Source organism: Dasypus novemcinctus, chromosome 10, assembly GCF_030445035.2.
Source record: "Dasypus novemcinctus isolate mDasNov1 chromosome 10, mDasNov1.1.hap2, whole genome shotgun sequence".
NCBI lineage: Eukaryota > Metazoa > Chordata > Mammalia > Cingulata > Dasypodidae > Dasypus > Dasypus novemcinctus.
Genome location: NC_080682.1, coordinates 74,740,420 through 74,993,772, shown reverse-complemented (window position 1 = coordinate 74,993,772; position 253,353 = coordinate 74,740,420). Strand labels below are relative to the sequence as shown.

Below are 253,353 nucleotides of genomic sequence, written 5' to 3'. Positions count from 1 at the left end.
GGATAACATGTACAGAGGAGGCCAGAGTGGCAGGAATTTGTAAGACAGAGGACTGAGAAGAGGGAAGTCCACAGAGAAGGAACTTTGGAGAGCTCCATGGGGGCTCGCATGATTCTTTGGCTGACTACTATCTATACATATATGGGACGAAACTTTGTGAATCCTGGAAAAGAACCACCCAAAAGCAGTAGGCTGAACAATTTTTAGAGCTCACAAGGGGCCAGGGAATTATGGAAAATTCTGCAGGTTAGAAAGATCAAATACAATAGGCATCAGAGAGAGTATTCAGAAGGATTACGGCTCAGTAGTAAGGATAAATTAAACGTAGAGTAAAGACTGCTCTTGTCCCACAAGAACAAAGCTTTAGACCAGTTAGTGGACTAGTGGTTATAGTCTGATCATGTTCTTTCATAATCTATAATAAATGTTCCACAATAATGTGAAGTGTTGGGGGAGGAATGATGTATGGGAATTATTCATATTATGCATGATTGTTTTGTAAGCTCACAATTTCTCCAATTAAAAAAAAAAAAAGGAAAAAAAAAGAACGAAGCTTTAGAAAGCCTCAGAAGAACCAAACCTCAAGAAACTTAACTGCATCTCCAAACAAAAATCCAACTCTTGAGAGGAATACAACAAAATTCAGCACTCAGCACTGTAGAATTCACCATGTCCAGCATCCAGTCCAAAGGTACTAGGCATTCAGAGAAGTAGGAAAATATGACCCACAGAAAAGAGAAAAATCATCTATAGAAACAGACCCAGAAATGACAGACTTTGGCTTTGCAGACAGGGTTCTTAAAGCATTTATTATAAATCATATAAATACACTCAAAAGTGTAAAGGAAGATATGAACATGATGAGAAAAATCAAATCTATAAAAAGACACAAATCAAATTTCTAGAAATGAAAAATACAATATCAAATGAAAAATACAATGGATGGGATTAATAGAAGATCTGACACTATAGGATAAAAAGATAAGTGACCTCAAAGACATACCAAAATTGGAGACAGTCTAAATATCCTTTGACAGGTAAATTGATAAACTGGTACGTCTGTACAATGGATTGGACTTCATTCTGTTTTGAACAGTATTTCATTTTGGAACAGAGCACCAGTGAGCTGTGACATATTATCAGCTGGTCTAGCATACATGTAATAAAGATCACAGAAGGGAGGGATACAGAAAAAATATTTGAAAAATGGCCATATGTTTTTTCCAATCTGATGAAAAACATAAACCCAAAGAACCAAGAAACTCATAAAACCTCAAGTAGAAGAAACATGCAGAAAATTACCAAAAGTCATGTCAATATCAAATTGCTGAAAACTAGTAATAAAGGGAATTCTTTTAAAACATGTACTTACCACATGCCCCAGGATTCCTCCTGGGTATTTGCCCTGAGAAATTAAAACCTATGTTCATACAAAACAGAAAACAAAAACAAAAAAAAATAAACAAAAAAACCAACTGTACACAAATATTTATAGCAGTTCTATTCATAATAACCAAAAACTGGAGATAACCTAAATATTAATTAACAGGTATATTGATAAAAGTAGTACAGCTGTACAATGGAATACTCCTCAAAACAGAATGATCTACTGTGCGACAACATGGTTAAAGCTAACAACATTATGCTACATAATAGAAGCTAGTTGAAGAAGCTTATGATGCCATTCATATGAAGTTCTAGAAAATGCAAAATTGTATTGCCAGAAAGCAGATCAGTGGTTTCCAGGGCCCAGGGGGTTAGATGAGGGGATCAACTGCAAAGGGGCACAAGGGAGCTTTTTAAGGTGATTAAATTTTATCTATCGTAATCATGGTCATAGTTACAAAGCTTGTATGTATTTTTCAAACTCATTTAACTATACACTAAAAATGAGCAAATTTGTTGTATATAAATTATATCTCAATAAAAGTTATTAAAAATAATGTATTAGAGAAGCAGATGTGACTCAAGTTGTATTATTGAGGGTTCTCTAGGGAAACAGAATCAACAAGAGATAACTGTCACTAGTTAGAGATTTATCAGAGTCTCATGTGACCATGGGGATGCAGAAGTCCAGGTTCCGCAGTCAGGCTACAACAAGGGGCTCCAGTGAAAGTCCAGTGAAGGTTCTTGATGAGTTCTGGGAGACGCTGGCTGTCCAAAGAGGAGCTGGGAAATTCTCACTCAATGCTGGAATCACTTTCCCTTTTAAGGCATTCAACTGATTGGATAAAGTGTCACTCATTGCTGATGACAATCTCCCTGATTGATGTAATTGTAATCAGCTATCTATGATTTACCACTGCAGTAAAGTCAATGGTGACTAAAGTCCATAAATACCCTTATATTACATTTAGCCCAGTGCTTGCTTGACCAAACAGCCGGGCACAATTACCTGGCCTAGTTGACACAATAGCCTAACCATCACACAAGAGATTGGGCTTCCGCCTACCAAATGGGAGGACCTCCTGGTAAAAAAAAGCATGCCCACGTGGTGAGCCAGTGCCTGCACGGTGAGCCAAGTGCCTGCATGGTGAGCCAGTGTCTGCACAAGTGAGTCATGCAGCAAGATGATGATGCAACAAAAAAAGAGAAAGACAAAGAGGAGAGTCAAGGTGAGGCACAACAGAAACCAGGAACTGAGGTGGCACAAGTGACAGGGAGCCTCTCTCCACATCAGAGGTCCCCAGGATTGAATCCCAGTGAATCCTAGAGGAGAAAAACGAGAAGAGAAGACAGAAAGAGAGAGAAATAGATATAGAAGATCATACAGTGAATGGACACAGACAGCAAAACAAAAAACAAAAAAACCAGCATGAGGGAGGAAGGGGGAGGGGGAGGGAAAAAAAAAATAATGTATTAGATTTTTTTTATCAGTTGACCCTGAAAGATGTTCATGATGAATTTTATGAGAGAAAAACAAGTCACATAGTAGCATGTGTAGTATGATTATATTAAATAAAGCAACACTGACAAAAACTTCTCTCTGCCCCTTTATGTGCATATTGATTTTGCACGTTCATGGAAAAGTCTTTGATGAAAAGATACACATAAGACTAGTAACAGGTACATCATGGAGATGGGAATTGAAGGGCAGGTATTAAGTTTTTCTTTATACATCTTTGAGTGGTTTCAAATGTTATAGTGAATACCTATTTTTGTAATTTACATTAATAAAAATAAAGGGGATATAAAAATAATAGGGAGGTGTATTTATATGTAGGAAGAACCCTGGTAAAGGGAGGCATCTACTGTGTCATTATCAGGAGTTCAACGGGAATGAGATAAGATATTAGACTCCCCAAAAAGATTTCTGGTGACTTCTGAGAGTGTATCTAGGAGTAGTAAGAGGGTGGGGACAGAAGTCAGAATGTGAGGCATGGAAGAAAGTTGTAGACTGAAAAGAAAGGCTTTGAGTGTGCACCACTTATTTGGGAAGTTTGGTTATGAGAGGAAGATAAATGGGGCAGTAGGGGAGGAAGCCACAGCATTAGCTAAAGGTTTTTGTGAAGAGAGAGATACCTTTGGAAGAAAAGAGAACCTAGTGGAGAAGAACTGACCAAAGGCGTTGAAAAAAATGCAGGTTTAACATGGTGGCAAGACAGCCCTCTATTGATAGGAGAGGAAGGGTGGCAGGGACTGAAATCGTCATTTTATTTCTCTAGAATTCAGTTTTTCTTTCACAGCTGTCATAGATCTAAGAAAACACCTTTCCAGATCCTTGTCTCTTTAAAGAGCCCAACATCCTAACAGACACCTGGGTCCTGGACCTTGATCTGGAGCATCAACTGTGTGACCAAGTATAGGGCACTTAGGCTCTCTAAACCTCAGTTTTCTCATTAGTAAAATGGGGTTAATAATAGTACCTACCTCATAGTGTTGCTGCGAGACAATGCAAAGAGCTTAGTTTGGCTCAGCTACTGGGTCTGGGAGGAATATCTCTGTTGTGAAACTGAGCCATGTCGTCAATGATGTCACAATGCCCTACTAGACTCCACCTTCTCCACTAGTGAGTTTCAGATCCTTTGGAGCTAAAGATTGGAACTGACATGCGCGGCCTCTATCAACTAAGGGTTTCATGAACACGCTCCTTTGCCAAGATCTTGGTGAATAGTCTCTCACTGTGCAGTTGTGTTTTATAAAAATTCTTTTATTTTTGGTCATGATCGTGCTTGGCTGGATGCTTTTTGTTGGACTTGCATGTTACATGGGCACATTTCCTGAGTTCATGGTAAGTAACAACCCTGCATGTAAGTCCCTGATAGTCCTGGCTCTGGCTCATTCTCCCAACTTGGGTTTCTGACCAAATGGGAAAGATAGTTGAGATTTCATTAGAAGTCAGGATGTGGCAGGAAAAAAGTTTCCCAGGCTAATTCCCATCCCATTGATGCCTCCTTTTAAGCCTATTTTCCCATGAATATATAACTTCGATTGTTTCAAGCAAGGCATTATGGAATTTATAAGGGTCTGCTAGACATAGTGCTTGACTTATGTTTTCTGTCCCACCCAAGTGGAAGAATTTCAGGCCAGGTAAAATAGTGGTTGCTGGTAAGAAAGGGGACTGTGGGGATTCATGGGACCTTTCAGCAGCCCTTCTACTCATCATACAGAAGCAGCTACCTACTGAGCCAATAAGTAGAGCCACCTCTGCCTTTAAGTTTCTTTCTGACTTAGCCTCCAACACTGAAGTGGAAAGAGAGGTGGCCTGTTAAGGAGAGCAAGGCACGACTCAGGAGCCAGGTGGACCGGGCTTTGGATGAAGATCTACAGCTGTGAGTGGGTGGTCAGCTCTGTCAAGCTGGATTCCTCCATTTCTAGAGAATTTGATAGCACTCTGAAATCTCTGAAGAATTCATATTCCTCTGGAAAATACAATAAATTGTGGAAGGGGAAAGGATTTGAGGTATCTGGTGGGAAGGAGGATTTGGAGAGCAGTTCTGATCATGGCAGGACAAGACTCCAAGATGCATGGATAACCACACATTATATGTATTCTCATTTTCAAAGACTGTTCCCATGCCATTTGCTCCCCACAAACTCTATAATAAATTAGACCAGCATTTTTAACACCCATTTTGACATATGTTAAAACTGGAGTTAAAATTAACTTGAGTTCAGGTCCTAACTTTGCAACTTCCTAGCTTTATGGTGTTGAGCAAGTTTAATCACTTTGAACCTCAGTTTATTTATAAAATGGAAAATATCCCAGTACCTTACTATTTTTGTGAGGCTTACATTTGGGAATTCATGGAAAACATTTAATGCAAAGCTTAACAATAAGCATGTAGAAAATGCTAATTTAACAACTAAACAAAATAATGAACTACTTGACATAGATTAACTGGTGACAGTGACCTCAACTATTTACCCAAGGTCACACAAACCAGCCCATTGGTTAAACTGTGATACAAGCACAGATCTCTGGATTTAATAGCATTTCACACTCATTCCATTTAACCAAGCTGCCTATAGGAACCATTAGTGTCATTGTCCCTTTTAACAAACCATCTCCTGGATGTCTTGCATCCCACCCCACTTCATTCAGACCTGTTTTTTCAGAACTGGTGTCAGAGAAACTTAACTCTGAGAGTCTTGATTATATACCAATTACAGGAGCAGAAAGTTTTCTGGGAAGTTACTCCAGAAGGTTGGGGTGTCAATCCCCAGCTCCGGGTATATGCAGAGCAAGGCATAATGTTTGGTCTTTTTTCTCCATCAGCTCCAAAATTTTCTTGAGGAGATTGGCCCAAAGCAGTCAGACCTTTGTGAAGATGGGGCTGTGAGTGGAGCCACTGCCACACTATATGATACTGACCAAACCACTTAACTATTCTGTGCTTTAGTTTCTCCAGCTGGGAGATGAGCATAACAAACAGCTGATCTTCCTTCTGTGCCCTTCTGAGGGAAATTGCAAGGAGGATTGAATGATGATGCAAAATTTTCTCTATTTGAACAGCCTACCAATCACAAATTAAGATTTGGTCATAATAAACATTTTGGCAGGTGATGAGTGAATAAAAGTGTGATGTAAGTTAGGTCCTACCCACATAGAATCACCAGAAAACAGAGCCATTCTGATATGGGTTCTTTCAACCTATCCTACCTGGTATCCTGGCCACCATCCCATAGCTACTCACTCTGACTGGGTCCCAAGGTCACAGGGTTTGATGTCACAATTGATGTCCAAGCTCAGCCCCCCAAAATGGGCTTGAGGAGCCATTTTAGTTCAGACGAGACCACAAAGCTGCTCAGCCAGGAGCTGTCATGCTGACCATCCTGTCTCTAATGAAAACAGCCCTGTTCCCAGGACTCAGGGAATAGAACACCACACCTTCCAGAACCACCCACTTGCCCCTGCATATACCACCAGCTGAGCAAGAAGCCCCACAATGATTGTTGTCTTATGGATGGTTCTCATTGCAGGAACGATGTGGAAGGGATATAAGTATCCCCCAGGAGGGGTAAGTGTACCTACAACTTTGTTCTCTATTCCGACTTTGAAATATATTCCCCAGATAAACAGATGAACTAAGCATGAGAATCCAGCTCCACTAACTTTGGAAACAAATACTCTTCTTCATTTAAAAAAAGAAAAGAAAAAAGTTGTAGCTTATCTGCTTCATTATTCACAATCTACTTAGAGTTGGAAAGAGTTCATTATTTCTTTCATGTGGTCTTTTACACACATTTTCCTACAAGTATTTATTCTTAAGTTCTTGTTGCTTTTGAATAAACTGGAGGTCAAGGAAAGGTATCTTAGGCCCAGAGTCAAAGTCATTTGGCACCAGTGAGGTAGTCCTTGTCATGCTTATGGGACAACTTGTTTGCTCAGCCTTAAGTACCACTTCCTAAATCAGTCCACACAGGCAATCCAATTTAACTTTCCCTTATCAAGTAAACCCTGGTTTCTAAAAGTTTTCTGCTGGCAGATGATTCTTTTCTTCTGTTAGACCTCTTATTAGCTCCCACACTGCTAAGCCCTTCTGGCAGCTAGGATCACAGGCATTAGGTAAGATAGAATTAAACATAGCTACAACTACCTACCCTTGGCAAGGAGGGCAATTGCCTCAGCCTCATATCCTACCAACCACTAGGCAAGATCCATCTGACTTTTTTTTTTCCCTCCAGACCCCAGTGGAAATAAGTAAAGATGATCCTGGTGAAGTAATGCAGCTCTGAAGCTAACCTGACCAACTGTACAGTTCCTGTTGTTGGTTTCGCATAAAGCAATTGCACATTATTTTGTCATATTTTATGTAAAGTTACTGCACCTTTTAAGATGAATGAAGACTCAGTATTCTGTTAGCTTATAACAGAGAAATGGAGGGTAAGGAGGTAGGGTGGATGGAAGGTGATTGGGTCCTCTTTGTTTCATAGCCTCTAAGACTGGCATTAAGACTAAGATACCTAGTTCAAAGTGGTCCATTCTGTCCTTAAAGATAGAAATTTCTCGAACACTTTAGATCTGTTTTCCAAATAATGCCTTTTTCCTGGGTTCAGGGTCCAGAGGTAAAAAAAAACATTACAAAAAATCTAGAGATTGCATCACCTTTAACCCTATTCTTAGGAGATATTCTCTGTGGTCTCTTCACAACTATTACTAAGAATCCCGAGTGTACACCATGTGGGGAAAGGACCTCATTTTAATATTGGATGCCAAATACTAATGTACACACCATTTTAATCCTTAAAATAATCTCCTGAGCTAGGTGTTAGCTTCATTTTACAAATGGTAGAAATGGTGTTGAGAAGCTTGGTAAGTATTTTGCCAACCCATTCAGTTTGGACTGCCGAGTTAAGATTAAAATCCAAGTCTTCTCCTGTGCATGCTTTTAGGTGCCAAGGAAAAGAGCCAAACAAGAGACTGTAGGATCTCTTAAGATCTTGTTGCTTTGTGGCTCAAACATCTCCTTCACCTGAATAGCAAAATTGCCTGATGAATTTTTTTTAGCAGTGACTGCTGCCAATGCAGGTGATATAGGGAGAAATAAAAGCTAGCTGCTCAGCCCTCAGTATGAATTTGGAGTTTTTAAGATGTAGAGTGAGAATCTAAGTATATGACTGACCCACTCAGTAACCCTAGGCTCTTTCTAATAAGCAGAGGTTGCACTCCAAAGATGGTTTGGAGCTTTCAGACCTGAAGGAAGAAGGAAAAAAAAAGAAAAGAAAACCTAACAGGAATGCTTTTAATAGATTATATTTAACTGTTCTCAGTCTGTACTGCTTGGGGATGATGATAGTTCTATTAAGTTCACTTTACCAGCAAAGCAGATGTTTTGATTACACAAGAAACATTTTGTTTATGGCTATTAAAATACATATTTGCTGAACTATTTGTAAGGGGCTCTTTACACCAATGGGGTTATCCTTTTTATTTAAGGCAAGTGAATTCAAAACCCACAAGAGAAACTGTTAAATGTCTGAATCTAGAATACTAGCATCTCAAGATACTTATGTGACTTAGACTCAACACATTCAGTTGTATCATTTGGCTGTATGCCCACCTGCCTCATCTATACCCCTAAGGACTCATCTCAGTCATAAGTCTCTATCAGAGGAACTATATACCCAGCTCTGCTTCCTCCCTTCAGTTCTGAGTATAATTCCAAGTTGAGACACAAAGCTTGATTGTGACTCTAACAACCTAAAAGTTCTCTGACTTGGATGTCTGATGGTCCTTGAAGGGGGAGGAGTGGTATCATGGTAGGGGCTGAGCAGATGAGAATGTGTACATAACAAGTGTAGGAGACAAACCCCATCTTTGAAGTCTGATGAGTCCACTGGGGTTTCTAGCTTGAAAAAAGTTTCATGGTGATAACAAGGAATATCTCAAGTGTAAATAAATGGCAAACCAGTGAAAATAACAATAAAATATTTTTAATGCCTACAATTTCTTGTATACATAAATTGCAAAACTTTCACCTATATATGCAAAAGGAGATTCTCTTGCAGGTCAACAGCACCAGAAAACAAGCTAAACTATGTAAAAGGTTTTTTTTTTTTTTTTGTAAAAATTTGATTTGTCCATTATGTAAAAGACATGATGGATTTAATATCTCCATCAAAATATATATCCCACTTTAATCATACACTAAACACCTGAATATTTTATCACATCCACTCACAAAATAAATAGTAGTCTAATACATTCAGCACATTGAAAATAAAACCACCAGTCTCTCTTCATATATTTATTCTCTTTCCAAACATGTTTTGGTCTCCTGCTATATCTCAGAAATGTACTAATAGCTGCTTTTAAGTTACAAAATGCAAAACAATAATTTATTTCTTGGAGAAAATCTTGGGGGTTACATTAAAAAATGAATTCCAAGTTCCCACAGACTTTCTTTTTTGTTGTTAATAGTCTTCGAACCTTCTCAAAGCACACATGTAAGGCTGCCTGTGACATGTGGTACCCTGGCCTCCAAATGGACATAACTGCATTTATAGTTAGAGAAAATACAAAGACAAGTTCTGAAAGTAGCCTTAAAAGAAAGGGTCCTTGCTTTGACATAGCAACATCAAAAGCAAGTAGGACTGTGCAATCAGAGCTATATAAGTTTTATGAAAACTACTTTCCTTTCACATCATTTGTGTTAGAGAATGCCGCACCCATGATCATGTAACATTATTACAATCATGACATAACATTACTACATTCGTGAATTAACATTACCCAATAAAAGGCACATCTTTAAGTATTGAATTAAGAAAATTGGAAAATCAAAACGTTAGATACATTAAAAATCAAGCACTTAATTTGTAAACCTTGATAAAATATCAGCTATTCCAGTTTCTTCAAAGGCTTGTGAACTTTTTGTAAGGGTGGTCAGGAAGTGCAGAAGAATAAAATGGAAGACAGGATTTGGAAACAAGGCCAAGATTAATATAAAAGGTTTGCTCAGAATTTTTTTTTTAAAATGAGCTACAGAAGTGCCCCTTTTATATTGATGCTAGGAAATATCAAGATCAACATCTTATGTTTTTTTAAAAAATGCATTAGAAATGATGGACACAGGACACAACCTGACTTCCTACCAAGTTCTGGAACTTTCATCTAGCACCATGATGCCTTTCTGTACAAATCAGCTACACAATATCATTGAGTAAAGTGCTAGTAAACTTTTAAGCCACCACAGATCTTTTCAGCTATGATAAGCACTTGATTGTAATTATAGATTTCATATTTTTAAAAAAACATGAAATAATTTTGTAAGGGAATAAAGCACATAAGTGATGGCAAAGGAAATAATGTTTCAAACCTCTTGTTTTATTATATGGAACGTCACACTACCTTTATGTCAATTTCATTTAAGGTACTTGACATGGGTGGCAAGCAGTCAACAGGATTCTATGCCACCAATGTAACAATTCTATGTGGAGAGTTAGGGTGTTATTTTCAGTGATGAAGACACCTTTCATGAGATTATTTAAAAATTAAATCTTTCACTTTCAAAAGTTCTAAACTCAGTTCAAAATGAGGTTCTTAGAAGATGGTTCCATGATCCCATCAAGAGAGGCTAAAGGTGGTAATCTAGATAACCCAACCTTAAAGATGGAAGAAAGGTATGGATAAAAAGGGATACACAAAAACAAGTTTGGGACTTTTTGAAGAGTAAGGATTCTTTGAAGGATAACTCCTCCTACCTCCTAATCCCCATGCTCCAATGGAATAGAATAGCCACAACGTTTATTAATAAGTGTTCTATAAACTTATGTTCCACTGCCTCCAATCTCCACATTAAGTCAAGGACAAATGTTTTCTAGCATATCTCATTTTCTGTTACTGACTTTCCTTGAGACTTGGTTTCCCTCCAGCTGGACCTAGGTCAGCCTGTTTGGAATTGCTTGGGACTTCAGGCTCAAGATATCAAATTTATGGATATTAAAGAAGGGTGAGAATGAAGAAAATTCCATAGCCCAATAAAACACCAGTAACAGGGAACATTCTTTAAAAGCCTTTTCTACCTGGGAAAAATCTCACAGTGCATAGTTTGAAATAAAAGTGCAAAACAGGCAAAAAAGAAGGTGGTGGTCTTAAACACACATGAATTTAGTTTTTGGTTTTGTCATTAATATTTACTAAGGAATTTAAAATGCAAAGTCACTAATAGGTACAGGGGCACCTTGAGATTCCAGAATATTTATGGTGGGGAAGGGGGAGGAGGCAAGCCTCACATGTAGCTTCTTTATATTTTTAAACTATTACTCTTCCAAATCTAATGTTTGAATAAAATATTTCAATACAAAAATGGACTTTCAAAAGATAAAAAAATCAATCAGCACAGTCGCTGTCTATTTTACACTAACGCTAACAAAATAAATCAAAGAAAATGTGGAACACAATATTCTCAGACTAAATGGCATAACTTGCATTTTCACCTTGGAAAAATTTTAATTGCTTAATCACCTATGTTAGTGATTGAGTGCTCAGCATCCAATCCACAAATAATGCAGAATACAATATAATTTTACTTTATACTGCAAAGTCATAAGGATGACATCCATACGATAATTAGAAAGCCTAATCTACATTTTCAAGTTCTCAATCCAAATAGATTAGGACAGGTCACTTTATTGCTGGCAACATTCATAGAAAGGCCAGGTTCCTCATGTTTGATTAGGAGCTGGACAATGCCCTGCTCACATATTAGCTGAATTATGGAAGTTAAGAGGCAATCTTTTTTTTTTCCTTTAAAGTAGCAAAGGAACAATAGAAGATTGGCTGACTAGTGAGTGGCCCCACATTAGAGTGCATAGTTCATCAGAATCAAGGCTGGAATCTGTGAACAGTTAACTTCATAAGAGCATTCAGTGGGCATATTAGATCATCTGCATTACACATTTCACCCTAGGAAGTATTTTAAAATATTTAATGCTCAAATGACAGCCTGCAAATGACAGTATGCATTCCTTCTCCTGGAGTACCCAAATATAAATCTAAAATGATAAAGGGGGGTTTCTTCAGTCTGAAGGCAGGGATTCCTTGCAGCGGGGTGTCTCCAGAATTTCACAAAAATAGATAAAAGCAGCAGCTAACGCCTCTTCAGCTTCTTGGCCTTTCGACGCTTCAATTCTTCTTCTTCACGTCTCATTTCCTCTAAGTCCTCTTGCATACCTAATCTTAAGCTGTCAAAAAGATATTTTTCAAAAGTATTTGTTAAAATACATGAGATAACCTCATTCTTTAAAAAGTAAAAATGAAATTTCAACCAGGAGCTCATACTAAATGTGCCTCAAGGCTTTACCACTGAAAACTAGACTAACAGGTATTTTTTACCAGGGGTCACTGACCCAAACTAAAGTGGGAAAAAAGAACTCACACTGAACAAAAGCAACTTAAAATTTCCATTAAAGTAATAAAGTATAAATGGTTTATCTTAAAAGATTTTAAAAATAAAGAACAGGGAAGCAGAACAGGTAGGAGCATCCGCCTACCATATGGGAGATCCAGAGTTCAAACCCAGGGCCTCCTGACCCATGTGCTGAGCTGGCCCACATGCAGTGCTGATGCATGCAAGGAATGCCATGCCACACAGGGGTATCCCCTGTGTAGGGAAGCCCCACATGCAAGGAGTGCACCCTGAGGGGAGCTGCCCCACGAGAAAAAAGCACAGCCTGCCCAGGAGTGACGTGACACACATGAGAGCTGACGCAGCAAGATGAAGAAACAAAAAGAAACAGATTCCTAGTGCTGCTGACAAGAATGCAAGCAGACACAGAAGAACACACAGCTGATGGACACAGCAAACAACGTGGGAGGGGTGCCAGAGGGGGAAAGAGAGAGAAATAAATTAAAAAATAAAGAACAAAAAACAATTCAATAAAATACCATTCTATTCTTGCCTCTTCTCAACACTTCAGATTGATATTTTATCTAGTTAACAGGAAGGAGGTTAGGAGGGAGAAGCAGTTTTAGCATTCTGAACTGAGATTGAGGTGAATTATTTCACCAAGTAGACACTATAAAGAAAATAATCATGCTCCTCAGGAAATCATTAGTTTACTATCAGGTGGCTAAAAAGGGATCAGACAAAGGGATTTCAATATACCCCCATCAGGTCCTTAAGGCCAGCAGAGTTAGAGGTTAAGAGGTTAGAGTTAGCAAGACTGAGATTTGTTGGATGTGGGAAAGGAACTAAGGAGGGGGAAAGAAAAGCAGAATATGCTAAAACCAGAGGGGAGGCCCTAGCATTTGTGTGTCTACGTGTATGAGGCACTGTACTAGGCAACTGGTACACACTGTCTTCATCTGTGCAATACCTCAACGAGTACAAGCAGTACATTCTCATTTCATGAATGAGAAAACAGGTTTAGACAGGCTATGGAATTTGTCTAAGATCCCTGCAGCAAGTAAGCAGGACTGGACTCCAGATCTGTGTGACCAAAGGCCCTGCTTCCAACAAGCAGAAAAGAATCTTTAGGGTATTTTCTGCACAAATATTTTAGGTTTTGTGCTTACCTCTTTGCTTCTTCCTTTTGCTGCTCTTTCCAACTACTCTCCATGTAACGTAAGGCATAATCACTTTCATCTTTGTATCTAAACAGAGAAAATCAAACTTGTAAACAACTCAATTTCTTAAAGGGACTACAACCTCCCATTTTAAAAATCAACATCTCCTTTACAACTAAATCCAACACACATTTAGGATTTCTCCTTGCTTGGCAGGGGAGTGGCACTAGGATAGGTCTTTTTTTGTTTTACTTATATTCCACTTCATTCAATCCTTCTAAAATCTTATTTTAAAAATAATTTACTCAAGTTAACCCAGCTAGTAAGGGGTAGAACTTTGATTTAAACCCTGATCTTTCCACTATACCAGTGCTTCTTAAATTTTAATGTGCATATAAAGATTCTGATTCCATCAGTCTGGGGAGGGCCTGAGAGCCTGCACTTCTAATAAGCTTCCAGGTGATACCAAAGCTGCTGGTCCCATACTGCTGTCCAGGGACCAGTCTTTTGAGTAGCAAAACTTTTTACACAAAAGAGAAGCAGATGTCAAATCAGACGAGCTTTCAACATAGTTCTGTGGATCATTTTCTGACTCCAAATCCAATCTATTTCTACTACACTAAGCTGCTTTACTTCCATTAAATATACATCTTATCTAAGAACAGCCATTGAAAGGGGATATTTTTGTTTAATGCAAATAACAATTCCCAACTCATAAGTGCAAAAAAGTAAATCTACTTAGAGTAAAATCACCCAAGGGTCCCTAATTAAAAATTTTATTCAATGCCTAAATCATTAATGTTTATTTCTCCCCCATAATACGAATTATTCAAAATAAAAAGATTTTATCACATTTGCCCAAATTTTCTTAGCCATACTTTTTTCTATCATAGCCAAAGATTTCTCGAATGTGCTTGGATATTTCTTCCTGAGGTTCTCCTTCATCATCAATAAAATCTTCCATCTCAGAGTCATATTCATCATCTTCTTCCTCTTCATAGTCTCGCTGCCTTTTGTAGCCAGAAGGGAAAGGGAACCTTTGAGGACCTGCCAACAGAAAAGCCATTACTGTTAAGAACATCTTCTTCAGTTTACTGTAAAATATTAAAACATTTTTTAATAGGTGTCCAACTAAAATGTCCCAACAGAGTTCTATGTAAAATGAGATCTTTTGTTTTGTTTTTTGAGGTACTGGGGCCAGGGATTGAACCCGGGATGCAGGAAGCCAGTGCTCAACCACTGAGCCTCATTGGCTCCCCTGTAAAATGAGATTTTTAAGAATTCAGTACAATATCCTTAAAAACCAGAGTCAGTAATCTGGCCCTCGTATGGACTTATTACTACTTCATCCCTGCTGCTTTTGGTATCCATGAAAGAATAGAATTCCTATTTATCCCAGGAGTTACTCCAAATGTCTATTACATTTTCTAGCTTAGTAGGTCCTATACTTCTGGATTTAAAAGACCAGTAAAATTTCTTAAACACACACACACACACTACATCATAGTGATCCTACGATCACTGACTTTTCATTTTGCCAAGCAGATAGGAACTGCCATCTACCATAATCACTAAACATTTATAAGTCAAAAGGAGCATGAAAGATTCTCAGAATATGGATAACTGTTCAAACTAAGTTTAACTTCAGGGAAAACTCACTAAGTTATCCTTATTTCTGTCATTTTGCAAAAAAAAAAAAAAACTGGTAAAAACTCAGCTAAAGTCAGGCATTGATCAATGGACTGCATTTGAGAACATTTTCTAGTCCTTGATTACAGATACTCCTTTTGTTCCTCTTACATAGTTGTTTCTAATACGCATGGCTTGTCTCCCTAGCTCAGGGTTGTCAACCTTGGTTCTAGTGACATTTTACACAGGATAATTCTTTGTTGTGGGGACTGTTCTGTGTATTGTAGAATGTTTAGCAGCATCCCTGGTGTCAACCCACTAGATGACAGAGACATCCCCTGCCCCCAGTTGTGACAATCAAATATGTCTCCAGACATTGCCAAATATTCCCTGGATGGGGCAAAATCCCCTCTAGTTGAACCATTAGTCTAGCTGAATTAGGAAGTTTAAAGCAAGGAATCTCATCTTTAATTTCTGTTTAGATTCTCCATAGTGCCTAACAAGAGCTTTAAACAAATGCCTATTAGCATGAAGCAGCCATGAACTAGCAACTAGCAACTACCAATAACCCTGTATCTATGGATAATGTGGATTCCTAAAGTACCAGTAGGTAGGACCTTGATGTTGCCCATTGCAAGATTCAAAAAATACAAGGACAATCTAAAACAGTTCCTGGCACATGGTGGTTAACAAATATTTGATGAATAAATAATATACCAACATGTTTCAAGCATTCACAATTACACTCTGATGCTTGAAGAAAAGTTTCACTAGGCCTCACAAAAAGGTAAAGATTAATCCATCCATTGAACTACATAATGAATGTGCACTTACCCTGTCCCACAAATCACACAGCAAAGTTTATTGTACACAGGGACATTGCAGGAGTAACACAGAGGGCCCTAGATAAGTCTATTTGTAAAGACTTTTCCAAGCCATGATCACTGAAGAAACCCTCAGGTACAGGGTAGATAAAACATAGGATTCTATCAGCATTGGAGTACATTAAAAGGCACATGGAAGGGTTCTCTCAGGATCTCTGGAAAGTATACTCTCCAACCTCCTAGTGACAAATATATATACTCTTAGGGTGAGGGGCAATCTTACCTTGGGCAGATCTGTAGCCAGATAGGGAAGGCTTCATTCCATTTATTTGTCCATTGCAGGACCGGCTAATGATATTTTTAGAAGAAATTGTTTCTGCCACAACAGTGCACTTGGGCTTTACGGGGGGACCTGAACTATTAACTGTTCGCTCAGATCCCGAGCCACTCACTGGTCTTCCAGGGCCTGAACAACTAACAGTCCGTCCAGATGGAACTGAGCTACCAACTGATCGCCCAGGGCCACTGGCTGATCGCCCAGAGGGGCCTGAACCACCGACTGATCGTTGAAGGTTATGTGGACTGCTCACAGGTCGCCCAGGGCCACCACAGCTGCCTACAGGTCTCCCAGAACCACCCAAGCCACTGATGAGTCGCCCATGACCACTTGGTCCACTGACTGTTCGCCCAGAGGAATTTGAGTCACTGGCTGGCCTCTTGGTACCCCTGAGTGATTGCTCAGGTCCTGAGCTGCAGCTGCCATTCTGGCGCCTGGGCACAGGGCCAGAGCTAACTGTGGGCCGAGCAGTCCCTGTGCTAGGCCGCCCAGGGGCTGAGCTGGAGCTGCCATCTGGCTGCCTGATACCTGGACTCTTAGCTTTATTGTGCGGGTTGACCAAGGGGCCAGACCTGGAATGGACAGGATGAGAAAGAGGGGATTTTTTGGCTTTGTGCTCAGCAGATTTCTGAGTCCCACCGGCAGAAGTCTTTGGGACACTTGGTGAATAGGTGCTGGAGTGGGGCTTCCCTGCCCCATTGAAAACAGGTCTGTCGTGGCCTTCACGAAGTGAAGGTTGGGAACAATTGCCAGATCCTGCCTTGGTCCTCTCTCCTGGCATGGATTTGGATGATGACAAACCTAAGTGTTTCTCACTGGCTGTGCTGAGTCTGGATTTCTTCCCAGCATGAGGAAGGGGAGTTCCCTTGGAAGAAGGATGCTTGTCCCCAGAACCTTTGCTAAGTTTTGTGCCCACACTTTCTTTTTGAGAGGGTGCCTTTTTGGGCACCGTTGGAGGTAGTCTTACATCTGTCTCAGGTTTCTTTTTCCTATGCTTTCGTTCGAGAAACTCTCGCTCCCTCAGTTCTTCGGCAGTCATAGGCCGCTCTTCTGTTTTCTTCACTACCTTGATCTCCACTGGCTCATGCTGCTTTTTCTCAGCCAACCTGAGGAGATCAGTGAAGTTCATGGGTGGTGGGGCACTTTTAAGGGGGACCTTTGGCTTGCTTTCAACTTTGGGAGGTTCCTGCTCTTCCTCATATTCCTGCTCCAATTCCTCTTGATTGTATTCTAAGAATTCATCCTCTTCTTCCATATCGTATTCTTGGACTGCTCCATGGTGGGTGTGGCTTTCCAATGCCTGCCTCTTCTTTGATTTTTCCTCAACAGGAATCCCATTGTAACCATGGAAATTATCTTTTGTCCTCTTAGCCATAGCTCTTGCTTTCTTGTCATGTTTTAGCTCGATTCGCTTTTTCACTAGGTCTTCTTTTCTCCTTTTCTCCTCTAAAGCTAAAAGAGGCAAAACAATAACATTTTATTATATCAAGGTCTCAACATAGCAGTATGCTCATCTGAAATCAGTTGGTGACCAAAAACACAAGATAAATGCTCAAATTATAGTTTGAAGACATCGAGGAATCAAAATAAGGAAGTCATTCAAATAAGTATCAATTGAGTCATCTTTACATAATGAGTGGGTCACATATGGGTTTTTCTATATGACTAAGCAAGTGAAAGACTTGGTTTTCAGCTTTAAATATAGGAAACAGTTCATACCAAATAAATATACCAAGTTAAGGGGATATTACTATTCACTTAGCAGTAATTACTACTTAATCAATGAATATGAAAATTGATTGAATCAATTTCCTTGTTATTTACATGAAGTAAAATTACTTCTTAAGCTTAATGGTTTTCAAAAAGTGTCCCTATTTTAACCTATTAGATAGTACTCAATAGTAAGAAAATTAAAATACAAAATAGAAAAGAGGCATCCCAGAACCAAGATCAAAGAATGGTGTTCTTACTGGAGATGCAATTAGAAGGCAGTCTCACTGTCCCCAAGATGCTTTTAATTTAATAGGCAATAAAAGATAACTTCCATGCAAATCATCAACATAAGAACATATATAAAACCATAAATACAGTTAGCCCAGACATCCACTGCAATTCCATTAGCCAACTACGTTTTCACAAATATCCACTAGTTAAGTACAAGTTAGCTATGAAAGTAGAAAACTTTGAAACTGAGAATAAGAATATTGATATATACCTTTCCGTCTGAGCTCCTCCTCTTTCCTTCTGAGAAAAGCTTGTACTGCAGCTGATTGGACACCCTTAACTTTTGGGTCTTTTTTGGGAGGTCCCACTGCCAAACTGTACCTTTTCTAAAAATAAAAATAGTAGATGTTATAAGCAATTCAACTTTACAAGTACATTGTCCATTAGGTTTTGGCATTGTGCCAAGCACTGAGAGGTTTAAATGTTGACTAAAAACCTATTCTGAACAATGAAGAGATCATATAATCTGTATTAAAACTTAGCTATAACTAAGGAAACGAGAGAGCCCACAACTGCAAGTAAGAGAGTCCCATCTATCAGCCTTGTGGAACTAAAGCCCCCTCTCAATTACAAATGGAGTGGGCATCACCATCCCAGAATCCTCAGGATTTAGGAATGAATGATGGAATAGAGTTGACTTACAGGTATTCTAATATAGACTTATTGTGATTCTAGCAATGGAAGAACTTATATCATTGATGTGGAGGCAGGGCCATTGGAGATTCTGAGGTCAGGGGAGGGAAAACAGGTGCAATATGGGGGCATTTTTGGGACTTGGGAATTGTCCTGAATGACACTGCAATGAAAGACACAGTTCATTATATATCCTGCCATAACCTACAGAACTGTGTAAGACAGAGTGTAGTTTCTCTCTACAATGTAAACTATAATCCATGCTTAGTGGCAATGCTTCAAAATGTGTTCATCAACTGCAATGAACGTACCACACTAATGAAGGATGATGTTAATGGGGGTAAATATGGGTGGTGCAGGGAGCAGGGCATATGGGAACCCCCTATATTTTTTATGTAACATTTATGTAATCTAAATATCTTTAAAAAAAATTTTTTTTAACTTAGCTAAAAAACTTCAGGCTAAATATGACCATGTGTGGCTATTTTTAAGTATAATTTCTTTGTAACATCCCAAATAATGCATAAAAGAACACTTTAAAGAGACATTGTCTTCAGCTATTTTCCATAAAAGTATTTGAACTGAGTGACTTAAAGATCACCACTAAAAACTAAAAGAGAAAGGATTATTTGAATACTGTATGCTTTAAAATTCTGATTTAAAAAATTATATTTTTCTCAGATTCCATAGAACTAAGCATTTCAAAATCTCTTTTCAAACTAACAGAATAAACTACTTCTCATAATTGTTTTCTCTCCTGATTACTCCACTCCAGGTGATTTTTTAAAATAGGGACTCACAGTTACATACATTGTTTTGTTTAGAATGTGGAGGCATCAAGATTTAACTCCAACCATCCCCAAAGGTTAGGGGCAAACCTTAGCTAAAAAGCATTTTAAAGAAACTATTATTGTCTATGCAGCAAGAAGAGTACAATTCTCTTTAACCTTTAACTGTAACTCTTATGTAGATTAAATATCAATTTTCCACACAAACTCTCTTTTAGACAGATTTCCATAACACCCAAAAGAGTGCCAACATTATCCTGGCATAGATGGTACTTCTCTGGGCTTCACTTTTTATGTAATAGCATTGGGAAATGACTAAAGCCAGAATAATGTTAATTTGAACTATGAAATGCAAAATATTTCCATTTTATAAGTACCTATCATTAGAGAAGTACGATAAACACAGACCAGTGATGATTCACCTCTAGGACCATTCCACATTAAATTTACTGGTCAGGAAATAAGATTTTTTAAATGTCCTCCCCCTCTTTCATCTTGTTAGGCAGATGTCATTCCTAACCATTGAGCCTACTGCTATGCTAGAAACACTAACCTCTGAGAACAAATTGGGCTACTAAGGAACCAAAAAAGTAATTTCCAAAATGTGTTTGAAATTCATGGAAGAAAGCCAAAGGACCCACACTTACTATAAGGCTGCAAAATACAAAATATCTTGAAAAAGGCTGGAAGTTCCAAATAAGTTAGTCTACTAATGAAGCAGTTTGCTAAGGAAGCAGGCTATGACCCAACTTGAAAATCCTACATGATAGCTATGCTGAGATCTGACACATCCCTGACTGAGAGAAATCCCAAAAGAGATCATCCAGATTCTTCTCCTAGGTCACAGTGAGGTGCTTTAATTAGTCCATGTCTTTGTAAATTTAATTGTAGACTTTTTCCATAGTGGATAAGGGTCCAATATTTAAAAAAGAGAAAAGAAGATAAAGGAGACTGAGAAGAAAGAAATGCAATATTACCTAACTAGATGCATAAAACTGCCTTGTTTTACAATAAAAGAACCTCAAATACAAGTTTTAGCCACAAGAAGCTCACATTTTCATTGTGGAAGGCCACCAAGAAGAAGATTCAAGCTGCCTAAGACATATGCAGACTCATAAGCAGAGGCAGATACTCACTCCACACCATCCCATCAGGTAGATTTGGAGAAAGGGTAGATTTTCATCACCAAGACTTAAGTTTTCCTGTCCCTGCCAATACTTACAAAGGGTTTCCCCCCAGAGTGCCAATATACATGTTAGTGCTGCTTAATTATTTAAAACAGCACTGGCTTCTTGTCTAGATATTACAGGACTGATCACTACCCTAATCTGATTTCAGGACAGACATCTTTCATCCTATCATGGAACTCCAAGAGATAGATAATGGGATATAACTAGCAGAAAAGCTATTCTTGATTGAATGCAGGTACCTAAAAGGGAAAACAACAATATCAGTGGTATATAGTTTAATGTCATGTTTACCAAATTCAATCATTCACATATCACCTTTATGATTTTTATCTTTTTAACAATATCCATGAAATCAATGGCTTGAAAGGCTAGTATATTTTTCCAATTCATATTAAAATATATAACTATTAAGGAAGGAGGGAGGGAGGGAAGAAAGAAGGCTAGCTTTGTATATTACCTAAAATCACAGTACAGCCAGGGCTATAGGTACTATACTTTAGGAAGTATTCTTGTTCTCATGCTATATATATATATATATATATATATATATATATATATATACACACACACATTATTGATTTTTAGCTCATTTAATTAATCTTTGTTCTGCATTTCCCCCAATTATTATAAGTTCTCATATTTCTTCCTTTCATAGAATGCTTTGGTATATAAGATTAATATAAGTGTTTCCATGGTTTAAAATGTTAAAAAAAAAAAAAAAAGGAAAAACACAGATTCACAGGCCTCAGAAACAGGAAAGTCAGAAAAACATGGAAGGAGGGTGGAGTGTTCAGAAACTCATTCAGAAAAGAATTCCAAAAACCACTTTTAGTTTTTTTCAAAGTGTAAACTTTTTCCTTCAATCATAATGCCACATTATTTTAGCTTTTTTCCTTTAACACCTCTAATCTTTAAGGATACTTAAGCTGGCCTCATGTTTAACCCAACAACTTCGTAGTAGTATCCTATCCCTTTGATGCAGAAGGAATTCAATAAGTCTATAAATTGTCTATTTCATGTGTATGCAAGGAAACAATTTAAAAAAAAAATTTTTTTACCCCCCCCCCTTGCAGCTTGCTTGCTGTCTGCTCTGTGTCCATTTGCTGTGTGTTCTGTGTCTGCTTGTCTCTCTTTGTTGCGTCATCTTGCTGTACCAGCTCTCCGCTGGCGGAGGTCGTCAGTTCTCTGCAGACCGTCAGCTTTCCACGGGCACAGGCCATTAGTTCTCCATGGGCACCGGCCAGCTTGCCTTCACAAGGAGGCCCTGGGATGTGAACCCGGGGCTTCCCATATAGTAGACAGGAGCCCAATCATTGAGCCACAGCTACTTCCCAGGAAACAATTTAAAAAACAAGCAAGAAGGCAAGGACAGCACTGCTCTGATGAGGCTTAATCTTATTAATTGACATATGTATTGAGTCATAATTAATAGTCTCTTACATCCTTTGATTTTTAAGAGAAACCAAAGAAGATCTAAATAAACAGAAGGACATTCCATGCTCATGGACTGGAAGACTAAATATTGTCAAGATGTCAATCCTAACCCAAAATGATTTACGGCGCAAAATATGTGAATAGCCATTTCTCCAAAGAGGATATAAAAATGGATAAAAAGCACACAAAGGATGTTCAACATCACTAGCTATTAGGGAAATGCAAATCTAAACACAATGAGGGAAAGCGGACGTGGCTTTCTGATAGAGCATCCGCCAACCATACGGAGGGTCCAGGGTTCAATACCCAGGGCCTCCTGACCCTTGTGGTGAGCTGGCCCATGAGCAGGGCTGCCACACACAAGGAATTCCATGCCACACAGGGGTGTCCCCTCCTTAGAGGAGCCCCACGCACAAGGAGTGTGTGCCCCACAAGGAGAACCGCCCCACATGAATAAAGCACAGCCTACCCAGGAGTGGGGCCACACACATGGAGAGCTGACGCAGCAAGATGACACAAAAAAGTGATGCACTTTCCTGGTGCCACATGACAAGAATGCCAGAAGACACAGAAGAACACACAGCGAATGGACACAGAGAACAGAGACCGGGACTGAAGGGGAGAGAAATAAAGAAATCTTAAACACAAGGTGATACCATTTCACTCCCACTAGATCAGCTGATCAGCTAATCAGCTAATACTAAAAAAAAAAACCAGACAGCTACAAGTGTTGTTTCTTACTATACGTGAAAGGATGTGGAGAAATAAAAACACTCGTTCATTGCTGGGGGGGGGTGTTGTAAAATGGTATAGCCACTATGGAAGACAGTTTGGCAGTTCCCCAGGAAGCTAAGTATAGAATTACCACATGACCTGGCAATCCCACTACTAGGTATATATCCAGTAGCAGGGTCTCAGACAATTGCACATTGATGTTCACAGCAGCATTATTCGCTATTGCCAAAAGATGGAAGCAACCCAAGTGTCCACCAACCAATGAATGTATAAACAATATTTAGTATACACACACAATGGAATATTGTTCAGCTGTATAAAGGAATGAAGTTCTGATGCGTGGATGAACCTTGAAGACATCATGGCGAGTAAAATAAGCCAGACACAAAAGGACAAGTATTGTATGATCTCACTGATATGAAGTAATTAGAATAAGCAAATTCATAGAGTCAGAATCTAGAATATAGGTTACCAAGGGCTGGATTGGGGGCAGGGAATGGGGATTTAATACTTAAAGTGTACAGAATTTCTATTGAGGTTGACTTTGGTAATGTATGATGGTGATAGTTACACAACATTGTGCATGTGGTTAAAAGGGGAAATTTTAGGTCATACATATTTTACTAGAATAAAATTTAAAAAACAAACAAACATAGGACTGTACAACACAACGAACACTATTGTAAAAGGTGGACTTTGATTAATAGTGCAATTATAAAAATGTTCTTTCATAAATTTTAACAAATATACCTCACTATTGCAAAGTGTTAATAATAGGGTAGTACATGGGAACTCTGTATTTTATGTATTTTATGCATGATATTTTCTATAAACCTACAACTCCTGTAACAGGAAAAAAAAAATGTAATTAAAAAAAAAAAGATTTGTTGTAATAAAATATTTCATAAAACAAGGCCCCAAACCTTGCAGGGGTAGCCCAATAGAAAGCCATGTTAAAAACAAAACAAAACATAAAACTTCAGGCTGCGATCGTATGGTATCGTATCATATAAGGCAGAAGAACTATTTGGCACTTTCCCCTACCTCAAATGGTCACAGCTAGCTAGCAGTAGCACACTGATTCAAGGCACCAGGCTGCTTCATTGTTTGACAATCACAAAAAACAGCTGGACAAGAGTTTCTTTTATTCTTAGCATATCCATTTTACTAAACTGCAAGCCAATTCAGTTATTTTGTTGGACTCCAGTGAATGATCCACAAAGTGAAGCCTTATGCTATTTAAATATGGTTTCAGAGATTTAGCTAAGATTTATAATGCTAAGGCTAAAAAGACCTAGAAAATATTAAACCACTTTAAAATATAGTTGATCCTTTTATTGAAGCTACACTGTCAAGGTCAGTTAAGAAAATAAGGAACTTACAGCCTGGAATATGTGTTCACCAAATACGTCAGTCCTGGAAAGCTGTTTTTCACTCAAGAGGTAACATACTGTTTAATTGTGGAAAATACAAAAATTTCCTGATGGTTTAAAACAAGTTATAAATGTACTACTGGTTAGAATTATAAGTTAGGAATATTCAGTACATCCTTAGCTTTAATAATCACAGCACCATTTAAAAAATCATCTTAAAGCATCACAGTTAGGGAATGAACACAGGCCGGAACACCAGTGGTTTGCATTATGCTTGTTTAGCTGTATAGTTAAGAGGGTTAAACATTAATAAAACACCCAAAGGGCATGGCTATGCAGAATTGCTATGGGGTTAAATGTAAAATTTGCTGTTACTGTGTTTATGAAAATATATCTGGAAAGCAGATGTAGCCCCATGGTTGAGTGCCTGCTTCCTATGTATGAGGTCCTGGGGTCAATCACTGGTACCTCCTTCAAAAAAATAAAAAAATAAAGTATACATATATAATAGAATGCAATAATATCAAAGAGTGGTACCTCCGAGAGTCTCTAGTCCAACCTCTGGTTTAGAAATGGTCCTAAAAGGAAACTTTTAACTGGCAGTCATTCACACAGTTTGTAGCATAGTCAGCATTAGAATCCGGGTCTCCTGACTCAGGTCCAAAAGTGTTCTTACATCATGCCTCATTTAAATTAACTCCAACACTTTCATCTCCAATTCTAACCTCACTCTTAAGCACCATTCCCTAATTTTCACCTGCCTCTTAGATAATGCCATCACCTCAAATAGGCCTACAACTGAACTTTTCTATCTTATTCTCCCTCATCCTCAGACTCTCTTTCTGTTAAGTCATGCAGGCATTCTCCCAATGAAAATATCTCTCTATCCATCAGTTTCCAAATCCTGTTGGTTTGCCTTTAAATCTCTCCCTTCATACTTGACTATACTCGGAGACGCCTCAACAACAAACCAACAGGGTTACTGCCTAAGGCTATGTTAGGCTGAAGGAGTTGGAGGAGGGAGCTAGCTATAGATGACAACCTTCCTCAGCACCCTATACCCAGAACACTCCCTCATTCAGCACTGGGTTGTGATTAAGGGCAAGGACTCTGGTGCCAGATTGCTCAGATTAGATTCTCTGCTCTTCCATTTACTAGCCTTGTTACTTATTAGCTGTGTGGCCTTGGACAAGTTTCTTTACCTCTCTGGGCCTCAGTTTCCTCATCTGCAAAACAATCTCCTTTATATGGTTGTTATGGGGATTTAATTAATTACTATACCTAAAGTGCTTAAAATAATGCCTGGAACAGAGGAAGCACTCTAAATGTTATTATTTTCATTATTATTGAGAAACAGATTCTCTTGGTAGTTATGGGGGAGAGAAAGAACAGATTCTCTGTAGAGGTAAGGAGGGCAGTAGTTTCTAAAAGACCCCCTCCTAAAGCTCTTTTGAAAAGTACTGCTCTAGGCTAGAAATTCAAAGTTGCCCCTTGCAAGGCAAGGCAAATTTAGATCCAGAGTGGACCTATTGTAGAATTTGAGAGAGGTTCAATTATTTGCGTATAGAGAGGCCAGGACTCAGGAATGATTTTGAGAAGGAAAAATGGTTTATTGACGGCCAGCCAGACTCGGGAGCTTTCTGTTTGAATCCCTTGAATCCCGAGCCCCGAACAAGATTTTTGAATCCCTTTTATACAGAGAGGAAAGGCCAAATGGTCCCTTTGTTTCAGTTCTCAATAGGCTTCAATTAGCATATATATCTTCCACATCTTAGGTAAGCTTTTAGCATGGACTGTTCAGACTTTCTAGGCAAGCTTTTAGCATATTTAGTTTGCATTTCCCCTAAATACTTAAAGCTTATAGACCTTGCATTGTTATACTGTTTCCTGGGACTGGAGTCCTTGCCATTGTTACCAAGGGCAGGACTGCAGCCTCTTACCATCACACCCACAAGTCAGAGAGCTTAGGTTATCTCTGAAGAGACAAAGAGCCTCCCACCCATAGCCCACATCACTATAACCTATAACACTATTAAAGATCAAACTGACAACCCGCAAAAGCTTGTTTTGTTGGCCCAAACAGTTCTTTAAAAAAACAGTTTTATAAAACTGTTTTTATAAAAAAAACTATAAAAATGGTAGGCTTATTTTTAGTGCACGGAACTTGGCATCTATCATTTTACAACCAGACTACTTCCAGAATTTACTTTATCTACCTGGCCCCTGACAGCATCTGAACTTGCCATCCCAGTTGAAGTCCCTGGACTCCATCTTCAATACCTTGTTCTTATCCTCAAGGGGTGAAAGCCACACACAAAAAAACTCCTATATATCTAATACCATATATTAAGGCTTTCCTCTTCCTCTTGGTTTTTGGTCACATCAGAGCTACAGTATCTTCTCTGGGATGATGTTCACAATCTGATCCTAAGACAGAACATGTAACTTGTCTCACACACTACAACCCATCAAGTAAAGCTATGTGAAAACTACAAGAAACCATGCTCTAGGCTTTACTTTTGTAGCAAAAAAAACAAGACAATCACTTTGTTTTTGCTGGAGGAAATCAGGGAGAAGTACAAGGTTACCAAAAATATCTTTTCTCCTTTAAATATAAACAGATTAATAACAATGACTGATTACATCACCTTGACCAGCTGTTATTTTGTATTCAGTTCTCCACTGGGAAATGATAGTGTGCCTAATATTTTTGGGCATGATGCAATCCTACCTTAGTTTTAACTATTAATACAACATGGTAAAGATAACTATTTCTCAGAAAAAAATGAAAAGATTTGTTGCTTCTCGAGCCAGATACAATTAAAAATCAAGCCCTGTAAAAGAGTCCAAAATGGCTGTACAGGTGTTTTAGACATTTGCCTCCCTTTCTTGACAATACTAGGACTGAAACCCGAGAGTCAGTTCTGACAGGATCCAAATGGAAGATGAGGGAAAAATGTGGCTAAAAGGGGGAAATGCACCATAGCACTAGAGAAGGATGGAGCTCTGCAAAGCCTGTTTCTCAGACCATCATCAATCAATACAGGTCATGTCAGGCAGGGTATATGTGGGTGTGTGTACTGACATGAGTATGGGGGTGGGGGTGGGGATGGCTCATAATATTTCTTGACCTGGATGATGATTGGAATATTTGCTTTGTAATAATCTGTTACACTGTATGTCTTGTTATATTTCACAGTTTAAAAAGGGGGGAAAAAGAAAGGAAATAGAGGGTTGGGAGAATCTTTATATCAATAGGCTTTATTTCTTTTTAAAAAATATATGAAATAAATATGATGAAATGTTTTTATATGTTAAATATGACTTGTGGGTACATGGGGATGTGTTAACAGTCTGTATGTTTGCAGGTTTCCAAATTTTAAAAAATAAAATGTATTTTTCATAACAATGTATCTCTCCAACTATATGATTATACCAAATACCACTGATTGTACACTTTGGATGAACTGCTTTATTAATACGTATCAATAAAACGCATTCGTTTAAAAAACAATACAAGACCATACAACAGAGTGAACCCCACTGTAAGTGCTGGGCTATAGTTAATAGTACAATTATTAAAATGTTCTTTCATGAATTATACCAAACGTACCACACTAATGCAAGGTGTTAAAAATAGGGTGGTTTATGGGGGAAAAAAACACCCTAATGTAAACTATGGACTACAGTTAATAGAACAATCATAATATTCTTTCATCAAATAACTAAAAAATGTTTTAAAAATAAATAATTTTTTTTTAAAAAAGGCACCACATTAATGCAAAATTTTAATATTGGGGGGTATATGGGAGCACCGTATTTTCTACATGATTTTTCCATAAACCTATAACTTCTTTAATTAAATTAAAAAAAAAAAAAACCTTAAAAAAAGAATGTGTCTCTCTTTCCCCAGACCTGACCTGACTAAAAAGGAAAAATACTGAAGAAAGAAGGCAGTTTGGCTAAGCCTTATACACACAGTCTGCATGGATGGTGTGTTCTTGCTAGCTTTTGGAGGATAGGGCAGGGAAAACCATGATTTCATAACATTCATGCCTATTATTTATCTATTAATACCTCACCAATTTACCTTTTTCCTTTTCACTTCCTGTTATTCCAATGATAGATATATAGATACCCAATGTATATACTCAGAAATTTTCTACTGTAGGAATATGTCTGCTTTTCTCCCAGCAGCTATTAGTTTTTAGAATAAGAAATGACTAACTTGTTACTGATTCTTCCACAGAACATTCCTGGGCATCAAACCCAGTATTATCTATCTTTGACCTCCAATGAAATTCAGGAAGATCTAAAATGAAATATACATCTTATATTTCAAAGACTGTTACCAGACCCAATATTGCCTTGTCTAGGAAATCTTCAAATGCAGAAAGCAATTCTGTTGTTCAAGGTTTCTAAGATTTGAGTCCATAGCTCTAACCTGCAAAGCTTATGACTCATGGCTTAGAGTAATGAGCCATGGGATAGAGAAAGACTGTATATAAAATTAACTGGTATAGGCTATTTTTTAGTAGTTAATTTACTATCTTCAGCTCAATATTTTCAAAAAGGTAAATATGGGCCAGTTTCAGAAAACAGGAAAAACCAAGTGGGGGGGAGAGAGGGGGAGGACACACTTAACACATCTAGAAAATGCTGATCATAGTGACAGCTCAATAAATTCCAGTTGAATTGACTTTACCAGAGAGCTGTTTGAGTTTCTACACCTCACTGCTCAAACCGCAGGTATCACAATGCAATTCATCGGTTTACAGCTGTGCTGTGGGCACCATACTAGATCCAGTTATGATTAGTTTATGCAAAAAAGCTACACCCCCGCAAGCCAAGCTCTCTCCACCACACCAACATTTAGGTGTTTTTAATAACTTTATTTCAAATTAAAAAAAATAAAACATAAAAGGGCAGATCAACAAGTTATGGAAATCTGAAATCTGGAAGGCCACAAGGAAACAGAAATGGAAGCTAGCTAACCCTTTTTGTTAGCCAAGGATTTCGTGAATTCGCTCAACTTTTCTGCCCTTACAAAAAGTAATAATCTCCCTCTTGGGAGGTGATAATTTAATCACAACACATTGGCTGAGGGTGGGGCCAGAAAACCCAAGAAATCACTAAACTTGACCTCATGATCGGCGGGAAAACGCCCAAAAGGCCAAAACCCTAAAATCCCTGAACTCCCCTAGCTTTGGATTGAAGTTTATGCCAAAGCCAGAAACTACTATACACTGCTTTACGTGCCAGGTACGGTTCCAACTCACCATCTCTCAGACAACTCTAACTAAAACACCCAAACCGCCAAGCCTGTTTCAGGGGTAACTAAGGAAGGCTCCAACTAAACATCTCAAGCCCCTCTTCACCCCATTCTCCCAGCAGTGAATAACCAAGTAAAGAGATAAGGCGTACAGGACTCTCCTCTTCCTTAGTTGATAAGTGGATGCAAGTAAGTTCCACACGGGGCCACACATTCCGAACTTGAACACTGGTGTTTCCTACACTCGCGCCTCCACGGTAGGGAGACCGAGGTACCTACCAGCCCTGGCTCGACGCTGCTACTTACCGGTACATTGCTGACACCTTGTCCTTTGGAAGCTATGAGGAGAATTTCCCGGAAATCCATGTTGGCCGAGGCGGAGAGGCTGGACCTGGCTCTCCGGCAGGACTGAAGGTGCGCCTTACCGAGGCGCCCAACTATAGTCAAACGAACTCCTCGCCAGCTCTCTCCCACCCCTACTTAGCCCCACCACTTCCGGCGCCTTACACCGCCGTCTGCCCCCCACGGTCCCTCGAACAACTTAAATCCTCTTGGGTCCGCAACTACGATCGCGAGACCTAACGTAACTTCCGCTTTCGGGCCCGAGACACGTAGAAACGTGATACGTGGCTGCAGGCGTCGGCTCGAAGGGGCGGGACTAAACCCTTTTCCAACCAAGGAGATGTGGCCTAGTAAACTGCGGGGTGGGGCCAAGGGAGAGCGCGGCTCCCTTCGGGCTGTTGTCCCGGCCTGATCAGTGTTATTACTCTTAATGAACTCTGGGTAAGAAAAGCAGGGGGTTACATGCCAGGCCTGAATTCACTGGGTGTCACGGGTGGACGCTCAGGTCCAAAACGGCGGCGTCTTAACAGTAGAACCGACAGGACTCGAGTCAAGAATTGCAGTTACTGGTTTCTAGGCGCTCGCGGAAGTGCGCAGGCGCACCGGGACTGTCCTGTTCTGCCTTGGGTACGCTACTTACCACGTCTGGCAACATCAGGGTGCTCGCCCCCTACACAGATGCACACATGCCGTATAGAGGCACACTCGTATTGCTTTTTTTCCACTTAAATTACAGGCCCCACGTAGGGTGACGAATCTGTGTTTTTGTTCATGGGTAAAGGGAGAATTCGTAATCTGCACATCCTCACATACGGACCCGCTGACATACTTAGTTCTCCATATTCATTGGGAGTCTGATCCTGGCTTCCTTTGAAGTGTTACCTTGGGTCTATGAGATCATTTCGGCTCAGTAAAATACACCTAAAATTTTAGGCAAATCTGGGGTGGAGAATGGGATCGGGCGGGGATTGACAGCAAATGGACAACAGGGATCTTTTGGTGTGATGGAAACCCAAACTGGATTATGGTGATGTTAACGCAACTGTAAATTTACTAAAAATCATTGTACATTTTGAAAGGGTGGATTTTAAGATAAGTAAAATATCTCAATAAAGCTGTTAGAAAAATTAGGTAAAACTGTTAAGTCTTACTCTTTCAGCTGAAGTTTTAGTGCTAGAATGTGGCTCTAATCATATTTCTTTCCTTCAGGCTGCCCAAGCAATCAACCGAGATTAAGATTTTGTCCTATGGCAGAATTTAAATTAAAACTTTCCTATTCATCTGTGGAACCCAGGCTGGCACACAAATCATCTACATCATACGTAGCTTTCAAATACATATCCATCTGTTTTAAGTAGTTCACACTTGGAGAAGGCCAACTCTACAAATATTTTACTCTCAAGATTTATGAGTTACATGGTGCTATCTTGAAGTTGTGAAAAGAAAACAAAATGGAATAACTTTGGCTAAAAGACTCAAAAATGGAGTCAGAGAATTATACATACAGGGAGACCCTTAAGCCACCCCAGAAAGCACCTTTTGTAAGCAAAACCTAAAAACTTACAAACACCCCCATTTTTAGGAAAACAAAACATTTTTAAAGACCCCCACACTAACTCCTCCTTTGTCTTCCTCATTTTCCCTTTAAGTACCCATCCCAACTCGGGACACAATTTAGGTTGCTACCTGAATCTGTATTCCCCGAATTGCAATTCTAAGACCCCAAATAAATGCCATTTGTTGCACTGCCCTCAGTTTGTTATTTCTTGACGAACAGAGGTTTAGCCAGGGTGTGATATATTGAAAAAAGCAACAGGTGTCGAGTTCCTCTTCTGTAAAAAAAAGTAAAACAGAAGTAAGAGATCTCTAAATTTCCTTCAGGTGGTTCTCTACTCAGCAGGTGGAGTGAGCCTTCATGTTTTCTTATTGTTTTTAGCTTAAAATGGAAGTCAGGAGGTCATCCTGGAAATTACTCTTAGGCAAATATCAGCCACCTATCACAAATTGCCAAAGTATGCAAAGCCTCAACAATGTTCCTCAAAATCTCAAGGACATCCAGATGCAATAAAACAAACCACAAGATAAAGAACTCGATTAACTATATAACCTGAAGGACAATTAGAGTACCCCAAGTATCCTCCAACCACAAACAACTGGTCTAATCTTTCTCTTTAAAAACCCTTGCCTGGAAATGCCAATATAGGACACTGTTTGGGTTGCTACCTGAATTTGTGCTTCTCCGAATTGCAAGACCTCAAATAAATGCCTTTGTTGCCTGGCAGCTTAATTGGTTATTTCTTGGTTGACAACACCAAAATCCTTATAGAGGACTGCCATGATTTGCCCTGGCCCACTTCTCCAACATTATCAGCTCAATTCATTTCCTTAAATGTGTCAAGCTGTCTTCTGCTCCAGAGCCTTTCCATATACTACTTTCTTCCTGGTATGCTATCTCTAATCCATTTACCAGGCTACTTCCAATTCATCCTTCAGCACTCCATAAGCCATTGGTGGGTGCTTATCTGGGTTCAAGCCCTGGCTCTATTTATTCCTAAGTATTATATATCCTTAAGCAAGAACTTAATTTCTCTGTACCTCAGTTTTATCATCTATAAAATTAAAATAGCAACGGTATAGTTGCTGTAAGGAATGTAGATTAGTACCTGTCATATGATTAAATGCTCAATAAATGTCAGGTAATATTTCTTCCTCAACTAGCACAGGATGCCTTTTATAAATTCTTATAGCCCCCAGTATTTCTTTCATAGAACCTTTTGAAGTTTTCAATGTTGTATTTTTGTGTGTTTTTTGTTCCAAATTTGTGGCTATCTCTCATGCTAGACTCTAAAGATTCATGAAAACAGGGACCCAGCCAGTTTTTCCCATCACTTTTCTTAGCACCAGCACAGTTCTCTCCTAATGCCCATAAAACTGCAATAAACATTTTTGACCAAATAAAGGAAAACCTCCAATATTCAATATCATAATAAGTAACATATAGTAAGCCCTTACTATATGCTAAGCACCTGACATGGATCATTAATTTAATGATAAGTACCTATAAGGTGGAGCTAGTCTTGTTACAATTTTGAAGTTGAAAAATTTGAGGCTTGAAGAATTGAAATAATTGGACTAATAATGAGCAATTAGTCAATATGGGAGCCAAGAGAGCCTATGGGAGATTAGCCACCATGTTAGGTCTCCTCTTTATATTTCAGTGAGCCCATTTGGATTTGTATAAATATATACACATGGAGTTACAGATTATTTAAAAGGGTTTATATCAGGTAACTAATATTTAGTTATTCAAAATTACCAAGAACAACTTCTGTGGGTGAGAGTGAGGTAAGGAATGAGGGAAAAGGAGAAATTTTCCTGCTCCTATCAAAGAAAATTTACATCATTGAATTCAGCAAATATTTCCTGAGCAATCACTGTGTGCTCAGCCCTATAGTCAATACAAAGAAATGAAATTCCCAGCCCCTGACTGGCGCTTTCATTCCTGCATGAACACAAGTAACAATGATGTAAGCAAAAAGTGACAACTGCATTAGGGGTATAAAGTACTTGGAGTAGGTTGCCAGATTTAGCAAATAAAAATACAAGATGCCTGGCTAACTGTGAATTTCAGATAAACAATGGATTGCTTTTAGTGTGTTTCCCAAATATTGCATGGGTATACTTAACACTAAAAACTCTTTGTCATTTATCTGAAATTCAAATTCAACGGGGGTCTCCCGTATTTTATCTGGCAGCCCTAAAAGAAATGGAATTCCAGTCAAAACATAAGGATAAACAGAGATGCAGGGAAGCATACAAAAAGTTTCAAAGAACAATAAGTAGTGGGTCTATTTAGGAGATTGGTAGGAAATAAGGCCAAAAAAGTAAGTGAAACTATGTTGTGAAGGTCTTGAGAGCCAGGACAGAATGGAAGCAAGAAGGAGCTGATGAAGAGGGGGGAGAGAAAGAAGAAGAGAACTTAAGAAAGCAATAGAGAAGTCCTTGTGGAAGAGAAGGGGACAGCCTTTTAGGCACCTAATGACAAATGCTGCAAGGAGGTTTGGTAGGAACAGAACTGAGAGGAAGTCACTGAATTTTGCAGTTGAGTTTATTATATGAAAATTAAAATCACTGTAAGATCATCTTTTCATACATCAGATAGTAAAGTTTAAAAATTGGGAAATAATGTTAGTGAGGGACGAAGAAATAAGACACTATCAGTGGGAATATAAATTATTTTAGCCTCTTTGAAGGCAGTTTGGCAAAAATAATAAATATAATGGGATATCATAAAGGCTAGTGCTAAGTGTTTTTTGTGTTCCAAGCATTCTTGTAAGCAATTTAGATTGATTGACTTATTGAATTTTCACAGCAATCCTATGAGGGAGGCACTATCAGAGATGGGGAAACCATGGCATAGAGCTGTTAACCTGTCCAAGTACACACAATTAAAAAGTGGCCTTGTCAGCTCTTGGCTCCAGCAGTGTTCTACTACAACATACTGTCATTATCAGCCAAAAGTCTAAAATGCAGCTACTCTCTCCCAGAAATTCCCTTTTCAGGAATATGTTCTACCAAAATAGTCACACTTGTATGCAAAGACAAACAAAGTTATTCAGTGCAGCATGATTTGAAAACGCTAAAGACTACAAACAACCTGAATGCCCATTCGTAGGAGAGTGATTAAATACATTTTGGTATAGCCGCAGAGTGAAACACTCTGCAGTCCTTATAAAGAATGAGGCAAATCTATATGTAGGATATGGAATGATCTCTGAGATATATTGTTTAGTGAAAAAAGCAAGATGTAGAACAAAGTATACTACTATTGGGATAAAAATAATAATAGATGTATGTACACCTATATATGCTTGTACACATAAAGATGTCTCTAAAAGGGTAGGTGCCAAGAAGATTATATAGAGAATGGTTGTTCTGTGGAAGAGAGAACTTGGGGATAAGATGGAAAGGAGGCTTACTTTTCACTGCATACTCTTTGGTACTGCTTGAATGTTTTTCCTTGTGGCATGTACTGCCATTTCAAAAACAACTGAGCAATATTTTTAGATTTAGAAAGAGATTAAGACAGCAAACAGTTTTGTGCTCTATACTGTGTTCTCATATGCATTAATTCCTATGATCTTCAAACAATCTTCTAGGAAAGCCATATTTGCTCCTTTCTGGAAAGTCATTTTGCTGACATGAAATACCCTATTGAAGATCTTCATTTGGAATGGACTCTCTGGAATGTCAGATCTGCTGCACCAGTGCTTTTATTATCCTTAGTGAGAAGCACTTGCCTGGGCAGGGCAACTGGCTCAGGACTCCGGTTTTTTTCCAGTGGTTAAGTAACTGTCGACCTGATTGCAGGATTTTTATAAGCAGTTTCACAGCAATATGGTATGGGGAGAACAGAGAACGGTGACATGGTTAATGGTATGTGAGGCCACAAAGATGACTGACTGTGCTATTTCAAGGTATTTGTTGATGAAGAAAAGGTGAGAAATGTGCAGTAATGGGGGCTTGGGGTGGGAGATGTTGGGGGAAAGGCAGACTCAGAGAGGTCGGGTGAATAGGGAATAATAGAATGAGATAGGTCTTTGCCAGCCACAGGTCTGGGTTTCAATCGTTGTTCTGCCATGAAAGAGCCTTGGGAGACCTTAAGCAAGGTACTTTTTGGTAATTGTTCATGTATGTATTGCATGTTATTTGAATATAATGCGTGATGTAAAAAAATTCAAATAATATAAATAACATAAAAGTCCTCCATAAGGCCAACTCAATCACACTGTCCTCACCAGAGGAAACTACCAGGTCAGGTTGCTGTGGGTTACTCTGAAACATTTTTTATATGCACTATTATACCTAAATTGTACAACATATATTTGCATAGAATATATATAATATTTGCATTCCAATACAAATCTAGAATATGTGGGAAGCGGACTTGGCCCAGTGGTTAGGGCCTCCTTCTACCACATGGGAGGTCCGAGGTCCTTGCTGATGTGCACAAGGAGTGCCGTGCCACGGAGGGGTGCCCCCGCATAGGGGAGCCCCACGCGCAAGGAGTGCGCCCCATAAGGAGAGCCGCCCAGCGCAAAAGAAAGTGCAGCCTGCCCAGGAATGGTGCTGCACACATGGAGAGCTGACACAACAAGATGACGCAACAAAAAGAAATACAGATTCCCATGCCGCTGACAACAACAGAAGTGGACAAAGAACACGCAGCAAATAGACACAGAGAACAGACAACTGGGGCAGGGGGCAGGGAAGGGGAGAGAAATAAATAAATAAATAAATCTTTAAAAAAAACCAAGACCAAATCTAGAATATGTGTATTTGGAAACATGTAATTCAGTTTTGTGTCATTGGTTTATAGAAATGGGATCATTCTATGCATTCTATATATATTTTACAACTTTTTTTTTACTTTAAAATATGACATCTACTTTATTTTTTTATAGCTGCTGCATCATATTCCCCACTATGTATTTAGAGTAATTTACTTAACCTCACCACTGCTAATGAATTTTAAGACTTTTTGCAAATTTTACTATCATGAACAACGCTGCAATGAATATCCGTGTAAATGCTTTTATGTGCAATGTGCTCATGTTTCCCTACGTTAGATATTTAGATACTTCAAGATGGATTGCTGGGATGAAGGAAGGTATGCACATGTTAAATTTCAACAGCTACTGCCAACTTGCCCTCCATAAAGGGCATACCAATTTAGATGCCCAGCAATGATATAGAGGAACACTCTTTTCTTTATTCTTCATCAGCTCTGGATATTATCAAACTTAAGTTTTTGCCAATTTGCTGGGTGAAAAATATCTCATTGTTGTTTAATTTTGCATATGCTCAATTACTAGCAGTATCTTTTCATATGCTAATTGATAATTTGTTGATCATTTTCTTCTTCTGTAAATTGTTCACATCTGCAGTGGATATTTCAATTATTTCCCTGGCATCCATCCCACTCCTCCTTTCATTGTATTGCAAAAATCCTATCTGTAGGGAACGGGCACCACTCTCAGCTTGAGAGTGGGCCCTGATTGCCGTAATCTAGTTAGCATAATTTCCTCCTTATTTTCTGAGTGATGAAATCAACCAATCATTCAATACAGGCAAAATCAGTCAGGCATAGTTTGACAGTGCCTAGGGCCCACAGACTTTTTTTTTTTAATCCCCTCCCCCTTACGGCTTTTTGCGTGCAGTCTGTTCTCTGTGTCCATTCGCTGTGCATTCTTCTGTGTCTGTAGTTATTATTTTTATTTAATCCCCACCCCCGTGCGGCTTCCTGTCTGTGTCCATTTGCTGCGCACTCCTCTGAGTTTTTGCTTGTCTCCCTTTTTGTTGCGTCTCCTTAGTGAGTCAGCTCTCTGCGGTGCTTGCTGGCCCGGCAGTACTCCGTGGCACCTGCTGGCCAGCGGCTCTCTGCAGCGTGCGGGCGAGCCTGCCTTCACAGGGAGGCTCTGGGACGCAAACCCAGGGCCTCTCATATGGTTGACGGGAGCCCAACTGATTGAGCCACAGCCGCTTCCCCCCACAGTCCTTTTAAGGGTCCATGAAAATGTCTTCATTTCTTTTAAAATCAGAGGGAAATAATTGAACTTTTAGTTCAAGATCTAAAAATATATATAAGAATTAATATATTCATCTTTGTCACCAACACAATCATAAAACATAATGAAGGCCAAACTGTCTAGGGCCCATGAAAGTTAAAATGTAGCCCTGCAACCAGGCATTCTCCAGATCCAGGACTTTACATTAGGTATGCAGTACAAGGCCTGGAATAGCTGCAGCTACTTGCTGTCACAAGGTAAATTGACACATTGAAGAGAATAGAATAAAGAGAATCAGAGAGAAATGGAATCAGAACTCTGAAGTCTCATGCATCTGGGCTTAAAACAATTAAAAAAATTTTTCTTAACCATGTAATGCATATAAATACATGCATGTATGTGTTTAAAAAGGTAAACATATTCCCTAAGTTGCCATCCCAATGGCAATCACCCTCAACTCTTCTGGATGCATCCCCTGGTATTTAACTTTTATATATCTAAGTAATATCTTTATGATTGCTATGTCTTGGTGAGATACATGTGACAATCTCACTGTGCTAGATGAGGACTAAACTCTAACATATCAGCAGTGTCCTTTCCTCTAGTCCCTCAATATAGATAATACCAATATATTTTTTAAAAAAGCAATAGGCCATATTTGCATGTTGTTGTAATATACTTATTGTTCACTCTTAAGGCACCTAGCACAGTACAAAACCTGTGTTCTTTCATATCTAATTCATTTTGTTGGATTGACAATTTCTGTGTTTATTCATTTGTCTGTTTTTTAATTCGTCTATTGCTAATTTTCTCCAAATGTTAAACATTTGTGTGGCATGCCTATCATAATATTTTCCTCATGCTCAATCACACCATTTCCATTGTGTTTGCCTTGTCTCCCTCCCACAACTCTCTATCCTTCTACTTTAATAGGCATTGATTAGTATAAATCTTGCTGCATTGGTGTTATCCTATAATCTCTCTTTGTTCTTCACCTGACTTGGAGCCATTGCTTCCCTTCTCACATTAATTCTATAATTTTGCTGGAATATAAATTGTAATAACTTCTTAAGAATGGGTGCAAGAGGATGTCATCATGGCAATGAAAGACATCCCCTGAAAAAACCTCTACAAACATCCAGTGACTAAAAGGACAAATCCCATTTGCTCAGACTGGACAAGAACTCCAACACTGCTGAACTGAAGAAGAGGAAATTTTCGGGTAGGCTACTCCTGCCCACACCCTGCCAGTCTTCTTCCCTCTCTCTCACTCAGTGCCTCACAGCTTGGGAGTTGCTTGGGGGTAGTGGTCCAAATCCCTCCCAACTACCACCGGGAATGCCACTGTAAAGCTACTCACAGTAGTGAGTTAGAACCCCATGCATATCCGAGCACGAGGACCCAAGTCCACAGAGACTCAGGGCTGAACACAAGCCACTGAGGAGTGCGACATACAAAAGGGGCCCCGGGGATGGGGGGAAAAGAGAGAGACCTCCTGGCAGTTGCCAAGTGATGCACTCACTCAATCCAAATACTGTCAGCTGGACCAATTTAATGCAAAAACGGACTTTTCTGGAGTCACCCACCTTTCTGGATTGACCCGTTTGGTCCCCAGGGCAGGATACCCTAACAGGGAAGAAACTGGAGGCAGAAAATCATCACAGAGAAAGAAAAGGGGGTAGGTGTTGGTGGTAAACTGAACTGCTGTAAGACAGGAGGGTCCCAGAACTGAAGTGTGAGGAAAACAGGGCACTGATTGAGGGAGAGAATTTAAAGAAATCACAGGAGCTGGGGAGAAAATGCTGCACAAAAACAAACAGAACAGACCAAGATCGGTTCCCAGAGAAGGAAGAGAGGAAAGAATGCTTTCTCCTGGAGTTGAAACAATTACCCAAAAAATGCAAAATTTAAAAATTTGTACCACATATCCAGGGCAAGAATCAGATGAAAGAGTTGAGAAAATCTGATCAGTTAAACTTAGGCTGTATTGAAGGTCCAGAATAAGTTGGACCAAGAATCAAAGAAGAGCTTTAACACAAAGCCAATCAACAATAGAACCCTAGACAAGAGGGAGAAACAGACATTCAAAATTATCTCACCAAGATAACCAGATACTTAGACATCAGCAAAAATTTACAAGCCATGCTAAGAAACAGAAAGATACGGCTCGGTCAAAGGAACAAATTAAAGCTTCAGAGGAGACTTAGAATTTAGAGCAGCTAACCAAAGAAATTCAAATAAATGAAGGAAAATATGCATAAAGAGATAAAGGATATTAAGGACAATGTGTGAATATAAAGAATTTGAAAGTACAAAAAGGGGAAGTGGATGTGGCTCCATCTACCATATGGGAGGTCCAGGGTTTGATTCCCGAGGACTCCCGGTGAAGGCAAGCTGGCCCGTGCAGAGAGCTGGGCCATGTGGAGTGCTGACCCAAGCAGAGTGCTGGCCCATGCAAGAGTGCTGGCCCACAAGGCAAGTTGGCCCAAGCGGAGAGCTGGCACAGCAAGATGACTTAACACAAAGAAACAGAGGAGAGACAGTAAGAGCTGCAGCAGACCAGGGAGTTCAGGTGGTGCAAGAGATTGAGCACCTCTCTCCCACTCCGGCAGTTCCCAGGATTGGTTCCCAGGATTGGACCCAGAAGAATGCACAGCAAGTGGACACAGAGTAGACAATGGGGGGTATATATGTGTGAAGAAATAAAATAAATAAATATTTTAAAATAAATAACTAAATAAATCTTTTAAAAAAGAAATATAATCAAAATTATGGGAATGAAAGGCACAGTAGTAGAGATTAAAAATACACTAGAGGCATATAACAGCAGATTTGAACAGTCAGAAGAAAGAATCAGCAAACTAGAAGGCAGAATAATTGAAAGCACACAGTCAGAAGAACCAGTGTCTCAGGGATTTGAGTGGCAGCACAAAGTGCACAAACATACATGTTATGGATGTACCAGAAAAAAGAAGAGAAGGGAAAAGAGGCAGAAAGAACATTAGAACATTTGAGGAAATAATGGCAAAAACTTCTCAACTGTTATGAAAGACATAAACATACATGTCCAAGAGGTGCTATGTACTCCAAACAGAATAAATCCTAATAGACCTTCATCAAGACCCATACTAACCAGAATGTCAGTGGCCAAAGAGAAAGAGAAAATTCTGAAAGCAGCAAGAGAAAATCAATTCATCACATAAGGGATCCTCAAAAAAAATAAATGCCAATTTCTCATCAGAATCCATGGAGGTGAGAAGGCAGTGGTATGATATATTTAAGGTACTGAAAGAGAAAAACTGCCAGTCAAAAATTCTTTATCCAGCAGCATTGTCTTTCAAAAGTGAGGGAGAGTTTAAAATTTTCACAGATAAACAGAAACAGAGTTTGTCAACAAAAGAACTGTCCTACAAGAATTCCTTTAGGAAGTTCTTCAGGTTGAAAGGAAAAGACAAGAGAGAGTGACTTGGAGTAGTGTGAAGAAATGAAGATTATCAATAAGAATAACTAAAAGGGTAAATGTAAAGTCCAATAGTACTGTATCCTCAATATATAACTGTACTCTTTAATTCCCATAAGATTAAGAATACAATTGAACAAGAAAAAGGTGTATTTCCTGATAATGAACATGTAAAATTAAAGTGGTAAAACACATCAAGAACAACATAAAGAGGGAAGCAGACTTGGCCCAGTGGTTAGGGCATCCGTCTACCACATGGGAGGTCCGCGGTTCAAACCCCGGGCCTCCTTGACCCGTGTGGAGCTGGTCCATGCGCAGTGCTGATGCTTGCAAGGAGTGCCGTGCCACGCAGGGGTGTCCCCTGCGTAGGGGAGCCCCACATGCAAGGAGTGTGCCCTGTAAGGAGAGCCGCCCAACGTGAAAGAAAGTGCAGCCTGCCTAAGAATGGCACCACACACACGGAGAGCTGACGCAACAAAAAGAAACACAGATTCCTGTGCCGCTGACAACAGAGCGGACAAAGAACACGCAGCAAATGGACACAGAGAACAGACAACTGGGGTGGGGGGGGGAGAAAGGGAGAGGAATAAATAAATATTTAAAAAGAAAAAAGACCATAAAGAGGGGAAACAAAGGATACAGAAACAGATAACGTGTATACTATTGAAGTAAAGTTGGTATCTTTTTAAATTAGTAGGTAATAGATATAGGTTGTATAATACAAACCTCATGGTAACAAATGAAACTATTTAGGACAACCAGCAAGATGGCAGCAGAGTAAGGGGCTCCATAGTCAGCCTGTGCTACAGTAATCACCCAGAGCTGTCTAAAGTACCTGTTTGGGGGCTCCAGGAGACCAGAAGTGCAGCCTGCAACATCCTTCAAAGAACAGAAGGTAGAGACTGCCTATCTGCAGAGAAGATTCGTGAGTAGAGCACTCCATGCCACAGAGGCCAGTACCATACTCCACTGGCAGCACAAGCCACATCAGGAGCTATTTCTTGGCTGAAGTTGGAAGTACCATTTCCCAAAACGGGGGAGGAAGAGATGGTTGGGCACCAATTTAAGCTACTGATTAGTAAATTTGGCCGGCTAAAGTATTATCCTAAGAACAGCTAAAGTTTGAAGTCAGAAAGACTTCAAGTCAGAAAGAGGCCAGTAGCCACAATTTTAAATCCACCCCTGGCATGAGGGGAAGCGGGGCTGACTGAAAATCACAGTAATGGTAGGAACTGGCTCCTTTCCATACACATTGGATTGCAGCTCTAGCCTAAGCCCCAGCCCCACCTCCCACAGGGAGGAAGCTAGGGGGAACCTTCACTAGCCTCTCTGGGAAACTATAGGCCACTCCACAGAGGCTGGTGATCATCCTCTTCTGGTGACCGAAGCTGCCTCAGGAGCCATTCTGTGGCTGGAATTGCAAGTTCCATTTCCCAAACATGGGAGGAAGAGACAGTTGGCCACTGATTTTAGCTAATGATTAGTAACTTCAGCTGGCCAAAGTATAACTCTAAGAAATGCTAAAGTTTGAACCTGTCCAAGTAGGAAAGAGACCAGTAGCCGCCATTTTAACTCTGCCCATGGCATGAGGGGAAGCCAGACTGACTTAAAATCACAGTGATGGTGGGGACCAGCTTAGTTCCACCTAGATCAGACTGCAGCCCTAGCCTAGGCTTCAGCCCTATCTCTGGCAGGGAGGAGGCTGGGGGGACTTACACCAGCCTGTCCTGGTAACTGCAGGTACATTCAGCCAGCACAGGCTGAATAGTCAGAAGTCTGTCTGGGCAACTGTGATCATTAAACCATAGATTGCTTCCCATACCTGCAGTTTTATCCCTGTCCCAGGCAGGAGAGGAAGAGGTATGAAGCTTCATCAGTCTCTCTGGGCAACTACAGACAGATTTGGCCTGCACGACTTGGATTATTAGACATGCTATGGCTCTGTCCCTACCCCTGGCAAAGGAAAAAGGTAGGAGAAGCTTCATTGGCCCCTGGGGCAATGCAGGCTGCTTGGACCTCCACAGCTTACAGCACCAACTACATCCTCAGCTCCTACTACACAACCAGCAAGGAAGAAAGGGTAAGACCTAAACTGAAGATAGAAACTGCCACCAGAATAAATACATCTAGTAAATCAGATGCCAAGACAACAACAAAAATTACAATCCATATGCAGAAGCAGGAAGATATGACCCAGTTAAAGGGACAAAATAAGCCTCCAGATGACATAAAGGAGTTGAGACAAATAATCATAGATGTTCAAACAAATCTCCGTAATAAACTCAATGAGTTGGCTAAAGAGATTAAGGATATTAAGAAGACATTGGATGAGCACAAAGAAGAATTTGAAAACATACATAGAAAAATAGCATATCTAATGGGAATGAAAGGTGCAATAAATGAAATTAAAGATACACTTGAGTCATATAACTGCAGATTTGAGGAGGTTGAAGAAAGGTTGGTGAACTTGAAGACTTGGCCTCCAAAAGCAAACGTATGAAAGAACAGATGAAGAAGAGAAAGGAAAAAATTGAACAAGTTCTTAGAGAACTAAACAACTACAAGAGACATGAAAACATATGTGTCATGGGTGTCCCAGAAGAATAACAGAAGGGAAAAATGGCAGAAGGAATATCTGAAGAAATAATAGTAGAAGTTTCCCAGCCCTATTGAAGGACATACATATCTGTGTCCAAGAAGGACAACATACTCCCATCTGAATAAATCCAAATAGACCAACTCCAAGACACACACTAATCAGAATGCCAAATGCCAAAGACAAAGAAAGAATTCTGAGAACAGCAAGAAAAAAGCAATGCATAACATAAAAGGGATACCCAATAAGAAACCATGCCTCCATCAGAACCATGGAGGCAAGAAGCCAGTGGTATGATATATCAATATTTAATATTTAAGACTGCAAGAGAATAAACTTCCAGCCAAGAATCTTATATCTAGCAAGAGTGCCTTTCAAAAATGAGGGTGAATTTAGACTATTCACAGATAAACAGAAACTGAGAGAGTTTATAACAAAGAGACTGGCTTTGCAGGAAATACTAATTGGTGTGCTACTGTCTGAAAAGAAAAGATAGGACAGAGAGGCTTGGCTTGGAAGAGAGTCTAGAAATGAAGATTTTATCATAAAAATAACTAAAAGTCTCACAGGAGTGGTGAAAATAAAATATGATAGATAAAACCCAAAGTTCAAAATGGGTGAAATAAGAACTGTCTTTACAGTAATAACATTGAATGGTAATGGATTAAACCCCTCAATCAAAACACACAGACTGGAGGAATGGATAAGAAAATATCAGCCATTTATATGCTGTCTAAAAGAGACTCAACTTAGGCCCACGGATTCCAATAGATTGAAAGTGAAAGGCTGGAAAAAGATATTCCACACATGCAGTAATACCCCCACACACACACCCAAAAAAAAGAGCTGGAGTAGTTATACTTATATCAGATGAAAAAGACTTTAAAAGACAATATTTAGCAATAAATGTAACCAAGCATGTAAAACACTTGTATTTAGAAAACTACAATGCATTGTTAAAAGAAATTTTAAAAGACCTAAATAATTTGAAGAACATTCCATGTTCATGAATTGGAAGACTAAATATCAGTAAGATATCAATACTACCCAAATTGATAAACACATTCAATGCAATTCTGATAAAAATTCCACCAGCATTTTTTAAACAAATGGAAAACACAATTATCAAATTTATTTGGAAGGGTAAGAGATCCCAAATAGCCAGAGACATCTTAAAAAGGAAAAGCAAATTTGGAGGGCTCTCACTTCTGGATTTTAAATCTTATTACCTAGCTACAGTGGTAAAAACAGCATTGTACTGGCAAAAAGATAGATAGATAAACAAATGGAACTGAATTGATGGTTCAGAAACAGATCCTCACAAGTATGGTCAAGTGATTTTTGACAAACTTGTTAAACCCGCTCAGCTGGGGCAGAGCAGTCCATTCAACAAATGGTGCTGGGAGAACAGGATATCCATAGCCAAAAAAAAGGGGATGCCTATCTCACACCTTATGCAAAAATTAACTCAAAATGGATCAAAGACCTAAATATAAAAGTAAGAACCATAATACTTCTAGAAGAAAATGTAGGAAAACATCTTCAAGACATCTGGTGGTAGGTGGCAAATACTTAAAGGAGATAAGAGGAGGACTGAGAAGGACTACTGATGCTTAATGTATATAGACATTTTAATTAACTTTACTGTAAAAGTGTGGAAATGTATAGAGTTGATGGTAACACATTATAGTGAGTAACAGCTGGTTTTAAATGGTAATGTGGCTGGAAAGGATAGTCTTGGGATATAAATTTCAATTGAAAGAAAGCTAGAGAATAATCTAGGGACTGAATACACAGTAAACCCAGAAGTGGATGAGAATTGTGGTTGATGGTACAGATGCAAGAGTGTACTTCTATGAGCTAGAGCAAATATATGTCACTATTGAAGGGTGATAGGAATACGGAGAAGCATGAGAAAACTACAACCAGAGTGACCTATGGACTGTGGTTAACAGCCATACTGTAATGCTCATGCAACTATGCCAAAGATGTCCTGTGTTGATAATGGGGGAGTATCACAAAAGTGTGCCAAATGTACACTATGGACCATGGTTGGTGATAATAGTCTGATGCTGTTATCTCATAATCTGTAATACATATTCCACCATGGTGTGGTGTGTTGATGAAGGGATGTTATATGGGAATTTTACACATGTGCATAATTATTTTGTAAGTTCACAAATTCTTTAATAAAAATATTTTTAAAAAATCAATAGGTTGGGTTGGGGGGAAAATACACCAAATGTTAGATACAGACTATAGTAAGTAGTAAAATTTTTTTAAAAAGATTTCTTTATTTTTACTTCATTAATGTATTTCCCTCCCAACACATGCACTTGCTGTCTATTGTTAGCTCTCTGTGCCAACAGGGGCCAGCTTGCCTTTGCCAGGAAACACCAGGAATTGAACCCAGGGCCTCCTGCATGGTAAACAGGTGCCCAATCACCTGAGCCACATCTGCCTCCAGTAGTAAGATTTGATGATATTCTTTCATAATTTTTAACAAATGTCTCACAACAATGCAAGGTGTTAGTGTGGGTTGATGTACAGGACCCCTGTATGATGTTGTGCATGTTTGTTTTGTAAGTTCACAACTTTTACTATATACTTACTGTTTATGGATGTTCATGTATGAATGATATAAAAAAAATAATACAGGAAGTGAACTTGGCTCAATGGATAGAGCATCTGCCTACCATATGGGAGGTCTGCAGTTCAAACTCAGGACCTCCTTGACCCATGTGGAGCTGGCCCACGCGCAGTGCTAATGCGCGCAAGGAGTGCTGTGCCCCTCAGGGCTGTCCCCTGCATAGGGGAGTCCCATGTGCAAGGAGTGTGCCCGGTAAGGAGAGCTGCCCTGCATGAAAGAAAGTTCAGCCTGCCCAGGAATGGTGCTGCACACATGGGGAGCTGACACAACAAGATGATGCAACAAAAAGAGACACAGATTCCCAGGCCCCTGACAAGAATAGAAGTGGACACAGAAGAACACACAGTGAATGGACACAGAGAGCAGACAACGGGGGGGGGGGGGGGGAGAAATAAAATAATAACAAATAATAATAATAATAATAATAATACAGTGGGTTGTGGGGAAAAATATACCAAAAGTAAGATACTTTGGTTAGTAGTAATATTTTGAGGATGTTCTTTCATCATTTGTTAAAGATGTTTCACAACAATACAAGGTATTGGCGGTAGGGTAAGGTATGATAGCCCTGTATGATATTATGCGTATTTGTTTTGTAAGTTTACAACTTTTACTATACACTTATTGTTTATGTATATTTGTATATGAGTGATATACTTCAATAAATTTTTAAATGAAACCAAACAAAAAATAATGTATTTAAAATATACAGAAACAGAAATGAGAAAGAGATCAGACAGACACATTACAAAAGATAAACTATACAGAAAAAGAGGTTGCAATAAAGGAAAAGAGAGAGCAAAAAAGATATGACATATAAGAATGAAAGGACAAAATGGCTGATGTAAATACACTGAATACCCAGGAGGCCCTGGGTTCGGGTCCCAGGGCCCCCTTGTGAAGGCAGGCTTGCCCGCCTACTGCGGAGAGCCATCAGGCCTGCAAGCGCCCCAGAGTGCCGACTCAGCAAGGTGATGCAACAAAAAAGGAAACAAGCAAGAACACAGAAGAATGTGCAGCGAATGGACACAGAGAGTAGACAGCAAGCAAGCCACGGGGGAAGGTGGGAGGGGAATAAATAAAAATAAATACAGATACAGAAGAACGCACAACGAATGGACACAGAGAACAGGCAGCATGCAAAAAGCTGTGGGCAGTGGTAATAATAAAAAAGAACTTATGGTATGCAGCAAAGGCAGTGCTGAGATGAAAATTTATAGCACTGAACGTTTACATTAAAAAAGAAGAAAAAGCTATACTCAAAGACCTAACTACACACTTGGAAAACTAGAATAAGAACAGCAAACTGATCCGAAAGCTAGCAGTAGAAAAGAAATAACAATGATTAGCACAGAAATAAATGAAATTAAGAATTAAAAAGAACAACAAAGAAAATTAACAAAACCAAAAGTTAGTTCTTTGACAGGATCGGTTAAATTGACAAATCTTTAGATAGTCTGACAAAGGAAAAAAGAGAATATGCAAATAAAATCAGAAATGAGAGGGGAGACACTTATTTTATTTCCCACAGAAATAAAAGGATATTTAGAGGATACTATCAACAACTGTATGCCAACAAATTAGACAACCTATATCAAAAGGACAAATTCTCAGAAACACTTGAACAACATACACTGACTCTAGAAGTAAAAGGCCTCAATAGACCAATGACAAGTAAAGATATTCCATCAGTCATCAAAAAACCTCCCCAAAGCAGATAAAGATATAGCAAGAAAGGAAAATTACAGGCCAATTTCTCTTATGAATACAGATGCAAAATTCCTCAACCAAACACTTGCAAATGGAATCCAAGAGCACATTACACATTAAAAGAATTATACACCATAATCATGTGGGTTTTATCCCAAGTATGTAAGGGCATTTCAAAGAAAACCAATTAATGTAAAATACCACATTAAATAAATGAAGAGATAAAACAACATGATCATCACAATTGATGCAGAAAAAGGCATTTGACAAATCCCAGCATCCTTTCTTGATAAAAAACACTTAGTAAAATAGGAATAGAAGGAAAAGTCCTCAACATGATCAGGTCATATATGAAACACCCACAGCTAACTTCATACTCAATGGTGAAAGACTGAAAGCCTTCCCTCTAAAATCGGAAGCAAGACAAGGGTGAACACTGTCACCACTGTTAATTCAACAACGTACTGGAAGTTCCAGCCAGAGCAGTTAGGCAAGAAAAAGAAATAAAAGGCATCCACATTGGAAAGGAAGAAGCAAAACTTTCACTGTTTGCAGATGCCACACAATCCTATATATAGAAAGTCTTGGAAAATCTACAACAAAGCTACAAAGGGCTAAGAAACAAATCAGCAAAGTGGGGAAGTAGATGTGGCTCAAGTGATAGAGCTTCAGCCTACCATCTGGGAGACCTGAATCCAATCCCTGGGACCTCCTGGTGAAAAAGAAGAAGGGAAAGTGTGACCGTGTGGCAAGTCAGTGCCCGCATGAGTGCCTGTGTGGTGAGTGAGTGCCTGCATGAGTGCCCATGTGGTGAGCAAGTGCCTGCACGAGTGCCCGTGTGGTGAGCGAGTGCCCCGCGCAAGTGAGTCACGCAGCAAGATGATGATGCAGCAAAAGAAAGACAAGGGGAGAGTTAAGGTGAAGGGCAGCAGAAACTAGGAACTGAGGTGGTGCAATTGACAGGGAACTTCTTTCCCCATCAGAGGTCCAGGATTGAATCCTAGAGGAGAGAAAATGAGAAGAGAACACAGACAGCAAAAGCAGCAGGGTGGAAGGAGGGGAGGGAGGAAAAATAAATAAATCTTATTTTAAAGAAACTCTAAAAAAATCAGCAAAGTGGCAAAGTACAAGTTCACCATGCAGAAATCAGTAATGTTTCTATACATTAGTAAAAGCAATCTAAGGAGGAAATCAAGAAATAATTCCACTTACAAAAGCAACTAAAAGAATCCAATATCTAGGAATATATTTAACCAAGCATGTAAAAGTCTTGTACACAGAAAACTACAAAACATTGCTTGTGGGTAGAGCTGCTGAAACCTTCAGTCTCGTTGTGCTGCACACCGCCAGATGAGCAAACACGCTTTAGGGCACACCCTAAAGATGGCGCACCGGCAGAGAGCGGAAGCGATCAAGCGCCACCCTTCTGCCTCCGTCTGTTGGCATACAGTCCAATTAAAAAATTACAAATAGGAGTGCCATAGGCCTTAAAAACAAACAACAAGCCCTGTTATACCTCCCAATCCTTCCAATCCTTCTGTTCTAAATAGCAAATCAAACACTGTACAGGTATCCCATACAACCCACAAAATCAAATAATCGTCAAACGCTTCCATGCCACCCTGAAACAACAAATATTAAAAGAAAAGAGAAAGAACCCTAAAGATATACCCAAAAAACATCATAACAAAAGCCCTGATTACACTAAATTAATTTTCTTTCAATTCCGAAAGTCTCTCTCCCGCCAACAAGTACTGGGGAGGCCGCTCTATACCCACACTGGTACACTGGAAGTGCACTGGAAGGACCCCCTAACACAACAATGGAATGGGCCCCATCCCCTACTAATGCAGGGGCGAGGGTTTGCTTATGTCTTTCCAGAAAACGCAGACCAGCCCATCTGGGTCCCCAGCAAATTGATACAGCCTGCTGTGCCCACCAAAAAACGACATGGCCAATCCTCCGCAGCCGAAGATGACACCCCAAACAATCACTCAACTTGCAGGAGACTTAAATAACCTGTCCCTGGAAGAAAGGCATGAGAGAAGCAGCCCTGTGAAACAATGCCATCAATGCCGTACTTCTGCCTATCCCCCACATTGCATCACATGGGAGACATCAAATCATTATGCACAGAAGCCCAACGTATGGCACCTGCCCCTGCAACACCAGAAACCCTCTTCCTCCTCATCTGCTAGATCCTCGCAGCGAACTCTGCTCACGAACAGCACCTTTGGGCTGCAGTACAACACCCGCCCCTTCTTATGTCTGTGCACACGAACACTCCACAGTTCCCGGCCGCATTTGCCGCTGACCGTACCCTTGGCTTGCCATATCTCAATGAACCTATGATCACTGAACAGCTCTTTAAAACATGTAAAAAACATATATGCTTTAGCAACTTACTCATACCCATTTTAACAAGTGGTTCCCATCCATATGCATTACCCTAATTCCTGTTATTAATGTTTTGCTTGCTTGGCAGCAACTCAAAACACATCTACTTGGCCCCTGGAACCAACAATTCCTCAACCTCACCCAAATATTAACATCTCAAATCTTATCTAGTAACAACACCCGAGCCTCTGGTATAGACACATCTTTACTAGCTGCAATGCTAGAACGCCTTCGGTCCCTCCTATCACTTCCCAACCTTCTGATATGGCTTATAATAGGAATCTTTATAGTCATTATATGTATTATCTATCAATGTATCAACAAAAAACTTCATGCTTTATCCCAAAGAACAAAAGAACTAAAACTAGTACAATTGGCTCTAATAAATAATAGAGGGGAAAATGTGGGTAGAGCTGCTGGAACCTTCAGTCTCGCTGTGCTGTGCACTGCCAGATGAGCAAACTCTCAGGCATACACGCTTTAGGGCACACCCTAAAGATGGCGCACTGGCAGAGAGCGGAAGCGATCAAGCGCCACCCTCCTGCCTCCGTCTGTTGGCATACAGTCCAATAAAAAAATTACACATATAGCAACACTGTGCTAGCGTCAATAGCTAACTAACACCCTGCCATTTATTCTATATAAGCCGCTGATGCTGCGCAATAAAGTAGATTCGTGTCTTGAACCCGTCTCCGAAGTGCGTTTATCTCCACCGTCCTCACCCCAGCGGGTAACAGAGTTCAACAATTGCTAAAAGAAATAAATGGAAGGATCTTTTGTGTTCATGTATTGGAAGACTAAATATCATTAAGATGTCAATTCTACCCAAAATGTTTTATAGATTCAACACAATCCCAATCAATACTCCAACAGCCTACTTTGCAGAAATGGAAAAGCCAATTATCAAATTTATTTGGAAGGTTAAAGGGCCATAAAGAGCCAAAAACATCTTGAAAAAGAAGAATGAATTTGGAGGACTCACACTTCCTGACTTTAAAGCATGTTCCAAAGCTACAGTGGTCAAACAGCATGATATTAGCACAAGGATGGATATATAGGCCAATGAAATCTAATTGAGAGTTCAGAAATACATCTTCATACCCATGGCCAATTAATTTTTTACAAGGTTACCAAGTCCATTTAATTGTGAAAAAATAGTCTCTTCAACAAATGATGTTGGGAGAACTAGATATCTATATGAAATAGAAAGAAGGAGGACTCTATCATATACCATATTCAAAAATGAATTCAAAATGGATCAAAGATCTAGGTATAAGAACTAGGAATATAATACTCTTAGAAGAAAATACAGGGTGGCATCTTCAGGATCTTGTGTGAGGCAAATGACTGCTTAGACTTTACACCTAAAGCACAAGCAACAAAGAAGAATTAGATAAATAAGACCTCCATAGGATGATGATTGTGGTTAATAGTACAAGTACAAGAATATTCTTCTATGAACTAGAACAAATGTACATCATTATTATAAGGCGGTAAGAATATGGAGATGCAAGGGAAAAATACAAGTAATGTAATTTATGAACTATAGTTAACAGCAATATTGTAATATTCTTGCATCAATGTCAAAGAAGGTACTGTATTAATAATAGGGGGGGTATGGAAAAAATACACCAAATATGTGCTATAGACCATAGTTAGTAGTGATAGTCTGATGGTGTTCTCTCATCATATGTCAAAAATGTTCCACAACAATGTAAGATGTTGGTGGAGGGGTGTTATATGGGAATTCTACACGTTATGCATGATTGTTTTGTAAGTTCACAACTTCTCTAATAAAAAATATATATTTTTTGAAATGAAACCACTTCAAAATTAAAATCCTTTGTGCATCAAAAGACTGTCATGAAAGTGAAAAGACAACTATTCAATGGAAGAAAATATTTGGGAACCACATATCTGATAAGCATTTACTATCCAGAATATATTTAAAAAACCCTTTTATCAATGATGAAAAGACAAACAACCCAATAAAAAATGGGCAAAAAATTTGAACAGCCATTCCTCCAAAAAAGAATATACATATGGCTAAAAAGCACATGAAAAGATGTCAACGTCATTATTAGAGGAATGCAAATCAAAACATTGAAGTATCACTCCCCATCCCTCTAGAATGGCTACTATTAAAAATACACAGAAAACTACAAGTGTTGGAGAGGATGTGGAGAAATAGGAACACTCATTCACTGCTGGTGGGAATGTAACATGGTGTAGCCACTGTGGAAGACAGTTTGTCAGTTTCTCAGGAAGATAAGTATAGAAGTACCATATGATCCTGCAATCCCTCTACTAGGTATTTGCCCAGAAGAATTGAAAGGTAGGACTTAAACAAGTATTTGCACACTGATGTTCATAGCAGCTTTATTCACAATTGCCAAAAGATGAAAGACCCAAGTGCCCATCAACTGATGAAAGGACAAACAAAATATGGTATAGACATGCAATGGAATATTATTCAGCTACATAAAGGAATGAAATCCTGATGCATGCAACAACATGGATGACCCTTGAGGACATTATGCTGAGTGAAATAAGCCAGACACAAAAGGACAATCATTTTATGTTCTCACTGAATGAAATAAATAAAATAAACAAACTCATAAAAAGAAAAACCACAAACTCATAGAGTTAGAATCTAGAATACAGATTACCAGAGAATAGATTGGGGTTAGAAAGTGGGAAGAGGATGCTTAATTTTTACAGAATTTCTATTCAGGTTGATTATAAAAAGTTTGGAAATGGATGGTGGAAATGGTAGCATATTATTGTGAGTGAATTAGAGCATTCTGTTCTTGTTTCACTGATGAAATACATCCTTATCTGTAGAATAGTAATTATTGACTTTAAATTATGTTTTCAGTTGTTTAGTTTTCTTTGCTTCCTCCATTGTTTCTATTTCCCTGAGTTCTTTTGTCTTTCTACCTCATTATATTTAAGCATAAGGCACTAAAAAGCTTGGTAGCTCTGTGTGATTGAGCAGGGTTTGTTGACCCATATATCTCATTTCAAATGTGAGTTTTGTGTGTGTGTGTGTTACCATTGAGGGGATGCTAAAAAATAAGTTTCTGGAGATTTTTTCCTCTGGTTATTTTCTCTAGAGAAGAATTCTCTAATCTCCAGTCTAAAGGGAGTACACCTGGCGGCCAGTTTACTAGAATTAGAGAAAGGAGTAAGTGGTCCCACAATTCTTTTTTTAACCCAATCCTCCTGATTTCCATCCACTGTCTTACTATCCTTTTCTACTGTGACTGGTATCCTAAGTCCAGAGCTCTTTTACGTCAGTTTTTTTCAGAAAATAATGTAACTTCTTTATTTCTTAGGTTTCTCCATCTATAAGACAGGGAAAATGATATACCTATCTCATGGAGTTGTTATGATATTAAAGATGTAACATATGTGAGAAGCTTTGAACAGTACTTGGGACTTAGTAAGCATCTAATAAATGCTTGCAATTATTATTGTTTTATTATTATTTTAGTAAGGCTTCAAGAAGGAGAAGAAATCAACACATATGACCATTTTCCAAACTTAACCAAAACTTCTCCCTCTATGCTTTTTTCAGTATGTGAACCAGTTCATACCTTTTATAATTAAATAACAATAATAACTATAATTTACTGCTCACCTACCTTGTACTATGGAATTGGTGTATATTATCATGCCATTTTTGTTCTAAAATATTTCAGAGGTGCAAAAAGGTATAAAGAATAATGTAATGACTCTGTATAATCTCTACCTGGCTTATGAACTAGAACATTATAAACATGGTTCTTACCCCTGGGTACCCATTCAAAGTCACAGCCCCCTCACTCCCTGAATAAGTAACAAGTGTCGTGTTGAGCATCCGCATGCATGCCTTTATACTTCTACGACATAGTATTCTTTATGGTTAAGCTATTGTCTAGACCTAGAAACCACTTGGGTATTCTCAATAGGACAATGATTGAATAAAACCATTGTACATCCATCCTATGGAATTGTACGGTAGCTATTTTAAAAATTTATTAGATCTATATTCATTGCTCTAAAGGGATTTCGATGAGCTTTGGTCAACTGGGGAAAAAAGCAAGTTTCAAAGAAATGCATATTATTCTATTTTTGTAAGGCAAAAAAGGGTCAAACCCTTCTAGGTAATGTAGATATGTTTAGATATGATGGAATGAGCAAGGAGAAAGGGTATAGACAGGAGAGAAGAAGGAATGAGGTAAGGGAAAAAAAGAAACAAAAATACATAAAGATAAGTGGACAATAGTACAAAAGGAATTTAAAATATTTGTTGGCATGTGTTCTTTATTCTGGTAAAAAGCAGAGATGGCATAAATGTTCAGCTATAGAGAGTCAATGAAATTAATTATGGTATGTACAAACCATAGACTATAGCCACTAAAAATGATGTTACACATGAAATGGTGTCTAAGATGTCTATTGATAAATGAAAAGAATTAAGTTACAAAACTATATATAGTATAAGCTCATCTATTTATATGTTTCTATATGAGTAGAAAATTGCCGAGACAGTTCCAAATTGCCCAGTAGTCCCAAAATGCTAAACTATTATGACCATAAATGACCATAGTCATTTGGGTGTTATTCCCTCCCTGTTTTTTACTTTTAAGGATTCTTTTGACTACTGAACATACTGGCGAATGAACACATCACAAATATACAGATCAATGACTGTGAATGTGCACAAAGTCAACACTCCCTAGAGGGCAAACCAAGAAGGAGAGCATTATCAGGACCTCAGAAATCTCCTTTATGCTCCTTTCTTGTCACTTCCCATCCTCCAAGGGTAAGCACTATCCTGTTTTCTAACAGCATAGTTTTGCCTAGATTTAAATTTTACATAAATGGAATCACCCTATATGTACTCTTTTATAATTTATATTGCTCAATATTATGCTTGTGAGAGTCTTTCATCTTTCTTTGTGTCTCTGTATTTTATTCATTCTCATTGTTGTGCAGGATCCATTATATATATGTATATTCATTCTTCTCTTGATGGCCATTTGGATTGTTTCCAGTCTGGAGCTATCATCAGTTCTGCTGCTATGCATCTTCTTAAACATATGCCTTGGTAAATTTATGTACATGTTTCTTTGTGGTATATTTCTCGCCCCCCCCCCCTTATTTTTTTCAGGTACCAGGGCCAGGAATTGAACCTGGGGCCTCATATGTAGGAAGTTGGTGCTCAACCATTGAGCCACATCGGCTCCTCTGAGTTGTTTTTTTGTGTTTGTTGTTTCTTTATTTTTTTTTTTTTAAAGATTTATTTATTTATTTAATTCTCCCCCTCCCCTGGTTGTCTGTTCTCTGTGTCTGTTTGCTGCGTCTTGTTTCTTTGTCCGCTTCTGTTGTCATCAGCGGCACGGGAAGTGTGGGCGGCGCCATTCCTGGGCAGGCTGCTCTTTCTTTTCACGCTGGGCGGCTTTCCTCACGGGCGCACTCCTTGCGCGTGGGGCTCCCCCACGCGGGGGACACCCTTGCGTGGCACGGCACTCCTTGCGCGCATCAGCGCTGCGCATGGCCAGCTCCACACGGGTTAAGGAGGTCCGGGGTTTGAACCGCGGACCTCCCATATGGTAGACGGACGCCCTAACCACTGGGCCAAAGTCCGAGACCCCAGGAACCAAACCTGGGACCTTCCATGCGGGAAGCAGGTGCTCAACCACTTGAGCTACATTTGCTCCACAATCCCTTTATTTTTAGTGAGTGTACATTTATTAAGTGTTTATCTTGGGCAAATCACTCTTCGAAGGGCTTTACATTTCAGTTCATTTAATCCTTGCAATTTATGAGATTGTCATTATTTATCTCCATTTTACAGTTGAAGAAATTGAGGCATAGGGAGTTTATGTAACTGACCCAAAGCCACACAGCTAAGGAGCAAGGATTTGAACCCAGGCAGACTTACTCCAAACCATGTTTCATGGTTTCAATTCATGTACATGAAAGGAATTATTAAATAAAATATCTTTATCATAGTATACTTAAAACTATGCTGCCTGCTTTTTTTTTTTTTTTCAAAGAAAGAACAAAAATAAAAAAACTCAACCACAAAGATCCTAATTGCTTTGCCCTCCTAGACTCTCTTGACAGGAATTCCGCTTGGACCAGAACTGACTTAAGGGGAAATCTCTCCAGACCGGAATTTTAAAATGAGAATCATGGATCTAAAAGGTTCTGAGAACACCTGATACATGTTCTCTTAGCCCCTGTGCTCAAACACCTCCAGGGATGAAAGTTTCCTGTTTTAATTGCTGGAAAAATGACTTAATTCCTGCAGTACGCTTCCTTCCATCCTTCCCTTGGTCCTGATGCTGCGCTCTGAAGCCACCAGCACTGGGCACTTCCCTCTTCTCTCTTTCCCACGTCCATCCACTACTTGCAGACATCTTCCTGCCTCACTTAGATGGTCTCCTCCACCCCTCTATGTTTCAGATGAATTGACTCCATATCCCTCAACTCTGCCTCCTCCTGCCGGCACACTCTGGGTTATAAAGCAGCCCCTTCTGACACCGAGTGCCGTCAGAGCGGTTCTGGCTCTTGGCGTGTGCTGACTCCCAGGGTGGGAACAGGACGGTGATTCCCAAACTTTGATCATCTGAGGAAGCCCCTTCATGATTCTTGCCAGTCCTACTTATCCTCTGTACTATTTAATACTTATTCTTTTTCTTTAATTAAAGTTTTAAAATATTAAGTTTATTTAGAAAAATCTGGGAACCCAGTATCCCTTGACATAAATAGGAAGCAACTGTATTAATAAATACAATAAAGAAGATTAAATTCTGGCTAGATACAGTTTAAAAAGAAATTAGCAAGTGTTGGAGCAATCCTAGAAATGAAGTCTCCCTTGGGAGTAATTCTCTTTTCAAAAGGGAATTTTTTTCCCTCTCTAATAATAACAGAAACTGACACATGTGAAGTGCTTAGTGCTCAAAAATGGCAGCTTTACTATTAGAAATGGTCATAACAACCCGATGAGGGACATACTATTCTTATTCTCCTGAGGAGGAAACAGAGGCTCTAGAGCAAAGGTTTTTTTTCCCACAGACCCCTTTGCCAGTCAGGTGAAAACCTCAGACCCCTTATTAAGTCCACACTATACTGTGTTTTATTTAATAAATATATCGCACCCACGCCACATCCCCAAAAGAATAATGTTTTTTTGAATTTTCAATTCAAGTTCATAGACCCCCTGAATTCTTTCACAGATGGAGGTCCTTGGACCCCTGGTGAAGAACCCCTGCTCTAGAGGGTGCTACTGTCGTGGTGGCAGGAATCAGGATTCAAACCTGGAGTTCCAGACACAAGGCCTTGACTACTTGAGTCCTGTACCACCTAAAACCATCATTTGAGGAAACAATGGGATAGAATGCAGCCAACAGAAATTGAGAAGGATGCTTGAAAGCATGGTAGGGGGAGGGCAAAGGAATTAGTAGGAAGCCAGATAAAACACACAACACCCAGTATGAATTTCATGTACATTCGAATTTCAGATAAACAACAAATATATTTTTTAGTGTAAGTATGCTCCCAATTTTTCATATATTTATTTTTTATTGTAGAAGTTGTGAGCTTACAAAACAATCATGCATAATGTGCAGACTTTCCACACAACATGCCTCCACCAACACCTTACATTTTCGTGAAACATTTGTTCCAGATTATGAAAGAACATCATCAGAATATTACCAGTACTATAGTCCATAGTCTACATTTGGTATGTTTTTTCCACAACTCCTATTATTAATATTAACACCATGTATCAGTATTGTACATTTATTATAGTTCATGAAAGAACACTCTCATATTTGTACTGTTAACCATAGTCCATCCTCTACCACATGGTTCACTGTGTTTAAGTATGCCCCATATTTAACTGTCATGCTACATTTTATTTGCCAAATTTGACAACTCTACCTTGGCATAAGGGCATGATTCCCGCAGAAGTTTAGCCCCAGGGAGGTAATCCCAGCCCCAGTCGCTAGGCTGCAGTAGAGGACCGAGCAGGGCAGGAGGTGGAGCTGGTGGTGGGAGAAGAAAGCAGACAGGACAAGGGCTTTGGGGCTGCTCTAGATTCGCAAGGTAGACTCTCCAATCACTTCAGTAAAAGACAGGAACAGGCAGCTCACAGATAAAGAATTACTTTTATATGACTAATAAACATAGGAAATGAGGCCCAATTCTACTCCTAATTAAATGAATAAACCTAAAATATAATTATTTCCGTTTAAAAAAATAAATCTGAATATATTTATTTCAGATTGGCAAAAATAAAAATAAAAAAACTAATAATACTCGGTATTGTGAGAAGTGTGAGGAAATACTATGCAAGTGACATCATCTATGGATTAATATCAAAATTAAAAATGCATATGGGAAGCAGATGTGGTCAAGCAGTTGAGCGCCCACTTCCCACATGGGAGGTCCAGGGCTCATTTCCCAGTGCCTCCTGAAAGAAAACAAAACAAACAACAAGAAAAACAAACAATAAAACCAACTCAGGGGAGCAGATGTGGCACAACCAGTGGACACCTGCCTCCTACATGGGAGGTCCTGGGTTCAGTTCCAGCAGACACAACAAACAGATAACAAGTGAAAACAACAACAGACAGATGAGGGAGCCGTGTGTGTGTGTGTGTGTGTGTGTGTGTGGAGGGGGTATTTAAAAAAACACAAAAAACCAATTCAGGGAAACTGATGTGTCTCAATGGTTGAGCACTGGTTCCCCATACACGAGGTCCCAGGCTCAATGCCCGGGTTCATTTTTTTTTAAAGATTTATTTATTTATTTAATTTCCCCCCCTCCCCTGGTTGTCTGTTCTTGGTGTCTATTTGCTGCGTCTTGTTTCTTTGTCCGCTTCTGTTGTCATCAGCGGCACGGGAAGTATGGGTGGCGCCATTCCTGGGCAGGCTGCTCTTTCTTTTCAAACTGGGCGGCTTTCCTCACGGGCGCACGCCTTGCGCGTGGGGCTCCCCCACGCGGGGGACACCCTTGCGTGGCACGGCACTCCTTGCGCGCATCAGCACTGCGCATGGGCTAGCTCCACACGGGTCAAGGAGGCCTGGGGTTTGAACCGCGGACCTCCCATATGGTAGACGGACGCCCTAACCACTGGGCCAAAGTCCGTTTCCCCCGGGTTCATTTTTTGTTTTTTGTTTTTTCTTCATTCTATATATTTTATTTATGTATTTATGTAGTACACACCAATGTCAGTAGATAACCACCAAAATAAAAAGTACCACCTAAAAACTTTTGACCCTTTGGGAAACACATTTGTCTATTACTGTCATTACAAACCAATCCCAGCAAGTCATTTTCATAAATCTTTTTTAAAATTTTTTTTACACTTTTTAAATTAAAGTTAATAGATCACAAAGAACATTACATTAAAAAAACATAAAAAACATAAGAGGTTCCCATATACCCCGCTCACCATGCCCCCCACCCCATCGTTTTTGTAAATTTTATTTTTTTTTGAAGATATATACATCAAAAAAAGTTACATTAAAGAATGTAAGAGGCAAGCGGTCTTGGCCCAGTGGTTAGGGCGTCTGTCTACCACATGGGAGGTCCGCGGTTCAAACCCCGGGCCCCCTTGACCCGTTTGGAGCTGGCCCATGAGCAGTGCTGATGCGCGCAAGGAGTGCCGTGCCACGCAGGGGTGTCCCCCGCGTAGGGGAGCTCCACGTGCAAGGAGTGCGCCCCGTGAGGAGAGCCGCCCAGCGCGAAAGGAAGTGTAGCCTGCCCAGGAATGGGGCCGCACACATGGAGAACTGACACAACAAGATGACTCAACAAAAAGAAACACAGATTCCGTGCTGCTGGCAACAGAAGCGGACAAAGAAAAAGGTGCAGCAAATAGACACAAAGAACAGACAACGGGGGGGGGGGGGGGGGGGGGAGAGAACTAAATAAATAGATCTTTAAAAAAAAAAAAGAATATAAGCGGTTCCCGTATACCCCCGCCCCCCATTCCTTCTCCATCATTGGGCACACTCATCGCACTCGGTGAACACATTCTGGAGCGCTGATGCACCACATGGATAATAGTTTACCATGTAGTTCACACTCTCCCCCAGTACATTCAACAGGTTAAGACAAGATACATAAAGCTTGATTTAAAGAATACCTCCAAAATTGTTTTGCAGAGATACCCAATGCTTTATCCTCTTTAACCAAACTTTCTTCTCTAACACCCTTCCCCATCTTAGAAATGTCAGCTCCATTCTACCAGTTTAGTCCAAAGAACTTTGAAATCATCCTTGACTACTATTTCTCTCACACACCTGAAACCCAAAAGAAAATCCTGTTAGCTCTGCCTTCAAACATATCCATATTGTGACTACTTCACATCACCTCCACTTCTAATGCTCTAGTTTAAGTCTCTTGCTTGAATATTTCAAGTCCCCAAATTAGTCTCACTGCATCTAACCTTGCTTCTCTGCAGTGTGTTTTTCACATAGAAACTAACTGATGCATCATAGAGTATGGTTTCAAATGGTCAGATCATGCCACTGCTCAGCTCAAAAATTTCTAACAACTTCTCATCTCAGAGCAAAATATAAAATCCTTACCTTCATCTCTAAGGCCCTTCCTGATCCCCATCTCCTGCATCTCCATCCCCCATTTCTTTTTTTTCTTGGTGCCTTATTTTGCACTTCCCATCCCCACCCCCAAATCCCCCTTTCTTCTACCCATCCAATCTTATCCACCCTGAAGAGGCAACTCAAGGCTTATATCCTTTGGAGTAGGGTTCTCAACCTTGGCTACATAGTAAAATTACCTGCAAGCTCTAAAATAATCCCAATGCCAGGGCCATACAGCAGACTAATTAGATCAGATCCTAAATGGATGGAACTCTGGTTATTCCAGTGTGTAGCCAAGGTTGAGAACCATTGTTTTAGAGAATCTCTATAAATTTATTTAGCCCACTTAAATTCTTCCTTCTCTGAATTCCTTTTGCACTTCCCGTGTTTTCATGTGTCTTCATTATTTGTCTTCCTATTATGAAAAAATACTCCCTATAGGTAAGGAGGCATATCCTAAGGGTATTGAGTATATAATTTTTTACCTCTCATATACAAAACAACCTTGAATAAATACCAGTCTTGTAGTCTACAATACTCATATTGAACCCTTCTTCTAAATTGTGTAAGCATATTTCGCCATTGACAGCGTAAAATTCATAATCCTTCGAATTGGGTAATCCTTAATCTGTTTCTTTTGGCACAAGGTATACGCACCCTTCATATCTTGTCAACATTTCTCTTTACTCTTTCTCTTGTTCTCTCTGTTCAGACCTGGCCATCTTTCCTGCTTTCAACCCATCAAGCACACTCTTGCCTGGCAGCCTTTGTCCTTGCTGGAATGCTCTTTCCCTAGACATAAGCATGGCTTTCTTTCCACTTACTTCAGGTGTCTTTTGCGCTTTGTCAGAGAAGCCTGATCTGATTTCCTATATCAAAAAACTTTCTTCTACTTCTTCACTTGCTTTGTTCTTCTTTTTAGGATTTAGAGCTTAATAAATTATGTTGGTTTTTATTGTGCTTGTCTACCTCTGTGGAGAAACGGCCGGAGGTTAAACTGTTTCCGTAATGAGCCAGAGGTTAGAATATTTCCAGGAAGCAAATGAGGGTCTGGACCTTGAACATCAGGCCCTTTCAAGAGGGAACACTGTTTTGAACGACCCATGATTGTTTGCAGAAAGAAACATTTGAGCCCTGCACCCTGTGGAAAAATGTGGACATGATTGCTCTGGCAAAGTGTTTTCTAAAGAGTAAAAACATTAGCTATACTCCCTTCCCTGAACTATTCAATAAATATAATGTGGACACTTGGGTGGAGGCTCTTAGTCCTTGAGACTCTAAATCCCCTATTCCCATCTTTTTTTTTTTTTTTAATTTCTCTCCCCTTCCGGTTGTCTATTCTCTGTGTCCATTTGCTGCATGTTCTTCTTAGTCCACTTCTGTTGTTGTCAGCGGCACGGGAATCTGTGTTTCTTTTTGTTGCGTCATCTTGTTGTGTCAGCTCTCTGTATGTGCAGCGCCATTCCTGGGCAGGCTGCACTTTCTTTCGTGCTGGGCAGCTCTCCTTACGGGGCGCACTCCTTGCACATGGGGCTCCCCTACATGGGGGACACCCCTGCGGGGCAGGGCACTCCTTGTGGGCATCAGCACTGCACATGGGCCAACTCCATACGGGTCAAGGAGGCCCGGGGTTTGAACCACGGACCTCCCATGTGGTAGACGGACGCCCTAACCACTGGGCCAAGTCCACTTCCCTTAACCCACCTTCTTGATAATTAATTGGAACTAAGATAGACTCCTTTTTTGTGTGTGTTTGTTTACTAAGTTGTGGAAATAAAATCATGTCATCAACACACACACACACACACAAAGGGAAAAGAAAGATTAAGAGAGTGGAAGTAATTTACCCCTGTTCTCACAGTGGTTAGGTGGTTTTGAAAGCCAGAACTGGAGACTGGCCCTCTGTCTCCCCGGACTAGAGTCATTCCCCTGGCTTGAGGCTTCCTCTCCTTACTTTGTGAAATCCTATATGGCTCCCAGGTAGGAACAAATTGCAGCTGGGTAGCAAGTCCAGAAGGCACTACGGATGACAATGTCAACTCCGGATGACAATGTCAACTCCGCCACCTGTAATGTACCACTTGACCAGAACCAGTGGAGGAGAGAGGGGAAGCTTTGGCCTAAGGAGCTGAATGTTATCTACCCCCTTTTCGCCCTCCCCCCCTCCCCAATCCTGAATCCGAACTATGCCCATCTCTCCACTAGCCCTTGCTGCCTGCTGACTGGATGAGGGGCTGAAGGAGTTACCTAGTGCAGAAGTTCTCAAACTTCAGCGTGCATGTGCATCACTTGAACTTGTAAAATTCAGATGCTACTGAATCAGAACCTCCTGGGTGAGGTTTGGTTCTCTGCGTGTTTAACAAACTTCCAGGTGATTCTTATGTACTACCAAGTTTGTGAACACTGAAAAGCTCCACTAATCTTCAGAAAAGACCATGCCTAAGTCATGCCAGGCACATAAAAGCCCACTCCGAACTTAAATTTCTCCAAAGGAAGGAAAGCACTATATACTAAACACTTATTTGGTATCACGTGCTTTATGAGCTTCATTATATTTAGGTGCCCTATATACTTTTCTTATTTAATTCTCACAAAACTCTCTGAGATAACTTCTGGTCTCCTCATTTCAAAGGAAATTGAAGATCAGAGAGATTCAATCACTTGCCCAAGAGAAATTGGTGGTGCTGGGACTCTAACCAGGAAATGCTGACCTCCAAAGCTGGTGCCCCCGGCACCAGGTGGCCTCCCCAACCTGCCACAGCCAAGGCCTCTTTTCCGTGTGCCCCTTGCTCAGTTCCCAAATGCCCACCAGCACATGGTCCTCAGTAGCACTTTCGCTGGGCCTAGGAGAAATGGAAAAAATAGAAGTAATACAACTAGGTACAGCAAGCTGAAGTCTGCTGAAAGGATTGAGCTCAATTCTGAGACTGTTCTGTTTTCAGGGTGAAAATGTCTTTTCTTTTATGAAGTGATAGGATGGTTGTTTAGTTTTTTGTTTTATTGTTGTTGTTTTTTTCCTTTTTAAAAATCCTTACTTGAAAAAATAAAAAGTGGGCAACAATAGTTTAGTGTCAAATTTTTTAAAAAATTTGCCAGGTTCTGGAAATCCCAAAATGTGGTTGCTATTACTTTAAACACAGTTCCTTCTACAGTGCCAGCCTGTTTCCTCAGCTTTTCCTACAGCAAGGGGAGATCACACATGACACTTCTTTGTACAACACAGGTTCAGGCACTTGTAGGACTATGTGTGTGTGTGTGTGTGTGTGTGTGTGTATGATAAGGGAGAAGAATGCATTGATTTTTCATTTTTGTTTGGGGGAGAGAAATGTGGGAACTGTTCTGCACCCCCTACCCTTGACTGCTGTCTTCCAGCCCTTTCTTTTTTTGGTGGTACCAGAGATCGAACCCGGGACCTCGTACATGGGAAGCAGGCACTCAACCAATTGAGCTATATCCGCTCCCCTTCCATCCCTTTCTGAGCCTAGTCAGGGCGGAGGCCTTTAGGCCTGGGCGAGAGGAGAGGAGTATGGTCACAATTCCATTGCAGGTTTTCTTTTGCAATTCAAATCCTATTGTAATATCCAATGACTTTCCTCTGTCCCCAGAGCTCTCTCCTCACAGGATGGGAGGCAGGAAGCTGAGCTAGAATAGGAAAGGGTTTGGAGAGAACCGAGGAAACACAAACAACTCTCCTTGGCCCCTGCACAGGGTGCCTTGACCTCAGTGCCTTTCGCTCCACTTCCGGTCAGGAGGACTCTCCTGCAAGGCCTGTCCTGGCCCAGCCAACTTTTCCCATCACTGCTCTCTTTTCTGGTCCTAGATCTGAGGAGGGAGTGGGGGTGGTGGGGGTGCAGGTGGAAATCTAAGGCCATGGTTCTGGTGTCTGCCTCTTCCCCTGGACTATGAGCTCCATGTGAAAAGGGAAGGTCTGTTTTGTTCACCCCTGTGTCCCAGATATACCGTCCAGCCCATTGTAGACATTTAGCAAATACTGGTTACATGAATGAATGATTGCATCTGAGTGAAGTAGCTAGAAGGGTCTGGGCAGGGAAGGTCATCTGTCTGCAAAGCTGGGGTTCTGACAGGAAGAGATAGCAAAGTCTGCTCTGGCCGGTTATCCAGACTGGCCCTCAGGTGCTGATGTTGGGGAGAAAATTACTAACTCAGGGCCATGGGGCTTCAGGAGTGGGATCTTCTAGAACAGGGGTTCTTAACCAGGGGTCCTTGGAAAGATTTCAGGGAGTCTGTGAGCTTGAATTGAAAAAAAAACAACTTATTATCATTATTTTCTCTGACCTCTAACTGAAATCTAGCATTTCCTTCACGTATGAATGTATGAAATAAATTACAGCAGTATTAATTTCACCTGACTGGCACAGGGGTCAACGGAACAAAAAGGTTAAGAACCCCTGTTCTAGAATATATTTTTTTCTTGTAGTCATCCTCCCACCCAACCCCCAAACTATTCTAGTTTCTACTTCCTCCCCAATGCTGAGGAAGGAACAACCCTTGAGAGTTTATAGTCTGGGTGGGGGTGTTGGTAAGAAGGCTGAACTTGGATGACCCTAACACAAGAATTTACTATAAAACAGGCAGACTTCTCAGAGCCTGAAACTTCGGAAGCTCAGTGTTGGAGACCATCAGATCCCATACATCCCACTTGTATTAGTCAGCCCAAAGGGTGCTGATGCAAAATGCCAGAAATTGGTTGGTTTTTAAAAAGGGTATTTGTTTGGGGGTAGGAGCTTACAGATACCAGGTCATAAGGTATAAGTTACTTCCCTCACCAAAGTCTGTTTGGAGCAAGATGGCTGCTGACATCTGGGAGGGTTCGGGCTTCCTGGGTTCCTACACTCCTGGGGTTTGCTTTTCTCTGGGCTCAAAGTTCCTTTATTCCTCGGGCTGGCTTTTCTCTCTGTGAGCTTACTTCCCAGGGCTCCAGTTTAAAGCTTCAGCATCAAACTCCAACATCAAAACTCCAACATCAGAAGCCCCTAACTCTGTTCTTCATCTTGCCTTTTATCACCCTAATCATAACTCAATCATGCCCAGGTACAGATCAGATTACAAGCATAATCCAATATTTCTTTTTGGAATTAATTAATTATATCAAACTGCTATACCACCCAAGGTGGGAATCCCTCCTTGGGCACCCCTGACATTGAAGCCCGTTAGGAGATCCTTGGTTTTGCAGCTTTACAGTTAGAAATCCACTTATACCTCAAGGTCTGATAATGCCCTTGTCAAAAGAAAAAGGAAACAGAAATAAACACCTATGGGTAAGGACTGGGCTGGACATGGTACATGCATTAGCTAACTTCACACCACCCCTGCCAGGTATGTTATTTTATAGAAAAGGAAATAGAGAGGTTGAACAATTTTCCCAGGGCCACATAGTAGGGGGAAAGCCTGTGTGTAAACACAGGTGTGTCTGGCTCAAGCCAGGAGGCTAACCAAAGAGTAGAACGTCCTCAGAGACACTGGCTCTCATGGTATCTCAGGTAGCATTTGACTCTAGCCCTGAAAAGATCTGAAAAGATGAGTTCTGCTACAATTTTTAGTTCTCCTCCTAAATGCTTCTTGGGGCAGACCCTGCATCATGAACCATGTCTGGCTACTCTGGGCCTCATTAACCTGGCCCAAGTGGCATCCAGCATGACAGAGGCATTCAGAGGATGGGGTATCACGATTTCAGTATTTCTAGTAAGGACAGAGGGTAGAAGTCCTATAAAAATACCCTGGCTTGGGCTTGGGGGGATGGAGGGGTAGAGCTTCACATGGACCTAGCAGGCAGTCTGGAATGGAGATGGGTCATGGTACTCTGTCTTCAAAGTTTCTGGCTCACTGCAGTGAGGAAGCAGAATCACCATCTGTCACTTGTTGTGGAAGCAGGGAAGCAAACCACAAAACCACACACCATCTGTGTGAGCATGTACTTCTCTGGATGTGCCTGTCTCTTTCCGTCTGAATGTATTTGGATCTGGATTTATCTGTGGGGTCTGAGTGTGTAGATACATTCTCAGCATATCTGTTTGCTTGTGTGTTTATCTCCCTCCTGGTTTTCCTTTTTCTGCCATTCTCTTAAATGTCATTGAGCCCCCCAGGGCTTGGTCTGCTCTAGTCCCTCATGACCCCTTCCTAGTTAATTGCATCCACCATTTAGCCTTCAGTACACTGTGACTTCTAAATCTGTACCCAGTCTTCACCTCTGTCCTGAGCTCAGATTTGTCTCCAGCTCCTGTTAAACACCTCTGCTTGGCTGATACAGATTCAGCTCACGTGTAACAACATATCATCTCACTACCACACACTGCTATGGGGACATCTGACCTTGTCACACGTTCATTGACATTTCTTCATGGTGTCTGATTTTTGTCCCCAGATCTATAGGCAGGGTGTGGGTGGGGTGGGGTGAAAGGGCCCCAAGGCTTGGTTAGAAGTCTTCTATGGATCTGCAAGGGTCACAGAGAAATTAATGGAGGTCCCGCAGCAGGTCAGGAATAAGAGAAACAGTTTAGGGGGGGATTACAATTCCAAGTGGGGCAAACTAAATGGGGAGAAAGAATCCTGTAGGAAAACCTTATCATTCAGAGATGGAAGAGGCCACAGGGTGAGAAGAAGCCCCACAGGAGGAAGCAAGGCAACCCAGAATGATGCATGCTCCATGGTTTCTGTTGTGTGTGAGCTGGGGACAGAGAAGCTAAGGAACAGAAGACAATAACTAGGTCAAGTCCAAACTCCTTAGCAGAATGTCCAAGACTCTTCCTGACCTGGCTTATGCTTATTGCGCCAGTTTCACCTCTTCCACTCTCCGGCTCACCCCATACTACTATATTTCCCTGAATTCAGTATGTCCTCTTGTGTTTCTACATGCACACATAGTTCGCACTGCTTAGAATGTCATTCCTATTTGTGTCTACCTAGTGAAGAACAACTCATCCTTGTAGATTTAGCCCCAGCCTCCTCAACTCCTTGAGGCACAATTAATCATTTCCTCTTCTGATGTCACCTGTGACATACCTTCATACCTCAGTTATTTCACATTGTGCAATAATTGTTTACTTCCATGACTCCACCAACAAACTCTGTGTTCCATGAAGACAGAATCTACATGTTATTCAATTTTTAAAAATTAGAGCAGTTGTAGATTTATAGAAAAATACATAGGAAGTACAGAGTCCCCATATATGCCACTCTCCCACCCCCACCCACCCCAAAGTTTTCCCTAGTATTATTATTATACTAATAATTGGCATTATTATGGTACCTTTGTTACAAATGATGAAACAATATTATTATACTTCTACTATTAACTATAGCCCATAGTTTACATTAGAGTTCACTCTTTACATTATATAGCTTACTCAATTTTTAAAATTTCAGCACCTAACATAGTGCCTGGAATATAGTAGGTACACAGTAAACATTTGTTGGATGAATGAATGAATGAGTTTGTATTCTTATGAGAGACAATCAAGTAAAGATAAAATTACAAAGTTGTTTGAAGACAGCCATGCTAACAAGTTGTTTTAGGTACAGAGAGGATGGAGTGCTTAATTTCAGACAGCCCTATCCTGCTCCCTGTTCCTATAATATGTAATTCAAAATAAAACCACTAAGCAGTAAAATAAAAATTATATTCAAAACAAACAAAAATCTTACCCCCATAAACAAAATTAGAATAAGATCTTTCTTTTTGGAAGGGGGCAATACTTCTGTTTTCTTGATGCCTGGATCGATCAAGGTGCTGGGAGGAGACAAGGCACTCAAGAATTTAACTGAAGCTGCTAGAAAATAGCACACTCAAGTGCTTGAATGATGAGAATTTAATGACTTTTTGCACAGGCATGGGCAGGGTTAAGGAAATTAGCCAGGGATGACAAGGTACCTAAAACCAGCAACAGGCAAGATGTTGCCATCCCTAGGCCTGAAGATACAGGAAGGGAGCTTGGAGCTGAAGCCATGGTGGACCATAGCCACTGTCAGAACCTCAGCCTGACCTAACACACTGGTGGGATGGAGGGACATAACACCCATCCATGCTCTCCTCTCACCCTCTGATTTCTTACATCTGACGCTCATTGGCTAGCTCAGCTGGAAGCCAGAAGACAAATGAGCCCTGGTACTGCAGTTCATGTAAGTCAGTCTCCCAGGCCAAGGTGGATAAGGACTGAGAATGGATCTGGGCCTGTGGGAGAGCAAACAAAGTAATCAACAGGTGTCTCTGCTTAGTGGGTGAACTATGCATATGATTAATCTGTCTGTTGGGTAATCAAGCACTGATTTGAACTCTGTGGATGATAATTCTAGGTCTCATGTTTTTTGTATTTAAGTATCTTTGTATTCAAGCTTATTTAAATCTGTGCTGTTGATAAAAACCCGTGGTTAACATCATACTCAATGGTGAAAGACTTAAAGTCTTCCCCTAAAGATCAGGAACAAGACAAGGATGCCCACTTCCACCGCTTTTATTTAATATTGTACTAAAAGTTCTAATCAGAGCAATTAGGCAAGAAAAAGAAATAAAGGGTATCGAAATTTGAATGGAAAAAGTAAAATGATCTCTATTTGCAGATGATATAATCTTATATATAGAAAATCCAAAGGAATCCACAAGAAAACTACTAGAGCTAATAAACAATTTCAGGAAAAGGGCAGGGTACAAGCTCAAGACACAACACATAAACTGTGTTTTTATATGCTAAAAATGAACAATCTGAAGAGGAAATCAAGAAAACAATTCCATTTACAATAGCACCTAAAAGAATTAAATATCTGGAATAAATTTAACAAAGGAAACACTGAAAAGTACAAAACACTGCTGAAAGAAATTAAAGAAGACCTAAGTAAATGGCAAAACATCTCAAGTCTTAATATTGATGTCAATATTACCCAAAGCAACCTACAAATTCAATGCAATCCCATCAAAATTCCAGCAGCCTTTTTTGCAGAAATGAAAAAGCCAATCCGCAAATCAATATGGAACTGCAAGGGGCCCTAAATAGCCAAAAATGATTTTGAAACAAAACAAAACAAAAACAAAATAACAAAGCTGGAGGACTCACACTTCTCAATTTTATGTTGCTCTACAAATTTACGGTAATCAAAATATTGTGGGACTGGCATAAAGACAGACATATAGACCAATGGAGCAGAATTGAAAGTCCAGAAATAGACCCATACATCTATGGCTAACTGACTTTTGGGCAAGGGTGTTTATTTAGTACATGCAATGTGGAGAGAATAATCTCTGCAACAAATGGTTTTAAGAAAACTAGATATCCCACAGGCAAAAGAATGATATTAGACTGCTACCTCACCATGCAAAAAAATTATCTCAAAATGGGTCAAAGACCGAAATATAAATGTTAAAACTGGGGCAAATCTTCATGACCTGGAATTCAGTAATGAATTCTCATATGACACAGCAAAAGCATGAGCAACAAAAGAAAAAATAAATAAATTCAATTTCATTAAAATTAAAAACTTCTGTACATCAAAGGGCATTAACAAGAAAGTGAAAAGACAGCCTACAGAATGGGAGAAAATAGTTGCAAAATATATATTGGATAAGGGCTTAATATTCAAAATATGTAAAGAAGTCTTACAACTCAACCACAAAAAGTCAACCCAGTCGGAAAATGGACAAAGGGCAGAGAGCATGTAGCCTGCTTCCCTACAGGTTCAATCCCCAGTACCTCCTAAAATAAAATTAAAAATTAAAAAAAAAAAAAGACAAAGGACTTTAATAGACATTTTTCCAAAGAAGATATACAAATGGCCAATCGGCACATGAAAAGATGCACAGCATATTAACAATTAGGGAAATGAAAATCCAAAACCACAGCATGATACCACTTCATACCCACAAAAAAAAATTGGAACTCTAGTGCATTGTTGGTGGGAATGTTAAGTGGTGCAGCCAACTGTGGAATGCAATATAGCAGGCGGTTCCTCAAGAAGTTAAATATAAAATTACCATAGGATCCAGCAATTCCACTTCTAAGTATATACCTAAAGTAAGTGAAACAAGGTCTCAGAAGATATTTATTTATTTATTTATTTATTTATTTATTTTTAAAAGATTTATTTATTTATTTAATTTCCCCCCCTCCCCTGGTTGTCTGTTCTCTGTGTCTATTTGCTGCGTCTTGTTTCTTTGTCCGCTTCTGTTGTCGTCAGCAGCACGGGAAGTGTGGGCGGCACCATTCCTGGGCAGGCTGCACTTTCTTTCGCGCTGGGTGGCTCTCCTTACGGGTGCACTCCTTGTGTGTGGGGCTCCCCTACACGGGGGACACCCCTTTGTGGGGCGGCACTCCTTGTGCGCATCAGCACTGCGCATGGGCCAGCTGCACACGGGTCAAGGAGGCCCGGGGTTTGAACCGTGGACCTCCCATGTGGTAGACGGACGCCCTAACCACCGGGCCAAGTCCGCTTCCCTCAGTAGATATTTATACACCCATGTTTATTACAACATTATTCACAGCAGCCAAAAGGTAGACACAACCCAAGTGTTCATCAACAAACGAATGGATAAACAAAATGTTGTACTTACACACAATGAAATATTATCATCCATAGAAGAATGATGCTCAGAGACATGCAGCAAAAGGAAGAACCTTTAAAACATTTTTCTCAGTGAAATAATCAAGACACATAAGGACAAATATTGTATGATGTCACTTATGAGAGTTGCCTAGAAATAGCAAATCCGCAGAGATAGAAAGTAGGTTAGAGGTTAGCTGTGCTTTCACACAGGACACAATAAAAAAGTATTTAAAAGTTACATCACCAGTTGTACTTAATTAGCTCTCCTTTGTCAATGTTAGAATGAGGGAACAAAAAGATGACTAGAAATGTTTGATGGGAAAACCTGAAGATCCTATCCCGTACCTCATACCAACTATGGACCACCACAAAGTGATACTGAGCAAAAGTGACTTCCTTTCTCCTATGCATCTTTTTTTTTAAGGTTTATTGATTTTATTGATATTTTGAAAGAACCAACTCTTTTTTTTTTTAAAGATTTATTTTTTATTTGTTTCTCTCCTCTTCCCCCACCCCCAGTTGTCTGTTCTCTGTGTCGATTTGCTGTGTGTTCTTCGGTCCACTTCTGTTGCCAGCAGCACAAGAATCTGTGTCTCTCTTTGTTGCGTCCTCTTGTTGTGTCAGTTCTCTGTGTGGGCGGTGCCATTCTTGGGCAGGCTACACTTTCTTTCGCGCTGGGCGGCTCTCCTTCCGGGGCACACTCCTTGCGCATGGGGCTCCCCTACACTGGGGGACACCCCTGTGTGGCAGGGCACATCTTGTGCGCATCAGCACTGCTCATGGGCCAGCTCCACACGGGTCAAGGAGGCCTGGGGTTTGAACCACGGACCTCCCATGTGGTAGATGGATGCCCTATCCACTTCCCCTAATGCTTCTTTAAAGCTAATTCTTGAGAAACCGGGGTTTCAAAGAGAGAAAAAGTTTATTTGGTTGCAGAAGTATAGTTGCACAGTAGGCCTCATGGCCCAAAATTGCCTCCTGGGTCTGTAGAAATTCTAGTATTTTATAACACAGATGCGAATTCGTAATTGGGGTGGAGTTTGCACAGGTTTTTTTCATTAATAAATATTAAGGGGCTGAACTAGGATGGGAGTAGGTACCAATGGGAGGGATGAGTTACAAAGTTACCACCATTATCAGAGATCAAGGCATCTGGGACAGGGGGATACCAAAAACAGGTCAGCTACAAAGTTTTTCATGTGAATATCAGAGAAAGGTGGAGTGGTCACCTTTTCACTAGAAATGCTCATACGTAAAGATAAGATCCCTCTGGAGTAATCATTACAACGGCAGGTTTTTAGTTGGAAATGCCCACATACAAGGGTGAAGTAAATCTCGCCAGTTTCAGTAATTTCAGATATTAACCCTTTTGGCTAAATTAAAAAGCATTTAGGGAAACGGACTTTGGCCCAGTGGTTAGGGCGTCCGTCTACCACATGGGAAGTCCGCGGTTCAAACTCCGGGCCTCCTTGACCCGTGTGGAACTGGCCATGTGCAGTGCTGATGCGCGCAAGGAGTGCCGTGCCACGCAAGGGTGTCCCCCGCGTGGGGGAGCCCCACGCGCAAGGAGTGCGCCCGTGAGGAAAGCCGCCCAGCGTGAAAAGAAAGAGCAGCCTGCCCAGGAATGGCGCCGCCCACACTTCCCGTGCCGCTGACGACAACAGAAGCGGACAAAGAAACAAGACGCAGCAAATAGACACCAAGAACAGACAACCAGGGGAGGGGGGGAAATTAAATAAATAAATAAATCTTTAAAAAAAAATAAAATAAAAAAATAAATAAAAAGCATTTATATAACATTTCAGTAATCATTATTTGTTAATTCTTAACCTTCAGTTATAACTCCTCCGTCTCTGTTTTGTAAAATCTTGGGAATAATGTGGGCATCAGATCTTTCTGGCTTCCTCATGCTGAAAAGGACATCAACATTATGAGGTAGAGGGGTAAAGCTGGTTATCGGGGAGCGGATGTGGCTCAAGTGACAGAGCTTCTGCCTACCATATAGGAGGACCCAGGTTGGATCCCTGGGTCCTTCTTTTTCTCATGGTGAAAAAGAAGAAGAGAATGCATGCCTGTGTGGTGAGCCAGTGCCCACACAAGTGAGTCACACAGCAAGGTGATAACGCATCAAAAGAGAGACAAAGGGGGGAGTCAAGGTGAAGTGCAGCAGAGACCAGGAACTGAGGTGGCACAATTGACAGGGAATCTCTCTCCACATCAGAGGTCCCCAGGATTGAATCTCGGTGAATCCTAGAAGAAAAAAAATGAGAAGAGAAAACCAAAGAGAAATAGATACAGAAGATCACAAAGCAAATGGATACAGACAGCAAAAACAGCAGGGCAGGGAGAGGGGCAGGGGGAATAAATAAATCTTAAAAAAAAAAAAGCTGGTTATCATTTTGACCTCTGGGTTCCAGGGCTTGTCTGGCACAGGAATAATTCAGAGACTTTCTGAAAAATAAACCTAATATGTAAATTTAGAATTGCAGGATTAAATAGCTACCTGGCTGTAACCTGCATAGGAATAACTCCAGAATGAACTCTTGAGTCTATTTGAAATTTCTTAGACATTAAAACTTTATTGTGTTCTATTTTTTCTCTCTTTTTGTCTAATCCCACGTAGTCAGGGAGGCCCATCCCTGGGAGTTGTCAAGTCCTGCATAGCCAGGAAAAATCTTTGAAAGTCAAGTCCCAAGTGCCAGGAAAAAATTTTATCCCTGGAAGTCCTCCCCCAAGTAGCGGGGAAGGCAGTGAGAGTTTGGCTTAGAGAGGCAGGCCACATTTGAGTAACAAAGAGGTTCTCTAGAGGTGACTCTTAGGCATTAGATAGTTAGGTTTAGCTTTGTCATTACAGAAATAAATTTCATGAGTGCAAGCCTCGAGTTTAAGGGCTCAGCTTACTAGCAGATTTACCTTGCAGAGTCCTACCATGTCAATAAGTTGGGAGCTCCTATTGTTTGAGAGAGTGGGAGGACTTTCCCAGGTAAAGAAGTTTAATATTTCTACTTTTTTCCCAGTCCTTAAGGAACTTTGCAAATACCTTTCTTTCTTATGTCCAAAACACTTAAAAATGCTTCAGGGTATTACAATAGTTCTATACAGAATATTACAATGTTATTCACCCTTTTAGTTTCCATGTTAGTTACACTGTTTAAATATGCTTACTAGATAGGTTAAATTAGACAGTGTTCTACAGAAATTTAAAGTATTTTCTTGACAAAATAAATTCTTTATTTCTGGTCTCCATAGTACTCAAAGTTTAAAAACTGATAACATTACCTTTTCCCTTGTATCCTGATTCTCCTTAGTCTTTAATTAGCCCCATTTACCTTTTTTCTTAGAAGTTTTAAATTTTATTTTTATTTTTTATTCCCCACCCCCCACCCCTGCCCATGGCTTGCTTGCTGTCTGCTCTCTGTGTCTATTCGCTTAGTGCTCTTCTGTGTTTTTGCTTGTCTCCCTTTTTGTTGCATCACCTTGCTGAGTCGGCTCTCTGCGGTGCTTGTGGGCCAGGGTGTTCTCCGCAGCATGTGACCTCCCAAGGAGGCCCTGGGATGTGAACCCAGGGCCTCCAATATGGTAGACGGGAGCCCAACTGATCGAGCCACAGCTGCTTTCCCCCATTTACCTTTTTCTTTTTTTTTAGTTTTGCATATTTTATTTATTTTTTAATAAAACTTTTTAAATTAAACTTAATAGACCACATAGAATGTTACATTAAAAGAACATAAGAAGTTCCCATATAACCCACACCCCATTCCCCGACCGCCATCATTTTTGTAAATTGTATTTTTAAAAGATATATATGTCACAAAAAATGTAACACTATAACGTAACATAAGAGGTTCTCATATACCCCCCACCCCCCTCACCCCACTCCTCCCACACCAACTACCTCCCCCATCATTGTGGCACACTCATCACACTTGGCGAACACATTTTGGAGCACTGCTGCACCACATGGATAACTGTTTACTCTGTAGTTCACACTCTCCCCCCATACATTCAGTGGGTTATGGCAGGGTATATAATGTCCAGCATTTGACCCTGCAATATCATTTAGGACAACTCCAAAGTCCCAAAAATGTCCCCTCATCACATGTCTTCTTCCCACTCCCTGCCCTCAGCAACTACTGTGGCCACTTTCTCCCCGTCAATGATACAATTTCTTCTATTAGTAGTCACAAAAGTTTTGTGGTAGAGTATCAGTAAGTCCACTCTAATCCATGTTTTATTCCTCCATTCTGGGATGATGATGTCCACTCCACCTCTATATTGAGAGGGACTTAGATTCCACATGGATGATGGATGCAATTCTCCTGCTTGCTGTTACAGGCACTCTTAGTTCCCTGGTATGGAGGTTGACCATCTTCACCTCCCTGTTAGCTGGTCTGGGTAAGTGCAACAAACCAGACAGTAGGAGTTGCAACTCTGCTAAGGCTCAGGGCCCATTTGGCACATGGACAGTCCAGAGATTCAAGTCTCCTGAATATACACCATCCCTAGTGTTAGGCCTCAAAGCAAGGCCTTTATGAATAACCAGAGATGGCATGAAGAAAACTTCAACACGAGACTTAGGCAAACTCACATTTATTATGTCTGCAGAGGTAAAGAGCCAAGGCCAGTCCAAAGTGACTCAGACCTGACTTCCTGTACTGCAGTTTCACTCTTGCTTAAATATCCAAGTTACTACTTAGCATTTGCTTTGATTATGCATTAGCTTTTATGCATATGGATGAACACACATAGCTGGTTATATAATTGTATGATTAGCATGTTCAGGAAATCACGCTTGCACATACATTGCATGATCAAGAAAGGGGCGGATAACTCCACCCCTGGGTGGGAATTTTACTATGTTAATTAAGCAAGTTGAAGTGAGGACAGCAAGGGGCTGCTTCTGCGCAGGTCCGGTCAACTGGTTGAAGCTGGTTTTCATACTTCATTGCTTCAACAGGATATTCTTGACCACTGAAAGCGGAATTTGGCCCAAAGAGAGGGTTGCATTTCATTACCTTCCGATTTACATACAATTCTTTTCTTTGTATCCTAGCAACAGGGAGAGAAACAAGTTACTTTCAGGTATTCGGTCATCCTATATCCATCACACTAGTGCCAACCACAGGTTCAGTAAAAGTGACAGGGGAAGCATGTGTAGAAAGGTCACATCTGAGTCCAACTCCATCACACTCAGGGACACAAATTCCAAAGTAGGGCTCACTGACATGGTACTGAGCTCCAGAGCTATCTGCCATGACCATATCCCTGTGGGTCTCCATAGCCCCCAGGAGAACCAGTACCTGGGACTGTTTTCACTTAAAGTCTGATCCTTTTTAGCTGCTTTGATTGGGGTGGTCTTTTAGAATTAATGCTGCTTTTTTCAGCACCTTTGGATCTGGTTAACTTTTAGCTCTGGGTTCCAGGTATCATATAGGTCCTTAAAAATTCTAGGGAGGGAAGCAGACTTGGCCCAGTGGATAGGGCGGCTGTCTACCACATGGGAGGTCCGCGGTTCAAACCCCGGGCCTCCTTGACCCGTGTGCAGCTGGCCCACATGCAGTGCTGATGCATGCAAGGAGTGCCATGCCACGCAGGGGTGTCCCCCGCATAGGGAATCCCCATGCGCAAGGAGTGCGCCCCGTAAGGAGAGCCGCCCAGAGCGAAAGAAAATGCAGCCTGCCCAGGAATGGTGCCACATACACAGAGAGCTGACACACAAGATGACGCAACAAAAAGAAACACAGATTCCCGTGCCGCTAACAACAACAGAAGTGGACAAAGAAGAAGATGCAGCAAATAGACACAGAGAACAGACGGGGGGGAGGGTAAATAAATAAATAAATAAATCTTAAAAAAAAATTCTAGGGAGCTAGTAGGTTACACACAAAGAGCAAAGCATCTTAGGACTTAGAAATAGCAATTAGAGATCAGAACACAGGTATAAATATGACTGCGGCAAGAGTTTACAATCTAGCCCCTAATTTCCTTATGAGCATTTTAAATAAAGCTGTTTCTGGAGCTCATTAACTACAGACCACAGAAGGTTTGTGAGTGAATTCACTTTTACTAAGATTATTTAATCAACAGGTAAGACAAAACTTATGGACTTGTCTTGCTTTCCTTAAAGTCCCTTTTTGTGGAAGATGAGCTGACTGCATGTTGCTTTAGAGAAGCATCAGAACAAAACAGTGTAATGGATAAGAGATTTTGTTTTCACAACATCACATTTTTTAAAGAATAACTAAAACTATAACCAATAATATCATCACACAGATCAGTATTAGGATAGACTAGACAATGAGAACTTCAAGTCTTTTCATAAAATCTCCAAATAATAAATTACACATTTAATTTATCCTTCATCTTTTCTCTTTTAGAAAGATACTGTTTACCACAATGAAACTTTAGCAGTCCTGGAGGAAAACTATCTTTCTAAGTATCTTACAAGAACCTAAGATCCCCAATGGAATAAAGATTATCTTCCTGTTATTTTATAAATATTTCTCTTAGTGCCAAACATGAGGCTGCACATTTATAGTAGTCTTACGAAATACATCTCTGTTCAGGGGTTTGCTCCCCCCCAAAACAAAACAAAACAAAACAAAACAAAAACCTGGTCCACAAAGCTTAATAACTATATAAATAAACTGCGCAAGGAGAACAAGTCACAATTCCCCCTTTAACCAAGGGTTTATAATTTCCTAGGCAGCAGTTTTGAAAGCACCAACTAAAGCCACAACACTTCTACTAAAACACGATATGTTGTGACTGATGAGACATTCCACAGGCATGTGGCTGACAGGCTGACAGGTTTGTGCAACCAGACATAAGTTGGTTTTCTTAAATTCTAACAAAAGTTGGTCAGCAACACAGAAAAGACTGAAGGCAATACAAGGCATGGCAGAGAGCATCAGGCGCTCTTTGAACCAATCCCAGAGTTTTCTAAGAAGGGAAGTCTCTCAATCATTTGGGTTGCCTCGCACTCCTTCCTCTTCCTGGTCATCCTCATCTTTTTTCCTGACTTCCTCAGAGGTGTCTGAGGACTTAGGAAGACATATTCTCTGCCACCTGAATCCAACTTCCAGCACCTTTTTCCTTCAGCTCATAGTAACGCTGAGGCTCGAAACTTAAGAAGGGTCCGTTGCCTGAACCAAAGTCAACGATGGAGGGCCTCACTCAGAGGCCAAGTGTCCCATCAGCACGGGGGACCCCACAAGCCGACACTGCAATTCCGCGTGCAGCTTAGTACAGATGGTACGTCTGCAATCGGGCGGTGTCCACCCAGGGGGCAGGCGCTCTGTCGATGGGTATCCATAACTGGAAGCGCCTTGTCGTTCTGGAAACGGTAGAGAGCCACCGTTTCTCTGGAAAACGTGCTTCTGGGGACTCCCATTATTTGACGGCTACACCCCGTAAGTGTCCTCCAGAAGAGCCCCAGAGTTCCAAGCTTGGCTCTTCCCGAGCGGGCAGGTCGAGGAACCATCTCCGGAGGTTCATTACCGCGGCCGCTCACTTCATTCTGCCAGCGGGGCTCCGGTCGTCGGGCACGAGACACCGGCCGCTCGGCTTCCTGGGCCTGCAGGTTCTGCAGGTCTCGGCCGCGTCCCTGGGCCGGCGCTGGCCCAGGCCTCTCGCTGCAAGTTGTCTTCTCGTGAGGACGTCCCCGGGGTCCGTCTGGTCGCTGCGCGCCTGTTCTGCTGGTGCCTGGGGCAGCCGAGGCTCCCGTGCCCTCCGCTGATGATCCTCACGTTCCGGCCTCACTTTGGCTGGAACTTTGCACGGTGAGGACTTGGGCTTCTCTTACTCCGAGACTGGCTTCCTCTCCCGAGGACTTGCTTTTCTTTTGCGCGGGGGACCCGCTGCCTCCTCGGACTCGGTTCCCGAGGTGGCCCGGGCGACTCGGCTCGCCGGCCGGCGGCGGCGGGCTTCTCCCGGGCGACCCGCGGCGGCGGGCGCGGCGCGGCCTCCTGGCTGTGCGCTCCCGCTCTGCCGCCGCCGCCGCACGAACCCGCCCCGGCGCCTTCGCTCGCTCTCCCGCGCCCGCTCGCTCTTCCCCTTGTTCGTTCCGCCATCTAGGATGGAGGGAAGGAAGAGCAGGGCCGTTGAGCGCCGCTCGGGGCAGCGAATGATCCCGAGCAATTTTGATACACCTTGCTGGTTGAGAACCACTGATAGAGCCCCATCCTCTTAGTTATATATGTATAGAAACTAAGGCTCAGAGAAATGAAAAATGCCCTGACTTAGCAGTTCTCCGAAAAACTATTTGCTTGGTTACCTTAGAGGGTTCCGCTGGTTAATTGGCATGTTTGCACGTATCTTCTAGTCCGATCCCCCATCTTAATTGTTGCAGAGACAGAGGCTCCAAAAATGGAGTTAGGTGCCTAATTGTACAACTAGCAAGTCGCAGAGAAGGAAGGATGGTATTAGTATATCTAACTCCCAATCCAGTGTTCTTTCTAGACAACACGCGCTGTGTGTGTATGGCTGCATATAACAAAGTCCTGGAGGCAGCAATTCTAGCTCCCTATTTTGGTAAGGTGCCCCCCCTCCCCCCCACCTCAGCCCCTGACTGAAAAGAAAGTAGAGCAGGTAGTCCACTGGCCACCAGGGCTCCTTGGAGGGAATGCGGGGAAGCTGTGGGTAGCTCCCAGTCTCAAGCCTTGACCCTCACCCCTATTGCCCCTGGCTCGGAACCTCTGTCAATTCTGTCCCTAGAAGAGGACTGCTCCCCTCTCTGAGTAGGTATCAGAGAGAAAGCACAGCTTTTAGGGAAATGTAAGTAGGACCCAGAAGAAAAAGGAACCTGCCCATTATGGGAAGGGGCTGCCAAGGGACCTCCTTTGGGTCAGCCTGTGGCCTCTCCCTGAGAGGCACAGGGCTGGGATCCTGTCCAGGGCCGCAGTGTCACCATCCCAGGATGCTCAAAACTCTTTGATGGCTGCTAATTAGGGCTGGCTACTCCACTTCCCCAATTCCCACAGCCTGACACATAGTTACTCCTCTCCTACTGCAGTCCATAGCCCATTCATCCATCCTTTAAAAGGCATCCGAAATTTCCTTCTCCCAGAAGTCTCTTAGACAAATTTCCTGAAACCAACAGCTCTTTCACTTGCCGGTCCTACACAACATGTCGGGGTTGGGAGGAACTTTAAAAATCACCCACTCATTTTGTAAATGAGGAAATCAAAGCTAGGGAGGGGGAGCGATTCACCAATCACACAGAAGGGACAAACTGGGACTAGATCCCAGTACTCTCAGTCACCACTTGCGCCATGTAATTGTCATGATTCTGAACACTCACAGTTCCAAATGTGCCTGTGAACCTTTCATCGGTGCAGTATCAACATTAAATTCTCTTAAGTTGTATTTTAGGCAAAGTACATTCCTTTGGGTCTGCCTGTCTGTCATTCCTGGTGTGATCTGGTGCGTGTGTGATGCAGTTGTCTCCGAGTGGTGAGAAGTGTGTACCTAAGGGCAACTGAGAATCTGCTTGTTTATATGTTAGGGTTATGTGTTGGGGGGCTGTGTGCCTGGGTATGTGTCTCTTGGTCGTGCGTCGGCTGCCCCTTGCGGGTCCATTTCTGAATGTTGTAGTTGGAATTGTGTCGGTGCGAACTGTAAGCTTAAAAGCTGCTGTTTGTCCCCGGGTTATGGAGTACGTGTCTTGTTGAGGAATGTGCTTGCCTCTCAGACAAGCTGGGTCCTCACCCAGGGGCTGGAGTCGCAGTCACGCTCGGGGATTTTTGGCCTGGCCCTCCCGGAGGGGCGGAGCCTCAGGGGGCTCCGCCTCCCGCCCTTCGGGAGAAGCCTCATTTCTTCTAGCTGAAGCCCCCGGGGACCTGGCGGGCGACGCCAACTGGTCCCCGCCCCCGTGGGCTCCAGCCCGCGCATTGGCGGCGGCTGAGGTGACGTTGCGGGGTTCGCAGGCAGAACCCCGAGCGCCGGGCGCGTGGGAGGCATTGTCCGCCACCCGGGGCTTGGCTGCGTCGCCGCCTGCTCACCCGGCCGCCGCAGCCCGGCGCGGGAGTCGGCCGCGGGCGCCATGGTGTCGCCGGTCACCGTGGTGAGTGAGCGGGCGCGCCAGGGTCCCGCGCGGTCGCAGCCCACCGGCCCGGGGACCGAGAGGCGGCAGGCCCGGCCGCGGGGGGCCGAGGCGGAGCTGGGTCCCCCCGGCGGCCGGCGCCCCGGGCGGGAGGCGGGCGCTGTCACGGTCCTGGCTGCCGCCCCGGCTCCCGGCCCCGCGGCGCCCCCTCTCCGCGCGCCCTTAGCGCGCTCGCGGGAGGGAGGAAAACAGTGAGCACGTGACTCGGAAGCGTGACTTTGTTGATCTCGGTGTGTGCGGCGCGGCTTGGTGGGGTGGCGGCCTGGCGAGGAAGCCCCGAGCCGCGTGGTTCTGCGTGGGTGGACCAAAGCCAGGCGTGGGAGAAGGCGGCGGGGGCGGCGGGGTGGGGGGTTACTGGGATCTCCTGGGAATCCTGTTCCAAATTTGCTTCTTATAAACATGTCGAGGGCGGGGAAAAGGGAGACGACGCCCCTGAACAATGTCAAACAGCGTTGGCTTTGCCTGGGGAAAGGGTGTGGGGTGCGAGTTTATTGGCATCTCCCCTTACTCACCCTTCCCCAACTGGAGCTTTGTCTCCTCTCCCCACTCTTATTCCATTGCTTGTTTCTGTCTCCCCAACTCCTACCTGTTTCTTCTAGGAAATAGGCATCCAGCGGACCAGGTATCCAGGTTCATTCCAAGGGCTGGCGGGGGGATGCTGGGGAAATCTGGAACTGTGCACCTCCTCGGTTCCCCTCCTCCCTGACCCATGCCCCTGCCCTGACCAGGCTTAGTGGGGCAGGGGAAGAGACTTAGTCATCTCTTCCCCCTGCTGGCACTCCTGGGCGCGCTCAGACCCTGAGCCAACCCTTCTGCCTCTTCCCAACCCCTTTCATCAGTCTAACCCATCCCCAGGTATCTAGTGGTCTGGGAGTCTGTGTCCTGAAGGCACAGCTCACCTAGCCAGAGGCACTATCACTTAGGGCAGAGTCCGGGTTGGTATACAAGGAACCCCAGCGGCTTTGAGTAACCCTCAGAGACTTTGTACCAGCAACCCAAAGAAAGTAGCTTCAGGGGACCACAGAGTCTCTAGTCCAGATTCAGAATATCATGCAGCAGCTCCCCCCCTCCCCCAGCTTGAAGAGTCCCTGCAGTGGCCTTGGGCACAACTTTCTTTAACTGCTTTCCCCCCTAATTCAACAGAGACCAAGTCAGCTGCTCTGACTTCCTGATCTCAGTTCCCTATCTCCTCCCAGCCTTACTGCTGGCTCCAGATCAGAAGCTAGAGACACCCCCTCCCTCTCTGTCTGGTATGCCTTAAGTTGCTCTTGTTTTCTGGGAAACGAGACTGAGACCTGCCCCTCCTCCCTAAAATCTTTGGTGCTTCAGAGACAATTTTCTTGCACCCAGCTCATGGGTCCCTTTCTCTAGTCAGCATCTGCTCTTCTTACCCTTGATGCCACCTTCAGGGGACAGGTGGAGTGGAAACTGAGGAGCAGAGACTGGCCAAGCAGGAGAGAGCCTGTAGGCGCTGAGGTGGTTGGCAGTGCCCATCCTCACACATTCTTGGCATTCACCTGGTGTTGCCAGGGCCTTAAGCTTGTGTCCTGGCCCCGCTGCTGAGGATCACGAGTTGGCCAGTCTTGGAGTCTCTGTGGTTTCCCGCTGACTCTGCTCCATTCCAGACAGCTGGGGGCTGATGTTGGAAAAGAGTGGAGGGAGAGAGAGGGTGCAGGAAAGAAGAACCACTGGGCTGCGAGAGGGCACATCCCGAGGTTTGCTTGCTGCCCAGTGAATGAACATTCTGACCCAGCTCCGGGGTCAAGAATGGACATGGGCAGCGGGAATAGTGGAGACCTACCCCCTCCCCTCCCCCACCAGAACTTTGAGCTTTGGGGTGATGATGGGCTTGTCTGCACCTTGCAGACTGGTTGGGGCAGGCCAGGCTGGGTTTCTCTGTGTCCATCCTCCCTGCTTGTGAAGTGAGCCTATCTCTGGGGTGGATTTCTGGGTGAAGTTCCCCAGTCCTGAGTGCTGTCCTTGTCCTGTGTCCTCCAGGTGAAGAGTGAGGGACCCAAGCTGGTGCCCTTCTTCAAGGCCACCTGCGTGTACTTTGTGCTCTGGCTGCCCACGTCCAGCCCGTCGTGGGTCAGCACCCTCGTCAAGTGCCTGCCCATCTTTTGCCTCTGGCTCTTCCTTCTGGCCCACGGACTGAGATTCCTGCAGACCCACCCCAGTGCCACCCGCATCTTTGTGGGACTTGTCTTCTCTGCTCTAGGTGATGCTTTCCTCATCTGGCAGGACCAGGGCTACTTTGTGCACGGTCAGTGACCACAGTGGCTGTGTGGGAGGGGCCCTGGAGCTGGGGGGCAAGGATTTGGGGAGGGAGTTTTTAAACCAGAATATGGGAAGTTCGAAGGCCTCTGAGGCCAGGAGCTCTGGGTTCCTCTGTTGGTGGATGACATTGCAGATGATCTGGTGATCAATTCTGAAGTTCCTCAGGGTAGTGGGGAGGGGGGAGGGTTTACCTTTATGGGTCTCCTCCCATCCCTCTTATCCCCACAAAGCTCCTGGGTTACCCTGAGCTCCCCCCACACCCAAGTAACTCACCTGAGCCTGCCCTCAGCATTCCCTCTCACTCCCAGGTCTGCTGATGTTTGCTGTGACCCACATGTTCTACGCTTCAGCCTTTGGCATGCAGCCACTGGCCCTGCGGACAGGCCTGGTGATGGCAGTGCTGTCATGCCTGTGCTATGCCCTTCTCTACCCAGGCCTCTCAGGTGCCTTTACCTACCTGGTGGGGGTCTACATAGCCCTTATCGGCTTCATGAGCTGGCGGGCTCTGGCAGGGCTACGGCTGGTTGGGGCGGCCTGGCGCTGGACTGAGCTGGCAGCAGGCAGTGGCGCACTGCTCTTTATCATCTCAGACATGACCATCGCCCTCAACAAGTTCCGCTTCACAGTGCCCTACTCCAGGGCACTCATCATGTCTACCTACTATGCTGCCCAGATGCTCATCGCTGTGTCAGCTGTTGAGAGCCGGGATCCAGTGGAAGACTATAGACTGAGCAAGGCCAACTGAGGGAGGGGTCAGGGCCTGGTCATCCCTCTATTCTCTTGGGATTGGGGTACAGGATCTGGGAACCTGCAGGAGCTGTTTCAGGATGTCTGTAGTGCTAGCCTGGGGTAGCAGGTACCACCCGGGGAAATCTATAAGTATGAAGGGGGGAGTGAGCAGGAAAAAGATCTACCTAGAAGAGTTAGTGGTCCAGGACAAGACTTGAGAGCTAGAAGGAGCCAGCCCAGTGCCCCATGCTGGAACCAGAAGTAGACATCTCCCCATCCCTACCCCATCGCAACTGTCAAAGCCCCCTGGAGGGTGATGGTGCTCGGCTCCTTGGCCCCCTACTTCCCCTACTTTGAGAAGGAGTCTGACTCCGTATCTTATGTCCAGGACCAATTGCAGTGCTGGGCTCACCCAGTCCTACCCTCTCTGATCTGCACAGAGTGGAGTGAAAGGGGAGAAATGTGTGCTGAGATGATACAGGCCCAGGGCTTGAAGCCCTTTTCATAGGCCCTAGTTGGGAAGATCACATGAGGGTAGAGTCTCGCTTTCCCTCATCAATCCTTGTTACTTGAACAATCTTTCTCTGAGTGATGGCTGGGAGGGTGAGGGGGTATCTGTCCAGAGTTGGTAGGAGAGGGGACTGCCTTGGCCTGGGAGCTTGGGATATCAAGAATTCAGGTTGCTCCCATCTCTTTCACAGGCCAGCCCAGAGCTCAGGCCCCCCATCACCATCCTCAGACCCCATCCATAGGGTTAGGGTGAACCATGCCAAAGGAGGGGGCCAACTTCTGTTTAATGTGTGTGTGTGTGTGTGTGTGTGTCTGAGTGTGTGGAGTATGTCTCCCATCTAGCTGTCTTGGCCATCTCTGTCCTGATGTCTGTCAAGGTCTCATAGGGATAGGGCCTCAGGGAACTGCTGAGGGGGTACTGAGCCTGGTTCAGAGAACTAGGCCCTCCCCACCTTCACATACACACACTCAGTGTTTTCCTCTCTGCCCTTCTGCACTGTGGGCAAGGAGAGCAGACTCCAGTGACACACTGGGGTCACTGAGGCCCGAGGCACATTCAATGCAAGGGGAGTAAGGCTGGGGCAACTCCATCCTCTACTGCCCATGTGAAAAAAATAAAAACCAAGTGCCATTGGCTGCCCTGCTTCTTGCCTGCTTGTGCGGCATGTGCTGTCCTGGAGAGGGGGTGGGGGCATGGTGCCAGGGGACCTGGCTGTCCTCACAGCCTGCATCACAGTCCTGGCCAATGCATCTTGGTGCCAAGCTGGCCCCCTAGCTCTGGTGACCCTGCGTTGGTTGGAATAGGTCTCACTTGCCTGGTCATATATGGGTGAAGATGTGGTTCAGGAGGAGGGGGGATGGGGAAGTGTTTACCACCAGCCAAATTTGTCCTTGGTGCACTTTCTTGTTGATAGGTGCTCAGTGCTCTTTGGGGCCCTTAGTTACCCCATGTCCTCTGCTGATGCCCATCTCCTCCTCCCAAGCCAGGCCTGCTGCCTGTTCCAAAATAAGACAGATTCCCTTTAAGCATCTCCTCCTTAGAACCCAGGCTCGGTTGAACAGCTGGGTGGGATGGAATTAATTTGGCTCACTCATACTTTAGATGTGAAGACTTGGCAGCATAATGGGTCACTCCACTCCAAGAGCATTTGCATCGTAACAGGACCGTACCCTAACTCAGAGTTGAAAAGGGAAGCCTTGGGTGGCTGTGAGTGTCCCATGAGCAGAGATGTTACATGGTTGTGGGGATGCAATACAGAGACTCAGGTCCCATGTGGGTGATGGATGAATCAGTGATTTTCAAACTAGAAGTTTTACAGAAATCCCTTGTGGGGTTAGCGGTAAGAAATAAAGAGGGAGAGAGGCTCAAAGACTCCCTAACCTTGTTTCAAGTCCAGTAGTTTAATTTTTTTTTTTTTTTACTGGAAGGATTGTGCTGCAAAATATAACTAAAATCTAGTAAATTGGATGACCAATCCCTTCTAGCTCTGAGATACTCTGATTCTCTAACAGTGGGAACCCTGGACAGTGAAGAGGCAAGGTCCTGATCCCTTCAAGCCCCTGAACTCTGAAGACAGACCTGGTGTGAAGAAATGGGAGGGAGGAGGAACCAAAGAGGAGGAGGAGGACTTCAGCAAGACTTGTCCCATGCCCCGAGGAGAAGGGGGGCAGTGCAGTGGGGCTGTGGAGGAGGGGAAGGCAAGTCAAGGCCCAGGCAGAGGGGATTGTGGCTCCCCATGTGGGTGGGTTTGGGTCATCTTCCCAGCGGTCCAGGCCTTGGTATCCCTGCCCCATGCTCATGTCCAACCCCTTGGTCCCTGCAGTACACCACAGGCAGGAATAGGCGAGGGTGAGGTCAGGGAGTTTATTGTCCCATTCCTTCACCACACGTTTCCTGGGCTGCTCACACTGAGGCTGTGCAGAGGGCAGTCAAGAAGCACATTACAATATACTCCGGATGCTCAGGCTAGGCTGGGGCTCACATACGATGCTTCAATTTCTTCTGCACATTCTCTGTGACTGATGCTAGAATTGATTTGTCCTCTTTATCTCAAAGAGCAAACCAAGTATTTGTTAGCGATGATACTGGAAGCAGGGGGATCCCCAAACTGCTATACTTGTAGTACTATGCAAGAAGCAGGGGCTGGACCTTGGGGTCCTCAGTCTTCCCTGAGACTGGATCACAGTTCCCCAAGGTCAGCTGAGTGTCTGGGGTCTAGAGTTGCCATTTATTCGGCCCTTAATATTTTGCCAGGCACTTCCTGGCACTATCTCATTTGAGCCTCACAATAGCCCTATCAAATGGGTGAGTAAACAGTCTCAGAGAGGTGACTTGCCCAAGGTCACACAGCTGATAGGTGGTGGAGTCAGAGCTCTAGACCTGTATGCTGAACAACCAGAGTCAAGCTGTCAAGCATTTCTCTAACTGTGGAATGAAAGCTAGATATCTCCACAATGCCTTCTCTGGCCTAGTTCTTGTACGCAATTTAGCAGCCACTCAAGGTATTATCTCTGTGCCAGACATTTAGCTGAGCACCTGAGAGACAGAGCAAGAAAAGACACCTCCAACCAGATGAACCAAAGTCTGTAACCATGGAGACTACGACTGATGAAGTGCACAGAAAGTTCAGGGAGGGCACATACAGTGTATAGGGATTGTGCCCCTGGTGCTAGGCTGGAAAGAGGCAGAGAATGAGGGTGCGTAGAGCCTTGTTTCTAGGGTAATGGGAAAGCTAGGGGAAGTTTAAGCAAGGAAGGAGTAAGGTAGTTCAGCTTTCCATATAGCAAGTTTGCTCAGGAGCTGTGAAGACAATAGATGGTGTGGGAAGGAATGCAGTATTTTTCCCTGCATGTGCACTCATGAGCAGAAACGTGATCACATGCAGGAGTATTTCCACCTGGGTTCCCGCCAGTCCTCCTTCCCTGTGCCTCCCATCTGCCACTGTCAATCTTGGTTGCACATCAGAGTCAGTTGCAAAATTGTCTACACACTTTTTTTGTTCATAGTCCTTTCTAAACTCTGCCAGAGAGCTCATGATTTGTGGATCAGGTTTAGCTCTGATCACCAGTATCATTTTTAAAGGCAAGTCTAGGCCCAATAAGTGTTGGAAATCACAACTTACCAGAGGATCACAAACCACCCCTGCAGAGCCCAAGCAAATAATATGACACCAAGAGAGGAGGGGGCGATAGTGGTAAGAACCACCTTTTGGAAGATAAATGACAACAGGAGAGGATGGGACAAATGACAGTGGTAAGAATCACCCGATGGCAGTCAGATTAAATTGAAAAAGGCGCCAGCCAAACGAGCAGAGTTTGCCAACGGCCCGCACGACCGCCGTTTTGCAGCTCTGCCCGCGACGGGACGTGCTGGCGGCTTCGGCGGCGGCGCCTCCCCGGGCCAGGGCTCGGGCCCCGCGCGGCGCCCTGGCCGTACACGGGGAGCGTGCAGGTGCTGCGCTCCTTGCCCAGCTCGTGCTCCACCAGCACGCTGTAGTCGCCGCTGTCCCTGAGCGTGCACACGCCGCTGCTGGAGTTGTACCAGAACTTGGAGTTGGCCGTGATGTTGACGTCGACCTTGTAGAGGGTCACCGTGGGCCTCGGGTTCCCCAGGAAGGCGCAGGCATGGTGCAGTCCTGGCCGCGCAGCACCGCGTGCGGCTGAGCGGCGGGAGGCAGCCCGGCGCGGGAGCCAGCCTTCCTGCTGGTCCTGCTTCAGCTTGGCGCTCAGGTGCTCGACTGCGCGGCGGGACCACGCGGGCCGAGAGCGCGTCCCGCAACCGCGAGCCCGCCAATCGCCGCCGCCACCCGCCTCCTGCCTTCCTAGAGCTCGGAAGGCGCCCCGGAGACCCCGGCTCCCACCGGACTCCAATGGCCCAGGTCAGATTCTCCAGGGTTCCACGACCTAAGCGGCAGCATTCCAGCCTTCAGCTTCCCCGACCCGAATATTCGCAGCTGCTTTGGTGTCCATTAACCCCTTACGAAGCTTCCCTGACATCGCCCCAGCTTCCAGGGACACCCTTTAGCTCCTCCTTTGGCGTTTACCGACGCTGTCCCCACCTCACCTCCTCCCTCCGGGACGTCACTGGGGGCTCACAGAGGCCCTCCGCAGTCCACACCCCCTTAGCCTCGCCCCTCCCACTTGCTCCACCCCACCGGATCCCTCAAATGACATCCCGGTCCCCAGGGGTACCTCCCCAGTTAGCCCCACCCCTCAGAGTACCCGAAGGTATTTCCATCCCCTGGTTAACGTCTTTAGGGTTAGATTAAACCTCCCACCTCGAGGTTTCTCTGATTTTCTCTCACCTCGGGAGTACTCCCCAGTGACCCTTAAGTAGGGGCTTTCAGACGGAATCCGAACCTCTAAATTCCCGACTCACTCTTGTCCTTGTTGACGAGCCAGGTATCCTTGGAGTCCAGCGGATCTCTATCTCCGATTTCGTTCTGGCCGCCACTCTGAAGTAGTACTTCCTGCCGGGGAGCAGCCGGGTCACGGTAGACTTGTTGCTGAAGACGCGCTCGGCCGCGGTGAACCAGGTGGCGATGCTGGCGTCCCTCTTCACGATGACATAGTGGGCCTCACCGCCCTCCTGCACCTCTGGGCTGTGGTTCCCGGTCAGAGCTACCGTGTTGGGGACCTCATCAAACAGCTGTAGGCTCCTCGGCTGCCGGGGAAAATCTGTAGGTTGTCAGCCATTCTGGGGAGTGTTGTGCTTTATCCCAGCTGCCTGCCAGCCCTCATGGGGGATGGGATGGGCTGCATCGCTTTGTTGAGACCCAGGAGGCTGGTGTCCTGGAGCCTGGACCAGTTCTGAAAACCATCTCTGCCATTTCTGAGACCCATTTATTCATTTGCAAAATCGGGCTAACAGTTATTTCACAGGAAATGTTGGATAAAGTGCCTGGCTTGTAGTAACGGCTCAATAAAAGTCCCTCCCTTCCTTCTTTGGGAAGTTTAGGGTCTCACTATAAAGCTTCCTTCTTCATTTTCTCTAAGAGATCATCCCAGTTTTCATGGGGTCTCAGGTACGACTGCAGAAACTGAAACAAGGACATGGTCCTAGTTCCAGGCCTCCAGAAACTTCGGGAATTGAGAAAACCCTGAGAAACAGCCCTTTCCACCAAGACAAAGGCTAATCAAGTCTAGCTCTGTGGTACCAAAGAAGCCTTCACTACCCTAAGGCTTGCCTTTCCAGTGGTGGGAACTTGGGCAGCAGTGGGGACCATCCAGTGCAGGAATACCTCCCGAGGCCTCTGCCCACTGTCAGTACCTGCCACACACACATGGATGGCATAGTGTGCCTCTCCAAACTCGTTCTGGAGCAAGATGCAGTAACCCCCCGAGTCTGAATGGTTGGTGCTGTTGATGAGGACCTGGGGGTGGTTTTTACCCTTGGTGATGGTTTCCCGGCCCTTGGTGGGAATGCCATCTCTCTGCCAGATCACGTGGTGGTGAGCCCTGGGTGGTGAAAGGAGGTGGGCACTACGAGTCACCCAGGTGGATCTGGGGTCAGGCCCTCCCCCGTGGTTGAGAAGTCCCCTGCTAGGCTCCAGGGCCAGGGACCTGATGAGGGGTTAGAATCAGAGGCAGAGGCCACGATGGCTACAACAGGCAGGGAGGGACCATCCTGGTTACGTGGAGGGCACGTGAGGGCCATGGTTGGGGAGCGACTCACAGAGAAGGCTGCGTGGATGCAGAGGGCTGTTCCAGCACGGACATCATGTGACTCTTCAGCCAGGCACTGAGGTCAAACTTGGGGGCAGCTGAGATGGAGGAGAGAAAGGCGGGGACATGGACTTCTCTTTTGAGAAGACTCAGCTTAAGCCTCTCCTCTCAGAGTCTTCCCTGCCCTCTCCTTCATTCCCCACTAAAGACCATACAGATGTCTAGCACAACCCTGCAACACTGTGAAGCATTTGTTTTCTCATCTGGATCCTTCTATTAGTATGAGAGAGCCTTCAGAGCAGATCCTGTGTCTCATTTGTTTCTAGATCCCTAACATCGACACTGGCACCTAGTGGATACTATTTGGCATGCAGTGAGTGTTCTGGGGAAGGGAACTGGGGGTCACCCCTAGCTCTGTCTAGGCAGGACAAGAATGGATGGCTTTTCCTTGATCACTGCACCACCCAATTCTCCCTTGGGCAATGCAGCCCTGTGGAGGGAAGTTTGAAGGCCAGATGTTAGGGCCTGAACCACCAGCCCTCTCTGTGCCCTTACCTGGTGGTGGCATGGCACGGACACCCTCTTCCTGCTCCATAGTTCACCAACCTCAGCCTCGTTGACAGCCCAGATGCAGAAGTATTTCTGCCTCTCAGTGAGGCCCCCCACCGTGTAGCAGGTGCCTGAGACGGGGATCTGTGCACTTGGACCACTCCTTGGTGTCTTCTGCCCTCATCTCAAGGATGTAGCCAGACAGTGAGTCTCCCTCTGCAGGCTCCCGCCAAGGCAGGGAGATGCTGGAGTTGGAAGACTCGGACACATGCAGGCCAGCCTTGCAGCTGTCCTGGGGGTTCTAGGGTGGCACAGACATCCACTCAGCCCCCACCCCATCCCCACACAATCCCATGCCCACTCTCCACATTTAATATCCCTGAACCCCAATTCTTACCACTTCTACAACTCCCATAGTCAGCACCTCCATACCCTCCCTACATTGCATACTTAACAGCCCCCAAATTCAATTCTCTCAGCAAGCCAACATTCACCCTCGAATTCAATACTCTTCAAATTCGACATACCCTACACATTCAACCCCTCCATATTGAAAACCCCAGCCTTTAACCCATCCATCTTTCCCACATCTGTTCACATGTTAGACCCCCACCTTTATTTCCTAAACTCGACACCCTCACAACTATCTATCCAACAGCCCCAACTCGATCTTCAAACATGTCTCTAAAACCTACCCAAGCAGAATACTCAAAGTTTGACAAAAACTTTTTCCATGTCACATCTTCGCCGTCCCCAATTCTCAATCTTTATTTGCTGGCTTTCTCATGGGTGTGAGTCCTGTCTCTCTATCAGACTGGCAGCTTCCAGAGAGTGAGGACTGCATAAACCATCCTCTCAGGCTTTCCCGGGGAAGAAGTCCCCTCTGTACCTTGAATTGGCTAATTCTCCCATGTCCTGGGACCTGGCAGCCCCACACTCACTGATGGGGTCCTTGGCCACCCCTGAGCTGGATGGCATGCTGGGCTGCCCAGGGCCTGCCTTACTCACTGCAATAACTTGGAATTCAGATTCCATGTCCTCTGAAAGACCATCCACAGTGCACATGATGCCTGAAATAGAAAGACAAGGGGTCATCAGGCCAGGGTGGTCCACAGGGTAGGAAAGGAAATGGAAAAGGAGGTCATGGAATGCCGTTAAAACTCCCAAGGTGGATGAGGGAGGGAGTATGTTAAGAGCAGCAGAGGTATGTGGGCCCAGCCAGCAAGGCCTCTGTCCATCCTTCCTGGGCTTCTGTCCCTAGGAACGCACCCTGGATGGGGTCCTTGCTGACTGGCACCCACAAGTTACTGCCTTTCTTCCTCTGCTCCACAGCGTAGCCCAGGACTGGGGCTCCCCCATCCTGGGTGGGGGCATTCCATGTGAGAGTCAAGGCTTCTTTGGTAACATCAGACACTTGAGGCTGGAAGACGACACCAGGTGGCTCTATGGAGGGTGAGCACAGGGCAGAGGTTAAGAGGGGGAGGAGCATGTAGACAGCCCTGTCCACCCCACACTGACCGTTGCCTTCTCATCTTAAAAGAAGTTAAGCCAATGATTCTTAACCCTGGTTAAACATTAGTATTATCTGAGGAGTAAAAAAAAAAAAAAAGAAAGCAACCAACAATAACAACTAGTGTCTGGGTCCTACTACCAGATTTTCTAATTTAACTGGTCTGGGGTAGAGCCCAGGCATCAGCATTTAAAACCCCAGTGATTCTAAGGTGCAGCAACATTGAAAATCACTGACTTAAACCTTCCAGTCTAAGTCACTGCCACTGCCACAGTTCTCAACGTATGTCTTAACACACTGAGATGTGGAGATCAGTTGGAAGGGGTATTACAAGTAATTTATTAGCAGTCGTAGTTAAAATGCAGAGGATTTTCTTTGGAAAATAATTAGAGTGGTTTCAAGGTTATCCTTAAAATAATATCACTCTCATTTGCATCCTGGGATGATTTCTCCAATGGAGAAATGGTGGAGTCAGGGCCCTTGGAATTATACATGGTTCTGGATATACACACAGGGGCATACTGTACATGTGACCTGGCTGGAAAAAGCTGAGAATTCCTGCCCCAAATGATCTTCTGCTCCTGCTCTGGAACTGGAGGCTCATGGGGTGGCTGGAGAGGTGATCCTGTGGAATCCTCCCCAGACCAGCAGTCCATCCTGACCGTGACCACCCCCACTCAGCGGTGGACTATCTCACTGACCGATTGGATTTCCTGCAAACACTTCGTCCGTCTCCAGCAGGTCGCTCATACCTTCCAAACTGACTGCTAGGATGTGGAACTGGTCGGCCTTTCCTCTCCCACCGTGTTGGCAGAGAAGTCGGTGGCTTTGCAGTCCGTCTTGCCTATCTTAATCCAGGCCTTCTTGCCGATGGCCCCCGGTTCCACTATGGACTGTGTCCCGGGCCGTCCTTCTGTCCTTTGGGGCCTTCCACTTCATGTGCGCACAGCTGCCCGAGAGCTCCAGGAATTCCACCCGGCCCTGCGGGCCTTGGGGCATCTGGGGAGAGAGGACAGCTTCAGCATGGAGCAAAGGATCAGAAGGGCTTTCTCCCACACAAGGGGGTCTCGTCTGACTGGGCATAGTTGGATTCTGAGCTTTCTGGAACTCTCCCTTTCCCTGTGTCCACTACTCTTCCTTCTAAGACTGGCCCAAAGAGTTGGGTCCCTGCCTACCTGAGTCTCCCATCGGAAAAAAAATGTGTGGACTAGAAACATGAGGGGTCCCTGCCTTGGCGGTTCCCTCATTGTCCCCTTCCAGGCAAGACCTCTCCCTCTGAGCTTCCAGAATGCCAGTGCTTCCTGGCTTCTGTTGACCACATTTTGTGATTACACATCTACCTATTTTCATCCCTCTCAGCTTGAAGGCCTGCTGGGGATACCTCATCTCTGTGCCCCCAGCAGTGAGAATGCAGAGGAGGTGCTCGGTCATGCTGCTGAATAGCACTGAAACCCATACCTCTTCACCACACAGCGTGATGGAGATGCGAACGGAGCAGGTGGTGATGGTGTGTGTGTTGCATGGTGCATATAAATTCACTAAAGCCAGCTCCTCATTGTTTTTCCTCATTATAATGTTCAGATAGATTCAGAAGCCCATTCCCACCCATACCATCTTTATCTCCAATCTCACTTTATCCCTCAGCCTTATCTCACCTCCAACCCCACTACTCCTCCTAACCTCATCTCCATCCCTAAATCCCACCTCTCTTTCACCTCATTTCCGCTTACCTCCAACCAGGTCCTCATCTCCAAGTCAACAATACAAAGTAACATATTTGAAAGCTTTTAATGTGGGGTACAATGCCCTGTGCTTTAAAATTCACTGAGATACTAACCACCCTCCCCATCAAAAGAAAACAGAACAAAACAAAAACCCTGCTCTCTAAGGCTTAGGAAAGTTAATTGACTTGCACAAGGCCAATTAGGAAGTTATGAATTGGGCTTTTGGCTGGAAACCAACACTTCAATGTCACCCTCAACCCAAGTCCAGCTCTGTCCCCAGCCGCCTCCCCATGCCTGCCTCCCACCGAGTGCTGGGCAGTGGCTGCCCTCCCACCAGCCCTGCCCCTGCTCTGCCCTCACCCAGCACACTGAGGTGCAGGGTGGCTGTGACTGGAGCCCGAGCGGGATGAGCCGCTGTCCTCCCACACGCAGTTTGAGATGCTGAGTAGGGGCTGGCCTTCCTCGTGCTCCCTGGACACGCGTTCCTCCTCTGTCATCTCCACACCATCCTTGTACCACGTGACTTTAGGCCCCAGCTTTGCCCGGAAGGGCACCCTGATGCAGGCGGTGTGGCCCACCGTCACGGTCACAGGGTGCGCTGCCAGCGCCTCCAGCACTGTCGGGTCAATGGTGGGGGGGGGTCCTGTGGGGTGGGGTGACAGGGAACACTGGCCCAAAGGGCTGGAGGAGGAGCCGAGGGGATGGGGGAGGAGCCCAGGGATGAGGGGGTTGGGATTTGTCCTAGGTGGGCGGCGACCATACCTGCAATGAATACCCAGGCCTCGCTCTCTGCGCCCTTGGCTCGGAATGTGTGCACTTGCCCTCACGCTCTGGGCCCATATTGGGGAAGATGAGCTTGTGCACCACACCCTGCTTCACGATCTGCACACCGGGCAAGTCCATGATCTGGAGGAGTGAGGGGCGGGCGTGAGCACGAGCACGGGCCAGGTCGCCCCCTTCATCCTTCTCCAGGTCCCCTGGCCTCTGCCTCGGACCTCCTTGTCATCCTTCAGCCACGCGCCTTCCACCTTCTCGTCGTTCAGCACTATGTACAGCTCGACAGGGCTTCTCGTGGCTGCATGCACATCTGACATCCCGCTCTTCGCTGTGGCCGGACACTCAGGAGAAAGGGAGGCCGGGCCAAGGGTAGGGTGTCAGAGTGGAAGGACTCATGGGAAAAGGGGCTGATGGGCTGGTCGTGGGAACGATCAGGGAGGCCCTGTCGATCAAAACCATTTGTGATGAACGGGACGTGTGGAAATAGTCAGTGGGAGGTTCGGGCATGGTCATTTGGAGGGTCTGGAGCAAGTAGGTGGGGGTTTGGGGAATGGTCAGTGGTGTGTTGCGGAAAAGTCAGTGGCTTTGTGAAATGGGGACCAGGAAGACTGGGAGATGGTAAATGGGGGGTTTGTTCAGTGGAGGATGGTGAGTGGGGACTGAGGACGCTCAGCTGAAGAAGGGAAATAGATGGTGTGGATGCAGGTGGCTAGTGGAGCTGGGATGTTTAGTAGTGGTTATGCTGGTCTGTGGGGTGGTGAAGGTCATTGGGAGTTGAGGGTGATCAAGATCAGTAGGGAATGGCCAAGGTTGGGGAAGAGGGGATGGTCAGGGTCAAGGAATGTGGGACGATCAGTGTTGCTGGGGGATGGCCAGGGTCTGAAAGTCAAGAAGGGGTGAGTCAGGGGATTTGAGATAGCTAGAATCTTGGAGATGAGGGATGATCAGGGTATAGGAGGCAGAGATGTTCAGGGCCTGGGAGATCAGAAATGGTCAGAATTTGGGAGACAAGGTGGTCAGAGTGGGGAGGTGGAGGATGGTCATGGTCTGGGGGTGGCCTGAAGTCAGTACAGGGGCTGGTCAGTGTGTGCAGTAGGGGAAGTCCAAGGTCGGGGACTGGGGTTAATTAGTGGGGACTGACAGGGTGGGCATGTACCCTCCATGGTGACCATGGCAGTACTGTAGTATTCAGTGGGCTCCCCATTCTGCATGGCTACCACTGTGTACTCACCATTGTCACCGAGCTGTGCATCCTCAATGACCAGGTCTGCTCTCTTGGTTCGTGCTGTACTTGGTGCCATTCTCCAGAAGCTGCCCGTCCTCCTTCCAGTGCAGTGACACATTCTTGGATGCCAGCTCACACTCGAGGCATGCATGGCTTCTCTCCTTCACACGTACTTTCTTGAGAGTGCTCACAAACTTGATGGGAATGCCTGTGGACAGACGATAACTTGGACCTGCTCCCACACCTCTCTAGCCTTTTTCTGCAGTAAATGTTGCTCTGGAAAACACAGGGACTTGTGAGGTTGAGTGTGTTTGTGTTCATGTGACCCATGGAGCTATATGGTGGGGAGGGACTATGCTCCTACCAAGTCTGATTACTCATTTGTAAAATGGGATAGCAACTTTTACTTACAGGACTGCAGTCAATACCTCTAATGCACCTGTAGTTGGTTGAAAGGGGGCTCCAAAAAAGATATAGCCACATACCAATCCTCAGAATCTGTGAAGATTACCTTATTTGGGGGGAAAAACGCTCATTGCAGATTTAATAAGTTAAGGATCTTGAGATGAGATCATCTTGGATTCCTTGGGTAGGCCCTAAATGCAGTGAGAGTGAGGCCAGGGAGATTACACAGACAGACAAGAAGGCAGTGTGACCACGGAAGCAGAGATTGGAGTGATGTAGTCACAGCCACCACAAGCTGGAAGAGGCAAAGAACGGATCCTCTCCTAGAGCCCCTGGAGGGAGTGTGGACCAGTTGGCACCTTCATTTCAGACTTCTAGTTTAATAACGAGAGAATAAAGTTCTTTTGTTTTAAGCCACCAAATGCATGGTAATTTGTTATGGCAGCCAAAGGAAACTAACACAGCCCATTAGAGCTCCAGTCATGCTTGCATTGTCTCTGGCACCTGTGCCTTTGTGCATGCTGTTCCCTCTGCTGGGAATGTCCTCTTCTCCTTCACCTTCTCTGAGAGCTAAACTCTTTTTGCTTTTCTTGGTAAAGCTTGGACATCACCTCATCACATCATTTCTGACCTCCCCAGGTGGTACCCCTTCTTTGTGCTCCTGTAGCCTCTATGTCTCGCTCCATCACAGCATTGGCGATTCCATGTGACATGAATCCCAGGTATGGTGCACACACATGACATGCTCATCAGTATACCCATCACTGTGTGCAATTCTCCATGCTAGCTATAATGCCAGAATGTGACTACTGATAAGGATAGAAGCAGTCACAGAAGAACACGCAGTGAATGAGGGGAGAGGGGGATAGAAAAAAAACTTAAAAAAAAAAGTGACGCAGATGATATGATATTAGAGCCATACAGGCTGATTATTTCTTGGTCTGTGATATCCCAGCTGATATTAAGACCCCAGTGTGACTTAACTCCTTGTTTGAGAACTGCTATTCTAATTCCACTTCCATACCTGCTTCCCCACCAGGCTAGGAGTTATGGAGAGGAGGACCATGTCTCTGTCTCCAGCACCCACTGCAAGGCCTTGCAAGGAGGGGCTGGATGGATGGATGACTGCCCACATGGAGGTTTCTCTGGCATGAAGTCCACCCTCAGGCTCTGACCCAACCACTCATGGTCAATGATGAGCTGGGCCTTCTGTACTAGGTTTCCCGCCTAGAGGAGAACTTGCCACCATTGCTGAGTCTGACATCTTTAATCTTAAGCGTGTGGGTCAGACCATCTTCAGACACCGTGATTTCATACTTGTCTTCCCTCTTCAGTTCCTTCCCATTGAACTTCCACACCAAGTTGGGCACTTTCTTGGAGAGGCAGATCTCAAACACAGCTGTCTGGTGCTCTGTCACCTTCAGTGGCTTCATCTCCCCTAAGAACTTCAGTGGCTCATCTATAGGGAATGGTAGGAGGGGCAGTCATTGGGCTGTTGCCGTGGTTCTTCCTCCCGAGGGGTGGGATGGTGAAGGCGGCATGGAGACTCACTGACGTGTCACTGGCTTCCTAAAGCCCACAGCTGGGGGAAAGTACCCTTCCTTTCATTCCACTTGGGAATCATTCCTTCCTAAAATCCCCCCTCCCCATGATGTCCATATGGGCTCCCCTCCAGTAACATTAACAACAATAACTTAAAAACCAGTTATGGGGAAGCAGACTTGGCCCAGTGGTTAGGGCGTCTGTCTACCACATGGGAGGTCCGCGGTTCAAACCCCGGGCCTCCTTGACCCGTATAAGCTGATGCATGCAGGGAGTGCCCTGCCACGCAGGGGTGTCCCCCGCGTAGGGGAGCCCCACGTGCAAGGAGTGCGCCCCGTAAGGAGAGCCACCAGCGCGAAAGAAAGTGTAGCCTGCCCAGGAATGGCGCCGCACACACAGAGAGCTGACACAACAAGATGACGCAACAAAAAGACAGATTCCCGTGCCGCTGACAACAACAGAAGCAGACAAAGAAGACGCAGCAAATAGACACAGAGAACAGAAAACTTAGGGGTGGGGGGGAAGGGGAAAGAAATAAATAAAAAAGCCCAACAATAACAAAAAAACCCAGTTATGTATTTTTCGGTATGTGCCAGACACTGTTCTAGTCAATTTGCACATATTAACTCATTCTACCTTAGAGGTAAGTTCTATTATTCTTCATCTTACAGATGAGGAATTTGGGGCAAAGAGAAGTTAAGCAACTTGCCCCCAAATCACACATTTCGTAAGTGGCAGAAGCTGTGATTTGAACTCAGGAAGTCTAGCTCCAGAGTCTATGCTCTTAAGCACTATGCTACACTGCCCCATGACACTTATAATCTCATACTCCTCTCCTTTACACCCCTGTATTTCCCTCCTCCATTAACTCCCAACCCTATGTAGGCCTTTCCTGTATAGCCCCAAAGTCCTCTTTCCCATAATTCCATGAACTCCCTCCTGGCCATCTCTCACCCCGACCTTGACCATGTTCCCCAGGAGCCCCCTGATGGCCACCCTCGTACCCAGCACTGTGAGCTCAGGACTCATCCACTTGTCGCCCGCGGAGAGGCTGTAGATGCCTGCATCATTCATGTTCATGTTGGTGATGACCAGCAGGTATTTGGTGCCCATCTGCTTCACATCGTACTTGCCCAGAGAATATTGAATCCTCAGTGGCTCATTACCCTGCCTCATGGAACAGGTAGGAAAGCTAATGAAATGGTTTAGGAGGAGATACCCAGAGCTCCCCATTCTCCAGAGCCTGCCTGAGCTGAAGGGCGCCTTGCCCACTTCTCTAAGCTCCTCGAACACATTGGGAGGCCCCTAAGATTTCTCTAGCCTTATCATTGGGCTTGGTGAGATCGGGGTCCCTGCCTCCCCCCAGAGTCTGAACTCTTAAGGTATGTGAATTCATTAGGTGCTTTCACTTAGAGGCATAGACCTTCAGTGACCCCCAGAATGATCTAATCCAGACTTTTCCATTTACAGATGAGAAAACTGAGGTTTAGAGAGGGGAACTGACAAACTGGTATAACAATCAAGGATAGAGCCCAGCTCCCAGCCTCTTTTAAACCTACCAGGAAGCATCCTCTTGATGGGATGGAAGAGAGGCTATGGCTGATTGATCATGAAAGGACCTGAGAAGGGAGAGGGTTCAGAGAGGAAATGATATTGCCAGGGACTGCCCTGGATCAGAGCCCCCACCTTGATCCATATCATTTTGACATTGGGGTCCTTCAACTCAGTGATGCAATCGAAGACCACTGTAGCGTCAACCTTGGTCTCAATGTCTTCCAAGAGGCTCCAGAATCCGGATAGCCTGAGAGATTGTGATAACAAAACAGTAGGTGTTAAGGGCCTCTGGAGGCTGCCCTGGCTGTGTCCCCAAATTCTGGAGGAAACCCTCTAGGGTCTGGGGAGAAAGGATAGACTTGTTAAGAGCAGCCTCCTTGTTGATTAACTGGAGTATTTAGGGGGAAAGGGATGCGGTGGGGAATGAGAAAGGAACTACCATTCACAAAACAGTTACTATGTACCTGGGCTGATTAATCCCACTGTATATGCTTAATACGAATTGGTTGAATGAAAGAATGAACAATGACAACAACAACACAACAACAATGAAAGAGGAGAGCATAATTTTCATTTTGCAGATGAGGAAACTGAGGCTTAATGAGATGATCAAGGTCACACAGCTAATAAAGCAGCAGAACTGGGATTTAGACCCAGGTCTGCCTGACTTCAAAGTCAGTGCAAGGACATTAGGGAGTGGAGATGACGGGAGAGGTCAAATCTGCTTCTTGCTTTTGCAGTAGAGAGTATACATTTAAATATGTGCTTGTAGAGTGGGGGGAGACCTTGCTGCTGGGAACACCTTGGCACTAGCATTTTTGGTAAAGCTTAGCCCCTGGCTTCCTACCCAGCTGGGCGCTCACCTCCACCTCCACTTTCTTCTTCATCTCTTTGAGCTCCTTGAGCAGCCCCCAGAAGTCGGTGAAACCATACTCCACGCAGACCTTCTCAAAGTCCTTCCTGGGCACCTTGGACAAAATCTCCAGCATCTCTTTTTCATCTGTTACCTTCTTCTGCTGCTTCTTGGGGACGGGAGGCGGGGGGGCCTGGGAGGAGAAGGGGACCAAGCTTGGACTTAGCATCTCCCTCTGAAGACCAGGATCTTGACCCTCCCCCAACTTTGAGATTCCCCTCTGCTCCATGGATTCTTGGAGCCTGGGACATTAACTCAGGGTCCTGTTGAGAGGCCTTCAAGAGGCTGCAGCCTGAAGGGTGGGAGATAGCACCCTGGGAGGAGGAGTCTCCCAGTCTCACCTCTTCCTCAACATCTTTTTGAAATCCATTTTATCTTGACCTGAGGACAGAAAGAGAGACAGGGTTGGACAGGGATAGTCTGGTCCCTAGAAGGTGAGGGCAGGAGTTGGGGGTTGGCTCACCCTCTGTCACCAGCAAGGACACAGTGTAGATGGCATCTGCATGGTCGTTGCTTGCAATGCACTTGTAGTTGTCAGAGTCATCTGAGGTCAGTGGTTCCAGCTGGATTAGAGTCAGGTGATTAGTGGGGATGGGGGAGGGAACAACCCGAAGACTTTCTATGAGAGGAGAAGGAGGGCATTTGTTTAGAGGGGAGGAGCTAAGTATTGGGTGTAAGTATGGAGAAGGATTGAGCAGTCTCTTATGTAGAGGTACCAGGTAGCAGCCAATGTGAGTATTTGTGTTTGTAGCCCAATTTCATGGCAATAAAAATGTTTCCCCATCTGACTCCCCTCCTTGGCTGTGAACTCCTGGAAGGCGGGGACTTTGAGTTATAATGCTATCTGCAGTTCCTGGCAGCCGGCTGGGTAATCCTTCGTTCAACACACACTGACGACTCTGTGCCAGGCACTGGGCTTAGCCCCTGAGGAAACAGTGGCGATAAGGCTGACTTGGAGCCGCTTGAGTGCTGCTTAGAGCTGGGTGGGCTCTCAGAAAATACTTGCTGAATGAATGAGTGGGTGTAAGGGTTCACCACAGGCGATCTCTGGGCAGCTTGTTGTATTGGAGGGGGTGAGGGACCAGCTGAGTATCCAGTGATGGGAGTTTGGGGAGGAGAAGGTGCCACCTTCTGTCTGCGGAGGTGAAGTGAGGCTCTTTATCTTCCACTATGGGAGGCCAGGACAGACAAATTGGGACAGGAGTCGTTATGGGCCTAGGTCTCCCACCGACCTTTCCCTCCCCGCCTGAATGCAGAGGTTAGACCCCGTGCAGGCCTAGCTTTCAGGAAGCAGCTGGTTAGACCTAGGAAGAAGAGGCCCTTGGCAAGACTCTTTCCGTGAGTGCAGCTGAAGAGCCCAGGACCCCGAGCCTCCACCCCACCTGACCAGCCGCATCTCAGTCTCCCCCCACCCACTGTAGCCCCGCCCCGCGGTGGTCTCCCCTCTTTGGCTCCCTTTCTCTACACGCCCTTCTCTTCCTAGACCGGTCTCTCCCCTGGGTCCCGCTCCCACCTCTCTCTCATCCTGCTCCTCATCTGGCACAGTGATGGCCTTTTTCCGCCGCCCGGTTCTTGGGTGGCCGTGGGCCTCCTGTCCGTGAGAGGACGCGCGGCTGGCCCCGGGGTCCTGCTTGCGGCCTCCCAGGTCGGTGGACCTCTGGCTCGACCCCGCACCTTCAGCACGCGCTCCTTGTCGATGCTGTCGTGGAACATCTCGGCGGACTGCTTGATGGGGATGCCGCCTCCCTCTTCCAGGAGATGTTTGGCTTGCACCCGGCCCCGGAACACGGCTTTGTCCCCTGTGGGGAGCACAGGACGCAGTCTCGCCCCCTGGGCCCCGGGCTGGACCCTCTCCCCGCCCCCTGCCGCCTCCCAGGGCTCTGGACCGGCCCAGGGGTTGTGGTTTGGGGGCCGGGGGAGGGGAGTGGGGAAGAAAGCTGAGCACCCCGGGGGTCCGGGACAAGGGAAAGCGGAGCACCCCCGGGCGCGGTGATCGGGCGAGGCTTCCCCGCGAGCTCAGGGGCGCTCTCGCCGCAGGGGCGCTAGAGATCCGGGCCACCACGCGGGAGAACTCCGCCGTGCTGGAGGCAGCCCTGGTCATGACTTCTGTGGGGGCAAGCCAAAGGTCGGAACGGGCTCCTGACGGGACCTCCGCCAGGCCTTGGAAGGCTGACTTTTCCTTGAGGGGACGGTGGAGCACGAGAACCAGTGACGTCAGGACAGGCTTTGGCCAAGAGGTCCTGGGTCAGGGGTCAAGCCAGCCGGGTCAGGACCGGCTTTGGCCAAGGAAGTCATGGACCACTGTGTTATTGCAAACTTTAATCACTAGGGGGCGCCAACTCCTTTTCCCACTCCTCAATCTTCAAGCAGCTTTATTGGGCCAAGGCCCTGTGTACTGATTTTTGTTTTGTTTTTCTTTTTTTCTTTTTTTAAGGAGACTTCTTAACTTGGGATTTTCTCGGTCTCTTATGCTTCTCTCCTAGAAGTCTCGATACCCCAGCCGGGCCTCCTTCTTGGTCCTGCTCTAAGCCTTTTCCTAGCCACTCTGTGGATTTAGCATTCATTGCCTTTTAGGAGTTCTTGAATGAGGGGATAGGAAATGTTCTCATTCCAGTGGGGCAATATGTAGGAATCTCCTTATCCAAAAAAGCACAGTAATGTCATAAGATAATTTTATATTTGGAAAAAAAATGTTTTTTACAGTATAAACTACAGAAAATCTTCTTGGCTGTGATTTATCGATCACTTTCCTTATGCCAGGAACTGTGCTAAGCACATTTGAGAGATTATTTTATTAATCTTCATAACATCCTAGTGAAGTAGGTACCTTTATTATCCCCCATTAAACTGGGCAACTGAGATGAGAGAAAAAACGTGTTCTGTCGTCTTCGTGATCTGCCTTTCAATAGTGACCAGAGTTCTCACACAGGTAGTGTGCAGAATGCACCCAGTCTGCAGAAGAGTTCTACTTGATCTTCACAAGGGTTAAACAAAAATTAGACATACATCTGAAAATTGAGAAATTTCACAGAAGAACCCATACTTCTGCATTCTCAATGCTGGGCCTGTCTTCCCACATGACAACAGCCAGTGGGAGGTGAGCAGGGGCTGCTCCCATTAGATGGTATGCTCCTCTCCAGTTCATCAGTCTGCTTTCTGAGTTTATAACTCCTGCCTGGCCCCAGTGTCTTTGTATCTCTGGCTACACATTAGAATCCCCTGGGGAACTTTAAAAAATACCTGACTTAATGGTCTAGGGTGAAACTCAAGCACTGATATTCGTTTTCACTACTTCATGGCCCCCTCCCCGCAAGGTAATTCTAATGTGAGCCAGAGGTGAGAATCACTACTATAATCACTTGAGTTTGCAGCATCTGGTCTAGATCTTGAGTCCCAGCTCTTTTGCTTGCTCTCCCTCACTTTGCTATAAAGAACATATTTGTCTGACCTTGATCTTTGTGCACGGAGGACTTTGAGAGACTCTGTCCCTCTGGGACTTTAAGGGAAAGGAAGATGGGTATTCATTATCCTGGCCCCTGGCCATATTTTAATCTCTTTCCACTAGAGACATACTATAACAGTCTGTTCTGCTCAGATCCCATTTCTCAGCTTTCCCTTGGATCTGCCCTCCCCTAAGCCTGCTCCCCAAGGGCTGAGGGCATGGAAGCTTAGGTCACTTATTTATGTGCGCATCCTTTCTCCCCTGACTGCCCCGAGTTTCCTATTTCTTAAGTGGAACAGAGTCAGCATTACTCATATGTAGAAATGACGACCTCCCTCACTTCCCCCGTGACTGAAATTCTACCATTTGAGATACAGTCCACTGGTCTATAGCACCATTCTCCTTAAGCAGTTAAGAGCTTATCAGTCACACACACCTTCACGTGATGGATTTTTCCTGCACTGTTTTCCTAGAGATGGTCCAAGCGTTCTCATAGCACCAAGTCAAAGCACAGGTTGGGAAGAGGGTGAGAACACCGAGGCCACCGAGGCGGTGGGGGTGGAGGAAGAGGGGCTGCCCCCGATGTCCCCATCCCCATTCCACTTGCCTCCCACGATCTGGGTTGTCTGGGAGAAGGTCTGCACGTGGGTGGTGGAGCTGGAGAGCTCCATGGACACATGCTCCGGGAGCATCTGCTTCTGGTGAATGGTCGTCATGGTGACAGCAGGCGTGGGCACTCACCTGTGAGGATTGGGAAGCAGCTGAGGCCACAAAGGACGAGGGAGGGAGTCGGAAGGAGATTCAGAGGTGTTCTAAAGTGTGTGTGGGGGCGAGGTGGGGTGGACATCAGGCAGATGGAAGCATACAGGACAGGGTGAGGAGGGGTCAGCCTGCAAGCCTCTACCCTCTGACTTCTTTTCTTTACTTTGCATCCTTTTCCCTGGTTGATTGCAAGAACCAATTAATTAGCCAATTTCTCCATGGAGCAACCCCAAACCATTCTGAGTTCTTGGGGCGGGGGAAGGATGCAGAACTAAGGCTCACCCCTAGAGCCAAGTTAGGCCCAGAGGGAGTGGAGGATACCTACTGATAGCGACATAGAGCAGGGGAGGCAGTGCTGGAAGTTTCATCAGGAGGGAATGGTCAGACCTAAGAAAGAACTTCCTGACCAAGCCAAAGAGGAGTGGACCTTGGAAGGAAACTGTCAATCTTCTGACTGGGTCCTGGGGAACCCTGGCAAGGACGGAATGCTGGGACAGATGGCAACGATTTCTACCCCCTGCTTTCATTTATGAAATGGTAAAGGCAGAGGTTTAGTTTTTATTTTGCAAACTTTTTTTCTTGGATTGATAATTCGATCACACAGCTAACAAGTGGAACAATATAAAATTATATATATGAAAAGACTGCCCGCATCTCTCAACCCTCCCTCAACAAGTAATTACTTCTGGGCTCCCTCTGGAGTTCCTTCATTCAAAAATGAATATATATTTTTGGCCCTCTCCCTTTTCTACACGTACAGTAGACCATTCTATGCACTGTTCTACCTCTTTTTTTTTCCCAAAGATTTATCTATTTATTTCTCTCCCCTCCCCCCCCCAGTTGTCTGTTCTCTGTGTCTATTTGCTGCGTGTTCTTTGTCTGCTTCTGTTGTTGTCACCGGCACAGGCATCTGTGTTTCTTTCTGTTGCATCATCTTGCTGTGTCAGCTCTCTGTGTGTGCGGCGCCATTCCTGGGCAGGCTGTACTTTCTTTCACGCTGGGCGGCTCTCCTTATGGGGCGCACTCCTTGTGTGTGGGGCTCCCCTACGCGGGGACATCCCTGCATGGCAGGGCACTCCTTGTGCGCATCAGCACTGCACATGGGCCAGCTCCACACGGGTCAAGGAGGCCTGGGGTTTGAACCAGGGACCTCCCATGTGGTAGACGGACGTCCTAACCACTGGGCCAAGTCCGCCACCCTCTTTTTAGACTTGATACATCTTGGAGATCTTTCCATACCAGTTTATAAAGCGTTTCCCCATTCTTATGAACTGCGACACAGTATTTCAACATATGGATATACCTAGTACCATTTATTTAACCAGCTTGGCAGTTTTTAAATCCTTATTTTATATATGAGGAGACTGATACCTGAGAGAAATAACTTGTCCAAGGCCCCTCAGACTAGACTCCAGGCCTCTCATTTCCCAGCCCTGTGCCTCTCCAGGGGTCCTGAAAGCTGTGCTCAGAGCCAGGTGGTGTGAGGGCTGGCACAGCTCTGCCTCTTTGAGTGCTGAGACCACTCCATCTTCTACCCTCTGCTCCCCTTTGGGCTCCGAAGGAGCAGGCTGTGCCTCTGAGGGAAGAGGGAAGCCTTACTTTCTGTGCCGACAGGGCCTCCCACAGCCTGAATGCTGTGTCCCCAGCTCCGGAGGCTCAGCCGCTCCCTGGGCTGTCAGGGCAGCAGTCTCCTTCCTTTGTCCCAACAGTGGGGCCCCCAGGAGTCATCAGTCCCTTGAATGCCTGGTCCCCTGGGGGCGATTCCTTACTTAGGCTCTGCAGCTGCTCCAGCCAGAACTGACAACTGCTTTCGTGAGGGAGGGGTCTGGGGGCAGGAGAAACTGGGTCAAGGGCTGGACAGAAAGTTGGGGTTGGGCATGAGGAAGGCCGGGGGTGGCAGTTCAGGTTGTCTGGTTCCCTTGTGGAAGGGGATGGGCCCAAGGTAGGGTGTGTGTGCGTGGGTGTGCGTGTAGTGTGTGCATAGTCCACCAGGGCTTGGGGAGCAGAGCATCAGGTTGATGTTTCTCAGGGACTGGGAAGGGGCTGAGTTGGGGAGGGTCTAGCGGATCTGCCACTTTGCACAAATCCCAGGGGTGCCCTTCATGTCACAGTCCATCTCAGAGAAGGTAGATCTCTTTCCCTCCCCCTCCCACAGTCCCATTCCCCTAAGGTAAATCAAAAGGTGGGAGAGTCCAGCTTTCCAGGGCAGAGATCTCTGTTGGAGGGTGTCTGGAAAGGAGGTCCCCCCTCTCCATCTGAGCTGTTCCAGCTTCCTTCAGTTCTCTCCCAGCCCCCGGGGATACCCTGAGCGCCTGGACCCTTGCAAGGCGCCCAAGGTCCTGGGCCTTGTAAGGACCAGCTGGGAGGTCAGCCGCCTTGCCCCAGGTGACACCCTCCTGCCAGCAGTGGCTTCACAGCTACTTTTGCTCCATCCCGGGGTGGGGTGTGGTGGGGCAGGGGTAAGAATAGAACAGAGGGGAGTGTCTGGGATGGTTCAAGATTCCCCAGGGCCGCGAGGGGAGGCTGCTGTCAGTCCAGGTCTTACGAGGGAAATGTCAGGCTGCAGCTGCTGCTGGGACCCTTGGGGCTAACACAAGAGAGGCGTGCTGGCCACGAGCGAGGGACCTGGGTGTGTCCTCAATGTCCCCCTGCCCCAGCCTTGGTCTCTCTGGCCCCTCTGTTAGAGTCGGCAGCTGCTGGCCACTTTGCCTTCTCTGGACTCCTGCTTCACCTGTGCTCGAGGCTTCCTGTGGCCCTGGCTGGGGGTGAGGATCCTGCAGATTTTGGCTTTTCACATCTGGATTCTCTCCGTACTCCCAATCTCCACATGGGGGCTAGCGAGCTAGAGGGCCAGGCCGTGTGCGTATATGTGTGCGTACGTGTGAGGGGCACAAAGACCTAGCTACAAGGAGGCAGGGACTGGCGAGAAGAGGCAAATCACACACACTCAGGAGGCTTGTTTTGCTCAAAATGCTCCGTTTATTGCTCTATTCAATGACCACGAGCGAATTATAAAAAGACACCAAATGTCTCTGTCTGCCGTGGAATAAATATTTAAAGTCAGCAATAAAAACACGTGGCTCCAAGATAACACATGTTGGCCAAGAGTCATGCATGCCCTCTTGATGGGCTCTCAACACACGTGTGGACACGGGAACACACACGCAGAGCTACACGCAGCACGACTTCTGGGAAAGCTTTCCCACAGTGACATGGAAAAATGTTTCACACAGATCTGGGGCCGAGTCCCCACCCCATCCTCGGAGCTCCCTCTCCCCTACCATGGCCCAGCTTCCGGGTTCACACCCCCGAATCTGGCCCCTTCCCTTCCCAACGCCTCAGAGGCCGTCATGGCCTCCCGAGGGCACCTGACACCCAGAGGCCACCACTCCCACAACACCCCAACCCAGAGGCCTGTCCCCCAGCGGCCATCTCTCTGCTGACCCCTCGGGGCACCCAGTGCCTGACCTCCAGCTCTTCAGGGCCTCCTCACCCCAGCCCCACCTTGTCGGGACGACCTGGGCAACACGACACCTGCCTGTGGAAGAGGTGGGCGTGGTGGCCTGGGGCGCATCACCCCTTTCCCGGGCCGAGGAGACACAGTGTCCGGTACAGACAGCAGAGATGGATGGACAGACGGAACACGCTGTGGCAGGACGCTTGGGGTGTGGCACAGAAAGGTGTTGGATCGCATGGCAATAAACCATCGTTAAAAACTGGGGCCCCGGGTCTGCACGACGTGGGTCAGGCTCTGGGGCCCCAGGCCTGGCCTGGCACCTTCCTCCCCCACCCTCCCCTACCCCCCAATATTTACAGGAGGAAGAGCTCCGCCGGGGGGCAGGGCCAGGCCGAGGCTGACAGAAGAGGGAGGGGGCCGAGAAGAGAAGGAAGCGGGAGGGGCCGGAACTGGGGAGCAGGCCCAGGGCCTAAGGCAGGGTCCCGGGTGGGTGTGGGGGCCCCAGGACCTCTGTGGAGGAGTGGGATCAGTCCTGGGCCGGGCGGGACAGCTGCTTCTCGTAGAGGCTCATGACGTGGTGCACGAACTGGTACTGCTCGCACGTCTGGATCATGCCGCCCCTGGGCAGACAGTGGGGGGGGGCCTGAGGGCTGGGCTACACGGGTGCCCCCCGCAAACCACGGAGCAGCAATTATCTGTGAGGCACGCTAGGGCCTTGACTTGGTGCAGGGTGCAGAAACCGAGGCTCGCCAGCCCGTCTCCTCTGCCCCTTCTTGTCCTTCCCAGCTCCGGCAGAGAGAGAGCCGGGACACAGCCAAGTCCCACCGCCCCCAGTCCCCACCCTCCTGTCCCCCAGCTCTGTTTCTCTTCCCTTTTCATCCAGCCATTAGTTGGTCAGTCTTTTGTGCCTGTCTACCCATCTGTCTTCCCTAGTCCCTTTCTGACAATCTGTGTCCCTCCGTCCCTCACCTCCGTGCACATACCCCTCTCCGTTGCCCCTGGGGCCCTAGCTGCCCCGTGTCCCCCCCTCCTGGCCCGTGGGCTGACCTGTCCTGACGGAGCTGGCACGTGGTCTTTAGGATGTCCACCACCCCCTCGTGCCGTAGCTGCCGACAGCAGATGCTGGTGGCGATGAAGCAGCCAGTCCTCCCAATCCCCGCGCTGAGGACACAGGGGGCGGGCAGGGTCAGGGCCCGGCAGCCGGAGGGGAGCAGCCCTGCCCCGGTGGGTGCAGGGGGAACCGACCTGCAGTGCACGATGACGGGGGCGCACCGGGGCCCCTCCTGCTGGGCTGCCTCCTCGACCTCTCGCACCAGGTGCAGTAGTGGGGGGGCCCGGTCTGGGGTCTTCTGGTCGGGCCAGGACGTGAACCAGTAATGCTTCAGGCCTCGCTCTTCCGTCCCGCTCTGTCCGGGAGACAGAAGCCCAGCCCAGATACATGCGACCTCTTTGGGCCCCACAAACCACCCGGGAGATGGGGATGCGATGGGAAGAGAACGGCACAGAGGACGGACACAGGGAGGGGTCCCCCGGCTCCTCCCATCTATACCATATGGCTCAGCGGCACCAGAGCCCCAAAGCCAGCTGGTGGCAGGGCCGGTCGGTGCTATCGCGACTCCAGGATCGTTCAGGACGGTGAAGATCCCCTTTCTCTGACTCATTATTGCCTTCTGGGGGCCTTATATTAACAAATGGTCCAGGTATCCCTCGGTCACAGAACCCAGATCCCCGGACTCCTCTTTTTGCCTCACTGTGCCTGTCCATTCTCACCCCCACCCCACCATATCTTATCCATTTCCTCCTCTGTGCCCCCGTCTCCACCACCCCCACCCCCACCCCACCCTGGCTTTTATCATCCCTCAACTATCAGGAGACCCCCCCTCCTCCCAGCCTGCCCAGGCTCCACAGCAATCAGAGGGGTCGGCTGAGGTTACAGATCTAGACTTGACACTGCCGCTCAAAATCCTTCAACGGCTTTCATCGTTTTCAGGAGAAAACTCTTCTCCTTAGCCTGGTGAGACCCTCAGCCCAGGGTCTACCCTTCCAAGCCCCTCTCCTGGCACTGCATACTAGTACTTGATACTTCCACACTCTGTTTGGTTTGTACACAGGACCCCCTCCCACATATATACGCTGTGCTGTCCCATCTTTTGTGCCCTTTTACTTTTTTTCTCTGCCTGGAATGCTCTCCCCAATTTTTGGCCCCCCCGGTCAACTCCTCTTCATCCTTCAAGATCCCATCCAGTATCACCACTTCCAGGATGCCCTCCCTGAGCACCTAGGCTGATGGAATGCTCTTCCTCTGTGTCCTCACCTCTCTCTAGCTTATCACTTACTGTCTTGCGGATGCCCCTTGAGGACAGAGTCTAGGCTTTGGATAGTTCTGTGCTCCTAATGCCCAAACCAGAACCAGGCCCAGAACCAATGCTTGTAACACTTTATGAACTCAGGGAAATACACTCCAAGCTGCCTTGGGTCTTTCTGAACTAGCCCAGGTTGGCACTGAGAAGACAAAGCAGCCCCCACCTCACCTTGGCCTCGCTTACTGGGGAATTTCTATTGAGGAAGCCAGTTCCTCAGGCCCTTGGGTTACCTGGATGCACCCTGACCTTTTAACGTCCTCTAGCAAAGCCTGTACCTCAGACCTGCTCGCGTGGGCACAGCTGCCCAGGAGCTGAGGCGCCCCCCGACACCTGGCCTTGCTCTCTCTAGCGGGAATGGGGGCGGCTCAGAGGGGCAAGGGCCAGGTCTGCGTCCTTTTCCTGTGGCTGGGCTCCGTAGCTGCCCGTGTCACCAGACTTCCCAGGCCCTTTCTGGACAGGGCGTTAGCCTGGCTCACCTCTTGCAGTCTTCAGGGTCTTATCTCTCACAAACAAAACCCGCTAATGCCCCTGATTCCAAAGGAACAGTTTCCTCTATTATGCTATCCTGGAAGAAGCGCAACTTCAGAGTGGGAGGATCCCTCCCTCTGCTCTTCTGGGCTGTTCTGTATTGCTCATATTTTGAGTGTCTTCCTTTTCTTTCCCAGCTCTGTACCCACAGCCTCCCCAGGCAACACGGCCAGGGGCGCCTCTGGTGGACAGAGCAGGCACTGCAGGCCAGACCCCAGCCGCTCAGGGGAAGGGAAGGTGCTGGGCGGGATCTCAAAGTCTCAATGCACCTGCAGATCACAGGGACAACGCTGGAGGCGCTGAGGACCCCTCCCCCAGACCCTCCGGGTTTGGGTGTGTGGGAGACAGAGCTGGAAGGTGCTATGAATGACAGTGCGTTGAGAAAGAGCCTGACAGAACTAAAGGGCAACTGAGGTTTGGGCCTGTGGCTCCTGCCTCTGACCCTAAATCCACTCACGCCTCCCTCATCCCTGCTTATCTGCTAATCCTCGATTCCAGCCCCAGGGGACTCTGTGGTGTGCTTGGACCTCCACCTTCCCAGACACTCCCGCCCCCCCCCCCTCAGCCCAGCGCCCGGGGCCTCACCCGGAGAGAGATGAGTCGCAGCCTGTAGTCCTCGGTGTGAATGACCTTCCGCACGGTGATCTCCACACCGTCGTGCACCACCTGCTCCTCCGGCCAGTACTCGGTGCACTTCTGCAGGACCCAGACCAGGCTGCCCTGAGACCCGCCGCCCCCCTCCCGCCCTCTCGCCAGCACCCCCCACCCCCAGGGCTGGCGGGGAGGGGCATAAAAAGGAACTGTTGGGCTCAAATCTCAGCGACCTAACCAACAAGTTACTTCCCTTTTCTGAGCCTCATTTTCCTCATCTGGAAAATTGGAGCCACCATACCCATTTTGAAGGACTTTCATGGAGTTTGAATTAAATAAGCTATGATGGACGTGGAAGGAGCCAGGAGCAACCCTGGAAGACTGGGAGCAGCGGAGTGTCAGTAGCCAGGAGGTGAAGAGGCTAGGGCTCAGCTGCAGGCTCTCTGCCTCTGCTGTGTGACCCTGAGCAAATGACTTAACCTCGCTGAACCTTACACTTCCTCACCTTGACAGTGGAACAAATACTACCAACATCGCAGATCTAGTGTAAGGATTAATTTGGAAACAAGACGCTGGGTCTGGGGGTTTGGCCTTACCTCATTCATCTCCTCGATGTTGGTGATCATGACAATGATGGGCGCGTGTTCCTGCCACACCATGCGCCAGAAGTCGCCGACGGTGCTGACGATGGGTCCCTGCGTGGCGATGTACACCTTCTCCTCCCCACCGTAGCCCTGCAGCCAGCCCACTCCAGACGTCAGGGTCAGACGCAAGCTCCCAGGGCCCAGCCGCCCCCCTCAGGCTCCGCCCAGGGTCTCACAGGGGCCCCACCAGCCCACACAGGGACAAGGCCGGAGGAGGGATGCCGATGACCCGGGACTCCCTTTCGGGGAGAGGCCGTCGGGGTAGGCTGGGGATACACACCCGGATGTAGTTGGCGTTGATGTAGGAACTCAGGGGGTTGTTGGGTTCCGGTGAGGTCAGGCACACTCTGCTGTGAGGGTCTGGGGCAGGGAGAGACATGTGAGGCCAGGAGCTGGGACCTCTGGCGTGGGGCCCACCTTCTCCAGCCCCCTTCAGGGCACATTTCCCCAGGGACCTTTCCCTGCCCAGTAGCAAAACAGGGCCTCATCCTGAGGCCCAGGCAGGCAGGTGAGGAAGGGCAGTGGAGAGAGGGGCCCTGGGTCTCTCGCTGCAGGGTTAATACCCGTCCTTTGTCTGGGCCCTTTAAACTGCCCCATACTCACTGTGCCTCATGTTTTGGAGAGGAGAAAGCTAAGGAAAGCTGCTGTCAGGAAAGGAATTACCTGGGGTACGGGCGCTGGGCAGCCGGAGCCGGCTAGAGTCTGAGTATACACTGCCACTGATGTGCTGTGCAGGCCTGTTTAAAGCTGTAGGCCTTTCTATGTCTCAGTTTCTCTACCTGTAAAATGGGCTTTGCCCCCACTTTACAGGTAGAGAAACTGTTGGGAAGATAGTGAGAAAATGTGGAAGTATTTCATAACTGTAAAATACTTTATAAATGCAAAGGGCTGTTAAGACTTGGGGGTAGAAGTCTAAGGGAGACTACGGGGAGAAAGGGGGTACAGGTTTCCACGTCTGAAATGAAACTGCAGGGGTCTTAGTGGCATAGGTACATGTAAATGAAGCCTCATCCCCCAATCTATCACTTGCCAAATCCCATGGTAAAAAATTCCCCATAACATCTTACTGTTCTTCCTGGGGTAGAATTAATTTTATTCCAGCTACAGGCTCCCTGTGATAACTATTCTGTCACCCGGCAGAGGCTGCGACTCAGACTGGGAGGGCGGAGGGGGTGGGCAGGGAAGCTGGCTGGGGGCCGGGAGCCCTGGGTTCTGTTCTAGCTTTGTCACCAGCTCACCGTGTGGCCAGACAGTGCTTCTCCCTTCTGTGGGCCTCCGTACAAGAGAGTGGTTAAGTGTCTACACCACCAAGCAATGCAGCCTGGTTCAAATCCTGGTTTATGACTTCCTGGCCGTGTCAGTTTGTGCAATTTACTTAATCTGCCTGGTGCCCTATCTGTAAACTGGGGAGTACTCCTTCCACCACCACCTTGCTTATCTTGTAAAGGTCAGGCAAGTTAACAGTCACAAGTAGAGCCCTTAGTCCAGTAAGTACATACAACTACTATCTAGCAGGCAGTTGCTGTTGTTATTGCTGTAATTACAGGCTTTCCCACAATAAGTTAACAGGTGAAAAGAAGGCTTCCAGACCCCGTGGGAGAAACAGGGGTGGTGACATGCACAAGCCCCGCTCTCCAGCCCTTTTCAGCCTGAGGCTTTGGCGGGTGACCTGGAAGGGAGGTGGCAGTGGGGTGCTTCTTGTGGGTGTGGAAGGGAGGCAGGGGCTACCGGGCTGACGGGGTGGAGGAGTGAGAGTGAGCAGAAGCATGGCTTCCGGGTGACCAGAGCGCGAGAGGAGCAGGGAGCTCCTTGTGTAGGGAGGACAGAAGCGGGCAGTGCCTCCTCTGACCAGACACCCAGGCCTTTGGTATTTTAAAAAACCCACCGTGGTAAAGGATTTTGCTCCACTTTGATCAACAAACCCTCACTGTGGCTGTCAGTAGGGGCTCCTGGATAAATAACACATGGTCCCTGTCCCTGAGGATCTCACGGTGGGGTGGGAAAGACAGATGGACAGCAGACCAGCAGAGGATGTGGGATGTGAGCCCTGAGCCTGAGGGAACAGAGAGGGCCCTGGACTGGGCTAGAGTGGGTAGAATTCCTGGACAAGGTGGCGCAGGAGCTGGGTTTGAAGGAGCAGTAGAAGAAAGAGGAGCAGGGAACGCGGTCCTGTCCCATTCAAGTGTGGAGGGCAAGACAGGGGTTGGTGAGAGGTGAGGCTGGAGGAGAAGCCGATGAGCAAGGTCTTCTAAAACCATGCTCAGGAAGTTGGACCTAAGGCCAAGGATTACAAGGTGACGATGAAGGTGTTTAAGGGGACGGGCACGAGACTTCTGCCTGTTGTGCATCATTTTGGTGACGATGGTGGAAGCTGGGTAGAGGGCAGAACATGGACGTCAGCAGACCAGCCAGGAGAAGACTGTGATGATCCAAGTAAGAAGTGCCCGGGCCTTGCAGCCCTCTGCGTTCAGCCCCTCCGGGGGCATTCGTGCCAAGGCACTTACGCTCGTGGTGCCCTCTGGAGTTGGGTGGCATGGAGGTCTTGGCCCCAACAAAGCCACTGGCAGAGGGGAAGGAGAGGAGGACTTAGATTTAGGAGACATTCATTCATTCATTCATTCATTCATTCATTCATTCATTCATTCATTCACACAGGTACTGAGCGCCTACGTGCCAGGCGTTGCCTGCTGCTCGGGACACAGTGGTGAACGGGACAGAAACTGCTGTCCTGCGCCTCATTCTCGCTGCCGCCTGCGGGGTTCCTGGTACTAGGTACTCCAACTGCCCATGCACCTGCCTCTGCCTCTCCCTCTCGGGCGCGTGCTCCCAGCAGGCAGAGCCGGGGGCTGACTTCTCCGTCCTGAGGGGAGGGCCTCGGGAAACGGGTGCCAAGGGCATGAGAACCAACAGATCCAGGCTGTGCCGGGTCTGAGCCGGGCCTCCGCCAAGCCTCGCCTGCCCTCTGCCCCGCAGTCCCGTCTCTGCAAGCTGCAGGGTCAGTTCTCGTGGAAACAAAGAGCCTCTGCTGGGCCCCGGGCACTGGAGGCGGCGCGAGGGCTCCGGCAATCCAGTGGGGACCTGTGGCGCCACCGCCTGCCGCCTAACCCCACTCTGGTGGCCGCTCTAGGGGGTCACCGCGTCCCTAGGTTCAGAGGCCCCTGAGCCCCTCCCGCTGGGGGGAGAGGGGGCAAGTTGAGGGAAGACGTGAGCAGCCACAAAAAACGCATCCTGGCCTTACATGGAGCTTTGTTTAACCGGAACTACCTAGAGATGGCGTAACCATAGCAACCACAAGTCGATATTTTAAAAGTTAAAAATAAGTCATGACATCTTACATGTTATTGGAGATGCTGTCGGCAAAACTGCTTTGTTAAAGCCTCACTACTTCACAAACTGAATGAACGGGTTTGTGGGCATTCGCTTGCAACAATTCACCTTCAAGCTAGCTCCAGGGCCCGGGGCCTGAAGGCACAGGGGGGGCAGGCGGACAGGGGCTTAATGAAGGTTACCTGAACAGGACACCTCAGGGCTGAAAGAAGAACATCAGGTAACCTGATGTAACCACCCCCAAAGGAGGAAACACCTTCTCAGACCTTCTGGGGGCACTGCTCACATTGCCTCACTCGAATACCTGGAGTGACAGGGAGCTCACTACCTGTCAGAGGTAATGCATTCTTCTGAGGGGCAGCTCTGCCTGTTAGGGGACTTGCAATCTAACCAAACTGGACTCAAGTGTAGACAAATGAAAAAACAGATTCTGTGGTCATGGAGGTCTGGGTTTCAAACTATTTACCTGCTGTATGACTGAACAGGCCCTTAGCCTCTCTGAGCCATAGTTTCCTCTCCTAGAAAACCGGCCTCATAAAATCTGCACCCTCTGCAGAGATAAAGGATGTGACAGTGCTCTGCAGTCACCGTGCGCTGTTTGGGAGCAGCTGTATCGACACCCTTTCTCTCTCAGTTTCCACCGAGCCCGGCACGAGGTCTGGAGAATGCTGTGTGAAGGCATGAAGCCGCCCCTGCCCCCGTGAGAGCTTTTCCCTTCCCTGGGCACCCCCGTTCCCCACTCTTCTAGTGATGCGTGCCCCCGTGCCTGGAGGCTCAGCTCAGGCTGCGGGAAAGCCTGCCTCTATCCCCCTCGGGCAGGGAGTACTCACTGGGAAGGATGGTTTTGTACCGGTTCTTCCGCACCAGACCAGGGATATCGTACTCTTTTGGATCCACAAAGTTCATGGGGATTTCCTGGGAGAGGAGGACACAGGGTGTGAGCAGCTGTGGGCTGGCCCTCACGGACATTCAAATCCAGGGGCTGCCATCCCCCCAACTTCTACTCCAGGCGCGGGCTTGAGTGCATGCATTCAATCAACAAACATTTACTATTAAATGAGATAGCTCGCACAGAGCATTTGGAACAATGCCTGGCACAGGCTAAGTGCATAATAAACATTATGACTATTGCCAACCTGGTACACAGGAGAGACACTCAACAAATGGCTGATGAACGGAGAAGAACAAGAGGAAATGCAACCTGGCCACTCACTGCCTCCTTCCACGTTCCTGTGCTAAAGCCGGAGTGATTTTGCCAATCTGGGGTCCTGTCCCAGGTATCCTCACTTCAGGACCTTGGTTCACGCTGCTCACTCTGTGTTAGCACCCAGTGTGTCCTCACCTCTTCATGTCTTAGCCGTCTTAAATACTGCCTCCTCTGAGAAGCCTTCCAGGATTCACCAGCAGGAAAGGTGCCTCCCTCTGAGCATCTGGGGCCTGGCCCCTCTTTCCCTCCTCTCCACTGATGCCCATCTCTTCCTCCAAGTTGCTAACATGCCCTTTTCCGTCCTGCCTCCAGATCTTAGCTCATGGCATTCCCCTTGCCAGGAGCATCTCTCTCTCCTCTCCAACTCTGCAAATCTTTCCCACCCTTTAAGGTTCGCCTCCAGGATTAATCCCCAAAGCCTCTCCTCTCTGTACTCCCCTTTCTATCTATTCACACAGGTTAGCACCTAGCTATAGTAGTTTTATATCATTCTTCTTTTTGACACACTGAGTATAGTCTTTGAAAAATGAGGATTAGCACCATATTTCCCTTCTGGGGTTGTTAGAATCAAAAGAAAAAAAAAGATGTGTGCAAAGTGCCCAAGGAGTTCAGGCTATGTTCTTTTCTCTCTGGGCCAAATCAGCAAGGATCTGCTGAATGCCTTCAACGTCACCGGGGGCCTCTGGAAGAGGATACAGGGGACGCGTGCCCGTTCTTCCCGGGGAGGTGACGGCTCAGAGGAGGAGCTGGGGCTGCGGTGGCTGAGGAAGGCTTTCTCGAGGGGTTGAGCCTCCCAGGAAGTCTTGGGTGGGATATGGGAGAAAGAATCCAAATGAGGGTATCCCAGGTGGGGAATGATTTGAGGACAGGTATGGGAGGTGGCAGGCCCAGGTGGCAGTGGCCAGGCCCTGCAGGGGTGGAGGGGGCAGAGGCTGGAAAAGGAGGCTGGGGCTGGGCCCACTCGGGTGAAGTGGACTGCTTTCTCAAGCAGGCGGTGCCAAGTTTGGAGAATCTGGAGCAGTGGTCACAGGTAATGGAGGCCTTCCCAGAAGAGTCATCCAGTCCCGGCTGGGCACACGGAGGCCTGGGGCAAAGGGCCAGAGGCAGGGAGGTGTGAGGGACCTACGCTGCTCCCGCCCCTCTGGTTTCTACAAGGAGGGATTTTTCCTGAATGATCATGACCTCTTACCTTTTTCTCACCCTCATCTGAGAGGCAGGGGAGCTGCCTGCTGGGTGGGGTTGGCTGAGGAACTGGGCTTTCCGGCTCCAGCCCCTTCCTTTCTCCTCCTATCAGGAGTCCTCCTGCCAAGGGACAATTATGGGGGGCTCTACAGGGTGAGGCCAGAGGGGCCAGCTCCACCTGCGGTGGTGGGAAAGTCTAAGTTTGGGGAAGCTCATTACTGCCACATACCTAAGCCTCATTTCTAACCTCGCTTTGATCAGCAATTGTGATCTCTTTTGTCTCAGCTCTGCACTGGTTCTGCAAGGAAAACCAGTATCATTTAGCGGGTCCTTCAAAGCCTAAGAGGAGGCAGCTGGAGGCTGCTTCAGAGGTCAGCAGGGAGGTGATTAGGCCCTAAGCTAGAACCACAGGGTGGGAAGGAGCGGAGGTGACTGGAGAGCTTTCCAAGGTAGGAGGAGCAATGCTTGTCGGTGTTCGGTGTTCGATGGAAGGAGGGTGGGGAAACAGGACAGGCAGGAGAGCAGGCTTCCTGGGGCTCTCAAGGCACAGTGCTGGGCAATAATCACTTAGAAATGCCTACGCGACACAACGCACCCAGCTGGATGCTTTGCACACGTTAGCAATCTCTCTATTCCTTGCTACAACCCCATTATTTTTACCCCCATTTTCAGGATGAGGAAACTGAGGGTCAGAGAGGAAGCAGCTGACAGTGACATGGTGCTCATCTCCTCCAGGTGCTGAGTTCTGGACACCCTGCCCCTCTGACCTGCTGGGTAGATGACTGACGTGAGCAGAAAAGTCTGTCCACAGGGCGGTGGCCAGCTCAGGGGAACTCACAAAGAATTCTGCCTGCAGCAGGAAGGGGTCCAGGGCCTTTTCGTGGAGCTCCTCAGCCTGGAGGACGCGGGAGGCGCTGAGCAGGTACTCACGGGCAGACTCCTCGCGTGGGGACATGATATAGCCGAAGCCCTCCTCGTTGCAGCCCGGGGTGCACATGTCCAGGGTCAGGGAGACGTTAGAGCCCCTCCTGGAAGGGCCAGGAAAGGGGGAGGGAGTCTCAGGAGCAGGGAGGGTTATCTTGGGAGCCTTGGGCATGGGGCGATGAGGGAGGGGAGATCAGAGGTGGGGACGGGGTGGGCTCGAGGAGGAGGGGTGGGAGTAAGACAAGAAGCCCCGCTGCAGGGAGCACAGGTCTCCGCCCCTGGGCCCAGGCCTGCCTCCCTGTTTCCTTCCTCCCGCAGTGTAGCTCCTGCCTGGCAGGGGGTTCCACTCAAGGCAACCCCAACACTGCCCTCCCCTGGACTCTTGTGTCACTGCTAGAGGCAGTTCCCAGCCCCAGTGTCCCCAGGAGGCTCCGAGAGATGAGGGCCCTGCCTAGAGCAGAGAAGCAAGGCTTGAGCCCAAGAAGGGGGGCTCCTGACCCTCTGCTATCACAGTCCTGGGCCCAGTGGTCCTGGGATGAGGGTACCGAAGGGTCATGGACATCTCATCCAGGAGAGGCCAGCACCCTCGGCTGTCAGGGAAGGGGGGAGACCCAGCAGCAGCAGAGTGGCCAGAAAGATGTCTCCACTGGATAAACCCTATGGTGGTCAGTGTCTAAAACCACATGACAGCAAGGACTCTCTTTACACAGAAAGGGAAACTGAGTTCCTAGAGGAGATAAGAATTGCCCGGGATCTCACAGTAAGGGGGTGGCAGAGCTGAAACCCAAAGCTAGGCTTTCTGACTCCTCAGCCAGTGCTCCTGCCATGACTTCAAGCAGCCAACTCAAACCTGGTATGATCTGATGTACCCAGATTTGAAAAGATCCCAAAAGATCTGTGCTCTGTGGGCCACTACGAAACACTCTATAGAAATAGGGCTCTGTGATCACGCGGGTGTGGGGAAAACTGCCCACTACCTGACCTACAATGCTCATGAGCGTGTTAAAGTTCCTCCTAAGTACTGCAGCAAAGAAACTTCTTTAATCTCATATTTCTCAAATTTACTTGAGCACAGACTAGTGTGTGTGTGTGTGTGTGTGTGCATGTGCGTGTGCACACCTGTGAATGCCTGTGTGTGTGTAGTAACAGCAGTTCTTAGCGTTCACTTTGGGGTCTTCTGATCTCCATGAACTGGACCTGAAGGACACGTGTCTTCATGACTAAGCTACGAGACCAGCCCTGTCCTGGGCACAGGGAGTCAGGCAGGCACCTGCCCTCTGATGGGGAGTGCGAGGGCCCGAAGGTCCCACCCCGCCCTCCACCCCTCCCACCTCTCCTGCAGACCCATGGACTTGACGGTTAATGAGGTGGGGTCAGCCTCAGGCTTGATGTCCATCACGCAGTCAAACACAGGCGTCTCGGGGACAGGGTCCAGGTCCAGGAAGTCCTCCTCCACCTTCTCCTCCATCCACTCTGAGTAGGTAAAGGAGGGCTGGCGGCTCACCGACTGGCGTCTGTCCTCGGGGGGCAGCGGGCCGGGTGGCTCTGGGGGGGCCCTCGGGAGGTGCCACACCTGGTGGAGAACATGTGGCGTCATGGACCTGGGGCCATGCCAGCTGCCCCTGGTTGCCTGGGGTGCCCGTGAGGTTGAGCAACCTGCCCCTCAACGTGCCCAGGGCCGCCTTGCTGGGAGCCATCTATATGGCACTGCCCGTCGCCTCCAAGGAGGCTCCACCTCGACCCCCACCCGCCGCCAACCCTCAGCTTCCTGTGGATAAAGGCCTTTTGGGGGCTCACGGGGGTGCCCACACCAGTCTTCTCTTTCACAGCAAACTAATCTTTAGAAAGGAGGTGCCCCTCATCCCAGGCTGGACCCACTGATGGGAGGAGACAGCTACTCTGTCCCCACCCCGACCGGAGCATCTGGCCTGTGGGTCGAATGGGAGCTGTGGGATCGGGGGCACAGGGTCAGAGGAGGAAAATCCTGGGGATGGCATCAGGAGGCACCTTACCAGAGTGGTAACGAGGACCAGGCCCACAGATAGGGAGACCAGCAGCAGACTGGGGACTCCCCAGGTCCCAACTCCCAGCCAGGCCTGGGGAACAGCAGACAAACAGGTCAGGGGGTGGCGGGCAGCCCCGTTCTCACCTGTTTCAATGGTGACAAAACTGAAGCTCTGACAACTGCACAGCAGGTCTGGAGTGGGGAGCAGGGAGAAGAACTTCAGGGCTTGGAGTATCTTCTGAATTCAGAAAAGCCCCAGCCAGGGGTTGGGGAGGGATATATTGGAAGCCCCCAGCTGCTCCCTCCCGCCCTGGGGTTCCCCAGCGCTTACTCACCATTGGTCCCAGGACCAGCCGTTCCATGGAGGAGATGAGGTTTGTGGCATTCTGTGACCAGACCGGGCCGTAGCCGGTGAGCCAGAGCACCCCGCAGGCCAGCTGGGGCAGCAAGGGGGGGCAGGCTGAGTTTTGGAGCTAGGCTTCCTTGCCCCCATGTCCTCCACAGAGCTCACCTTCAGCCTCAATCTGCCCCCCCCACCCCCTCCCTGGAGCGTCCTGAACCTCCAAGGTCTAGACTGGGCAGTAGAGGGAAGGGCCCAGGTGCCCTGTGTGCAGAGGAGGCCTCAGGCTCTCCCTGGAGGAAAGCTGACTGAAGGGAGCCAAGAGAGGAGGCTCCCAGAGATGTGTCTCAGGGAGAACTGGTCAGGGAGGCAGGGTGCCAGAAGCTAAACTACTGAGGCTGGAGCTCAGAACTCCAGCCTGCTCCTCACACCAGCCCTCAGGGCTCTGAGTCACTGAGGCAGACCCAGAAGGCCGCTCAGCGCTCTGTAGCCCCAGGCGACCATCTTGGGAGGCAGGGGAGGGATGTCCTTCAGCCCGCCCTCGCTGCAGGCCCTCGGGAGGCCGGGGCTGTTCTTACCAGGAACTGTGAGGCCGCCAACAGGCACAGGCTGCTCCTGACAGTGAGGGAGTGGCTCCAGGCGCCTCGAGGTGGTGGTTTCTGAGCTGCCTCCGAGGGTGGCGGAGACGGTGGAGGGGGCGGCATCTCTCTCTGCGGGTCTGGCAGCCCTTCGGCCTCGTCCAGCGCCTCCATCACTACCGGCTGGGGGAGACCTGTGGACGGCAGGACTTGTGGCCAGTGACCCCGGGCCCTGCCCGCACGCTGGGCGCTGCCAGACCACGGCGGGCCGCTCCTTCTGGGGTGCTGTGGATTCCTCTCAATCCAGGATCAGTCAGCGTGGCTCTACTTCCAGCAGTCACCCTCGATTAGCAAAGCAATATTCACCTACCTTCGTCAGAAAGAGCTACGTGTGGGTGGACAAATTATTTTTCTTTTATTTCTCCAGTAACAGAGTTAAAATGGCAGGAGGTTTTTCAGGGAGTTAATATCCTTGTGTTTACGCAGCTTCATTCTTTTCCATTTCTTAAGGAAACAAAAAACAACCACTTCAAACTCAATTAGAAAAGAAAAAAGCCACAGCATAACCAGGCCGTGACCCTGAACAACCCACCCACGCCTCTCCTCCAGGTTTTGATCTCTCCGTGGTCTCTGCCCCAGCTAGGGTTGGAGGTGGGGCTGTTGTCAAGACCCAGGCCAGGGGCCCCTTCCCCACATCGAGACCCCACACCGGAAGGGACTGGGGGCGGTGGGGGTGTGTGGAGGAAGGTCTTGGTGTAGCAGCGTTGATATCAGATATCTGGGAGCTAGGTCTAGCTCTGTCCCTGGTTGGGTAAACTTGGGCAAGTCACCCCAGCTCTGGGCCTCAATTCTCCCATCGGGAAAGTGGCCCGTGACTTTCTAACTGTACTTTACAGAGCCCTCGGGTTTTCCCAGGTGCCCAGGCGTGTTGCCGGGTGCTCTGAGTCCCTCTGCCTGTGCCTCATTTCATACGTCCTGTGTGACCTCATTTCATCCGCTGGCTTTCCTCTAAGACTAGGTCAACACAGGGCTCCTCTACTAAAAAGTCTGAGCGCCACTGCCTGCATCTGGGGATGCTAGCACCACGGAGATCCCCGGGAGATGGATGTGTACCACCTGACCGCAGGGAGGGCCTACACACACGGGACCCTGCAGGAATTCACATCACTGTGCATACGGACAAGGGACTCTTCCTGCCGGGACACGGACTGCACACCTAGAGCCAAGACCTCGGGAGGACAGGAGAGCAGTGTCCTTGTTTCTCCCGGTCAGTGAGCACCTCCACGGCCTGGGTCAGTGGTGCAGAGAGCTCAGGTCCTCAAGACACCTGTGTGTGCCTCGCGGCTCCCCCTTCCTGGCTACCGGCCCTGTACGGCCTCACGGGCTCTGCCGCAGCCACTCTCCTTACAGTTCCTCAGGGAGCCTGTCCCCGTGCTATATCCCTCTGCCCGGGCCTTCCTTCACCATGCTCCCCGCTCCCACACACACTTTGCCAAGTTAACTCTTACTCATTTTGTTGTTCTCAATCGGATGTCACCTAAAGCACGTCCTGCCTCCTGTCAAAGGCTCCCAGCACCCCAGGCCCCTCCATACCGGCAGCAGTAACGATATGCCTGGAACATACAAGGCCCTGCTCCGAGTCCTTTACATAGGTTAATTCAGTTCCTGTTCACAGTGCCCCTAGGAAGCTGGTACTACTATTATCCCCATTTTACAGAAGAGGAAGATGAGGTGCACAGAAAGGTGTCCGAGGTCACCTGGTAGAGGTCACCTGGTTAGGTAAGTGGTAGAGGTGGGTTTAAACCAAGGCAGTCAGACAGGCTCCGGGCTATACCACCCTCATGATGGTTTGTGTAATTATTTGTTGACTATCTTTTCCCCCACTTGCCTGCAAGTTTCATGAGGGCAGGAGCTGTGCCAGTTTTGCTCATCAGGACTGTCCCCAGATCTAGGACAAGTCTTGGCATACAAATCTGCAATAAATATTTACTAAATGAATGAATGGGGAAATGGATTTGGCTCAATGGATAGGGCGTCTGTCTACCACATGGGAGGTCCATGGTTCAAACCCTGGGCCTCCTTGACCTGTGTGGAGCTGGCCCATGCACAGTGCTAATACCCGCAAGGAGTGCCCTGCCGTGCCGGGGTGTCCCCCGCATAGGGGATCCCCACACGCAAGGAGTGCGCCCCGTCAGGAGAGCCGCCCAGCGCGAAAGAAAGTGCAGCCTGCCCAGGAATGGCGCCGCACACACGGAGAGCTGACACAACAAGATGATGCAACAAAAAGAAACACAGATTCCTGGTGCCGCTGATAAGGACAGAAGCGGTCACAGAAGAACACACAGTGAATGGACATAGGGAGACAACAGTGGGGGGTGGGTGGGAAGGGGGGAGAAATAAATAAAAATAAATCTTAAAAAAAATGAATGAGTGGTGGTGGGCAAATGGTAATTTTATACTGTTTTCTTACCTGATAAATGGGGTAATAATACATACTTTAGAAAACTGTTATGAAGATTGTAGATACTATATATAAAATACCCATAATGGTGCTTGGCAATGAGTAGGTGCTCAGGAAATGGCAGATTATAATAACAATAACTACATAATTTCTGCCTTCAAAGGTCACCCAGTCTCGTGGGTAAAACAGACACGTTTATGATATAATGCAGTAAGTGATATATCTGAAAGCTGGCGGAGTCTAAGTGGTGGGGGTCGGAGGGCATCTGCCTTTCCCTGTGGAAGTTCCAGTTACTGACCACCATGGGCAAAGAGCGCAGATCCCGGGCAGCAAGGTGAAAAAGGGAGAGCTTCTGCTAGAAGATGGAAGCCCAGAGTTCCCACTTTGGTATGTAGAGGACTCATCACTCAAGGGGCAAGGTCTCTATCCTCACCCTTGGACAAAACAGTTGACAGGCGATGCCAATTACGGAAGGGTGGGAAGGGTACAGGCCCTGGGTCCCCTGGCTGCTGTGCTTTGGCTCTGCAGTGGACATACACTCTGCGGACTTTGTGCAGTACCAGAAAAACCCAGGATAGCTTAAATAGTAAGGCATCGTATTTTGTGTCCGAGGGTTAAGAATTATATAGATGCCTTTATATTATAAAAAAATAGCAAATGGTTAGTATCTGCAATTGCTGAGGCTGGCTGGATTTAGCCTGGACCTGCTTTTATGACGTCATTCTGAACAGGTCTCATCACTGTTTATGGTTGGGTAAAACTTGGCCTCTGTGTATAACCACTCCACCCTCTTGTTTTATATCCATATTGAACACCCTGTGACTGACCTCCACTCTGTACTTTCCTATCCCAGAATCTTGATTTCTGATAATGAGTATAGCACCTTGTAACTCACCCTGGTTTGGTACCCACCCCACCATGGTCAACCCCTTAATGTTTATTTATTTATTTTTTTTATTTATTTCTCTCCCCCCCGCCAATTGTCTGTTCTCTGTGTCCATTTGCTGCATGTTCTTTGTCCACTTCTGCTGTTGTCAGCGGCACGGGAATCTGTTTCTTTTTGTTGCATCATCTTGCTGTGCCAGCTCTCCCTGTGTGTGTGGCGCCATTCCTGGGCAGGCTGCACTTTCTTTCATGCTGGGCGGCTCTCCTTATGGGGTGCACTCCTTGCGCGTGGGGCTCCCCTACACGGGGACGCCCCTGCGTGGCAGGGCACTCCTTGTGGGCATCAGCACTGCGCATGGGCCAGCTCCACACGGGTCAAGGAGGCCCGGGGCTTGAACCACGGACCTCCCATGTGGTAGGCGGACGCCCCAACCACTGGGCCAAGTCCGCTTCCCCCCTTAATGTTTATTAATGAAGGAACCTGTGTCCAGCTCTGCCCCAATTACCCATTAGCATCCCAATGGTATAAAATATTAGAATTTCTGCAGCTCGAGAGGCTGATTTGAGATTGTACATCTCTGGTCTCCTGTTGGTGAATAAATCCTCCTTTCCTTCCTAGCTTAGTTCAGTTTGTCTGTCTGTCCTGCCATTGTTGAGGGAACGAATTCAGCCAAGGACCACCCAGGCCCCTCTTCGCTTGGGCAACCCCTTCTCCTCTCTGTGTCTCAGTTTCTCTATCTATAAAATGATGGCTTGAACTAAAATTCAATCCTTCTCAAATATTTCTGCTAACCTCAGAGGAGAGGGAACATGGACCTCTGGGGAAAAAGTAGCAAGCGCACATGACCTTGGACTTTGTTACTTTGCTTTAAAAATCATGGGTGCTCAGGGTTCTATACCATGGTACAATCTACACTTGTTTTGATATTAAAATAATGTGTTTTTTTTTCCCTCCAGAAGCTTCAAATCACATTTATGCTTCAGGAAGATGTGCTACATTTATCCTGTGGCTTTGCCCTCAGGGGTACATACACCCCAGTCTGAAAAGTATGGAACTTGCTAGCAATAAGACGTCATGCAGCTGTATAAATGACTCTGTAAATGAATATTTAATAACACGGGAAGAAATTTCTATGGTACTGAGTGAGAAAAGCAAGGTTACAAAACAGTGTGATCTCATTGGTCTAATACATTAAGACCATATCAATGCGCATATAAAAAGATGGAGAATATTCAATGTAAGGCAAGAGGTTAACATGAAATAGTGCTTGTAGAGCACAAAGCACAGTGACTTAATGCTTGGCACACAGTGAGTGTTAAATAATTGTACATGGTGAATGGGAAGGCTATAAGTAAGGTGTTAACAACTGGGAGATTAGAGGGGACTTTTTTCTTGTTTATTTATTCTAAATTTTGTCTTCTGTAAGAAGGAAAATATTTTTTTTAAAAAAGATCAAAGTTCAGGGATCAGGAGGTCTGGCTGGTACTCCTGGTTTCAGGCTCGGCTTGCCACCTGTCACATCTAAATGCATTTGCTGGGCCATGAGAGGACTTGGGTCAGGGACTGAGAGAGTGTTGCTGGTTCTGTGAGACCCACCCCAGCAGGAGGAAGGCCACCCAGAAGCGGGTCCCACGGCTGAAGTGGGAGCATCACTTTTGCATATGAAAGATGGTGGGTTACTTGCCTTGCGCACTATGGGGGTGGAATGAAAACTGCAGGCTCTGTACTCACATCCCAGAAACAAAGGTGGAGACTTTTTTTTTTTTTAAACTTCTATGGCACCTGGCAGCCCTGGGGGCCTCAAGATGAATCCAACTAACAGATACGCACTGAGCACCTGGGAGACGCATACCTTTTAGAGCAGGGTTTATTTAAAATCTTTTCTGAGTAGAAATCTGATATCTCTTTACCCAGAACGGCACATTTCAAACACATGCTGAATTCTGCACATAATTTCAGAGGGTCTCTGTGGACCTCAGGTGAAAACCCCTGATGCCTGTGTGGAAAGTAGTGGAAGTGCGGAAGGTGGAAAACTGGGCTGGAAACTTGTTTTCCTGATTTTAGTCACTGCTCGTTCACGATTGAGTGCAATACACACTTAACGAGCACCAATTATACGCTAAGCACTGGGAATGCAAAGATTCAATTTTGTGCAGTGCAGCAAGTATCTTCTGTGTGCCTACTTTGCCAGCCACTGGGCTAGGTTTTGGGGATAGAGCAGTGAACACAGCAGCCCCCGCCTCCACATGCACCGCTGAGGTCCTGAGCCCACGTGTCCTCGGCGCCTCTGGTTCCCTCTTCGGGGGGCTGTGTCAGCTCTTCTCCTCGCCCTGCTCCACCCTTCCACTTACTGTCTTGTTCTAGGAATGATAATGCCACCTCCCTGGGCAGGCCCTATGCAGTTCCCAAAGTGCTTTTGTGCACACAGATGCATTTGCTTCTCTCAGCAGCCCTACGAGGCAGACATTATCATCAGCCCCGATTTGTCGGTGAGAGGCGGCTGCTTGTGTCAAGGGCAGGCTTTTCAATAGATCACAGCAAGGTAGCTGCTTTGCCACGCATGAAACCCTGACTCAGAGGCAGCTTGCTGACAAGTGACTTAACATCGGGCTCTTCATGGACTTGCTTCTTGCGAAGGGTGAAGGGGATTTTCCAGGCAAGGAATTCGTGGTTCAGAAAGGATAAGTGGTTTGCCCAAGAAAGTGCAGACCTGAGATTCGAACCCAGGACTTCCTGGCACCAACTATTCCTTCTAACTTGCTACATTGCTCAGTAAAGGGTCACTGCAGCACAAAGCATGGATGATGGTGGGAGCTGGGGGGAGAGGGTGTCTCTGTGTTTGGGGGAACCTCAAACCCTAGCCAGCTGCACAGGGAAGGCTGTATGATATGGAGGTCGGGGGAAAGAAGTACCGGAAGGCAGGGTTATCAGTGTCCTGGGCCAAAGCTCTAGGTACCTGGATAAGGCACGCAGGCACAGGGCCTCAGGTTTTACCTGGGGCATGTGGGAACACTACGATCTCTCTCCCCTTGCCCAGAGCCCAGATCCCACCATTAGACTCTGCAGCTACTGTGTGCCCTGGGGCTTGTGCTGCCTCGGCTCACATACCCGTGGCGAGGCCGCTCTTGTCAATGACTCATCCTCTGAGCTCCCTGGCTGCCAGCCCACCGGAACTGGAGCGGAGGACTGCCTCAGCCTGTTCCTGTTTACATGTGGAGGGAGGCTCTGTCCCATTCAGCTTTTGTCAAACGTGGGGCTCAGGCTCCCTGAGTGGCCTCCTGGCTGTGCCCACATGGCCACAAGGTGCCCTGCCCAACGGGACATCATACGCAAGTCTAGTCAGGTCCTGAGGCACATCACAGATAGGGAAACTGAGGCCCCGAGAGGAAAGTCATCTTGCCCAAGGTCAACAGCCAGCCGACAGCCAAGTCGGGACATTGGCTGCTACCACAACCACTATCACCTAACATGTATTGAGTGCTTACCATGTACTGGGTGCTGTTCTAAATGCTATATATATATATAGTCACACATTTACCCATCTTATTCTCATTTTACAGAAGAGGAAACTGAGGCCCAGGGAAGTTAAGTCACAGGGGTAGTAATTAAGACCTGAACCCAGGCTGTCTGTCTCTGGAGCCCATATTATTAATCAATACACTAGAGTAGACTAACTTCCTAAGCCAAGGGCCCAGGTGGCCCACTCGCCGCACCGCGTCACCTTTAAGAAACCGCCAACGCCCTCCATTTCTTTGACGGGGAAGCGCGATTTCAGAAGCGGGGCCTTGTCCATCTGGGTGATGGTGCTTGGCTCCACGCTTACCATTGTGCCCCCAATCCCACCACCTGACAGTCATCCCTCATCTACAGGATTCCTACCACCTCACTGAGGGTGGAGGGAAATGCAGGGGCAGGGGTGACCTGGGGCTATTTTCCCACAGCTCTCACCTGTTGGAGGGATGAGCTCATAGGGAGGGCTCTGCATTAGTTACGCTCTGACTCCATCGGCTCTGCGCCAGCACACAATTACGAGCCTTACGCTATTCAACACTCACAGACATGCTGTGGACTGACAATACTGTCCACGTGTTAAAGACGGAGCCACAAACATTCAGAGAGGTTCAGCAACTTGCCTAGGGTCACACAGCCAGGAAGCAGCGGAACTTGGAGTTGAACCCAGGTCTGGGGGTCTGCATCATGCATGATCTTTCTGCTATTCCATAGGAAGGACTGGAGATCCATGAGGGATGGGATAAAGGGTGGCTCGTTTGCCTACCTGGCCTATTTTGAAGTATTTCTTGGGCAGGCCCCGAATGCAGAATCAAGGAGGTGGTGCCAGAGGAACTAGGAAGGGCGAGAGGTGGAAGAGGGGATGAGAGGGGACAGCCTGGCTTTGCCGGGCATGGGCACTGCCATGGTCTCCGTCCTCCCTGGAGGAGTCTGAAGACATGGTCCCCATTTCCGGCAGCCTTTTGGGGGTGTGTGGCAGACAAACTAGGAGTCAGAGGGTTTGTGCTAAGGAGACAGCAGATTTCCAAAATCCCTGTTTTCATTTGACCAACATCCGCTGAGCACCTACTCTGTTCTGGCTCTTTGCTAAGATCACTGTCCGCACCCTCTGCCCAAGTTTTCTGCTCCAGCCTGCCCAGCAGGACTCCCGGGAGTGGGAAGAGTTCCCGCGAAAAACACTTCCGGACCATCCCAGCGAAGACAAACTGTGGTGGATTTGGGGCCTTGGGAACTTGTACTGCTTCTCCATAACCCCTCCACTGATGGGTGAGCGACGGGACCAACTCAAGGATCCACCGAAGGGGAAAGCAAGAGGACAAGGACCTGGTTTGGCAGCAAGTAAGTGCTCGGTTCCTCTCCCATGGTAGGCGAAATCAGGCGGCCCGAGTCTTGTCCATCTCTGAAATCCCCAGGCAGGCAGGATGGGGTAGACAGGGATACAGCTTTTGGCAAAAGAGGATTCTGGAATAGAATGTGGGTGTTCACCATGTATGAACTGTGTGATGTGGGCAAGTTGCTTAACCTCTCTGTAACTTAATTCCCGTGGCAGTCTTAACACACGCCTGCGAATTCTTCAGCACTGCTCCGGTCAGTAGGTGGAGCCTGTGTCCCCTCCCCTGGGACTGAGTGGGCCTTTGTGATTGCCTGGAAGAAAATAATGGGGCGCTATCTGACCTTCAAGGCTGGGTTAGAAAAGTCCTTGTAGCTGTGACTGGCTTCTCTTGGGACATTTGTTCTGGAAGCCTTCAGCAGCCATGAGGCTACCTTGGGGAGAATGAGGGGGTGGGCTGGGGGTGGCTGTGGAGAGAGTGCGTGTCTGAGGAGCTCAGCTCTCACAGCCCCCAGGCATTTGAGTCTGCCCAGCCTCAATGAGATATGTTTTCAAGGTGACTCTGCACTCACCAGCACCTGACTCCAACCCATGAGCTGCGCCCGCAGAAGAGCTGCCTCGTGAGCCAGGTCAACCTCTAGATTCGTCCTGTAAAGCCACTGTTTAGGAGTGGTGTATCGCTTTTTCCATGCTATGCAACAAATGACCACAAATTTAGTGGCTTAAAACCACACATTTATCATCCCTCATTTCTGTGGGTCAGGGGCCTGCGCACAGCTTTGATGGGCTCAGGGTCTCAAGAGGTTGCAATGATGGTGCCAGCCGGGGCAGGGGCCTCAGCAGAGACTCGAGTGCGGGAGGCTCTGCTCTCACGCTCCCTCAAGGTGCCGGCAGAGTTCATTTCTTTGCAGCTGTAGGAGTCATGGCAGCTTGTTTTTTTTCAAAGAGGGAAGAGAGGGAGAGAGGAAGAGCGGGAGTATGGGGGGGTGCTACACTCTTATATAATCACATGCATGTAATCATCATGGGAGTGACATCCCACCACCACTGCCACGTTCCACTGGTTAGAAGCAAGTCACAGGTCCCACCCACACTCAAGAGACGGGGGTCACGGGGGTCACTCACTTTAGGGTCTTTTCACCCCAGGTGCTTTGTTAGGGATGATGGACAAATGATACCGTTTCTTTACCTGTCCAACTGGGATGGGTAACACCACCCCTGTGTCACCAGGTTCTTGTGACAACCCACGGGGAGAATGGCTGCCAAGTGCTCTGCTCAGTGTCAAGCAGGGGCGTGGCTGGTCAATGATAACGATGATGATAAGGGCTGACATAATTCACACATGTCACATAGATTAACTCGATCATTCCTCACCACAAACCTGTGCAGGAAGACTATTAATCCTCTTTTACAGACCGGGAAACTGAGGCATACAGAGGTTAAACAATTCACCCAAAGTTAAGTTACAACAACTAGAAATAGTGGAGCAAGGAATGATATCGAGGCAGTTTGGCTTCAGCAGCCAAGCTCTTCTCCACCGCCCATGCCTGTTTGTTCCTGTCTCCTCTCCCTGGCAGAGCCTGGCATACAGTAAAGGCTTCATGTTTGGTGTTGATGACGGGACACAAGCTGGTGGCTTTTAGAAGGTGTCCCTACTATACTCAGAGCAGGGAGTGCCTGCTGGTTTGGAATTTCCTGTGGCTGTGTCCGCCTCTCTTACTGAAAAGTGAGGTTTGGAGACAGACTAGATCTTGGTCATCTCTATTTGTCCCCACCCCAGAGCCCATGCAGAGTGTGCAGGACACGGTGAGTGCTCAGGGAATTCCTAATGCTGGATCGCAGCGATCAGTCTGGACATTCGACAGACAGGCTGACGAGGCAGGAGGGTGCTCGGACCTTAGGAGCAAATGGAACTTTTAAAGTTGATGTTTTGGGAACTCACCCCAGGCAAGGGTAGACATTTTTTCCATGGAGGGTGGTGGTGGCTGTCCTGTTCTCCTTCCTGCCTCTGCCGGACTCTCAGTGACTTCCTTCAAGCCAGGGACCCTAGTTCTCTGATCCACAGGAAGCACAAGCCTGTAGTCTGCGGTAAACAACTGTTGCTTCCCCCAACTCGTGGAATCACTCTTTCCCCTTAGATCACAAAGCCAGCCTAGCCAGGCAGCACTCCAAGCACTTGAGAGTGCTTTAGCAACACCAACTCATTCAATCCTCATAACAACTATGGGAGACAGGTAACAGAATTGTCTTCATTTGACCCATAGGAAGTCACAAGTACAGGAGGCCAAGTAACGGGTCCAAGGTCAGCACAGGTAGGCGGTCCAAGGTCAGCACAGGCAGGCGTCAGGCCCAGCCAGTCTGGCTCCAGCACTGGCCTCTTACCGGCACTCTACGTGCCTGCCCAGGACTGGGCCTCTGCAGCCCCTTCCTCCTCCCTGTCGGGGGAAGTCAGCCTGAGAAGGAGCTTCCGCCTCTTCCAGGACAAAGGGTTCAGGGGCCATCCAAGGACTGAGGGGACAGGCCTTCTCTCCTTGGCACGGTCCACCGCACCCTGGCACGATGGGGCTCCTCTGGGGGAAAGGGCACAGAAAAGTGGGACTAGGACCAAGAGGACAGGGAGAGGCCTGGGAACCAAGGGTGTCCGATGCTTAGTCTAGAGGGGGTGGGTGGGGGGAGGGAGGGCCAGAAGCTGTTTCCCGGGAGGCTGTGCAAGGAAGGGGGCATGTCAGGAGGCAAGATGGGGATTCCCTTCTGGATGCCTGGGAGGCAGATTTCCAAGTAACAACAACGATCTCTAGAGCCTGACCCTGCAAGTCTACACTCGAGCTCCTTCCCACCCCACAAGTGGCTCTGTTCCACGCCGGCAGTCGACTGTCAATGACTTGCACCCACAGCTGGGGTTACACAGACTTAAGCCTGAGTCTTGACTTTGCCATTCACTGCCGTTATGACCTTGGGCAAGACACTTACTCTTGCTGAACTTTAACCTCTCCTTGGGAAAATGGATATTCTAACAGCTGTCTCTTAGGATTTTGAAGATACCGTGAGATAAAACCACATAAAGTGCTTAGCCTGGTGCCTGGTATACAATTAAGGCAGCTAAAACACAGACAGGAAGAGAGGAGGATGGGGAGAGAGGCATGAGGGAGAGGCAGCAGTAAGGCTTCCACTGTCATCTGCCAGGTGAGCCCCCCAGGACTGTGGCCACCCCTATGTGGGCAGGGGCTTTGAGGCTGCTGGCTGCCCCCCAGGGTCAGGGGAGGGAGTGGGCATGGTCTGGAAGTGGGAGGAATGGAACAGCTTTGTCTCTGCCAATTAATTAAATATGGAATGCTAACAAGCCTTCAAAACAAAACAGAACTCAAGTACTCTTTAGATGGGATATAATAAAACTGTTCTATCTGAAATTGCAAGCAGCTTTGTTGCTGCAAACAAAAGCTCAGTTGTTTGTGCCTCTCTGGAGAGGAGGCCCAGAAGTACAAGGGTTGAAAAGGTCAAAGAAACTCTGGGGGTACAGGGCCCCCACCCAGCAGCCCACACTGAGAACTAAAAGAACCCACAGCAGAGGCCCTGGGACAACGCTGGGCCAGACGCCCCAAGAGCACGCAAGGAGGACAGGCTTGAGAAAGCATCTTGTCCCACCCTTCCATTGCCCAGATGAGGAAATTGTGGCCCAGGGAGAAAGAGGCAGGACCAGGACTGGCACTGGGATCTTCAATGCTCTCATTAAATCTGAACAGGAAGTTGAACAGGGGCTGCCTGGGGGTGTCTGCGGGGTTTGAGGCCTGAGGCGTCACGGAAGCAGCCGGCGAGGGTCCCAACTTGAGTGGGTCCTGCTATGTGCCTCAGAGGCCTAGGAAAGCCCAGGTGGTAAGAGGTGAACAAGAGCAGCCTGTGGGAGCAAAACCCAAGTCTCCAGACGCTGCTACCCTGAGATGGCCTTGGGAACCAGAGGCTCAGGAGCCCCAGGTGCAAGTCCCAGCTTCCAACGGGCTGTGTGACCTTGGGCATCTCGCTGCCTTCGTGGGTCTGAGAGACTAGAAATTCAAAGAGTAAGTGGGACGAGGAGTTCAGAGCCCTTTTTGCTCTAAAGACCCACTGCTTTTTTTAAAAATTTTAAACAAATCTGAGCCCCTTTGCTTTAGTGTATGGTACAGATTGAATTGTGTCCCCCCAAAACACATGCTCAAGTCCTAACTCTGAGTCTTGTAAATATGGTCTTATTTGGAAGCGGGACCTTTGAAGACATTATCAGTTGAATGAGGCCAAACAGAATTAGGCTGGGTCCTGACCCAATATGACTGGTGTCCTTATAAGAAGAGGAAATTTGGACAAAGAGAGAGAAGACAGTCGTGACAGAGACTGAGTTACGCCACAAGCCAAAAACCGCCGTGGAGCTCTAGCAAGCCACCAGAACTCTAGAGACTCAGGAGGCAAGGCCCTGCAGACCCCCTGATTTGGACCTTTAGCTTCCAGAACTGTGAGACAGTAAGTTTCTGTTTTATGCTTAGTTATGGTAGCCCTAGCAAACTAAGACAGTTTAGTTCTATGGCTTCCCTTTGTTCTCAGGACAAAGACCAAAATCCTTGCCACAGCCCACAAGGAAGGCCCAGCATGCTCCGGCCCCTGCTTATCTCCCCAGCCTCCATCCACACCACTTTCCCCCCAGTGCTCTCTCCTCCAGGTTCTTCTGGATCCTCTGCTGAAACCAGTGTGGAAAATACAAATGTCTGGCAACAAGTGGTTCTGATCAAGGGTGTAAATCTTAAACAAATTCTCAAAAACTCTCTATGAGGTCATGTAAGATGATTCCTAGGCTTGGGTGGGCCTCTTCCCTGACTGCTTACTGAAGGAATATTACGCTATTGTATGTATCCCTAGGGGTGACTGAGGGGGCAGTTTGTAGAAGGTGTGGGCACAGCGTCGACATATGGGCTGGAGTCACACCCATATGAATGTACATGAGGTCCCTTGTGATGATGAACAGAAGAGGGGAGAGGTAAAACAAAGTGGGGTAGAGGGACGTGGATGTGACTCAAGTAGTTAAGCTACCATCTACCACATGGAAGGTCCATGCTTTGGTTCCCAGTGCCTCCTAAAGAAGACAGTAAGCTGGCATGATGGAAAGGCATGGCAAGCTGACACAAGATGATGCAACAAGAGACACAAGAAGAAAAACCATAATGAGAGACACAGCAAAGCAAGAGGCAGGGGTTCCCAGTGCCTCCTAGAGAGAACAAACAAGACAGCAAGTTGATGCAGTAGGATGATGCAACAAGAGTCACAAAAAGAAAAAACATAATGAGAGACAAAACAAAGCAGGAAATGGAGGTGGCTCAAGCAATTAGGTGCCTCCCTCCCGCCTCAGAGGTTCTGGGTTCAGTTTCTGGTGCCTCCTATAGAAAGAAGGAAAACAGACACAGCAAGTGCAAACAACAAGGGAGTGGGGAGAAATGAATAAATAAATATTTTAAAAAGAAAAGTGGGGTGGAGCAGGGACTGGCTTTCCCTATGTCCATCCTTCAAACTCTTTCCAAATCCTATTTGTCAAGGTAGAAGGAAAGAACATATTTCATTTAAAAGACTGTTAGCTTGAATTCTAGCTTTTGACCATTTAGCTATAACATATATCAGCCCTACAAATGTTAGGGGTGGGCCTCCTTATAAAGCTGTGCTCACCAGAGCAGTTGGTAGAAGAGCTAAAGTAAAGAGAAGAGCCAAAGATTTAAGCTACAAAGCGTGAGTAGCTTAAATAATGGAAGGTTGGTGGGATGAAAATTTAGAGGGAGAAGCTAAGATTAAGATGAATGTGACAGCTTATAAAGAGAATGTACTGGTGGAGTAAAGAGGGCTACAGATTCCTGGCACCACTTCTCTCAGGAGGCAGGATCTATTCCCCTTGCCTTGAAACTGGACTGACTGCTTTTGATCAATAAAACATTGCAGAAATGCACTGAGTAACTTCTGAGGTTGAGCATTAAGAGATCTAAGGCTTCTGCTTTTGCCTCTCTTGGAAGGCTTCTTAGAAAGCAGCCACAAATATAAGAAGTACAACTACTTTGAGACCACTAGGCTGCGAGGAAGCCCAAGCCAGCCACATGGAAAGGTCAAGGGTAGGAGCAAAGAGATGCCAGGCACACAGATGAAGCTTTCTTGGATCTTCTGTCCCAGCCCAGCACCAGGTGAATAAAGCTACATGATGATCCAGTTGATGCCACATGGAACAGAAGAACCACCCAGCTGAGCCCTGCATGAGCCTCAGAATCATGAACAAATAAAATGGTTTTAAGCCACTAAGTTTTGAGACAGTATGTTGGATAGCAATAGATCATCAAAATAGATGCAGAAATCTGAACAAGAGGAAATGAGCTTAAGTGGCAGGATGAGATTTACTTATTTTTAAAGATATACAGAAATTCTTGAGAGCAGGGATGATTAGTTGCTGGGCCAAGCCAAAGAGAGAGGTGGCATCATTGCCAGAACATATCTTTAGCAATATGGTAGATACCCGGCTTTCTGAAAGGGCTTTAGCAGAAGTCTGTATGGAGGCAGGGAACTTGACCAAATAGCCTCTTTCTTCTATTCGCAAGGAATCTCTCTCTTGTCTCATTACGCATCCAAGTAACTCCCTAGATTATCAAAACTATTTCTATCTTGGCAAAGGTAAATGGATGACTATCTTTCCTAGCAACTCTGGTCCTCTTTCCTTACCTGACTTTTCAAGTAGACAACACCATTGCCTGTGTCTGTGTTGGTTCTGTGAGTTCCGAGGCCTGCGTGGGGGTTATACAAAATCTACAAGACTACAGTGTCCATCCACTGTCAAAGGGACTGGCCTGGGACTTGATGTGTGAGTCCTGGGAAGAGGGACACAAAGATATGAAGGTTTTTCTGCTCACACTGCATATCCTGGAATAATCATCACCATGATCATTGGCTACCATTTATTGAACACTGTGTAATAAGCACTTTACATGCACCAATTCATTTAACACTCATTATTTCATCACTGTCATTTTAGAATAAGAATTTAGAGCTCAAAGCAACTAGATAATTTCCATGAGATCATGCTACTGGACAGTGGCAGAGCCAGGTTTTGAACCTGGGTCTGTTTGCCTCCCCATAGCATCCTGTATGTGTCCTGGTGTCTGCAAACAGTTAACCTCTACCATCATGGGCTTTTTTTCCTTGAAAAGCAGAGTATTCCTTTTATTATACATACAAATCTCTATCTATACACACACACATAACCTTTTCATTCAGGTAATTACCAATCAAAGGATTAGGGTCCTGTACATTACAAAAGGCAAAATAAGCTTTGAAGAAAAATATTTTAGATTCATTACCATTCTTAAATTTTCTTGAGTACCACATTAGAAAGTGAGGGAAAAAAAAAAACAGAAGAAAAAAATGACACTTCATACAATCAGACTGCAATCATCTTAGTTAGTTGATAGTATACTCTTTATAGTTTTTCTCCAAATAGGTACAAAGCAGGTTCAAGTATTCCCTGTGGATGCTTTCCCACACCTTAATTTTTTTTTTTTTTTTACTCCCAGTCCCAGTCAATGTTTATCCAAACTCTCTGAAACATATTAGGAAGGAGTCTCAATTAATTCAAACATAATGCTGGGTAATCACAAATACTCAGAAATATTGCAGAGTTGTACTTCAAATTCTCTTCCCAATATATTGTCACAGAATGCTATTCGATTAGGGTTCTCAGCACATCCAAGATGTATTTGTTTTTCTTCAATTATGCATTCAAAGACAACTCAATGAACCAAAAGCCCCCATAAGCACCCCTAAATGGATTAAAAGTCTTGAAAGAAAAAAGAACCATCAATGAAATGAAGGAAAAAACATCAACAGAGCCTAAGCTGTTGAGCTTCAGCAGCAATAAGTGACATCTCAGCACTATATCCAGGTCTGTCTCCTCTGTGCTTGTCTACGTGGGCTCCTGCACCTGCTCCCAGATCAGTATAAATCAGTACTAGGCACCAGACAGGGGTGCTCTGTGAGAACACAGGGCAGCAGATGGGGTGAGGCACATGATGATGAGGTTAACAAGCTCCTTAAAATGCTCTGATCGCAGGCTCCTACAACATGAACTGGGACCCGTACTCATTCTTCAGGTCCCAGTTGAAAGGCCATTCTTCCAGAAAGCCTTTTCAGACCACCCCACGATAAGGTTCCATGGCCGCTACGCTGTTCCACGGTGCCCTGTACTCCTCGAGAGCTGGGATCATGTCTCTCGGGCTCTTCACAGTCCCACCAGGGTCTGGCACAGCACTGGGCATGGAGCTGAGTCGCTAAAAGGGTCATGCTCTTTTCAATTGGCTCCTGTTGGCTTCTGAGCCAAGCGTTTATCCTGGCAGGATAAGCCCTCACCCTCTCTGATTGGCGGGAGTAGCTTCTCCAGGAGATTGACAAAGGTTTACTCAGTACAGGCCTCACCTTCACTTTCTAAAGTGGCACCCCAGATATGCAGTGGCTTCATGCTGAGACCAACACCTTGTCCCTAGCGGCAGAGGACGGTCCATCTTGTACCCAATATGGCACAGAGCCTCGCATCTAGGGGTGGGCTGGGAAAGCCTTCAAGGCACTGGGATTTCAGGTAGGGTGGTTACCTGCACCACAGGCCTAAGAGGACAGCCGCGCACATCAAATGGCCAATGGCCTCCTCGGGCCTTCAGCATCTAGATAGACTCAGTTTACCCCAACGCGCTAAGTCTGAGTGGTGGTGACCGTCATGGCTCCAGCCAGCTGCTGGCTGCAGGAGGGCTGTGGGAGCAGCCTGTTCCCATGAGCAATGTGCCCTTAGAGCTGGGTCCTATGCCTCCTTTCCTCTGGCCACACCACTCCCCAGGGGGTGAGAAGTCCATCGGGTCCAGGGGACTGTGTCCACTAGAGTCTATGACCACCTGGGGTCCATGTCTTCCTTTCCAGACCAAGCTCTGAGTACTAGGGACCCCAGAATTCCCTGCCCAAATAGCCTGAAGCCTGTCTGGGTCTCTTTCCCAGGTCCATCCTTGGCAGGATGGGCGGTGGATACTGTCTCCTGCAGGTGTGAGGGGGTAGCAACTAGGCAGCTCTGGGGACCGTGTGTGGACTGAGCTTGTATATGCAGATTGATGTGCTCACACGCATGCATGCCAAGGCTCTTGCAGGGCAGGACTGAGTAGGGGTTGGTGCCTTGCTCATCTGGTCTTGGTCCCTGCAAATTTCGGAGCAGGCCTGCCCATGCATCTGCCTGCAGGAGACCCTGAGAGCAACACCTGGTGACGCCACTCTATTTCACGTGCTGGCTGTCACTAGCACCTACTGCTGCCTCATTCACCTCCTTCTACCCTGCGCCCCTGAGGAGGCAGAGAGATCTCAGGCAGTGCCCGGCTCATGCTATTCCAGGAGAAGGAGCAGAGAGCCCGGCATCAGCAGCGTTCCTGGTTTCCTGCAAATGCAAACACTTCCACAGCGGGGCGGAGAGCACACGGGGGATATGAGCTTAAGTGTACCATGGGTTTGGGTGGCTGTGAACAGGGGAGTGAATAAGCAAGGGAAAGTGAGGGAGAGGGAAGGGAGGGTGTGCACTGAAAACGAGTTTGTGCACTAGAGAAAAGTGTGTGTGTGTGTGTGCTCGCACGCACATGGGATGGAGAAGGTGCCTGGTATACACCCTGTGCCTGCCATGGTACCTGGGGCCTGTGCCTAAGTGAGGGCCTGGAAAAAGGAGAAAGAAGACAATTGTCTTCTGAGTGTGCCTGCTGATCTTCGTGTGTGTGAGAAGGGAGTGTGGGTGCATCATGCTCTGGGAAGCGTGTAGAGTGGAAGCGTGTGCAAGAGGAGAAGGTGTGCAAATTGAGGAAGCCCATTTTGTGACTCTGATGCACACTCAAATGGGAGGTGCACCCTGCAGACAGGGTAGCAGGAGGACAGGCATGACATCTATTTGATCCATTACTAAACTCCAGCTCCTAACCTTGCACTTGGCACCGAGCAGTTGCCAAATAAATCCTAGATGGATGAATGGGGGATAAAATGGGCAACATTCAGATGAGTGAGCTGGAAGGTATGTGTGGGTCCCCACAGGGCTGTGTGACTCAGAGGCAGGGCACGTGCCTGGGTAACTGTGTGGGCACGTGCATGTGTGTACGTGAGCGTGAGGCTGTGACAAGTGAGAACACGAATGTGTGAGCACTCGTGTCCCAGGAATGTGAGCGAGCATGCCGTCCCGGGGACAGCTGGTGGCTGCCTGGTGTGGGTGAAGCCTGAGGATCTTTTCACCCCAGAGGTCCCAATCTGGGAGGGCTGTGATGACCTGCCTGGTGCTGGCTCAGGTCCGGGTGACCGTGGCCGAGAGCTTCAGCTGTATCGCTCCTGCCCGGCGGCATGTGTGGGAATGAGTGAGTCACCACGCACGGCTGGCCCTCTCTCTGCCTGCCTCTCGCCTCACCCAGCGGGGATGACAGCAGGGAGGGGGAGAGATTATTGAGGGCTGTATTTTTACACCATCATTATGCAATTGCTTGCAGGGGCCACAGGCTCGTTCTCATGGCCCAGCACTCCGGCTCTCTTGGCCTAGCCTCCTCCATCCCCCTCTCTGGCCACACTGCGGTTTGAGCCGGCAGTTCAGGCTGATGAATATCTGTGAAAGTCGTCCTTATGCTGAACTCCAAGACTACCCTATTTACAATGCCAGACCACCGCCCATCCCTGCCCAGGCCCCTCTTGGCTTTGATTTTTTCCCACAGCACTTATTCCATCTGCCATACTATATATATTTTACTATTTTATTTATTGCATCTTTCCCTTAATAGCCAATGCCTTATTCAGCATTTGCTCTGTGTCAGGCATTGTTCTGAGCTCTCTCTACTTTCATTCCTTGAATCCTCCGATAACTCTACGCAGTTGTGAATACTATCCTTCCCGTTTTGTAAGTGAGGAACCAAGGCAGAGAGGTTCAATAACTTGCCATTGGCTACCCTGCTGCTAAGTGGTGGAGTCAAGCCTAATTCCCTCCCTGTAGAGAGGCAGGGAATTTTCTTGGTTTGGTTCACTAATGCATCTCCAGGGCTTACAACAGACCTAGCACCTAGTACTGGGAACTCGATTAATATTTAGTGAATGAATGAATGCTGGACACAGAGGACGTGGTGATGAATTTGAGATGGCACTAGCCTTCAAAGAACTCCTGGATGAAAAAAGACAATGATTACTACAATACGACATGAGGATGGTGTCCTAGGGGCCCAGAGAAGGCACATAACTCATCAGGCCCTGGCAGGCAGGGCTTCCCAGAGGGAGGCGACAGCCGGCGACAGGCACGCAGACCTAGCCTATCTGCTCCAGGCCTCCGCCCTGGGGACAGGCACACTCTGGCTCTTCCTCTCTCAGCCCACAGGATCCCAGAGGATGATGGTGGTGCCGATGGGGAAGGCAGGGGCAGAGGAGGGCAACGGCCAGGGGCTTGGGCTCTGCAAAGCCATGTGCTGCGGCGAGCTCTCACTCGACCAACCTTAGCAGCTAACCTTGGCTTACTTAGCTAAGTGACTGCCTACCTGCCCCGGCCTTGGCCTTCTCACCTGTAAGATGGGGCTAGCGATGGATACAGATTTCATCGGGCAGTGGAGAGGACCACCTGAGGTATATGCGTGAGAGCTTTTGGAACAGGGCCTGGCACGAGGAAGGAAATGTGCCTGCTTCCATCACGAGGACTCTACTCCTGGCTTCCGGCTTTTTGGAGAGAACTACAGAGAGAGCTGGAATTAAACATATCATGCTTATTACTGTAGCTTCTCTGCTGCGGCTCATCCCACCTTCCAGGAGCAGCTCAGAACAGCACTGGCCCATGAGGCTCCGTCAGGCTAGGGGCAATGACGGTTATATCCAACCCCATATCCCCAGTGCCTCATAAGAGGTACTCAACAAATACTGGTTGAGTGAATGATCCAGTGATGACATTTATTTCCTCCCCCAGTCCCCCTGGGAGGATGAAATTTCACTTTGCTGTTGTCTCCATTTTACAGACAAGGGGCTGGAGGGCCAGCAGGGTCAAGTACCAAGTTCACCAACGCACGGACCGCGAGCAGAGCAGGTGGACCCGTTAGGCCTCACACCCATGTTCTTGCCTCCACACCATGCTACTCTCTGGACTCCTACACATCTTGCCCTATTTTCTGAAGATTTTTTTCCCTAGCCAACAGGGCCATCCCTGATTTTAGAATCATCTCCGAATTCTATGACTCACATCTGAATCACTGGGCTCCTTAATAGTTGAAAAAGACTTTTGATGTCATCTAGACCTCCTACCCATTGTGGAAACTTCCTCTCCACTGTCTATCTAGCCATTACTTGAATGCCTCCAGTGCTGGGGCACTCATTCTCTTTCTCTTGAATTATCCAGTTCTATGGCTGCACTAATTTCAGAGTCGGAAAGGAAGTTCTGCATCCTGTGGGCCAACAGGCCTCTCTTTAATTTCCACGCACTGGGCTTAGCCAGCCTCCTAAAATGCACAGAACGAATCCTCCCTACAAGGCAGCCAGACCGTTCTCACATCCTTTAGAGAATTCTCTCCTCCAAGCCAGCTACTGCGATTCCCACGATGCATGCCATCCTGGACCATCTCAAAAGGCCGCCTGGAGGCGTCCTCTGCGTGCCAGGGGCAATGGCACCCCCTACGGGGCAGGGGCTGAACTGCAGCAAAGGGCTCAGTTCTGATTTGGAGGCCAGAGGCGCTTCCTGAGGCTGGGACACTGACGCTCGGGAACGGCTCATTTTAAAGAACGGCCCCTTTAGAGTCACACCTAGCTGATTTCCAAGTCCATCTTACAGAGTGCCACGTGAAGATTCCAGTCTGAGGCTCCTTGCCAGGTGCTGAGTTTTCCGCCAAGCTGTAGGTTTGGAACTTCAAAGTTAGAATTCAAAAGGCTGCTTTTTAACCAAAAGGTTTGGGAGGACTGGTATAGAAATGTATACTGCTATTGCAGGATTATGGTAATTTTTAGTTTTTTTCCACTTGTCTTTTTTTTTTTTTTTGGTATTAAATGTGATTGTTATATATTTAGGATATTAAATTTTTTTTCTTTTTTTTATTCATTTTTTAATCCACTTGTCTTTATGTTCTAATATTTCTATGATAGGCATTTTAATAAAAAGAAACAAAACAATAGAAACTTTTAAAAAAAGAAAAATGAAACAATAAACAATAAAAATATCCCCACCCTCCTTCCTTTATTCTTTCCAAGGCCGGGTATTTGTCTACACTGGGACATGCTGCCCCTGTGGTAATGACCCTGTGACTGCAGGGACCTGTGGATCAGACAGCCAGGCTCCCCATCGGTCTGGCCAGCGAGACTCAAGCAGCACAATTTTAAACTCATCACTCCCCGAGGATGCTCATCGGGGCTATCAGGTAGTTTCTCCACATCATCCACCCCACCCTGGGCTCATGCCACATTCAGGTTATTTGTTCATGTTCCTTAATCTTACCTCCTGAGTCCCCATGGAACGGCCACATCGCCCATCAGGGGTCACGCCCCCACCAGCCCTGGGCTCCCCAGCTCCTCACCTTTCTTTCCACCCTCCCCCAGCACAGCTTTAGCTGCCTGCTCTCCCCATGGGAGCCTAGAGCAGCTCCAAATGATAACAGGTCCAAAAGACACGGAGAGTTAGAGGAACAAATCCCCCTTTGAATGAAGACCTACAGACCCGATGAGTCACTCCCTCACAAACGGAGCTCTCAGCTAATGAGGCCTTATTCCAGTCCCAGGGTCAGCTCGGAGCTCGGGGGGGCGCCGGGCGCTGGGAAGACTCACCCGACAGCCTCTCACTGCAGCACATGTCCAGGGCCCCTCCCTCGGAGTCATCAGCAGTGTGGTTCTCTCTCTCACTCCTGCGGCAGAATGAAAAATGTGATGCTGTAGAGCCGGGGTCAAGGCAAAATCCTGAGCAAAGATAAAAAGCCTTTCACTGCTGCACTGTGTCCTTACCCCTACCCGGTGAGGGGCACCTGAGGGAAAGACCAACCCGCCAAGGGGTGAGGCTGTAGAGGGGGGAGTAGAATTTTGCAAGGGTCCTCCAAGTGGAATCATCAGTCTCAGCTTCACCTCTGCTCCAGAGGGAGGGCTTACCATGTGAGAAGCACTTTACATACTTTACCACACTGAACCCACGCAGTGACCCCATGAATTAGGAATCATTACACAGACTCAGAGAGGTAAAGTAATTTAGCCAAGGTCACACAGCTAGTTAGGGTGGAGCTGGGTTTGAAATTAAGGGCTGAGTTTCCAGGCTCATACCCTCACTGCTATGCTGTTCTGCCTCTTAGTTTGAATCATGAGTGAGCAAGGAGAGGGGTTTGGGCAACACAGCTCTGTGTCCAGCTCTCCAAGGTCTACAATTGTCCTGTGCCTCTCAGGCTGCCCCACAAAAGGCCTCAGGCAGCAGAAGGTGACACACAAAATTCTTCTCCGGAAACAGCTATATAGTTTTATAGTTTTTTGTTGTTGTTTATTTATTTATATATTATCAATGTTCTGTTTCTTCCAAAACCAGAAAATCAGAAATCCCTTTTTCTAGTCCAGTAGGGTACCTTATAGGATTGTACTAGGGCTTAGTCTTTCTCTTTTACCCAGTAAGCTGGAAAAAGGTTGTTGGAGATCAGCCAGGCCCCATGAAGTGTTCTGAGAGTGGACACATCTTGAGGGCGTCTACACAGCTCGAAATGCAGGTATGGGCTCCAATTACTTCATTGCCCTTCATTTCTCTACCCTTGGTTCTACCTGACTGATCCAAGGGTCAATCAGACCCTCTCTCCCTCTCATTTAACTGCGTTCTGGAGGGCTGGGAGACTGCGGCTGCCAGGGCTGCATCACGTTAACCACTGGGCCCTGGAGAGAAGGCCCATCGGCATCCGCGCCGAGGGCCTCAGCCTGCTTCGTGCCCACCTGCCCTGTGTCTTGATTGGGCAACATGTCTGTCAACTCCATGATTTGTCCCAGGATCCTTCCAATAAACTCCCACACTTTAGCTGAAGCCAGCTGGATTTGCATTCCTGAAACTGGAAAACCAAAGAATCTTAATAAAGCTCTGTTCACACAATACTTCCAAGAAGTCCAAGAGTCCTCTCTGCCTGACAGTCCTGCTATACCACCTGCCCAAGTGTCCTGGGGCCTATTTTAGTTTCAGCTGTGGATTTTAAACAATTAAGGGCAGATCCGCTGATTAAGGGTGACCCTTCTCATTCTGACCTCTTCCACTCTCAACGGGCACTGCATTTTTTATTTTTCCCTCATGCCAGGTGGAAGAGTTTTTAAGAATTCCAAATCCCAGAGCCCAACTCTCCCGCAGAGAAAGGGCTGCTTTCTTTAACACCTTCTAAATGTCTCCAGAATCCCTCCACTTCTTTCCCTCTCCACCATCTCCCTCTTGGTCCAGGCCGCCATCATCTTTTGTCTAGATTACTGTAGCAGTCTTTTTTTTTTTCAGGGACTGGGGGCTGGGGATTGAACCCGGGACGTGGTATGTGGGAAGCGGTGCTCAACCACTGAACCACATCAGCTCCCGAGTGGTTTTCTTTTTTTTTCCCCATTCGTTTGCTTGTTTGTATTTTAGCAGACCTTTAACTAGTCTCGGCATCTACTTAGGCTGACCTCCAATTCATTCTCTATGTGGCTCCAGTGCATATGGCCATAGAGGGTATGCGGTTTACAACCTGCACAGCTGAATGGGGCAACTCTTGAAAACTGAACATTTATTATCTAATCTTCCTCGACAAATATGTCAATGGCATCCTATTGCACTTAGAATAAAGATAAAAATCCTTTAGCATAGCTTATTAAATTTTTCAGAGTCTGGCCCCTGTTTATCCCTCCAGTCTTTTTTCTTTTTTTTAAATTTTTATTAGAGAAGTTGTAGGTTTACAGAATGACCATGCTTAAATACAGGATACCCATACACCACACTCTTATTATGACTGTGCTCTTAACTCCACGGCGTAACTTAGGGTTCACTGTGTAGTGCAGGTTCATGGATTGTTTTAAGAAATTGTACTCTATTACCACATATACAACCTAACATTTCCCTTTTTAACCACATTCAGATACGTATTTCAGTGCTGCTAATTAATAAAAACGTGGACTTGCCATGAGTTTGTGTCATCCTTGCACAGGGGCCATGCTAATCTTGTCTGTACAATTCCAATTTTTAAAAAATAATTTCTCTTCCCTCCCCCCCCCACCCCAGTTGTCTGTTCTCTGTGTCCATTTGCTGCATCTTCTTTGTCCGCTTCTGTTGTTGACAGCGGCAAGGGAATGTGTGTTTCTTTTTGTTGCGTCATCTTGTTGTGTCAGCTCTCTGTGTGTGCGGCACCATTTCTGGGCAGGCTGCACTTTCTTTCGTGCTGGGCGGCTCTCCTTCTGGGTGCACTCCTTGCACGTGGGGCTCCCCTACGCGGGGGACACCCCTGCATGGCATGGCACTCCTTGCGCACATCAGCACTGTGCATGGGCCAGCTGCACACGGGTCAAGGAGGCCCGGGGTTTGAACCGCGGACCTCCCATGTGGTAGACGGACGCCCTAACCACTGGGCCAAGTCCGCTGCCTGTAATTCCAATAAATAAAAGAATGTTCTTCTTTCAACTAGAACAAATGTATGTCACTATTACAAGGTGGTAAGAATATGGTGATGAATGGGAAAAATACAATTAAAGTATACTTAACACCAATATTGCAATATTCTTGTATCAGTGTCAAAGAAGGTACTATATCAATGTTAAGGGTCAATAATAGGGGATTTTTCCTGTTGGACTAAGGAAAAAGTCCAAAAATTTACTGAGGCAATGACTGCACAACTCTGTGATGAAACTGAGAGCCACTGAGTGTACACTTCGGATGGATTATACAAGGCACGGGACTCTATAACACAGTGAGCCCTGTGGGGGAACATGGACTGTGGTAAAAGTACAAATAAGAGAGTGTTCTCTGATGAACTACAACAAATGCACAATACTAACACATGGTGTTAATTTCAGGAGGTGTATGGAAAAAACATACCAAATGTAAGTTCTGGACCATAGTTAGCAGTAATAGTCTGATGATGTTCTTTCATAATCTGTAACAAATGTTCTACAACAATGCAAGGTGTTGGTAAAGAGATGATGGATGGGAATTCTGCACATTACGCATAATTATTTTGGAAGCTCACAATTTCTCTAATAGAAAATATATTTTAAAAAGCCATCAGGAACTCAAACACAACCACTGACCCTGTCTGTGTTGTCTTGTTGACAGGCTTTTTGTTAAGCCACTTAGAAACCCCCTCCAAGACAACCTCCTGTCGTCTTGAAGCAGTTACAGAATCACACATTTATGCAGCCCTCCAGTTTGCAGAGGAGGAAACTGAGGCAAGGAAAGATGTCTGACTGGCCCCAGCTCCTATATCAAGTGGGTGGCCATGGTGATTGAGAGGGCCTATCCCCCAGACTCCCAGTCCTGAGCGTTTGCTTTCTTCACCCTAAAGACCCCCCAAGTGAAGGGCAGTCCATGAGGGGTGGCCCTGGCTGGGTGCAGAAAGGGAACCAAGGTATCCAGAACCCCCTGGGAGGGGACCCACGTGTGACTCACTGCTGCTTTCACACCTTGAGCCTCCCAGGCCCAAGCGGTGTTCAGAACAGCTCAGTGCTGCATGTGTGCCGCGGACTCTATAAATAAGCTTCCTAGAAAATGACTAATTTCATAAGCAGAAAAGAAGAAAGAGTAGCACCTTTCAGCTGCAAATGAAATTGGAACAAGAGGCTGATTCTCTGCCCTGTAGTCGAAGGACGCCAGGCAATCCCAGCCAAAATACGCATGTTTTGGCTGTTCAGACGAGGGTTTTAATAAGATTTCTAATGGGAACAGATGCCCGATTCAGGCTGGACCAATAAGCTGAGTCTCTGGGCACTGCCCTCCTCCTTCCCCTCCGAAGAGCAGAAATAGCTGCTTGCCATGGACTGCTGCGGGCCCCTTCTCCACTCCCATCAGCTTGCACCAGGAGCAGAAAAGCAGCCTGTGGCAACCAGCAGCAGCTTGCTGGGCTGGCACCCACTGCCACTTCAGAGGCAGAGAACCCCAGAGGTGCGAGGACTTGGAAGCCACCCAGCCTGCCCCTCATTCACTGATGGAGAAAGGCCTGGAGCGGGAAAGAACCTTCTCAAAGCTGTTCCCTCACTCAGCAAATGTTTGCTGAACATCTCCTGCGAGAAGGCACAAGAGCCATCCCAGGCACACAAAGGGGGACGCTCTGGGCCCGCACTGCACGCCCGCAGTCTTCTCGGGGCGACAGACAGGCAAACATGATGCCACACCAGGTGACTCCTTGCAGAGGGCTCAGCTCAGGCTGGGGTGAGCGGGGTGGGGAAGACAGGTGCTGACCCTCCAAGGTCGTTGCAGGTGGGTGTGGGGTCACGAGGGAAACACCTCAGGCAGTGCACACAGCACGCACAAGGCACGAAGGCCAAGGAGCATGGAACATTTGGTGCCAACTAGAAGTAGGCTGGCCAGCGGGATGGGGAAGCAGAGGGGGCGCGGACTCAGCAGAGGCACACGAGCGAGAGGCAGGCCTGGCGGCCAGGCGTACTGCTTCCTTGTGCACTTGCCGTGGCCTCGCTGTGCTGAGAGACGCTACCAGCTTCGCACCCCTGGCCTGGGCTGGGCAAGGCCATGACAGGAAGGGAGCGGGCAGCAGGGCCAGTGGTGTGGGGTGCAAGAATGCACCTTAAGAGCCAGGCTGTGGCATCTTGGCTGGTCCCACACTACTCTTTTAAACTCTGCTCCTATAGTGCATGCTGTTACTTTGCACATTCCTTTCCTCCCTCTGGGCCCCTGAGGTCTCATCTATCAAATAATGTGGTCACAGACTCTAAGCCTCTTGTAGCTCAAATTGTCATCACTTCGTTTGTTCCTTCATATGTGTGAGGCCACCGTGTGCTGAGTGGCTACTCCACCATTGCTGGGTGCTGGACACACGGCCTGGACCAGCTGCCAGGAGCTCATGGCCAGCAGGGGAGACACAGGATGGGTAACTGCTGTGGGCTGGGTAAAGAGTTCCAAGGGACATCTGTCCAGGATGGACAGGACCGAGTACTTCACCTCTGTGGGTGGGTGCTGCTAGGAGGCATCCTGTAGTGGATGCCAACTTTGCCCAGGATTTATGCAGAGAAAGGTCTGGAGCTGAGCGATTCAGTGAGGCAGGCAGAAAAACCTGCTTCCCAGGTGGGTGAGGGGCGAGGAGGCTCCGGGATGCTGGAGCCAGGATCTGCAGCCGCGCAGATAGCCAGGATTCTTGGGTGTGAGGCCGAGGCCCAGGGACCTCCCCGCCCCAGGCAAGACGTCCTCCACCCTGGGCTGTGCCCTCTGGGCCCTCCAAGCACGCCCCGCTGTCCACACTGTCGGACCCCTCAAGACATCTCCATCCACTGAACCGCACCACCCAGCCTCGCCTCCAGGCCTTCGTTCACGTGTCCCCTCAGGTGGGAACATTCTTTCCCTCTTTTGGCAAATCTTACTCATGCTGCAATGCCCAACTCGGTAGTTACCTCTTCCACTGAGTGGTCTCCGATTTCCCAGGCAGAGTCAAGCTCTCCCATCTCTGGGCTCCCCCACGCACCTGGCGCACACTTTCCCTGGGCTCTTACCTTGTTCTGCTGCTATAGTTAGTTGTTGATGCACCTGCCTCCCCGAAGGTGCCAGCAACTGGGGAGTGCCCTCACCCCCTCAACCACCTCTGCAAGCCAGGTGCTCAGCACAGGGCCTGAGCCCTCCATGTATATGTGAGCGGTCAAAGGAAAGACAGTGGCAGGGTCTCAAAGGCTGGTGACTGTGGGGTTCTGAGAGGGCAGACTGCAGGTGGGAGGTTCCCAACCTGGGGAAGACGGCCAGATCACAGCCAGGAAGAGGCCCATAAGGCCACGCGGATTTTCATTCGCATGTTCCGCGTGCAGGGGCAGAGGACATGCTGGTTCTATGGAAAGCGAATTATCAGGCTGATCACCTCACACAAATAGGCCATGGGGCCCAGAGCTGCCCCTGCAGAGGGTCTGCCCTCCCCACGGGGCAGCTTCAGGGAACCACACACACGCTGCCTCGCCTGGCAGCCTCACAATTCATTCCCAAGGTGTCTGAACGGAGAGAGATGCGGTCAGGGGACAGGGCAGGAAGTTTTCTCAACAAAAATGCAAATTTGGATGTGAATGGAGGAGAGAGGTCAGCACATCCAGATGGGGAAACTCAAGCCCCAAGAGGTTAAGTGACTTGTTCAAGGCCAAAAAATATTGCGTGTGGACAGTTGATGTTTTCAGGTAGTAAGGGAATACCAATTTCATTCTGGGGAATTATCATTCTCTTTCCTGGTGCTCCATCTGACTCTTGCTACATGGAGGACCAAACCCCAGAGCTGAGTTTCTGACAATTCTCTGTTACACCCCCAAAGACTTTTAAAGAATATCTTTTCTGCCTAAGTTACTCAGTTTCTGTTGCTGGCAACCAAAGAACCCAGACTGATGCATACGGCAAACTCGCGGAACAGATAGGCTCTGAGCCCGGGACTCCCAATGCTTACTTCACTGCTATTTCCATCCTGCCAAGCTGCCTACCCTCCCTGCCCAGCTGTCCACTGTCCAGCCATCTGTCCCCACGTCTGAGCAGACAGCAAACTTGGAGTGTTCTGGATCCCAAACACAGGGTCTGAGTGTTCTCTGCTTGGGATGTGCCCAGATCAATGATGACTTCTCTTCCATTCCTGCTCTGTTGGTGGGAGACGGGCAAGGGGGTAGCAGAAACCAAAGGGAAGGGAACACGGAAGGGTGCTGGAGAAGTCTAGCCTGCTGAGGGGCTTTGGCAACAGAGTTTTCTGCCTTTTATCTGAGTCTGATCATTCTTTCGTTCAGCTGGTGTTTACCAAGCACCTACTACATGCAGGCCATAGTGTGAGTCCCTGGAATATGATGAACTATAAGGTCTCACAGTGTAATGGAGGATGTGGGTAAGGAAAAGGCACCGGCAAGGTGGGTGGCATGACTGACGGGTCAAGTTCAAGATGCTATGGGAGCAGAGGCGGTACCTAACCCAGTACAGAAGGGACGTCAATGATGATACGAGGGATGAGCACAGGTCAGCTGTGGAATGACAGAGGAGGGGGTAAGGGTGTTTCAGGTAGGAGGAGGGTGAGTGAGAGGGCCTGGAGGGGAGCGGGGCACATTCAAGGAATGGAAAGAAATTCAGTCTGACAAGGGAGTATGGAGTGGACCAGATCATTTACAGAGATGCTCCTGGGCGGGTTTTTCCCTCCTCACTCCCCTGCTTTCCAGAGAGATAAAGCAGACCTACTGGCCCTCAGGGGGGCAAAATTTGACCATAGGACAAAAGGCACAAGTTATTGGGGGAGAGCCCTTCGTGGTCTTTGTTCTGTGAAACCCAGAGTCTCTGGGTGAAGGAGGTAGGTGTGTGAAGGAGTGGACAGGGTCTCCAGTCCCACTAAGGCGAGAGAGCATGTGGGTTCCATGACGGTGCCCGCTGCGGGTCCTGGGCACGGCATGGCTTTGGGGTGCGTGGAGAGCACTGAATCATGCTCTGGAGTTTCTGTACCAGGCCCAGGGTCCAGGGAGAGCAGGTCCTGAAGGGGCCCTTGAGGCCAGGCCAGGGCTATTTCAGCTGTAACCAGTGTCACCTCATGGAAACATCCCTGCTGTGGTGGTCGTGGCAGCAGGGCACCCCGGCAATGATTGGATGAATTTCCTATCAGCTCGGGGTGATGGGGAGCTCCAAACCCAACCTAATTCCATTTCGGACCACAACGAGACCATCTTCCCACACCGGCCCTGAGGATGACAAGGTCTTCCAGTGCCAGGGATGTGTTCTGGAAGCCGGGAGCTAGGACGGGAGGAGTCTGCAGCAGTCCAGGTAAGAGGTGAGGTGGCCTGGCCTGGACCGTAGCTGGGGTTGACCGGGGGAGGAGCGTGGGGTGCGCCAATGGCTGCCCCTCCGTCCCCTCGCCCCTGGGTTTTGCTCCTTTGGGTTTGGCTGGGCCACTTGCTCCAGCCACTCTGGTCTTCAGACAGCATCGCCTGCTCAGGCCACCTCTCCTGCCTGGGATGCCAGTAGCTCTTCAAGCCCCTCCCAACTCAGGCACTAAGCTTCCACTCCTACAGGAAGTCTTCCCTGGACCAAGATCTTTAGCTCTGTCTAGTCAAGCTGTGGCGCTCTGGGAAAAGCCTTTGCCTCTCTGAGCCTTTTCTCATCTGTAAAAGGGGACTGACAGTACCTACCACAGGGGACTGTGGTGAGGATAACCTGTGAATGAGAGAAAGGATATGAAAATGCCTGCCGTGGGGCCTGGTAAACAGCAGGTACTCAGAATTGTGCAAGTGACCGACAAAGGCACTGCAGAGGAAAAAACGAGGGTGGGGGGAGGAAAGTATGTGGGCAAAGAGCAACTTCCAGGAAAGGGCTGGGAACCTGGCCCCAGAGGGGGAAAAGGGCTCCCAATGTTGCTTCTGAGACTCAAAGATGGGACAAGAATGGCCCAAGGTTGAGTCTCAGTCGCTTCAAGTGAATATTAGAGTTGAACCAGATGACCTTTAAGGGTCGTTCCTTAAAGGTTAGGCGTCAGTTCTGTGACGGGGGGAGGGCGCAGTGGCAGCTCACCAGCAGGGGGCGCTCTCAGGGCCAGGGAAACCTGGCCTAGGTGCGTGGAGCCAGGCCAGGGCCACTGGCCCTGAAGCATGAGCCAAGGACCCTGCCCCGCCGGCTTTCGATAGGGGCGGTGTCCAGCTGTGATTAGCCTCTTCTGTGGGTGGTCCTAGCTGAGTATCAACTGGTCTACCAGATGATCAAAGAGCAGGGCTTCAGAGATTAAAGGTCATGTGGTCTAGCCCTCTGCTCCCCCAGACTCCGGAGATACTCATTCGCTCTCTCTCTACACCCACCCCTCCAGGCTTACACCGTTTAATTTATGAGAAAACAGGCACTCCCAAAACTGAAGGTGTGATCGCACCACTTGTGGGAGCTCCTGGTGCTTCTGTTCCGTTAGGCGCTCTTTCTACCTACAATGCCTTGGAATGCATGCTAGCCTCAGCTGGAAAAGCCCCTCTTTCCTTTCTGTGCCTGGAAAACTTTTATTTGCCCTTTAAAACCCTGTTCAAATGTCACCTCCTCAGTAGAACTCTCCCTGACTCCCGTGGGAAGAACTGGGTACTCCCTCTTCTGCACTCACCTCTCTACAACTGTCTATTGATACTTTATCCCTGCTGCACAGTGAGGTACAAAACCTGGGCTTTATAATCATTGCAGCTTCCTTTTATTGAGCGCTTACTGTGTGCTGGACACAGAGCCAAGCACTAAACATTAAACTTAATCAGCTTCTCATTATACACTATGAGGTAAAGAGCGTTACTCCCATTCTATTCATGTGGAGATTGAGACTTGGAGAAAATGAGTCGCCTACTCAAGGTCACAGAATGAGAATAAGTGGCAGAATCAGGGTTCAAACTCCGTTCCAAATTCATGCTTTAAATCATTAGGATTACAGCCTCTGACATGGAAGTCTAATACTCCATCTGGCACTGGGCACGTGTTTAAGAAATACTTCTTTAACAAATAAATGAAAAGTGGGCTAGAGTTTGAACATTTAAATGTCTCATTAAAAATCACCAGAGTGGTTGAGCACTTGCTTCTCACATATGAGATCCTGGGTTTAATCCCTGATACGTCCTAAAAACAAAACAAACAAAACAAACAAACAAAAAATACCAACTCTCATTGGGGAGCGGATGTAGCTCAATGGTTGAGCGCCTACTTCCCATGAACAAGGTTCATTCTCTGGTACCTTCTTAACGCAAAAAAAGTACAGGCTTGGGAATTGGATTGCCCAAGTAGGAATCATGTCTCCACCATTGCTGTGTGATCTTGAGCAAAATAACTAACTTCTCTTTGCCTCAGTTCCTAATCTGTGGAATGGGGATAACAGTGCTCACATCTCATAGCATTCTTGTGAAGATCAAATGAGTTTTGTTCCTCACATGAGGATTCCACCTGGGATGCATGTAAAATGCTTCAACAGGCTCCAATAAGCAGCACCCAATAAATAGTAGCTGTCATCATCTTGGGTCATGCTTTGCCTTTTTCCAGCTAATATATAGTCCTTCTCTCCCTAAAGGAAGACTGGGTTAAGTCCCATAGTGTGCTAGAAAACCGGTTCTCTGGGCTGGGGGGTATGTGGGGAGGAGAGGGAGAGGGGCCTGATTTGTGACATTTGCTGATTTCCTTGGTGTCCGTACTCCCACCATGGCTGATTTTAAGCTATCCATGTGACACGACATGCTGCCCATGTTGGAGGAAGTCAGGAGTTTAATCAATTTCTAAGTGTCTTGGTTTCCTCATCTGTAAAATGGAGCAGCAATAGTACTGAACTCAGAGAGTACCTTGCACATAGGGAGCTATGTAAAAGTTAGCTAATACTATTGCTAAGAATTTTAACTCAACACGTGCTGGTGCTCGTCTGGCCTGGGCACTGGCCCAAATCCCAGCACCCGGCCTCTCCTTACACCCTGGCAGGCACAGTCCCTGTCATCAGCATTCTAGGAGTGAGGCCTTGCCTATTCTTGTATCCACCCTCCTCAAGGAACAGAATTCTGGCCTAGCCTGTGTTAGTTATACACCCACCCAGTTCACAAATCATTGCTTGCTCTGGTCTCTATCTGCCTCTTGTTTCGTCCTACACTTCCCTGATGCCAACCACTGGTTTCAGTCTGGCCATCCATGAGGATCCCATCCCATAGCTGCTGGGCTCTTCATGGCTTACAGGGTCCCACCCATAGGGCGTGCATGCACTTAACAGAGGAGAAAGCGGGGGCTCAGAGCCAGGTTTGCTTCCACCTGCAGCTAAGAGGTCCCTATCTCACTAGAAGGACTCCTGCCCCCAGCCTTCGCTTTAACTCTTCTGAGTTCAGGCCTGGGTCAACTGTAGCAGCACAGGCTGGGAAGATCCTGGCACTTCAGGATTTGGTGGAAGAGTCAGTAGCAGGGCCTGGGAGAGGGCAAGACAGAGTCCAAGTTTGGGAACCACTAGCAGGGTCTGAGAACAGAGTGTGAACTAGAAAGTCAAAGCAGAATGGGAAAAAAGGAAGATGGGACCATGAGTCAAGGCTGAAAAAGTTCTGACCTCCTACATTTAGATTTAATAAATATCAGCCACATGTCTACGATGTGCCACATGCTTTCCAGTACCTCCATTCATTTGACCCTCAGGGGGATCCTGTGAGATGGCTGTCATCATCCCCCTTTTGTAGATGGTTGGACTGGCACGAGGCTGCAGAGCTGGTAAGTGGTGCAGGCAGACCTGCGCCTAGTGGGGAAGCCAGCGGAGAAGACAGGATGGAAGCTGGCTCTGAGGCCAAGGGGGGACAATCCTTCTCACTGCCTCTCCATGGTGGACCGCTGCCAACCCGGGGCCAGCATGGTCTGCCATCAGAGGTCCCCAACCATGGGGAGAATCCCTCAAAACATGACAAGTTGACCATTCTGAGGTTGCCCACCTCAAGGCAACTGCGGTCCTCTGGAAAAAATGATGGGATTGAGAGGCAGAGAGAGCTGCTTCAAACACTGGGCTCTGCCACATTGTTCCCACGCGGCCCCAGCCCAGTGTCTTGACCTCTCTGAGCCTCAGTTTCCTCATCTGTAAGAAGGGAGCAACAGCAGCTGCCTATCGCAGGTGAAGATCGGGGAGGTGAATGATGGGCAGAAAGTACGAGGAAATCCTTTAGGCAGCCAGCCTCCCGGTTCTTCCCCCGACCTGGCTCAAAGCTCCCATATCTCTGTCTCCCTCTGTCAGCCCAGACCGGGAGATGCTCCTGTTCTTTGTATCAGGCAGTGCCATCAGCTACAAACAGTCTGTTTCCTATTTCCTCAGGCTCTGGCAGGAGTTCCTGGAGCTAATGAGAACAGTGCAGGAAAGAGAAGCCGAGGATAAGAGGGGCCTCCCCCCCAGAACTGAGCCTCTTCCCTCGGGAGCGCTCCGGGCTGTTTCCAGGTGTCCGAGTAGGCCCCGGCGGCCCTCGGGAGGGCTGACTTCTGATCCCCCCAGTAGCTGCGGCCAGAAGAACCACCGCGCCAGCCCTGCTGACCCCTGCCTCCTCCTCCTCTTCCTCCTGACTGGACAGGCAGCTCCCTGCTCCTCCCAGCTGCGGCCTCCTCCCTCCCAGGGCCTGCCTCAGCAGCTGCCCCCGACCCCGGAAGCTCCCCAGGGAGCCTCCGGCCTGCAGACCTCTCCTCCGGCTGAATTCTTCCCCCAGCATTCTGGTTTGTGACATGGAATCTGGCAATGGGCCTCGCCACGCCCCGGGCCACCGCCTGGCTCTCCTGCCCCCAACCTCGGTCTCTGGGAGCTGCTCAGGCTGAGAAGGGGCCAAGGAGGGGCCTTCTACACCCTCCCGAGCCAAGGAGCCCCGTGCAGAGAAGAACAAGGGGAAAGCAGGGCAACGTGCGTTCAGTTCTGTCCTGTCCACTCAGATTTGGAATGGTGGAAAGGAGACACTCAGCTCAAAACAAAGAAAAAAGAAGACGTGAGTGGAAAGGAATGAGGGGCAAGAGGAGGGAAGGAAGAGCAGCTGTGTGGCATTCATTGCCAGGGTCATGACAGGACAGATCAGACTCCTGAAGGGCATGGATCACACCTCAAGGCCCCCTTGGGTTACACCTTGGACAATAAAACTCCCTGGCTCAACAGAGACGCCTCTTTGAAAACTCTTAAGTCTTACCTCACCTCCTCCAGGCAGCCTTCCCAGATTGACTCTTTTCCGCTTCCCCTTGGCTTCCTGGGCTGTATTGCTTTGCACACACCAATGCCACTTCCCATGAGGTGGGGTCCCCTGGGGCAGGGCTAAAGGTCTCTGCCTCACCAGCACTGTGGGTCAGTCTCCATTTATCACCTGTAGTCAGAGATTGTGTTTTCCTGACACCATTCCTTTATCAGTGTCAGAGAGTGGTCTGGGATATATTTTGCATATTTATTTTAACTTAGTTTGTCTCTGAAATAGTCTTGAGACAAAACCTGTTTTATAATCTAAGATCCATGTCTTTAATTTCAGGCTCCGTGCTCGGATACACGGGTGACCCAGGCCCAGTCCCTGATCTCAACAAGCTTCCAGACCAGCGAGCAGAGAGAAACGTGCCACGTGCCCGCTGAGGCTGTCGCTGGTGCTAAGGAAGTGCCTGGGGGGGAAGGCGGGGGGGGGGGGGGGGTACATGGGATGTGGCACAGAAGAGACGAAGTCGGAGCAGAGACTTTGGAACAAGCAGGAGTTCACGGGCTGGTGGGGAGGGCGTTCCAGGCAAGGACCCAGCCGGGGCAGAGAAGAGGCATGGTGGGTGGGAGGAGGGCAGCCCAGCGTGCTCGGAGGGTGGGCCGGAGGGGGCGCCCCTGGCAGCGGGCCTCGGGCACCAGCCAAGACAAGGGGTGTGAACTCCCTGCGTTCTCCACGCGAGTGCCCCAGGTAGTTAGAAATGCGCGTGTGCTCCTGGGAAGGGGGTGCAACACAGATGGAGCTGAAAAAAGGTAAGACCCAAAAGAGTACAAACTGTATGCCGCCATTTATATGAAATCAAGAACAGACAAAACTGACCAACAGCGACAGAAATGGGAACAGGAGTTACCTCCGGGGGTGGGGACTGACTGGGGGGGAGGGGCTCTCAGGGAGGCGGAAACGCCCCGCGTGCTGATCTTGGGGATGGTACACAGCTGCCAAAACTCACCGATGTGACAATAAAAAAAACTACAAAAAAAAAAAAAAAAAAGAAATGAATATATAACAACCAAAAAACCTCGCTGATGGCTGTACGTCTTACCCTTGTAAAATATACCTTAAAAATGGTATATAAATGGGGTGTTTTTGGTTGCCACAATGACTGTACAGGCAAATACTTAGGAGGCAGGGCTGGGGACACTTTAACAGCAAATAGCTGTCAAGACCCCAAACCCAGGGGCCAGCCGTCCCTGCTGAGAAACACTGCAGGCTACGGGGAGCCATGGAGGAAGGTGAAGAGCAGAGAGACTGGTGACACCTGCGTTTTGGGAAGGCAGGGCCAGTTAGGGCTTGGGTGGTGGTGGCATCCCACCAGGGCCAGGCATCTCAGGGCAGGGATGTGACCCAGAAGGTGGACGTGGGGTCCTCACTGCCGCTCTGCGCCTCGCGTTCAGCCAGTCCAGCCCACTGGCCCTAAGCGGCCCGTGCCCAGGAGAGCCCCTGGGTCTCCTCCTAATGCACACCCGGCACCAAAGGGGTGGGCGGGAACCCGGCTAGGGCAGTCAGAGGGAAAAGGAAACGCCACCCCTGGCCTCCCTGCCTGATGACCGGAGACTAGAGATGCTGAAGGCCACTTCTGAAGTGTCAGTAAGGGGGGACACCCTGGAAATCAGAGTCACTGGTCAAGAGCTGGATGATTTCCTGAAATCATGGGCTCAGGGAGAACACAGCAGACTTACACTAAACTTACACGAAAACACCTGCCCAACCCCTTCCTTCAGGAAGCCTTCTGTGACTGCCAAGCTGGGCAGTGCCCCTCTGTGTCCCCACAGCCCTGCCTAGATCTAAACTCTGGCTCTGCCACTTGCTGTGTGTTCTTGGCAAGTTATTTGACCTCTCTGTGTCTTTACCTTTACACTGAGAATAATAAAAACCTTCTTCACTGAACTGTTATGAAGATTAAATGAGATAATGCAGGCATAGTAAACACTGAGTAAAAGTTAGCACTTATTATTGCAGCACATCAATATGGACTATAGTTGCCCGGTTCTTTCTCTGGCAACCCTATTACCTGTAAGCTCCTTGCAGGCAGGGTCCTTGAGGTCATGGTGATTGCCAAGGGCCCAGTGCTCAGCACAATGCCTGGCTCAATAAATATTTGCATGCATGAATGAATTCCACCCATTAAAATCTCTCATGAGGGCTTTCTTCTATCTACAATGCCTCTGAAATTGGTAATTCTTCAGAAATGATGGTTGGACTCGTTCGTATTCTGTTCCCTTTTCCCTCTTCTACAGCACCTCTAGGACCATGCAAAAACCAAACAAAATTTACTTTTTAAATTAATGGCTTCTTCTCAAGACTTCATTCAGTGGTCTTTTTTCATGCCGGGAACAGAAAAGTCATTTAAAAAAAAAGCATCCTATACAGTTTGATATGATTTATGAATTTCAAAAATAGATATTGCATTATGTTTGTAGACTGGTCTGTCTGAGGTTTCGCTTTTACTTAATTATGATGAGGGCTTTGATTGGGCCATGTCAGTAGGGTGCTGAGCCCTCGCCCCTTGGTGGGCGGGGACTCAGAGATAAATGACTTGAGAAAGGACAGAGTTGAGTGTTTTTGAGCTGGAGCCTGGGAAAGTAAGCACACAGAAGAGCGAGGTTGTGAGGAAGGAGAGAAGGCCCCAGGAAAAGAGAGAAGCCATTCGCCTGACAGTTCTCAGCCGGCTTGTGGAGAGAACAAAGCAGCTGAGCCCAAAGAGAAACGAGCCCCAGGGAGAGAGACAGAGCCTAGAGAGCCTGACCGTGGAGCCTTAAGAGGAAGAGCAAGGCTGAACACTGCAGCCACCTTGCTCCAACACGTGGCAACAGACTATGGGGAGGGAAATAACTTGCGCTTTATGGCCTGGTAACTGTAAGCCTCTACCCCAAATAAATACCCTTTATAAAAGCCAACAGGTTTCTGGTATTTTGCATCAGCACCCCTTTGGCTAATACACACTCCAAAAATAAATGAACAAAATCCTGGCGGGACCCCCCAACATCTCACAGGCTGTACATCCCTCTGTCGTACCCTCAGCGCTCTGTGACCCCGGCCTTCTCCTATGATTTCCCTCTCCATCCTCACCTTGCGCCAGCTCGCGTTCTCTGATCTCCTTCCACTCCAGGACCCCAGGCACATCATTTATGTCCATGAAATTAACCTGCATCTGTCCACAGATGACACCTTTCTTTTCCTTTCACCTCTCACTAACCCCCCAAGGTCCTGTCCTACCTTTCTTAAGGATGCTTAAAATGGATGCCTTGAGAGTCCGAGATGAAAAGCTGTATGCTTGAAGATGCTCACTACTATCCCCAACAACAGAGAAATGGTTAAATTAGGGTAAAGTCATAGAGGATAGGAGGAAGACCACGTATAACATAGAAATGATGATAAACTGTTAAGAGAAAAATGCAAGCTAAGAAATATAGGTGCACTGATTTCAATTACTAAGAAAGACAAAGCTATAAGAAAAATAGAATTATATAAAATAAAGTTTAATTTTCTTACATTTATTCTTTAGTATGGTTTTTATTATTTTTATAATTCCAACTTATTTTTAAAGGCTGAGCAACACCCTTAGGCAGATGATGAAATATATACGTACCGAGTCTTACAATAATCTGAGACGCTGACTTCAGATGCCCACATCGTGCCCACATTCTCCCCATCACGTAAGTCCACAACCCCCTGCGAAGGACTTCCAGAGAGATGGGGGGCATTTCAAGTCAACGCTTCAGAAAAACATGTTGAGACTTGGTATTTCTAACGACTTCTACCACCCATCTCACCACAAAAAGGGAGGACAATTTAGAGTCTCTTTATTTTGCCATCTCAGGAATCAGGAGATTTGGCTATGAATAGTTCATCCCCAACATTCCTCCAAAGTAAAGAATTCCCAATGAGATTGTTTCCTTATAAATCTGCAAACTGTGGATCCCCTGTCAATCCAACTGCCACATGCTGCCCCCGGGAATGGTAACTCGAGTCAAGACTACTTGAAGGAGGACACAAGGTGGAGGGTGGCTTTTGTTCTATGTGCTGCAGCTCAATGGGAAGCGGTTTCTGCAGCTCTAAGAGTTTGAGAACCCCTGAGCTTTGCCAGAAACTGGTGGCCAAGATGCTAGTTCCACATATCCCCAACTGCAGAAAAGATGGAGACACTGGTGAAGAATGGGGCAACATCTTATTTGCCATCATTACCTGGCTTAAAGTGTGGAAGAGCTTTTGATGATGTCACTGTTCAAAAACCTTTTAAAGCAGTGTTTAGTTTTTGTCTGGGATGATGACCTGAGTTTTCCATTTTCAGTGTGGACGGACTTGTGGATTCAGATGGAGTTTGGACCAAGTGGCCTAGAGATTCTATGATCTGAAGATTGATGGGAAGCGGATATGGCTCAATCACATGGGAGGTTCCAGGTTTGGGTCCCAGTGCCGCACCCGCCCAAACAAGCTAGATGTCACGAGCCAACAGAGGCCGCAGCCTGTGGGGAGAGAACGTGGCTCAGCCCAACGGCACTTGCCTCCTGTGTGGGAAGTCCCGGGTTCGGTTCCTGGTGCCTCCTGGAGAAGACCCAGTCATCCAAGTGCCATAGGAATCACACCCCAATGTGGTCTGTCTTCCAAAAAGACAATAATGTGTTGGGAAGCAGATTTGGCTCAATGGATAGGGTGTCCACCTACCACATGGGAGGTCCAGGGTTCAAACCCAGGGCCTCCTGACCCATGTGATGAGCTGGCCCACGCGCAGTGCTGATGCGCGAAAGGAGTGCCCTCCACGCAGGGGTGTCCCCCATGTAGGGGAGCCCAACGCACAAGAAGTGTGTCCCATAAAGAGAGCTGCCCAGCACAAAAAAAGCACAGCCTGCCCAGGAGTGGCGCCACACACGTGGAGAGCTGACGTGGCAAGATAACGCAACAAAAAGAGTAACAGATTCCCGGTGCCGCTGACAAGAATATAAGCGGACACAGAAGAACACACAGCGAATGGACACAAAGAGCAGACAACTGGTGGGGTCAGGGAAGGGAAGGGGAGAGAAATAAATAAATAAATTAAATAAATAAATCTAAAAAAAAAAAAAGAGAGATAGTAATGTGGTCCCACAGATAGTACAGGCCATGAGAGCTTAAGGTTTCATGGGCCCCTCCATCCCAAGCACTACCTCCCAGTGATCCAGAGATGGGAAACTGAGTTCAGAAGGGAAGAGCCTAACTCCAGGCCATTTAATCATGAGTCAGTTTAGGACAAGAACACAGAGGCAGCTGTGCTGATGTAAACTAGAAAGAACAGTGGGTTAAACATACTTCCGGGAGAGGTTACATTTTTGGTACAAGGTACCATATATTTTGAAATATTCACATATCCCCTGTGTCCAAAATAATGCAGACAAAAGCTTTAAATGATTAGCCACTCTCCGGAGTTTTTCCATTCCCACTTGTAGATACATTTAAACAATTAATTAGGTGCTTGAGGAATTTATATTTCTATAAGTAATTTCTCCCTCCCCCCACCTCCCAATCCTTTCTGCCATTTTGGGAATCTGTCAATTTATTGGAGAAGCTGATAATTCCTTGTCCTGCAATTAAGGGCCTTTGTACTGGAAGTATTTCTTTAAAATCTCTATGGGGGAAATGGCTGAGGGCACAAGAATTACACAAGGGAAAATGTGAAATGAAGGCAAAGTGATGTGCATTTGTACTGGAAGGGGGATGGGAGAAGACCAAAAGTGTTACTGTTTAATTGTCTTAAAGTCACTTCAGGTATGTTTTACTATTTAGTCTTACTCAACAGCAGTGTTTATAATATCGAACCACACAGAATAAAATAAGCGGATTTGACTAAAATTTTCATACTTGAGTGACAAGACATTTGAATCGCCTCAGTTTTATCATTTTGATTAAGATACAGCTTACAAAGTCATATCTTCATTTATTGGTTCATACAAGAACAAGATGTGATGTTTCAATCTTGTACCTAAATGGTAATTTCCACCATTCATTCATTCAACAACTAGGCACTGAGCCCCTGCTGAGTGTCGGCCTGGTTTGCTGGATACTAGGAATTCAAGGAGAAGGGGACTCAGGTTCTCTTGGACTCATCAACAGGCAATTTCTTATTCCTTAGGCCTAAAAGCACTCACATGATCTCACCCTACCTTTCCTGCCGACCTTCTTCCTTACTACTCTTTGCCTTTGCCTATTTCTTCCAGGCATACTAGCTCTTCCTTCAAAACACCAAGCTCTTCCTACCCCAGGGCCTTTGCACTCCTGACCTTCTCTTAGAAGGCTATTTTCCCCGGTCTTTTCTTTTTACGGCTCCCTTCCTCACTTCATTCAGGCCTTGGCTCAAATTTCACCTCCTTAGAGACTACAGTATTTAAAAAGCAAACCTGGTCCTCTGTCCCCGTCCCCAGCACTCCCCGCTGACACTACTTGTCTTGTGAGCATTGCTCATGACCTGAAACATTTTATCTTAGCTTATGCTTTATCTTTTGTCTCTCCTGGTAGATCTTCGCAGGAAGTTTTTCTTTTTCAGCAATGTATCCCCAGAGCCTAGAAACCTGGCATGTAACAGATGTTTATACGTATTTGGAGAATGAATGAATGAATGAATGAACTGGCTCTTGACGGCCTGGGGTGCTGGGAGAGCCAGCCTTCCAGGAGGAGTCATTATGGCTCCGTCAGCCCCATGGCCCTACTCCTCGTCCCACTCCTCCCCGCGCTGGGCTCTTTCTGTGGGGCTCGTTCTGTGAATGACTTACTCAGCTACCTAGGCTCAGCACCCTGCCAACGCTTCTCATTCCTCCCTCCCTCTAGCCCCCACGTCAAATCAACCGCCAATCCAGTTGATGCTGTGACCTCTTGCATCAACTCCTTTTTCTCACCATTCTTAAAACCACCCCCAGTCCAGACCCTCGTTATCGCTCACCTCGACTATTGTCATCATTTCCTACCTAGGCTCCCTGCCAGCAGGCTCTCCCCCTCCCATCTGTTCTCCATGGGACAGCCAGAGGGAGCTTCCTGGTGGCCAGCTTTCGTCATGTCTCTGCCCCCACTAAGGAACTAGAGACCAACTCCTTAGCCTGGCACTCAATGCTCCCCACCCCCCAACAACCGCCACCACCCTCCTACCCAACCTTCCTTCTCATGGCTTTTCTTTCATCCTTTCTGCTGCAGTTAGAGCGGACTGCTTGCCAGTTTCTGAACATGCCCTGTAAGTATCCACCGCCTGGCCTCTGTTCATGCTGCTTCCACTATTTGAAATATCTTTCCCCCCTTCTTTTTTTTTTTTTTTTGTCAAACGCAAACTTATTTTATTTAGCAGGAGGGTGGTTTGGGAACTAATAGAGAAGAAAAGCCTATGCCTGGGTCAAGAAACCGGGAAAAACGGGCGGGAGCTGCTCTTGAGCCGGGCTGGGGCAGGTGCCGGTGCCGGCGCTGAGGGCCCTGTTTCCCCCTTCTTCTAATGTACAAATCATTCAGGCCCAGCTCAGATGTTACCTAGCTTTTCTAAGAAGTTACTCTTGATCTTCCAGAAGGATAAAATCCCCCCTTCTCACCTCTTTCCAAGGGACTTTCTGGCTCTCTTTCAGGGCAAGTCTTGGGAAAGGACAGGCAAAATGACTCAGAAAAGGAATTCAGAAATTGGAGTCATATGATCTGAGCTGGAGGTACAACTCTCCGGCACTGATCCCTAGATAAATTAAACTCTGAGTCTTATTTCCCCATCTTTAAGATGGGCATGATTAACACTAATGATATCATGGGTTTGTTATGAGGATTAAGTGTCAGTAGAAGAGTATAAGAAAAGCTTTGAGTCTATATCAATGATTAACTTAAAATTATAACTACATAAAGATGAAAATAACTGATAAACAGAAGAGCTACTCCTCTCAGGTTTCATGGATGTCTTATGATGGCTGGAATAGTCAGTGGGGGAGGGATATTTTGAGGTTGGGGACTTGGAAGCCCTAAAATCCCATGCCTTTGGGAAGACGTGGAGGGTAGATCCATAGGTTTAGGCCCTAATGGGTTCCCCTCCTAAAGGTTTTAATAGCTACCCATTTCTGGACTTTTTCTAAGCCCCAGGCGCTGTGCTAAGTATCCTACATACATGATCTCACATCATCTGTATAGTTCTTTGAGTTGGGAATTATTCCCTTACAGAATAACGGAAGAGGAAAACCAGGCCCATAGCAATTATATAAATAATGTCTCCCCCCACACCCCTAGCCCACCCCGGCCCACCACAGAAGTTCAGAGATGAAAGGGATCATGAAAATATTCTAATCCAATGCTCTTATTTTTGGGACTGAGAAACTGAGACCAAGAGAAGCTATAAGCATTTACTGAGACTTGTACAGCTAGCGAGGATGATGCTTGGTACCCAGATGTCCTCACTCTGAGGGTGGAAGCCTCCACACTGCAAAATCCAGGTGTCCATGGAGCCTCTTGGAGCACAAGGCCATTGACAGGGACTGCAATGTGGATGGTGGCCCCTGGAGCGATGCCACAGGGGCTATGGTCGCTCAGCTCCAAGTCCCGCTGCTTGCCCCACTCTAGAAGGAAGCTCCCGGGGCAAGAGCCTCAGGGCCCTGGAGACTGAACACTGCCCTCCTGGCCAACTCTTCCAGGCAAGGGGTCTCCTTCAAGGTGACTGACCGCATGCATCCACCACCCAGCTCTGCATGCGCTCCTTCAGCCTCCCTCCTGGGCACCCTCTCTGTGCCAGGCAGTGCGCTCAGCTGGGGGGACACCCAGGTGCCCTTGAGGGAGCCTCGTCCTGAAACACCACCAGAGCCTGGCGTGGCTGTAACTCAAGCTTCCCAAGCAGCCTTGTCGGCAACACCAAGAGGCCGTGCACAACAAACTTTAAAGAGGAAGAGGTAGCCTAACATGAAGGACTTAGGACCTCCACCAAGGAACGAAAGAGCCTTGAGGGATGGAGGGATAAAGAAGGGGCCCGGTTGGATTAGAAAATGTGGGCCCTTAAGAAGGAGGAGGGAGTGCCTGGGAGGGCATGCACTGGGGCCAAGGTGGGGAAGGGGATGAACCCCTGATTCTCACATCTCCTGGTCCAACTGAGGACCCTGGGGCTCCGAGGTTCCTGAAGAACCAGGACTATAACCCTGAAATCTGATCTCTCATCCAGGGTTGTGAATTTCCCCCAAACTAAATCCCAAACCTGGAGTGCTTGCATAAGCCTGCTCTCCTTGAGGCTGAATGAGGCAAATTAAAGGCAACTTCCCCCCTCCCCTCCAAGCAAATGGCACTTGCAGCTCCAAATGGGGGCAGGGCTGGAATTACAAAGGCTTTTGTGGCACATTTAGGTAAAATTTGGGGTTCTGGGTTTCCCCAACAGAATCAAAATTTTGGGGAGGGGTATGACTATGAAAGCCAGGGACCCTAGAGTCTAATGCAGGCTTTGCCATTAACTTGCCGGTGACCTTGGCCCAGCCATCCACAGGGCCTCAGTTTCCCTACCTGTAAAATGAGTCTCCAAGGTTCATCTCCCCCTGACCCTCAAAGCCACGTGATCCTTGGTAAGGTCCCAACACTGCCTCCCAAGGCTCCGACCCCGGCAATCTCCGGATTTTGCAAGAGCCTGGACCTTGTCCAGAGAAAGAGGCTTGCCAGGGGAGGGGGAAGGTGCTGGGCTTTTGTTTAGAAGGTGGGTGGGAAGCGGCCGCGGGGGGTGGGGGTGGGGGCGGGTGGGGGCTAAAGCGACAGGGTTCGGGGGAACCCAAACGGTGGGAAGGCTGGGAGCCGTGGGTTAGGCCAGCAGGTTAGCTGCGATCTCCAGCCTTCGTCCGGAGTTGAGACGCTGGAGAGGCGATGCCGCCGGGAGAGGCGATGCCGCCGGGAGAGGCGATGCCGCCGGGAGAGGCGATGCCGCCGGGAGAGGCGATGCCGCCGGGAGCGGCGCACCGCCCTTGGCCGCAGAGGTCCGGACCCCAGACCGCTATCCCAAATCCTTCCTGGAACCGCACACAAGCTTCGTGGGGAGTGGCTGTCCCTCTCTCCCGGCTATCAAGCACCGGGCCCCCTCCCACGCGGGCAGGACCCCTCCCCGGGTCTGGGGGCGCCCGGAGCCTCACGGGGGCGTGGCGGGGGCGGGCGAGGGCTCTCCGGCCCTAAGGACAGGAGGAGGTCTCAGCTGCCGGGCCGCTCCGGAGGGACCCCGTTTCCTCTGCCTTCCGGCTCCCCACCACACAAAGGCGCCGGCCGAGGCGCCGCACTTACCGGCCAGAGCGGGCTCGGGATGCCGGCGAGCGGGCTGACAGGCTGGCGGGAGGATGTGCGCGCGCGAGTGTACGTGTGTCTGCGTGTGTCACAGTGTGTGTCTGCGTGTATGTGTGTGTGTGTGACGGGGACGGCGCCGAGTTCTGTGCGTCTGCGTGTGCGGGGGCGTCCGTCCGTCGGTCCGTCCGCCCGGCGCTCAGTCCCGCACTCCGTGCGCGCTCCCTCACCCGACCGCCCCACCGAATGCGCTTCAGCTGCGGAGCCGCGGGCGCAGCCGCGGGGTCGCCCCCCACCCTCCTCGCCGGCTCCGCCCCGTCCCCGGGCGCTCTCGCGCCGCTCGGGAGGAATTGCGCAGGGCCGGTGGGCTGGCGGGGCTGGGGGCTGGGCGCTCCGGCAGCGCCCAGGGCCGGAGGGCGACCCTACCACAGACCCTTGACCCCTGATCCCGAGCGCAGCTGGCCGGATTCCCCTCGGAGCCTCGGCCGGCGCCGCCCCCGCGCTGGGGTTGCCAGGGCTGGGAGGGCGGGGAAGCGGAGCGCGCATCCATTTCATTCATGATTTTCTCCTTCTGGGAGCCCCGGGCCCGGGCTGCGCAGCTACGGCGACCGCCAGAGGGACCCCGGCGGGGCCTTGTGAATGAAGCCGGAGCTGGACTGAAAAGCAGATGGGAGTAAGGGCAACCGAGACAAAGACGGCAGAGCTGGGGTGAAGGGAGGGCGTATGGAGGGGGGTTATGGCGTTCCCCACGCGATGCCCACACCTTCGCCAGCCGAGCGGCCGCATACCGGGGCGCACGCAGTCCAGGTGCCTAGAGGCCGTTTCGGAGCTCAGGGGAAGCGCCCGCCTTCACTCCCTTCTCCTTTCAGTCTCTGGGAAGCACGAACGGGTGGACACCCCTTCCTCCGCCGAGCCTCGCGCTCCTGAAGCCCTTGCGGGGCGCGCGCCTGTTTTGTCATTCCCGTGGGCACCAAAAGCCCTGACGCTCCAAGAGCTGCCCACGCGCCCCACAATCCCACATTTCCTCGGTTGGCACCTCAGTGGTCGGAGATTCCGGACATTCCATCCCTATGGGGCTTTTGTTGGTGACCGGCCGCTCGCAGAGTGGGGATCCTAAACTCCATTTTTACGTGGGGAAACTGAGGCGCACTACCACAAGTCTAAAAACCTGGCTCCAACCGCCATCATATTTCGCTTGAATTTTGGCAGTTTCCTCCTCTCTAGTCTGCTACCATCTTTGGTTCTCTGCAGTTTTTTTTTCTACGCAGCAGCCAGAGCAATCCTTTTAAAATATAAGTCAGATCACTGCTGCCCCTTTACTGGAAATCTTACAGTGGATGTCCGTTTCATCCAAATGAAAGCCAAAGCCCTTATAATGTCTGCAAGGCTCTTCAGGAGCTGACTCACTTATACCTCTTTGACTTCACCTCCTACCAATCTCCTTATCCATCCCACTGCTCCAGCCACAATGATTTTCCTAATGCATCGCCTTGTGGCCTCAGGACCTTTGCACTGCTATTCTTTTTGCCAGGAAACTCTGCCCCCAGATAGTCATATGGCTTGCTCCATGTGTAACCTCAAAGAGGCCTTTCCTGACTATCCTATTTAAAGTTCCAGATTTATTTCCCCCATTCTCTCTGCAGTGGTCATGACCTTTATTTTGTGTTACCTGCACCTCAGGCTCACTGGGCTCTCATTGCTAGCTCCCACCTTAATCCTCTCACACCCCAGTACTCCATCCTCATCAAACTACTCAGCTGCCTAAACAAATCCTGTATTTTCCTTCCTCCAGGCCTTCGTTCATGCTGTGCTTTCAGCCTGGAATGCCATTCCCCAATGTCTTACCTATCCTTCAAGGTCCAGTTCAAATACCACCACTTCCTTCTCCACAGTCTTCCCTGATATCCCCAGGGACACTCAATTTCTCCTCACTTTGGGTTCAGGAAGCAGCTACCTTTGTTTACCCCTCATTTCTTTCTGTGCACTGTAATTAGCGACTCCTTGTGTTTTCCCCAGATGTACTGTGGACACCTGGGAAGTAGGATTGGTTCACTTTTCTCTCTGCCCAGTGCCTAGGAAGAAGAGACCATTGACACATATTTGTGGATCAAGGTTAATGAGCAGGTGGGGTGGCCCTGGGATAGACCCTGATTTGTGCAAGCCCAGCACAGAGTCCAGCCGGGTCTCCTTGTTAGCCTCAAGGAGTTTCCTCTGGGGTGGGGTGGAGGGAATCAACAGTGAGATAACCAGTCCAGGATGCTGGGGCTGTCTGCAAGTGGGTAGACATGTCAGCCAGGGCTCAAGGGCCCACTCTTCCTCCTGGAGAGCATAATCCCCACCATTCAGCCTAAGACTGCTGCTCTCCAGGCTACATCATGTAATGATAGCAGCACCCAGGACCTGAGTGCTTAGTATGTACCGGGTACCATTTTGAATATTTTCAATACACTGCTCTATTTAATCTTCATGGCAATCTTGGGAGGTAGGCATTTTGATATCCCCATTTACAGAAGAGGGACCAGAGAGAACCAGTGACTTACTTAAGGTGCCGTGTTTGCTTTGTGAACTGTGTGTTTCAAATTCAGATCTAGCTAATTTCCAAACCCAAGCTTGGGACAGAGACGCCTTAATCGCGATGGCCCTAGGGGCTGATGGAGAGGAGGGGAGGAAGAGGAGCTTAAGGAGCTTCGGCAGGGTTCTCTGCTGGTTCCGGTTCAGGGGTCCCTGAGTCATGGCACTCCAGGTGAGGTGGGGTCAGACCGGTTTGTGGCAGTGGTACCTGGGATGGTTTGCGGTGGAGGCCACATGTTGCCCTTCACAGAGTCAACCTCAGAAGGCCAGATCTGCCTCCCTAAAGTTCCTGGCTGTGTGCCCTGGATTCATAGCCTGCCCGCAGCTGTCAGGTGTGGACAATAACATCCATCTCAAAGGGTCATGGCAAGGATTAAGCATGATACTATATCTAGAAAGTAGTAGGGCTTCAAAAGACAGTAGTTCTCCTTTCCTTCTTATTGTAGATTTTTTACGTATCGGGATATATCTGAACTGGTCTTCTCACCCCCTTTCTGACCTGTACGTCTTCTTATTGAAGAGTGTCAGATTCTCCTACTACACTGTGTGTTACCCTGGGGTGTAGTTAAAGAAGGGAAGTCTAGTATTCATTGAGGACTTTGAAAATAAGCCAGGCAGCCTGCTTCCCTGCCTGATCCCCTTTATCTGTACAACCATCCTTGGAGAGAGCTACTGTTATTAGTGATGATAAAACTGAGGCGCAGAGAGGTTGAGGGACTTTCCATGCTCACAGAGCTTGCTAATTAATAATGATATTCTAGCCTATATCTGACTCTGTGCATTGAGTCAGCACCCCCACCCCACTCTGTCACCCTGCTACCATGGAAGGTGACCCCATTGATCTCCTCCCTCTTCCGTCAGAAGGAGAATTCTCTGAGGCCCCTGGTGTGGAGTAGCTGTGGGATTGGGAGGATTTGGGCCACTTATTAGACCATTTTATGTGACTCATCCCTGTGGATGGAGGGAGGAAGAAGGGTTTGGGAAAGAGGAGAAAGGAGAGAGGAAAATGATCTGGATAATCAGAGAGTGCCTTGCTGGTGGTTTTGATGGACTGTTTGGCATTGGAGTCAATATTTCTTGCTTTTGGCCTCACTTGCAGTTCACTCTCCTGGTAATGAAATGTTTTGCTTCAGTGAAAATGTCCCCCATCCAGATTTTTATTTATTTACTTATTTATAACCCGTCCCAATCCACAGAGGATTTGTGGTAGCTTACCACAGCAGCAGAAGCTATAAATCAACGTTAAAATATTAATTAGAATAGAGAAGGAGGTCCAAGGAAAATGTAAATAAACTGAGAGACAAGACCAAGGCTCAATAATTATCGTTGACTTTTGTTGAGTTCTTCCTGTGTGCAAGGGAATTTACATACATTATTTCATTTAATCCTTAAAAGAGCCCTGTGAGGTAGGTACTACTATTAGGCTCATTTCGAAGTACAGGAATTGAGGTTCGGAAAGATTCAATATGGTCTCCAAGTCACCAGTCTAGTAAACTGGTATTTGAATCCACATCCTTAACCCCTCTCGTGGCCGCCTTCTGCAAGGGACAAAAAAACACCAATTCACAGACCACTCAAGCCAGTAGAGTTGCTGTGGTTGAGCCTCAGATTTGCCTGGGATCTCCTTAGATGCCTGGAAGAAAGGGAAACAGTTACATAGAACTAATATTATGACCTCCTTTTAATCTTTGCTCAAGTGTCACCTTCTCAATGAGGCCTTCCCTCTGTTTTAATACTGGAACCTGCCTTGCCTACTCCCTTTAGCAGCCCCCATCTCCCTTTTTCTTTTCTTTTATGATGACAAATTTTACCTTCTAACTTGTTAAATTTATTTATGAACTATATAATATATATTTCATATAATAAATATTTCACATAACATTAACACATGGAGTATAGTCTATATTAATAAATATTTATAAATTTAAAATTAGATAATTAGAAATTTATGTGTACTGTTTAATCATCCTCTTCTACCACTAGAAATCAAGGTCCACTTGGGCAGGCATCTTTGAATCATTGCCTGGCGTACAGTAAGTAGGTGGTCAGTAAATTTTTTTGAATGATTATTTTAGAGAGGAAGAAACAGACCAATGCATCCAAAAGTGGCAAAGTAACTCACTTTGATTTGCCCACTTAGGCTTTTTCTCCTTTTTCTCCTACTCACGTCCATAAAGAATTTGAAGCCGTTTTAGCACTTAGCTCAGAGAGCAAGGCTTCAGGAAGGTTTTCTGGTGGTAGACCCTGTGGGTGCCTATGGCCAGTGGCCTCAGTGCCACTGTTACAGCACAGGCAGAAATGGGTTTCATGTAGCTAACGCTGGTGGCGTTTCTCAATGAAAGCTGGACATGATCCCCACACCTTAATCAGTAGAGGCAGCCCCTTTAGGGGAATTGAAATTGTGCCCACGTACCGTATCCCAAGGTTTGGGCAGAGCAGAGCAGAGGCTCTGTGGGGATGGAGCTGGGAAAAGAAAAAGCCAGGGCTTTTGTGTGAAACCATCCATGTAAAAGGAGAGCGCAGCCTGTGTTCCTCAGAGCTCACTTCTGGAGTCACATTTCCAGGCTGCGAGCCTGAAGAGTGAAAAGCCAAGGACATTAGGGAGGTTTGTTAGGAGAAGCTCCTCTGAGAACCCCTGCTGCGTCCACCGGAGTGGCGAGGTGGTGGCGAGGTGGTGGCGAGGTGGTGGCGAGGTGATCTGCCCGAGATCCCAGCCAAGCCCCGGAGACGAACACACCAGCCGGTCAGCACCAGGGAAGGCCAAGGACGCCGGAGTGTCGATTCTAGGAAGAAAAACCAGAAACCTTTGTTTCAGAAGGAGTGGGAGTCAGTCTTGTTTCTCCCCTGGTGCTCTGGTTGCCTGCAAAGCAGATTCATTCAACAGCTGTTTTATTGAGGATCCGCTCTGAGCCAGCCACTGTTCCAGAATGATACACATTAGAGAATGGCAGTCAGCTTCCCTGCTCTCACCGAGCTTCCATTCAAGACGGGACACACTGATAATGAACCAGGTTTGTTAAAGAAAAGATACTTTCAGACAGTGATGAGTGCAATGAATATCACAGGTATAGTGATGAGAGTGAAGGTGGAGAGGGGCTACTTTTGACTGGGTCATCAGAGAGGAAATAACATTTAAACAGAGACTTAACTTGCAAGAAGGACTCCCCCACGCCCACCCCACCCCCAGCCCCTCTGCGTTGGGAAGAGCTCCCCAGGCAGAGCTTTCTCTTCTAGGCACAGCAGGAGGGTCAGAGTGAGACCTGAGGTTGGAGAGGACAGGAGCCCCGGGAGGAATTCGGGGATTATTCTGAATGTGCTGGGGAGCTACGGGAGGTTTGGGGAGAGTGATGTGAACCCCGGATGTCCTGGAGAGCAGCAGCATCCGGGAAGCCCCGGGAATCCACTCCTGCTCTGAAAGTAGGCTCAGAGGGTGTGAGCCCAGTGCTTCCCTAACTGCGCCTCAGAAGCATGTGGGGAAGCTATTTTTAAAAATATGGCTTCTCAGGCTGCAACCCTGGAGCATCTGAGTCAGTGGGATCAGGTGAGACTCGATCTTGAAGTTCTCCAGATGATTCTGATTGGCCAGGGCTGGAGAAGGTTGTTGAGGTGCAGGGAGGAGAACTGCCTTGCCCCAGGTCACAGAGGCTTGGTTATTGGTTGAGCAGAGGCTGGGACCCATCTCCTGACCCTGGAGCAGTACGCGGTCAGATGGCTAAGGAGCAGGCACAGAAATGAACACTGGCTAACCCAGGCAAAGGGGAAATTTATGGGAAGGTCATGAGGAAGTCCATGGATGGAAGGGGTGGCTGAAGAACCTTGGAAAGGTGAGAGCTCATGAAGTTTGCCGTGTTAGGAAAATGCCCATAGTCTCATCCAGACATCCCCAAAGAAATGCATGAGCACCTAACTTTCTTTTTTCTTACTGCCACACAAGATTCAAAGTATTGGAAGAGGAAAGTCCTGTTTGCTGAGTTCTGGTTGTGGACTCAGTTCATTGACTGCCAGTTTCATCAGAACTTCACCCAGTTAGGGAGAAGGAGTTCCCCAGAAGAAAATTAGGGGGCTGTTACCAACAGAAAGAACAACCAAAAATGAGAAAATTTTCACCTGGCACCTCAGAGGATTGTTAAGATCAGTTGCTGGGAAGCGGATTTGGCCCAATGGTTAGGGCGTCTGTCTATGACATGGGAGGTCCGCGGTTCAAACCCCGGGCCTCCTTGACCCGTGTGGAGCTGGCCCATGCGCAGTGCTGATGTGTGCAAGGAGTGCCCTGCCATGCAGGGGTGTCCCCCGCGTAGGGGAGCCCCACGTGCAAGGAGTGCACCCGGTAAGGAGAGCCGCCCAGTGCGAAAGAGAATGCAACCTGCCCCACACACGGAGAACTGACACAACAAGATGACGCAACAAAAAGAAACACAGATTCCCGTGCCGCTGACAACAACAGAAGCGGACAAAGAAGACACAGCAAATAGGCACAGAGAACAGACAACCGGGGCGGGGGGTCGGGGGAGGGAGGGGAGAGAAATAAAGAAATCTTAAAAAAAAAAAAAAAGATCAGTTGCTATTGTCATCATTGGCATCAGCACAGCAAACACTTATTTGTTTAATAAACAATAACAATGTGCCAGGTATTGTTCAAAGTGCATTACATCTATTAACTCATTTAACTCATCCTTTAAGACTATGAGGTACAGAGATAAACACTGTCAAGAAACTGAAGCGCAGAGAAGTTTTATAGTAACAAACGTCTGGATTCTGCTTTTATAGTTTCTAAAGCTCATTTATACCTATTGTCACAACAACCTGGAAGGACAGACCTTTTTAGAGGTGAAGAAGATGAGAGCGCACACAGCCTAGAGTGACACAGGTAGTATGTGGCAGAGTCCTTAGATTAATATGCTCATTTGTCATTTGTTCATTCATTCGTCAAGCGGTGCATGGCTGTCAGGGGCTGGTTTCTGGGAACGCCTTACAGTTTCTTTTCTTCAGGAGTAAGCCATCTCCAGGGCACAGCATGAGGGAGCCGTGGCAGGAGAAAAGGCTAGAGGGATCAGAATACCAGTAGTCTCATATTAAGGATTTTGAACTTCATCCTGAGGACAGCCACAGAAGAATTTTTTTTAAAATTTAAAAATGTATTTTAGTGCTCGCTTTGGCAGCACGTATATTACAATTGGGACGATTCAGAGACGATTAGCATGGCCCCTGCGCAAGGATGAAACACAAACTCATGAAGTGTTACATTTTTTTTCCTGACAAAAAGGTGGAAAATACATTTTAATGTACAAATAAAATATTAATACATTTTCACTGTAACAATTTCAAAAAACATGAGAAAGCCCTTCTTGACTCCAGTTCAATCTCACTCCTTTCCCCAGAGCTAACCACTGTAATCAATTTGGTATGCATTCTTCCAGGCCATTCTCGGTACTCTTACATACTTAGGAACATAGAGAAATATTTTAACTTTTGAGAGGATAAACAAAAATAGAAACAAACAAATTGTTTGGCAATTTGCTTTTTTTTTCCTTCAAAACTGCTAGTTTTCCATAAATCAGATGTACCATAGTTTATTTAGCTAGTTGTCTATTGATGGGTATTTATGTGGTTTCCAATATTTTGCTATTATGAATAATCTCTGCAATGGCTTCCTTGGGTGTGCCTCTCAGGACACATGGCTAAGTATTTCTCTTCCTTAATGGCTCTCAATCATAGCTATATACTAGACTAACCTGGGGAGTCTAATATATTTTAAAAGTATATTTTTAAAAATGGTGCCCAGGGAAGCAGATGTGGCTCAAGCATGTGAGCACCTGCCTCCCACATGGAAGGTCCTGGATTCAGTTCCTGATGCCTCCTAAAGAGTAAAACAAATAGACAACGAACAGACAAAGCACAAACAATGAGCAAAAAGCAACAAACAAACATCATCTTGGGTGTGGGTGGGGAGTGGGGAATGATGCCCCGGCTTCATCCCTATGACTAATTAAATCAGGATCTGTGGGGCCAAGGCTTGGACACTGGAATTGCCCCCCCCCCTTTTTTTTTTAAGATTTATTTATTTATTTATTTCTCTCCCTTCCCCACCCCAGCCTTTCCCCCCTCCAGTTGTCTGCTCTCTGGGTCCATTCTCTGTGTGTTCTTCTGTGACCGCTTCTACCCTTACCAGCAGCACCGGGAATCTGTGTCTCTTTTTGTTGCGTCATCTTGCTGTGTCAGCTCTCCGTGTGCGCCGCGCCATTCTTGGGCAGGCTGCACTTTCTTTCGCGCTGGGCGGCTCTCCTTACGGGGCGCACTCCTTGTGTGTGGGCTCCCCTACACGGGGGACACCCCTGCGTGGCAGGGCACTCCTTGCGTGCATCAGCACAGCACGTGGGCCAGCTCCACACGGGTCAAGGAGGCCTGGGGTTTGAACTGTGGACCTCCCATGTGGTAGGCGGACGCCCTATCCATTGGGCCAAGTCTGCTTCCCCCATATAATTTTAATTACTGGCTTTTCCATTTCTTCAATGGATTGGGGATTGTGTTAAATCACTATATAATTTTGGGTAGAACTGACCTCTTAATGATATTTAGTCTTTCAATCTATGGATATGGTATATCTTTCCATTTATTCATGTATGAGATATCTTTCCATTTATTCACGTACCCATGAAGAAACAACTCTCCCTTTCCCTCATCCCCTGTCTCCTGGTGACCTGTAATTTACTGTTTCACAGAAGGATTTTAAGCTGAGAATTTAGGTTTGATGAAGGCAACCCTGACTTCAGAGTGGAGAATGGATGGGAGGGGGGTAAAAATGAAGATGGGGAGACCGTTAGGCAGGTGATGCGGTAATTCTGGTGAAAAAGCACGGCGGCCTGGATTAGGCTGGTGGCACTGGAGATGGAAGGCAATGAGCAGAGTGAAGAGACAAGAAGAAGTAAACTGGTCAGCACTTGCTGATTGGATGAGGGTGGGGGAGAGAGGAGTTGAAAGAGAGAGAAGGTTTTTGACTTGGCCATCTGGGTGAGGGGTGGTGCCATATGCTGTGGGGAAAGACCAGCCGAGGAGCCACGGTGTGGAGGAAATGATAAACTCTGTTTTGGACATGTGGAGTTTGAGGTTCCAGTGGAAAGAGAAACAGGTTTGCTGGACCTTTTGCCTCCAGATTCCAGCTCTTCCTGCTGTGATCACTAACATAGAATCTCTACATGTAAAGGATATTCAGAAAGCCAGAGACCGTCAGATTAAATCTTAGAGACCCCCTACTTTGGCCTCTCATATTTCAGATGAGAAAAGAGAGGACCCTTTTCCTACCGTCCTACATTACCTGAGTAAACCAGAGGGTGAAAACTAGCCACCAGATGCTGAACCCAGACTGCAGAAGGATTTTGTTTGACCTGCAACTAAATCAAATTAGTTGCCTCCATTAACAAAAGAGAAACATTTCAAATTTAAAAATCCCTTATTTCCAGCACCTATATATACAAAGGATCTGTCCAATTCAGGCTCAGATCCCCATAGGAAATGGTCAAATGGAGCTGGGTAGCAGCTGCCCCCTTGAGGCAAAGCACATCCAGTCTGCCAGTCCTCGTTGCTTCCTATTATCCCACTTTCTGAGGTCCTGTGTTATTTGCTGTTTATCAATACGCTTGTTCTGCTGTTTTTCTTAAAGGGGAGAGTCACATTCTTCCTATAACATATCTAAAATATATCGGAACCCAGCTTGCTTCATTTCTTTAGCCTCTGTAAGCAACTGAGTTGTGACCCTATGCCTTCCTCTCTGTGAACTACACGTTCCTCCTTTGTGAAGTGAAGATGTGATGATTCCAAGGCCCTTTCTAGTTCTGGCTTCCAAGGCTCTCCGAGTCTGCACTTCAGAAATGAGTTGTGCTATTGACAATGCTTAATTGTTTTGCGAATGGGTTTTGAGGGATTGCTCACCTTTGACTCTTTTGTCCTTGGATTATGATTTATCTAAGCCCTTGGAAGAAAAATGCCTTTTATTCTGGGAGTTTATCTTTCATCTTTGATTTTGAACAAAATGATTACTTCAACAATGCAGCATAGATGCAGTTGCTAGGAAGAGAGAGCAGTGGCTGCCTGGAGACAAGGCCATCAGAAAACTCTTTTACTTTCTTCTCTCCCTCCCTCCCTTCCCTCTCATTCCCTCCCTTTCTTTATCACACCCTCCCTCCTTTCCTTCTCTCTCTCTTTCTTTTTTTTTGAGCAAAGATATCATAATCAATAACCTGTTCTAAAAAGTCCATTATCAGTCACTAATAGAGCTCATATTGCCCTGAACCCCAGAGGCATTTCTGAAGACTTCCCACCCCACCACCACCGCCAGCCAAGCAATTAAGTTCTCGGTAAACAGACCTCCTGGGTTTTAATTCTGGCTCTGCGGCTATATAGCCATTTGATCTTGGGCAAGGAATTTATTTCTCTTTCGTCCTCAGTCTCCCCAAATTGTAAACTAGAGGGGTGGAGGATGGCTGGATGCTCTTGTACCTCTTTCCCAGACTTTATTTTAGGAGACTCCCAGAAATTTAGGGAATAAAGTTGCCCCAGTAGATATCCCCTCTGTGGATTCCTTCCACGTCAGTAAGCCTACACATGGAACCGCTTCAACTTGAAGCCACAATATGCAAACTTAGGTCTTTGGTGTTCCCACCTCTCTCCGTTTTGGTGACTCTTCTCTGGCTATTTAATCAGAGAAGAAGGAGGGACGTCTATTTCCTTTCTCACCAGATGTGATGTGCCTTGCTAGGCAATCTTCTTTCAATATCATTCATTCGTTGTAGAAAGGGCCAGTGACAGGACCTAACTGTCTGATTGTTTTCTTCCTTCAAGTCCAGCATCTCCATCAGACTGCGGATCCCCAGCCACAGGTAGTGACGATTTAAACAGCAAGCGCGCCCCCTGGTGACCTATGTAAAATTTCCCCAAAGTGTCAGCCATTCAACAAACACACAAAGATCTTTAAAAAAAAAATCCTGCTTCTCTGCCTGTCTTTCAATGCAGGACAAAAAATGATCATAAATGTCGTAAGTAGCACACAGTCTCCAAATTGGAAGGTTATTGTCTCTGAAGCTTGTATTTATACTCTCTGAGCTGATTTTTCCCCCATTTGGCATGCCTGTCCCTCTGCGCCTCAGTTCTTGTCTTAGCAGGTGGGTAGAAAAGATATTGAATTAAACACTGCCATCCTCCAGTTATACTTGTCTCTCAGTGCAACAATGGAGTGGTTTATTTCTGGAGATAATCAGTTCCCATTTGCTGGAGTTATAGAAGCAGATGTGGCATGACTCTTTCCTGAGAATTTTATAAAAAGTTTGGGGTAAGGTTAAGTCCACTTATTGAAATGAGATCATATTTATTGAGTGCCATCCACATCCAAGAAACTTTTCTAAGTGATGAGGTATATAGCTGTGAACAAAACAATGTCCTTGTTTTATGAGCTCATAATTTATTGGGTGAGGTGACCTTCAATGTACCTTCCTAACAGATTCTAAGAGTCATTAATTGCAAGTTAGTAGTCTGATTTGGTGAAAATGTATGACAGTGGTTTTGGCCAGGTACTCGGGGCCTAAGGAGATTTGTATTTCACGGTGATGAGTAATCGAGGCTTTTGGAAACTACTACAAGAGACAGAAATCCTATTACTGGGTCCTGGGTCCTGAAAGGGAAATCCAAAGCTAGCCTGCTTCAGTCTTCATTCTCCAGGGTACAAATGGTCCTGGGGTAGCCTGTGGGGAGAGGACAGGAGAGAGAGGAACACGCACAGACATCAGAAGTCGCGCATCCTTACAAACCACCGAAGCTGGAAGACACCTTAGAGATGATGTCTTCTAACTGCTCATTTTAGAGACAGAGATACTGAGACCCAGAGAGAAGTCACTTGCCTGAAATCACACAATGATAATTAGAAAATGGAATTAAAAACTGCATTTTATATATTGGTAAGGAAAACAAGCAGGTTATAAATAAGTGTAAATATTGTGATTTCGACTTTGATTAAAAATCATCTGTGGCTGTATTTTGGAAGTGGGATTGCAAGAGTTAAATTTTCTTTTATACACATTGATATATTTTCTAAATATTCCACAGTGAGACTATATAATTTTAAAATTAAATGTTTTTAAAAAGAATTAGTGCGTGATCTATGTATCTTAAAAAAAAGACAAAAAAATTTTAAAGTAAAAAAAAAAAAGAATTAGTCTTTTCAGTGATTCAAAGGAATTAAACCAAATGTGTATATATACACATATATGTATATAAATATGTATATATGTACATATATTTCTTATTTTCACTTCAATGACTATTTTATTTAGTAACTGTTGTAGGCATTGCAGTTCTCCAGTCACTCTGGGTACAGAACATAATTGCTTTCTTATCACTCTTGCACTTATGTGGAATATGACAAGTTCTGGCCATGGGTGGAGAATGGAAATGATCAGGGTTACCACAGGGCCAAACTCATGTCTCTACAGTGAGCCCTGAAGCCTTGTGCGGAGGCAGAGGTGCCTCGAGATGGAAGCACTTGCATTGCTGAGCAACTCCGGGAGGCCAGCTACATTGGAGAGGTGCCTAGATAGGAACAGGAAACAAACTTCGACTTCGTCGTCACCGAGATTTTAGTGGTGTGTGTTGCCACAGCATAACCTAGTTTCTGCCACCTGATACAGTAACATCCATACCTTATGTAGTAAAAGGAGTCTTTACCATTTGATAAAATACACTCATACACCATATTCAGAAATTTTTGTCAGAATTTCAGAAACTATCACATTAAATTATATTTGTAATGAATAATCATCTTAAGATTGATTTAAAGGGAGGTGGATGTGGCTCAGGTGATTGGGCTCCTGTCTACCATATGGGAGGCCCTGGGTTCGATTCCTGGGGCCCTCTGGTGAAGGCAAGCTGGCCCATGCCACCGTGGAAAGCTGATGGCCTGTGCCGCTGCGGAGAGCTGACGGCAGGCAGTGAGCGCAAACAACAAGGGGAGGGGGCTGGAATAAATAAATGAAATAAAATAAATCTTAAAAAAAAGATTGATTTAAAGTTATGATCACTTTTTTTTGGATGCTCTGTAAATGTTTATTGGATGGATAAACGGTTGTTCATTTGTTTTAGGTAATTCTGAAAAACAGAATAAATAACCTTAAAAGTCAAGTAACACACTGGCTAAAAAAGAACACATTTGTCATGTATTGTTATGTACACGATAAAGAGTTAAAACATCTATAAAACATGCAAAGATATTTTATAAACCAATAAGAAAAAACTTAATCCTCAAAGAACAGTGGCCTAAAAACATGAACAAAAAATAAACACAAATGGCCAATAAACGTAATGGAAAAAATGTTCAACAAAGCATTATATATTAAACCATACACAATTTTACTCTTCATATTAGCAAAAATAAAAGAAAACTGGCAATACTTGGTTTTATTCAAATAATGGGAAAGGGGGTGCTCTCATACCCTGTTGCTGGCACATTTCTGAGCACAATTTTACAATATGTTCTAAAAGCCTTAAAAATGTACAGACTCTGAACAAGTTATTCTATTTCTACACTTAAAAAGTTTATTGAAGTATATCATTCATACATGAACATACATAAACAGTAAGTGTATAGTAATAGTTGTGAACTTACAAAGCAAACACACATAACATCATACAGGACTCTCATACCTCACCCTACCACTAATACCTTGAATTGTTGTGAAACACTTTTAACTAGTGATTTAAGAACATCCTCAAAATATTACTACTAACCAAAACATCTTACATTTGGTGTATTTCCCCACCCCAACCTACCCTATTAGTATTATTTTTTTTATATCATTTATACATGGAAATACATAAGCAATAAGTGTGTAGCAAAAGTTGTGAACTTACAAAGCCAACATGCGTAACATTGTACAGGTGGCCCATACATCAACCCACCACCAACACCTTGCATTGTTGTGAGACATTATGAAAGAATATGACCAAAATCGTACTGTTAACTATAGTCATTATCTTACATTTGGTGTATTTTCCCCCCTGCTCATCCTATTATTATTACTTTTTAATGTTTTTTCTCCCCTTCTCTCCTGCCCTGCTGTTTTCACTGTCTGTGTCCATTCGCTGTGTCATCTTCTGTGTCTATTTCTTTCTTTGTCTTTTCTTCTCTTTTTCTCCTCTACTGTTTACCAGGGTTTGATCCTAGGGACCTCAGACGTGGAGAGAGGTTCCCTGTCACTTGCCTCACCTCAGATCCTGGTTTCTGTTGGGTCTCGCCTTGACTCTCCCCTTTGTCTCTCTTTCGTTGTGTCATCACCTTGCTGCATGGCTCACTGCACAGGCACATCTTTACCAGGAGGTCCCAGGAATTAAACCTGGGTCCTCCTATATGGTAGATGGAAGCCCAATCATTTGAGCCACATCCACTTCCCTCCTATTATTTTTTTCTTTTTTCTTTATTAAATGGTCTTTTTTAAAGGTACATAGATCACAAAAAATGTTACATTAAAAAAATAAGAAGTTCCCACCCCCCCACCCCCCCACTCAACCACATCAATACCCTCTTTCATCATTGTGGCACATTCATTTCATTTGGTGAATACATTTTGGAGCACTGCTGCAGCACATGGCTAATAGTTTACATTATAGTTTACACTCTCCCCCTGTACATTCAGTGGGTTATGACAGGATATATAACACCCAGCATCTGTCCCTGCAATATCATTTAGGACAACTCCAAGTCCCGAAAATGGTCCCACATCTCATCTCTTCTTCCCTCTCTCTGCCCTCAGCGACTACCGTGGCCACTTTCTCCACATCAATGCTACAGTTTCTTCCATTACTAGTCACAGTAGTTCTATAGTAGAATACCAGTAAATTCACTCTAATCCATATTTTATTCCTCCATCTTGTGGACCCTGGTTTGGTGATGTCCACTTCACCTCTATATTTAGAGGGGGCTTAGATCCCACATGGCTAATGGATGTGATTCTCCTGCTTGGATTTGTAGGCACTCTTGGTTCCCAGGTGTGGTGGTTGACCTTCTTCACCTCCCTGTTAGCTGACCTGTGCAATTCCAACAAACTGGAGAGTAGGAGCTGCAACTCTGCTGAGGCTCAGGGCCTGGCTGGCACATGGCCAGTTCAGAGATTCAAGTCTCCTGGGTATACACCAACCCCAGCCCTAACTGCACAACCTTTCCTCCACCCCCATTTCCTTTAAGTCTATCATCCAGTCTCTAGCTCTCTGAGACAACTTGGTTTGCTTATTTCATGTCAGAGAGATCATGTAGCATTTGTCCCTCAATGCCTGGCTTGCTTCACTCAACATGAAGTCCTCAAGATTCATCCATGTTATCCCATGTGTTGTACTGTATTCCTTCTTATAGTGGAGTAGTATTCCATTGTATGCATATGCCACATTTTGTTTATCCATTCATCTGTTGATGGGCATTTGGGTTGATTCCAACTTTTGGTAAAAGTGAATAATACTGCTATGAACCTTGGTGTGCATATATCAGTTTGTGTCCTTGTTTTCAGTTCTTCTGGGTATTCCAGCAATTCCAGCAATCCCAGCAAGCCCAGCAGTGGAATTGCTGGATCATAGGGCAAATCTATAGCTAGTTTTTTGAGAAACCGCCAAATTGTCCTCCAGAATGGCTGGATCCTTCTACATTCCCACCAGCAGTGGATGAGTGTTCCCATTCCTCCATATCCTCTCCAACACTTGTAGTCTTCTGTTTTTTTGATAGCCACCAGTCTTATGGGAGTAAGATGGTATCTCATTGTAATTTTGATTTGCATTTCCCTAATAGCTAGTGATTTCGAGCATCTTTTCATGTGCTTTTTAGCCATTTGTATTTCTTCTTTGGAGAAGTGTCTGTTCATGTCTTTTGCCCATTTTTCAAATGGGTTGTTTGTCTTTTTATTTTCAAGATACAGGAGCTCTTTATATATGCAGGATATAAGTCTTCTCTCAGATATATGATTACCAAATATTTTCTCCCATTGGGTAGGCTCTGTTTTCACTTTTTTGACAATCTCCTTTGAGGTGCAAAAGACTTTAATTTTGAGGAGGTCCCATTTATCTATTTGTTCTTTTGCTGCTCGTGCTGTGGGTGTGATGTTCATGAAGCCATTTCCTATTACAAGGTCCTGTAGATGCTTCCCTACATTGTTTTCCAAGGTCTTTATCGTCTTGGCTCTTACATTTAGGTCTTTGATCCCTCTTGAGTTGATTTTTGTATAAGGTGTGAGATGATAATCCTCTTTCATTCTTTTGCCGATGGATATCCAGTTCTCCAGGCACCATTTGTTGAAGAGGCCGTTCTCTCCCAGTTGAGTGGACTTGGTGGCCTTGTCAAATATCAGATGACTGTGTATGCGAGGATCAATATCAGAACTCTCAATTTGGTTCCATTGGTCATTGTGTCTATCCTTGTGCCAATACCATGCTATTTTCACTACTGTGGCTTTGTAGTATGTTTTGAAGTCAGGTAGTGTGATTTCTCCAATTTCATTTTCTTTTTCAATATGTCTTTGGTTATTCGGGGTCTCTTTCCTTTCCAAATAAATTTCATAGTTAGTTTTTCTAGTTCATTAAAAAATGCTGTGTTGGGAAGCAGCTGTGGCTCAATCAGATGAACTCCTGTCTATCGTACAGGAGGCCCTTGGTTCATGTCCCAGGGCCTCCTTGTGAAAGCAGGCTTGCCCACACACTGTGGAGCACTGCCTGGCCTGCAGATGCTGTGGAACGCTGCCCGGCCCACAGATGACTTGGAGAGCTAACTCAGCAAGGTGATCCAACAAAAAGAAGATAGACAAGTAAGAACACAGAAGAGCCCACAGCAAATGGACACAGAGAGCAGACAGCAAGCAAGCTACAAGGGGGGAGGGGAAATTTTTAAAAATGCTGTATTGATTTTTATTGGGATTGCATTGAATCTGTAGATCAGTTTTGGTAGGATAGACATCTTAATGATATTTAGTCTTCCTATCCATGAACAGGGAATATTCTTCCATTTATTTAGGTCTTCTTTGACTTCCTTGAACAGTGTTGTGTAGTTTTCTGTGTATAAGTCTTTTACATCTTTAGTTAAATTTATTCCTAGGTACTTGAATTTTTTATTTACTATTGTAAATGGTATTTTCTTTCTTGATTTTCTCCTCAGATTGCTCATTATTGGTGTACAGAAATGCTATTGATTTTTGCACATTAATCTTATAACCTGTGACTTTACTGAACTCATTTATAAGTTCTAGAAGCTTTGTTGTAGACATCTCAGGGCTTTCTATGTATAAGATCATGTCATCTATAAACAGTGAAATTTTGACTTCTTCCTTTCCAATTTGGATGCCTTTTATATCTGTTTCTTGCCTCAGTGCTTGAGCAAGTACTTCTAACACAGTGTTAAATAGAAGGAGTGATAGTGGGCATCCTTGTCTTGTTCCTGATCTTAGAGGAAAAGATTTTAGGATTTCACCATTGTAAATGATGTTAGCTGTGGGTTTTTCATATATACCCTTTACCATGTTCAGAAAGTTTCCTTCTATTCCAATCTTTTGCAGTGTTTTTATCAAGAAAGGGTGCTGTATTTTATCAAATGCTTTTTCTGCATCTATAGATATGATCATGTGATTTTTTCCCCCTCGATCTGTTTATGTGGTATATTACATTAATTGATTTTCTCATGTTGAACCATCCTTGCATATCAGTAATGAATTCCACTTGGTCATGGTGTATAATTTATTTAATGAGTTGTTGAATTGATTAGCAAGTATTTTTGAGGATTTTCACATCTAGGTTCATTAGAGAGATTGGTCTGTAATTTTACTTTCTTGTGGTGTCTTTGTTTGGCTTTGGTAATAGGGTAATGTTGGTCTCATAGAATGAGTTAGGCAATGTTCTTTCTATTTCGATTTTTTGGAATAGTTTAAGCAAGATTGGTATTAATTGTTTCTGGAATGTTTTGTAGAATTCACCTGTGAAGTCATCTGGCCCAGGGCTCTTCTTAGTTGGAAGGTTTTTAATGACTGATTCTATCTCTTTACTTGTGATTGGTCTGTTGAGGTCATTGATTTCTTCTTTCTTCAATGTAGGCTGCTTATGTGTTTCTAGGAATTTGTCCATTTCCTCTAAATTGTCTGTCTTGTTGGAATATAGTTTTTCAAAATATCCTCTTATGATAGTCTTTATTTCAGTGGGGTCAGTGGTGATATCCCCTTTCTCATTTCTTATTTTGTGTATTTACATTTTGTCTCTCTCTTTTTTTTTGTTAGTCTGGCTAAGGGTTTGTCAATTTTATTGATCTTCTCAAAGAACCAGCTCTTGTTGTTTTTTTTTTTCTTTTTTCTAGTGCTTTCTTATTTTCTATTTCATTTAGTTCTACTCTGATCTTTGTTCTTTCTTTCTTTCTTTTTTCTCTGGTGTTAGTTTGTTGTTGTTTTTTTTAGTAATTCCTCCAATTGTGCAGTTAGTTCTTCAATTTTAGCTCATTTTGCCTTTTTGATGTATGAATTTATGGCTGTGAATTTCCCTCTCAGTACAGCTTTTGCTACATCCCATAAGTTTTGATATGTTGTATTATCATTTTCTTTAGTTTCAAGGCAGTTATTGATTTCTGTTGAGATATCCTCCTTGACATACTGTTTTTCTAAGAGTGTGTTGTTTAGCTTCCAAATCTTGGTACCAAATCTGGGTCTCTGGCCCTTGCATATTTCCAGCTTCATTCCACTATGGTCAGAGAAATTATTTTATAGGATTTAAATCTTTCTGAATTCATTGAGATGTTCTCTGTGGCCTAGCATGTGGTCTATCTTGGAGAATGATCCATGTGCACATGAGAAGAATGTATATCCTGCTGTATTTGTGTGTAATGTCTGTATATGTCTATTAGGTCCAGCACCTCTAATACATTGTTCAAAGTCTTTGTTTCTTTATTGATTCTCTGTTGAGATGTTCTGTCCAATGGTGATAGTGATGTATTAAAGTCCCCCACTATAATTGTAGAGGCATCTATTCCTTCACTTAGTTTTACCAGTGTTTGCCTCATGTATTTGAAGGCACCCTTATTAGGGACAGAAATGTTTATGACTGTTCTTTCATCTTGAAAGAATTTCCCTTTCACTAATATGTAACGCCCATCTTTGTCTCTTAAATAGTTTTGCATTTAAAGTCTATTTTGTCCATTATTAATATAGCTACTCCTGCCCTTTTTTGGTTATTGTTTGCTTGTAAGATTGTTTTCCAGCTGTTCACTTTCAACCTCCTTGAATCCCTGGGTCTAAGATGTGATTCTTGTAGACAGCATGTAGATGGGTCATATTTCCTTATCCATTCTTCCAATCTGTGTTTCTTAACAGGTGAGTTTAATCCATTGACATTCAGTGTTATTACTTTCAAGGAATTACTTATATTAGTCATATTTACTTTTGATTTGTGTTTGCCATGGTTTTTTCCCCTCTCTTTTTGTCTCTTTAGATGTTCTTACACTCTCCTCCATCTCTGTCTCTCCTGTTTTTTTCTTTTCTCCTGCAGAACTCCCTTTAGTATTTCTTTAAGGGCAGGTTTCTTACTGGCATACTCTCTTAGTTTCTGTTTATCTGTGAATATTTTGAACTCTCCATCAATTTTGAATGTTGCTGGATAGCGTATTCTTGGTTGGAAATTTTTTTCTTTTAATACCTTGACTATGTCATACCACTGCCTTCTTGCCTCCATGGTTTCAGATGAGAAATCAGCACTTAATCTTCCCTTGCATGTGATGGTTCTCTTTTCTCTTCCTGCTTTCAGTATTTTTTCTTTGTCTTGAGCACTGGATAATTTGACAAGTATATGTCTTGGGGTAGACCTGTTGGGATTTATACTGTTTGGGGTGTGTTGTGCTTCCTGGACATTTACATCCATCTCCCTCAATAAGTTTGGGAAGTTTTCAGCCATTATTTCCTCCAACACCCCTTCTGTCCCCTTTCCCTTCTCTTCCTCTTCTGGGATGCCTATAATGCATATGTTTGTGTGTTTTGTGTTGTCATTCAGGTCCCTAAGTCCCTGCTGGGTTTTTTCTATTTTTTCATCGATCAATTCTACTATCTGTTTGATTTCAGATGTACTGTCTTCCACATCACTAATTCTTTCCTCTGCCTCTTCAAATCTGCTGTTGTTTGCTGAGAGTGTATTTTTGATTTCTTAGATTGTGCCATTCATCACCATCTTACCTGTTATGTTTTTGTGTATGTTTACAATTTCTTCTGTATGCTCTTCAAGTGTTTTCTTAATATCCTTAATCTCTTCCTTCACTTCCTTAAATTGGTCTATGATATATGTTTTGAGAGCTTTGATTAGTTGTTCAATGTTCTGCTACTCTTCCTGGTTTTTAGTTTGTTTATTGGATTGGTCCATGTTTTTCTGATTATTGGTATGATTTGTAATTTTTTGTTGCTGTCTGGTCATCATTTTATCTTGATGGGTTTATTCAGTTGCTTAGTTTCTCTGTCTAGTCTTGGGGTTTATTTAGGTATTGTTTTGTGTGCATGTTAAGTCTTCTTTTTGACACTTTGTTCTTTTTCTATTTCCTTATTGTTGTCTAAGTTCCCTTGAAGAAAAATATTAGGGCCTGGGAAAGTAAAAGGAGTAAGAAAAGAAAAAGTAGAATAGTAGTATTGATAGTAAATGTTAGCGGAAGAACCATGTGAGATCTAGGAGAATGGATATTAAACTCATGTAAGCTGTGTGGAGTTATAACAGCCCACAAAGCACTTCCTACTGTCCCTCTCCCTTAGGTGTACTATGGGAGACTAGTTAATTTTCTGACTCTATCTTCTCCCAGACCAAGTTTCCCTATCTCAGGGCATTTAGGTAAATCGGGCTCTCTTAGCAGATTCACCTCTTCTCTCTTTCTAGCCTCTCCCCAAGCCAACTTGTATGCTCCTCCAAGCTTGAAAAAAGGGGGGACCAGAAAATTGAGCCTGCACTCCTCGGGCCCCTCTGCACTCCTCAGCAAAACCTTCCCACTCTCGGAGTTTGTCTGAGACTGGAGGGCTAGGGGAATGCCAGAGTTTGGAGAGTGCTCGGTTCAGGGAACACAGGCCTGGGAGAATGTGGGCTTGGGGTATGCAGGTTTAGGGAATGTGGGTTATGGAGAATGCGGTGTTCGGGGAACTTGAGGTTCAGGGAACACAGGTTCAGGGATCACATGTTTGGGGAACACGGGGCATGGGAACGCCGCTAGGTGAGTGGTGGTGTTCAGGGAACACTGCGGCTCTCAGCCCTAGGGAAAGGGTTTTGTCTTCCCACAGCTGCGAAACCTGCGGTTTTACCTTTAGCAAGCACTACCTTTATCGCAGTCTCTCCAGATCGATGTCCAGACACCTCTTGCTTTGTAGGTTCCCAAAACTGCCCACACAGGCAGGATTCTGTCCCCATTCAGCCAGTTTTTTGCAGGAGAGATTGACGAGGGTGCACTCACTTAGACGCCATCTTGCCCTGCCTCCTCCTATTATTTTTTAAAAATATATTTTTATTACAGAAGTTGTGAACTTACAAAACAATTATGCACATGTGCAGAATTCTCAAAAGGCCTCTATCAACACACTACACAGTGGAATATTTTTTACAAATTATGAGATAATACCATCAGGCTATTACCACTAACCATGGTCCATAGTGTACATTTGCCACGTGATTTGGACCACAGGCAGGACTGGGAATCACTAGTCTAAAAAATGACTTTCAAGTTGCATTTATCGTTTTGCCAATCTAGACTTCATTTAAATTCAGTGACCATGTTGAAATTGAAATTAATTTTATACTTTCAGATGAAATTTTCTGGAATCATAATATGAGATGGGGGAATTCATGTGCATGTGCATGTGATTAGTGAAAAGCAGGATAAGGAAGAGGAGGAAGCTGAGTAAGAATTTGATTTCAGCATGGTCTAGCCTAAGCCCGATCTTGCAGGGAGCTCTGAAGTGTAAACTGCACCACAGAATTTGCCTCACCTTGAGTCAAGAGACCTGGGCTTCTGTACATGCCCCTCCCCCTCCTCCATCAGTCATTGGCTATGGCAGTCCAGGTTGGGGTAATGTAAACTGTGAGATGGCTCCTAACACCCAAGGACAATCTGCTGGAGTTGTTGCAAGTGTGAGCTGTTAGCAGCAGCTCAAGCTTGGGAGATGAGCACATTGAACTGGAAAAGAGTGTTCCCGGGTATCTTGGTGGGGCACCAACAGCATCTGCTATGATCCACTTTTTGCACCTCTCTGATCCATTATTTCTTTTATTAAATTCACTTTTTCAATCATAGCTTCTTCAGGATTCTGAATGGCCACAATTTATAGGGAAAATCTTAAGAGGAGGGATAAGGGATGAACTACAGCCCACATTCTGCTGCTGGAATCAACGCTGCTACAGATACATACCCTCTTCCACTACTCCCACTTCAGATTCTCTCATTTAGCATTTCAAACATGAGAGTCTGAGCTCTGTTTCTTTGCCTGGTGATCTACAGGCACAAGAAGTACAAAGTGACCAGGAGGCAGCCATAGTTTTAAGTTCAATGAGATTCTTACTGTGTCCTCTGGTATAAGCATGCTCACTCTGAGAACCAGGACCTCTAGATCCTAAGAGCCCAGAGTTGAAGCAACGGGAAGCACAAGTTACCTAAGTGGGTCAATGGGAGTAATAGTGAGTTAGGCCACGCCTGCTTCCACTTCTTGGTTCCAGACCCAAGTGTTTTACCCTTGGGGGTGCATTCTACCTATAGTGGTCATCGGTTAAGAACTCCTGACATCTTTAAGTGGCCATTTCACCACTTCATTAGGCCAGTTACTTCTGGATGATGTGGCCTGTGGTAAGACTAGTGGATCCTATGTGCACATTCCTGTACCTCTTTTAAAATTTTATTTATTTATTTATTTATTTTCTTCTTTATTTTCTTTTAAATGTTACATTCAAAAAATATGAGGTCCTTTTTTGACACTGAGAGGGTCCGTTGGCCCATGGCAATGCTAAATATGGTTTCATGTTAGGTTGAAGTGAGTCATGTAGGGTGCAAAATTTATGAAAGCATTTGTTCTTATTTCCTGGGCACCTCACTTGCCTCACTCTAGTTCTGGCCCTGACTCTGTGAGCCCTCAGATGATGGTGCTGGAAGAAGCATTTTGTCAGGAAGGGCAAACTGTTGATCAGAATGTGTGTTAATTCTGGTCAGCATGAATTGCTGTCAGTTTCAAGATGGAAGATTCCAATTATAATAAAAGTATCAATAAGTTTTTGGTTGGCCCTTTTGAAGGATGGTGCCATTTTGGGACCTCACTAACAGGTGGGACACTCAGCAGTGGCAGTAGTCAGATTAGTCTTGGTGAGAGGGAGTCCATGCTGTTGGGCCATGCATAACCTCCATCTCTACCATTGTGGCTGTTCCATTCACGATCCCACTGAATCAGCTCTAGAGTGGCAAGGACAGAGACTGACCAACTCCTACTGGACGAGCCATCCTGTCTCCTTGTTTGTCTCATCTGCATCCTCATCTGTAGCGGATGCCCTCTAGTGAATATTAAGGTGCCCACCTTTATAAGACCATCCACGTGCTCTTTCTCAGACTACCTTGTCTTTGATCTCTTAGTCTGGCTCTATCCAGGCCTCTGACCAACCAACCAAGCCATTTGCCACTGCCCATAAATCTTTGAGTCTCACTCTCTTCATCCAAAATGGATAACTGGTGCGCCACCTCAGGTTTTTTAGGGCTACTCTGAGTAGGGTTGTAGTGTTTCAGCAGTAGTCCATTTTTGCTTTCTATTAATAGAGAGTGAGCTGACTGTGCACCAAACTAAATTTTTCTTTCTCTCTGTCATCTGGTCGTAAGGAACCCTCAAAGAAGAAATAGGTGGTATTTGAGTAGGGGGTGTTGGTGCAATAGTAGTAGATGACATAGTGAACTGGGCCACCTGTTTGTGCAGTTTACTTATGCTCTGTGGACGTGCTTGACCCTAATCCAAATATACCAATTCCATCTTATGATCACTGATACTGGACTTTCCAGACTTTATGATCCGTGGGTCTTACAGTGTCCAACTCAGGAAGCTCTGGCCACATAGTCACTTGACGTCCCAGGCTCTCCATCTCTACCGGGATCTAGTATCATGCCAGGAGCTGCCTTTCAAATAGGATGTGGTTCTCTGCTTCAGATGGTGTGTCCTTGCTCCAGAACCCTAGGAGTCATCATTGTGGTTCTCTGATTGGTTCTTGCCAGAGATTCCAAATAGTATCTCCTTCTTTATTACTTTTTACAGCTTTACTGAGATGTATTTCACATACATGAATTTCTCTCATTTAAAGTGTACAGTTCAGTGGTTTTTATTATATTCACAGAATTGCACAACCATCACCACAGTCTAATTTTAGAACATTTTCATCACCCCAAAAGGAGCCCTATAATGGATTCCTGCTCCTTTCCTTCCCCCTGCCCTAATCCCCAGGCAACCATTAATCTACTTTCTGTCTCTATGGATTTGTCTATTTTTGACATTTAACGTAATTGGAATCATACAATATGTGATCTTTTATGCCTGGATTCTTTCACAAGCATAATGTTTTCAAGGTTCATCTACATTGTAGCATGTATTGTACTTCATTCCTTTTTCCTTTATGTACTGAGTAATATTTCATTGTATGGATATACCACATTTTGCTTACCTATTCACCAATTTATGAACATTTAGACTGTTTCCACTCTTTGGATATTATGAATAATGCTGCTATGAATATATGTGTGCAAGTTTCTTGTGTGTACATGTTTTTATTTCTTGTGTATTTGCCTTAGAGTGGAATTGCTGAGTTACATATTAACTCCATGTTTAGCATTTTGAAGTGTCAAACTATTTTTCAATGTGGCTGCACAATTTAATTCCCACCAGCAATATATGAGAGGGCTATGTAACTTCTTCATCTACCAGGGGTACCTTTAGTTCTGTAGGATTGGTGGGTTGTTTGTACTACAGAGTAGATCTGCTGTGTAGCCCGTTCTTGCTCTGGACTCCCCTAAAAACTGAGAGTCTTCTACATCATTCAATAAATGGGTCAGAGCAGTATCTCTAATGCGATATATGTTGCCTCCAAAACCCAAAGAGGCTTTCTAAGCCTTGAGATGTTTGGTGGTAGAGGTGCAAGGTACAATATCTTGTCTTTTACCTTGAAGAGACAGTTCCAGCATCCCTAAGATCACCCAACCCCTAAAAAATTTTCAGATGAGGCAGACCCCTGACTCTTGGTAATATTTATCTCCTGGATATCCAGGGTTAGTTGCTACTTTTTGATCATCAGGTAACATTAATATGATGGACCAATATGATATTCTTTGGACTGTCCAGACGGTCCATGTCTCTTCAGAATATATTGTGACAGAAAGCATAATTGTTGTGTACTGTTGCCAGTCTCACTTGAAGCAGAGTGCTTCTTATCCTCCTTCCTGATAGGTATTGAAAATCATACATTTGCAAGGTCAAAAGCATATAGCAAAGGTCATATAATGATATTTTAGTAAAGATACCAAATCTAGTACAACATGGGAAGAAGATTTGGCCCAATGGATATGGTGTCCACCTACCACATGGGAGGTCCAGGGTTCAAACCCCAGGCCTCCGTGACCTGTGTGGAGCTGGCCTGCATGCAGGGAGTGCTGTGCCACGCAGGGGTGTCCCCCGCGTAGTGGAGCCCTATGCACCTGTGCACAAGGACTGCACCCCGTAAGGAGACCCGACCCATGTGAAAAAAGTGCAGCCTACCCAGGAATGGTGCCACACACATGGAGAGCCGACGCAGCAAGATGATGCAACCAAGTAGTGCCGCTAACAAGTGCCGCTAACAAGAATACAAGTGGACACAGAAGAACACACAGCATATGGACACAGAGCAGACAGCTGGGGGAGGGGAGAGGAGAGAAATAAATTTTAAAAAAGTAAATCTTTAAAAAAAATAATCTAGTACAACAGCTGCAATTGGGATTACTAATCGATAAAATGTCAGTAGTCCACTGTCATATGCTATATCCATCTATTTATCTCCAGGGCCAGATTAGTGAATTAAATGGGCATGTGATTTAGATAATCAATCCCTCGGAATGCAATGTTGTTTCTTATTTACTATTTTGGCTAGGAGAGGCTATAGTTATAGGGGTTTCCACTGATGTTTCCTATTACAGTAGCTCTTACTCCATAGACCACGGAAAAAATGAGAGGCTTTGGCTAGCTATCGACTCCATTCTAATTATATATTTAAGAACTGGGGAAATGACTGCAAGGTGGGTTATGGATCCAGGGCATCCACTGTGAGATGGATCTGGGCCAGGACTCCATTTATTACTTGACTTTCATTTGCCACTTCTCTAACATGGGGCAATGATGGTGTGTTGGGTCCCTGGGTTTCTGGGTTAGTTCAACTCTTTAACAAAGCCCTCAAATGATTTAGGTATTCCCTCTTCCCAAATATTGGCATTCTCCTTGGGGAATGATGGGGGGGGAGTCACTACTATATTTATTTGCTGTAGTATGTCAGGGTCCTTCCTCAAGGGAATTCAGCCTTTTTTTCTTTTCTTTCTTTCTTTTTTTTTGAGTAAAAATTTATCTTTTTTTGTGGTATTGGAGATGGGGATTGAACCCGGGACCTCTTATATGGGAAGCTGCACTCAACCTCTGAGTCATATTGGCTCCCCTGAGTTGATTTTTTCATTTGATTGCTAGTTGTTTGTTTTTGTTTATAGGAGGTACCAGTAATCAAACCTGGGAACTCCCATGTGGGAAGCAGGTGCTCAACCCCTTGAGCCACATCTGCACCCTAATTATTTTAATATACACATTTTTACTTCTATTAATTTAAACATTGATTTCTACTCTGTATGAGCAGCAATTTAGTTTGACTTGTTTCATATTTATTTATTTTCCAGCACAGAGCAGTCTTCAACAGAGATGGTTGAGCTGAACTATTTTTTCTTTTTTTTTGGAAGTATCAGGGATTGAACCTGGGAGCTTGAACATGGCAAACAGGCACTCAACCACTGAGCGACACCCACTCCTGAATTGTTTATCTTTTTTGTTTGTTTGTTTTTGTTTGTTTATTCTCAAGAACACAAAATACCTTGTCCTCACAGAGTTTTGTCAACTTTAATATTTTCAAAGAGCCCTATGAGGCAGCTAGCATGGTGGTTTATCACTGAAATCTCTTATTTGGAAGACAGCAAAATAGACTTGGATCTTCCCAAGCCCATTGGTTGCTTGTCTTCATATCATGGCTTGGTTGGGTAAGTGGTAAAGTCTGGATAATAAACACATCTACTCCAAACACAGCAGGGAGAGGTAACTTCACTTTTAGAAAGTCAACCAAAATCATGAAACCTTCTCAATGGTGTGATTTGTTCTAGGGTTCTTTTGATACTAGAGCTGACTTATTTTTGCTGTGGAATTGGAAGAATGAAGATGTCTACTTTTACAAACAAGTTGATGACAACCTTCTCCTTTCTTGCCAAACAGATCAGACCACACTTTTAACCCTGGTGGCTGCACATCTGCTTGAAAAATAACAGCTCGATTTCAGTCTTGCTCTGATACACTTCCAGCTGCCTGAGGGGCAGCAAGTACATGGTGTAGAAGGTAGAAACAAGTAGGGAAGACAAAGCTGACAGAAATGAATGAGGTGCCCACATTCTGGGACCTTTTGCTATAAGCTGCAAGCAGAAAGTAAGCCACATTCTCTGGGTTTACTTTGGAAATGTCTTCAGCTAAATGCCCAGGCTCACCACTTTCAAATTCTGCCTTCCATAAAACACCAGGAGTTAGTCTTGCTAAATTCTATGCAACTTTAAAACATGGATCGCCTTTCCTCCAGTTTCCAATAATAGTTTCATCATTTACTTCTAAGGCATCATAAAAAGTCTCTTTAGCACCCATACTGTTATCAACAGTCTCTTCAAAGTGATCGAGGCCTTTTCCATCAATTGTTTCACAATTCCTCCAAAAAATATCCTTTATCCATTTATAAAACCGTTCCAGCATTTTGGTAATTGCAAAAGCGCTACCCCACTCTCTGTACCAAATTCTGTATTAGTCAGCCAAAGGGGTGCTGATGCAAAACACCAGAAATTGGTTGGTTTTTCAAAAGGTGTTTATTTGGGATAGGAGTTTACAGATACCAGGCCATAAAACATAAGTTACTTCCCTCACCAAAGTCTATTTTCACAAGTTGGAGTAAGATGGCTGCCGATGTCTGTGAGAGTTCAAATTTCCTGGGTTCCTCCCTACCAGGGTCTTGCTTTTCTTTCCTCTGTGTGCTCACTTCCTGGGGCTCCAGCATCAAACTCCAACATCAAAACTCCAATATCAAAAACCCTCAACTCTGTCCTTTGCCATGCCTTTTATCTGTGAGTCCCCACCCACCAAGGGGTGGAGTCTCAACACCTTAATGATGTGGCCCAATCAAAGCCCTAATCATAACTTAATCATGCCCAGGTAAGACCAGATTACAAACATAATCCAATATCTATTTTTGGAATTCATAACCATATCAAACTGCTACAAATGGTATTTCGAAACAAAGATCTGAGTGCTAAGTGTACTTACAATGATTTCTGTGTCATTGTTTCTAGCCTCTCTCAGTGAACACAACTTGGGAAAACACACACATATACACATATGGTCAACTTTCCCCAAGCCTGGAATTGACCATTTCTCCAAACAGTACTGGTTCCTTTATTTTTGTGTGAATTTATATTTTATTTTAAAAGTGACTGTTTTTGTGTGCAATTCTGTGAATTTGGACACTTATATAGATTTGTGCAACCACCACCACAATAAGGATGCAGAACACTTCCCCCATGCCCCCAAACTCCCTCACGCAATTCCTGTAGAGTTACACCCTCCCCTACCTCTAGCCCCTGTCAACCACTATCTTCTCCATCACTATAGTTTTGTCTTTTTGAGAATGCCATATAAATGGAATCATGTAGTATGTATTATTTTTATTCTAGATTCTTTCGTTTCATATAATGCCTTTCAGATTCATCCCAGATGTTGCATATGTCCATAGTCTATTCCTTGTATTGCGGCGTCACATCCCATTGTATTGATGTACAGCAGGTTGGTCATCCATGCACCCATTAAAAGGCAACTAGTTTATTCCCAGTTTTTTTTCTGGTCATGAATAAAGCTGCTTTAAACATTTGCATGTAGTTTTTGTGTGAATATAAGTTTTCATTTCTGTAGGGTGAATACCCAAGATTGGGACTTCTGGTCATATAAAAAGTGATATTTTCCAGGGTGATGGTAGAGATCTGCATTTCCATCAGCAATGTATGAGAGTTCCACATGTTTTATATCCTTGTCAGTATTTGACCTGGTATTGTCAGTATTTTTTATTTTAGCTGTTCTAATTGGTGAGTAAATGCTGTTGGAAAAATGGCACTGACAGACTTGCTCAACATGGGTTTGCCACAAACATTCAATCTGTGAAAAGGGCAGTATCTGTGAAGCACAATAAAGTGAAGTGCAAGAAAACGAAGTATACTGTACTGAGTTATTTTTTGTGTTCCTGGGGGCACCGCCATCAGGTTTGGGGAAATGGATCTAAACAACACAGACTTGGGAACTGAACAACCATTGATGAATTCCAGCTGTGTGAACTTTACTCCAAGTGCTCATTCAGATTTCATGATCCTGGACTCGGTGACCGTCCTCATGGCCCTGGGTGGGCAGGTGGGGAACGTGATCGTGCTCTGGCTTCTGGGGTTCCGTATGCTGAGAAATGCTGTTTCTGTCTACAAACCCTAACCTGGCTGGGGCCAACGTGATCCTCTGTTCCTGTGAGGCCTTGCAGTCTGTACAGAACCTGGCTTGCAGCTTCCATGCCATCACTGTACACATACCACGCTTTATGATTATGGTGAAGTACTTCTCCTACAGCATGGGCCTGAGCTTGCTCAGTGCCATGAGCACTGAGCACTGCCTGTCTGTCCTGTGCCCCATCTGGTACCTCTGCCACTGTCCAAGGCTCCCATCGGCTGCCATGTGTGCCCTGCTCTGGGTCCCGTCTCTGCTGCTGAATGTTCTGGAAGGGTACCTCTGTGGATTAGTGTTTAGGGTCTTTAAACATGGACCCTGTCTGGCTTTTGACTTCATCACTGTCACCTGGGTAAGCTTCCTCTTCGTGGTTCTCTGTGGGTCCAGCCTGGCCCTGCTGGTCAGAGTCCAGCGTGTCTGCCAGCAGACACAGCCAGTCAAGCTCTCTGTGATCATCCTGCTCTCATCTGGCCTTCCTCCCACATGGCTTGCCCCCTTGGAGCCATGGCTTCCTGTTTCACTGGGCAGTAGTCCACCCTAAAGGCCTTATCCCCTACCTGATTAGGTTATGGATTCTCCTACCCTGTGTGAATAGTTGCACCAACACCACCATTTATTTCTTTGTCGACTCCTTTAGGCAGTGACCATCTAGGCAGACCCTCAAGTTGTTTCTGTAGAGAGCCCTGGGAGATGGACCAGAGATGGAGGACAGTGAAGGAAACTTTCCCCTGGAAACAAAGTTACCAGGAAGCAGTACAAACAGTGGTAAAGAGAGTGGATTTTAGAGTCAAACAAACATGGGTTTGAGATGATGCTCTGTGACTTTCAAGAGGTGTTATCTTGGGGAAATTTCTTACCATCTCTGAGTATTAGTTCCCTCATTTATAATTTTGGGATGGTAATGAACTGCAAATCACAGATCTAACATGAGGCCCAAATGAGATGATGCTTGTAAAGGAATAAGCACAGAGCATGGCCCATAGGAAATACCAAGAAAGCTTAGTGATGATGATAACGATATTTGGCAATGACGATATCAGTTTGATTAGTGTTCCTGAAAGTAGCCCTGCTACCCCAGTGGTTGGAGGCCCTTCCTGAAGATTAGTCATAGCTTCATCCCATTTATTCCCATGGAAAAGGAGAAAAGATTCCACCTGAACATTGAACCTTTCAAATAAATTAATTTACCTACAAATAAATGTCCATATTCTATCTGAAATTTCTAAAACCCTGAAATTCTGAAAACCAAAGCTAGTTTTGGTTTTCAAAACTCATTTGGTGGAAAATAAAGCAATAAAAAAGTCTTTGCAGACACCATGATCATCTATGTAGACTAACCAAAGAACCTATTGTAAAAAGGGAAGCAGATGTGGCTCAACTGATAGGGCATCCACCTACCATATAGGAGGTCTAGGGTTCAAACCCAGGGCCTCCTGGCCTATGTGGTGAGCTGGCCCACGCACAGTGCTGCTGCATGCAAGGAGTGCCATGCCACACAGGGGTGTCTCTCACGTACGGGAGCCCCACGCTCAAGGAGTGCGCCCTGCAAGGACAGCCGCCCCGTGCAAAAAAAGCGCAGCTTGCCCAGGAGTGGCACCGCACACATGGAGAGCTGACGCAGCAAGATGATGCAACAAAAAGAGACACAGATTCCAGGTGCGGCTGAGAATGCAAGCGGACACAGAAGCACACACAGCAAATGGACACAACAGAGCAGACAATGGGGAGGGGGAGGTGTGGAAGGAAAAATAATAAAAATAATAAAAATAAATAAAATAAATCTTTAAAAAAAAAAACAACTCATTTGGAGGCAAAAATTTTCCTGAAATGATATGAGGTAGAACAACATTAATTTGTGTGCCCCCCCAAATAAAATAAAGTAAGAAAAAATAAAGAAAAAGAAAAAAAAAAACCCTAGAAAACAAGAAAAAAAACCTAAAAAATAATAATAATTTTAAAAAAATTGTGTGGCTGGCTGGCTCGCAAATTTTCAGTGTCCATGATTTGTACTCCAACTCTTTCTCTTTGTGTGGAGACAGACCCCACTTCCCTGTTTAGAGATCATGGCCGGTGAGTAAAGCTGAGTTAGAGTATCCCACGTCCTCTTCCATGTTTTGCTCCTAATCTAAATCAATCCACATCATCCTCTGGAATTTATGGAATAGAGGCGGCAAAGACGTTTCCTTTACATATGGGGCTTCCAGGGAAGGTCAAGAGAGAGAGAATGGTTTATCTACCAGAGGCCAAGGTCATGAGAGCTATTCCTGTATATTTCTGGGCAATTAAGAAATGTTATGAACATTGTGATTTGCGTTTCTGACAAGACTTCTGTCTTCATATTGGCTGTGAACTTATCTACAGACAAAATATGATGTGGCCCCAACAGGAGAACTAAACCTCATCTACTTTACAGCATGCATTGGGGTGTCGGCAATATTAGTGTCGAATACATACCATTCCATCATGCAGAATGAGTATCACAGCAGCTTGTCCCAATTCCATGTGGCTCCCACAGGGGAGAAGAGTGTATGCTTGTGGTGATTGTAGTCATGGTGTACAGTCATGGACTTCAAGGCATTCTGACTCATAATGGTATTTACCCTCAGGCCAAACCCATGAGAAAGTCAAACCTCACACCTTTACTCAGGAAACAGACCCCTGCCACAGATGGGTTAGGGCTGGGCCAATTGCAGGGCCCCACTCCCTGCTTGGATTGGTGAGGGATGGGCATGTGACCCAAGTTGGAGCTGAGGTCGGTCATCCTGAGAATCCAGGTTCCCTGACTCCACCTCCAGTGCTCCTCTCAGTCTAGAACATACAGATACTACAACCTCCTATATCCCAGGGTTTCCAGATGCTGCAGCGGGTTTAGCCGAAGGCAAGGGCTTCTTCTGCCAGGACCCAGGGTGGTGGGAGAAGGTAGTGAAGCAATGTCTGTGTTCTGAGCACATGGCAAGCACTCTCATTGCAAACTTGCACTTTGGTGAGGTGGCATATTGTAGACTGAAGGTCAGTATATGAATCAGAGAGTCTTTTATCAATGTTGTCCATCGTAGGAAGACACCTGGAGAAACAGGTGGAGTAGAGAGACCTACACACGAATGATTATAGAGCAATGTTATTAGTGCCATAATCAGGCACTGTTAGGGCCGAGTGAGTTCTGTGTAGGCCGCAGAGCCTGAGGGTAAGTATCCAGCCGCTCTCCATTTTCTTATGGCCAGCAAGAAGAGAATTTCACCGATATCAATACAACCAATTGCCTAGGTGATGCTTGACAGTCTGTGCTTCAAACACTAAGGTGAAATCTCTCCAAAAAGCTCCTCATGATGGACAATACCATCAGCAAAGACTGTACCAATGACAAAATCACAAGACTCACGGGCTGACTCTTGCAATGGCCCCCAGTCTTGGTGACATCACATCAAGGCGCTCTGCCTGATGCGTAGGCTACAAGTGCTGTTTTCCTGCCTACTCCCATCACTCTGTGCTCTAGCTGAGGAAGCCTTTACCTAGAGCCAAGGGCCACGACAGCATTTGGAATTCAAGGTGTCCTTGTGGGATACAGAATCAGCAGAACTAGACTAGAAGAAGTACTGGTTGTAATGTCAGGGAACCTGAGTTCTGTCTCCTTAACTGGTATAAGAAATACAAACATATTTGGTCAGAAAATTTGAAGATTGTAGATGGTATCATTTCTTTCTTTCTTTCTTTTTTATTTGGCATCACTTCATAACTACATTGTACTGTTTTTCTGAGTACTTGGAGCTCATTCACCAGCTCCACTTTCTGAGGCTAAATCCGAGTGAGTATACTGTGTTGTCATTCCATCTCCTGGTGGGCCCTCCAACTTTGCCCAAGTCTTTGAGGAATGAGTGGCCATGGCACAGAATAGTCCAGCAGTCCATGCTTAAGTTTTGATCATACAATTGACATGATTATGGAACGGTCAAATGTTTTAAGTCTTTCCTGCCCATGAAATGGACTCACAAACAGAACAGTCTGTACAAAATATGAAGTGTTCAGAGTCCTCCTAAAACTAAAGGAATCTGTAACCTAACAATAAATGGTTCCCAAGGTAATTTCCACTTGAAACCAACACTGAGGTTGCAATGGCCAAACTGGAACTTCTGGGGCATATTTCCAGACTCTGTATTGTTGGGGCTGGGGTTAATAGTCACCAGTTCTCCAGGGCAGAGGCCACGCTTCTCTTTACTAGAACCCGAGGTCAAATTCCGAGAATGCCAGGGACAAATGGCTCCAAAGGACTTTTTACAAGCGTGATTTTCTGGACTGTTCTTATGAAGGCAGAGAGCCTGTCTCCAAAGAAATTATTTTCTGAAAGTGAGATCAAGAGGTAGCAGAACACACTCATTCAGATCCAAACTGTCTATCTGCAGCAACAATTTCAAACACAGAACTAAACATGAATATCAGCAGAATATAGATTGAAAGGAATCTTATTTTTCTATACTTTCGGGTATAAAGCAATAATGAACAAGAGATTTATGATTTCGAAGAGGGGTTTATTCCCATTGCAATGAAATGGAAGTAAAAGTGGAAAATAAGAAATATGGAGAGAAAGATAACATGAGAAGTTTATTTATAATATATAGATATAGATCTTTGCTTTTAAGCTAATACTTTTTATGAGAAAAACAGAAGAGCCAGGTAAATATTTAAAAGTCTGTTTTTAGATATTGGGGAATCACTGAGGCTCATAAGAGGCATGAGGTTGAGGGAAGTGCAGATAATTGCCACTTTGGGCAGGACGGTCAGAGTCACATCTCATTGAACAAGGCAGCAGCTCCTAATCACCCACCAATCTGCTTCACGACATCTCCACAGTTTTCCAAGATGATGGGCTCCTCTCTCTTCCATCTTGGGAAAGACCCGCAGGACTCTCTGGAGAACTAACTTGAGTGCCTGTCCACCTACCACATGGGAGGTCCACGGTTCAAACCCCAGGGCTCCTGGACCCGTGTAGGGCTCGCCCACATGCAGTGCTGATGCGTGCAAGGAGTGCCCTGCCACGCGGGGGTGTCCCCTGCATATGAGAGCCACACACACAAGGAGTGTGCCCTGTAAGGAGAGTCGCCCATCGCGAAAGAAAGTGCAGCCTGCCCAAGAATGGCGCCGCACACAGGAAGAGGTCACACAACAAGATCACGCAACAAAAAGAAACACAGATTCCCAGTGCTGCTGCTAAGAAGTGGTCACAGAAGAACACACAGCGAATGGACACAGAGAGCAGACAACTGCGGGGGGGGGGAGGGGGATAAATAAAAAAATAAATCTTTTTGGAAAAAAAAAAGGGCCTTGTCACTTCCATTCATTGGTGTGAATTCCAGCCCCCAGGCTGGGCTGGTTGGAGCCATGCTCAGAAACCATTCATTGGTGCCCCTATGTGAATGTATTCCACACTGCTGACTCAAATACTTTATTTATTTTTTAAAAAAGATTTATTTATTTATTACTCCCCATTCCCTTGTTGTTTGTACTTGCTGTGTCTGTTCATCTTCCTTGTTTCTTTAGGAGGCACCAGGAACCAATCTGGTACCTCCAATGTGGGAGGGAGGAGCCTAATTGCCCAAGCCACCTCCATTCCCTGCTTTGCTGTGTCTCTCATTGCGTTTTTCTTTTTGTGTCTCTGGTTGTATCATCTTGTTGTGTCACCTTGCCATACTTGCCTGTTATTGCCAGCTCGCTGTCTTCTTTAGGAGGCACTGGGAATTGAACCAGGGACCTCCCACGTGGTAGGCCGGAGTCCAATCTCTTTTTTTTTTTTTAAAGATTTATTTTTATTTATTTAATTCCCCTCCCCTCCCCCGGTTGTCTGTTTTCTGTGTCTTTTAGCTGTGTCTTGTTTCTTTGTCCACTTCTGTTGACGTCAGTGGCACAGGAAGTGTGGGCGGCGCCATTCCTGGGCAGGCTGCTCCCTCCTTCGGGCTGGGCGGCTCTCCTTATGGGTGCACTCCTTGCGTGTGGGGCTCCCCTACGTGGGGGGCACCCCTGTGGGGCACGGCACTCCTTGCGCGCATCAGCACTACGTATGGGCCAGCTCCACACGGGTCAAGGAGGCCCGCGGACCTCCCGTGTGGTAGACGGACGCCCTAACCACTGGGCCAAAGTCCGTTTCCCCCGGAGTCTAATCTCTTGAGCTGTATCTACTTCCCTCAAATACTTGAGGGTGGTTAAAGTGGTTAAATGACTAATTCTAGGTTGTATATATGTTATCAGAATAAAAATGTTAGGAAAAAAATACCATAGAATTGTACAACATAAACAGTGGACCCTAATGTAAACTATGGGCTATAACCAATAGTATAATTATAGTAGTATTGTTTCATCAATTGTTACAAAAGTACCACACAAATGAATGTGTTAATAATAGAGAAAACTGGGCGTGTATGTGGGGGGGGGGCATTGAAAACTCTGTACTTTCTGTAAGATTTTTCTGTAAATCTAAAGTACTCTACTAAATCTTTTTAAAGGGACTACATATTGAAAAAGTAGTGGTAAAGCTGTCTTTATTTTCTGATGACATGATTGTGAATATAGGAAAATCTTAAGAAATCTACCAAAAAAGCCTAATAGAACTAATAAATAAAATAAGCAAGGTTGTATGTAGAATATAAGAACTATCACAAATATCAATTACATTACTATATACCAGCAACAAGCAATTACAGTAAAATAAAAATTCTATTTACAATAGTATTAGAAACCCCCAAATTCTAACTTAAGGTAAGTGTAAAACCTGTATCCTGAACACTAAACATTAAGAAAAAATTTAAAAGACTTAAATAAATGGGAAGGTAGAGAGCACACACATGGGATGGAAGACTTGTTTTTGTTAAGAGATCATCCCCTCTCCCAGTTTGTCTAAATAGTCAACACAGTACCAACCAATATTTCAGTTTGATATTTTTTTGTTTTGGTAGAAATTGACGAGTTGATACTAAAATGTATATGTAAACGGAAATGGCCTAGAGTAGTCCTTAAACAGAACAAACTTGGATTGGTTACACAATCTGATTTCCTAACGGTACATTTATAAAAACAGGTGATATTGGTGTAAGAAGACAAACATCAACGGAAGAGATGCGAGTCCAGACAGCCCCATATTTTTTAGGTCAATAGGCTTTTGACACAGGCGCCAAGGCCACTCCTCGTTTTCCAGAGGAGAACGAAGATCTCTTCAACAAATGGTGCAAGAACAATGGAAACCACAGGAGAAGTACCTCTCAGCTCCTACCTAGTGCTATTCACAACAATCAGTTTTAAAGGAGGGGTCGGCTGCTGCGCGCGCGGCGCAGAGGCGAGAGGCGCGCGGGGAGGCGCGCGGGGAGGCGCGCGGGGAGGCGCGCGGGGAGGCGCGCGGGGAGGCGCGCGGGGAGGCGCGCGGGGAGGCGCGCGGGGAGGCGCGCGGGGAGGCGCGCGGGGAGGCGCGCGGGGAGGCGCGCGGGGAGGCGCGCGGGGAGGCGCGCGGGGAGGCGCGCGGGGAGGCGCGCGGGGAGGCGCGCGGGGAGGCGCGCGGGGAGGCGCGCGGGGAGGCGCGCGGGGAGGCGCGCGGGGAGGCGCGCGGGGAGGCGCGCGGGGAGGCGCGCGGGGAGGCAGGCCGCGAGCCTGGGCGGGCCGGCGCCCCGGGAAACCACCGCCCCAGGACCACACCGGGGAAGGCCGGGCACGCGCCAGGCGCCTCTGAGGCCGGCTCCGCCTGTCTGGAGCTCTTGCTGGCCAGCCCCGGAAGCTGCCGAATCCACCCGAGTCAGAGCGTGTCCCGGTGGGAGAGGGCCGGGGCGAGCGCGGGCGCAGTGGGGCTCCGGCAGCAGGAACGGGGACGGGCTCGCCCGTGTGGCCGGAGCTCTTCCAGGCCCGGATCTTGTTACTTCCTCCCTGTGGGGACGGCTGGAAGCCGAGGCACAGGGAGCCGGCAGCTGGGACTGAACCCAGGTGGTGGCTCGGCGCCGCCTGGCTCGGAGGGACAGGAGCCGTTCTGAGCCACTTCCCTGGAAGCGGTGCTGGGCTACGGCCACTGCATCCCCTGCCTTTCAGTTCATTTTTCTTTCTAAGCTCTCCAGTCGAGGACAAGGTGGACCCTCCCGTGCCCTCCTGGTTTCAAGCTCTTGGCATGGAAGGCTGCCTCTTCCCCTTTTCTAGGGTCTCTTTCCTCATCTGTAAAGTAAAAGCAGTGGGCTGGCCTTGGCCTGGGCTGTGCCCCTGAACCTGGTCTGCAGCTAGTGAAAAATTCAGCTACCTAGACTCTACACCTGGCTACCAAGCTGCAACCTCTGTGAGGAGGACCGTGCTCCCAGGGTTATCCTGATGCCCCCTCAGTGGGACCCCTGGGCTAGACATCACTGGTGTCAGATGGATATGGAAGGGCCAGGTGGGATCCGCTCGGGACCTACGTCCACACTGCCTGGGTGACTTGATTTTGCCGTAGCTGTGAGTATGTGACTTGCAGACCTCCTGCTACAGGGAACTTCCTGAACCCCGGGCCTCCCTGCTGCGCCCTGAAATCCAGGGCCAGTCTACACGGAGGCTGGGCTTGTGGCCAATGACCAGCATGGCGGGGAGAACGGCACCTGCCCGTTCCTGGGGGGCAGGACTCCTCTGAGTCCAGCTGTGGCTGGAGGATTCCCCCACAGCCTTGCCGAAGCTTCCTTGGGCAGCACTGCAGCCCTGATGCTTGGGCCTGCGCTCCCAGCCTCTCCTTCCCAAGGGGTCAGGCTTGCAGGGCGTTTGAAGGCTCCCCCAGCCTTCCTCGGCTCTCCCCACCCCCATTTTCTCTCACACAAATAAAAAGAACTCCCTTAATAAAATCCTTGCATGTTTAAAGATAATTTTTTAAGAAATCAGTCACATATCTTAACATAAAAGCTAAAGCTATAAATCTTCTAGGATTAAAAGATTATCTTCACTTCCTTAGAATAAGGCACGTGTTTCTTAGAGCACAAATGTAGTAATCATCAGAGCTAACTGATAAATTGGACTTCATCAAAATTTAAAATGTCTGGTCAAGAAAACACTATTAAAAACGAATAGGCACTGTAGGTAATATTGCATATGTGACTGTTTTTCTTTGAAGCTGAACAAATATGTTAATGTTACAAGATGTTAATATTAGACAAAAAAACTCACACATTATGCTAAGTGAAAGAAATCAGACACAAAGTACTATATATTGAATGATCCCATTTATACAATATGTAAATATAAATCAATTTATAAAGATGAGATAAGTGGTTATGTAGGGCTGGGGAATATAGAGGGATTGAGAAGTAACCGCTAAAGGGTATGGGATTTTTCTTTTTGGAGTAATGAATACTCAAAAATTTTTTGTGGTGATGAATGCACAATATTGTGATTATACTAAAAGGCATTGACTATACACTTTGGATAGATTGTATGGTGTGTGAATATATCTTAATAAACTGTTTTAAAATAAATAAATAAATAAATATGCCAGAATGGCCAAAAATAGCAGCTATGAACAGCAGAGGAAGCATAGAGAGATTGAGAGCTGATAAACTTTCATGTCAATTTGTTTGTCTGTTTTTTTGCTTATTATTATTGTTGTTATTGAAATAATGAAAATGCTCTACTAATGATCAAAGTGATGAATACACAACTGTGTGATTATGCCAGATATCATTGATTGCATACTTTGGACGGATTGTATGCTTTTTTAAATATGTATCAATAAAATAGATTTGTTTTTCAGAAAAACAAAAAATCAAAAAACCAAAAACAATGAATAGGCAAACCACAGACCGGAAGGATATTTATAATATGTATACTTAAGAAAGGACTTATATTGGGCATATGTAATAAACTCCAACAAATCAATAATAAAAAAGACAACCCAATAAAATGGATAACGCTGAATATACATTTCACAAAAGAAATGTCCAAATAGCCAAAATTACATGAAAAGATGCTCAATTTCATAAATCACCAAAGAAATACAAGTTAAAACCAAAACTTCATACTCACTAGAATGGTAAAATTTATAAGACTGACAATACCATATGTTTGTTTTGGAGTATGTTGAGCAATCATACATTGCTGGTGGGAAAGTGAAATAGTACAACCACCTTAGAAAGTATTTGGCAATTTCTTATAGAGTTAAGCATGCACCTTCCCATGACCCAGCAATTATAGTCCAGGATATTTGTCCAAGAGAAATGAAAAGGTATATCTAATAAAAGACTAGAATAAGAATGGTCATGCCAGCTTTATTTACAGTAGCTAAAACTAGAAGACTACACAAATATCTATCAGTATGAAAACAGTAAAACAAACTGTGGTATATCTGTACAATGAAATATTACTAAGCTTTATAAAAGAAACAAACTACTGATATATACAAAGCAATGACCTAAGTGAATCCCAAGAATATTATGCAGATTGAAAGAATTTAGGAACCCAAAATTTGACATTGTTTGAGTCTATATCTAGGAAATCAAAGGACAGGCAAAACTAGACCTAGTGATAGAAATCAGCATGGTTGCCTCGGGGGCAGGCAAAACCACTAGGAAGGGGCAGGAGTGAACTAATGAAAGCAATAGAAATATTTTATTTCTTAACTGCTGTCTGAGTAACATGGATGTATTCATTTGCCAAAATTCATTGAAATGTACATCTACGATCTGTGCATTTCACTCTCATAATTATAACTAAATTTAAAATAATAAAAAATTTAAAACATGCAGTCTTTTAAGTGAATGTATTGTTTTTAAAAAACATGCAACTTAAAATATGTATGTGTAATTGAATTAATAAAATAAATATTGGGAGCTATTTGAGGTGAAAGATAAACGTACTTAGATTCTGCCCTCAAAGAGTTTTGAGTCTAGTGGGACCCGTTGGAAACCTGCCAGGAGGCACAAGAGAGCCCCCAGAGAGGGTGACTAAGGGCAAGACAAAGGGAGGGAACTGGAAGCGAGGCATACGGGAATCTAACAGAAGAAAAGAACAGAAAGGTGGTCTCCCTCAAACCTTAGACATGCCTTGACACTTATTTACATGGTTATAAATTTTAACATCACACTTGCAGAAGTTGAAAATGGCGAATGTAATAAACTCAGAGATGGTGACTCCAATCTGGTAAATGGAGATTTAGCGGAGTCTTTATTTTAAAATCCAGCACATCATGTATTCAAGAAACATTAATTTAACTAGGGAGATATTAAAGGCCTGCCGAAATTAAAGAAGAATGCTTTTGGGGGCTAGGTTGTTTATTTCATTGAGACAGAAATTGTAGGACATTTCTGAGAAGAGACTAAGAAGACTTGTAATAAAGTAAACTCTTTTAGTACCTAAGAAGTGTAGCGGCCAAAGAAATTTCTATGTTTCCTGTGCTTTCAGCCTTTGTCTGAAGGTGGAGTCATCAAAAGTGGCAACAGTCCTGGACCCAGGCGTTGGCAAGGCTCCCCTGGGAAAGAGAAGGAGGCTGCTGAGTCAGGTGCTCCTTGGTTTAGCAGGCGTTGGCTTCCTGAACCTTCCCAAGGAGGAACACGGTCAGGCTCATTTTAAGAGCAGAGGCGTGAGACTGTGAGAGGTTAAGAGAATCTCCCAGTGTGATAGGGACAGAGTAGGCTTTCAAAGCCACATCCGCCTGGCCCGAAGCAGAGGCTCTCAATGTGACACCAGACTGCTTCACGCCATTTTCATGGTTTCCGGAGGAAGGCTGGCCCCACTGTCATCCGTCTCAGGGACGTCCTGCAGGGCCCTCTGGAGCACCAACCTGAGGGTCTGTCGCAGCCGCTGCCGATGCCTAAAGGAACCAACGAAGAAGTAGATGATGGGGTTGGCACAGCTGTTCACACACGCCAGCACGAGCCCGACCGGACAGTGCACGGAGCAGGACAACGTCGGATGTTTCAAAGTCCAGAATAACAGGAACCAGGAGATGCCGTAGGGCAGGCCGCAGAGGAGGAAGGCCAGCACCGAGAGCAGGATGGCCACGTAGGGCCTGGTCAGCTGCATCCGCCAGGAGCCACACAGCATCCTGGTCAGCAGGGCCAGGCTGGACCCAGAGAGAACCGCAAATAAGAAAATCAGCCACGCGGCAGTGATGAAATCAAATATCCGACACCATGTATCCTCAAAGTCGCTAAACAAGAAGCCACAGTAGTTCCCGTCCAGGATGCTCAGCAGCAGGGACAGGGCCCAGAGCAGGGCACAGACGACAGATGACGTGTGTTTCGGGCGGCTGCAGCGGTACCAGACGGGGCACAGGACGGACAGGCAGCGCTCGACGCTAAGGGCGCTGAGGAGGCTCAGGCCAGTAATGTAGGCACAGGACAGCACAATTTCGAAGCACTTGGGGATTTCGAATTTGAAGCGATGATAATAGATGAAAGGTATCTCCAGGGACTCCATAATCCGGCAGCAGAGGAAGAGGAAGTCAACACTGGCCAGGTTGAGGATGTAGACCGAGAAGACGTTTCTCCGCATGCAAAAGCCCAGGAGCCAGAGCACAATCCCGTTCCCCACCAGCCCAACAGGGGAAATGATGAGCGTCAGCAAGCTGAGGGCCAGGTTCTCCACACCAGGAAAGACCTCTTCACTTTCAATCCTCCATGTGACTTCTGTGCTCCAGGCTGTGCTGGTGGCATCCATGCTCGGGAAACTCCCACCGGGGTCCCTGGGAACACAAACAAGAACTGAGCACCTGCTGTAGGATCAGTGATTCTCACGACCATCCTGCTATGTGGGTGTGGTTGCCCCCATTTCATAGGGGAGGAAAATGGAGGCCTGCAGACAATAGAGAAGACTGGGGAGTCCTGGAACCTGGCTTCAAACCCAGTTCTCGCTGACTCCAAAGCCTGTGCTCTCTCCTGCAACGTGGACTCTCGACTGGCATGGGGATATTGTATGGTCCCCACTCACCACCCTAGGCTATGCCATGCCCTCAGTCTTTAAGAAGCAACAGGATGAATGTGCCACAATGATGAAAGAGGTTGTTGATGGGGGAGAAGTGGCGGTAGGGTGGGGTGTGGGGGGTGTGGGAACCTCATATTTTTTAATGTGACATTTTTTGTGATCTATATATCTTTAAAAAAAAAAAGACAACTAAATAAAAATTTTAAAAAATTTTAATAAAAGAAGTAACAGGAGAAAGGTCTAGGATGGGTTCTGTGGGGGCAGCCACAGGGCTCTGGGACCAGCATTCCTTCTGTCCTGGAACAGAGGTCTCCTCTCAGGGCTAGGAAGTTGGAAGCCCCAGACATGGCCCTTGGGCCTCCCTCGGGGATGGGAGCCATCCATCCCCAGGAGAATGAGACCATGCTTTCAGACCATGAGAAGAATGTGACCTCTTGCTACAACAGGTGAGAGAACAACCAGGCCTCATGGGCTAAAATGGCTCAGTGTGTAAGCTTGATGAACTACTTAACGCTGCACAAATCACCAGTGATAGCCACTGTCCTGCTTCCAAACCAGGGAGGGTCAACATATGGCTTCCCCGAGCACATGAAAGAGTTTAAGTTCACAGTTTAGGGAGAGGATTTAGGACTGAACTGAATTTCTCTAAACTTAGAGGAGAAAAGGGCAAAGTCAGCAGAGGAAACGAGAGCAATGCAGCTGAAATGCAGCAATGCAGCTGAAATGTAGCAATGCAGCTGAAAGTGGATCTGCGGCACGGAAATATCTAAAGGGGATTATTGAGTGATTTGCCATGAGGTGTGCAATATAAATCCATCCATTTTCTCCCCCGGGTGAGTTTAGTAGAGTTTACTTTGCTGATGAAAGCACTTGTGTTAAGAAGATTCTTTGAGGGTGGGGATGGGAAGTAGAAAAGGTACCCATTTTCTACATTGTGCAGGACTTTTTAAAGACAGTTGCTCCTGTGGGATTCCAACTTACAAATGATGACTAACACAACTGAGTGAATAATAGCAGTGGATTCAGTACATATCAAGTATAACTATTTTGATCTGCTTAATAGACCAATGAGGTAGCTATATTATTATTCTCACTTAACATGTGAGGAAACTGAAGCACACAGAGTTTGAGGGATTTGCTCCACGTCCCATGCAAACGAGCATAGAGCCTGGATTTGAATCCCTGTATCTGGGTCAGAGTCCCCACCCTTAACCATTCCCTGCAGCCCCACTGCCAGGGTGGTGTGTGGATGACACATGGAAAGCAGAGAAAAGACAAATTCCCAAGACAAAATTCAAAGTGGAATCCTAAAGATCTGGGGAACTTTAGTCCCATTCAAGCAAATTTCAGAAACAGCAAGGGTGAGGTACAATCAAATAAGAAGAGGTGTGCGTAGAAGCCAACCCAATCCAGGAGCCCTTTCCTGCCTCATGAAAGGTCATTGTTGGTCCAGACTGCAGAAACCCACTCAGGGCAGAGGCCCCTAAGTGGAAAAGGATGTGCCTTCCTCTGAAGGCATCAGGACTGAACGTATCCATGTCTTAGAGAGACAAGCTCCCACATCCCTGACTGGCCAGAAGACGAGATGGGAGGAAAACCAGAGACTCTGTTGACCTCACTCAGGGCACTTCGCACTTTTTCTTCAGAATGCTCACAGCAGTTTGTCCATCTATATTTTAGGTGTGAGACATATTTGACTCCCTCATCAAACTTGAAGCTCCATAACGCCTAGGGCCAGCCTGTTTTGCTCACTATTGTTTCCCCAGCATCTAGCACATGCCCCTCATTTATTGTAATATTTGTCGCTTGACAGAGGAAGAAGCTGAGGCTTAAAAAGCCAAAGCAATTTTCCTCTGTTACACAGTGAATAGCAGGTTCAATACCAGCCCTGGTCTCCAGGGGCTTGTCCAAGGCTTTCCACTGCTCTATGCCTCATTCATTCATTATTTGCTCTCTAAATTAAAATTAGTAAAATATTTTTCTCCATAGTTGCAAATTTGAAAGTTGGAGAGAAAGGGGCAATACAGGGAGATAGATCAGAAATAGAAAGTACCTGGTTTACCCCATTTGGATCTCCCACAGTCTAAGTTGTCAGTACCCAAAGCTTCCATGAAGGAGCCGAATATATCCTGCCTCTTTCTGATGGAAACTCATGACTCCCTGCATATCCCATCCCAGATCAATTCACAAGGATGTGGGCTAAAAAGGCAAAACCAACTATCTTTGAAAGAAGACTTTTTTTTTTTTTCAAACTCTTACCTTAGCACCACTCTTCTTGCTAGAGATGGTGAGGAGAGAAGGAAGAGCTTTCCTGGAATTGACTTTTCTGCCCTCTGGATGGGGAGGTGCCTGTAAGAGCTGGAGTGAAAGCTTTTATCTGAGTGAGCAAGACTTATCAAGATGATGGACAGCCCTTGTGATTTCCTATGCAGGGATCTGCGGGCAAATCAGTTTGAAGCCGTTTGAGACAAGAAGGCTCACAATCATCTATCTTTGCCTGGGCGCATCCCCACCCCATAAAGTCCCCCTCCTTGCAAGGAATCGCTGTCCTGGAGCTTTCACCGCCCACTGTGACCCTGAGTGGGGAGCAGGCTCGCCAAGCAACGTGAGCTTTCACAGCCAAGGAAGAGGCTGCTCTCCTTTGCTTGGCATTTAAAACCCTGTATGGCCTAGTCCACCTGATATATATGTATATCATATATATACATATATATATGTACATATTTTAATCACAGAAATAATGTATGCAAATTAGTTTTATTCCAAATAAAATTAATCTCATTCCCCAGTATTAACCAATGCCTAGTTTCCATTCTTTTTTTTTTTTTTTTTAAAGATTTATTTATTTATTTAATTTCCCCCCCTCCCCTGGTTGTCTGTTCTTGGTGTCTATTTGCTGCGTCTTGTTTCTTTGTCCACTTCTGTTGTCGTCAGGGGCACGGGAAGTGTGGGCGGCGCCATTCCTGGGCAGGCTGCACTTTCTTTTCACGCTGGGCGGCTTTCCTCACGGGCGCACTCCTTGCGCGTGGGGCTCCCCCACGCGGGGGACACCCTTGCGTGGCACGGCACTCCTTGCGCGCATCAGCACTGCGCATGGCCAGCTCCACATGGGTCAAGGAGGCCGGGGTTTGAACCGCGGACCTCCCATATGGTAGACGGACGCCCTAACCGCTGGGCCAAAGTCCGTTTCCCTCCATTCTTAATGCTTTCAGAAGTTACATAGTTTTGCATACTAAAACTATATTTCCATTTTTAATTCATCAATATTAACAAAATAATTTATTGTCTCACCTAATAAAAGATAAAGGAGGGAGCAGATGTGACTAGTTGGGCACTTGCTTCTCGCATAGGAGGTCCCAGGTTTGGTTCCTGGTTCCTCCTAAAGAATATGAGCAGACAATGAGTGGACAAAATGGGCAGACACACAACAAGTAGACACAGCAAGCAGACAACGAATGGAAAACAACAAGCAGACAGATGAGGGAGCCATCTTGGGGGGAGGGAGAGATAAAGGATTGAACACACCATGTAAACTGTAAACTGTCACGTTTCTTCCTCTACATCATGACATTTATTAGCTAGATTGCTTTCAAATCGTCTAGTGACTTCCAGTACTTTCAGCCGTATCTCCTGTGACTTCCTTTCATGTGCTTATGCTACAGCCAAATTGAGATTTGCCATTTCCTTTTAAAAAACCTTATTTTAATCACGAAGTATTTAAAACAATCATACAAATTATATTCACTCATTTATTCACTCATCCAGCATTATTTACTGAGCACCCCCAATGTGACAGGCACTGTTCTAATGCCCCGGTCCACTCCAGAGCAGCTGAATGAACTCATTCCAGAGGTAAGTGTTAACAGAGAAGAGTTCTGAGACTCAGCAAAAGGGCTTCCAACCTCCATAGACCTGGAGGACCCTGCAGCTGTTGAAGAAGATGGAAAATGAGGAGAGCACAGAATCTCGGAAGCTGCAGTGAAATGCTACTTCTGGAAGGTGGGAGAGAACAATGGCATCAATCTAGCCTGAGAGGTTGATTAAGATATGGAAAATGAGATATGGGATATGCAATATAGAGTCAAGGGCGATCAAGGCAGGCCTGGCTCCAGAGGATGGTCATGCTGGAGATTAAAGGAAGGGGTTTAAGAGAGAATGGCTGGTGGTGGGATTGTACATCTGGAAAACCCCAGACCCATTTTGTGGTTATTTCCCTAGTTCCAGAATGCATAATGGGAATAGACACACTCAGGAACTGGCAGAATCCCCATATTGGATCCCTGACTTGTGGAGTGAGGGCTATTATGGTAGGAAAGGCCAAGTGGAAGCCACTAGAACTGCCCCTGACTGGCAAAATAGTACATGAGAAGCAATACCAGATTCCTAGAGGGATTGCAGAGATCAGTGCCACCATCAAGGATTTGAAGAATACAGGGGTGGTGATTCTCACCACATCCCCATTCAGCTCCCCTATTTGGCCTGTGCAGAAAATAGATGGATCTTGGAGGATGACAGTAGATTATCATAAACTTAACCAGGTGGTGACTCCAATTGTAGCTGTTGTCCCAGATGTGGTATCATTGCTTGAGTAAATCAACACATCCCCTGGTACCTGGTATGCAGCTATTTAACTGGCAAATGCTTTTTTCTCAATTGCCATTAATAAGGACCACCAGTTTGCTTTCAGCTGGCAAGACCAGCAATATACCTTCACTGTCCTGCCTGAGGGGTGTATCAACTCTCCATCCCTATATTGTCCGCAGGGATGTTGATCATCTCTCCCTCCCAAAAGACATCACGGTGGTCCATTATATTGATGATATCATGTTGATAGGACCTAGTGAGCAAGAAGCAGCAAAGACTCTAGACTTATTGGTAAAGCATGTGCATGAGAGAGATTGGGAGATAAAGCCAACAAAAATATAGGAGACTTCTACTTCGGTAAAGTTTCTAGGTGTCCAGTGGTGTGGGGCATTTTGAAATATCCCTTCTAAGGTGAAGGATAAACTGCTGCATCTGGCCCCTCCTATGACCAAAAAAGAGGCACAATGCTTAGTTGGTCTTTTGGAATGGCGGAAACAACACATTTCCTCATTTGGGTGTGCTACTCTGGCCCATTTACCAAGTGATCAGAAAAGCTGCTTGTTTTGTTTGGGGACCAGAACAAGAGGAGCCTCTGTGACAGGTCTGGGCTACTATGCAAGTTGTACTACCACTTGGGCAATATGACCCAGCAGATCCAATGGTGCTGGAATTTCAGTGGCAAATTGGTATGTTGTCTAGAGCCTTTGGCAGACCCTTACAGGAGAATCACAATATAAACCCTTAGAATTTTGGAGCAAAGCCCCTACCATCCTCTGTAGATAACTACTGCCCTTTGGAGAAACGGCCTTTTTCCTGCTACTGGGTATTAGTAGAGACTGAACCATGGGCCATCAAGTTACCATGAGACCTGAGTTTTCTGTCATAACTGGGTATTGTCTGACCCACCAAACTGTAAAGTTGGGTGTGTACAGCATCACTTCATAATAAAGTGGAAATGGTATATTTGAGATAGGGCTTGAGTGGGCCCTGAAGGCACAAGTAACTTACATGAGGAAGTAGTCACCACTCCTGCTGTGTTACCTTCTCTTTCCCAGTCCACAGCTTTGGCCTTTTGGGGAGTCCCTTAGACTCAGTTGACCGAAGAAGAGAAAACTCGGGCCTGGTTTACTAATAGTTTTGCATGATATGTGGGTACTACCCAAAAGTGGACAGCTGCAGCACTGCAGCCCTTTTCTGGGACACCCCTGAAGGAAAGCGTTGAGGGCAAATCCTTCCAATGGGCAGAACTGTGAGCAGTGCACCTGGTTGTTCACTTTGCTTGGAAGAAGAAATAGCCAGAAGTATGTTTGTACACTGATATACGGGCTGTTGCCCATGGTTTGGCCGGATGGTCAGGGACTTGAAAGGAACATGATTGGAAAATTGGTGACAAAGAGGTCTGGGAAAGAGGTATATGGATAGACCTTTATGAGTGGGCAAAAAACATGAAAATATTTATGTCCCATGTGAATGTTCACCATTGGGTGTCTTCAGCGGAGGAAGATTTTAATAATCAAGTGGATAAGATGATCCTCTGTGGCTAATGTTCAGCCTCTTTCCCCAGCCACTCCTGTCATTGCCTAATGGGCTCATGAACAAAGTGGCCGTGGAGGTAGGGATGGAGGTTATGCATGGGCTCAGCAACATGGACTTCCTCTTACCAAGACTGACTTGGCTACAGCCGCTGCTGAGTGCCCAATCTGCCAGCAGCAGAGACTCACACTCAGCACCCGATAGGGCACCATTCCCTGAGGTGGCAGGTTGATTACATTGGACCACTTCCATCATGGAAGGGGCAGCAATTTGTTTTAATTGGAATAGACACATATTCCAGATACGGGTATACATTTCCTGCATGTAATGCTTCTTTTAAAACTACCATCTGTGGATTTACTGAATGTCTTATCTACCACCATGGCATTCCACACAGTATTGCTTCTGATCAAGGAACCCATTTCACAACAAATGATTTGCAGGAATGGGTACATGCCCATGGAATTCACTGGTTTTACCATGTTCCCCATCATACTGAAGCAGCTGGATTGTTAGAATGATGGAATGGCCTCCTTTTTATTGAATAGGAAAGTTTAATACAAAGAATTATTATTTTTTAATATACTTAGAAAAGTTTTTAAAGATACTTTTATTTACATAAATGTTACATAAAAAAATATAGGGGATTCCCATATGCCCTGCTCCCTACCTCTCCCACATTAACAACATCCTTCATTAGTGTGATACATTTGTTATAACTGATGTACACATCTTGGAACATTGTCACTATACATGGATTACAGTTTACATTGTAGTTTATGTTCTCTTTCACACAATTTTGTAAGTTATGGCAAGATACATAATGGCCTGTATCTGTCATTGCAATATCATTCAGGACAATTCCCAAGTCCTGAAAATGCCCCCATATTACACCTGTTTTTCCCTTTCCCTCCCCTCAGAACCTCCAGTGGCCACTGCCTCCACATCAATGATATAAGTTCTTCCATTGCTAGAATCACCATAAGTTTATAGTAGAATACCAGTAAGTTTACTCTAGTCCATCGTTCATTCCCCAGTCCAGAGGATACTGAATGGTGATGTTCACTCCATCTCTAATTGAGAGGGAACCTAGATCCCATGGGGGCAGATGGATGGGACTATCTTACCTGCATTTGAAGACTCTCTCTGTTCCATGGGATGGTCATTGCCTGTCATCTCCTTGTTAGTTGTTCTGGGTGAGTCCAATGAAATGGAGAGTAGGTGTTGTAACTCTGTTGAGATTCAGGGCCCAGCTGGCACATGGACAGCCCAAAGATTAAAGTCTCTTGGACATTACCTATCAACTCTAGTACTAAATAAAGGTTCAAACAGAAGAGGTAGAAAAGCCATGTGTAGGGAAAACAGAACTGAGTCCAGCTCTGTCACATGGGAGAGGATAAATTCCAAAGTAGGGCCCACTGACTGGCCACCAAACTTCTGAACTGTCTGCCCTGCCTATAGTATCTGGATGTCTCCAGAGTCCTCAGGAGCCCTGCTATTTGGGGTGTATCTATTTCAGCAGTCAATGAGATCCTGCTGAGATATGCATAAATGTAACCTCTGGAATGAACTCCTGATTCACTTTGAAGTCTCTTAGTCATATAAACTCATATATCGTTACCTTTTCCCCTTTTTGTTCGAAGTCTTTTTCCAGTTGCATTGCTAGTTGGTGCTTGGCAGTAATTCCTAGGTGCCAGGGAGGCTCATCCCTGGGAGTCATGTCCCATGCTGGGGGGGAGGGTGATGGCATTGCATAATGGTTAAAAACACAAAATCTGGAGTCAGGCTGCTTGGCTTCTTTATGTGAACTAGTATAAATATCTTTAGTCCACGTGTTTCAGTTTCCTCATCTGTAAAATGGGTATAATATTATCTGCTTAGCAGACAATATTGTTGTAAAGATCAAATGAACTTAGTTACCAATAATAATCAATGAAGAAGGTTTGTAAATATTAGTTAATATGTCTAATTAACTTAGTTACCAATAATAATCAATGATGCAGGTTTATTAAGAGATGCTGCTTGAGCAGGGAGAGCTCAAACCAAAGCAAGAGTCTCAAAATAGTGAGCACATTACTTTATAAAGAAAATTAGGAGATTTCCAAAGGGGAAATTATAATAATTGGTTAACACTTAAGTTTCTTACTCTAAAAGGAGGTCTTACAATGTGGAGAATAATCATAGATTGGTTATTGCAGTATATTTGTCTATTTCTGAAAGACCATTTCTATTGGATCAAAACTAGCTTATTTCTAATTGTTGCTTAAACTGCAGCTTTTGCAGAATACATTCTCCACCCCTTCCATCCCCAGAAAGTCCCTGCTTTTATTTTGAACTCTTTAGAAAGTCCCTGTTAACTGCTTAGAAAAGGTGGTGTTGGTGGATTTTCTCTAGGTTCTTGGCTATGTTACAAAAAAGAATTTAAGGGAAACGGACTTTGGCCCAGTGGTTAGGGCGTCCGTCTACCACATGGGAGGCCCGCGGTTCAAGCCCCGGGCCTCCTTGACCCGTGTGGAGCTGGCCCATGCGCAGTGCTGATGCGCGCAAGGAGTGCCCTGCCACACAGGGGTGTCCCTCGCGTAGGGGAGCCCCACGCGCAAGGAGTGCACCCATAAGGAGAGCCGCCCAGTGCAAAGGAGGGAGCAGCCTGCCGAGGAATGGCGCCGCCCACACTTCCCGTGCCGCTGACGACAACAGGAGCCGACAATGACGACAACAGGAGCCGACAATGACGACAACAGGAGCGGACAAAGAAACAAGACGCAGCAAAAAGACACAGAAAACAGACAACCGGGGGAGGGGAGGGGAATTAAATAAATAAAAATAAATCTTTAAAAAAAAAAAAAAAGAATTTAAGAACAGGTCAGTTTAGTTAGGCCAGTAGCTTATTAAGAAAACAGGAGAAGATAAAGAAAATAACAGATTATAGGGTCCCAGGTATACTTGCAGGCTGGTCCTGGCAGAGAGAGGGAAAAAGGGCAAAAAGGACAAAATGTGGTCAATTTAGTCTCTGTGCTAGCTTTTAATTATTTCTTCCACTTGCTAATTTTGGGGGAGGAGTCCATTTGTTTGCTGTTTTGATTGGTTACCCCACCTGTCAATTCCAGGATGGAAGGGAGCCAAATGATAAGGCCCCTTGGGAATATCCTGGGCTTTCCCTTGATCCTGGATGAAATTCCATTCTATGTGAGGGTTCTCGCGGGGTTCCAAAACTGCAACATACTCTCCATCCACTTCAGTAGAACAACCAGAGATGTAGTAGATACCTTTTTTGTTTTAGGGGTCAGTGACCAACCTAACTAATAATTCAAATGGAGAGGCAAACTGCAGTGTATTGAAGGCCTAGTTTGAATACACAAGAGAGTTTGACAATACTGGTCTATCTCTTTTAATCTTTATAACACTTCCTAAACACTTGCAATGCAATGTATATCATATCTAATAAACTTAACTATTTTAGTACTTTGCTTTTTGCTTTTACACTTTTACCATGTTAATTAATAAGTATCTGTATTAGTCAGCCAAAGGGGTGCTGATGCAAAATACCAGAAATTTGTTGGTTTTTATAAAAGGTATTTATTTGGGGTAGGAGCTTATAGATACCAGGCCATGGAGCATAAGTTACTTTCCTCACTGAAGTCTATTTTCATGTGTTAGAGCAAGATGGCTGCCAACATCTGCGAGGGTTCAGGCTTCTTGGGTTCCTCCCTCTGGGCTCAGATTCTCTGTTTTCTCCACAAGATCGCTGTAGACTGTGAGGCTCTCTAGGCTTTGCCTCTCTCCACAAGATCAGCTGTAGACTATCAGGCGAATGGCTCTGTCTCTTCCCTGGGGTTCCAGCTTAAGACTTCACCATCAAACTCCAACATCAAAAATGGTCAACTCTGTCCTTTGCCATGTCTTTTATCTGTGAGTCCCCACCCACCAAGGGGCAGGGACTCAAAGCCCTAATGACGTGGCCCAATCAAAGCCCCAATCATAACTCAGTCATACCCAGGTACAGACCAGATTACAAACATAATCCGATAACTATTTTTGGAATTCATAACCATATTAAACTGCTACAGTATCTTACTTTAGCAGTATAGGAAAAAGTACTTTAATATTTTATGAAAACTGAAAATTCCCAATGGAATCAAGATTATCTTTCCTGGTGGTGGATTTGGCCCAGTAGTTAGGGCGTCCGTCTACCACATGGGAGGTCCATGGTTCAAACCCTGGGCCTCCTTGACCCGCGTGGAGCTGGCCCATGTGCAGTGCTGATGCACGCAAGGAGTGCCGTGCCATGCAGGGGTGTCCCCCGTGTAGGGGAGCCCCACGGGCAAGGAGTGCGCCCCGTAAGGAGAGACGCCCAGCGTGAAAGAAAGTGCAGCCTGCCCAGGAACGGCGCCGCGCACACGGAGAGCTGACGCAGCGAGATGATGCAACAAAAAGAAACACAGATTCCTGTGCCGCTCACAACAGAAGCGGACAAAGAAGATGCAGCAAATAGACAAAGTCTCTAACAGACAACCGGGGTGGGGGGTGGGGAGGGGAGAAAAATAAATAAATAAATAAATCTTTAAAAAAAAAAAGATTATCTTTCCTTATTACCACTTGCATATGGAGACTGAGGTGGCTTCTAATAGGTGTCCTGCTATGAAGTTACTTTTTACCATTAATATCAGTTTAGGTTTCTAATTAGTAATGGCTTCCTAGAACTGGTCATTTAAATGCTTCAGTTTAGAAGATGCTTTTACAAACTTCTTAAAATTAACCATAACCATATAGACTAGTTACCTTACATTTAAATATGCCTATTAAATTACAATTACCAACCAATGAAGTTTACTTTATTTACCCTTTTAAGAGAGGGCAGATTAACATTTCCTTCTTTGAATTCATTAGACATGAACTTACAAATTTTATCATCTTAAAGATTAATACATATAATGTTAATTTATTTACTTGATATTTTTTAAACCTAGGGTAACCCCTAAGCTGAATAAAATTGAAACTGTGACTAATCTTAAAAGCATACTGACTGCTAGGTTCTGGAATCATTGTAACTGTTCAATTTATTTTAAAAGATCATTCCATAGCTTTGAAAGACTTTTCCTTTACTTATTGAAATTTGGTAATAGATTATTAACTATCTTTATCTTAAGGCTTTTAAAAGGTTTAAATTGTGGAATTACAGGAAAAACTATGATTTTTAATTCCCCAGTTTAGAAGACAGAGTTTCAATCTGTCACACCTCACCCTTCCCCCTCAGCTCTTGCAAACAGAAGACCCTGAGGGTTGGGCAAGTCAAAGAGCTTAGGAAAAACTTTTTCCTTTTTCAATAGTTTCTATATCCAGATTTCTATATGACCTTTCCATCCTGCTCAGCTTAATTTGGGCTCCAGGAATACTTACTGACATGTATAACCACGTATTTGATTTTACAATTTGAATAGAGCTCTTTTTAAGAATTTTCATTTGTTAATTTGATATTACCATCCTGAGAGTTATGAAGCTATACACTGAACAAATAGGCAGACAAGAATAAAGAATTAAATACTGAAATACACAACTCACTGTTATAATTTTCATTTTCTTACAAAATAAGTTTAACTGTAAGGTAACATTTAAAAGATTTCTATGAAGGTTATTTTTAATTACTCTAAAGGCACCTATATAATGATCTTAACTCTTAGTTACAGTTTCTAGTAAGTTTTTACTTTAAGGCAAGTTGGGTACTTTTATTAACTAAGCCACAAGAATTTTATCAGTAACAACTTTGTTAAATTTTTCTGCTTTTCTAGCATTTGGACTAATTCCACTTGTGACTTATATATCAAATCCAATTGTAAGAGTATTGAGATTTAAAGACTTATTTTTAGGTTACCTTTCACTGATATCCAATTTATAACAGGAGAACCCAAGTTTGACTTCCTAGGCACAAGCAGACTAAATTAAACCCAGATTTAAAAGTTAAACAAAAAGTTAAGCACAAAATAAAACAGAAGAATTTTATACCCTTAGCACTTTCTAGGAACTTTTCTTTTTTAATTTTAATTTTTTTAATTATATTGTCTTTTTTTAAAAAAGATACATAGATCACAAAAATGTTACCTTAAAAAATATAAGAGGTTCCCATATACCCCACACCTTCCTGCCCCCTACTCCTCCCACATCAGCAACCACTTTTATCATTGTGGCACATTCATTGCATTTGGTGAATACATTTTAGAGCACTGTTGCACCACATGGATTATAGTTTACATTGTAGTTTACATTCTTCTAAGAACTTTTAATCTTAATTTATGGCATATGAGGGGTTTAGTAAACTGCCTACATCTTGATCCCTGTTCATTCCCCTTATTAGGCACAACCAGTTTAGAACTGAGAAGGCTGTTTCTAAAAAGGAGTCAATGGAAGTCTGAGGTACATTTTCTCATCTCTTTAAGGAAACATGGCCATGTGGTTTCTGGCCCTCAGATCTGTCTCTCCTTCTCTCTTACACAGGTTTAACTGGAAATCAGGATCCCATACAGAGGCTGCTTTTGGCTATACAGTGGCCACATAGACCAGCATATGAGGAGTATATTGTCAGCTAAAAGGGTGCTGATGCAAAATACCAGAAGTTGGTTGGCTTTTTTATTTTTTGCAGGTTTTTAAAAAAATTTTATTTATTTCTCTCCCCTTCCCCCCTGCCCCAGTTGTCCTTTCTCTGTGTCCATTTGCTGTGTGTTCTTCTTTTTGTCCATTTCTGTTGTTGTCAGTGGCATGGGAATCTGTGTTTCTTTTTGTTGCTTCATCTTGCTGCGTCAACTCTCTGTGTGTGTGGCGCCATTCCAGGGCAGGCTGCACTTTCTTTTGCGCTGGGCGGCTCTCCTTATGGGGCACACTCCTTGCACATGGGGCTCCCCTATGTGGGGGGCACCCCTGTGTGGCACGGCACTCCTTGTGCACATCAGCACTGCACGTGGGCCAGCTCCACACGGGTCAAGGAGACCCAGGGTTTGAACCATGGACCTCCCACGTGGTAGGCAGATGCCCTATCCATTGGGCCAAGTCCGCTTCCCTGGTTGGCTTTTATAAAGGGTATTTATTTGGAGTAGGAGCTTACAGATGCCAGGACATAAAGCATAGGTTACTTGCCCCACCAAAGTATTTTCACATGTCAGAGCAAGATTGCTGCCGACGTCTATGAGGGTTCAGGCTTCCTGGGTTCCTCTCTTCTAGAGTCTTGCTTCTCTCTGGGTTCAGGGTTCTTCTCTTCCCAGGGCTTGCTTCTTCCTGGTCTAGGGTTCTTCTCTTCCTGGGGCTTGCTTCCCTTCCTCTGTGAGCTCACTTCGCGGGGCTCCAGCTTAAGGCTTCAGCATCAAACTCCAAAATCAAAAACCCTCAACTCTGTCCTTTGCCATACCTTTTATCTGTGAATCCCCACCCACCAAGGGGTGGGGACTCAATGCCCTAATGATGTGGCCCAATCAAAGCCACAATACAGACTAGATTACAAACATAATCCAGTATCTATTTTTGGAGTTCATAACCATATCAGACTCTACAGGGAGTCTGCTGGAATGCTAGAGACCCTGTCCATTATTCTAAGAAGAATGAAGAAGCACTTTTATTAACCAAGAAACTAAAACAATTTTATTAGTCAGTTGATCTGGCATCCCTGAAACCCAAGTCTGACTAAACATTTTACTCTTCAGACTGAAGCTCCCAATCACCTTAAATCTCAGGGGACATTTGGCCACTCTGGTTCCTGTCACCCCTGGCATCCCAGGGTCCAAGACTAAGACTTTCACCCCTACAAAACAAAGGCCCCAAAATAGACACTGATTGCTTGAGGATCACATAAGTTTTGGAAGATGTTTGGAGCTGCTGCTCTGTTCTCAATGCATTGAGAATTCAGAGTCCTGCTAATGGGCATCTCTGTGGCTGAACTAGGTCTTGGGAGATGCCTGAACCCAGAATTCAGACCAAAGTGCCCAAGTCGAATTTGTGGGAGATGTCAGGAACAGTTATTTCCTAACTGACACCCCCAGAACATGAGGTTCTTAGGTCTTGGGAGATACCCAAACCTGAAGTTCAGACCAAAGCCCCCAAGCCAGGTTTGGGTAGATGTTGGGAGCAATTACCCCCCCTTACTGAACCCCCCCCCCCAGAGTATATAATTCTTCCTAGCAAAAGGAGCTTGAAATCTCCTCTGTTTTCTTCCTATTCTTACAGAGGTCTTAAGAAGCAGTCCTATTTTATGGCTCTAGTGCCTGGGAGTTTCCCAGTTAAATCAGACGTCAAAGGCCCATTAAGAAATTAGAAATCGGTGGCAGACTTGGTCCAGTGGTTAGGGTGTCCATCTACCACATGGGAGATCCGCGGTTCAAACCCCGGGCCTCCCTGACCCATGTGGAGCTGGCCCATGAGCAGTGCTGATGTGCGCAAGGAGTGCCGCGCCACGCAGGGGTGTCCCCCGCGTAGGGGAGCCCCACACACAAGGAGTGCACCCCATAAGGAGAGCTGCCCAGCGTGAAAGAAAGTGCAGCCTGCCCAGGAATGGTGCCGCACACACGGAGAGCTGACAGAAGATGGCGCAACAAAAAGAGAAAGAGATTCCCATGCCGCTGACAACAACAGAAGCACACAAGGAAGATGCAGCAAAATAGACACAGAGAACAGACAACCAGGGTGGGGGGTGGGGAAGGGAAGAGAAATAAATAAATAAATAAATCTTAAAAAAGGAAAAAAAGAAATCAGAAATCATTGTTTCACCAAAAGGCCTTAGGGCCCTAAAGCACCCTGAAGCAATAACCTTCCGTGCCATGGGTGGAACCAAACGTCACTAGCAAATGCTTTCCGAGACATTCCAAAGTATTTTACAAACTCAAAATGAAAAATTCAGTAGTAGGAAGTAGGAAGATTAAATGTGGAGCTCAGATGAATGATGAACACAACCCCTGGTCTGTGTTCCCCCAGGAAAGGGAACACAGGCAGCCCCATGGCACCCACCTTGGCCCTGCCTCCTGTCACTTTCCCACCCCACCCCAGACCAGGTTGCTGGGTGCTGTCAGTGGGAAGGCAGGCAGGCAGAGCTTGGACGTGTGGGGATATACACGCCCCTGGCCCTCTGCCATCGCTGCTGCCAAGAGAAGGTGGTGGCAGCTAGCACTGGGAGCAAGGCCAGTGGCTGCTAAAATGTCCAGGGCTTTAGAATGGAGACATCCTATACAGGCTGGTAAAGGTAGTTCTGCTGTGCCTAGAGCTCAGCACAGGACCCCCTCTCTTGGCAGGGCACTGCCTTGCTTTCCCACCCTGTGCCCCTGCCCTCCTGGCCAGGGTCAGGCCCAACAAGCCTGGGTGCACAACACAGAGTGGGTCCCACACAGCAGCCCCCACCCTCGGCTCAGGATTATGTCCTGTAGGAGCCCTAGGAGAACCCATTTAAAATGAATAAGCAAAAGAGGGCATTGAACAGGCTGTAATTCATAGTTTGATTGACCTCCTCTTCTCCTGGCTGGCTCGCCAAATATATGTTGCTGGATTTTCTGTAGGTTCTCGGCTATGTTACAAAAATTAATATAAGAACATGCTAGTTTAATTAAGCCAGTAGTTTATTAAGAAAATAGGAAAAGAAAAAGAAAATAACAGATTACAGGTTCCAGGTATACTTGTGGGCTGGCCCAGGCAGAGAGAGGGAAAAAGCACAAACAGGGGTAAATTTAGTCTCTGTGTGCCTACCACATGGGAGGTCCAAGGTTCAAACCCAGGGCCTCCTGACCCATGTGATGAGCTGGCCCATGCGCAGTGCTGATGTGCGCAAGGAGTGCCCTGTCATGCAGGGGTGTCCCCCGCATAGGGGAGCCCCACACGCAAGGAGTGTGCCCCGTAAGGAGAGCTGCCCAGCGTGAAAAAAGAGCAGCCTGCCCAGGAATGGCGCCGCACACATGGAGAGCTGACACAACAAGATGACACAACAAAATGAGACACAGATTCTGGGTATCGCTGACAATATAAGCGGACACAGAAGAGCACACAGCAAATGGACAGAGAGCAGACAACGGGGGGGGGGGGGGGGCGGGGGAAAGGGAGAGAAATAAATAAAAAATAAATCTTTAAAAAAAAAATTAATGATTCCTCCCACTTGCTAACTTTGGGGGAGGAGTCCCAGTTGTTTGCTGTTTTGATTGATTACCCCACCCATTAATTTGGGGGTAGAGGGGGCACTGATAAGGCCCCTTGGGAATATCCTGGGGTATTCCTTGGTCCCGGATGAAATCCCATTCTACATGAGGGTTCTCGAGGGGTTCTTTAAGCAGCTTTCTGGGGGGGGGTTTCTTTCAGGGGGCATTCCATGGCCACGTGTTTCATGGTGGTGGTTTTCTGCTCCCCCCAATCCTTTTTAATTTGCCCAACATTTCAGAAGCATAGCCCTGGGGGAAATAGAACACATCTGGAACAGATGTGGATAAGACTTATTGAATCCTTTTCTTTCTACTTGTTTGCTTCGAGGTTAAACTGTTCTTGCTCAGACAAGAGTTAGACCACCTCAGAAAGTCGGGGATCGTGGGGACGGAGGTCTGAGGGCTCCCAGCAGCTGTGCGACCAGGGCAGCCTGTAGCAAGATTGATCTGGGGAGAGGCGCTCCTTTCTCTCTCTGGTCCTTCTTTCCCTGGTGTCCTCCTATCTGTCAGCTGTTCAGATCTGCTGCCAGAGAACATGAGCTGTGGACCTCAGCACATTCCAGGAATGAAATAATTGTGATAACTGACACTTCAGCTTTCCTAGTTGGAATTTCTTTTTCCTATAAGCACCACATAAGTTCATTTGACAAATACTTTTTGAATGACAACTTTATGCCAGGCACTGTTCTAGACACTGGGGAAAAGCAGTGAATATGGAAGACAGAAATCCTAGTGCCTGCTGAACGAACATTCTGGCGATATGTGTATATGCATCCTTAGTAAGGCTTGGTTTAATTGAGTGAAATTCCAGTTGATTTTTCCTATTTGATATGATTGCCCTCAATTCAGTATCAGTAAACTCTGTGGTGAAGAGTAGTGTCCACTATACCTTGGTGTTCATTTCTTTCCCTGAAGCTCCCAGGATTGTGATGACCCATTGCATTTATTTCCCTCTATCAGCTTCCCTCAAAGCCTCACAGACGCTCAGAATTCACAGGTGGAGGGGACCTTAGCTGCCATCTAGCACAGTACCCTCACATTACAGAGGGGAAAACAGAAAGTCAAAGAGAGCGTTTACCATGTCCAAGGTCACATATCTCCTAGGAGCAGAGCAGGGGCTATAATTCTAGGCTCCTACAAGGGCTCTGCCCCCTCCATCCCAAAGTCCCTCCCTTTGACCCTTTCCTCTTTGGGTGATTTTATTGAAGAGGGAACTGGGCTGAAAATCCTTTTTCGGAAAAGGAATGTGTGTTCAAAGGGAGTGCTGGGGTGCAGTCTGTGGCTGTGACCACAGGAGACATTAGAATCAGCCTTTGGGTCCATCAGTTCTGAGACCAGTGGACACAAGACCAAGGAGTCCTTTGTTATCATTGTCAAGGTGATGCCATTCCCCACCCTAAGATGTGGCTTTGAAGGTCTCTGGAGAGTTTCTCCTGGAACCAGACCTGGAATCCTGGTACCAGGAACATCTCTAAAATTGATCGCAGGTCCAGGGTGTGTATCTGGCTTCACTCAAGTTAACAAACCTTGCAGAGCATCCACCATGTGAGGGAAACTGAGCATGAAGGAGTGAAGGCAGCAGGCATCTGACTCCTTGGTACCAGGGGGTGGGGGAAACAAAGGAAAAGGAAGTGGAAAGGGGAAGAGCTGGGGGGACTAGATCCCCCAAGGTACCACTGACTCTGGAGGAACTGATCCTTGGACTTGGGCCAGGGGCACCTGCAGAGCCAGGGTTCATAAGCAAAGGATGCTGATAATTCTGCTGTTTGGAAATATCCTTACATACTTTGTAGAGATGGTCATGAGAAGATTCTAGTGCTTTTCTGCACCTGTTGTGTTCTAAGAGACGTGTAGCAATAGCTAGAAGGTCATGTCTACTTTGTCCAATATTAATATAACTTTGCTAGTTCTTCTGCTTACTGCGTACAGGGGTATCTTTTTCTATTCTTTCACATTCAAACTATTTGTGTCTTTAATGTGTGCCTCTTATGAACAGCATGGAGTTGGTCATTGCTTTTTTAAAAAAAATCCAGTCTGACAATCTGAGTTTTTTAATTGAAGTATTTATTCCATTTTCTTTTAATATAATTATTGATATGGTTAGATTTTAGGCTAACATCTTGCTATTTGATTTCTGTTTTGTCTCTTTTTTTTTTCTTTCTTACCTTTTAAATTTTTTTCTGTTACTCCTTTTCTGACTTCTTTTGGGTCAGTCCAATATTTTAGTACACCATTTTATTGTCTCTATTGGCTTCTTAGCTCTATATTTTTTTATTATTTCTAGTGACTAACTGCATACACTGTTAACTTTTCAGTCTTTTTACTATTTGTATTTTACTACTCCATGCCTCAGCCTTTACAATTCTTCCCTCATGATTCCTACTTCTCAGTTCACGGCTGACATGTCTCACTTACCACTTCATACATGTAATAAATTAACACAGTATAATTCCATTTACCACTCACCCATTTTTTGTGTGTTATTGTTGTCACAGCTTTATTTCTATACAGGTGCCTTAAAATGTAAATTTTTGTTTAAAATAAATAGTTATCTTTAATATTTTAAAGAAAATAGTAAAGCTTAAAGAAACAGAAAATAAATCTAACACCCATGATCCTACCATGCAGAATAAACCACTGGCTCTGCAGGTGCCCCTGGCCCAAGTCCAAGGATCAGTTCCTGGAGAGTCAGCGGTACCACGGGGGATCTAGTCCCCCAGCTCTTCCCCTTTCCACTTCCTTTCCCTTTGCCTCCACCGCCCCTGGTACCAAGGAGTCAGATGCCTGCTGCCTTCACTCCTGCATGCTCAGTTTCCTTCACATGGTGGATGCTCTGCAAAGTTTGTCAACTCGAGTGAGGCTGGATACATACTCTGGACCCAAGATCAGTTTTAGGGAAGTGCCTGGCACCAGGATTCCACAGCCATCATTCCACCAAAGTCCCTTTCGCTGAGGTCGCCAGTGACCTCCATGTTACTATCCACTGGGAACTTTTTCCAGTACTTGTCTTGGCCATCTTGAAAGACCGCTCTTCTCTCTCCTTTTTTTTTTTTCTTTAGAAAAGTTATGGATTTACAAACAACCATGTATAAAATACAGGATTCCCATATATCACCCTACTATTAACACCCTGCTTTAGTGTGGAACATTTGTTACAATTGATGAAATAACATTTTTATAATTGTACTATTAACTCCAGTCCGTGACTTAACTTAGGGTTCATTGATTATATAGTGCAGTTCCATGGATTTTAAAAAAATTTTTTATTCTATTACTGTATATACAACCTAACATTTCCCCCTTTTAACCACAATTAGATACTCATTTCAATGCTATTAATTACTTCCACAATACTGTGTTACTATCACCACCACCCATTACCAAAACATTTCCATCATTCCAAATAGGAACCCTGTGCATTGTAAGCCTTAATTTCCTAAGCATGCTTACTGGTGAGATGGGTTAGAACTGCTTCTAAGTTGGAACAGTGGTTCTTTCAACATGGCATCAAGTTTGCCACATTCGCTTCTTTGAGCATGACAGATGCTGGCACGAAAATCCTAGCCTGCTTGGAGGGGGGTGCTCATATTTTTTACTCTAGAACTGCATTGGTATTCTTGCTTGTAGTCTCTCGTATGGGTTTATTATTAGACATTGGTGGAAAGCCAGTCCCCTAAAAGTGAGGGGTGCACCTGCAGGGTGGTGCTCAAAGCACTGGGTTCCCTTAGGAGCAGCTGGCATGGGGGCCTGTTCACAGTTTTAGGCACAGTTCCTGTTCTGCTGTGGAAAGAGGCATGTCAGTTTTAGACCAATGGTTTCTACAGGCAGGGTGCTAGGAAATTGCATTTCTTGATGTTACTCAAGATTTTTCAAATAGGAAAGATTTTCTAATCTCTTGCATATTTGTATATTACACCAAGACTTCCATTAACTAGAAGGTTGGCAGATTAGAGTTCACAGTTAATTCAAGAGGAAGTAGAAAAACCTCATTTCCATTTTGGTTATTAAAGCTTTGGAGAGTGCAAACTAGTGGTCCAAAGCAGGTGTTTGATGGACTTGTCCTGATGCTATCTAGCTTGACCCACAGGTAAATGCCAACCTCACGCAGGAAGGCCAAGGAGAAAGCCCTTCTTTCAGCTATTTGTAAACTCTCAGACCTTTATGGAGAGGAATTTAAGAACTTTTACCTCACAGTTCTTCTCCTGGAACCCTCTGCACCAGTTGTAGTAGTAGTAGAACTTACATTTCTTGAGTATTTACTATGTGCTAAACTCTATTCTAAGGGTTGTACAGACATTGTTTCCTTTCCTCTCAGCAGCCATAGGAGCTGAGTGCTGTTAATATATACCTTACAGCTAGTACATGGTAGAGCTGAGATGTTTTACAGAATTATCTGCTTCACAGACAAAGGTATTGGTGAGGCCTGGGCCTACTGCATATGAGCTGTTTGACTTTGAGTATGTCATTTAACCTCCCTGAACCCTGATTTGGATATCTGTTAAATAAGGAAAATATCTACCCCAAAGACTTGTTGGATTAAAATGTAAAGGGAATAACATGTATTAAGCACACGGAACAATGCCTGGAACAGATGCTGAATATATAGTAGCTATTATTCTATTTCAAATTTCATTGCCAAGCTAAAAGATATGTTTAGAGCCTCATATGAATTCCTCACCAAACTCTTGCTTACTGTTATATCCCCGAATAAGGAACTTTTTGAGGGATGCAGAAATGTGAGGATGCAAAGAGCAAACTTTTAACATTTTGGCTTCTGACTAATGAAGATCACACGAGGTAAGAAGGAGGATAGGGAAGCAGACGTGGCTCATTAAGCGTCCGTTTACCATATGGAGGGTCCAGGGTTCCATCCCAGGGCCTCCTGACCCTTGTGGTAAGCTGGCCCACGTGGAATGCCGTGCCACAGGGGCACCCCCACGTAGTGGTGCCCTACGTACAAGGTGTGCGCCCCACAAGGAGAGCTGCTCTGCGTGAAAAAAGCACAGCCGGCCCAAGAGTGGCGCCCCACACATGGAGAAGTGACGCAGCAAAAAAGAGACACAGATTCCCAGTGCCGCCTGATAATGCAAGCAGACACAGAAGAACACACATAGCGAATGGACACAGAGCAGATGGGGGGATGGATAAAATAAATCTCAAAAAAAGAAAAGGAATAGAAGAGAAAAGTAGCATTACCACATTTCTCCACTGGGTGGCAGTCAATGGTCACTGCGGGAAGCTGGTAACGCCTGCCCAAGTGCGGGCCGTGCCAGGGACATCGCAGGAATAGTCGGAACTCTCAAGTAGGAAGGTGCGGGCGCGTGTGTGAGAGACAGAGGACAGACGGACAGAATGAGAGCGAACGAATCTAAGTGAAAAGAACCGGTGTGAAAGCACTCTGGTGGCAGCGGGAGGTGGGCAAGAGGTCTCTACCCACTGTGCCCGTCCCGCCCTAACTTACAGCAGGACGGGGAGGGGACCCCTTCTTTCTACAGCCCGGGGGTTGACGGTGGCAGTGATCGTGCAGTGCAGGGAGGGTCTACAAAGCCGACCTCTGGAACCAGGCAGCCCTGGGCGCAACCCTGGACCTACCGGTTTCTAACTACCTACCCTCCCGAGCTGCTCAGCTCCCTAACGCTCGGCTCCCTGTTGGAGAACTGCTGCCGGCCTGCAGGGTTGCTGGAGGTGTTCAAAGTCCCCTGCGTGGCGAGCAGGGGCTCAGGGCCGCCCTGGTGCCCCCACGAGCACCGTCTCCTCGCCGCCGTCATCACCACCTGCGCCGCCCTGGAGGCCTGGGCCTGAAACCCAAACCTCATCCCTGAAACCCAGATATGTCGGAAGCCCAAAGCCACGTGGCACACATTAATATCCGCCACCCTTAGCATTCGGGGTGGAGCACTGGGCAGCCACCAGCCCAGCGGGCCAGGGACGCGGCTCCTCGCCGGCTGCGGCGCGGGCAGGCGCGCCCCGCTTCCCCCGCGGCTCCTCGCTCTCTGCTGCCACCTCGTGGAAGCACGGGTGTAGACCGCAAAGCCCCTAAAGACCACAGGATCAGGACAGCAGGTAGAACTCCCTCTCCGCAGGACGTTCTTTGCGGAGCAGAGGAGCGAGACCCCCTGTCCCTTAGGTCCCCCGCGACCGGCCAATGCTCTGCGGCTTTCGGGGAGCCCAGCTGGCCCCCACGTCTCCCTCTTCTTCCCCAGGCCTGGCTCTCGCCTGAGGAATCCTGCCAGGCTGGTTTCCCACAACTTGCCTGTGCCGGTGTTTACCAGGGCGGGTGGAGGCGCGGCGGGGCCTGGGTGCCAGGGGGTGGGGAGGGTGTGTCTGAGCCGTGTCGGGGGAGGGAGGGCTGGGCAGCCGGGCAGGAGGGCAGAGGTCCGGCCCAGCCAGGGAGGCCGAGGCCTGTGCCCGGAGGGCCCGGCTGGTCCCCCGCCTGCTGCTGGGTGTGGAGGACAGGCCGCGGCGCCCCGAGCGAGGTCTCTGCCGAGCCAGCTCCCTGTACGTAGGGCGCATCTTAGAACACCAGGGCTGGCAGCAGGGCTCACGCCAATTTATAGGTCACTCAGCCCCGGTGGAGCGATGGGTTGGGAGAATGGGCAGTGGAGCAGTTTGATGTGGTTATGAATTCCCAAAATCGATATTGGATTATGTTTGTAAACTGGTCTGAACCTGGGCATGGTTAAATTATGATTAGGGCTTTGATTGGGCCACATCAGTAGGGTGTTGAGTTCCTGCCCCTTGGTGGGTGGAGATTCACAGATAAAAGACATGGCAGAGGACAGAGTGGGAGTTTATTTGATGCTGGAGTTTTGATGCTAGAGTTTGATGCTGAAGTCTTAAGCCGGGGCCCCAGGAAGTAAGCACACTAAGGAAAGAGAAGCAAGCCCGAGGAAGGAAGGAACCCTGAGCCCAGAGAGAAGCAAGACCTGGGAAGAGAGGAACCCAGGAAGCCTGAACCCTGGCAGCTGTCAGCAGCCATCCTGCTCCAACACGTGAAAATAGACTGTGGTGAGGGAAGTAACTTATACTTTATGGTCTGGTATCTGTAAGCTCCTACCCCAAATAAATACCCTTTAAAAAGGCCAGCAGATTTCTGGTATTTTACATCAGCTCCCCTTTGGCTGACTAACAGAGAGGGGAAGGGCTTTGGGGAACAGAATACGCGTAGGAATCTGTACAGCACAACCTGGCTTCTCACCGCCCCTCTCATGCCGAGCTGTCCCCACCTCCAGACCTCTGCTCTGGCCTCTTCCCTCTTCTGTCTGCTTCCTGGAACACAAGTTATTCTTCAGGCCTAACTCACGTTCCGCTTTTGGAGCCTATCCCAGCTCATAGGGTGCTTTCCTCCCCTGAATTCCCAGTGCCTCCGTGCTCTGTGCCATTCATCTGACACATCACCTGCTGCTCCATTGTGGTATCTGGGGGTCTGTTTTATCTCTTCCTTAGATAGGAAACTCCCCCAAAGCAAGGACTGTGCCATGCATTCGTTGATTTTGTCAACTATTCATTCATTCACATATATTCACTGAGCACCCACTAGGTGGCAGGCCCTGTGTGGGGTGCTGAGACTTGTCTTGCTCAGTCCCCTCCCCCGCCCCCGAAAGGGCAGCCTGACCATCCCTGCAGTACTAGGTATATCCACAAGGGGGAGCATGTACATTTCCTTTTCAGTTTCTACCTGAAACTCTCCTGGACTAGAACAAACAGAACCCTGACTCAAGTTTCACAATTTGCCTATCTGGGTCCATGCGGTGCCATGTTTCCTGGTCTTTTCTGTTTCTGAGAGTTAAAAAAATGTTTTTGTGGGACTGCAAGATATTACTTTGAGATAAGGGAGGAGAGACGCGTAGTCTTTTTCCCTATGCTATGCTTTTAGCCTGCCTTTTGCTCGAAAGAACCAGTGTTTATTTCTCCACTGACTGTAACAAGTGATGGATTATCTTCAGACACCAAGGAACATAAATGAACATTTTTTGGATGGTAAGACTGTATGTCTGAATGTGCCACCTAATCAAGGAGGGGGTCAGTTGCTGGTAGCTGGGGAAGGAAGCCAGGGAATCCCAGAGCTAGGGAAGTAGCCCAAGAAGGTATGAGCCAGACAGAGAGGTGATTCCGGGAAAATATTTAAGACAAGGACTGTTTCCTGCTGCATTTAATGTCTAGGGATGGGGCGGACATTAAACTTTTTTTTCCTAGTAGAAAGTGGCTTGACTTTTATTATAAGGATACTTATTCGTTGTCGTAGGCACTCGGATTATTTTTTCAAAATGGCCTGGTCATTTTTATAGTCTTTTGCCCTTTACTCATTTTTTATTGTTTTTTTAAAAATGTCTTTAAGCATATTAAACATAATTGTTTATGTTCTACATTTCTCCCACATGCTTCTACAGTCTGCCATTTCTACTGCCTCTCATTCGTGGTGGTCTGTCCTTGCGTGAGTTGTGATTTTTGATTGGGAGCTCCGTTTTTTGGAATACTATGGTAATTCTATGTGGCCTGACTTGAGGACACATTGCTGTAGGGAGGACATGTGATTGGCACCGCCAGGAAGCTGGATATACTAGTGACAGATCTGGGTCCCCTTGAAATTCAAATGGTCATAAAGGGTTTTTAAGGCCATGCTAAGAGGATAACTTCAGACTCCCAAATTGTGCAAGGATCAGCCAGTAGCTCTGAAATCTCAGGGAAAGACTTTCTACCCCCCTACCCCCAAATACCCGGTATCAAGGCCGATGCTGGCACTTTTCCTTGCTGCTTACTTCTACTGCACAGGATTTTGCTTTCCTTTTTCATTTTTCACACTTACTTGGATACAGCCCTTCCTGCATCCAGGGTTTATGTAGGGTGGTCTCCAATTTGACTCCCCAACCTTCATGGGTCTGAGGGTTGGTTCCCCGTGTCACCTGCCCCACCCGTGGCCTGGGGGCGGTGTAGAATCCCTGCGACAATTTCTTCCCCTGTGTCCACTTCGACTGGGGATCTAGCTTGACTCCTCATCTCAGGTTCCCCGTCCTTGAAGGCTCTTCCGAAGGCTGAAAAAGCATGATTTTAAAGTGTTTTTTCCTAACATTTTAATACATTTTATAGCCAGAGTTTCAGGATCTCTTGTCACTTGCTGTGACGTGAGGACCAGTAGCCTCAGCATCATTGGGGAGCTCATTAAAAACCAGACTTGTGGCCCCCCAGACCCACTGAATCTGGGGCTGCATTTTTACGAAGGCCCCCCCCGACCCAGGAGCTTCGGGTAGATAGAGAAACAGTGTTCTACTTTCCCATACTACCTGAAACACAAGTAGGACAGGACGTTTGCGTGGATATTCTAGGGCAGAGACAAAAGGACACGGTTTCTTTCCCACCCACTCACCTCTCCCTGGGTCCAGTGGCTCAAATAAAGAGTAAGTCTAGGACTAGCAGTGACATCTCTGTCAGCCGCTGCCTTCCCCAGCACACAGAGACCCCGCCCCGGACAGCTCCTGAGCCGGGCTTGACTGCCAGGGCGTGGGCTCAGAGGGCTGCCGCGCTCCCAGCCTGGCGCTTTCAGGGCCGGGGAGCCTGGGAACCTTCGTGCTCTGAGCTTTCTTCTCCCACCCACTCCTGTGGCTTAGGATGTCCCCGTCTGTGTGGCTGGTCTTTTACCTTAGTTTCCCTGCTCTGAACAGAAGCGGTGGCTGGCCCTGAATCCCAACCCTGACCCCTTCCACCTTCGAAAAGGGGTAGAGCATGTCACCACACTTCACGCTGCAGTGGGGACCTGGCTCTCTGGAAACCATTCACAGCTCAGTGTAATTAAGGAAACTTCCGAAAAGGCAGAGACGGGAACATGACCACACTCTTCTCTGGCCAGGTGTGTGCCTGCCTGATTGGTACAGTTTTCATCCTTATGTCAAAGATTCCCCTAGATGTCCACAACATCAAGCTAAAGGGACAGCCCCTCTACACTTAAGGGTCTATTTCCCTGGGAAAGAAAGTGGACTAAGGAAGCGTCCCGAGCCTATGTTAGGAGCCGTGAAATCAAATTCGATTACTTTAAATTCCACTTACAAAATGTCTTGCTGTCCTCTTGAGCCTGGCTGAGACCTTGCATTGTCTTTACTACATACTTAGCATCCCTGGCTCCTTCGACATGGCGGCCAGTTACTGAGCGTTCTCTCGGTGTCCGGTATTGGGCCAGCGCTTTACACGCATCGTGTCATTTAACCATTACAACCACCCAGTGCAGAAGCAAGATGAGTGGGGCTCAGAGGGCTCAGTCAGGTATATGTGCAAGGTCATATTGTTGGTAAATGGTAGAGTTTGGATTGGAACCCAGGTCTTTAGGTTGCCAGAGTCCATTCTTTTTCCACTCCTCTATTTTGCTCTCCTATGTGCAGCACCCAGCAGAGTGCTTGAAACAAAATAAGTGCTCCATAAATAGTTTTAAATGAATGAAGTATTTCCATGGAAAAGCTACTGATTGAATACCTTCTATCGGCAGATACTCCCTGTATGTTGGTTCAAATCCTCACAGCAATCCACAAGGGACTGATGATTATAAACTTGTTTTAAAGGTGGGTAAATAAGTTTCAGAGGTAAAGTAAATTTCCCCAAGTCATACTGCTAATGAGTTGTTGAGCGAGCTGGGATTTGAATACAAGCCTTTGGGATGCCAGGTGCCGGGCACTTTCTATGGCACCACGCCACCCCTCTGGCATGGGGAACTTGGCCTTGGGAAGGGGTGTCTCAGGGTTGACACGTGGCTGGTGGTTCTGGAGAGGGGTCTGCCTGACCCTGTGACCCCAGAGGACAGACCCTTGAGCAGTGGGTGAGAATTACATGGAGGCAGATGGGGCCTGGCGCTATGGAGCAACCTCTAGCAATGTCTGGTAATGGAAGGGAGCGAGACCCCGTCACTGGAGGTGTGGGATGACCATCTCTCCAGAATGCCCAGAGAAGGGGGATGGTGGCCAGTGTGACCTCTGGGCCCTTTGGCTCTGACAGTCTGAGGCACTTCCATTCCCTTGATCAGCCCTTGAAATCTCTGAGAGGGCGAGTCAAGAGCCACCTGTTCTGAGCAGGGTAGATGAGAAGGATACAGTCCTGGTTCTTCCAGTTTCTAGGAGGTACTAGGAAAGGTCTTGATTGAAGAGAAATGGCTGAGTGTATTAACGACTCTAGGATCAGCTCGTTGCGTCCTTTGCCCCAGCCTCACCCATGACTTTTCACGGGAGCTGGTTTCTTTCACACACACAGCAGTAGACCGTGTGACACAGCAGGTTCAGATCCTGGGTCTCAGCTGGGATAAAATTGAAACCCGAAACAAATGGAACCCATTATGATTTACAGTTGAATTTCAAAGGGCTGGTCCCCTACAGTGCCCTCTTCCACATACATAATCTGAGCCCAGAGCCACGAAAGTGCTAAACTGTCTTTTAAAGAAAAATTGACGTGTTTTATCCCCTCCCTGCGAGCATGCTGAATCAGTTTCCCTTGGGGCCATTGGCCCCGGACTTCCAGCCACATCCTTTTTTATACTGAAAAAATTGCAATCAGTAAGGATCTACATTTGTGCAGAAGCAAGCGATGGACAAAATGCTTCCTGCCTTCACTCTCGTTCCTCTGGCTCCTGCCTCGGAAGTCCCTACGTGCAGAGTACAGTGGGGAGGCTTCATCCGTCGCCCCAACACAGCGAGGAGAGGGAGGCTCCGCCAGCCAGAAGAAGAGTGATGGCCTGGAGCGAAGGCACCTGCTAGGGAGGAGCAGGCCCAGGGCCAGAGCCCCGATTCCCGATTCCAGATTCAACCACAGTGTGCCGGTCCTCGGGAGGTGGCTGCCTGCTTTCGTCTGGCGGCTGCTTGGGACAAGTACATCTTACAGAAGCAGAAGGGTTTGATTTCCAGGACACGGAGGCAAGGTTGCTTCACTGGGTGGTCTTGGGCCAGAACTATCCCCTTTCCCAACTGCTCCTCTCCGGTATCGTGGCAGAGAGACCTTTTGGGGCTCTGCTGTGGTCACAGCAATGTCCTTGCCGCTTGTCACAACAGAAGGCGGTGTGACAGTGTGATGGAGAGCACAGGTTAGGTGCCCACTGCCCTTCAGGTGTTAGCAGGCAAGTTAACAAGATCCCTGAGCCTCAGTGTCACGCTGCTGCCCTGGTGGGGATGTGGCGGTGGTTATGTGACATAAAGTACTCATTTAGTGAGAGCTTGGCACAGTGTTCAGCACATAGTAGGTGCTCAATAAATGCTGACCGAATATAGCTACATGAAGCTATGCCAAAAGTCCATGCCCTGCAGTGGTATTGACTTAACACATGCTCATAGGCATGCGCTTCTGTGTATGGTACCATTGGTTCCTCACAACAGTCCCGGGAGACAGGTATCACTTTTCCCATTTTAAGTAGGAGAAAACTGAAGTTACCTGCCAGCTACTTTCTCATAAGTGTCAGAGCTAGGACTTGAGCTCAGCTCTGTCTGACGCTTATTCCAGTTTTCTACAGTGCAAGAGGGTCACAGTATATAGAGACTGGATGGGATGCGTGATTGATTAAGTGGAACAGGAGCTCCCCTACTGTGATCTCCAGGGACCAGGCCTCCAGCTGTGACTCTGCCACAACTTGCTGTATGGCTTTGAGTTAGTCACATCACCTCCCTGGGCCTCAGTGGCTTCATTTGCAAACCAGAGAGGTTAGACAGACTCTCTCAAAGATTGTTTCCAGCCCTGGCCTGCTGAGACACCCCTCAGACTTCAGAAAAGACCCATGCACGCTGGCCCTTGTGCCACTGTACAGGAAGGAAGGAGGAGGAAGCATAACAGTGGCCCTCGAAATCTTGTATCAGTTTTCCTTCTGAACCCATGCATTTCTGCATAAATCCCAAACCTTCTGGAGGAAAACTCTCTAATTATCCTTCAGGGGCTAACCTGGCTGGTAATTACCCCTATTATTTTTAATTGTATTTTATAAGGTGCCTTTCATCCTGAGATCTCAAAGGGCTTCTCAAACATTCATTAGCAGAGCCCCACCCACTCCCTGTGTGGATGAGAAAGGCAGAGACTGATTTTAATGTCGGGAAAGAAGGGGGGTGGGATGGGGAGGAGGGGGCAGAGGTTCCAGGAGTAATTTCACCTCTGGGTTCAAAGGAGAGAAAAACAGATACATATCCAGGAAATGCTCCCCTTCAGAGGGAGTTCACAGGATAGTCCATCGAGAGCAGATGGATTAGGAGATGTTCCTCCTTTTAAAACTGCAACTTCTGTCTGTAATGCCTAGGACAGGGTCACTCAGTTTGGTTCAGTTCAGTTCCATTTCCTGCACTTTAGATATATTCATCAGCTGTCTTTCGAGCTTGTCTCCAGCAAAAAGGCCTGTGTTGGGTGAGATGAAGATGAGAGTAAAGTTTCAGAGTTTCCCTATTGCAGATGTGGGCATACTTGTGTGAGTAGCAGGGGTATGGGCATCAGAGGAACTTTCCAGGAGAGCCCTTCTTGGCCACCTAAAGCGAAGGCTGAAGCCAGTGCTTAGACTCCTTAGCACATGGCAAATGGCTACCCCAACACCTCCCTGGCAGGAGGAGAGCAAGTCTGGGGACCTGAGTGACAAATGACATGGGGGACCATTTTGAACAGCTCTTCCTGGAAGCCGCCTTCTGCTCCTCCACCTCAGCTCCCCTCCACCATAACCAAGCCACGTGGGGCACTTACACTAAGCTTCTATCACCTCGATCCCAATGGGTGGGCAGAGGACCTCCATGGAGCACGAGAAGCTTCACTCCCCGAGGAAGCCTTCCTTGACTCCCAGGCTGAGTGACACGCCATCCGCCTTTCCTGATGTTCTGTGAGCTTGGGGAGGGCAGGACCTGCCTGACTATTCACCACCGCGCAGGAGGATGCTCAGAACCTGTTTGTTGACTAAAGGAACAGATCACAAAGTCGCCGCCCTGTTTCTGTCCTTGCAAGATGGTGTGACACAGACCAGAGGAGGGCTCTTTCCCTCCCTCAGCTTGGAGATGGCTGGGTCCAAAGGACAGTCAGGGCCACGCAGTTCCATGTCTTCAGGAGTCAAAGATGGCAGTCATCGTCAAGCTGCGGATGAGGGTGACGATGTGCAGTGACCGAGGAGCCCAGGCTGGGATGGTGTGGGAAACAAAGCAGATGCTGTAAGGTGGCAAAAAAGGAGGTCCGTGGTGGCTGCTGGGACCAGGAGGGGGTGCTTTCACAAGAAGGCTGGCACCCACAGGGTGGGGCTTCCCGCCATTTTGCTGATGGAGTCTCCTGGGGTCCTGATCTCAAATGATGGTCTCCGGATGACACAGCCTGAGGGATGTGGGCGACATGAGAGAAACATGAGGCCAGCCTTGCCCACAAGGAGCCAGTAGCTTAGTTTTGGAAATTAGACTTGTGAGCAGAGCTATTAGCAAGCAACGTGAGAGAGAGATTCATCACTGACTGGCTTGGGAGTTCCCTGTGTGGAAAGAGAGGGTCTTATTCATTGCGGTGTTTCTTGTTGGGCTAGACAAAGATCTGGGCGCTTTTTCTCCCCAGATATGCTTGATGATTAATGGTCAAATTATTTGTCATGAGAAGTGGCATAAGTCAGAAAAGAGAGGAATCTGGAGGCCAAGATTTTGGGGAAGGCTTCAAGAGGGAGGAGGGGAGGTGGGTGCTAACTAAATGGTAAAGCAAAAAGAATAATCCCCTACTTTGTCATAGGGTCCTCATGTCACAAGGGCCCTGTCCAGTGAGGATGATCGGGGAGGAAACTGAGAGTTTCCACATGGCAAAGGAACTGCCTCATACTCACCCAGGAAGAGGATGCCTGGGGTTTTTGCATGCCCAGCATCCATTCTCTTTTCTTCTGGGAGTGCCACCCTGTCCCTAGTCTCAGTCCCTGGGTTTCAATGGGGCTGAATCACCTCTAGACTTTGTGGGTGGGCCCATGACTCAGACTCAGTCAATCAGCACTGCACTCTCCTGGCCACAGTGATTTGTTTAAGGATGGCACTTGACCCAAGCTGGGCCAGTGAAAACCCTCTTGAGAATTTTTTCTAGAACTGTTGGGGAATAGACACACTCTTCTTTGGGGTTGCAAAGCTAAGAGAATGTAAGTCTGCAACTGCTAGTGGCTGGGTGGGAAAAGCTTGTCTGAGAGTGAGGCTAACACAGAAGAAACCAGAGCTGCAAGAAAGGGAGGGAATTTTGCAAGCTCCTGTTAATTTTTTAGGTTTATAAGCTGATAGGTTTCCTTCATATTCTCCTTTAAGCCACCTTTGATTTATGTTTCTGTTACTTGTAACTGGAAAAGTTCTAGCTCATATGCACTGCTGGCGAGTGATGTTGTAGACTAAACTCTGGGTCTCATATTTCATCATCTAATTCCAACTCATTGGGCTCCCTCCTGATGATCTTTCTCATCGTTCCATCCATCCATCCATCCGTCCGTCCGTCCGTCCGTCCGTCCGTCCGTCCATCCATCCATCCGTCCATCCATCACACCTACATTTAATGATTACAGAAGTTTCTCAATGCACGCATGTGAATGAATTATTGAAAGCTTATTTTGTCTTAGTGTTTTAATGACAAAGATAATCCTATGTGGAGATAAGTCAACAAAAGGCAAAACAATTTCTGGAAATTCAGGAACTCAGTCCTCCAGGGCAATACTGAGTTTCATCAGTGTCATCAGGACATAACCAGACATGATCCTTCCTTTGCCAAACATGATTTAGTCATGCTGGAGACACAGCCCAAGCAGGAGGGTCCAAAATGTAATTGACAAGCATGCGAGATTTCCTGTTGGAGATGATGCTGATAGTGTGAGCTCTTCAGTGTCATGAGTGGGGATTGCCAAGGAAGACTTGCTTACTCTACCCTCGTGAGACATGTTTGACCTTTTAGTGTGGTGATCACATTAAGCAGCACAGCTGCCCAAGAACCACATTTTGCCAGCTGGTTCCAGAGACTAGTGCCAGCTCTTTCAGTGGACTCTGCCCCTCTCAAGAGTCAGAGCATGCCAGAAGTGAACCAGTCATCCATCTCAAACTCCTGTTTCTTCAAATTAAAACAGATCCACAGAGAAGAAGGGATATGCCCAAGAGCACAGAGAGAATTTGAAGGAAAGCCTATACTGGAACTCAAGCCTCCCAACCTGGTGCTCTTCCTGCTATGTCATTCTACTTCCTTGGGCCACATTCCAAAGCAGTGGGGTTTGTCTCAAAGGGTCTGTTTCCTCCTGGATCAGTTCTTGGTGTTGGTAGGTCAGTGCTGCAGCACTAGGCTGTATTTCAAAGATGCTTTCACAGCGTATGCCATCATTTCCTATGGACCACATGACACAATATAGATGGATGGACACAGCGATCACAGAATTGGTAGAAGATGACCTTAAAAGTCACCTTGTCCAACCCCATTCTGATATTTTGATTCCCTCTGCAGTATCCTGTGGTATATTTGTCAGATTTGCAGATGGCAGAGAGTTAGGAGAAAAAGAGCTGTAATTGATTTTTAATTAAAAAATTTTTTTGTTTTTAGTATGTACCAGGGATTGAACCTGGGACCCCATACATGGGAAGCAGGTGCTCAACCACTGAGCTACACCCTCTCCCCAAGAGCTCTAATCTTGGTGTCCTTTTCCTCCTGACTCCTCCAGAACATAAATCCATCAATTGCCTCCTCTCTTGCTCTCTAAGACCTCCAGCTTCTTCCTCCCTTGCTCCTTCCTCTTAGTTTGGGGGTCTTTCTCTTAAAGCAAGAAAACAAATAAAAAAATGATTCTTCTTTAATTTTGCTACTTTCTCTAATGACTCTCTTCTCTCTCTTTCTCCACCAAATTTCTAAAAGACTAGTTCATGCCAACTGCCCACTCTTCTTCATGATCTACTTATTCCTTCAATTTTGGCAGCCTGCCTTCCTTCCCAACATCATCATTGAAACTACTCTCTAAGAGGTCACTAATGACCTCTTATTCTTTTTTTTTTTTTTTTGAGGTACAGGGGCCGGGGATTGAACCCCAGATCTCATATATGGAAAGCCAGTGCTCAGCCTCTGAGCTATTCCAGCTCCCCTGAGTTGATTATTTTCATTTGCTTGTTTGTTCATTTTGTGGTTAGAAGGTATAGGGGATCAAACCTGAGAACTCATATGGGAAGGACGCGCTCAATCACTTGAGCTACATTGCTCCCCTTAATTATTCTTAGCCTTAATTTTTCTTGTTACTGTTGTATTATTTGAGATGTTAATCACCCAGTACTCAATCTCCCTTTTATGATATTGTACTGATTATCTTTCTTCTTCTTGGGCCATGCTTCTGATTACAAACTCTCTTTTCCCTTTCTTTTTTTTTTTAATTTATTTTTCTATTTATTTCTCTCCCCTTCCCCCCCACCCCCCCAAGTTGTCTGCTCTCTGTGTCCATTCGCTGTGTGTTCTTCTGTGACCACTTCTATTCTTATCAGCGGCACCGGGAATCTGTGTTTCTTTTTTTTTTTGTTGTGTCATCTTGCTGTGTCAGCTCTCTGTGTGTGTGTGACACCATTCCTGGGTAGGCTGCACTTTCTTTTGCACTGGGCGGCTCTCCTTACGGGGCGCACTCCTTGCACGTGGGGCTCCCCTATGCAGGGGACACCGCTGCGTGGCAAGGCACTCCTTGCGCGCATCAGCACTGCGCATGGGCCAGCTCCACACAGGTCAAGGAGGCCCTGGGTTTGAACCTTGGACCTCCCATGTGGTAGACGGACGCCCTAACCACTGGGCCAAGTCCACTTCCCTCTTTTCACTTTCTTTAGCTCTTCTGTTTTAAGGCTTTTCCCCAGAAACTTTGTCCATCCGGTGATTCATCCATCCATTCAGCACTTAACTGAGTATGAGGTGCTGTGTCAGGAACTGGAGATTCAGAGATGAATTACACACCATTCTTGACCTTGTCCTTTATTTGGAGGACAGATAAATTCATCCCAGCATCATGAGCTGCTAAGTGCTGGACCAGCAATTTCCACTGCCTTATAGATTCAAGGAAATGCAGACCTGAGAGCTAGAAAAGACCTTGGAAATCATCTAGTCCAATGCTCACATTTTATAGAAGAGGAAACTGATGTGCAGAGAGATGAAGTCATATGTTTATGGGCCCACGGAAATTTGGTAAAAAAAGCTAAGCATAGACCAGAAGTCTTTTCGTATATATATCCTTGTCAGAGAATGGGCAAAAATAACTTCCCTAGTGAACAGGATGGTATGAGACTGGAAAAAAACAAAACTGTCTGGAGTTGGCTCTGAGATAGAAATGCATTTCACTGAGTTTTTTTTGAACCCAAGAACCCATGACTGGAATCTGTGTCTTCTTTTGAACAGTCCAGCAAGAAGACATGGGGTAGACATCCTGGAAAGGTATTTCTTAATAGAAAGGAAGAGAAACAATACTTACTGAACGCTTAATATAAGCCATTAAACTAAGGCCCAGAGATTGAGTGACTCACATTTGTTTTGAAGCAAAACCAGGATTAGAGCTCAGATTTCCTGACCCTAGTCTGGTGATCATTTAAGAGCCATAAGCTAATGGCCTGAGCTGGAACGCTGGACTGTCATTTGTCCATGGCAGAGAAGGAAAAGGCTGGCTTGAGCCTGCTGAGTGTGTGAGTCCCTTCCAGACCCACTTAGTGCATTTGGATAACGACTTGCTCTCAACTTTACCTCGGGAAAAGGCCCAGCTACAAGGGTGTGAGACCCGCGCAGTTGCACACTTAGAAGGGCCCCATAGGGGAGCCGAAGTGGCTTAAGTGGTTTAGTGCCTGCTTCCCACACGGGAGGTCCTGGGTTCAGTCCCTGGTGCCTCCTAAAAACAAAAACAAGCAACAAGCAAACAAATGAAAAAAACAACGCAGGGGAGCTGATGTGGCTCAGTGGCTGAGGCCGGCTTCCCACATACAAGGTTCCAGGTTCAATCACTGGCCCCAGTACCTCAAAAAAAAAAAAAAAAAGGAAGACCCTATGCTGCATTTTATGTTCTGCTGTTGTCTTGAAACTCTTAGTAATTTTTTAAAAAGGGATCCTTCAAATTATTAATATGTAGTCTGTCCTGCTCGCAGATGACACCTTTTATTATTTCTACTGAGAGTATTTCCCAGGCCATTCACTTCAATTGTTCATCGTTACCCCTGTTTCCACCTCCCAGGAAGGGCTATTGGGAAGATCACCTGGAAGTGAACTAATACTAGGCCTCACAGTTGCCTCTCTGGATCCCCTGGACCACTGTTCGGAAGGCTTTTATTCTCCCTGGACTTTATGGGACTCCGTTGTCCTGGGTCTCAGCAGAGTGTAGAATTTGGCTTCAACAGATGCAGAAACCAAAGTATCCACCACTTGCACCATCTCCTTCTCTGGTTCAAGAGCCCTTGGTGACTCCCTGCCTACAGATGAGGCCTATAGCTGACATTCCAACATGGTCTCCATCTACCTTTGCAGCTGTCCCTCTCAATACCCACCTGCATGGCCTCTGCTCCAGCCCCGTGCCTCTCTTCCTTTCCTAGGGCCACCTTCGACCGCCTGACTCTGCACCTTCTCTGGGTAATATTTGGTCCTAGAGACCATCCTTCCTCCACCCACCAGCGGATCTTCCTCCTGTCTTCCAAGGCCTCCCTCTGGCTCCATCTTCATAAAGGTCCTTCTTCTCTGACCACTCAGTCTAATATCCTCTCTCCCAAGAAGACTGCAGGCTTCTGGAAGACAGACCCAGTGACCCAACTCTGAACTCCCTCCCCAACCCTAACGCCAGCAGGGATCAGTCAGTAGTGGTGGGCACCATGGTTCTCGTGGGGGAGGGAAAGGAGGAAGTCCGTCTCCTGGTGAGGCGGGCTCACCTGCTTGCAGCCGCAGCTTGCCTGCCGCTGGAGGGTGAGTCAGTGAGCTCCTCGTCAAACCTGTCTCCCCAGCTGAGGTTCTGGGCCTACTCCTGTCCCCAGTGCCCAGGGGGGAACCACAGATCTTACTAGGGGATCTTGGCTCAAATGTTCAAAGGAGGGAAGCAGCTTCAACAAGGGAAAAATACGTTGGGATGATGGAGGTAGAATTTCTGGGCTCTGGAAGAGGGCCCTTATTGTCTGGCTGATCAGACTTTGGTATCCAGATTTTGGGCACACACGCTTAAATTGAAGGGAGGAGGGAGGAGGGCTACAGGGGAGAGGAGGACTCTGGGGCCCATGCCAAATGGGAAGTGGTTGTAGGAACTGGGGGTAAGTGAAAGAAGAGAAAGCCTGGGAGAAGGTGACCCATGTCTTTAAATGGTTGAAGAGCTGCCATGGACTAGCAGAGGTGGACCAGATCTGGGAAGGTCCTCACAGCTGAAGACGGGCCAAGTCAGCAGTCACAGGGCAGCAGAGTTCTACTGAGCAAATCAGCAGGGCCGTCAAAACACAGAAGCACCCAAGAGCTTTGGTTCCTCTTCATTGAAGTGTGGTGCTTAGTTTCATGTATCAACTTGGCTGGGCTATAGAACCCAGCTCCAAACATGAACATCTATAATCAACTGACTTTAAATCAAGATTATCCTTGATAATCTGGATGGGCCTCATCCAATCAGTTGAAGGACCTTAAGAGCAAAACCAGGGATTCCCTGAGGAAGAAGAAATTCTGCTTCAACACTGCAACATCAGCTGCATCAGCCCTGTGCAGGAGTTTCCAGCTGCCAACCTGTCCTACAGATTTCAGACTTGCCATCCTCCACGGTGGCGTAAGCCAATTCCTAGAGAGAGAGAGGAAAAGGCACGTATGTATAGATACATACATATGCATACACATACACATGCACATGCATACACACAAATACATATATCCTACCGATTCTGTTTCTCTGGAGAACCCTGATGGACACAAGAAGAGTTCAAGCAGAGGTTCCACCTTCAGCTGATCCCTCAGCCCCACAATGGTTCTGTTTCCTTGCACAACCCTCCCCACCCTCCATTTCACAAAGTAATCTTTAGAAGTTCATCCTTGCTCCTTAAAACTCAGATTCTACCCAGATATAAACGCAGGAACTTCCCCTCATCCCCACTTTCCCCATCCTGGTTCCATATTCCCGTTCTGGAATTTTAAAGCAGCCTCCTAACGAATGCCTCAGCCTACCCTCTACATTTAGAATTCTGCCAGTCTGTCTCCACGCTGCTGAAGTGACGTCGGGATTTGTTATGCTCCTGCTCAAAGCCTCCTGGTGGATTCCTGGTGCCCTTATGAAATGGCTGGATTCCTTATCTTGACCTTCAAGGCCTGTCATGAGCTGACCTAGCCGGCCTCTTCCCTTGCCTGTTCTGCTTGCATCTTTGGATTCCATGCTCGCTCTCAGCTCTGGGCCTTTGCATGTGCTGCCACACCCCTGCTCTGCCATCCCCATTCCACTCACTCCACTCTCCCTGGCTCTCTGCTACCATTTTTTAGGCCTTAGTTCAGATGTTACTTTTTCCAGGAAGCATTTCAGAACTTCCCAAGCCTGGGTTATGTGTCTCTGCATATATTCCCTCAGCACCCTATCCCAGCTTTTGGCATACAACATTGTCTTTGTATAATTACCAGCACCACTCACTTATCCCCCACTAGGGGGCAGGGACCCTGTCTGCTTTGTTCACTCTGCATCTTCAGCGCCTAGTTCCTAACCCATAGTAGGTCCTCAATATATTTTTATTGGAATGAAAATGTGTCCTTTTTGGAGATGCTATAGAAAGGTGTTCTTGCTTTGGGTCCTTTCTACCTCTGGATCATGATTCTATAAAACATATCCTTGCCTACCCTTAAAAGATATGTTATTATGTGCTACAGGAATTTCCAAAGTTTGTTTCCTGCTTCAAACAGAAATTCACTCTAGGCTGTGATGCAAGGGACTGCAAGAGCCTCTCCGGGATCCAAAAGGATTTCGCAATATGATTACAGACGGAAGACTCACTGGGGAGGTGTTTGGTTTCCACAGCACCAAGCTCACTCTAGATACTCACTGGAGAGTAATTAGTTTCCTGCACAGGGCTGTATTCAGACCTTCCATCTCCCTGTGTATTATCTAAGAATGCTTACTTCTATAACACCTGTAGAACTGGGTGCTGTTATATCACCTGGCAAAAACAAATGGACAGGACATCAATAGTCAAAAAACAAAACAAAACAAAAAATAAAACCTTGACCTAACCCTCAGAACTTATACAAAAATTAACTGAAAATGAGCCATAAATCTAAGTGTGAAGTTAAAAATTTTAGAAGAGAATGTAGAAAAATATTTGTAACCTAGAATTAGGTGAAAAATTCTTAAACTTGACTCTGAAAGCACAATTTGTATAAGGAAAAAGGGATAAATCAGATTTCATTGACATTAAAAACTTTCGCTCTGTGAAAGACTCGGTTAAGAAAATGAAATGACAAGCACTGACTGGGAGAAAATATTTGCAAATTATGTATCTGACAAAGAACTTGCTTCCAGAATACATAAAACAATCCAATTAGAAAATGGGCAAAAGACTTGAACAGACCTTCACTAAAGATGGCAAATAAACATATGAAGAGATTTTTTAACATAGCTGGCCATTAGAGAAATGCAAATTAAAACTACACTGGTTTGGTTATGATAACTTTAAAAAAAAGCAAACCAGATAATACAAGTGCTGACAAAGATGAAGAGAAACTGGATGCCTCATACATTTTTGGTGGGACTGTAAAATGGAAATAGTGCAGCTATTCTGTTAAAATATCTTGAAGTTTCTTAAAAAGTTAAATATACACTTACCATGCAACTCAGCAATTGTATCCTTGGGCGTTTATCCTAAAGAAATGAAAACTTGTGTTCATACAAAAAATCTGTACACAAATGATCATAGTAGTGTTACTTTTCTTTTAATAGCTAAAACCTGGGAGCAAGGAAAGCAGATGTGGCTCAAGTGATAGGGCCTCTGCCTACCATATGGGAGGACCCAGGTTTGATTCCTGGGGCCTCCTGGTGAAAAAGAAGAAGAGAAAGCGTGCCTGCACAGGGAGCCAGTGCTCAAGCAGTGAGCCAGTGCCTGTGTGGTGAGCCAGTGCCCGCTTGGCGAACCAAGTGTCCACACAGTGAGCAGAGTGCCCACGTGGGTGCCCACATGGAGAGCCAAGTACCCATGCGGTGAGTTGAGGGCCCGTGTGAGTGCCCTTGTGGGGAGCGGCGTGCCCGCGCGAGTGCCTGTATGGAGAGCTGAGTGCCGGCGCAGCAACTCAAGTGCCTGCGCAGTGAGCCAGTGCCTGCACAAGTGAGTCACGCAGCAAGATGATGAAGCAACAAAAGAGAGACGAGGTGGTGCAATGGACAGGGAACCTCTCTTTACCTCAGGGGTCCCCAGGATTGAATACTGGTGAATCCTAGCGGAGAAAGAGGAGAAGAGAAGAGAGAAATAGATAAAGGAGATCACACAGCAGATGGACACAGACAGCAAAACAGCAGGGTGGGGGAGGAGGGAAAACCTGGGAACAACCCAAGTGTCCTTCAATAAGTAAAAAATTTTTTTGAAAACCAAAAACTGTGGAACATCCATATCATGGGAGGCTACTCGGCCATAAAAAAAGAATGAATGATTGATACACACAACAACTTGGATGGATCGTGATTGTGCTGAGTGAAAAACAGAAAGGTTAGCTACTGTGTGATTCCACATGCAGTGCTTTTGAAATGACAAAACTGTAGAGATGGAGAAGAGATGAGCGGTTTCCAGGGGTTAGGGACGGGAAGGGAGCTGTGACTGTCAAGGGGCAGCATAAGATAGTCCTTACGTGGCGATGAACACTTTGGTGACTTGATTGTGGTGGTTGCACAAGCTGGACATACACAAGGACATGCAAAAAAAGTGAATACACACAAAAGTTGATGAGATTAGATAAGGCCTGAGGTCTAGTTAGTTTTGTTAACCTATTGATAATGCACTATAGTTATGTAAGCTGGCACCATCGGGGATAGCTGGGTAATGGATGCACAGGACCTCTCTATACTATTTTTTGCAACTTCTTATGAGTCTATAGTCATTTCAAAATAAAAAAGTTTAGAAAGATGGACTGGGAAGAAGAAGAAGAAGGATTTCATACTTACTAAACATGAAGCTGTGCAAGGTGCCCTTACTCTGCTATTTTATTCAATGCAGCTGATGAACCCCTTTGGTATAATAGGCACTGTGTCTTGGAATACAAAAATAAACAATTTTTACTGCCTTTTTTATATTTACAATGTAGCTCAGAGAGTCAAGTAACTTGCCCAAGATCACACAGTGGGAAATGAATGGAATCCGATGCAAACCTGTGCTCCCTGACCTTAAGCCCGTGCAGCCTCTAGAAGCTTTTAAGTACCTTGTAGGCATCATACATTTACGGTTTTGTCCACTTTAAGAAAACACAATCTGCAAACAATTACACTGGGAAGTGAGTATTAATCAAATCTCTCTAGAGCATGTGTTTGCTCTATTAAAAGATTTGCTTTATTAAAAAGTTACTGAGTCATGGAGAAATTAATTAGTCTCATCCTTTTTGTTGCTATGGACTCATAAAAAACAGAGCAAGGAAGAAAGGAAGAAAAAGAAGAAAAGAAAGGCAACGTTGTTCCTTTCTCCTCTCAGGAAGTTCAGCAAGTGGTTGGTTCTTAATTCTGGTCTCTCCTGACCTGGAGGGGATGTGGGGAGGTAAAAGCTTCTCTGTTTCAGCTCCGGCATGGGGTAGTAAGGTAGATGGGTCTGTAGGAGAGGAGTGAGAGACTGGGTGATGAAAAGTAGGAGGCAGTATGGCCCAACCTAGGAGACTGAGATGGCAGGATGGGGCAGCGGAGGAGTGGGGAACCCCTGTACCCCCCCGTCCAGGCCCCTGGCAGTGCAGGACTTCTGAAGGGGAGGGGGCCTGCCTGGCTGCTGGGGGCTACACACAAAGCACCATGGGCTCAGAGCCACAGGAAGGCCCAGCGAAGAGGGCTGCGTGTTGTGACTGCCCCCACTGGAGTCGCCACTCGCAAACAGACCCAACACACGGCGGCCTGGCCACCAGCACACGCAAGGCTACCTGGCGGTCCCCGTCACTCTTCAGAATTCCTGGAGGACTCAAGCCCCAAATCCTTTGCGGTCACATGTGATGGGGGAGCAACACTCAAAATGACTGCGGTGGCAGGGCTGCCCCCACCAGACCTGATGCTGCCAGCCAGGCAGGTGGTGGCTGAGCGAGATTGAATTTGGTTTAGAAAAATGTAAAAAGTCACATTTCTTCTATGTGAATTGTGGAGTTACATTTATTTTGTGGGCATGTACTTGCTTTGTATGCCACCTTGCAGGGACATGCCAATCCAAGTTTAGCTCAAGTGTTCTCCAACATGCCCTCCATCTTGAATTGGTTTAAAATTCTGTGTTAAATGGACTTGGGATCCAAAGTAACTGGCTACCGGGTTTTTGCCCCCAGGTGGCATCTCTGTGGGAGATGCACCCTGTTCCTATGCCCCATCATTCCCTTTCTAAAAAAGGAACACTTGCATTTGAGCCATTGAGATAATTCTACAATCTCCTACGAAACGCTGCGCTGGTGGCCCCAGAGCAGGGCAGTCACTTTCTCTGGTAGAGTCCCCTTCCTGTGTTCTCTCTTTGTTCTATTGCCATGGTGGTGAGACGGCTGTTAGGAGCAGGGACCGGCTCCCAGTAGAACCAAGAAACTAGGACCTCCAGACTCTGGGGACCCCTGCAGACCTGGGCAGTTTGTCTGAACTGTTCCTTATTGCTTGCCATTTTGGCCCAGAGGCAAAGAAGGCAGGACAAGCTGTATGTACCCAGTCTAATAATGAATTTCTTCTTCATCCCCCTCCCAACCTACCAAAATTTTGACAATGCTAGGGTATTTACAAGGAAAAAAAATTCATGCACTTTATTTTTATTAGGAAAACCTTTTTTGTTTGACAGAATTTGCCTTGTGTGTATATATGTACATAAAGTGTGGTGTAAAAATATACTAAACACACCTATATTTCAATAAGTATAAAATTAAAACAAAACAAAACAAAAAACCTGTGTTAAAGCATTAGCGTGAAGTTAGCTCACTGCAAAGGGCCTGGAATGGGATTGCTCTCCCGGCTCGAACCCCAAACTGGGAGAGCCTGCTGCTGCTCCTGGTGTCAAGCTGGAGGAGAAGGCTGGAATCCAGCCTCATCTCCTCTATTTGTGCCCCATCAGGTGCTCCAGCCAGATCAG

The 253,353-nt window shown here is 46.2% G+C and overlaps 5 protein-coding genes, 2 long non-coding RNA genes, 1 other non-coding gene and 1 pseudogene across 9 annotated transcripts; 4 read left to right on the top strand and 5 right to left on the bottom strand.

Moving 5' to 3' along the window:
- Positions 1–6,370: 6,370 nt before the first annotated feature.
- LOC131280054 (uncharacterized) lies at positions 6,371–7,240 on the top strand. Its single transcript, XR_009187624.2, has 2 exons — positions 6,371–6,461; positions 7,129–7,240. It is a non-coding gene; the product is annotated as an uncharacterized lncRNA (long non-coding RNA).
- Positions 7,241–8,861: 1,621 nt separating this feature from the next.
- Positions 8,862–30,324, bottom strand: SPTY2D1 (SPT2 chromatin protein domain containing 1). The gene is made up of 6 exons (XM_004485336.5): positions 29,979–30,324; positions 18,459–18,573; positions 16,190–17,695; positions 14,332–14,500; positions 13,463–13,540; positions 8,862–12,129 (listed from the first exon to the last, which is right to left on the bottom strand). The coding sequence occupies exons 1-6, from the start codon at positions 30,036–30,038 to the stop codon at positions 12,036–12,038; spliced, it is 2,022 nt and encodes a 673-aa protein (XP_004485393.2). The 5' UTR covers positions 30,039–30,324; the 3' UTR covers positions 8,862–12,035.
- A 48,774-nt stretch (positions 30,325–79,098) lies between these two features.
- LOC139439853 (uncharacterized) lies at positions 79,099–90,143 on the top strand. Its single transcript, XR_011649930.1, has 2 exons — positions 79,099–79,335; positions 89,574–90,143. It is a non-coding gene; the product is annotated as an uncharacterized lncRNA (long non-coding RNA).
- Positions 81,359–90,143, top strand: TMEM86A (transmembrane protein 86A). The gene is made up of 3 exons (XM_004459785.4): positions 81,359–81,617; positions 83,655–83,919; positions 84,242–90,143. Exons 1-3 carry the CDS (start codon positions 81,597–81,599, stop codon positions 84,676–84,678), a joined length of 723 nt encoding a protein of 240 aa, XP_004459842.2. The 5' UTR covers positions 81,359–81,596; the 3' UTR covers positions 84,679–90,143.
- IGSF22 (immunoglobulin superfamily member 22) lies at positions 87,151–105,193 on the bottom strand. The gene is given in 38 exon segments (XM_058305654.1): positions 87,151–87,221; positions 88,604–88,795; positions 88,798–88,838; positions 88,840–88,909; positions 89,551–89,616; positions 89,619–89,849; positions 90,442–90,616; positions 90,829–90,890; positions 90,893–90,934; positions 91,392–91,433; positions 91,436–91,530; positions 91,532–91,665; positions 91,667–91,686; positions 92,327–92,455; positions 92,655–92,828; positions 93,597–93,695; positions 93,698–93,807; positions 93,809–93,894; positions 94,230–94,231; positions 94,980–95,007; positions 95,009–95,262; positions 95,382–95,433; positions 95,436–95,525; positions 95,615–95,724; positions 96,538–96,674; positions 96,676–96,829; positions 98,202–98,255; positions 98,258–98,485; positions 99,573–99,735; positions 100,255–100,347; positions 100,349–100,369; positions 100,986–101,161; positions 101,375–101,416; positions 101,499–101,598; positions 102,710–102,834; positions 103,014–103,076; positions 103,079–103,141; positions 105,085–105,193. Coding segments are annotated over 38 exon segments (3,903 nt in total).
- A 3,005-nt stretch (positions 105,194–108,198) lies between these two features.
- Positions 108,199–167,895, bottom strand: PTPN5 (protein tyrosine phosphatase non-receptor type 5). Of its 2 annotated transcripts, none has more exons than XM_058305652.2 (14): positions 167,632–167,895; positions 144,388–144,464; positions 122,386–122,579; positions 121,803–121,904; positions 121,475–121,558; positions 120,794–121,035; positions 119,377–119,566; positions 116,980–117,064; positions 113,103–113,182; positions 112,775–112,912; positions 112,173–112,283; positions 109,942–110,102; positions 109,744–109,857; positions 108,199–109,316 (listed from the first exon to the last, which is right to left on the bottom strand). In XM_058305652.2, exons 2-14 carry the CDS (start codon positions 144,410–144,412, stop codon positions 109,223–109,225), a joined length of 1,620 nt encoding a protein of 539 aa, XP_058161635.1. In that variant the 5' UTR covers positions 144,413–144,464; positions 167,632–167,895; the 3' UTR covers positions 108,199–109,222. The 2 variants fall into 2 exon arrangements, with proteins under 2 accessions (XP_058161635.1, XP_012381105.1); XM_012525651.4 differs by lacking the exon at positions 121,475–121,558 and adding an exon at positions 121,612–121,659 and having other exon boundaries at positions 167,632–167,872.
- LOC111764452 (U6 spliceosomal RNA) lies at positions 146,697–146,792 on the bottom strand (annotated as a pseudogene).
- A 7,447-nt stretch (positions 167,896–175,342) lies between the features above and the next one.
- On the top strand, positions 175,343–175,449 carry LOC111764451 (U6 spliceosomal RNA). Its single transcript, XR_002797050.2, has one exon. It is a non-coding gene; the product is annotated as a U6 spliceosomal RNA (small nuclear RNA).
- A 33,815-nt stretch (positions 175,450–209,264) lies between these two features.
- MRGPRX2 (MAS related GPR family member X2) lies at positions 209,265–210,690 on the bottom strand. The gene has a single exon (XM_004485030.4). The coding sequence runs from the start codon at positions 210,645–210,647 to the stop codon at positions 209,682–209,684; it is 966 nt and encodes a 321-aa protein (XP_004485087.3). The 5' UTR covers positions 210,648–210,690; the 3' UTR covers positions 209,265–209,681.
- Positions 210,691–253,353: the final 42,663 nt, after the last annotated feature.

What these genes read in the sequence shown, in the direction of transcription:
- SPTY2D1 (XM_004485336.5), bottom strand. Translation starts at nt 30,038, where the DNA reads ATGGATTTCCGGGAAATTCTCCTCATAGCTTCCAAAGGACAAGGTGTC. An exon ending in TTTGGCTATGATAGAAAAAA is followed by an intron (nt 13,541 to 14,331) that starts GTATGGCTAAGA and finishes TTCTCTGTTTAG; the next exon opens with ATACAAAGATGAAAGTGATT. An exon ending in CAAAAGGAAGAAGCAAAGAG is followed by an intron (nt 12,130 to 13,462) that starts GTAAGCACAAAA and finishes TCTTTTTGACAG; the next exon opens with CTTAAGATTAGGTATGCAAG.
- TMEM86A (XM_004459785.4), top strand. Translation starts at nt 81,597, where the DNA reads ATGGTGTCGCCGGTCACCGTG. An exon ending in TGGTGTCGCCGGTCACCGTG is followed by an intron (nt 81,618 to 83,654) that starts GTGAGTGAGCGG and finishes TGTGTCCTCCAG; the next exon opens with GTGAAGAGTGAGGGACCCAA. An exon ending in CCAGGGCTACTTTGTGCACG is followed by an intron (nt 83,920 to 84,241) that starts GTCAGTGACCAC and finishes TCTCACTCCCAG; the next exon opens with GTCTGCTGATGTTTGCTGTG.
- PTPN5 (XM_058305652.2), bottom strand. Translation starts at nt 144,412, where the DNA reads ATGTGCTGCAGTGAGAGGCTGTCGG. An exon ending in TGCGACTCATCTCTCTCCGG is followed by an intron (nt 110,103 to 112,172) that starts GTGAGGCCCCGG and finishes TCTCCCGGACAG; the next exon opens with AGCGGGACGGAAGAGCGAGG. An exon ending in CCCGTCATCGTGCACTGCAG is followed by an intron (nt 109,858 to 109,941) that starts GTCGGTTCCCCC and finishes CTGTGTCCTCAG; the next exon opens with CGCGGGGATTGGGAGGACTG.
- MRGPRX2 (XM_004485030.4), bottom strand. Translation starts at nt 210,647, where the DNA reads ATGGATGCCACCAGCACAGCCTGGAGCACAGAAGTCACATGGAGGATT.